The sequence below is a fragment of the Podarcis erhardii genome, assembly GCF_964252035.2.
Source record: "Podarcis erhardii genome assembly, chromosome: 7".
Classification (NCBI taxonomy): Eukaryota; Metazoa; Chordata; class Lepidosauria; order Squamata; family Lacertidae; genus Podarcis; species Podarcis erhardii.
Window position 1 is genome coordinate 9,006,443 of NC_138511.1, and position 223,936 is coordinate 9,230,378.

The following is a 223,936-nucleotide window of genomic DNA, read 5'->3' on the forward strand; positions in this document are numbered from 1 at the left end:
AACAGATTAAGATTCCACTGTAACTGATCCCAGTGTCTTCATGTAGATACCAAATACAGTGGTACCTCGGGTTACATACGCTTCAGGTTACACACTCCGCTAACCCAGAAATAGTACCTCGGGTTAAGAAATTTGCTTCAGGATGAGAACAGAAATTGTGCTCCGGCGGCAGCAGGAGGCCCCATTAGTTAAAGTGGTGCTTCAGGTTAAGAACAGTTTCAGGTTAAGAACGGACCTCCAGAACGAATTAAGTTCTTAACCCGAGGTACCACTGTAGAACTGTGATTAGTCCCCCACAGCGCCCCATAGCAGAGCTGCCAGGGGGCTAAAAGGCACTATCCCAGTGCTCCTCTCTGGACTCTACCCTGAACATAGGATTGGAGCAAAGTTGCTCTCCTCTTGTCCCACTCTCTGCAGAAGTCATCCATCAGGGTGACCAAGGCTGACTTGGTTCCGTGGCCAGATCCGGACCCAGATTGGAATGGATCTAAATAATTGGTGTCCTCTATGAATGTTTGCAGCTGCCCCCCCCCCCGCCTCCCACTACCACCTTTGCCTAAAACGGGGTGTTTGCAGCTAGTCGATAGTTGCTCCCATCCAACAGTCCAGAACCGGTTTCTTTAGGCAAAGACACACTACGGCCGCTTTCAGTGCAGCAGGGACTAGTGAAGAGTTAGCCACGCTCTGGAACCAACCAGTCAGCCCCTCTCTGCTAGATTTAATGAACCAGGAAGGGTGAGGGGGCACACAGTCACATTGCCGCCAGCACCTTGCCCGCACCAGCTGATTGCATAAGGTGAAACTGGTCCCACGAAACACCCGCAACAGCTGCACTGGGTATTTTAACCGCAGGTGCGACAAGTGCAGAGCCAAGATCACTCCAAAGTCGAGCAATCTTTATCCTCAAAGTGTGTAGCTGGTTGGTCGCAGCGGGTCTCTGAGCCTTCCCCACAATAGGAATCAGAAACCTCCGGAATGTCCAAAATAGGTCCACTGGCCGGCTGCAAGAGGATGCAATAAAAAAGGGACCCCTGACCATTAGGTCCAGTCATGGCTGACTCTGGGGTTGCGGCACTCATCTCGCTTTATCAGCCAAGGGAGCCGGCGTACAGCTTCCGAGTCATGTGGCCAGCATGACTAAGCCACTTCTGGCAAACCAGAGCAGTGCACAGAAACGCCATTTACCTTCCCGCCGGAGCGGTACCTATTTATCTACTTGCACTTCGTGCTTTTTAACTGCTAGGTTGGCAGGAGCAGGGACCGAGCTCACCCCGTCGCGGGGATTCGAACTGCCAACCTTCTGATTGGCAAGTCCTAGGCTCTGTGGTTTAACCCACAGCGCCACCCGCGTCCCAAGAGGATGGAATGCAATGCATTGCAAGCTGCGAAATGAGACTTTAGTTATGCAGCCCGCACTGCCTACCAGAACGGAAGGCCCTGAACCTAGGAGCAACCTCAAACAGTTCAGAGCGGTGGTGACCCTTTCCCCATACCCCTTCCTTCCCCCCAGCTTTGGGGAAGAGGCCCGGTGCTTGTACCCCTTGTGTGTGGCACAGAGGAGCCAGAGCAGCTGCTGTTGGGGGCAGGCACAGGTACGTCCTCCGGTGGCAAAATGGCTGGCTAGCTGGCTCCAGGATCACCATTGCAACGGGGGGCAGGAGTGGCGTCCCCACCCTGTTCTATCAAAGTCTACTATGAGTGGGTGGACAAGGGGCATCTCAGAGAGGTGACAGGAGTGGCTCAGCGGGAGAGGGAGCGACTGGAGGGGCACTAAGAGTTATTCTGACTCTGCTTAGGGACCCCCGATCACTGCCTCGGACTGGTTACTCGTGGAATCCGAAATAGCAGCAGCACTGATTGGTTCCCCTGGCAAGGGCTGTAGGGTTCACAAAGGCGGAACTGGCCATTCCTTTAACCGGAGCGAGGAACCTTTTAGGCCCCCGAGGGCAGGAAAAAGACAGCAAAAGAATAGCAGGCTGGAGTCGGACACCCCCCCCCCAACAGCCACAAAACCCGGAAACCCAGACTGCCGCTTTTAACTTTAAGAAGCAAAGCTCCGCTGTCTCTTTCAAGGGTTCCCAGTGTGGTGTAGTGGGTAAGAGCGGTGGACTCGTAATCTGGTGAACCGGGTTCGCTTCCCTGCTCCTCCACATGCAGCTGCTGGGTGACCTTGGGCCAGTCGCACTTCTCTGAAGTCTCTCAGCCCCACTCACCTCACAGAGTGTTTGTTGTGGGGGAGGAAGGGAAAGGAGATTGTTAGCCGCTTTGAGACTCCTTAGGGTAGTGATAAAGCGGGATATCAAATCCAAACTCCTCCTCCTCCTCCTCCTCCTCCTCCTCCTCCTTCTTCTTCTTCTTCTTCTTCTTCTTCTTCTTCTTCTTCTTCTTCCCGGCAGAAGTCAGGAGCTTGGGTAGCCATTGGCTACATTAAGCAAGCCCGGAGAGCAGACGAAGCTCTCTGAGCCTGTGCAAAGTACCTCCCGCGGAAGGAGCGCCTTCTAGGCAGCCGCGGACGCCCTCCTCGAGGGGCTTTTCTCAGGCGCGCCGGGGCACAGAGCGAGGGCAGCGGCGCCGTCGAACCTCTGCCGCCGCCACTGGGAGCGCCTGTGCGCCCAGGGCGCAGCTGCTGCCCGGACGCGCCCTGGGAAGCCCAGCGCAGGGCGCGGTCTCCGGTGCCGTCGGGGGACAGTCCTGGCCCGGCAGGCTCCGCTGCCTTCTCCTCCTCCTCCTCCTCCTCCTCCTGCCCTCGGCGGGCGGCGCGGCAATTCCAGCTGCCGCCGTTGCAACGAGGACGGAGGCAATGATCCTTCAAATTGCCACATCTGTATAATCTGCCTTTGATTTTCTGCTCCATGAAGTTTTATTTCCGATTGTTCCTCTCCCCGGCCGCGGGGGCTTCTTCCGCTCTCGGCCGACGGGGCGTCGCCTTCGCCCCCCTCTCCCGCCGAGCTCTTTTCCCCGGGGGCCGCCCGGCAAGGCTAAGAGAGGGGTCGCCCCCGGCCCAGGCTCCCGGGTCGCGGTACCTTCCGCAAGCCCCCCGGCCCGGTTCTATGGACAGCCTCACGGAAGCCACGATCTCAACCTCTCTCCTGCCTTGCAGTTTGGGTGCCTGGCGGAGGGTGCCTGTTTCTAGCCCACAAAGGGCCGGATTTGGCCCAGCGGCCGCCAGCCGCTGACTCTTCCTTGTTCCAGTGGCGCAGGTGACCCCGACAGCTCCTCCTGCTCCAGTCGCGTTTCCCGCAGGGAAGCTGATTCCCTTGGCAGCTGCTGACTCGGAGGTTTCCAAAGCACATTAAAGCAGCGTTCCAAACTGCTTGAAAACAGGTCAGATCACCAGCCCACCGAGCTCAGTTCTGTCTGCAATGGCTTTCAGTGGCTCCCCAGAGCCTTACCTGGAATGGAAATGCCACCTGGGACCGCCTACATGCGATCTATCACTGAGGCTCCACCTGAGTGTACAAGGTCAAGCTAAACCTGGGTGGCCTGGATAGCACCTTCTCATCTAGAATTCAGAGACTCCAGCTCTCCTGCTGTGACATCTAAATTCTTAGGTCCCAGGGATGATATCCTTCCAATTCCCAGCAGAAACCTGATATGAGCAACCATGATAAAACCACTAGTATATTTGCTACAGCTAAGCAGGGTCTGATCTGGCTTCAAATTGGATGGGGGACCCCAATTAAATTCCTGCATTGCAGGGGGTTGGACTAGATGGGCCCTTGATTCTGTGATCAAGAGTGGGGTTGCTAATCCACAGTGCCAAATGTCTTAAAACAAGTTTATTTACTCACTTCCTTTGAAAGCACTTTTGGCTTCTTTAAAAAGCCGAATCTTTAGAAGTTGCAAGTTTGTTTTACAAAGCATTGGCTTAAAAAATCCACCATGCTTTTTTCATTAAAAAAGAAGAAGTGCAGATACTTTAAAGTTTTTGGAGTTTTTACCAGAACACCTTTTGCATTATCACCACCCCACATGGGCATAGCCATGATTTATGTTATGGGGGGGGGCAGAACCTCAGTTAAGTACTTTTTTATTTGATATAGGGGCTACGTCCATACCACCCCAGGATCCTAGAGCAGGTGTAGAGAACTTTTGGCTCTCCATATGTTGCTGAACTACAACTCCCATGAGTCTCAGCAAACATGGCTGATGGTCAGGAATGATTGGAGCTGTAGTTCAGCAACATCCAGAGTGCCAGATGTTCCCCACACCTGGGCTAGGGACAAAAAGGTCTCCAGTTGCAAACAGCAGTCTTTGAAGAGTTCCTAAAGGGAAGGTCAGGAGTTTTATCCAGTGGTGCATTGCAAGAAAGCTAAACCTACTAGAGAGTGGAGGTTGCGGCCTGGCCAGTCCCTGCCGTACATTGATCTGTTGCAGCTGATCCACGTCTACTCCATCAGGGAGCTGCTACTTGCTGGGATTCTTTAAACTGCCACTTGAACCTGGGACCACAAAGCATGGTTCTTCTTCCCTCAGCTGGTCCCCATCTTCTTTTGCTGACAGATGGAAAGAGAAGGGTTTCTTTTCCCTCCATCTCCCCAAAATGAAGTCTGAGGACCACGAGCCTCTTGGATACTTAAAATGCAGTCAAAACCAACCATGCATGGTTGCTAAATAGACACAGGACAGGACAGCTGCAGCTCAAGAGTCCTGGAAGTTTCCTAGTTGGCTTATTGACACACCAAAGAGATGACTGTTGATATCCTGACCAAGTGTCTACCAAGAGACAGCTTCCAGAACCACTGTTCCTTATACCCCACAACAGAACTCGGCAGCTGAAAGAAAGTTCAGATCCATCATGGAGCTGGCAAGGTGCGTGTTACAAAGATGCATCTCTACCCCAACGCACGTGGGGAGGCTCAGCAGCAACTGTGGTGTATCTCCAGAGCAGACTGCTGCTAACAAAGGAAGCTAAATGCACACCCAGGGACGCGGATGGCACTGTGGTCTAAACCACAGAGCCTAGGGCTTGCTGATCAGGGCGTCAGCGGTTCGAATCCTCGCGACGGGGTGAGCTCCCGTTGCTTGGTCCCTGCTCTTGCCAACCTAGCAGTTTGAAAGCAAGTAGATAAATAGGTACCGCTCTTGCAGGAAGGTGAACGGCATTTCCGTTCGCTGCTGTGGTTCTCCAGAAGCAGCTTAGTCATGCTGGCCACATGACCCGGAAGCTGTACGCCGGCTCCCTCGGCCTATAGAGTGAGATGAGCGCCGCAACCCCAGAGTCGTCCAGGACTGGACCTCACAGTCAGGGGTCCTTTTACCCTTTAATCTGTCTCCCATCTGAGCACAACAAAGCTGAGACAAGGAATAGTGTTGTGGACTTTTCTGAGAAATCAGAAGAAGCCAAAGACCTTATACAGTGGTACCTAGGGTTACAGACGCTTCAGGTTACAGACTCCGCTAACCCAGAAATAGTACCTCGGGTTAAGAACTTTGCTTCAGCTCCCTACCCCCGCAAGATGGGGGGGGGGCTGCCCTTGCCTGCTGTGCCCTATACCACCCCCGAATTTGTGGGGATGGGGGCACTAGGCAGAATGCCCTCCTGTGGATCTCGGTGCTCCTGGACGCTGTCTCTGATCCACGCCGCTAGCTGCAATATCTTCAAAAGGAACAATTAGGAAGAAGCGAATGCACATATTTCAAGGAAGGAGGGGGAGTAAAGACTGCTAACTGAAGAGTTCTCTGATAAACAAGACGAGTCGGAGGAACAAGAATCAATCATGAGAAGATGTGCCAAGACTCGGTATGGCAAAGGGACTGGATGGGGGAGGGGGGGAACTTTCCTTTCTTTTCTCTATGTGATTAAACAAGAATCCCCCCCCCTCACAAGTCAGAAATGCCGTTTTAATGACTTAAGCTGTGGATTTACGACTGTGTGGAGATAAATTTTCTAACCAAAGCATGTTTTAAGAAGAGTGTGGAAGGTTTAAGAGCTCTGGAATGACGCAGTTAAAAATACCGTCGCTATATTGGCAAGCTCTGTCGGAGGACTTGAGTCTGGGAGGAGGAAAAGAGCTGTTTTTATATTATGGGTGAGACTCCTCAGTGGGACTTAAGAACGACAGATCCTGAGATTAATGATGGAAAGAGCGATGTTATTTATGAAAGTGATGATATATGGAAACCATCTCGATATGAGGATTGGACGAACGGAAAAATCCACACAGGATATAATTGGTGTTTTTCTGCTTAAGGAGATTATCAGAAGAGATCTTAAAGAAAAAAGAAAAAATATACGAACAAGATGAGATGTGGAAACAGCAAGATAAGACTGGGTAGAATTATGAATTTTATTTGGCCTGATTTGGACATTAACACAGTAGCAAGAAGATGATCGGAATCCCCCTTCGGATCTTGAAATATGGGTCCCCTCAACAAAAATTTAAAATTTGGCTTTGTAATTCGGAATTTATGTGATGTGATTTGATTGGTCGGTTAATAATTTTTTTTTTTTTTTTAAAAGAACTTTGCTTCAGGGTGAGAACAGAAATTGGCGGCGTTGGCGCGGCAGCAGCTGGTGGGAGACCCCATTAGCTAAAGTGGTGCTTCAGGTTAAGAACAGTTTCAGGTTAAGAACGGACCTCCAGAACGAATTAAGTACTTAACCCGAGGTATCACTGTATACTTCTCATCACAAACTTCAATGTCCAGATCTGCCTTCTAGTGTCATGGCTCCCTCTGCAAGCAATGCACAAGAAGAAGACGTAGAGGACCAGACTCCTGGCAGTAGCACCAGAGTTGAAGGGGGGCAGCTCAGTGGAGACAAGCCTCCCCTGGAGGAGGAGGAAGCCAATGGGACCACCAGTCCAGGACCACAGGTTAGACACTCATCCAGAACCCTACTTTGCAGGGTCGGCGTTACCTCAGGGGACCTTCCACGTGGGAAGAGATAGGGGAGATGCCAGCTGCAGAAGTCAGTCTATGGAGGGAGGCTGCACAGGAGGAGATATGGATGCATTGCATCAAAACAACACTTGAATCCTTACTGACCTGCCTCCTGGGAAGAAGGCCATAGGAAGTAAGTGGGGCAACCCGAGTTGCCTAGAGTTGTCCCAGAATGAGAAATTCCACACAAGGACAAAGCACATCGGGATGAAGTATCACTATGTACATGAGGCCATCCAAGACGGACTTGTGTAGTTGGCTATTGGCACATCAAAGAGATGACTGCTGATATCCTGACCAAGCGTCTACCAAGAGACAGCTTCCAAAACCTTTGAGTCAAAATGGGACTCTGGGTGGTTTCATAAAAGTGTGTGTGTTGTTTCGCCTGAGAATGGGTACATGGGATATTTGCAGTGCAGTCAAACCAACAATGCATGTTTGCTAGATAGGCACCAGATAGGAGCTGAAGCTCATCGAGTCCTGTAAATTTCCTAGAGAGGGCTCTGAGAGACACGCCCAGGTGCCCAGTCAGGGGAAGGGTCTATGCATATTTAACATCTCACCTGGCTGGGTGTTTGCTCTTTGCTCTCACCTTCATTCCAGCAACATGACTAATTTTAAACTAAAGTAACTAGATTATCATTTTAAGCCAGCTTGAACAAAACTCCTGTATCTGTTACTCTTCAACAAGTATTCTGAATGAGTAAATGTTATTCTTTTTTAAACTTTTACAAGACTGTTTGTATGATTATAGTTTAAAGGGGAGAAAAGGGGGAAACACCAGAAGAAACCAGTCTGCCTTAAAGCATCCTGGATTCTTAAACTAAAAGGCTAAAACTAGCCTATTAAAGCTTCCCTTTGAAGGGGCAAAGGTATGGCACACTGCTTCCTCAACATAAGGAAAGAAAGATAATATCTCATAAATATCTCCTCTCCTAGCATCTATACACGTCCCTACAGAGCCAAGGGTTTTGTGTCATTAATACAAACTGCTTTTATTCAAAGGGATGCAGGGGAGGAGACTGTTCTGTGCTGATGGAGGCAGGGCGAAAACCCACACCCATTTCCCAGGGATGCAGCTTGTGTAAAGTACTGTCTATACAGCATGAAACAAAGGCATATAGACGTGGACACACAGTGCAACTCGACACCTACCATGTTCCAGCAGCTCTGCTTCAGTTTCCACTAGGCAAAGGGAGAGCTCAACCCCTCAAAAAGGACAAGGCCCTCAACATCTTGCCTTGGCAACTTTGCAGGTACCCTGCCAACGCTGAAATGAGATCAGGTCTGCAAATGTTGGCAAGAGCAGTTTGCTGGCCAGATCTGGCCCCTGTATTAGAGCAAGCCAGTAAAAGAGGATGAGGGGGAAAGAGCCCACCAGGAGAGGAACTGTGAGATTTAACTTGCAGGCTGAGAATCCTCCACTGGGAAATTTCCCACCAGCTGTTTCTTGTGCCCCACTCCTTCTGACCGAAAGACTGAGCTCAGCCCATCTGTCCTCGCCCCATCCGTAACTGAATCAGCTGCATCTGCCTTCGCCCACAAAAGTTGCATTTGGGGTCCTTATCTCTGAGGCTGCATTTGTGCCTTCCTTTTCCTGCTGTTCAAACATGGCAAGAACGAAACAGGAACAGCCAGAAATAAGGGATGGTGCAACCTGCACGAGCAAGCAACTTAAACTGCAGCCAGGTTCCCCTAGGGTGAGGAGAGAAGCAGCCCAGGCGTTCAAGCTCCCTGTCCTGGCCCCAAGCCTGCTCTTCTCCCAACTACTCCCTCTGCCCCTCTCCAAGTGTCCAGTCCTTTCAAAGACCCACAGTTTGCACAAGCACCTTCACCCGCCTTCGTGCAAGAGAGAACAGTAGTATAGTGACTTCATAAAGCATCACTTGATTTCATTGGTTTGAGTTCCTCGATTTCAAGGTGTTTAGACTGTCCTCACTTTTGGAGTCCAGGGACGCAAGCACATTAATGCTATCTGCTCCTCCATCCTTCCCAGCTTCATGGGTAACAGGATGGCCTTGCATGCTTGCAATTGCTGCAACTGCTTGTGTGGATTCCATTGCCCACTGGGGCACTCTGTAGATTGAACCAGTCCACCTCCCTCTTCGTTGCCTATAAACAGAGGCTATAAACAGAGTGGCGCAGGAGAGCTGGCCTGGCTCCCAGAGGGACTGGATCGGATCATCTACAGGTGGTCGTAGGTGGTGTTGGGAGGTACAGGGCCCCGTGAAGATGAGCTGTAGTAATAGGGGGAACCTGGAGAGAGAGAGAGAGAAAGAGAGAAAGAGAGAAAGAGAGAAAGAGAGAGAGAGAGAGAGAGAGAGGCTATTAGCAAATAACCTGCCCAGGTTAACCATTCACTCCAGCTCAATACACATTAATCATCTCGTACCCACAGCCTTTGCAGACCTCAGCAGGGTTCATGTTAAGATGCCATCAAAACAGCCCGGGGGATGATTGACTAACCCTGCCCCCTATTCTGAGACAGGGCCAGGCTACTTCCTTCCTGTGCAGGACTTTGGTCAAATGGCTTCCTTCCCGCAAGAGAAGCAGAAAGTTATCTGGCATCTGTGCAAGGTGTGTGACTGGCTGCAGAAGCGGAGGTGGGGCTTTGGTCACTTTGGGTTTCAAAATATTTGGGCAGAGCTGTGGGCCTCTGGGGAAAGGAGAGTCTCAGTCAGACCTCTCTGCGTGGTCACTTGTGGCAAGGAAATGGGGTTGGAAGGAAGCCCACCTACAAGGGATATGGAGTCCTGTAATGGACAGTTTATTTTGTCTAACTCCCCACCGCCACTACCCCTCCAAAAATTTGGGGATCCCATTCAAATTCTTTCATCAGATAATCACTGTTCTTAGCCTTTGTCACAAGTTTTCATCATCTTGTACCTGCTTTCCACTGGAGAAAGCACCTCTTCTAATCCAGAATGCGGCAGCTAGACTGGTGACTGGGTGTGGCCGCCGAGACCACATGACACCGGTCCTGAAAGACCTACATTGGCTCCCAGTACGTTTTCCAAGCACATTTCAAAGTGTTGGCGCTGACCTTTAAAGCCCTAAGCGGCCTTGGTCCAGTATACCTGAAGGAGTGTCTCCACCCCCATCGTTCTGCCCAGACACTGAAGACCAGCTCTGAGGGCCTTTGGCCACAGCTGTCAACTTTTCCCTTTTCTTGTGAGGAATCCTATATGGAATAAGGGAATTTCCCTTAAAAAGGGGGAAACATTGACAGCTTTGCCTTTGGCGGTTCCCTCCCTGCGAGAAGTGAAGTTACAGGGAACCAGGCAGAGGGCCTTCTTGGTGGTGGTGCCCTCCCCATGGAACACCCTCCCACCAGATGTCAAGGAAATAAACAACTATCTGACTTTCAGAAGACATCTGAAGGCAGCCCTGTTTAAGGAAGCTTTTAATATTTGATGAATTTGAGGAGATTTCACCCCTCCCATATCCTAGAATCTCCCGACGAGTCTGCTGATTCTCCAGAGAGGAGGAGCAGTGTTCTGCTTTCTACTTATTCAGCTCCAGCACCAAGTCAGTCAGTCAGTCAGTGTGTCGGGGAGAGAGAGAGACTGAGTGTTAGAGATCGTGTGTAGAGATAAGGTTGCTGCTAAGAGCAGCTGCAGACACTCAGTGCAGCATTCATTTATGCTTAGACCTATTTAGCTCTGTATATAGTTTTGTATTATAGTTATAGAATAAAAGAAGATATTCTACAGTGCTGCTCTCCGAGTCGTTTATGCCAGACTCTGCTATACTCTGCTGTGCGACGACTATATTGTGGAAGTGAATCCGGTGCTCACAACTCTAAGCTGTGAGTCCACAGCACTTTGACCTGTTCCTGTGTAAAAGGTGGTCTCTGGAAGTGCTACCCAGCTCGCCTAACCCAGTCGGGGTTGAAGTGCATGAGTCCAGTTGGTGACACTGGCTCAAAGGCGATGCTGACAAAATTACTGTATTTTAATATTTTGCTGGAAGCCGCAGGCAGTGACTGCATTCACAACTCTGCCAAGAGAAGGTCATGTTGGAGCTGGGAGCTTGCAAAGAGCAATCTTCGATTTGGAAGGGGGAACAAGGGTCATCTAGTCCAACCCCCTTCAATGCAGGAATCTCAGCAGAAGTGCAACAAGTAAACAGTTCTACTTTCCAGCATTCATAGCAGGTCAGGTCAGCCCAGTCAGGCTCCTGACACACAAGCTGCCAGGCCAAGCTGGGAAAGCCCCCCACCCCCAACCACCTGCCCTTGCAGCCACAGAGGAGGAGACTCACCCAGCAGTCCAGAGTTGGGGAATCGCCAGGGCTCTCCATAGCTGGTGTAAGGGCCGTGGCTGTAGGCGCCGCCAGAATAATCACTCCCTGCTGGAGACAAAGAGAAGGGAACACGCGTCAGAGGCAGCTGGGAGAGGCTCGCTGGTGGGGCTGCAAGTGGGGACATCTCCACAACAGCTAAATGCAGGGTTGATGTGGTGTTAAGGCTACAGATTTGTTTTCATCGGGCACCACAAAAATCAAGATGCCAAACCTGGTTGTCGCCATCATCATTGCCATCTTCCTCCTGTTGCCTTCTAAGAGTATGTGGGATGTGATACACAAATAGCAATCAAGTACAACATTCCTTGTTTTCCTAGAGTGGACATGCAGGGGAATGTTTGGTCCAGCCAGTCGAAAACTTCCTGTTTCCTCCTGGCTGGAGCATCCTTCCTTTTGCATGTGACTAGTGGTGGGCGTGACCTTACCTGCCCAGGTAATGAAAGGGCAAGGCACATAGCACACCTCTCTCTTTTTCACTTCCTCTTTTTCACCTTCCTTTCGTTGTGTGAACTGCAGTGACTGCCAGTCTGCAGTCACTGGGATTAACCCCCATACGGGGTAGATCCACATGTACATATATGTATCTAAGTCTGCCTTCAGGGATCCAACTGTGAACTGATGATGTGAGTAAACTTTTATATATACTTTACTCAAGGTTGTTGATTCTTTTAAGAGGGATGTCAGGGATGTGGGTGGCGCTGTGGGTTAAACCACAGAGCCTAGGGCTTGCCGATCAGAAGGTCGGCGGTTCAAATCCCGCGACGGAGTGAGTTCCCATTGTTCGGTCCCTGCTCCTGCCAACTTAGCAGTTTGAAAGTACATCAAAGTGCAAGTAGATAAATAGGTACCGCTCCAGCAGGAAGGTAAACGATGTTTCCGTGCGCTGCTCTGGTTCGCCAGAAGCGGCTTAGTCATGCTGGCCACATGACCCGGAAGCTATCTGTGGACAAACGTTGGCTCCCTCAGCCAGTAAAGCGAGATGAGTGCCACAACCCCAGAGTTGTTTGTGACTGGACTTAACAGTCAGGGGTCCCTTTACCTTTACCTTTTAAGGGAACTTACCAGGAATCTAATATTGAGAGGCTTAAACAAGCCTGCAACCAGCTATCTGCTGTGCATTTAAAGGGGAAAATGTAAAACTCTGCTAAGTTATAGAACTTGCTAGAGCAAGTTAGGAAGGATATTAATAAACAATATATCCTCTCTTGCCTCCCTGAACATTCCCACAGGGGGGACTTGGGCTCTAGTGCTTCTCAAGATGGAAGTGAAATGGGGGCACCCAAATTTAAGGGAGCAGCTTCTGCAAACCTGGGAGACTCCTCATATACGCAGAAATACCGAAGCCTGTTCATGAAAAGGTTTTTTTTATAAAAGCTCAGTGGCCTTGGCAAGAACCTCTGAGTTGGCAGGCTGCTGGTGACAGTTGAGCAGAGGCTGAGCAAGGGACCCCTGAAGCCAGGCAGAGGCTCAAAGGGTTCAGTCTTCAGAACTACCCTGCCCTGAAATGCGCAAGCTAGGGTAGGGCAGCCCTCCAGCAGTAGAAAGTGGGGTGAGAAACAAGGGTGGGGGTGTCATTAATCTCTTCTCCGCTCCTGAAATTCCCCTTCCCTGAGGATGCATTCTTAGGTGAAACTCCGAAAAGGATTGACCCCCCCCTTTCTACACGCTCTATGCTGCAACATTTCGTAATGGGTCCCTCTCAGTTTGGAGGTGAAACGGGGGGCAGTGGCGTAGCGTGGGTTGTCAGCACCCGGGGCAAGGCAAGTAATTTGCGCCCCCTAACCCGTGGATTTGCGCCCCCTAACCCTAACCCCCAGATGTTGCGCCCGGTGCGGCCGGCCCCCCCTGCACCCCCCACGCTACGCCACTGACGGGGGGCACCCCAAAGGAAGGCAGCAGCATCTGAACAGTTGGGGGGCTCTCTAAATATGCAGAGGTCTATCTATACACCTGTAAATGGAAAGAAAACGGTGACCCACATCAGTGTCTTCATAAGGAAACCACAGCCCGATTTAGTCAAGCATTATTAGCAGTTTATATTCTCACTCCCAATCTTCCACCAAGGGGGGGGGGAGAGGCTCCTCCTGACAGATAAGTAATAATCCACAGAAGTCTGGATGCTATTTTCGGCCACATCCAAACCTTAAAGCACGATTACAGTGGTACCTCAGGTTACATACGCTTCAGGTTACAGACTCCGCTAACCTAGAAATAGTGCTTCAGGTTAAGAACTTTGCTTCAGGATGAGAATAGAAATCGTGCTCCGGCGGCGCAGCAGCAGCAGGAGGCCCCATTAGCTAAAGTGGTGCTTCAGGTTAAGAACAGTTTCAGGTTAAGAACAGACCTCCGGAACAAATTAAGTACTTAACCCGAGGCACCACTGTATATCACTTTAACAGTCATAGCTCCCACCCCCCTCAAAAAAAAAAAAAAGCATCCTAGGAAATGTAGATTTTAAAAAAGTGTGCCGAGAGATGTTAGGAGACCCCTATTCCCCTCACGGAACTACAATTCGCAGAATTCCCTAGGAGGAAGGATTGAATGTTTCTTAGGAATGTCCTATTCCATAATAATAATAATTTGCTATTTATACCCCACCTATCTGACTGGTTTGCCCCAGCCACTCTGGGTGGCTTCTAATGTATATAAAAACATAATAAAGCATTAAACATTTTAAAAAACCCACTTCTCTATACAGGGCTGCCTTCAGCTGGCTCAGGAGTTGGATAACTCCATACCCTCCAACATTTCTCGGATGAAAATAGGGACATCCTAAGGAAAAGCGGGACATTCAGGGATCAAATCAGAAACTGGGATGGCTTCTCTAAATCGGGGCCATCCCTGGAAAATAGGGACACATGGAGGGCCTGCTTTTTCACCACTCTGAAGTGTGATGTGGCCTTGACCCAGTGTACTACAGAAGCCAGCAACAGGACTCCCATTTCCACAATGGGGCTTCCCCCTTCTTCTCCCCACACACCTCCCTCAAATCTTCTCTGGAGTCCCAGAAGAGTGGAGGGGGGGAGAGATTGTTCCATCTGGCAGGAGGAAACATCTGCACAGATTGATTGTATCAGTGCAATGTTTAATTCCATGCATAATTCTTTTTCTAATACTTCCTCCAAGTACTCCAAATATGTCACGTACACTAATGTTGGTGCTCCTCCCATGTAGGGTTTAGCCCAGGGGTCAGCAAACTTTTTCAGCAGGGGGCCGGTCCACTGACCCTCAGACCTTGTGGGGGGGCTGGACTATATTTTGAAAAAATAATACAGTGGTACCTCGGGTTACATACGCTTCAAGTTACAGATGCTTCAGGTTACAGACTCCGCTAACCCTCAGGTTAAGAACTTTGCTTCAGGATGAGAACAGAAATCACACAGCGGCGGCAGGAGGCCCCATTAGCTAAAGTGGTACCTCAGGTTAAGAACAGTTTCAGGTTAAGAACGGATCACCAGAACAAATCAAGCTCTTAACCTGAGGTACTACTGTATAGGGGAAGTGGGTTTTTTATATAAAATGTTTAATGTTTTATATATGTTGGAAGCTGCCCAGAGTGGCTGGGGCAACCCAGTAAGGTGTGTGGGATATAAACAGTAAAATTATCTTTATGGAATGGGACATCCCTATTTTCATCAGAGAAATGTTGGAGGGTGTGCTTGACGGCTGGAGCAAGTTCAATGGAGCAAAAGTTTTCCTCCACGAAACCTGATCCTAGCCATTAACGTGTTTGAAAAATGAGCTCAGAAACGATTTGGCCCCTCCTCCAACTGGAAAGTCCGATAGGTATAAGAGGATCTGACTTTCTGTGGCCATTTTGCAGCCTCTAAGGCAGGGGTCAGCAGTGGCGTAGCGTGGGGGGTGCAGGGGGGCGCGGCCGCACCGGGCGCAACATCTGGGGGTTAGGGTTAGGGGGCGCAAATCCACGGGTTAGGGGGCGCAAATTACTTGCCTTGCCCCGGGTGCTGACAACCCACGCTACGCCACTGGGGGGTCAGCAAACGTTTTCAGCAGGGGGCCTGTCCACTGTCCCTCAGACCTTGGGGGAAGCGACGAACGAATTCCTATGCTCCACAAATAACCCAGAGATGCATTTTAAATAAAAGGACACATTCTACTCATGTAAAAACACAGTGATTCCTGGACCGTACGCGGACCGATTGAGAAGGCGATTGGGCCGCATCTGGCCCACGGGCTTAGGTTGCCTACCCCTGGTTTAGCGGATAGAGGTGTCTTTGTATTTGTCTTTAGGTTGTCTTCAGCTGTGTGTGTGTGTGTGTGCAGGGGGGGTGTCGGTTAGAGCAGGTTCTCAAACCATTTGGATGCTGGTGTTGGTGAGGGGGGTGGGGCTGTAGCCTGACTGCGAGGGAGGGGAACAAGATTTCAAGGGGCATTTGATTGAGTGCTCTCATTACAAGCGGTGTAAAAACAGCCCCCAATCTCTCCTTTCTTCTCCTGACCAATCTCATTTCACGCTTGAGGGGAGGGAGCGCGCAAGGGAGAAGATTCTGTATTCTCAACGCTGCATTAACCACATCTCCAAGGTAACCCAGGGACACACCAGCTCAGCACGTCCGCCAAGCCAAAGGGAACGGCGGCACCAGCTTGCCAGCTTCTCCCGCCTCAGCGGGCAAGGCCTTCCTCCTGACAGCAGAATTTCGAGGCTTGCAAAGTTCATGCGCAGCTTAGGCTGGCAAGCAAAACATGCTTACTAGGGAGCAAGCACCCCTGAACAGAGTTGCGCTTACTTCAGAGTCAACGTGCACAGGATTTGGCCTTAGAGCATGGGTAGGCAAACTAAGGCCCGGGGGCCGGATCTGGACCAATTGCCTTCTCAATCTGGCTCGCAGATGGTCCAGGAATCAGCGTGTTTTTACATGAGTAGAATGTGTGCTTTTATTTAAAATGCACCTCTGGGTTATTTGTGGGGCCTGCCTGGTGTTTTTACATGAGTAGAATGTGTGCTTTGAATTAAAGTGCATCTCTAGGTTAATTGTGGGGCATAGGAATTCATTCGTCCCCCCCCAAAAAAAAATATATAGTCCAGCCGCCCCCAAGGTCTGAGGGACAGTGGACAGGCCCCCTGCTGAAAAAGTTTCCTGACCCCTGCCTTAGAGGCTGCAAAATGGCCACAGAAAGTCAGATCCTCTTATACTTATCCGACTTGCCAGTTGGAGGAGGGGCCAAATCGTTTCTGAGCTCATTTTTCAAACACGTCAATGGCTAGGATCAGGTTTCGTGGAGGAAAACGTTTGCTCCATTGAACTTGCTCCAGCCGTCAAGCACACCCTCCAACATTTCTCTGATGAAAATAGGGATGTCCCATTCCATAAAGATAATTTTACTGTTTATATCCCACACACCTTACTGGGTTGCCCCAGCCACTCTGGGCAGCTTCCAACATATATAAAACATTGAACCTTTTTTTAAAAAAACAAAAACAAAAACCTTCCTTATACAGTGGTACCTAGGGTTAAGAACTTAATTTGTTCTGGAGATTCTTAACCTGAAACTTCTTAACCTGAAACTTCTTAACCTGAGGTACCACTTTAGCTAATGGGTCCTCCCGCTGCCGCCGCGCTGCCGGAGCACGATTTCTGTTCTGATCCTGAAGCAAAGTTCTTAACTTGAGGTACTATTTCTGGGTTAGCAGAGTCTGTAACCTGAAGCGTATGTAAACTGAAGCGTATGTAACCCGAGGTACCAGTGTACAGGATTGCCTTCAGATGGCTATGGAGTCGGATAACTCCATACCCTCCAACATTTCCCCAATGAAAATGAAAATAAAGACATCATAAGGAAGAGTGGGACATTCCATGATCAAATCAGAAACCTGGATGGCTTCTCTAAATCAGGGATGTCCCTGAAAAATAGGGACACTTGCAGGGCCTGCATCAAGTTGGCCTCAGAGGCCTTGCACTGTAGGCCACTTTTGCAAAGGGACTGCCAGGTACAAGGCCATATCAGTGGTGGCGCCACAGCTGTGGCGGAATTTTCTCCTTCGGGGAGCCCAGCTCCTCTGTTTCTTGTTTTTAGACAGCGTTAGAAAACGTTTTCATTATGGAAAGTGTTTTATGAGTGATGGCTGTTTTTAAGTCTTCTGGTTTTTATTGCTGCTGTGCATTCTCAAGACTTTTATTGGAGTGAGTCTAACATTGTGTTTTGCAACATGATTTCTTACAATGAAAGCAGAGTAGGAAAATGAGCTTGAAATAACCCAAAGAAACGAGGGAGGGAGGGATGTGGGGTGGCGGAACGGATGGTCCCAGTGGGCAGAGAAGGCCTAATGCCAACTGGGTGAAGGAGCACCAACAGAAGCTGGCCCTTTAAGGGGGCAGATGGGGCTGGGTGGCCTCAGGCTTGTGGGTTGCAGTGGCGGGGGGGGGGGTGTGTGCTTCCTGGCTGCTCTGGAAGGGGAGATGCTGTGCTGCATAACTCCAAAAGTTTGATGCGTCTCATTGGGGATGGAAAGACCCCGGTAGGAGGCATTTTCTCTATTCTCTAAAAATGCCACATCCATTTTTAAGTGACAGGGTTGTGTTGAATGGGTGAAGAGGGGGGCAGGACAAAGCTATGAGACCCACCACATGTTACTTTCCCTGCAATCTGGGGAGGTGGCAAAGCCTGAAAGTGCGTGGGAGGGGCAAAGCCAGCCATGGGCATCCTCACTGCCCTGAGTCCCATCCCTTCCGCCTCCTCCTCCCCTGAAGCTTTTCCCAAGGAGCACCTTACCTGCCACCATGCCAGCAATTGCAGATGAGCTATAGCTTCCCTGCCCGCCAGTTGGGATGTGGGGAGGGTAGCCTGGAAGGGTGGAGCCAACTACTTCGCGCCCTAAGAGAGGGAGAGAGAGGGAAGACAGGGACAGAGGAAACCAGAATCAACAGACATGCCAGGAAACACCCTTAGCAGCTGAGGTGCTCAGGAATCTACAAACTGCATTGAACCCATGTGTCTTTGCCTGCCTCCCGAAGCACCAGCCAATACCCACTGGCACTGTGGGTTAAACCACAGAGCCTAGGATTTGCCGATCAGAAGGTCGGCTGTTCGAATCCCTGCGATGGGGTGAGCTCCCGTTGCTCGGTCCCTGCTCCTGCCAACGTAGCAGTTCGAAAGCACGAAGTGCAAGTAGATAAATAGGTACCGCTCTGGTGGGAAGGTAAACGACGTTTCCGTGCGCTGCTCTGGTTCGCCAGAAGTGGCTTAGTCATGCTGGCCACATGACCTGGAAGCTGTACGCTGGCTCCCTCAGCCAATAAAGTGAGATGAACCCCAGAGTCAGCCACGACTGAACATAATGGTCAGGGGTCCCTTTACCCTTACCTGTACCTAACTGATGTGCCACCCCACATTTCACCTCTCCAAATGACCCCCTGACCACTTGGGGAAAACCCATTGCTCTCCTCCTGATATAGCTGTCAACTTTCAGATTTGAAAATAAGGGTAGAGCAGCCTCACCTGTCCCGGGGACAGTCTATGGGATATCTAACAATCCAGGATAGCAGTGGGAAACGGCGCTGGAATAAGGGAATTTCCCGCAAAAAATAGGGAAGGTTGACAGCTATGCCTCCTGATATTCAGGCTAAGACTTTGACAAAGACCTCTCCACAAACCGCAGACCCTTGTGTGACCAACTTGCTACAAATATGCACAGGGCACACCCTGCCCGCTTCTCCTTCGGAGCTGTTGTGGGGCCTGGAGCACCCACAGGTGTGCTCGTGTTGGGTGCCTAGACGTCCCTGAATGGGCAGCCCTTACCTGCCACAGCAGAGTATGTCTGGTGGGCCGCCAGGTTACGACTCAGCGATGGGTTGGAAGGCGTGAGCATAGATTTCCCGTCGTCCATGGATGTGTTGAGCAGGGGCACGGCATAGATACCTGCCTGAGAAAGGGGTGGGGGCAGCAGGAGATCAAGGATCTGAGCACAGTCCTCGGCCCCCTGGTTTCCCCCCCCCCCACAGGAATCCCTACTTGTTCCCTACATCCCTTCGGTGTCAATGAGCCCTGAATCCCTTCACAATATGATGGGATTCCTGCGTCGTTGAGATTCCTGCATTGCAGGGGGTTGGACTGTGAAGTCCCTTCTAACTCTATGGTTCTATGAATATATTCATCATACCTCTAACTCAGCCTTGTAGCTTCTCCCCCACCTCCATCCATGTCCCCCCCCCCCACCCCGCCTGCCGGTTAGGGAGTCACCACCTGGGGCATCAACATTATGTGGGGTGTGAAACACAGAGCAGTCAAATACAACATTCCTAGAGTGGACATGTTTAGACGTGAAGAGGGATGTTTGTCCAGCCAGTAGATAAACTTCCTGTTTCCTCCTGTGCTGGGACAAACTTCTTCTACATGTGACCAGAGGTGGGCGTGACCTTACCTGTGCAGGTAACAAAATAGCACAGGGCAGGCAGCCATCTCTCTCTCTGACTCCATTCCTTGAAGAAGCAACATCTCCTTAGCCAGAGATGCTCTCTTCAGCCAAGAGAGGACAAAGGAACTACAGTGGTACCTCTGGTTATGTACTTAATTCGTTCTGGAGGTCAGTTCTTAACCTGAAACTGTTCTTAACCTGAAGTACCACTTTAGCTAATGGGGCCTCCCACTGCCGCTGCGCCACCGCCATGCAATTTCTGTTCTCATCCTGAAGTAAAGTTCTTAACCCGAGGTACTGTTTCTGGGTTAGTGGAGTCTGTAACCTGAAGTGTCTGTAACCCGAGGTACCACTGTATCTCCTTATGGGATAGATTCCACATGTATATATTTTGTAACTTAAGTCTGCCTTCTGGGATCCATTTGTGAACAGAACGTGTGAGTAAACTCTTCTATACTTTTATACAAGACTGTGTCGTTTCTATTCTTTTTAGGAGGGAATAAAAGGGGAATTACCAGGAAACTTATTTTGGAGACTTATGCAACCCTGGCAAACCTATCCGCTGTGTAAGTTTAAAAGGGGAATGTTACTCTGCTAAATCATAGAACTTGTTAACACAAGTTGGGAAGGCTATAATTAAACAATATATCTTCTCCTGCCTCCCTGAACATTTCACACATTAGAGGTGCCAGGGATGGATCCTGGAACCTCTTGTATCTAAAACGTACGCCTACCACTGAGTTCCAGCCCTGACCCTCCACCCCCACCCCACCTCAAGGATGTCATGGCGGCCTTTGGCTCCCGCACACACCTGTTCTCCCTTGGCATGGCTGGGGGAAGCGTAAGCCTCTGGGAAGTGCTGTCTCTCGAAAGGGCACTCCAGCAGGTGCTGCCCGTACGCCTCGCTGCGCAGGTGCTTGTGGGGGGTGCTGCTGCCTTGAGAGTCTGTGCTGAGCTGGCCGCTCTCCTGGTCACCTGCTGAGGGAAGCCGCAATCAGCCCGACTTGGACAAGCCTCTGCCTAGCCTACCTGCTGGGATTTAACCTGTGGGAAAGGATGCCTCTCTCTCTTTCTCTCTCTCCCCCAAGCCCATGGCATTTTCGCGCAGGGTGTTTTTTGTTCCATGCTCTCTTCCTGCTCAGCCCTCCTGGATGCAAAGGGGCTCTCAGGGATGGCAAGGATCGTTTCGGTCATAGGCGCCGACTCCATGGGGCCTGAGGGGGCCTGAGACCCCTCAAAAATTCGTTTGGGGGGGGCTCAGCCCCCCCCAATAATTTAAGAAAATTATTACCGTAAATTTCGCTCTATAACACGCAGATTTTTTCTCCTAAAAAGTAAGGGGAAATGTCTGTGCGTGTTATTGAGCGAATGTGTGGTCCCTGGAGCTGACTCGCCGGAGCGCAGGGGCAAAAATAGGCAAAAATAAGGCAAAAATAAGATCGGGCGGTCGGGCGGAGGGAAGGCGGAAGCTGCTGCTTTCCTGCATTCTGCCTCAGGGTCTCACTGCCCACCCGCTTCTGTTGCTGCGTTTGCTCAAACTCAACAAAGAGCAGGGAATCCCCTGCCCTCCTGGCAAGCAGAGGGTTAAGGAAAGGATCGAGTCCTTCCTTCTAATTCTTTCCTAGTCACACTGCTTGCCGGCTCCAGCCCACCACCTCCTCCTCTCCGTGCTCTAGGGACTCGCAGGTGGGAGAGAGAGAGAGAGGGCTGGCTTGGGGGGGGGACTTTTGCCTTCCTTTCCTCCCCCCCACCCCGTTAAACTCCTCCCCTGCATTCTTAGCCAGCTGCTTCTCCGCACACCCCTCTTGTGCTTCTAGTCCCTTCTGTGTTTTTCCTTCCCTCCCCATTTAAAACGTGGTGACAAAGCACGGATCCCCATGGATCCTCAGGATTTTTGCATTGGGTCACCCCAAATTCACCATCAGATCACATTACATGTCCATGGCTACAGTCTGTACCAAAAAAATCACGCACCCACTGTTGCCTAGGGTCGCAATGGTGCAAAAACATGGTTACAAAGCACGGATCCACATGGATCCTCAGGATTTTTGCATTGGGCTACTCCAAACTCACTGTCAGATATTAAAAATCTTTATAAAATAGAGAATTAAATACATACAGAATGTTAAATTTTCAGTTTCGAAATATTAGTACTAGTTTAGTACTGTATTTCTATATTACTATAGTACTGTATTAGTTATTTTCAAAAATATTTTTAGGGTGTAAGACCCAATTAAAGCCCGTTATTTACATACATTATTACAGTATTTACATACAGTATTAGGCATACTGTATTAACTTTATTAACTGTATTAAAGCATTAACTTTGAGATACTATTTTTATTTAATGAACCCTCAGCCTCATTCAAAGTAAGCTTAAATTAGCTATTTCACTTATTAATCAAAGTGCTATTACTGTGCGACAGCAATATTTTATGTTTTATTCTTTTAATGATAGTTTAGGATTTATTTAAATATCATTTCAGTCTTTTCAGAGCTATATATTCACTGTTCTGTAATAGTCTATAAGCATAATTGTTACTGTAAATTAAATTAGCTTTTTACGAAAATACCGTGCGTGTTTATGTTTTGTTTCTTTTTTCAAAGCCAAAAAGTGTTTCAGGCTTGTCGAGTTTCCCGGAGTGTGGAGTTATAGAGAGTCGAGTTTTCGGGGTTCTAATGTTGATCACATGACTCTAAAATACTTTTAAAAAACTTTAAAACTCACTAATTTTCATCTAAAATTTAGAAAACTTCCCGGGGCAGGACCCCGGTATGGGCCCCCCCAATATTTTTTATAAGTCGGCGCCCCTGGTTTCGGTAAATGGGCCTCTTGCAACTGCGCCGTGTTATATACACAAATATAAATCCATGTGTGCATGTGCCCCCAGGACTGGGCCGCTCCTCGTTCCACTCCCCAATCCTTCCCCCAACCCCCCTTAGACCTTGCCAAACCCCCCTGCAGTTCACCTGACCCCCCCCATCCGTATCCTCTTGCAGTTCCCTCCAGTGGCGTAGCGTGGGTTGTCAGCACCCGGGGCAAGGCAAGTAATTTGCACCCCCTAACCCGTGGATTTGCGCCCCCTAACCTGTGGATTTGCGCCCCCTAACCCTAACCCCCAGGTGTTGCGCCCGGTGCGGCTGCCCCCCCCTGCACCCCCCACGCTACGCTACTGGTTCCCTCATTGTCTAGCGAATAGAATTTTCAGACAGTTACACCCACCATTTCTGTCATGTCTCATCACTCGGTGGACCAATCAGGACGGGACAATTTGGGGAGGGGGGATTCTTTCCCTCCCCAAAAGGGCTTTGAGGCTCCCTCCCTCTTCCCCACCCCCACCCCACCCATATAATGTTCGTTTCATAAAATCATCCCTTTTAAAAAAAAACTTCTTTTTTTGCAGTGATAGTAGCAAAGAAATCTGACTTTGCAGCCACCACTTGATGAGGTTCTGTGAGTCAGCATCTACTTTCACCTGTGGGGAGTTTAAGGCGGCGAGTTTGAGCCATGCAAAGGGCAAGGGAGGGATTTGTTGCTATTTTATCAATATTCCACTCATACAATTGCCCTAGCCAAATGAAATCTAAGCCGCCTGAGAGACTGAATGAAACTTTGTTTGGCTTTAACTTTTCGCATTGTCTTTATCCATTTTGTATACTGTATAGTTGTTCTTCTTCAATTTTTGCCCATGAAATGCCCGTAAACAAATAAATCTTTCTATATATACAATTCTTGTTGTCTGTCTATATTCATTTACAAATACTGTTCAGCCTTGGTCATAATATACATTTTTAATTCATTTTGGTATTATTGTCCAGTAAATTTCTTTGTATTTTCTGATTATGAGGTTTATTTCCGTTCTAGTGGTTTCCCTATTTCACATCATTTTCTGTATATATAACATACATATATATATGAGAGCAAGAATAAATGTAAAATGTAATATAATATGTGTCTGTATAGTATGTAATTATAAAAAACCAATAAAGATCATCTTAAAAAAGAAAAGAAAATTTGTTTGGCTTACAGGAGCATTCCCCCCCCCCCCACCATAACGTGCAGCAGAGTTATTGTGGGCAAGTGAGGTGTCCAAAGTTAAACAGGCACAATGTGAGACTATGGAACACCATTGCTGGTTACGGAGCAAACTTAGAACCAAACAGAAGTCAGTCTGGAGCCTGAGCTTGCGGTTTCCGTCCTTTTCGGCACAAAACAAGTGTCCCCTCATCCACCACAGCACTTCTGAACCTGCACTCACAACTTGGAGAAACTACATGTTAACAACAGAGGTTCCCAGAGTCAGACCCTGCCGCACCCTCCCAGCCCAACGTCACTTACTGTCCTGGATTTTTCTCTTGTGGTCGCTGCTGGGGGAACCGATCCCTAGAAGGCCGTTGATGGAGTAGGTGGAGGAGCCCAGAGAGTCTGACTGGGGCGACTCAGGAGGAGTCACAGCTGAGCTGGGGACTGGAGGAGACACAGCAGTGGGGGGTTAGTGGAGAAATATCAGCAGGCCCTCCCAGGAAAATGCCCCCAACCCCTCTTCCAGGGCACACTGGATTGTGGCGGTGAAGAGCAGTTAGGAGGACTGGCCAAGTGGAGAACTCGCCCCCATGGCAAGGGGCAAGGGTGGCCTAGGTGCTCAGCTTGGGAACGCTCCCCTCCAGCTAGGACCAAAGCTTCACTTTGCTGCCATGGAACAACGGCAGAGATTCCAAGCTAGCTATCAGATGTTTCTATCACTCTTCAGAAGGGTGGGAAATCACTTTAACAAACAACATCAGTAGGGCTATTTACAAAAAATCACAATTACAAGCTTTGGGGAATATATATCCACTTGTACTGTGAGTTGGTATTGTACAGAAATTAACAGCCATATTGGTAGAACTTGTTTAAACTTGTAAATACCAACTGTAGAAGAATGGCAGATGAAGATGCTGGACTTTTTGCAGCTGGCCGACCTGACTTTAAGAATCCACGATCAGAAAGAAGAGGAACACCAAGAAGATTGGAAGAAATGTAAAGATTATTTAGCTAAATATTGTAATATAAGATAATTACCGGTAGAAGATACATGAAAGTATCTGATAGGCCTAGGACTAGAATAAGGACGTTGTATAGTAATATGGATTTAAGACAAAAAGAAAAGAGAGGAAGATAGTTTATTGAAGGTGTTAATTGTATTAGAAAGATGATTTTGGAAAACTGTTACAAAGGTGTTACTGTACAATGAAATTCAGTTGAGGAGAATTGAGGAAGTCAGATTACAATGAAAGTTAACTTGGATTCTAGAAGTAATAAGTGTTTTTATTCTTTTTAAAATTTTCTTTCTTTTAGTATTGTAAGGTGTTTTGTTTTGCGCTTTTATATGTCATTTTTGTTATAAATGTGGAAAATTAATTTTAAAAATTGGGGGGGGGGAGAAATATTTAAACTTTTTTTTTTCATTTGTACAGGGGTAACACTGTATTAAAATAGGCAATGTCTTATTTACATGGGTTTGATTATAGAAACTAATAAAAAAATATTCTCTACAAAAAACACACAATTACATGTCTCCCTCCCCACCGCACCCAAAAAAATAATTAAGAACATTTCAGTACTTAGGGCTCAACCACAGTGGAGTTTAATGTGTATTTGAAGCTGCTTGTGTCTCTATTTTCATTTTTGCAGCATCCTCATGACCTCCTCTTTATCCAGGTGGCAAACTGCACTGCCCCCCATCCCCCGCCCTACATAAAGATTTTCCAGATCCATGCATAACGCTATAAGGGAAGAAAATCTCAAAAAAAACAACAACACGGCACCTGATTGTGGACACACATTAGTTTTGCTGGGTGCCATCATTTGCCACACCCCCTACTCCTACTTTAAAAATAATAATTATGATAATTTTATCAATACAATTTTAATAATACAGCAGAATCACCTCCAAATTAAAATGGGGGGAAAGCCCAAAGTCCAAAGGAAAGGATGCAGCCAGCCCTTCTCCACCGGTTATTGAAGTCGCCTTCACAATACTTTTATTCTTTTGTGCAGAACTGCTCTTGTGCAAAAGAGTTCTATTAAAAATAAGATTTGCTCTTGCAGTTATGGGAGACAGGGCAGGAAAGGGGGAGGAAAGGCAGCTCAAGGGGTTTGCAGTCGTTCCCTGGCTTGAAGCGACACACTTGTGCTGCTGGTTGTCACCTGCTATCTTGTGCACTCCTGGCTTATAAGAAACCTTGCATTTTACGGTTTTAAAAAAGGTGTATGTCGACAGGTAGGGACGCGGGTGGCGCTGTGGGTTAAACCACAGAGCCTAGGACTTGCCGATCAGAAGGTTGGCGGTTCAAATCCCCGCGACGGTGTGAGCTCCCGTTGCTCGGTCCCTGCTCCTGCCAACCTAGCAGTTCGAAAGCATGTCAAAGTGCAAGTAGATAAATAGGTACTGCTCTGGCGGGAAGAGAAACGGCGTTTCCGTGCGCTGCTCTGGTTCGCCAGAAGCGGCTTAGTCATGCTGGCCACATGACCCGGAAGCTGTACGCCGGCTCCCTCGACCAATAAAGCGAGATGAGCGCCACAACCCCAGAGTCAGTCACGACTGGACCTAATGGTCAGGGGTCCCTTTACCTTTACCTATGTCGACAGGTAACCAAATACCTGCAGGCAGTGGCGGATTTACATATGGGCTGAACAGGCTGCAGCCCAGGGCCTCATAATCTACGGAGGCCTCGACCTCTTGCCAAAAATCTTTTGTAAAAAGCAGGCAGATTTTGCTATCTAGGCCCAGTTGCTTAGGAACAGAGGAGAAAAGAACGAGGTTCTATTTCTCAGGATCAGGTGCTATTCAGTTAGGGCCTCCCGAGGTCTCCTAGTCCAGGGCCTCCAGTTGGTATAATGCCGGCCTACCTACATGTGCCTTGACCCTTGCAGGAACAAGGGCTCTCTTGGTCTCCCTGCTGCTGGCATTTCCGGCAGCCCAACATTCTCTGATCTTCAAAGCCTGCACTCCTTCGCTACAGCAATGCTGGACTCCATGTGAAGGTTGGCAAGTGTTAGAACATCGGAAGCGGACTTTTCCTGGGTCTGACCACTGGGCCATCAGGCTCAGTATCTGTCGGCACTTGGCTAGCAGTGGCTCTCCAAGATTCCAGGCTGGGGTTTCTCCCAGCCCTGCCAGGAGATGTTGAGGACTGAACCCAGGACCTTCTGCATGCAAAGTATGGACCTCATGGGAGTTATAGTCAAAAACACCTGAAGAGCCCAGGCTGGCGGAGGCTGCTGTATGCACTCTCCCTCTCCCTCTCCCTTTCTCTCTCCCTCTCCCTCTCCCTCTCGTACCAACTGTAAAGGTAAAGGGACCCCTGACCATTAGGTCCAGTCGTGCCCGACTCTGGGGTTGCGGCGCTCATCTCACTTTATTGGCTGAAGGAGCTGACGTACAGCTTCCGGGTCATGTGGCCAGCATGACTAAGCCGCTTCTGGCGAACCAGAGCAGCGCACGGAAACGCCGTTTGCCTTCCCACTGGAGAGGTACCTATTTATCTACTTGCACTTTGACGTGCAAGTCAAAGTGTAGTACCAAATGTAGGATGTAACATAAGTAGTCAAGTACAACACTTCCTGTTTGCCCAGAGTGGACACACAGGGGGATGTTACTCCAGCCAGGAGGACTTCCTGCCACATCTGTCAACAGCAGGGGTAGGCAACCTAAGACCTGGGGGCCGGATGCAGCCCAATCACCTTCTCAATCCATCATTCAGCCCGGACACTGAGGTCCAGCGCCAAGGGCCTTCTGGCGGTTCCCTCATTGCGAGAAGTGAGGTTACAGGGAACCAAGCAGAGGGCCTTCTTGGTAGCGGCACCCGCCCTGTGGAACGCCCTCCCTTCAGATGTCAAGGAAATAAGCAGCTATCTTCTCTTTAAAAGACATCTGAAGGCAGCCCTGTTTAGGGAAGTTTTTAATATTTAATGCTGTATTGTTTTTAACACTCGATTGGAAGCCGCCCAGAGTGGCTGGGGAAACTCAGCCAGATAGGTGGGGTATAAATATATTATTATTATTATTATTATTATTATTATTATTATTATTATTATTTTCAGTTGAACCCAGAGAGTGGAGCCAAGTGAGTGCAGATCAGGAGGGAGCCATTCAAAGAGCACTTACTGAGGTTATGGCCAGGGCTCAATGTTTTGGGCACCATGCAGTTCTCCATCGGGAGGTTGAACGGCTGCTGAACTTTTGTGCGAATGATCCTGGAGAGAAAAGAAGACAAGAGCTGGGAGAGGGTGTCTGTGGAAGAACGCAAGGTCCTGCGTCTGCTAGCAGCATTGCTGAGATCAGAAGCTGGACCTGGCCAGTGTTAGAAGCTCAGATATCATAGAATCATAGAATCATAGAGTTGGAAGAGACCACAAGGGCCATCGAGTCCAACCCCCTGCCAAGCAATAAACACCATCAGAGCACTCCTGACATATGGTTGTCAAGCCTCTGCTTAAAGACCTCCAAAGAAGGAGACTCCACCACACTCCTTGGCAGCAAATTCCACTGTCAAACAGCTCTTACTGTCAGGAAGTTCTTCCTAATGTTTAGGTGGAATCTTCTTTCTTGTAGTTTGGATCCATTGCTCCGTGTCCGCTTCTCTGGAGCAGCAGAAAACAACCTTTCTCCCTCCTCTATGTGACATCCTTTTATATATTTGAACATGGCTATCATGTCACCCCTTAACCTCCTCTTCTCCAGGCTAAACATGCCCAGCTCCCTTAGCCGTTCCTCATAAGGCATCGTTTCCAGGCCTTTGACCATTTTGGTTGCCCTCCTCTGGACACGTTCCAGTTTGCCAGTGTCCTTCTTGAACTGTGGTGCCCAGAACTGGACACAGTACTCCAGATATGTTAGCTAGGTGCCCAATGGCCCCATAAACCCAGGTTACCGTCGCCACAATGGAATGTGGTGAGTGCTCTCACCTGTTGATGGAGCTGACACTGGGAACAGTGTCGTTGTCACAGACGCCCTCTGCCAACAGCCGGTCCCGGATTTCCCAAGCAAACATGGTGGGATTCTGCCGCTTATAATCTCCAATCTTCTCCACCACCTTCGGGGTTGCCACCTTGGGCTTGGAGCCCCCGATCACCCCTGGCCGTATACTGCCCGTCTCGTAGTACCTACTCCAATAGACAAAGTAATAGGATTACCACACTCACAACAAGAAATGTTCTTGGCATTGCCTAGAGTTTTATCACCCCTCCGGCTGAAATCTCGCTTGCAAACATGGAGATGGGCTCCTGCCGAGAGTGGAAATTTCAAAATGGGTTCCTCGCGGAGTAAAAAATAACAATCTGCTTTCTCACAGCAGCTTTCTCACATCTAATTATTTATTTTTAGGATTAGGATTATTACATTTATTTACATCCCAGCTTTTTCAAAACAGTTTACAGTTAAAGCAGAAACAGGTAAAAACATTGGGGGAGGGGCAATTTTTTAAAATAAAACTTTAATAACACACAAACACAGTGCTTTTTAAAACATACAGATTGTTACTACTGAAAACTTCACAGCCCCAGCACTTTCCTTAAAAACAGTCAGGTTCCAAAACCCTGTTGGAACAAGAAAGTCTTCACTTGTTGGCGGAAGGACAGCAAGGCTGGGGCCAGTCTGGCTTCTCCAGGGAGGGAGACCCAGAGTCTGGGAGCAGCCACCAAGAAGGCCCTCCAAAAAGGTGTTGGGACTGAGAAGACTCCCCCCAAAAAACTCAGGGCCCAGGCAGGTTTGCATGAGGGAATAGGGCCTTTCAGACAGCTTGGGCCTTTGCCACGCAGGGCTTTATAGGTCCATAACCACCATTTTGAATTGTGCTCAAAAACAGGTTAATAGTCAGTGGGGTTGTTCCAGCAAGGGAATCATCTGTTTCCTATAACCTGCCCCCATCTCGCTGCAGCTCTTTGAGCCAGTTGAAGTTTCTGAGCACTTTTCAGAGGCAGCCTCACATAACTGGCCGTCCATCTCACTTCACTAGCTCAGACATCCATGTAGGAAGGTGAATACTTTCAAAAATTGTGTTAAGCAATTGCACTGTAGGCAACCAGGAAAACCCACAGTATACAGCAGATTTCTTTCTTACACCTCAAGCACAGGGTGTTTCTTCAGGTGAAAGGGAGCACTTCCACTTGAAGAAAACACAAGAGGATTACATGGCGTCCTATATTTGCAAAGTCCCAATAATACAGCACTTAGTCACTTAACATTCCCAGCTTGCAAAACTATCGTTTAGCTGAAACGACAGAAGCTCATTTGGAGGCGGCCTAAGATCGTGGTTAGTAAACCGGCGTTAAGCCACAGTTCCTTGCTTTAGACATCAGTTTCTGCTGCGTCAACAACACCACTCTAAGGGATGAACAGTCATGGTCAGGCTCTGTAATGTGGTTGATAAGGGTATCCAGAGATTTTGAGTACATGTGAAATGAGCTTTCCGAAAGATCTCCTGCCTTGAGAGGGGAAATGCGCAAGCCTTGAACGCTCGTCAAACAGCAACACAATAAAATTGCAGGAGAAACCAAGCAAAAACTTTCACCACAATATGATTTACCGTATTTTTTGCTCCATAACACTCACTTTTTTCCTCCTAGAAAGTAAGGGGAAATGTCTGTGCGTGTTATGGAGCGAATGCCTACGGATGGCGGGGGGATCTGCTGCAGTCGTGAGCAGAGGATCCATGTTTCCCCTTCCTTCCCTCCTCCGTGGCTCGCTTTGAAACAGCAAAGCGGGAGAAGAGCCAGAGTGGGGAGAAGAGAGGGACAGAGAGCCTGGTTACAAAGCACGGATCCACATGGATCCTCAGGATTTTTGCACTGGGTCACCCCAAATTCACCATCAGATCACATAGCATGTCCATGGCTACAGCTTGCACCAAAAAAAACCATGCACCCACTGTTGCCTGGGGCCGCAGTGGTGCAAAAACGTGGTTACAAAGCATGGATCCACATGGATCCTCAGGATTTTTGCATTGGGCCACCCCAAACTTACCGTCAGATCACATGTCTGTGGCCACAGCATGAACCACAAAAATCATACATCCACTGTTTCGTTTAGAATATTTTTTTTCTTGTTTTCCTCCTCTAAAAACTAGGTCGTGTTATGGTCGGGTGCGTGTTATAGAGCGAAAAATACGGTAAATTTGTTTGGGCCATCAGGGGCATGGCAAATTGTTCCATGGAGCCCACAGCCCTCCAGCTGGCCACCCCTGACCTCTGGAATGCTCCCAGGATGAGGCCTTTGAAAATGGCTACAGGAAAGATTTACTCTCAGCCTCCCTGGCTAGAGCTCCTCCTTGATGCCACAGTTGGATTCTCGGAGCGAGAGGCCAATCCGTCTTCCGGCACGGTCATTACTCACCCCAGCTCTGCAGAGCCCTGAGTGGCCACCTTCATGCTTACCTGCCAAGGATTTTGCTGACACAACCGTGACTGACCCGCAGCTGTCGGGAGATGTCGCAGGGCCTCACGCCCTGGTGTGCCAGGTCTACAATGCGCTGCCTCACAACCTCTGGCAGCGGCCGGCCATTCACAAAGGCCCCGCCCAACTGGTTCAGTCCTCCGTGTCCTGCTAAGACACAAACCCAGTCCCCAGAGGGATGGGGAGAGCTGGTCTCAGTGCTGTTGCCACTGCTGTTATTTTTTGCTAACAAAAGGTTCTAGATCATGGGTAGGCAAACTAAGGCCCGGGGGCCAGATCCGGCCCAATCGCCTTCTAAATCAGTGTGTTTTTACATGAGTAGAATGTGTGCTTTTACAGTGGTATCTCAGGTTACATACGCTTCAGGTTACATACACTTCAGGTTACAGACTCCGCTAACCCAGAAATAGTACCTCGGGTTAAGAACTTTGCTTCAGGATAAGAACAGAAATCGTGCTCCGGCGGCGCGGCAGCAGAAGGAGGCCCCATTAGCTAAAGTGGTGCTTCAGGTTAAGAACAGTTTCAGGTTAAGAACGAACCTCTGGAACAAATTAAGTACTTAACCTGAGGTACCACTGTACTGTATTTCAAATGCATCTCTGGGTTATTTGTGGGGCACAGGAATTTGTTCATTTCCCCCCAAAAAATATATTCCGGCCCCCCACAAGGTCTGAGGGGTGGTGGACTGGCCCCCTGCTGAAAAAAATTTGCTGACCCCTGTTCTAGATGGATTGTGGGGCTCTGTTAATTGGAGGATGAAGGGTTTCTATTCCTCTCCTTGGGGTACTTTACTCCACCACCACCCCAATAGTTGTGGGTGGTGAAGGGGGTGCTGAGTAATTTCCCAGCCTTGGGGGGAAAGAAGAGGAAAGTTAAATGCCACCTAGAGTTGCCATTGTTTGGGGACGGGCTACAGGTAGAGGAGAAAGGCACCCACCTTTTGTGGGACAGCGGTTTGTGTGTGGGATTGCATGATTGCTAGACAGTTGCAAACAGGCTCTATGGCCCACAGAGTTTCAGAACCTGTACTGGGGGGACTCTATGATGTCTGACTGGGGCAATCAGTCATAATAGTTACACCCCACTCAGATAAGCGGAGTATAAGTATAACAACAACAACAACAACAACCTGGTGACAGGAAAAACACAATGGGTTAATCCAGTGCATTTTTTTCTATAAAAATAGGTGTCAATACTCACCATGAAGTGTTACACTTTTTATACACACACACACACACACACACACACACACTTATTTATACCCTTCCCATCTGGCTGGGTTTTCCCAGCCACTCTGAGCAGCTTCCAACAAAAGATTAAAAATACATGAATCCTTATCTCTTCCTTCCTGTCACTACACTCTCTTTTTTTCCTACCTGCAATGCGGAAAGACGTTTCTTTGCTCTCCTCCAGAGAAGAATATCCATTTTGAACTGGACCGTGGATATTTGTAACATTGGTGAAGACTTGACGTTTTCATCCCCAAAAAAGATTTTTATTTGAGTTTCCACTGAAAGGTGGCTGCATTTTAATGTTTCGATGTTGTATTTTAATATTGTTTATTAAGTTGTATTTCGATCAATTTTTTTATATCGGGTGTTAGCCGTCTTGGCTGGGGATGGCAGTGTATAAATAAAATTTATTATTATTTATTATTATTATAGTGCAGGAAATCTAACCCCATGCCCTCCCAACGCCACAGCTCTAGTTCAAATGCCTGTCCCTCAAAGTTTCAATTACCTGTTGTGGAGAATAACAGCTGGGAGCTGGATTAGGGCCATGATGCAGGAGAAAATAGTTAAGAAACCCCTATTCTTGTGTCTGTCTGGTCTGGGGCTCAGAAGTAAGTTTGGTTCCAGTCCCAGACTGTTATGTACTGAGTTGAATAGGATCCAAAATGCAGCCGTCTGATTGGTCCTAGAACAATAGGATTCAGAATGCAGCCATCTGATTGGTCCTAGAACAATGCTGCGGTTTGATTGGTCCGCAGGACCCACCCAATCCATCTCCAGGTGGAAGTGAATCCGCAACCTGATTGGCCTACAGGAGAATCCCGGAATTAGCCAATCACGTGGGGCCCATTGTGTAAATAATGTATATAAAGCAGACATTTTGGGGGAACTTTCATTCCTCACTACTATGAGCTGAATAAAGAGCATGAAATCCACACTCGACTCCGAGTATATTTCACAGACCTTTCATCTCGCATGCAGTATGACTCTCAGCATCGAAGGATGATTGACAGGCTCAACTTCTGAATGTCACTCTGCTGGGGATGAACTGCCAGGAGACTTGAGAAAATCGTACAGATGTTCCCAAAAGTGGAGTGGAGAGGTGAATGAGCCTGTTCCCGGAGTTGACTGTGATGCCAGCAGGGCAGTGCGTATCCCTCCCCCCCTCCAGGGTGCTCCAGCCTGCCTCCCGACCCTTCTCTTCTGCCATTGCTGTTGCCAGCCACAGTGTGCTGGTCCTGTGGGTTACCCAAGAGGCGAGGTCCAAGTCTGGTCCATGGTCAAAGGTGCAATGTGGAGACAGTCAGTAGTAGCTGAAGCTGGGTGCAGGGCAGGGAGTCAGGTGAAGTCAGGAACAGGCTTGCAAGCAGGGAGCCAGGGCGGGTCAGGAGCTCTGGCCGGGAAGCAGGACAGGGTTCAGGCAGGAACTGGCACCCAACAATGTTGCTCCCGCAACTTGGGACTGGGGCTGGCCGGCTTTTATCTGCCCCAAGGCATAGGGAAGCCCCGATCCTCTGGTGACTCCCCTCTCCTGGCCTGGAGGCAAGCACTCCTCCTGCGGGAACTTAGTTTCCTCCGCCTCTTCTCTGAGCCTCCGCAGCTCAGGAGAGGCTGGAGGGTTACGGGACCCAGAGGCAACCTCAGCTTCCCCTGACGGGGCTGAGAGTGGAGCACCTGCAGGCAATGGGTCCTCCATCACCTCAGGAGCCAGAGCAGACTCAGCTGATGCCTGCACCTGAGGACCCAGCACAGGTGAGGACCCTTCAGGCTCAGGCCCCAGCCCCGGCTCAGCTGGTTCTGGAGGCGGGGAATCCTGTGCAGGCTGGGATCCCTCAGGTTCAGCACCCGAGTCCGAATCCCAGGCCATCACACCCAGTCCAACAGGTTGTTCTCCCGACCATTTTTGTTTTCCTTGAATCATAATGAGCAATGGCATCACCAGGCTTGTGTTTCGCAGGTACAGCTAGTCCTAGTCAAGACGTTTAACATTCTTGACCTCTGGCCGCTCAGTTCCCTTCCCCGCTCCCAGGGAACACGGCCAAGAGTTAAAACTGACGCATCAGAGGCACAGCTTAGATTCCAGGCAAATGCAGCCGCCTCTGGCAGGAGGACATGACCTGCCTACAAGGCCAGTTCCGAGAATCACACGGAGAGCACGGAAGCCTGCGATCCTGCCCACCCCACCAACACAGAATGCACAAACATGTTGTTGTTTAGTCATTTAGTCGTGTCCAACTCTTCGCGACCCCCTGGACCAGAGCACACCAGGCAATCCTGTCTTCCACTGCCTCCCGCAGTTTGGTCAAACTCATGCTGGTAGCTTCAAGAACACTGTCCAACCATCTCGTCCTCTGTCGTCCCCTTCTCCTTGCGCCCTCCGTCTTTCCCAACATCAGGGACTTTTCCAGGGAGTCTTCTTTTCCAGGTTTGATCTTCTTGCAGTCCATGGGACTCTCAAGAGTCTCCTCCAGCACCAGAATTCAAAAGCATCAATTCTTTGGTGATCAGCCTTCTTTATGGTCCAGCTCTCACTTCCGTACATAGGGTTGCCATATTTCAGAATTGGTTCTTTCTTTTTTTAAGGAAACTACCAAAATTGTTGAGCTTTTCTGGGGAAACCTGTCCCCAAAATAATGTTTTTTTCCAGCTGTTTCCACTGCTTTTTCCGTCGCATTGACATACATCCAGGTTTTCCCTTACATTTTGCTAATTCAGCAGCCATTTTTACACCTGAAAATCAGGACTTGTCAGGAATTTTCCTGACCTATGGTAAGCAGGAAGCAATAGAGTCCAGCTCTCCCTCCCTTCCTCCTTCCCTCTCCCTCGCTTCCTGGTAGCTAAACTTATTTCTGTCCAGTAACACTCCCAACTGCTCTATTCTAAAAGAGAACATGGACAAGCAACAAGATTGAAACTAGATATACAAAATGCCCTCCTTGCCTGCATTCAGCGTGCCGGCTCTTCCTGCAGGCCATTCCCCTCCCCAGTTTCCATGATTTATTTTCTAACTAGGTGAAGGTAAAGGGACCCCTGACCATTAGGTCCAGTCATGACCGACTCTGGGGTTGCGGCGCTCATCTCGCTTTTACTGGCTGAGAGAGCCGGCGTACAGCTGGTCATGTGGCCAGCATGACTAAGGCGCTTCTGGCGAACCAGAGCAGTGCACGGAAATGCCATTTACCTTCCCGCCGGAGTGGTACCTATTTATCTACTTGCACTTTGACGTGCTTTCGAACTGCTAGGTTGGCAGGAGCAGGGACCGAGCAACGGGAGCTCACCCCGTCACGGGGATTCAAACCGCCGACCTTCTGATTGGCAAGCCCAAGAGGCTCAGTGGGGTTTACTGAGCACTGGGCTGCAGGGGTGGGGGAAGGCACCCCCTTAATTTTTGAAAAAGTTTTTCTGTACTTCTCCAAAACTCAGGTATCCGCTGAACATTCCCAGTATTTCCCTTCTGTTTATTTATGGCTGCATTTTGCCTCCATTTATGTTGGAACAAACTCCTGATTTCACAATACTATAGTGAAAAGAGTGAATTTTTTTAAAACCCTGTACAGGCAGTGTGTTAGCCTTAGACACCTTCTCACTTGAATCTAAGTAGCAAACTAAAATCACTTCCCACTTCCTTCTTCTCCGGGGATATACGTACTGGAGTTAAGCCTCTGCTATGGACTGCAAGGCTTCCTCAGATATTTGATCAATGCATTCACATCATACCAAGAGTTCAAGATTCTCTGAAGTCCTGCCCCACATATTATCATTCCAATGGGGTGACCTAAGTAGGGCAATATGGTAAACCAAAAAAACTGTAAACCTCAGATGTTGGAATGCAATATTTCTCATAAAAAGGTAAAGGTAAAGGGACCCCTGACCATTTAGGTCCAGTTGTCACCAACTCTGGGGTTGCAGCGCTCATCTCGCTCTATAGGCCAAGGGAGCCGGTGTACAGCATGACTAAGCCGCTTCTGGTGAACCAGAGCAGCACACGGAAATGCCGTTTACCTTCCCACCAGAGCGGTACCTATTTATCTACTTGCACTTTGAGGTGCTTTCAAACTGCTAGGTTGGCAGGAGCGGGGACTGAAAAACGGGAGCTCACCCCGTTGTGGGGATTCAAACTGCCGACCTTCTGATCGGCAAGTCCTAGGCTCTGTGGTTTAACCCCACAGCGCCACCCGCGTCCCTTTTAATATTTCTCATATGGTAGTTTTATTTTTATTTTTTAGTGATCCTCAAATGGAGCTTGTGTGATTACTCACATGAGCCAATAGGTTTCCTTGATACCTGCTCCTTGATACAGTACCTATCAAGGGCAAATCATGTTTCTATGGCGCAGCCTATTTTAAGTCCTGGGGAAATGTAACATCTCCACAACAGATGTTTTCCCAGGAGGAAGGAGGTCTGGATCCTCTGAAAAAAAGGAGTAACCGCCTCACTGCACAAAGGAAGCGTTTCCTGCAGAGGGTCCTGAACCCAGCCCAACAAAAAGCCACCTATCCGGGGTTTGAGCAGAAGGAGGACAGCGAGGAGTTAATGGGAGGATTTGTGGGTTTGGAAGCAAGAAGGAAGGAAGGAAGGTTGGGTACCATTAACAGAGAAACCCATTAGAAAGACCAAAAGGAAAAAGAATCAGGAGAGCGCAATAGAGAGGAAAATCTAATATCAACTAGGGAAAAATAAATAGAGATTAGGGTGAACAAATTAGCTTTAATGGGCTCAGCACTAATACAAGAATAACGACAGAATTGCGAATGCCTCTGAGGGGAGATGGAATATGAGGCCAGAGCAATCATGCAGAGGGCAATAACAATTATGGAGGAAAGAAGGAAAGAAGGAAAGAAGGGAAGGAAAGAAAGAAAGAAAGAAAGAAAGAAAGAAAGAAAGAAAGAAAGAAAGAAAGAAGAGAGAGAAACTGTTTCCAAATGCTTTACATTTTTTGACAGGTAGGTTTTCAGCTTATTAATATGTCTCCCACTTCATAATATGTTGAACTGAAGACTCAATAATTCTGTCCTTCTACCTAAAGAGATATCTGCCAACATCTCTTGAAAATACTTCCTGGCACTTGTCATCACTATTTGAACCTTGGTGTGGAAGTAATGCAGTCCAAAGGGCAGACTATAGATCCCAGTTCTCTTCTTGAAAACCAAAAGGATTTGCCAATGCCGCTTCTGAAATTATTTATCTGTCTGAAATGCTGCCCTAAATCATGAACCCAGGGAAGTGCATAGGGTTTGGGAGGGCATCCAGCACAACCCCTTGCTCAAAGAAATGAATCCAGAGGTAAAGGTAAAGGTAAAGGGACCCCTGACCATTAGGTCCAGTCGTGTCCAACTCTGGGGTTACGGCGCTCATCTTGCTTTATTGGCCGAGGGAGCTGGCGTACAGCTTCCGGGTCATGTGGCCAGCATGACTAAGCCACTTCTGGTGAACCAGAGCAGCACACGGAAACACAATTTACCTTCCCGCCGGAGTGGTACCTATTTATCTAGTTGCACCGGTGTGCTTTCCAATTGCTAGGTTGGCAGGAGCAGGGACCGAGCAACAGGAGCTCACCCCATCGCGGGGATTTGAACCGCCAACCTTCTGATCAGCAAGTCCTAGGCTCTGTGGTTTAACCCACAGCGCCACCTGCGTGAGCCTCCCCAATAACACTCAGAAAAGGGCAAGCAAAACAGTGAAGGGGTGGAGCGACTCCCCTACATGAAAGATTGCAGCATTTGGGACTTTTTAGCTTAGAGAAAAGGTCATTAAGTTCGGTCACATGACTGAAGTTTGTAAAATGTACTCAGTTACACAGCACATAGTTAAACTATGGAATTCCTCCCTCCCCCCAGAAAATCCTCCAGTGATGGCCACCAACTTGGACAGCTTCAAAAGAGAATTAGACAAATTCATGGAGGAGAGAGCTATCAATGGCTACTAGTGCCCTCCAAGTCGGAGGCAGAAGTAACTCAGAATACCCTTTTCTGGAAGCTGCAGAAAGGGAGATTCCTGGTTGTAGGTCACCCACAGACATATGTTTGGCCACAATGAGAGCAGGGTGACTGGCCTGATCCAGCAAGGTCTTCCTATGTTCTTAATAAATGACTGCCCACCCTCTCCATGAAGAGAAAGTCCATCGCTACCCCACTTGCTTAACTGGTGTCAGGATCATTCCGCACTTGTTATCAAAAGATTGCTCCTAATGTTCAAACAAAATCTAACCTCCTGCACTCCTGTAATCTCTACTCTTGCCCTCTGGAGCAAACACCTTAAGATTAACCCTTTTTCAGCTCATGGGTCATTATCCTGCAGGGGCAACCATACCAGTGATGGGGTGGGACTTAGAGGTAAAACTGAGCAGGGGACCAGGTGTCACTTATGCAGTAGGCTACGTGCCAGTCGTGCAAAAGCAGAGCTTTCTTCACACACAAACTTCTCCATCCAGACAAGCGCAAGTGCTCTGACACTTCCCTCCAGCCCAAACTTAGCATAGCTTTGTTTGCTGCAAGTACCAAACCAAAACTTTCCTTTACCCTTACAATGAGTAGCCTTACCTGGCTTTCTCTCTGCACACCACTGAAATATATCTACTGTTCTCCAACAACAAAGAGGTCTGGAGAGGTACGTTTGACCCTAGGTCTAAGGCATGGGTAGGCAAACTAAGGCTTGGGGGGGGGCCCGGATACGGCCCTATTGTCTTCTGGATCCAGCCCACGGATGGTCTGGTGCCAGCCCCTCTCCAGAGCCCTTTCACGTGCAGCTCATCATCCCTCCGCCAGCCCCTGCCACTCGCAAGACGCAGAAGCCGCAGTTGGCTGAGCACCCCTCTCGAGCGGCCGCCATTTAAAGCAGCCCCTCTCTGGAGCCCTTTTGCACGCTGCTCATCATCCCTTGTTCATCCCCCCCAAAAAAACATAGTCCAGCCCCCCCACAAGGTCTGAGGGACAGTGGACCAGCCCCCTGCCAACCCCTGATCTAAGGTTTCTGACCCCTTCTCAGTCTTCTCTTCCCTTCTCCAGGCTAAACATATAGTGTAGTGGTGCCCGCCCTGTGGAACAACCTCCCATCAGATGTCAAGGAAATAAACAACTATCTGACTTTTAGAAGACATCTGAAGGCAGCCCTGGTTAGGGAAGTTTTTAATGTTTGATGTTTAATCGCCTTTTTTTATTATTATTAATACTCTGTTGGGAGCCACCCAGAGTGGCTGAGGAAACCCAACCAGATGGACGGAGTATAAATAATAAATTATTATTATTATACAATGCCTTAAATAATTATTCACGGGACTTGTTTTTTGTGAGAGGGATGTGCAGCCAAAATCAGAAATGCATGGCTGCTGGATAGTCACAGACAGGCGACTCTATGATGTCATATCCTCTAAACTTGTGTAGCAGGAAGGGGAACAATACAAACGAAATCTTTACTCCTTTCCTGTCACTGCACACACTTTTTCTTACCTACAATGGGATAGGATGTCTGTAAACTCTCGTCCAGAGAGCATACTCCATTTTGGACTATAACTTTTAAGGATGATTGCCTGTCTGATTTGCATCACTGATTTTCATCATTGTATGTGCTGAATCCTGCCAAGACTTTGGATGTGAGTAAATCTAACAATTTATTTACTTAAACAGCCTGAGAGTGATTTATTTGTTAAGAGGGAAACATAAACCAGGGAGAAGATAATCCAAGTCTGCCTAAAGCATCCTTGGATACCATAATTGCTATAGAAGCCTGTGCAACCTTATCCGAATAGCTTATAGAGATAAGCTAACGCAGCTGGAATTGGTATTTGCGTTCTCACACAAGCAGTGCATTTTTTTAAGAAAAAAGCAAGCAGGGGGAGGGGCCAGCACATGGGGGAGGGGTGTGGCCTGATGCCAAGGCTGGGCAGAGAGGGCGGATTAGCTGATTGACACTCCCTTGCCTGCCCACCTACTGAGGTTCTGCCGCCCAGGTGAAGAGGCCTTCACTGCCTGGCTTTGAGAAGAAGGCAGCAGGAGTCCAGGATCCTGTCAGAGCATCACGCCTCCTTCCCTAAGCTGGGCAAACACTCCCTGGGCTTTGAAGACACTCGAACTCAGGACAAAAGGGAGAAACGTGCTAAGAGGAAGGCAAGCTTGGCAAACCCTCACCGTGACCAACTCCCGCCCGGAAACCTATGTCCCCACTGTGGAAGGACGTGTGGATCCAGAATTGGCCTCCACAGTCACTTATGGACTCACTGTTAAAACCGTTTACAGATAGGTAGCCGTGTTGGTCTGCCATAGTCAAAACAAAATAAAAAAATTCCTTCCAGTAGCACCTTAAAGACCAACTAAGTTAGTTCTTGGTATGAGCTTTCGTGTGCATGCACACTTCTTCAGATACACTGAAACAGAAGTCACCAGACCCTTCTATATAGTGAGAAGGTGGGGAGGGGTATTACTCAGAAGGGTGGTGGGAATGGGTGATAGGCAGATAGCTGTGATGAGCCTGTTGCAATTCAGTAGCTGCTGAATTGCAACTCATTACCAAACTTAAAACCATGGAGAGACCTGGTCTGAACAAAGACATTGGATTCTTATCTCATTATACATGACAAAGCCATTTTTCACCTTCTCACCCCTTGCTTTTTCCTGCAAGACCTATTGCAGTCGTTAAGAGTCGTCAACAGGCTCATCACAGCTATCTGCCAATCACCCAATCCCACCACCCTTCTGAGTAATACCCCTCCCCACCTTCTCACTATATAGAAGGGTCTGGTGACTTCTGTTTCAGTGTATCTGAAGAAGTGTGCATGCACACGAAAGCTCATACCAAGAACTAACTTAGTTGGTCTTTAAGGTGCTACTGGAAGGAATTTTTTTATTTTGTTAAAACTGTGTTTATGGAAGACAATCTTAAGGTAAAGGTAAAGGGGTGCCTAACCAATAGGTCCAGTTGTGCCCGACTCTGGGGTTCCGGCGCTCATCTCGCTTTATTGGCCGAGGGAGCCGGCGTACAGCTTCCAGGTCATGTGGCCAGCATGACTAAGCCACTTCTGGTGAACCAGAGCAGCGCATGGAAACGCCGTTTACCTTCCCGCCGGAGTGGTACCTATTTATCTACTTGCACTGTGCTTTCGAACTGCTAGGTTGGCAGAAGCAGGGACTGAGCAACAGGAGCTCACCCCGTCGTGGGGATTCGAACAGCCGACCTTCTGATCGGCAAGTCCTAGGCTCTGTGGTTTAACCCACAGCACCACCCGCATCCCTTACTCATCTACAAATGATCACCAAAGAAGAAGAAGACACGGCATGGAAACCGAGGGCCCTTCCAGAGGCTGGTATTTTACTGTAGTAGATACTTTCTGCAACATGTTTTTGACGCAAGAATAGTGCATTAGTGGTGCATTTATTCCATGTTATAAGTTGGTCTTGGTGGAAGCTGACCCAACAGGGCAAAGGAGAACAGATAACGCAGAATCACTCCACAGTTTGTGCAGTTTGCCACCTGGATAAAGAGGAGGTCATGAGGATGTTCAAATATATAAAAGGATAGTCACATAGAGGAGGGAGAAAGGTTGTTTTCTGCTGCTCCAGAGAAGCGGACACGGAGCAATGGTTCCAAACTACAAGAAAGAAGATTCCACCTAAACATTAGGAAGAACTTCCTGACAGTAAGAACTGTTCGACAGTGGAATTTGCTGCCAAGGATTGTGGTGGAGTCTCCCTCTTTGGAGGTCTTTAAGCAGAGGCTTGACAACCATATGTCAGGAGTGCTCTGATGGTGTTTCCTGCTTGGCAGGGGGTTGGACTCGATGGCCCTTGTGGTCTCTTCCAACTCTATGATTCTATGATTCTATGTTGCTATGGTCCCAATTCCAGTCTGCCCAGGCAGTCACTGTGGCCAATAGCCAGGAAGGACAGTGGGAGCTGCGGTTCAGCAACAACTGAAGGTTGTTTCACCTACTTTCTCAGTTCATAGAATCATAGAATTGCAGAGGTGGAAAAGACCGTGAGGATCGCATCCGCTTCAGCACCATGGATGGGGCTGCAAAGAGCACAAAGACTGCGGCGCTTTGGGTAAAAGTAGGATAACCTCACCTCCCACCCAAGCCTGAAGAATTATATTTGTGGATGCTCTTGAAAATAGCAGCAGTAGGGACTCGAGGACGGGTCTTGCACTTGGTGGGGTCTGTGCATCTACAGGATGAACACGACAGAATTGTGTGGGCTTTGTTGTTCCCTCCCCCCAACCCCCCCCCAATATTTTTGAATGCTTCTCTTCACCACGTCAGCACCCCCGGGGTACGTGATTTCCCCTGATTGCTCGTTGCACTAGCCTAGCCCAGCAGAACTGTAAAAAGTTCACTTTCAAAGCAGCGCCCGCGGTATCCCTTGGGCTGGCGAGGGATTTCTTCCTGGAATGCGGTTTCTTAAGCCAGCGAGCCAATTGAGAAGGATTCGGGCATGGAATGGCTCCCAAACGGGAAATGCGCAGCAAAATCCTCCAGCTGCCGGGCTCTTGCAACCGAATTCCATCTAGACGCAAAATTGCATGAAGGACATTCGAAGGCTCGTCTGGAAGCGCCCAGCACCTCGCAGCGCCAGGTAGGAATTTGGCCTCGCCGGCCTCTCAAGCTGCGAGCTGGGGGGTCCCGGAGTTCTTTCTCATCGTCTTCGTCCCAGCATGTTACTTTCTCTGCTCTGACACCGCGCGAAATGCAGCAAATTTCGCGGGGTCTCAGAAGATCCGGAAACAGCAGAGAGGAAAAGAACTTTGATCAAGACCGATCGCTTCTCACTTGGTTTTTGCTCCTCGTGACGGACTTCCAGATCAGATTTCCTCGGCCCGACTGCCCAAGATCCCAACCAACATAACTGATCACAAGACGTAGCACATGCACACCATTTGAATAGCAGTACCCATCAACTTGGGGGGCGACGCGGCGACACCCACAAATGGGAGGGAGAAGGAACCTCAGCCCCTAGGAGTTGGTTCTTATTGCACCCGTCGCCCGCCAGCTGGCTTCAAGCAAGCCATTTCCATGGGGCAGCAGTCGGGGGGCAAACAGCTGGCGCCGAAAAACCGGGGTGTCCGCCTGGAGAAGACTGGGCATCGCAGGGAAAGTAAGGGCGGCCTCGCTTGCCTGCACAGCCAAAGCCAACGTCCCGGCCCCGTTGCCCTCTGGGCTAGAAACCAGCGGGTCATCCTGCACGTGTGTACCGTACCCGCATCCCAGGAGCTGCTAGGTCTTACGCGCCCTCCACTGTATCTCCCGGTGGAGCTCCGGTTCCGTTCTCTGTTGCATCGAGCACTGTTATTGTTTAGTCGTTTAGTCGTGTCCGACTCTTCGTGACCCCCTGGACCAGAGCACGCCAGGCACTCCTGTCTTCCACTGCCTCCCGCAGTTTGGTCAAACTCATGCTAGTAGCTTCGAGAACACTGTCCCACCATCTCGTCCTCTGTCGTCCCCTTCTCCTTGCGCCCTCCATCTTTCCCAACATCAAGGTCTTTTCCAGGGAGTCTTCTCTTCTCATGAGGTGGCCAAAGTATTGGAGCCTCAGCTTCAGGATCTGTCCTTCCAGTGAGCACTCAGGGCTGATTTCCTTCAGAATGGAGAGGTTGGATCTTCTTGCAGTCCATGGGACTCTCAAGAGTCTCCTCCAGCACCAGAATTCAAAAGCATCAGTTCTTCGGCGATCAGCCTTCTTTATGGTCCAGCTCTCACTTCCATACATCACGACTGGGAAAACCATAGCTTTAACTATACGGACCTTTGTTGGCAAGGTGATGGCTCTACGAGCACAGTAGCCGCGCCTGTTGCTCTTTGACAAGTTTCGCTCACATTCCCTCTTTGCCAGTTGTATAAATAAACAAATAAATAAAGGCAGTGGATCTGGCGCCACGGACTTCCGAGGGCATTTGCTCCCTCCTTATTCCAACATGGGATGGAATCAAGACGTGTTCGACTCCGTCTTAAAAGTCAGAAAAGCAAATTCGCTCCAGCGCGCCGGTCATCACCAGACAGGAGTGCCAATCTTGGCCCCGCGACCGTCGGTGCCTGGGACCATGGGTACCCTGGCACCGAAATCTGTGTGTGCCCGGTCCCTTCATGGAGAATTTTGTGGGTGCTCGGGCACCCAGGGCCCCACGAAGTTGGCACCTATGTCACCAGAGGTTCTGGAAAAGCCGAATCTTGTCAGAACCCGAAGGGCGGCAGACAGGAGCCTGAAGGTGGTCGCTGTCGAGGCAAGAGGGCGACGCAGCCTCCCCATTTTATGTCGGCTCTTTTATTTATTTTGTCATTGAACCATTTTGGGTGCAGAGGTTGCCTCAGAGGAAGACGGAAACACCGGGCACCTTTTCATTCAAGCTGCTTGCGAGGCCCGCGAGAGAAACACGACGAGACCAATCCAAAATAAAAGGGTTGCGCCTCGCTCCCAGTCCCACCAGCGCCTTCCCGCCCCTTGGACCTGGGAGCGGCCGAGCCCAGCTAAAGACCCGAGCCCCGGGGACGGATCCGTCTCCTCTGCAAGGGGGTTGCCGAGGTCTTGAAGAGATGTTAGGGTTGTCCGGATGCCGCAGCGAGAATCTTGTACAAATGCCCCGTTTGCGCCTGGGGCAGAAGGAGCGCTTGGGACTGTGTGGCGGAAAAATGCGCCATAAGAACTCCTGCAATATACCGACAGTCTTCATAGGAGACTTCGACGTGGACAGCGGGGACCATTCAGATGATCTTGTTATATATTTATTGAATTGATCGATTGATTTTACTTCCGCTGTGGCCAAGCTAGGTCTGCAAAAGGGCTCCGCCTGAGCGTTTCCTTCATGCAGAAATATTCCGAGTGGGACGAGATCGTTTGGGTCAGTTGGAGGCAGAAATTATTCCGAATGCCAGCTGCTAGAAAGCGCAGCAAGGGAGAGGTCGCTTGTGGTCGAATCCTGCCGGCGGGTTTCTCTGCCAGAATACGATGCTGGACTTGATGGGCCTCTGGCCGGATCCAGAATGCAGGCACTTCTTATGCTTTTACGTCTCCAAGAAAACGGCCGCTGAAATTGTGAGACGGAATTTTGGAGATGGAAGCGGACGCCTCGAGGGCCCTCCTTGTTTGGGGGAAAGGAAAAAAGGGAGCCCTTGAAAGAGAAGGGAGGTGGGGCGGGACGGAGCGATGGTCAACGAGAAGGCAGGCCTGGGACTGCAAAACCGACGTGGCGGGCCGGACGGAGCGTCCCTCCGGTCCCTTCGCAGCCGGTGCGGTGGCACTGGAGGCCCCGGAGCCCCGTCGTTGCCAGCCGCCGCCGGTCTCCCTGCTTCTCCCTACGGGAGAGAGGGGGCCTCGGCCCGCCCAGAAGCCTCCCGGGGCGAAGCGGGACTTGCTTCGGATTCGAAAGAAGCACCGGCGAGCGCGCGAACCGGAGCACGTGGCCCGAAGCAGCCGAGTGGATGGGATTCGCAACGCCCCGCGATCCAGTCTGGAAGGGCTGGAGACTTGACTCAGGGGATCAGACGCGCCTCAGTCCGAAGAGGCCGACACGTGGCAGCGGCTGGACTCCTTTGAACCTGCTTTTTTCTGAAACGTAATGTCTGGCCCAGCATTCACTCGAATATGAACTTCTTTAGGGGGGAAAAGTGTTGCTCAGCGGGCAACGGACACTGAATTAGCTGGGCGACCCAATGCTGCAGTGAGTTGCCATATTGGGGCAACCCTGAGAGTTTTTGTAGCGCCGAGAAAGAAGCAAAATTTTGACCTCTAAAATCCTAAATGGTTGCACAACTGGTGGGGTACAACAACAACAACAACAACAACAACAACAACAACAACAACAACAACAACAACAACAACAACAAATAATAATAATAATAATAATAATAATAATAATAATAATAATAATAATGGCGAACCGTGCAGCAAAAGCAGCAATACCCCACATCCAAATTTCTCGCTAACGGAAACTAAATTTTCCCTTTTCTTTCCAACCCACCGCTGGCAATTCTCCCGCGCTCTGCCTCCTGAGAAATCTCATAGTTGCTCTCCGAGTCCGAGAAGACGAAAATGCAAATAATACGGAAATTGATGACCAGTGGAGATCTCGGGCACCTGCATGGGCGTAGCCAGGATTTATGTTGGGGGGCAGAACCTCAGTTAGTAAAGTATATGTACTGATTTACTTGATTTAAGGGGCAGCTACCCCCCCTGCCGCACCTTGCCTACGCCAATGGGCACCAACTAGGAGCCCAGTTGAATATCGGCTCAGGATGAAACGAAAATACTGCGTTGGCCCCACTTGGTTGGCCAGCGAGCCACAGACCTGACACTCAGCCGGCAAAGGCCTCGCGGCGGCCTTTCTGCCTCCAACCCCGCAAATGTCTGGACAACTTGGAAAAGGGGCCCCGTGCTGGCCAGGTGGGCGGGCTGCGACTCCCCCCGCGCGCTCAGAGGTGTGCGCGGGGCGCGCCAGACCCCGCTGATCCCGATCCACGTTCCCCGCACGTCGAAACTTTGCAAGGGTGAGAAGAAGGAGGTGCGCTTCGTGTAGCAGCCCAGCTCCCTCTCCGCCCCGGGGCTCAGCCCCACATGGAGTGAAGAAGCGGCTGCTTTGCGCAACAGCTTCACCCCCCAAAAAGCAGGGGATCTGGAGGTGGCTACGTGGGAGGCCCAGGGGAGTTTGAAGGGCAGGCGAGCCCTTCACTCCAAGCTTGTGCATTTGTGGGGCAGGGGCTGGAGGAGGCTTTCTCCGGTGCCCCTGGGTGGGGCGAGTCGGTCAGGAGCGACCCCCCCTCTCCGGCCACAGAGGACGCCTTTGCCTCCCTCCGCAAGCGGACCAAGGCTAGCGCAGAGGCGGATTCTTGCGCCCCGCTTGGCGAGGCGGGTGAGAGCCCAGCGACTCGCTCGGGCTGCTAGCTATGGGGCTCAGCCGCCCCCCTTGTGTGGGCCCTCCCCGCAAGCCTGGCTGGCCGCGGCAGGGGGGCGCCCGGGCTGGCCTTGGGCGCGCGCAACTTCCGCGCAGGAGGGCCGGGAATGCCCTGCCTTCTCGTGCGCGGCGTCGCCCTCCCGGACCTCCTTCCCCAACGCGCGTGGGGCGAGGGGGCTGGAAGAGACTGGCAGCCCAGCTGGGGGGGGGCGCAGTTGGGGCGCCAGTTGGGAGTGGGAGGCATGCAGCCGGGGGGGGAGGCTCTTCTCTCACCCGCCTTACAGGTTGGGAGTGGGCGAGTGGCTCCCCCACTCCCTCCCACCCTGCTCCCTGCCCCACCGCCACGGGAAAGCTTACCTGAGCGGATGGAGTTATGGGGCATGGCTTGGCCGGCTCGTCGGGGGGCGGGCGAGAGGCCGCCGGGTCCTTTTCCTGGAGGGATCCGAAGCCCTGCTCTTGCTGCTGGGGGAGAGAAAGCGAGAGCGGCCTGAGGAAAGGTGGGGGGCCGCCCCAGCAAAGGGCACTTTTCGGGGCACCTGCCGGCCCTGACTTGGACGCGCGTGTTTCAGTAAGCAGACCTCGGAAGCACCCAAGGCGAGGAGGGCCAAGGGTTCTTGGAAGGGCCCCCAGTACCCATTTCTCGACGACCCTAGGATTTGAGAAGGTCCCCGGGGAGCTGCGTGGCCCTGGCACCTCTCCACCCCATCCCCGCGCGGGTCTCCTGCCTCTGGTGCCCCAGGAGGACCCTTTACCTGGTCGCCTCCACCGGGGCCAGCCGGAGAAAGGAGCTCCTGGTCCTGGGCGGCTTCTCCGGCCGTTTTGTCCCCAGGAAAAGAGGCATGGCAAGCTGGTTTTATCCACACAGCCCCCTCGCAGCTCTGCCTCGGCAAGCGAAGAGGCGCTGGATTGGCTGCCTGGGGTTTTGGAGGGGGAGAGAAAGCAGGGGGGTCATGGCTGAGTGCTTTTAAGAGTTAAAAAGAACTGCTCAGGAGCTGTTGTGAAAGAAACCAGGCAGGAGGGGAGGAAAGCAAAGCAAGGCTTGGCCTGGCCTGGCCTGGTGGGGAGAACTCCTTCCTGGATCCACATTACCTGGCCTGGACTGCTAGGCCCAGCTGTGGCCCCCACTGACAGCCAGCCCAGGCCAGGCTGGGGCAGCAGAGAGTGCCTGTTGCGGTGGGACGCCTACATGTGCCCTTGCATAACACACGGAGCCACCTCACTCAGTATTGCTTGCACTGGCTCACCCTGGGTTTCCAGGCACCGGTAGTGGAAGGGCGAGGAGCAGAGACACGTACCTAGAACTGTAGAATTGTAGAGTTGGAAGATGACGAGGGTCATCTTGTCCAACCCCCTGCAATGCAGGGATCTTTCACCCAACGTAGGGCTCAAACCTGGAATGAAGAGTCTCATGGTCTGCTGACAGAGGTTCCATTGTGCTCCTGGCAAGGAGATGTTGGCTGCCCAGAACAGCCTGGGGAGATCGCAGACAGGCAGGTAAGCTCCTAGCCACTCTGAGCCAGAGTAAAAAGGTAAAGATGAAGGGACCCCTGACCATTACGTCCAGTCGTGGCCAACTCTGGGGTTGGGGCGCTCATCTCACTTTATTGGCCGAGGGAGCCGGCGTACAGCTTCCGGGTCATGTGGCCAGCATGACTAAGCCGCTTCTGGCGAACCAGAGCAGCACATGGAAACGCCGTTTACCTTCCCACCGGAGCGGTACCATTTATCTACTTGCACTTTGACATGCTTTTGAACTGCTAGGTTGGCAGGAGCTGGGACCGAGCAACGGGAGCTCACCCCATTGCAGGGATTCAAACCGCCAACCTTCTGATCGGCAAGTCCTAGGCTCTGTGGTTTAACCCACAGCGCCACCCGCGTCCCTCTGAGCCAGAATTGCACAATTTCTGCATCCTTGATGGGGGCCAACTCGCCTGGTGAGGAGGGGCAAAAGTCCATCAGGATCTACTGCTAGATTGCTGACAGATCTGCTGAATCAGTAAAGGATTTCTGATTCCCTCTAGAAACCAGAAGAAGCTGTTGTCAGTTAGGTGTCTGGGGCCCCTGATCTGCAGCAAGTCACATGTAGCTCCGTTCTGGTATGTGGAGGTGTGTGACTCAGGGGCGCAGTCTGTGCTTGGCTCCACCCTTTGAGCAGCTGCCCTCAAGCTACTATTTTGCAGCTGTCACCAGCTGGTGGACCACTCCATTCTGCTTAATATAATAAGTGTGAAGTCTGCAGAACAGAAAGGATGAGAGAAATGGCAGCAGATGAGGTGAGGTCACATAACACAGCACAACATGGACCAGGGTACTTTTAGCGAAATCGCCATAGCACTGGAGGGGGAGGGCTGTGCTACGAAATGCAGAATAGCTCTGTTTTTTTTGGGGGGGGGGGTTGAAAAAAAGCAAAATTTCTGTACCATTTGATTGTAACAAAACCTCTAAAGAATTTACAATAAATTGCTGTAAATACAATGAATATGCTGTGCCCTAGCTGCGTTTTCTGGATCAAGCAAAAGGGAAGCACCACATGGCACATATTTAATCTTGAATTAGGGACGTGGGTGGCGCTGTGGGTTAAACCACAGAGCCTAGGATTTGCAGATCAAAAGGTCGGCGGTTCAAATCCCCGCAACTGGGTGAGATCCCGTTGTTCGGTCCCAGCTCCTGCCAACCTAGCAGTTTGAAAGCACGTCAAAGTGCAAGTAGATAAATAGGTACCGCTCTGGCGGGAAGGTAAACGGCGTTTCCGTGGGCTGCTCTGGTTCGCCAGAAGCGGCTTAGTCCTGCTGGCCACATGATCCGGAAGCTGTATGCCGGCTCCCTTGGCCAATAAAGCGAGATGAGCGCTGCAACCCCAGAGTCGGCCACAACTGGACCTAATGGTCAGGGGTCCCTTTAATCTTGAATTTACTAATGCCTGAGCAAGGTCTCCCAGTCCAGGAATGGCTGTCATACCAGGACAGCTGGAAAAAAGTGTTTCTAGCCACTGAGGCTACCTGGCCCTCCAGTGCCAGAGCCAGCTCCAGAAGCACTGCATGCCCAGGGGCGCCGACTTATAAAAAATATTGGGGGGGCCCATACCGGGGTCCTGCCCCGGGAAGTTTTCTAAATTTTAGATGAAAATTAGTGAGTTTTAAAGTTTTTTAAAAGTATTTTAGAGTCATGTGATCAACATTAGAACCCCGAAAACTCGACTCTCTATAACTCCACACTCCGGGAAACTCGACAAGCTTCAGCAAAAGGAACTCGAAGCCTCCGGAGCGCAGCAGGGGAAAAGTGCGTCCTATAGAGCGAAAAATATGGTATTTTGTGTCATCCAAGGATCCTTGCAGCTACCCCGCTGCTAGTCCCTCCAACACCTTCCCTGAGAAGGAGGCATTTGCCATTGGTTGGCAGTTATTCCCACCCAAGATGTCCAGGGAAGCTTTCTTTAGGAGTGGCCTGGTTTTTGTTTTTTTATAATGTATTTTTATTAAAGATTTTCTTGATTTACAAAAGTATGTGCAATGTCTCTCTCTCGTCCCCCCCCCTCCATGTAACATTTTTACAAATCAGTTTCATTTGTTGAAACATTAGGAAGAAAAGGGGGAGAGAGGGGGGAGGATGGGTGGGGTTGGGGTCGGGTGGCGATGTTCCTATTTTATTTAATATATGTAGGGTTTGGTGTCAGCGTTGCTTGTGCAGGTTCTCTGCTGTTCGCTTGTGTTCCTTTGGTGGTGAGAGAGGTTGGGGTTGGCCTAGGGTGTGGTTGTTCATTTGTGGTTGGCTGTGGTGGTCTTCAGTGGCGTAGCGTGGGGGGTGCAGGGGGGGCCGGCCGCACCGGGCACAACATCTGGCGGGGGGCGCTCGCCGCCCCCGGAGTCGCCAAAGAGCCTCAGGCGCAGGCTGTAGCAGAGCCCCATGTCTCGCAGAACCGACGAGCTGTGCGCGCGTCCAGGCTGAAGGCATCCGGCAGGCAGCGGGTCTCAGCGCTCGCCGTGGTCCCCGCGCGTCAGGGCCACGGAGGGCGCGCCAGGCAGCCCCTCCTCACAGCCCCGCTGCTGCAGCTGCTGGGCCATGTTGCATTTTCCTCGCCTCTCTGCCCTCCTCCTCCTCCGGGCAAGCAGCATCGTTTGGGCGGCAGCGCCAGCGGCAACTCGCCTCAGATCACCTGACACGGACCCACTGCCGCCGCCGTGGCTACCTCTGCCTTATCGTAAATACCCCAGCCCAGGCAGCAGCAAGAAGAAGCTGGCAGCGGCGGCAGGTTAGGGGTTAGGGGCGCAAATTACTTGCCTTGCCCCGGGTGCTGACAACCCACGCTACGCCACTGGTGGTCTTTGTTTTCATGTGTGAGTGGGGTGGCCATATTGATTTGTATGCTGTTGGTGGATTTTTGTCATTGTCTTGTTGGGCTGTGTGTGTGATAAAGGGGAGTGGCCTGGTATTTTGAGGGTCAGGCCTGGTTTGGGAACTGCGTGAATGAACTTTATCAAAAGTTGGGCGATGGAGTGAGCCCCTGTTGCCCTTACTCAATCTCTCAGTGGTTTTGGGTACCACTGACTCTGGCATACTCCCGAGGTGGGTATCACAAGCACTGGACTGTAGTGGTTTCATTCCTACCTATGCTGTCGAGTCCAGAGTAGCACTGAGTGTGCTTTGACTCCCTGGAGCTTGTGTTGTGAGGTTCCACTGGGCACTATTTTGTCCCCAACACTGTTTAAAGTCTCCCTGAAGCCACCAGTCTCTAAATATTTTCACATAAATAAATAACTGGTTAGAACTGCAATGTAATACCACCAGGTGCATGAAGAGCATAAGGAAATGGTTAAGCCACAGGAACAGAACAGCTGATGGCATTGCAATCAAGGGTAACCTTGAGGCATTCTATACAATATGCTGAATATAGCCCCACCCCCTGCTGTTTTATTTATTTTTTACCTGCATACCTATTCCAGGTAATATATTCCAAGCTATATTACTTCGAAACTTTTGGGAATTACAAGGAAAGAACTACCTAAAGTGTACAGAAATTTATTCATGTATGCGACTACAGCGGCAAGAATGTTCCTCGCCCCAAAATGGAAAGAAGAAGAAGAAGTCCCAGCAAAAGAAGAATGGATACAAAAATTTATGGAATATGCAGAAATGGCGAAACGTACCGGAAAAATCAGAAGTCAAGATAACAAACTTTTTAAAATAAAAGAATGGAAATTGTTTATTGAATATTTACAAATAAATTGTAAACAGATAAGAACATTGGCAGGATTACTGTAATAACCTGCAGTTTTATAAGAGTATATATTTAAAGTAGATGAATAAATGAGTGAATTAACTTAATTTGGATATGCAGAAAATATTAAAAATAAATTTAAGGAACCACAGAAAGAGGGGGAAGGGAGTCAAGTTTTGAATTGTTAAAATGATTATAAAATTATTGAAATGTATAAAATTGAAGGGACGCGGGTGGCGCTGTGGGTAAAAGCCTCAGTGCCTAGGACTTACCGATCGAAAGGTCGGCGGTTCGAATCCCCGCGGCGGGGTGCGCTTCCGTTGCTCGGTCCCAGCGCCTGCCAACCTAGCAGTTCGAAAGCACCCCCGGGTGCAAGTAGATAAATAGGGACCGCTTACTGGCGGGAAGGTAAACGGCGTTTCCGTGTGCTGCGCTGGCTCACCAGAGCAGCTTCGTCACGCTGGCCACGTGACCCAGAAGTGTCTCCGGACAGCGCTGGTCCCCGGCCTCTTAAGTGAGATGGGCGCACAACCCTAGAGTCGGACACGACTGGCCCGTACGGGCAGGGGTACCTTTACCTTTTTATAAAATTGAAAACCATGAAGAAGAAGAAGAAGATGAAGAAGAAGAAGAAGAAGAAGAAGAAGAAGAAGAAGAAGAAGAAGAAGAAGAAGAAGAAACATTACTTGGAAACTTGGGATTTGTGAGATTAATAAGGAGGAGGGTTTGCTGCCTTACTCACCCTGTTGCCAAAATTCCACAGGAGCCTAACCTTCTTGTCACTTGCAGCTGAGACAATTCATCAGCTGGGAATCCCCTTATGTTCATACTGCCTTGCAAGCTTCCCCTAACTATCTCAGTTGTCTAGGAAATAACCATTTGGTAGGATCAGCCTTGTCTTTGTGGCCTGGGTGTTGGTGCCTTCTCTGCTGGACTGAGTGCTTTCAGGAAGGGATTGCTCTTTGCTAAGACCAAACCATCAGCGATGTCAGGGAAAAAAAAGGGCAATTCCATGACGCCCTCTCTTGTGAGGAGCCCTACTGCCATTGCCAACTGTCTGAGGAAGGAAGTGTGTGATAGGAGCACCCCTGTCCTCCTGGCCGGGCCTTGGTCATCTGCTCTGCTCCTGGATCCAGTGGGGTGGAATTTCAGGGAGAATTGTTCTCCTACATGGCCAGAATCTGTGCAGACTGCATGACTGTGGTAGAACTGCTGCTTGACCCGGATTTCTCCCTCCTCTTCTCTTTACCTTGTGTCTTCTTCAACTGCAAGTCTTTTCTTTTTTCCCCCCAATACTTTTTAATTGCTTTTTTGTAACAACAACAAATAAAACAAATACTCTTACATTCAAAAATTTGCATGTCTTCTTATTTACCCTGCGCCTTATTGCGCCCGGACTTCCTTCCATCCCTTCAACGGTTTTCATGTCTCAAGTCTTTTCTTACAGTTTCTTATTTACACTCCATCCACACCACAAGATTTACATTAATCCTGCTACAGATTTTAAATTCTTACCATTACTCCGTATATATTCAACAAATTTACTCCAATCCTTTTCGAACTTTGCTTCTTTTTGGTTCCGAATCTTATAAGTCAATTTCGCCAATTCTACATTTTTGTCTGCCACTCCATTAAAGTTGGGATTTCTTGGGATTTCCATTTCTGAGCCACTAAGATTCTAGCGGCGGTCGTTGCGTACATGAATAGTTTGTAATCTTCCTTTTTTAATTCATCCCCTGTTATCCCTAGCAAAAATGCTTCTGGTTTCTTTGGGAAAGTGTATTTAAATAGTTTTTTCATTTTGTTATATATCATACCCCAATATTTTTTTCATTTTTTCACACATCCACCACTTCAACTGCAAGTCTTACTAACTAATTTTTGTAAGCTGCATTGGGATCATTTTTAGCTAAATGGCAGATACAAACGTTTTAAATACACTAAATAGCTCTGCTTAGCTTTCCAGGGGCTGCAGCAGCAGCAGCAACAACAACCACCAATTAAATTTGGAAGGTCTCATTTAAATAAAAAGGGCTGTACCAAATTCCAGTGAGCTGTAAAATAGACTCCGGTGTAGAGATCAAAAATGATGCCCACCATGCTTGTATCATCCCCAGTCTCGTGGCACAGAATTAATCGGCATATTCCCCAAATTATGCACATTCCTGTGGCATCTGTGAGCTCATCATCAGCTTCTATTATGCTCTTTATGTTCTGTGATAACATTTGATTTGTACAATGAAGTAAAAGTTTTAGTTATGTTGTCCGTCCGTACCCCCCTCACAGTGGATCATGAAATGGTGGTTGCATTGCTTAAACTTCACTTTCCGTGCTGCTGTTTGTATTCCTCAGTCATTAGCCATCGGGGGGGGGGGGGGGAATCTGTTGTCTGTTAGTCATATCTGCTGTCAGCCCCTGCAAATTCTATGAGCTATTCTGAATGTGCCAGATCTCCTCTGCTATTATTTTATACAGTCTGCATGATGTGTCCATCATGCAGGGAGACCGTAAGAGTGTGTGAACGCAACTTTATTGCCCACATCTTGATAGACAGAGAAGCATTTCGCATTTATTTATTTATTATTTGTTTTGTAGCTGGTTGGCATTCCTCTCCCCAAAAGTGCTCAGTAGTGGCTCTTCATCAGCATAGACTGGGTGGGGGGGCACAAGCTTCTGTCTTATCCTGGTGGTTCATAGAATCATAGACCTGTGGAACTGGAAGGGACCACAAGGGTCGTCTAGTCTAACCCCTTGCAATACAGAAATCTTTTGCTTTTAATGTCTTTGATCAAATTTGCAGGTGGCATCAAATTGGGAAAGTTCACTAATGCCTTAGGAGACGGAAATGGGATTATTTTATTTTTTAAAAATTAATTTATTTAATCATTTTTTCAACACAAACAGCAACAACAAAAACCACATACAACAAAAACCACAATAACACTAATAACACAATTTAACAATTCAGATTTGAGTACTGATATACCTATAACTACACCTTTTTAACAATATTTCCCCACCTTTCCTCCCCCTACTTCCCACCACTTTCCGCCTTATCTCTTAAGTATTCCTTCCAGATTTCTTCATATTTATCCATTCTTAATTTGCGTCGATATGCAATTCGTTTGTATGTAACTAGTCTGTCCATATTGTCAATCCATGTGCTCAATGGGATCTTTTTGCGGCTCTTCCAATTCATCAGTACAAGTTTTTTTTGCTTCTAATATGGCACGGTACATCCAATTTTTTTGACCCCTTGTAATCTCCCACGTTTCCGGTATATAATTTAGAATTAAATTCAAATCCCTTAAATAACAACAACAACAACAACAAATTCTTACTCTTGCTATATATATCCTCACCTCACAAATGTTGGGCACCACCCACACTCTCTGTCCAGTGATAGCAAGCTTCCAGGGGGTTCCAGGAACTCCTCCAAAGTCTGTGCTCCTTTGGAGAATTGAAGACGCAGTGGAGACCGCCGTAGCTTTAAGAAATATGATTTATTCACATATTTACACCTTCAGTCTGCATGGAGGGAGTCCAGATCTGACGACATGGTCATATCAAGCAGGGCTTTTTCCCCGCAGCAATGGAGCACTGGAGTCAAAGGCATCTCTCTCACCCAGCCTTCAGCCAGCCTGCCCAAGATGGATCATAGTCTTTCTTCTCCCCTTCTTCCCAACACACCTTACTAAAGGCACTTTTCCCCTGTCACCTCTCTTGCAAACACCCCAGTCACCTTGGCAACCTCTGGTCTGCCCAGGCCCAAGATCCCTCTTAGATGGGCCACCAACACCTTTAGTCATGTGCCGATGATGGCATTAAAATATTTTGTTCTTCTTCAATAAAGGAGAAAAAGGAGACCAAATTGTGTCAAAGGTATCTCTCCTATTTATTTTTTTTTGAGATTTTTGTTATCTGACGGTTTGTTTTTTAAAAATATAAAACACTCTGAAGGTCTTGTTAGAGCCAAAAAGTGGCATGAAGTGTTTGTATTTTTATCAACATAATTAAAAGAAAGATCTTGCTGGTCACCGGCCGGTGCTGACCTCAGTAGGTCAAGGTTGGGGGACTGGGTTTAGGTGGTGGGGCAGATTGTTTTCTCCCCCACCCCATGGGCCAAGTTTGACAAATGGGCAGGCCAGCTAGATGCCAATCACCTGATGTCACAATGACTTTGGGCAACATTGCTTTTGCCCACAGGGTTTGTAATCAAACTGTTATGTACTGAAGTTCTCACCCTGGGCCAGCAGGGGGATACTGTAGATAGTTATGCAAATAAGGGATCAAAAGTGACATTCAGTGATTGGATAGTTTTAGAAAATTGTTACAGTTACATTGTACTGGAGCTCTATATAAGCAGGCTGACTGAACCCTTCAGTTCAGTTCTGGCCTGGCCTGTGAATAAACAAGAGCTGTTTGAAGAATCGCTGTGTCGTCTGATATGTTCACCCACAACTTAACACGAACAATATGGACAAAGACAGAGTCCGCAAAGTGCCAAAGACCAGCTGCTGATCAGCACCTGGGTGGCCCAGTTGGGCTGGCAGGGTAGCAGTCCCATCTCCCCTGTCCCCCACAACTGCAGGCAAATGAGCTGCTGTTCCTCTCTCGCTTCCTTTGCATGACCTAAATTTCTGTGGTGAAATCATCAGGCTGACAGGGTCTTCTCTTCTGTGGCATCTTACTGGAGGTAAAGACACCCCTCCCACAGCCCTGGCATCCTAAGTTACGCCAAGGCCCTAAATGGCTTCAGTCCAGTATACCTGAAGGAGCGTATCCACCCCCATCGTTCAGCCCAGACACTGAGGTCCAGCTCCGAGGGCCTTCTGGCAGTTCCCTCACTGCGAGAAGCCAAGTTACAGGGAACCAGGCAGAGGGCCTTCTCGGTAGTGGCACCTGCCCTGTGGAATGCCCTCCCACCAGATGTCAAAGAGAAAAACAACTACCAGACTTTTAGAAGACATCTGAAGGCAGCCCTGTTTAGGGAAGCTTTTAATGTTTAATAGGTTATTGTATTTTAATATTCCGTTGGAAGCCACCCAGAGTGGCTGGAGAAAACCAGCCAGTGAGTGACAAGGCTCAGAACCACTTAGTCTTTGAGAAAGGGTTTCTTGAAATTCTGGGCTGCCATTTTGGTGCCCTGTGTTCCTATGGTTCTTTTCTTTGGGTATCCGAATACACGAGGTTACTCTTAATTCCCTTCAGGTGTGTCAGGGAAAGTACTTGCCCCGATATTCAAACTGGAATCTCGGGGTGTTTGGGTGTGAGGTGGGAGCAGCAATGTTAACAAAAGGAAAGGAAGTGCTGCGGAATTTTTAAAAGCCAGTTTGTGGTTCCGGAACACAAGGCTGTATCTGAATGAGTTGGAAATGTGTGCACAGGTAGATCAGCAGCTTCTGTGTGCGTAGTGGGTTTGTATCGAACTGCAGCAGCAGGCCTGTCATTCTTCATTGCACGACATCATTCCTGTGGGTGGGTGGGGGGAGTGCCCCTCAGATCCCAGACAACGCAGCAGCATTAAGGGGCATTTGCCCCTGGAGCTTCAATCCCTCCCACCCAGTTACTCGATGACAGTGGGGCTTCAGATGAATTTAAGCAGTTTAAGCAGACGGTATTAATGTTTATATGATAGGTCTCGACAGGTAAAGAGATCTGGGTTGATGAATTATGCTCTGTGACTCAGCAACATCAGGCCTTAGTTAACCATTACCTTCCCGATAAACACTAAGATGAAGTTGCCTAACGGTTAGGATTTTCTAAAGTGAAGTCTCCCCCAGGTTCAAAGGCACTTTCTTGGTGGGTTAAAGATTGCAATGTGGTTTTAAAAAAAAGGAGGAGGAGGAGGAGGAGGGGGAGGGGGAGGGTGTGTCCGTAACAACACATTGACTTGGCAGTCGATTCCTTTCAGCTGATAAATGTGGCAGGAAGGCAGCTATAGCATCACTGACTAAGCAAGTCACATCTTTCACTAATGGCTGACCATTTGCCAGTTTCGAACATTCGAGTTTTCTACAAATATACGTGACTCTTTAAAAAAAAAAAAATTATTAAGATTTTGGAAATTACAAAAAGAAAAAAGAAAAGTTAAACATAGAAAAACAGAAACAAAAACAAAAACACTACATAAAACATTAAATTAACCAAACAAAACAAAAACAATTAAAAACACTTCCAATATTTTCGATCTTAACTTTCATACACTTGTTTCACTGACTTCCTCAACGCCTCCCTTTTTGTATTCCACTTCAATTAACTATTTCAGCAAGTCCTTTCCATCTTCATCTATTTTCTGTCTTATAGTTAATTTTAACATATTGTAACCTAGTTTTTTCCCCTTTTAATGCATTAACAATCTATCTATACCTAGTTCCTTCTAACATTTCTGCCAAAGCCATATAACTTTATTTACAAATATATGTGACTCAACTTTCCTTAAGTGTCTGACACGGAGTGGGGAGCATCACAATTTAAGAAGGATATTGACAAGCTGGAATGTGTGCAGAGGAGGGCGACCAAGATGATCAAGGGCCTGGAAACCAAGCCTTATGAGGAACAGTCGAGGGAGTTGGGGATGTTTAGACTGGGAGGAAATATGATAGCCATCTTCAGATATCTAAAGGGCAGCCACAAGGAAGATGGAGCAAGTTTGTTTTCTCCTGCTCTTGAAGCCAATGGATTCAAGAGCAGGAGATTCTGATTAAACACCAGGAAGCGTACATTGCAAAACCGACCCCCCCCCAAAGCAAGGGTCAGCAACCTTTTCAGCCATGGGCCAGTCCACTGTCCCTCAGACCTTGTGGGGGGCCGGAATATATTTTGAAGGAAAATAATGAACAAATTCCTATGCCCCACAAATAACCCAGAGAAGCATTTTCAATAAAGCCAGTGTGGTGTAGTGATTAAGAGCGGTAGTCTCGTAATCTGGGGAACCGGGTTCGCTTCCCTGCTCCTCCACATGCAGCTGCTGGGTGACCTTGGGCCAGTCACACTTCTTTGAAGTCTCTCAGCCCCACTCACCTCACAGAGTGTTTGTTGTGGGGGAGGAAGGGAGGAAGGGAAAGGAGAATGTTAGCCGCTTTGAGACTCCTGAAGGGGAGTGAAAGGCGGGATATCAAATCCAAACTCTCTATTCTACTCATGTAAAAACACACTGATTCCTGGACCACCTGCGGGATGGATTTAGAAGGCGATTGGGACACATCCGGCCCCTGGGCCTTAGGTTGCCTACCCCTGGTCTAAAGCACATGGCATCCCAAGCAACACCACCAGCAGTGCCCACCCATAGCATGGCCAGTCATGGGTGAACACACACACAGTGTGTGCCCAAGGGGAACAATGCAAGCAAATGCACATGGCGCTGTGAAAGCCATAATCACAGTCCCTACAAACACCCCAAGCACTCAGAGAGGGTGTCAACAAGAAACAAATAATACACAAAGGAAGATTTATTGCCAGCATGGAAGGGTTCGGTCGGAGCACAGGGAGGAGTCCTGTGGGGGCTGGGATCTGATCCCCCCTGGAGTCACACACCCTGCAACCTTCCCAGGGACAGGCCAACCATCATCTCTCCTCTCCTCTATCCTGGGTGCTACTTGGCCCTTCCTGCTGGGGCCTGGGCATCTCTGGGCCTGAAAGGCACAAGACAGACACTACCAAGGGTTGGGAACTGCTGATAGCTTGTTGGCATAAGACCTAGTGGTGGCTGTCTGCTCCTCCAGGGACGTCTTCAGAAGCCCTTGAGGCTCATGTAGTCCAAGCCCTTCCTGGATGCATGACATCCAGTACTAAAGCACCTGGGGTTGGTGGCCACCCAGACTGTGCTTAACAACCTCTACCAAAGGTTTACCACCTTCTAAGGCAGGTTCCCCCACCGTACTGAAATCAGAATCTTTTTTTCTATACGAACTCCTCTTTCTTGCAATTTCACGCCATGCTAACTGGAGCAACAGGAAATGAATTCACTCCAGCATATTGGCTGCAGGTTAAACATGACCAAGTCCTTCCATCTTTGCTCATTGGACTCTGGGGTCTCCAGGCCCCTTACTGTATCTGTGGTTCCTGTGGGGATGTCCCAACTTTGTCAATATCCCCCTTTAAACCGTGTGGCCCAGTACACCAGGCCAAGCCAAAGCAGAACTTAGGTACCATTACTTGGCTGTCACAATGCACTCCTGGTTCCTGGTTAGTTTGTGACCCCCCAGTTCCTCTTCACGTGTACTTCAGGTCAAGAGTGGATCCCAGTGGCTCAACAGTGCCAGGCAGCAAGAACAACCCAGGATATAATTCAGAGGGTTTTAGTTTAGTTGTTTACATGCTGGGTTTTGAACAGCACCAAGGTTCCCTCGGAAGACACAGCAGATGGAATAAGGGCTCAGGATTCTGATAGCACCAGTGAGCGCCAGAGACTTAAGAGAAGGGAAGGTCAGGATGGGACCAGGTGGGCACTGCTGTTCCACAGTACAGACAATACAAATCCCTGCCTTCACATCCCATGATGCCCCAGGAGCCTGGGAACAAGGAGGGAGGCACAAGGCTCAGCTGAGGAGGGCAGGATTTAATTCTATGCATCATTAAGTAGTCCTCTCACTGCAGTGTCCCCCTATACATCATCCATGCTGAGTACCCTGCACACTGACATTACATTAGTGTCTGGAAATGAATTTCCTCTTTTATAGGGAAATTGAGAATTCACCAAGAAGAAAGGAGGGAAGGGGGGCAAAAAACCCTTAAAAACCAATTATTGGAGCGTTTATGAGTCTCCCTGCTTCCCCCGCCCCCACGCTGCTTTCACAACACTCCTGGTGCCCAGATGCAAAGGAGCGTTTTATAGCTAATAGATTAAGAAAAGAAAGAAACGTTGATAGATTAGGAAACAGTGCAGCATTTGCCACCTATTCCATTCCACAGACGCTTTGCATGTTGGAGAGTGAATATGCACCCTGCTCATCCCAGCTGCCAGAAGTTTCCACCTACCGCACCTGGGCTCAGTATAGAGGAGGGTGCAGATCCTTGCCTCGGCAAAAGGGAATGACTCAACTATACAATGATGCACAGGCAGAAATATGCATCGCGGGGCATGATCCTGCATTAAAGATCTGCTAACTAGCAAGGGTGCTACTAGAACCAACAAGTTCCAATCAGGGAAGAATGGCAAGCCCAACTGCTAGACTATGCTGAAATGGCAAAACTGACTGGGAGACTCAGGAATCCGGGAGATAATGACTTTTAAAAGAATGGGGGAGATTTATAATTTACTTAGGAGACCACTGTAAACAAATAAAAACGTTAGCTGGACTGTAAAAATAACTTGTAGAGAAACGAAAAATATGGATAATTTGGAGAAACGAAAACTGTGGAGAATGTAATGATATGTAGTTTTAGAAAAATTATTTTAAGGACCCATGCAGGGGAAAGTCATGAGATTCAGAGAATCTCATATGGATATAGTAAAAGTTTTTTTCTTTTTATTATTTTGAATTTGTTCTTGTAAAAACTGATAAAAATAAAAAATAAAAAAATAAAAAAGACCTGCTAACTAAAGAGCCACAGGAAGAAGCATGAGTTCTGTTCTGGTGGTGTAGCTGTGTTGGCAGAACACAATTTACACCATATGAAACTCCTCCAGTACGTGTGGCAGAACACTCCCCCAAAACAGAGCAGAAACCCATGTGGACCTAGTGTAGCAATGCAGTATCCTAAGCCCCGTCATTCCAGCAACGTGCCCACAGCAACCCTCACATCTTCACAACAGGTCTGGGACTGGAGTTATTTCCCCTCCCATTGAAGTTGGTGGGATGGGGGGGTGTGCTTCAGGAAATGAGAAAATAGTTGCTCCATCTTTGCCCCTGCAAACGACAGAGCTGATGCGGTAAACTCAGCACTCAGTAAAATTCACAGAAGCTGCCCCATGTCAAGTCAGGCTATTGGTCTCTCTAGGTATGTACTGCCCACACTGACTGGCAGCACACTGACTAGCAGCATTGGAAATGCCGCTGGGGCCTCCTGTGTGCAAAAGACTGTGCCCTGCCTCTGAGCCCAGAGAGGGCTGGGTTTGGCGCATGGGACTCTCTCCCTGGCCTCACGGGACACACAGTGTTAGAGCTGGCCAGGATCCTGAGGGAGAGGACAACACAGGGTAGGGGGAAGAGACTGCAGAAAGCTGCCTTCTTTCAGTTTTGCAGGCTTTGCTGACTGCCTGTCACCATGGGGCAAAGGTGCAGAGCATCCAGCTGAGAACAAAACAGAAAAGGGAAATGGGAAAGACTGCCAGGGCTTTGCGATTAGAGGGCTGACTGTCTGCTAGGAAGGCAGCGAATGCTGCAAATAAACAGAGAAGGCATGTTTCAAAATATATAATTGAAAGAGCTTAGGGTTGTATTCCAAGCAGTGCCAGCAGCCCTCCTGCCCATGTGTGCCACCCAGATCTTCTCAGGAAGGTTCCCCAACCCTCCAAAACGGATTTGAGGGTTCACAAGGGGCTGCAAGTTGGCCCACGTGCCTTGTACTTTAAACCACACCCCAACCATTTTCAAGCTAGGAGCCTGAGGCTCCCAACCTCCACATGGGGCTTCTCCTTGCTAGAAGAGACCCTGATTTTATTAGTTTTCCATAGCAGAGTTTTTAGCATTGGGGAGGAAGGGCAGGATAGAGCAAACAGTTAAATGATGTTATGCATTCTCTGGGTCATTCCCACTTTGCAGGTGAGACTTCCTTCCATGTCATGAGTCTAGGGCGAGGTTGCTTCAGCTGATCCAGGGTTGCATCTGTGTTTCAGCAAACACAACTTTTCCCATAGTATGTTTCATAGTAATTGCTTGTATGAGACATCACCTTGCCAACAAAGGTCCGTATAGTTAAAACTATGGTTTTCCCAGTAGTGATGTATGGAAGTGAGAGCTGGACCATAAAGAAGGCTGATCGCCGTAGAATTGATGCTTTTGAATTCTGGTGCTGGAGGAGACTCTTGAGAGTCCCATGGACTGCAAGAAGAACAAACCTCTCCATTCTGAAGGAAATCAGCCCTGAGTGCTCACTGGAAGGACAGATCCTGAAGCTGAGGCTCCAATACTTTGGCCACCTCATGAGAAGAGAAGACTCCCTAGAAAAGACCCTGATGTTGGGAAAGATGGAGGGCATAAGGAGAAGGGGACGACGGAGGACGAGATGGTTGGACAGTGTTGTCGAAGCTACCAGCATGAATTTGACCAAACTGTGGGAGGCAGTGGAAGACAGGAGGGACTGGCGTGCTCTGGTCCATGGGGTCACGAAGAGTCGGACACGACTCAACGACTAAACAATAACAAACAAAAAGAGAGACAGTGTGGTGTAGTGGTTAGACTAAGAACCTAGGAGGTACCTAGTTCAAATCCCCATTTGGGCATTAAACTCATTTGGTGACCTTGAGAGCCGGTCTCAGCCTAACCTACCTCACAGGGTTGTTGTGAGGACAAGATGGAGAAGGAGAACTGTGCATGGTACCTTGAGTTTCTTAGTGTAACAATAAAAATAACAGAACATAACAGAACATGTGACAGAAAAAGAGAAGCTATCCTGTTTGCATTTAAACAGATGACCCAGTAATCTGGTCTGGAGTTGAGCAGCCCCATGGCAACTTGGTCTTCCTTGGAAATGGATGGGCTATTTATTAGTATTATTAATTCCTGCATGTAGGAGGTTGGGACTAGATGAGCCTTGCGGGTACCTTCCGACTCTACAATTGTAGGACTACCCGCCCTTCACCTGAAGGTCTTAGGGTGACTTACAACATTAAAACACAATCCTATAAACTGTTTAAAGCAGATGGCAATTGACATTTGTCATCCACTATCTAGACAGGCCTGGTAGGAGCAAAAGCCCCAGGCTTGCCCCTTCCCCTTGTGATCTTCACCTGCCTGTTTGATGCCATGGCAAGGAGAGACACCATAGGAATCACAGCAGCCCCCAGGGGACTCTCTTTCCTCTCTGCCCAATGGCTCCCGAGCAAGTTCAAAGTGCCTTTGCAAACCCTCAAGAAGTCCAAGAAGCCACCAACTTGGCTGGCGTTAAAAGATAATTGGACAAATTCATGAAGGAGAGAGCTATCAATGGCTACTAGCTGCAATGGCTATGCTCTGCGCCTCCACAGTCAGTTTGCAGGCTTCTGACACGCAGCTGGCTGTCCACTGTGAGAAAAGGATGCTAGCCTGGATGGGTCCCCTTTGGCCTCATCCAGCAGGACTATTATTCTTCTTAAAAAGGTCACGGAAAAGAGCAAGACAGGAACTGGATCCACGTGTGTTTCCCCCATAAACTGGGGATTTGGTGCGGTGGGGAAGCAGGCTGTGAAGAGTCGGGATGTTAGCAGCATGGGGACAAGTGTGCGGGGGACAAGGCTGAACTGGCCTCTTCCCTCCTCTTTAAGCCCCTTATGAGTGGCACAATCCAGCCCAAGCAAAAATACCCAGCAGGGAGGAGCTAGAGGTGCCTCTGGGCAGAGTACCTCTGGACCAGGCATAGGCAAACTCGGCCCGCCAGATGTTTTAGGACTACAACTCCCATCACTCCCAGCTAACAGGACCAGTGGTCAGGGATGATGGGAATTGTAGTCCCAAAACAGCTGAAGGGCCGAGTTTGCCTATGCCTGCTCTGGACTCAGATCCGGAGGGTTGGGCTGCAGCGCTGCTTGTTCCTGAACTCCTGCCATCCCAAACACATAGACTGCGCTGAGCCATGGAGGCTCTGCAGAGCCCTTCCAAAAGAGCAACCTGCAGGGACTGATGGGGGGGGGGGCGGGAAGAAGTCGGAGAGGGTGTTAAATTAAATTAACTGAAAACAGCTTGCAGATATTTAATCGGATTAGGGTTTTATGTGATGAATTAATATGTTTAATTTCATAATGTGAAGATTTAAGGATGTCAATGTTTCAGTTAAATTTTATAAGAATTGTGATTTGGAAAAGCGTTAAAAGGGTAGGCAATGAAATTCAACTAAGAGGAAGCGAGGAAGTCACTTAAAGTTAATAAGTGTAATTTTCAATAAGGCTATGATTTATGATTGTTTGTCTTGTGTGTTTGTTTGTGTATAAAATTGTGAAAACCAATAATTTTTAAATTTCTTTTTAAACAAGTCGGAGATGGTGGTCGCGGCGCCCTTCTGCACATGCTCTATGGCTCCTGAAAAGCTAAAACTCGCCGCGCGCCGCCCGCTGCCCTCCAGCAGCTTGCGCACGTTTCTCCGCAGCCGCCGCCATCTTGGGAGAGGCGGAAATGGATGGGGAGGGGAAGGAAGGGCGGAAGCGCCGCCATCTTGGCGCCGGATGAGAGACGACGGTCGTGGGCGCCATCTTGAGAGAGGCACCGCAGGCGGAAGTGGCAGTTGTTCGTTACGTTTATTCTATCGTTCCCTCTCCCTCGTTTAACCGCCACAGCAACCCTGCGAGGTAGGTCCGGCTGAGAGTGAGCTACTGCCCAAGTCACCCTGTGAGTTGCATATGGCCGAGTGGGGATTTGAACTGTTGGCTCCCAAGATGTACTGTTGTCAGTACTCTGGGATTTGGACATCTAGGGGTTAATATACCCACCCACCCAAACAAGCAAAATATAGCAAGCCAGTTTTATAACCCTTTGTGTGTAAGCTGACCAAAACTTAACCTCTCCATATTAGGCAAAACTGCAGAAATGTGTTCTTTATGGAAAATGCTGTGGTTTTGCCAGATGCCCTGTTCTCCTTTATGGGCCCTGTGCCAATTGTTAAAGATCCCCATTAAAAGGTAAAGGGACCCCTGACCATTAGGTCCAGTCATGACCGACTCTGGGGTTGTGGCACTCATCTCGCTTTATTGACCGAGGGAGCCGGCGTACAGCTGGTCATGTGGCCAGCATGACTAAGCCGCTTCTGGCAAACCAGAGCAGCGCACGGAAACACCGTTTACCTTCCCGCAGGAGTGGTACCTATTTATCTACTTGCACTTTGACGTGCTTTTGAACAGCTATGTTGGCAGGAGCAGGGACCGAGCAACAAGAGTTCACCCCGTCGCGGGGATTCGAACCGCCGACCTTCTGATTGGCAAGTCCAAGGCTCTGTGGTTTAACCCACAGCACCACCCATGCCCCAAGGATCCCCATTACTCCATCTCAAATTCTGACTACATCTAAAGACAGCTTGTACCCGCTGTGCAATATGAGCTATTGAAACAATTGGGCTTGAAACTTATACTTAAAACAACAAACCACTTTCCAGGCCTTAAAATACAGAGTCAAATTTTAAAGCACATTTGGGGATTTGATCTCATAAGCTGTGTCTCCCTAGCTACAGCCTAGCTATTATCAACTTAACTGTTTTGAGTTCTTGCACCAAATCCATTCAGAACTTGTACTTAAACCCAAAATGGCTTTTTCACCCAGCCTTCTATTTTTTCAGCATGTAGCAAGAGTGCTATCTCACCTTTACCATCTTTCACTCTCTAAACTTTTTGTATTTAACAGTAAGAGTTAAGAGACTGATCAAAAAAAGGCAATGTCAAATGATTCAAAGAGAGAGTTCTCCAAAGTAGGAGGTATTTCTGTTCTCTCAACAGATGCAAACACGACAGTTCGCCAAAGGAGCATGTTTCTGGTGTCAACTGATTTTTAAAAAGCATTTGTCTGAAGGAGCAGGTGTTTGCAAAGTGAACCAATCCAAAAAAAGGACGCTCTCCAAAGGAGATGTTTGCAATGTCATCTGATCCAAAGAAGACAGTTCTCTGAAGGAGTAGAGGTTTGCGAAGTCAACTGCTCCAAAAAGATGCTCTCCGAAGGAGCAATGTCTGCGAAGATCCAACTGATCCAAAAAAGACAGTTTTCTCAAGAAGCAAATGGAGCTCCTCCATGATGAGATCTATGAAGAAAGGCAGGTCTTCTGGCTGAGCTCCATGAGCCAAATATTTCTGATATCAACTGATCCAAAGAAGACAGTTCTACAAAAGCGCAGATGTTTCTGATGCCAACTGATGCAAATACAGTTCTCTGAAGGGGCAGATGTTTCTGATGTCAACAAATCCAAAAAAAGACAGCTCTCCGAAGGAGATGGTTGCAATACCGACTGATCCAAAAGAGACAGTTCTCTAAAGCAGCAGGGTATTTCTCATGTTATCTGATCCAAAAAACACATTTCTCTGGAGCTAGTTTTTGCAATGCCAACTGATAAAAAAGATAATTCTCTGAAAATGTTTCCATTGTCAACTTATGCAAAGAAGAACAGTTTTCACAAGGAGCAGATGTTTGCAATTGTCAATTGTTCCAAAATAGTTTCCCCAACCTTGCAACAAACCAGGGCAGCCTCCAGATGTTTCTTTGGGCTCCCTTCAGCCACCCACTGGCCCAAAATGGTATCAGGGAGAAGATTATTGGGGGTCTTATTGCAGTTCTGCAAACATCTGGTGAATTCTACAACAGCTAGCTGGTTGCCATTTATGTTTTTCTCATTGATTTGGGATGGGGAACTGGGACCATAATAAATAAATAGGTATCTCAAGTTCACCCTTTTTGGACAAAACAGACAAAGACGCAGTTGACTTTCTCATAACCTGTGGACCTAACCAGATTAACTCTTCCACTGCTTTGCAGAATAGATGTCAGATTCGAGACTACATCACAAATGAGAGGTGTGAAGAGTTGTAAGCACAGAATGCTTTCCATTATTGAAGTTACAAGAGATGCATTCTGACAGAATTAAAAGCTTGGTACAAAAACCTGTAAAAAATGGTCAAGTTTCATTTTGTGGTAGGAGGAGCTAATCCTACTTCCCCCCACTGCCATACACATCTTGTTTCATATGAATTGTTGGGTAGAAATAGAGTGGATAATAAATATTCCACCTTCAGAGCAATTTACCAAAACCAAGTCCCATTCTATCATGTGGTACATATCAAGTGGATTGTGCAACCTGTGCACCAAACTCTGCATTGCTGTCTGTAAACATACCTCTTGCAGAAATCACATTTCAGTCCTTGGTATGCCAACTTGTAACTTTTTCCCCACCCTACCAAAAAAGACCCCTACAGGTATTATGATTTTAGGAAAGCACGTCCCTCTTCGGTCAATATGCATTTTTAATTTTTTTGCATAGTTCAGATATATTGAGATGTTTTCTGCTAATCACTGTGTGTACATCTTTTGTACAGGATGGATGATGCAGCAGCCCTAAATAACAGAGTATTTTAAGATAATCTAGAACAACTCTTCCAGAGGACAATATATCTTGTGAAGCTGATAACACCAAAACCCAACCCCACCATTAACTTTCCTGAAGTGACTCCTGGGACCCAAACTAATGGATTCAAATTACAAGAAAGGGGATTCTGACTAAACAATAGGATAAGTTTTTGAGGGTCAGAGCCATTCAACAGTGGAACAGACTACCTTGAACGGAGGTGAACTCTCTTTCACTGGAGGTTTTTTAGCAGAAGCTGGATGGCCACCTGCGAGGGATTCTTTGGCTGCGATTCCTGCATTACAGGGTGTTCCCTTCCAACTCTGCGATTCTATATTTATTAAATTTGTATCCCAACCTTCCTCCCAAAGGAGCTTAGAACTGAACAAGGTCCAGTTGTTTTGGCTGAAACTTGTTAGGCCATATTTTGAATACATTACAGTAAACAATACTGTCAGTCTGGAAATTAGGATTCAGTAACCAAAGAATTCTGAACACTTGATATAAATGCTACTTTTTTCCTCCTCCAGAGGTATTTCAGTGAGCCGGCATAGAAGCCTTGCCATTACTACTAGAAAAACAAGCAACACCTTTTTTATCTTCTAGAAGTTGTTTCTTACTGAATCATTGTATTACACTATGACATAGTAAACTCATTTGGTATTCCTACACAAAAGCAGTGTAATGAGTAAAACAAAAGACCTGTATTTATTTTGGGGTTTTGTTTCTTGATTTGTGATATATTTTATAAATAATGTTAGCTTAATCAAATTAAAGTTAAACAAGTGTTTATTACAATACTGGGAATAGTTCATATGAACAGACAGAGTTTTGCTGTGCACTTGGAACGGTATTTACAGACATGAATAATTTTTAGGCAAAAGAAAAGAGTTAAGCCAAGGCAGACTTTTAGTAAGTCAAGTGCTGTAAAACATTTCTGTCTACAGTAGGGGAAGAGGACTCATTTCCTAAGTTAACAATATTGGAAACACTGTGGACTCTTGAGCGCATATTGTCCGTCCCCCCCAAAAAGAAACCCACGGAGAAAAGCCAAGTTGAGCAATTTGCTTTAAGATTTCTTGTATTCAATCCTTTCTACTTTCACGTCATCACCAATCAGCTGATAAACGTAAGTAACAACAGTGGAAGCTTGGATGTCCATCAGCACAAATGAAGGAATGATGTTGCTGTGGAAAAAAAACATGTGAGTGTTATTTTAATGACTGCATCTGAACTCAGCAAGTTCTTCGAAAGCTAAAGTTACCAATCCTCTGCCCCTTTGTTTAAGAGAACGCTCCACTGAACTCACTGGGGGATGGTGACCCCATAGTCTTCCAGCTGTTTGTTGGACCCCTATCAGTGCCAATCAGCACCCCCAATGGTCAGGGAAGATGTGAGGTGTAGTTCAAGAACACGTGGAGGGCCCACAGGTTTACGATCCCTGTACTAAATTGTCTTACGTGAATCCCACTAGCATCCTCAAATAACCACTTGACGTCATCTGACATTTCTGCAGCCTTGGTCAGGGAATATAATTCAGGAGGCAGTTCTAATATCTCCTGCTTTGTCCTCTAGCACCAAACACCTCTTAAGTTGCATCAAGCAAAATACAAATCAACTCAGTACTCCTACTGAAATACAAACAAACTATTTTATTATTTTATTAATTGGTTAAGACATTAAAAGTGATCAAAATTTTGGGAAAAGTTCAACTGTGCATAGTCCCTTATGTGCTTTGATATCAAAATAATATTCCAAACTGCAAAGAAATTCTAAGACTAGATTCAGGAATGTTTCCTGTACCCAAATCTACAATAAATTTATGCAATAATTCAACTTGATAGCAAAGAACAAGCAGCCATGAGTACCTCAGTTAACTAACTGTAGTTAGCAATGACAAGCACATTGTGGTATTTAGCAACTCACTTTTCCAAAGCACTGTAGGCTCCTGTTGCTGATCCAGGGTTGATATAGAACTTATTTTCATGTTCAAATGCTTCAAATTTGTGTGTGTGCCCTGAAATTAGGATGTCCACGTCAAACTGCCTTTGAAGTAACGCCAGGCTGGCCATGTCGCCCCATGGAATAACTTGATGGCCATGGATCAGTCCAATCTTAAACTGTCCGACAGTTACAACTTTCTGTTCAGGATAATTCAAGTTCTAGGATTAAAGCAACAGCACAAAAATCACATATGCACCAAGAGTCCATTCTCCCTTTCTGTTTTATCAATTCCAAATAAAAATGCCGTTTTGTTTTCTTAAGAATAACAGCATGGCAGCATGTTAATTGGTGGACTAAAAGGGTACTATTGTCAGACACGCTAAGCAAAAATACACGCATCCCATTTACAGTGGTGCCCCGCAAGACGAATGCCTCGCAAGACGGAAAACTCGCTAGACGAAAGTGTTTTCCGTTTTGGAGGTGCTTCGCAAAACGAATTTCCTATGGGCTTGCTTCGCAAGATGAAAATGTCTTGCGAGTTCCTGCGGGTCCCCCCCCCCTTTTCTAAGCCACTAAGCTGCTAAGTCGCTAAAAGCCGCTAAACCGCTAATAGTGTTAATCCGCTAAGCCGTCAATGGGCTTGCTTCGCAAGACGAAAAAACCGCTAGACGAAGAGACTCGCGGAACGGATTCTTTTCGTCTTGCGAGGCACCACTGTACTCAAAGAGAATCCATGTGATATCAAACAGACTTGCAAGGTCAATAGTTCTGTAATTAAACTAAAAAAGAACAGCACAACACAAACAGAAATCTACCATCTTTCCCCACCCAGCAGTTGAGTTACCTCATCAAAATCCCCTCTAACGACATGAACATCACCAGCCAAGGTCTTGAGGTAGTCATAGCTCTCCTTTGTGCAGAGGTTTCCAGTGCAGAGAATGTGTTGAATTTTTCCAGGAACCAGCAGCTTCTTGAATTTAGCTGGCAGGCTGTTGCAGCGGTGTGGGATATGAAGGTCTCCCAACACTAAAACCAACTTACAAAGGAGTAAAAGGAAAGACAACACATTTAAGTCTCCAGCAATATGTCACTAAACTTTCAGAGTTCCCAATCTTGTCCACGATTCCTTCACTTACGAAGTGATAAAGTTTCCCTACAACGAAGGCAGCCCCATTAAATTTCAGTGGGATTACTGCATCCTTATTGCACTTTGCAATTCCTTCCAAATCCTGTGACACTTGGATATTAAGACTGTTTTAAAATGATTTTGAATCCACTGCAGTTAAATCTGGCACGAAGCCCAAACATGGCAACCACAGTTTTTCCTCCTTGAAAAGCGAGGGCTTCACCCATCCAAGTAATTCCATTGTTATCTCAAGACAAAGGCGCCAACTCCCCAATAAAATATTGGAGGGGTCCGGGCCCCTCCCAAAGTTGATGGGCACTGCCATTCAAATGGTTTGGGTGTGCCATGTCTTGTGATCTATTATTCAGGGAAGGGCTCACCTGACCCCCCCCCAAAAAAAAATATTTTATTCAAGTTGGCAGAGTCATCTCACCCCCAGATACATTTTTTCCCCAGCACGCAAACAGACAATTCTGTAGTAACACTTCCAGGCTCTGGGCTGTTGCTTTGGTGCAGTGACACCACACAATGCCTTGCACAAGTCAGGTGGGGTGTGTCATAAGCAAGACAGGCAGTGGTAATACAGAGCATTAAACTGCCCCTGATGTTGGCAAAAGGAGCTGAGGACACTTAACTATAGCCACAAAATGCTTATCAGCTTAAGCTCACCGGCGCATCAAGCTCCAAACCCCGGTCCCTGGCAATGTGAATGCCAACTTACTTTTGCCAAAGTATGCGCAGAACTCACATGTAGTGCTGGCCAAGCCTACAGGGTCTCATCCTCATACTGTGTTGTAGAGCACACCCCAAACTCCCCTGTTGCTGCAGTCAGCAGCGAAGAACTTGTTTGCCATTATTGATCTTCTCACTTAGAAACAGCTGATAGGGTCCTCTAAACTGAGACAGTGGTTTACAAAGCCATCACAATGAAGCACCATGATGCAAGAGTTTGACCACACCCCAAAACTGTAGTTGCAGCATCATCTGCAGCTAGCAAGACATTGCTCTTGAATCTGTATAAATTTATGCATTCTAATAGCCACTAAGTGGGTTGTCACCTACCACCACCAAAGTTAGCAACAGGCCAAGATGAACAAACTTACTCTGTGCCCAGCCTTATTTGGATGAAGAAGTTGATTGCAGACAGGGGGTGGGGAATGGAAAAAAACAGGGTGAGACATGAACAATGTTAAATAAAAAGGATGCAACAGAAAAGGAAACATCTCAAGCCAAATTAATAGGCAAATCATCAACTAAATTTGAATGTTAGGAAAGGAAATGTTAAAATAAAATTGATTTATGCAACTGATTTCATAAAGCAGGGCTGGGAAATCTCATGCCACCACTCCTTCAATGGTTCTGCTTCATGTCCTCTTTGAGTGCTTTTGCCTGGTTGAAATGCGTCCCTGAATTGTGAAGATGCCCCTTGTTTGCCAGAGTGGAGAATTTAGAGATGTGGGCAGGTGCAGAAACCTTCTACATTTTCATGGCTGGAAAACAGCCTACTGTATAAAGGTAAGTCTACCCACATTTGCTTCTTGCCCCACCCACCACTTGCAATGTGCCTCCACTGGACTGTGTTCCCCATGAGATCATGTGACCCTCTGCCTGAAAAAGGTCCCCATCCCTAACATTCATAGAAGGGTTTTCTTAAGTCTTCCCTGAACAGATCCTAATCTCTTGCAGTCACCATGGAACCTGTGACCCTCTGTGCATTTGTTGGATTCCACCTCCCATCATCCCTGACTATTAGCCATGCTGGCTAGGACAGATGGGATGCCACAGGTTCTCCACTAAGGCCTTTTACATGCCACACAATTCACCATGCAGATGTAGGAGTTCCAATATGCAGCTCAGGAGTCCACTGCCCATACAGTGGTGCATCGCAAGACGAAAAGAATCCGTTCCGCGATTCTCTTCGTCTAGCGGTTTTTTCGTCTTGCGAAGCAAGCCCATTGACAGCTTAGCGGATTAGCGCTATTAGCGGTCTAGCGGCTTTCAGCGATCAGCTGAGAAGCAGCTTATCAGCGAATCAGCTGTTAAGCGGCTTAGCGCTTAGGGAAAGGGCGAAAAAAGCGAAAAAACCCCCGCGGGAACTCGCAAGATTTTTTCGTCTTGCGAAGCAACCCCATAGAGAAATTCGTTTAGCGAAGCGCCTCCAAAACGGAAAACCCTTTCGTCTAGCGGGTTTTCCGTCTTGCGGGGCACCACTGTATTGGCTTCCCCATTCACTTCTCTGGAAGGGAGAGGTCTATATGCTTGGTGATGTGAAAAGGAGCTAACCCTTATATTGAACAAATACACAGAAATGGGTGTCACAGCAGTATAAACCAGATACAGGATTTTTGGCATTAGCTCATGAATGACCCTCCATACACCCACTTCATTTTAGTTTACAATGAGGAGTAAGAACCAAGTTTTTATTCACAAAATCCTCTTTCTTGCCATATTGCTATAGTAGATCCAGCTGGGTTTGAGGTTGATGCTATTCGATCAGTGATACAAAAGGGCTGTCTCCAATGCTGCACATCAGGGAGGCTCAGAGCCTCCAGTAGTGTAAAGAGAGCCCCTCCCCTCAAATGCTTTGAGGCTCTGGCTTCTGGTCCCACTTCAGAAAAGCTCTTATGAACAGGGCTCTGTACTCTGCATCGTGACAAATTTTGCAACCTGTACAAATTATGCAGAACTAAATGATTTCTCTTGAGTGATTCCAAATTTATTTACTGACACATTACACCTTATCATAGCCATAACTTACTGTTTTTACATAATTTATTCTGGTTTTGCTAACCATGGGCAGGGCGAAAGAGTTGTGGAGGAAGCTGAAGTCCCTTTCCTAACTACTGAAAATCTTATTCAGCCAACCTTTTGGGTCACAGAGATTTCATCAGGCATTGCTCCAAGATTTTCAAGCATATAATGGCAGCCAGATAGGCTGAAGTGAAAGCAAGTGCTCTCAAGGAGTTGAAATTCCCACCCCCACCATCTTTGCAGACACAGACCTGCATCTGAGCACTACAGGAGCTGTCCAGCTCTGTTTACTTTCACAAGATGCTTCCATAGCTGTTTCAGTGCAATGGGGGGGGGGGGAGGGGATCAAGCTGCTTGTCTGGAACCAAGCAATTTCTACTAGGGATAAAATTCCTTGTACCAGCAAGCATTGTTACTTATTCACAACCTGCCCCCACCCCCACCCCTGGTTCATAACTATCCCCATCAGTAAGTTTCATGTTATAGTGACACACAGCACAAGATGGCTCAGTTCATGGATTCGTAATGCATCTAAGGGGGTTAGCCAAGCATAATTATGAGAGAAAAGTTATTGCCATAAACACCATGAATGTACAGTGGTACCTCTGGTGACGAACTTAGTTCGTTCCAGAAGTCTGTTCTCAACCTGAAACCATTCTTAACCTGAGGTACTACTTTAGCTAATGGAGCCTGCTGCTGCTGCCATGCTGCTAGCAAGCAATTTCTGTTCTCATCCTGGGGCAAAGTTCTTAACCCGAGGTACTACTTCCGGGTTAGCGGGGTCTGTAACCTGAAGTGTTTATAACCCGAGGTGTTTGTAACCCGAGGTACCACTGTATGTGAGTATTGCAGGAAGGGAATCAAAACTTGTTAAGGACAAAATCAGAAGAAACTCAGCAAATCTTCAGGGAAGCTTACTGGCTGCAAAATGAATTTGGAAATTGCCTTTGACAAGCAAACTCATTGAGATAATATCACAACACTGTCATTTTCTCAAACCATTTTGCATATATCACTGAATTTCAGATGTATTTCTCTTGTATAAAACTCAGCCGTACTCTATACGTAAGCAGAGTAAGCTCCACTGAAAACAATGAGACTTGTAATTTAGAAAGAAAACACTTTTTGGGGGGAGGGGGCAGCGAGCTATCCTTCACTGCCTCCCACTTTTGCTCCACTAAAAAGTGCTACCACACTAATGGTACTATACTGATATAAGCAAAACAAGAACTGCAGGGATAAAGACAGAGGGAGTGTTCTGGCTGGGAGTGAAATTATCCGGGCTGAGCGTGGCAAGTTAATCCTTAGTTCTTCAGGATCTTCAGCAATCCTCATAACGGTGGCAGGGCAATGATCATGCCACAGGAAGAACGTTGTCCGTCTTTTGAGGACCAACAGACGCTTTATTTAATAATAATAATAATAATAATAATAATAATAATAATAATAATAATAATAATTTTTTATTTATACCCCGCCCTCCCCAGCCAAGGCCGGGCTCAGAGCGGCTTACAAGCAATAATAAAAACAAGATGAATGATTACAAACTTAAAAACAAAAATCAAATACAACATTACAATAATGGAACATTAAAATATTAAAATGTAGCCTCATCGCACCCCCCCCCCAAAACACACACCCCTGAACCTAACGTAAGGTCTGAAGGCACCACCCCGATGCCGATCACGAGGCCAGCCTGGGAATCCTGGGCGTTCAACATGGGAGGAACCATTTAACGAAGTGAAATATATTTTGATGTTAAATAGCATCAAGCCAAATTCACCCCCCGACCTCGCTGGCTGCGGCTGTTGGGGGCCGGGTGCCCAGCAGCGTCCGGAGGGCCCACAGGGCAGCCGGCCCGGCTGTTGGCAGCCCAGCAGCTGCCCCTCACCCGCGGCCCTCCGTGCCCTGCCGGGCTCCGCCTCTCACCAGCCCGGCCGGCAAGGAGGAGGGCAGCCGTGAGCACCGCGAGACCTCGAGGGGCGCCAGGCCGAGGCCACGAAGAGGGACAGCTCCGTCCCCCAGGCACCGAGGGAAGAGGAAGAGACGGGGCTGGGCGGAGCGGGGCCTGGTGGGCCTCTGCCCCGGCCTTTCTCGCCGCCCTCGCCCTCCCACGGTAACTCACCATCTTGGGGGGCTCTCCGTGCCGCTCCTGCACCGCCTGCCTGCCTGCCTGCCTGCCGCCGCTTCCGGTGTGCCAAGCCGGAAGATAGGCCTACGGAAGCCGAGGCGGGACAATAAAAAGCGCACACGCACAGCCACAAGCAAAGAGCCAGCACGGTTTGCGGAGGCCCCTGCCAGTCAGAGCCGAAGAGGCGGGGCCCGTTCGTTTCCAAATCAAAAAAGGGCAAACGTGAAAGAGAAGGGCGGAGGTCTTACATCCGGGCGCTGGCGAGGGCAAAGGCAGGCAGGTTCCGCAAAGGGGACCGATAGACACTTTCGGTTCCCAATGCGAAAGCAGCAGGTGGCCCGGAGGGCACCATGTAAAAGAGGCGGAGTGGGCAGCTATTCCTCCAACTGCGTCGTCGTCGGAATGAGAGCCGGAAGTGAGATGGCTGTCGCCCACCACGTGACCTCTACGCATTCCCCGTTTTTTTTTTTCTGGCTCCGTCTTCCCTCAGAGTGGTTTTCCCGCCTTTTTTCCCGCCTTTTTGCTCGTGAGGCGAGGCGGGAAAGCCGCTTTTTGCGGTGGCCGCCGTCGCCTGGCCATGAAGTGCGGCTTCGGGGCTGCGGGTGTTCGAGGTAGCGCCGCCCCGGATGGTGACAGAAATTGCGAACGTTCACAATAGTCCTCATTTGGGGTCCCTCAGACTCTTACCCCGCGCGCCTCACGAGACGCCGCAGAAACAATGTCGATTAAATCCCACCTTTCCGCTTTTGGATCCTTCCGCTGCTTAGATGCGAAAAATAAAAATAAAAAAAGTAAAAGTTTAGCCAGGCCGAGTTCCCCCGCCCTAAAATGGGTGTAGAGTTTCTAGCTGAGGCAATTATAAATAATTCCGCTCCTGAAATGTAAAGTCCAACGTATTAAAAACCGCACAAGGCAGGCAGAGAAGAATAATAGCAGCATAAACCAGAAACCCTTTGAGGCACTTTTCATTTACGCAGTAGCTTGCTTTTGTAAATTTTAAGAGAGCATGTCTTGTTTACAGAAAAGTTAATTTCAAATCCCCTCATACTGGATCAGTTACGGTGTTAAATATTTATTTTATTAAAATTTGAAGAGTTGCATGCCTGCCATAGAGCCCCTGAGTAGAAAGAAGGGACCGAAATACAACCAGCTAGTCATTTGCCAATATATGTTATTCTATAATAATAATAATAATAATAATAATAATAATAATAATAATATCTTTATTGTCATTGCCCCCTCTCGGGGACAATGAAATTACTTGGCTGCTCCATCCACCCAGGTAGGGCACTCCATTCAAAATCAGAACAACTATAAAAACACTAATTAAAACAATACAGTATAATACAGCAAGGAAGATTAGATGACTTTCAAAGTCCAGGTTTCCCATTCAGGGCCGAGATCGCTCTGGAGAAGAAGCTGTTCTTGAGACGGCTCGTTCTTGTCTTCATCGTCCTGTATCTCCGTCCCGACGGCAGGAGCTCGAAGAGACAGTGACCAGGATGCGATGGATCTTTTACTATGTGCAGTGCCTTCCTCTGGCACCTTGTGGCGTAAATCTGCTCTAAGGTGGAGAGTGGGCAGCCAACAACGCTCTCTGCTGCCTTCACAACTCCGCACAACCCCATCCTGTCCTGGGTAGTACAGCTTCCGTACCACACACATCAGCCATAAGTGAGCACGCTCTCAATGGCACAGTGATAGAAGGCAAGCAGCAGTTTCTGCGGAAGATGGTTTTTCCTTAGGATTCTCAAAAAGTACAGTCTCTGCTGTGCCTTCTTCACAAGCCCCCTTGTGTTGACACTCCAGGACAGATCCTCTTGTAATTCAATACCCCAAAATCTGAACGTTGTTACCCTCTCCACACAGACCCCATCAATCAAAAGTGGCTGGACATTGCTCTTCTGTCTCCTGAAGTCCACCACAAGCTCCTTTGTCTTCCTTGTATTTATGAGCAAGTTGTTAGCTCTGCACCACTCTGTCAGCCGCTCCACCTCATCTCTATAGTCCGTTTCACCCTCCCTTTCAGAGATGAGCCCAATCACGCTTGTGTCATCTGCAAACTTGACAACCCTATTACTAGGGTGAGCAGCGACACAATTGTACGTGTAGAGAATATAAAGGAGCGGACTAAGTACGCATCCCTGTGGTGTTCCTGTGTTAGTCTTAAGTGTATTAGAGGTATAAGGGCCCAACCGAACCCTCTGGGGGCGGTCTGACAGAAAGTCCAATATCCACCCACAAAGTGATAACGGAAGCCCCAAATCTTCCAGTTTAGACATCAGACGTTGTGGTAGAATGGTATTAAATGCCGAGCTGAAATCTAAAAAAAGCAGTCTGGCATTACCCCCCCGCTGCTCCAAATGTGCAAGAACGGCATGGAGGGCAATCGCCACAGCGTCCTCTGTCGATCTTTTCGTTTTATAAGCAAATTGGAATGTGTCCAGTCCCTCTGGTAGGCAGGCAATGACATTCTTTCCAATATATGCTTTTTTTTGCATTGCCTATTGTGTGGCATTTGTCACTGGTGCTGAATTTTACTCGCGTGTATATTCAGAACAAGTCATAGGCAGAGGCCGACATCTACACCAAGCCATTGGTGTTAAAATATTTTTATATACTGTCTCAAGTCTTTGGCCATTTAGGGACTCCCCTCCTTGGGAAGGTCACTTTGGTTATGCTAAAGGTGCTGCGAAAATAGCCGGATGCCAACAACTAACCAACACACAAACACATATTCATAACATGCATATTTTGCCATGTTACTATATTTTGGATACATGGTATAACATTGCTATGTATCAGGTTGAGCCAAGAGTTAATCACACTAAAGCATTTGTAAGAGCGTCCTGAGCCATGTCAATTGAAGCTTTAAATGATACTAGTAGTGGCGAGAAATTAAGTAAATAGACACAAATGACCTCAGTTGTGTTGCAGGGACTAACAAATCAGTACAAATTATGAGATGGATGCCTTGCTGTGAAGTGGTAATTAAACTTCCATTTTGAATCAAAAAAATGGGGCTGCAGAGGAAGGTCCTGGAGCCTGTTTAAATATTGATTGCAGATGCTCACATCTTTCTGCTCCAAATTAAATGATCTAGGCTAAAAGCTACCTCCTATTCTTGAACTTGCAATCAAAATTCCAGCCTTTTAATTATTGCCTCAATTGTTGACGTCAATATTTCAGTTTCCTGACTTTGTAGAATATGGTAGGGCAAGCTAATAAAGGATGCACATGCTGGGAATTAAAATGAACAGGCTGAATGCTTTCATTAAGAGTTCTAATGGGAAAATGAGTGTTTCTCACTCATTCTGCTCCACAATAGGACACAATTGGGTCTAAATCCCTGTTTTTCTCCTTTTTCTTTCTGATTCAGGTGCTTTCTCTTAGTGACCCTAATTTATTTTGGGTTTCTTATATAGCTAATGATCAATTCAGAAGTAAGTCCTGTTTTGCTCAAAGTGACTTATTCCCAGCAAGTCAGTATGTCTACTTACGGTACCCTGTTGGGTCTACTTCTGAACCAACACATATAAGATTGCATTGCATACTGAAATGTGAAAACACTAATGCACCTTTCAAAATCTCCTCTGCAGTATTTGGAAGGGCCATACATGCCATAGCACGTATCAGTGATGAATTTTGGTTTGATCCTACTGAAAAAGGAGTAAGTAAACATTCAAAATTTAGAAAAAATGAATATGGAATTAAACTTATTTATTTAATATATTTATATACCACTTAAGACAGTCTTACAAAATAGTTTATAAAACAGGAAATACAATGTGTATATACAGTATAACAACTTAAAACAAATTAAACTGAGAAAATACAACACAATACAGTACAATGGAATACAAGAATAAAATATCCCCCCAATATATATATATATATATATATATATATATATATATATATGCTTTCGTAGATTTTCACGGGTACAGGAATGCAGGTTTTGGTGTCCTCGGGTGTCTTCCCGTGTAAAAGTTGGGGTGTCTAGGCGACGTTTCGACGAGGTCTCACTCGTCATCTTCAGGCTGGTGCTTTCGGCTTCTTGTTACTGGAACAGAGCTCTGTTCCAGTAACAAGAAGCCGAAAGCACCAGCCTGAAGATGACGAGTGAGACCTCGTCGAAACGTCGCCTAGACACCCCAACTTTTACACGGGAAGACACCCGAGGACACCAAAACCTGCATATATATATATATATATATATATATATCATATTTTGCAACATCTTTAGAGCCAGGGATCCTCCTGCCAAGGCATCCTAGGAATAGCAATAGCCAGGAGGAATTCCAGGAGGATTGCTGTGTAGGGTACAAAGAAAAAAGATGGGTTTGAGTAAAGATTTGAAGTATGAGAAGCGGCATCACACCTGTTGTGTCAGTAAATTCCAGGTGTAAGGGGTAGCAAGGTTAAAAGCATGGTGTTTATTATCTAGATATACAAATTGCATATACATATACAAATAATGATAATAAATAATAATTAAATATTATTTAATGGTGTTTAAAATTAATATTAAGTGCAAACTTACACATATCATATATATATATATACACATAGCTACAAAGATCTACAGATGCAAAGGGTCCTCAGTATTGCAGTGTCTAGAAAATTTTAGATGCTTAAGAGAGTTTTTAATAATAACACCTAATGCCCTAAATACTACCATAGGATAAACGTTTGGTTGGTTTGTTATTTCAAGTTGTGGTTTCATGCTGATTTTGTCTATTCATAGCTTTCCCTCAGGTCGGTGAATTCTTCTCAGTCAGCCTATGCCTGTGTCTTTTTTTCATCCATCTTCTTTCATCACTATTCCTGTAGAAATACGCCTGAATTGGGTTTGAATAAAAACCACACGCACCTTGCATACAAATTAGTAATAAAGGTAAGTCTCAGTGGATGAGAAAATCTATACTATTTTATACCACAAAACCACTGTTCTATTTTCTGTATTGTGGTGTGTTGGTGGGATTTGACAAAACACAACTTTCCACTAAAAATGTAGTTTTTCTTCCAGTAATAAATTGTTTCTATTGAAGCTGCTAGAATGTTTGAAAAATGTATTTTGTTTCCCAACATTATTAGCACACAATAATAATAAACAGTGCTATGCAAAACTAGCACACCCATCTAGGTCTTCCTTATGTACTTCCTAATGAACTTTTATTTAATCCTGTTTATTTAAATGCTAGTAGCCAAACCTTTTACCATACATAATCTAGTTTTGCTCTGATCTCTGCATTAATTCTTTCTTTTTAAAAAATTTCAGGCTGTCCTGCCTATATTTCGGTGCTTAAACACAGTGGAAAGGAACATAGAGAAATGCAACATCTATACAAACTTTAATGATTGCCATGTTGTTTTTCAGCTTTTCTGCAAACATGGTAGGTCAGTAGTTGGCACATTATGTTTTAAGTCTTATGGGCTGAAAGGCAAGTTAAAAAAAAAAAAATCTAGGTCAGGATCCAAACAATAACACAACTTTGTTCTGTTTGCTGACAGACTTTAGACTTGCATTTCTTAGACCTGGAACTTTCCAAAACAGCACCTGATATCCGCAGAATAAGTTTTCAGGTTCCAGCACAAATAAATTAATAAAGTAAATAATAAAAATTTGTGTACTCAAGTCCATCAAAGCTCATGCCAAAATAAATTCATTAGCAGCCTTAAAACATTTTAGCTGTAAAACGTTTTACTGCAACAGACTAAAATGGCTGTACTTCTGGAAATACCGTATTTTTCCGGTATTAGACTAGCTTTTTTCCCTAAAAAATAATGTCCAGAATTTGGGGGGCGTCTTATACACGGATAGATCTTGCCCCATTTTCTTAAATCGGAGTCCCCCAAAATAGGGGACGTCTTATAGAGGTATGTCTAATGAATCTTTTCCACACTGTAGAAAAAAATGATGTGCTTCCGTTATTGCATTAATAATTGTTGTTAGAGATACAGTATGTAACAAAATGGCCTAGTCAAAGTAATACTGTTTCTTAACTCCAAAGAGAACCTTACACATACTTTTTATTTAAAAGATGTTGAGCTCTCAGTGCCCACCAGAGGGCACTATTGGTTGGCATCCAGTGGAAGAGTGCGCCTTCAGGAGTGAAGTCAAACTGTTGGAGATTTACAATGCTAATATGCAGGCTTGCTCATTTCCATCCTTATCCTCTCTCCTCAGGTGTTGTGAAAACTCATAACTTAGCTTTTCAAGAATGTGAACCTTTGCAAGCTGTGTTTGCAAAGCATTTGTGCCCCAATGCAATGAAGATTCAATCAAGGTAATAGAGTTAACATACTACCAGCACACCTAATTTTAAAATATATTACTAGTGATGAGTGCCTGGTGCTACCCAAGTATTTTTAAAAGCTAAATGATGTTGTGATTTCAAAAATGGATGGTGCAGTTTGTGAGTTTGGACCAGTTACACCAAAATTCAGACGAAGTCAATCCAAGTCACGTTTTGGTCTGCTATCTTGATTCAAAATGGCAGCTAGCATCCAAACATTGACAGAGAGTGCCACCTCCACCTTAGAAACCCTCATGCCACATTAGGTGATGATATCTCAAGAGTTGACTCGTGTTCATAGAGAATGAGCAAACAGACAGACACAAACCACTTTCCCACAATATATAGATCTTATTTATATCTTGTCTTTCTTCCAGTGCAGGACCCAAAGCAGCTCAAAGAATAAAATAAAACTGATACAACTAAAATACACAATAAATATATAAATTTTAAATTACAGGTAGGTAGCTGTGTTCGTCTGCCGTAGTCGAAACAAAATAAAAAAAATCCTTCCAGTAGCACCTTAGAGACCAACTAAGTTTGATATTGGTATGAGCTTTCGTGTGCATGCACACCTCTGAAGAAGTGTCCATGCACACAAAAGCTCATACCAATAACAAATTTAGTTGGTCTCTAAGGTGCTACTGGAAGGAATGTTTTTATTTTTTTTAACTAATACATAAGTAACCCCAGTGCTTTTTTCAGGGGGTACTCAAGGGTATGCAGTTTCGGCACCTTTTTTTGTTAAGTGTGGCACTTATTCTAGAAAAAAATCACTGAGTTACCCTCTTTTAAAAAAGTACTGAAAGCACTTAAAACTATTTAAAAGCACCCATACACAAAAAGTACAATACCCAACCACAGAAGACCATTCCATAATAGTCAGTTAGTGGTCAAAGGCCTGTGTTTGCCTGCAGGCTAAAGGAAAACTGACAGGGCCAGCCTAGCCTCCTGTGAAAGGGAGTTTCACAATCTTTAAAATATAGATATAGACAAATAGACAAACAATATCTGGAGGCCCTCAGATTCTCCATTCCTGCCTTGAGCACTATTGTGATTCCCCAATCTCAAGAGAACAGATTGAACAAGGAAATAAATTAGCCAAAATTAGATAAAGGGAATAGCAATATGCTATGGATTAAGTGAGACTGAGCTGCCAATTTTTATTACTCATGAAAAGCATAGAGAGCTGTTTGTAATATGAAACACTATTACCCTTTTAAACTTCTCAGGCAGCTGTCTGATATACTGATTCATTTCCCAACCTGTCAAAATGAAGTAACTGTAGCTGTAACTCCAGTAAAAGTTTGTTTCAAGACTTACACTGATGAGGAAATGGGTAAGAATTGAACTTTCATTGTATGGTTAAGAAATACGTCAATAAAGTGATAATTAAGAATGTTCAGACTACAATAATGTTTTATCAGGAAAAGTGTATTGTACATTATATGGCCTAAAATTATTATTTAGCAGTCATGGCAAAGAATTATGTTGGTATTTTTTAATGTAACCATCAGATTTTATAGCATGCCAGAATAACAGAAGAAAGGCTAACTTTTAAAAAATTCAGTAATGATCTGTGAAGTTGTGATTGCATTCTGTGTTCCTGTTTATTTATAAACAATAAATAAGCAATATGTAAGTACTAGAAGTCAATTAATGTCAGAAATTGATAATATATCAACATTCCCCACATTAGGCTGTTTCAGCTAAGTTATAACCTATTATTTCTGCTCTCGTATACTAAAAAAGGAGTCCATTTTGAAATATCTGCCTGGCTGGCATAAATGTATTATCTATCTGGGGTTTGTCAACCATTTTAGATCCATAGGTACATTTGGAGCAAATGCCATGGTTGCTATCCCCTCTGTCTGGCTATTTCTCAATCCCCACTCCACCCCCCATTCCCCCCACACAGAAAGAAAGTGCACCAGTGTACACACTTTGCTTTTCCAAAGGATTTGGGTAAATGCTGGAAGCAGAATTAATTTGAGCTTTGAAAATATCTGAAAGAGGTACAGTGGTACCTCTGGTTATGTACTTAATTTGTTCTGGAGGTCTGTTCTTAACCTGAAACTGTTCTTAACCTGAAGCACCACTTTAGCTAATGGGGCCTCCTGCTGCTGCGCCACCGCCGCACAATTTCTGTTCTCATCCTGAAGCAAAGTTCTTAACCCAAGGTACTATTTCTGGGTTAGCGGAGTCTGTAACCTGAAGCGTATGTAACCCAAGGTACCACTGTAATGAGAAAGAGCTCAAGGAGGAAGTTGGAAGAGGGACTTTCTATGTACTTTTCATGGGAGAAAAAGGCAACCCTCACCCTCCATTAGTTTCCTCAGTCTGTCTTCAATTGGATGCTTTTTGTGGGCAGAGGCTTGCTTGTGGTGGCCGTTTCTCCCATGGTTCACAGCCTCTGCCACCAAAAACATGTGGTTCCGCAGGTGAACAGGGTGGCTACTCTGGAAATCATTGTTACAATCAGTGCCACCTGCTTGAAGACAAGAAAAATGTGAGCACAGCAACAGCTCATGGTGGAAGGGCTTTCAGGGCATGCAGTGGAGCGTGCGAGGGACGGAAGAGCACTGAGGAGTCAGTTCTGGCACCTTTCTTCCTAGAAAAAAAGGTGCTGCCCTTAACTAACAGCTGCCTTCAGCCCTCTTGCAAGAGGAGGTAGGATTGGTTAAGTCCCATAAATGGATGCTTCCCTCTCACTGGACAGAGAATGGAACATTGGTCACTTTCTGCAACTGTTGCATCTGGTCCAGGATGAGGGAGGCATCCAGCTCCAACCTTCCTTTAGGTTGCTTTGCTGTATAAAAATGGTCACATTATGACTTCTGTTATGATCACCCATCTGTGCCAGGTCTTCTCAAAGGAGGCTCCCATTTTCTGTTTCTTCAGTGTCTTTATTTACTGTTATTGGTTCAGTCATGGGGCAAAGCCTGCTGAGCCAGCCTAGGTCTTAAAAGTCACATCACATGGCTCTGCCATGGAGGTAAGGAACAGGAGGAGGAGGTCACCCAGTATCTGGATGTCTCTCTTACATTGGATCAGAACGAATATTCGCTATAAATGATCAATGTTCAATTGTCAAAGGCTTGGATACATTTGTTATGGTTGGGGCTCCACTGTTTTTAATTTCTGCCATTGTCATGATTTTGAACAGATTTTGCAAAAGCAATGCACACTGAGATACATATCAATCCAGAAGAATTTGAATACTTTCAGGTTGGAGTAGACACTGAAGTCACATTTTGCCTTAAAGAGCTAAGGGTAATATTGCTAATTATATTTCCTTGATGTATCTCAATATTACACAGTTATGCTCTTCCATGGGCACCTACTTCAAAGTCTTGTTTAGGTGGTTTGCTGAAGGGCATAGCGGGTGGTGAAATAATGGGGAAATGACTGTCAAACACTGGCATCTCTAAGCTCAGTAGGCATAACAGTCCTTCTGGATTAGACCAAGCATCCTTGTAATCTAACATCCTATTGCTGTCATTGGTCAGCTGGAAGCCTCCAAGTTGCCCATGGTCAAGTAATAAAAAAAATAGTTAGTTACATAGTTAGTATCTGAAGAAGTGTGCATGCACACGAAAGCTCATACCAAGAACTGACTTAGTTGGTCTTTAAGGTGCTACTGGAAGGAATTTGTTTTGTTTTGACTATGGCAGACCAACACGGCTACCTATCTGTAGTTAGTTACATTGTAACACAACTGTAAAACAAGAATCTGATGCTCCATAGTGTGTCATATTTGAGCTAATTGACATCTTTCACTTGCATTTAGGGACTTCTGACTTTTGCAGAAGCCATCACTGCTCCAGTCTCTATTCATCTTGATGTTTCTGGAAAGTAGGTTGATGGGTACTTTGGTATATAGCATTTTAGTATCAGCTTTCCTTTGAACTTCCGTAATCGCTACTCTTGTACAGTAGTTAAGATTGCTTAAACTTGTTAAACTAGCAGTGAACATGCATTTCACACACAAATGCACAACCAAATTTATATCGAAGTTATGGAATATAAATTGTGCTAATCATATGACAACATAAACATGTCCCAGAATCTAACACACAGCTAAGAGTGCTTAAGCTCATTGCTGGTTTTTGTGTTTGTTTTTTTTTTGGGGGGGGGATATTAACTGTGTTCTGTAATGCTACAAGACGAAACCAAATAATATTTTAGTAACTCTTTTTAAGAGCAGAAGACAGTATCAGTAGCCACCTCACTTTTCTGTATAGATGTATGGATAAGCAACCTATTCTTATATGTGCCTGTAGCTCTCAGCTCAATCTTATTCTTATATAGGCCAGTTGTTTTCAGCATTGAGGATATGCTCATAGAAGCCAGTTTTGTTTTGGCTACCTTAGCAGATACTGAAGGCAGGACACCGTCTCATGAATCGCCTTTGCTTTCGCAATGCCAGAAAAGGTAATTGATTTTTAAATAACTTAATGCTTGCAAAATGCTAGACTTCAAGACCAAACTACAACTGATGTTACATTAGTCTTTGGTAGAGGGTTTAAAATAAATAAAAATAAATAAATATCATTTCCATCAATTGGAGGGACTGATAACCCACAGAATCAGAGTAGGTGTGGAGGAGGAATTCCTCCTCTGCTGTGGTCCTGAGGAAAATCCCAATTCTAAAGCTGGCAGTTGCACTGTGGTGGGAGGGGAATTCCCCTTGGGCACCAATGGCGTGTCCCCGCCCCCAGCAAATACTAGCTATAGTTGAGGGATTTTCCTCAGCCTAGGTAGAAAGGGTTGAACTCTCCCCTGCACCTTCTCTAATTGCATGGATTATCAGCTCCTCCAACTGATGCAAAGCATATTCTTTAAAATAAATTCTGCTGGTTGTGATGCAAAGAGACATGGAAAGTCATGAGTCATTTGGCCTTCAGACGAAATCAGATGAGGTCTCTTTAAATTCAAGAGAGGATACAGCTTGTGCTTTTGCATTTGCTCACAGTTAAGATTTGCTGAGCTATGGAAACTGGGTGCTAGTTAGGGGAAATTATGGAACCATTTCAAGTTTGAAGGATAGAATTATTTTAGAGGAAATAGTTTTTTGTCTGTTAATTTCTGTTGTTAGTCACAAGTTTTACACCAGTTGGTATAGTATTGCCATGCAGTGGATGCTAGTTTTATTGTTGTTATTGCAGTATGTGGCTGTATTGGAATGCTTATGTTTGATTGATATTAACTGATACATTTTAATGCTAATATAACATTTCAAAACAAAAAATTCCTTCCAGTAGCACCTTAAAGACCAACTAAGTTAGTTCTAGGTATGAGCTTTCGTGTGCATGCACACTTCTTCAGATACCTGATAACATTTCAGATCATTGTAAAATAAACTATCAAAGTGAATTATTTGGGTTGTCATATTTTGTACTGATATGACCTAGTCGTTGCAGGTTACTTAATGATGTGCTGATTTGCATATTTGTTGTGTTGTAAGCTGCTTTAGACATATTTATATGTAGCAACATACTGTACAAGTTGAAATAATACACTAATTGCCCTTGTCAAAGCAACATTTGTAGACTATTGTACATTTCTCAGGTTTTGTTCATATGCCAAACAGAATTCCAAATCCTGAGGGTGGAAGGACTTCAAATCCTTCATGATAGAATTAGGTCTAAGGGGGGGGGGGTACTTGGGCACCCATTCCTATGCATTTATGTGTTCCTAGCTAATGTACACAACATATATGTATTTAAGAACATAGGAAGCTTCCTTCTAGCGAGTCAGCCCACTGGTTCATCTGGCTCTGTATTTATCTATAATGATTGGCAGGGTTCTCCAAGCTCAGACTGTGATGTTTCCCAGCCCTACCCACAGAGTCCATGGACTGAACTTAGGAACTTCTGTATGTATTCTGTCATTGAGCCACAGTCCTAACTCCCAAAAAACTGTTTCCATGTCACTCAGTGCTGTCCTCAAATGGGTTGTTTCTGTGTCCTCTTTCAAAGGAGGTTATCACCTGATAATTTAGTAATTGTAATTGTTCAGTGGGTGTACAAGAGAACCTGACTTACAAGCTTTGGCAACACCCCACAGAGTGGGAGCCTGGAACCCATGGCCCTGCAGATGTTGCTGGACTTCCAATCCCCCCCCCCCCGCCTTCATGGCTAATAATCAGTGATGTTGGAAGCTGTAGTTCAGCAACTCCTGAAGGGCCACAGCTTTTCCACCCATGCCATAGAGCTTAGATTGGAGTGGGAAAAGTTGGTAGGCATAGCCATGCTCAAAAACTTTAATTCAATTCTATTTCTAATAATCTTTGCTGTCCCTGTGGTAAGCTGCTCTAAAGCAAATTAACCAGGACTGATGGTGACACATGTAGGAAAGTGGGCAAAAGGTTACCACAGACACCTAGCTTTGCAAACAGAGTATCATTAGCTCTATGCCAGAAGCTGCTTATTTTCCAAAGCTCCCAGCCTCTTCACTGTCATTGGTGCTTTTCACTCGTATTTGAGATCAGGAACCATACCTGTGACCACATTGTGGCTTGTTATCTACACATGGTCACGAGCGAGTACCTGCTTCCTTCCATAAGACAAAAAGGCGCTGGATTGTAAATAATCTATCCCCTCCCTTGAAAGTGAGGGAACATCTATCAAATCATACCAGCCTCCTGCCCCAGAGAAGGGTACATATCATCACATTAAGGGTATCCTCCAGTGCTGCAAAAAATAGGCAGCAGTGGAAGAGGCCTGACAAGAATAGTATGAGATCCACCTTGACAAAGGTCCTGGTCACAAATGCTGCAGAGAGTAGCTGTGCAGTAAGAGTTTTGCTGGAATGGAAAGGCACATAACTCTTTCAGTTCTGTGGCATTTTAGGAACTCTGCACTAAAGAGGAGCAATAAAGACCCCATAATCTCCAGCAGAAACACTAGCAAGACAGAAACAGCCACAGCTACAGCAAATGGCTTTACCATTACGGAGGAAGAAGCAGTGCCACCTGATCTGGATTATAAGGTAAAAGCTGAAGACATATAGAAATGATTTGTAAAAGTGAAGTCAGCTTGACACTCCCAAAAAAAGAAAAAAAAACATTTCTGTTGGGATTAAATTGGTAATTTGATATGTTTGTAGTGCTCCATTCAGAAGTGTTCCACCCTATGCAAAAGTATTTATTCCATTACTAGCAGGCAGTACTTGCTGCTGCCTGGGAATTTTAGAAACCCCAGAATACTGTGATTTTTAAAATGGATAGTCTAATTTGTGTTTTCACTCCAAAAATCAGGTGAGGTCATGTTTTGGTCCATCATCTTGATTCAAAATGGTGTCCTGCATTTAAATGTCAACAAAGACTGCTGCCCCAACTTTGCAAAATACGCAGGATATGTAGGATGAACAGCTGAATAGTAGAGGGCCCATTGATTACTGCATGAAACAGTATTTTGTCCCTCCCAAGAGCAACTGTAGTTTATAATGGAAGATTATCTATTCCATAAGCCTTAAACTGCTTAACTTTTTTGTTTACATTAAGGAAAAATAACTTAGACCTACTTGGAATTCAGCAGACTCTTCCTACACCCAGCCATTTTGGTAGCAAGAAAAAAAGGTTGGGATTGAAAAGGGTATTTTTAGATACTTCATGGGAGTCAACTGTTCCTTCAAACAGACCCCAACCATATACATACGTCACACCTGTTTTAAAGGCAGCATAGCATGTGGTATGAGGGGCTGTCTAGCAAAGGAAGAGTAAAAGGATGCCCAGACACATGGAAATTCTTGTAGTTTTTGGGATCTTGGTCAAAATTTGTATACATTAATGCTAAAACGAACATGACAGAAGAACAACCAAATATGGGGCATGCCACATCTCTAGAGTACAGGCTGATAAATTGAGGCTGTATGGAAGAGCTGAACCTTTCTGCCCTCACTCCCCCTCAAAAAAACCCCACCCTTATTTATTCCAGTGGATATTATTTCCAGTTGTGGAATCTCACCAGAAAAAAAATGGGAGGAAAGAAGTCTATAATTTAAAGCATTTTAACCCCACTATTCCTAGAGGGACTTACATAAGACTGATAAAAAGACAATTCATTCTGCTCAGGAAAAAGGGATGTGGATGGAAGAGAAAAATGAGCAAATGCAGACACTAGTTTTTTACGTTACATAGTTCTTGTAATAACCAATTTGAATGGAAACAGTTCACAGGAGTCTCTCCCTCCCATACAGCTGGATGAAATGAGTAAGTTATATAGAAAGAATTTCAGGCATATTAAGGGTTTAACTTGCTGCCAGCTCCTGCCGTACCTTAAAGATATGCCACTCTTCCCACTTTAGAGATTCAGCTACAAATAGTTTTACTACCTAGCTCCGCTGCCATCATATCTCATTTGGCCCTAATATTTCATTTGGCCCTAATATTGCAGTATTTCAAGGGTTTTGGCTGATGCAATGCAGTTAACTTCCTTTATTGCCTTTTCTAGTTCCATTCCCTATTCTTTGGGGCAGTTTCATCCAAGGGACAAGATGTAACTCGTGTATTCCACACTTTGGCGACAGCAAGCGACACAGAAGATTTTAGCAATGAACAACTCTCCCCAACTTTTTAGTAGTGACAAAGTATCAATCTGCCAACTCCGATGGTCGCCAAGGAATGTATGTTCAGCGTTCAGGCAAGCTGAGCTTCTGCTCGTTTTAGGTGTTTTTGTGTACTTTGTTGTAGTCCACTGTTTCATAATGCAGGCAATGGCAGTTTTGCACGGGGGTTATGTTCCTGACCCCCACACGTGTCGGTGGAGTGCATGTAAGCCCACTCCACCACCATTTTCCCTTTCCAGCCACTTCTGGGTTGTGACAATGTACGTTTGCATGGTCATGCATGCATTGAACGCACTTAAAATGCCTGTATTTTTAAAAAACTAGAAGCTTTTGGATGAATTTTTCTTCAAGTTATCACAACTGTAATTTTATGAGATTTACTTCTCAGTTAAGCCAAGCAAGAGGGAACCAAAGCCAGTTAGTACACACACATATTGCATTAATGTTGATGTTTGATTGCATTATGACACAGGAGAACTTAAGACAAATGACTGGTTGCAAAAATGGCATACATCCAGTTTCATTCTCCTGCTCCTTCTAAACGAAATTGTGCAAGATTAACTAGCAATAAACTGGTTTTAGCTCAAGTCTGTTAGAAAAACAACTCAGTAGTGTTGAAGCTTGCATAGTATATTATGCCAGTAAATTTAAATGCCTTAGAAGCCTCCCTCATTTTATAAGCATGTGTTGTGTCACAGTGATACTCCTTTCAGAGCAGTGAAGTCAGAATGTATTTGGCCGTTTCAGCCCTGGTAACAGGCAGTTACCCACAGCAACCTAACAAAGAGCAACTAGTCACACGGCTCCATAGTCTGCTTTTCTTTAAGATTCACTTTCTTTCAACTCCCACAGTGAAGGACAATGGGAACTGAACTGCAGTTGAAATTTCACTGTGCTGAAAAACAGTCCAACTAGTTCAAGTAGCAAATTCAGGTCATTTCTCTAGCATATTTGTTTACTACATGCCCCAAACCCTCAAACTGTTTTTGCTTTTTGCAGTAAAAATATTTGGTTCTTTGCCTTCTTAATCAAATTCCCCATTATGTAAGGTTTTTCTATCAGTGCTCATTGCTCAGTGTCTCCCTTTGCATCTCACCTTAAGAAATCACCAGCTGCATAACCATCTGCAACTTGTCCTTCACAAGCCCCAAAATGAGCAGAACTTGTACAAGGACACAAATGTGTTACAATGAAATTCCACTTTATTGTGGTTGAACCTATGCAAGAGGAATTCCTTATGGATTGTCAATATTTTCTGTTTTGACTTCTGCATTTGAAAGGACAGCCCATATTACTGCAGGATTTGAGGGACAGTTGTTTGAAGTCTACACACTGCATGCAATAATAGAAAATTCAGGTGTTATTGTTTTGCACCTATTTCCTACTTGGGCAGTATGAAATAAATTCTTCCCCTTAAGCAATAAAACTGAAGTCATATGCTATTAAACAATACAGATCATGGTATTATGGGACAACATAAAATACTATTAACCTTGTTCAGATGACCTGAAGACTTGAGTAAAGTTCCCCTAGAATGGGGGGGGGGGGGAGCTGAGTCAGTAGTGGGGATGGTGAGTTAAAAGACCCTGTGCCCAAGCACACATGCATACTGTATAAATACTTTATTTATTAAATATCTTTACAGTTCATTAAAATGTATTTACAGATACTATTCTTGCACAAATTATATACTTCAAACATCCAATTCACATAATTGCCTTTTAGGTAAGCACAGGTAATGATAGTCTCATTTAACAAGAAGGCATCCTCATTATATCAGCTTTGTCAAATAAAAGAAAAAAGTCAGTGTCTACATTTAGCCTGGCTTCCCGTGGAAAATCAATCCGTTACAAAGGGTAATTCCATTCACAGTGTCTTCATCTTTGCTTGCTTTCACTATGGACAGTTTTGTCTATATCCAATCTGGTCCCAATTTTCAAGGTTTCCCCCACTTGTTGTGGAAATAGCAAATTGAGGGAAAGCCATGGACTTACGTTTCCTTCATTAATATGGGTATTTCACATTAGCCTAGCCCTTCATATCAACAAACTCAGTAACACAATTACAGGCATTCCCGTATAGCAAGCCCTGCAGCTGCAACTGCATTACTGGGTGAAGCAGGTTGATGCTATGCTAAGTAATTTCTTTCAGATTCTTTATAAAGCAATTCTGCAGGTAAGATCTCTCCAGGCTCCACCCATGCATTTCAGATTTAAGAAAACACAAAATGGAATGTCTTCTCTGTGCCAAACCAAAACACTAAACAAGTTGTTAGGAAACACTACTGCTTTGAGGATTGGTAAATGTTATTTTCACAAGTACATGAGTCCTGCCTTTTTCTTTTGTAAAAGATATTTGTGCGCAAACAGCTTAAGTTCATAGGAAGAAATCAGGTTCAGATATGTTTGAGTGCACATCTTAAAATGGAAAAAAGACAAGCATGTAATAGAAATATTAATTCTTTATAATACAGTATTGCTCTAAAAACAGATGGCAAAAAGCTATAAACTGTACTGGTCTTTGGCGTCTGGAGAGGGGAAGGGGGAACTTAGTATCTGAAAGTTTAAAAACTCAATTTGATCATCATAAAAAACATTGGAAGAGACAAATGGCTTTATACATACTGCTTGACTAAAAACTGTTCTAAGCAAAGCAAGGCCAGCAATCCCAACAGATGTTACAGTTCTGCTACTCAGAACAAGATTCAAGAACAGTGGCAAAGGGCTCCAGGCCATGACCATCTGGGCACAAGAAGCACCTTCTTTTCCACATTTGTTTAATTGATGGGTCATCCTTTGTAGTTGCAGAAAGGCAGGAAGAGGAAATATGAAGCAGGCAAACTGTCCTGCTCTATGGAGGCACCAAGTCAGGGCCAAGGCCAAAAGGAAGGGCAAGTGGGTGAGGCCAGTCAATCACTAATCAGGGCTTGTTCTAATAAACAATAGCAAACACTGGTGATTAAAAATGCAAAGGAAGTCCAAATGAAAGGATAACTGCTCCTCTAGCAAAGCAGGAAAGAAGTCTGGAACTGCAGCATTAATACATTCCTTCTAGTTGAATATTGATAGTTATAACTTGTTCAGCTAAAGTAGCGTAAGGGATTTAAATGATTTGTGCAAAGTTATTTGCCACATTTCTGAATTATAGCACTATGATTTTCTTTATTTCATTTTATTCCACCCTGTATCCATGCTGGGGGGGGGGGAATCATTTTGTTAAGTGGTTAAGGCATTTTGACAAAAAAGAAGAATGTTTTAAGAAAAATCAAGATGCCAATTTCACAAAAAGTAATTTAAACAGCTTCCAAATGATTCTGCCCATTCTCATGGTAAATGAAATGCCTGTTAAAAGTAGGATGCATTGAAATAGTGACATGTACATGGTACATGTCACATAATTATAAATAAAAGCTTGACGTAATTATGCAAATATACAGTACAACCACAAAAAATATTTAAAACAGGCTGAGGTAACCTCAATCTTACAGTTTTAACACAACAAACCTGGCAGTAAAAAAAACCTTTCATCTTAAAAAGGTTGCTTTACTGGCCAAGCTCAGAATCTAAACATCTACATTACCCAACTGCTATATAAAACATGGCTTTTCATTTCTAAGTACTTTTCTACTAGCAAAAAAGTTATGAAAAACTGACCAATATATATCTTTATAGCGATTGGTTTTTACATGAGCTTAAAAAAGGAGGGAGGAGATTGCAGCTACTGAAGAATAAACTAGATTGAGTGGATGTAAATGAAAGGAAATGCTATATTGCAAAATGGCTATTAGATACCTGTAAACATCATTAAAGTTCATTCTGGAAATCCTGTACACCAAGCTACTAAAATGTAAATGTTGCTCATTCAGCGTTTTGCATGTGTGCAACTTCGATTGCTGTGGGAGCACAAGCAGAAGTACATACATTGAAACACCGTCAAATTCCTCAAACCCAAAAGAGAAGACTATCCACTTTAATGCCTCTATCATTCCTAGCTACCTATGGCATACAAAGCAACATCAGATGATTCGTGCTTAGGCAGCATGCCATTCCAAACTCTCAACACCCTGGCTTCTTCAAACTTTAGTGCAACTGAAATATCTTTAGAAAATCTTTTTCTCTAAAAGAAAGATCCAGCCAGCACAGGGCTCCTTGCAAATAAATGATATGCCAAATTTCCATCTGCATGATAACAGGCACCTTCACACATATACACACACTCTCTCTCTCTCTCTCATAGACACACAATACTTTTCATGAACTAATCTTGTGTTTCAAATTAGTAACAGACAAAACTCCTGCGCTAAACCATATATATCTTGAGGCTCACTGCACTTGGAAGCCTCCAGAGAATTCATATCGACACAAATCTCAACTATCGTTTTAACAAACTATGCTAGTTACAGAACGATTTGTGACCTCTCAAGTTAAAAATGGGCTTTTTTTCTAACAAAACAATTTTGTTTGTCCTCATGGAGGTTTTCTATCAGTGTCAAACTGCACATCTAGTTCTGAATTCTGAATAGCCAATTCTACTTATTTCTTTCAGAGCCATAATCATGATTCATAACCATAATCACACACACCCTCCCCACTATGAAGTAATTACTACTAAAGTTTGAAAAGACAAGCTTCAAGTATTGAAATTCTTCATTTCTTGCTGGCAGATGCACCCCAGTGTACTCCAGTAGTGGTTCACGACAGAGGCCTCGACTGCGTTTTAAAACAGGCAATGGACGTAACATGTAAGAGCCACTGAGATCAGCTGCAGAGAAAGGCATCCTGCCAGCAGGAAACAGTCCGTGTGAAGTAGGGAACGGCAGGAAACACTCAAGTCAGTTGTCAAAAGTTTATGCTGTCAGCCAGTCAGTCTGTATATTCAGCTACTATTGAAAGGAGGACGGTGATGTCATCTGGTTTTCCACCTGCAAAGCAAGACATTGACATATTTTCACTGGGAGAAAATGGCCAAGAAACTGGGGAAAGTGGGCACCCTTGCCTGGTTCCCTTCTCAATTCTAATTTCCTCTGAAACCACATTGCTTACAATAATTTTAGCTTTTTGTTCTAGATAGATCGCTTTGATACCATTTAAAAAATCCTGACCTATCCCCATACTCTCTAAATTATGTAACTCCAAGAAACATTGTCAAAGGCTTTCTCTGCATCAATAAACATTAACATTGATTTACAGCTCTTTCTTGCTTCTAACTTTTCCAAAATGTCCACAACATTTCTAATGTTGTCTTTCATATGTCTTCCAGGCAGAAATCCTGGAATATACTCAGATAAAACCTTTAGCCTGTTGGCCAATATATTTGCAAAAATTTTATAATCCACATTGAGTAGGGAGATTGGTCTGTAGTTTTTAACGTTGGATCTATCCAGACCCTGTTTAGGAATCAGAGTAATATAAGCTTGCTTCCAGGTTTCAAAGAAACTGCCATTAAAAGCAGGTCACGAAGCAGAGCAGAGGGCAAGCACTTTCCAGCAAACCCAACACATACGTCTGGCAGACATAGAATCATAGAGATTCATCTAGTCCAACCCCCTGCAATGCAGGAATCTCAACTAAAGCATCCACGACAGATGGCCATCTAACCTCTGCTTTAAAACCTCCAACGAAGGAGCGTTGACCACCTTCCATATTCCAGATACACTTAGTACCATAAGTTAAGAGCCACGAGTTCCAACAGGTGCCCTGTTGCTATCCAGGAAAATCTAAAAGCTGATGCTCTAAATAGAAATGTTTGTGCTTGCCTTTGACATACTTCACTGAATCGTGCCGGAAAATTTAAAAACCTTTTCCCCCTGGACTCTAATATAGCTGGCTTATATGCAGTATAGTTATGGAAAATAATCAGGTTTGTTAAGTATGCAAAGTGTCTTGCATGATGAAAACCGAAATTATACAGCAAGTCAGCAGCAAACCTGGGAACAGGTCATCTCACTCTTTGTAAAACACCACCCCAATTACTAGCCAGTCTCTCATTCTAGTACAAAGTCTTCTTGCCAGTTCAGAATTTGGGACAAATGCTAGCCTGCCGAGTCATTGTTAAGCTTCCCACACGAAAATGGTAAAACTTACCTCTTACATTCAATCCATTATCACAAGCAAACTGTGCAAAGGGAGACATGTAATTTGGGTCATACGCCAGTTCATGAGCTTGCTCGGCAATACTTCTTGCTGTCTGTTGTATACTTTCGTAATTTGAATTCTGAATCAATTGTATGAGACAGAATAATGTTATTTTTTTTACCAAGGTTACACATTTCATATGCCACAAATAAGTGCACGTAATAGAAGAATATTGTTTACTCCCTTATTCCAACTTACATATTAACAGTGACTAACCCAAAAGGATCTGTTTTGAGTTAAAGACGAATATATTTAAGTATGCCATGTATGGAAATATATCTTCCTACTCTCCACAGCAGCACAAGTTTTGGGAAGCTGCACTTGACTTGAAGAGCATATCTGAAGCCCTCTGCTTTCAGAGGGTGCTGGTATCTGGCTGGCTGGAAATCACAGCTTGCCCTTGACTTCAACTCATCTAACTTTTACTCAGTTTTTATCTGACTCCTTACTGCATAGGCAAACACCAAGAAATAGCTAAACTGTGGGGGAGAAGGGACCAAAACCAAATAAAAGAATTCAAGATTGATTAATAATTTCTTCCCAAATTTGCTTTCCTCAATCTTAATTCCTTTGAAATGCTGAGCTTAACAAGAGAAAGCCATCACTGACGATTTCAACAGAAGTTGCCGTTCTGACTCCATAGGGATTAATGCTGGGAACCCTATCCGTAGGGCATACTACAGCAGCCAAATTTAAGGTTGCCTGTGGGTGGCACTCAATACCACATGAACCCACACATCCACAAGGGCAATAGCATGTTATCTCCGGCAAATGCATTCCTAACCCTTCCCATCAGAACCGGAGGACTTAGATAAGCAAAGAAAGCCACTACAAATGGAACTGTATTTTGGAAAAGGAGGAGGAGAAAGAAACAACTTCCCTTGGAGACCATTTGGCACAGCCTGTCTTTCTTAGCAGACATGGCCAATGGAGGAAACCAAACTCAAACCAGGCTGGGGTCAAACAGGCCCTTTGGGGTGCTGGGAGAGTGTGGCTGAAAAGGAGGAGCCTCCTCCACCTCATCAGTCTAACTCAACTAAGGAGATTTCCCCTTTACAGTGGTACCTTGGGTTACAAACTTAATTTGTTCCGGAGATCCATTCTTAACCTGAAACCGTTCTTAACTTGAGGTGCGCTTTTGTTAATGGGGCCTCCTCCTGTTGCCACCGCGCCGTCGGTGCACAATTTCCATTCTCACCCTGGGGCAAATTTTGCAACCCGAGGTACTACTAGTTAGCAGAGTCTGTAACCCGAGATACCACTGTACTCCAATTTCAAATGAGTCATTTTTAGCAACTACTTTTAGAAGATTTTTGGGAGTGTCTGGGAAGTTCAATATTAAAACATTTTCCGGAATCAAGCTTTCTGAAACATATCCTTTCTGATTAACTGAAATTGCAAAAGGTGGGGAGCACCTTCTAAATAGCCTCCATTTTTTCCTGCTCTCCACCTCTCTTCCCTACTGTCTCCCCAATCCAGATCAAAATATCTGGAGCTGAAGCTCTGAGGCCAGCAGGAGGACGTATGGGAAAGTGGTGGCTATGTCAGTTCCCCTCTGACGTCCTCTTAAGGCTCCAGGGAGGGTCTCATCATGAGCCACGAGGGCTCTCCTGCTCTCTCACCATTTCCATGTTTAAATTAAATGATTTAATTATTTTCCAGTGTCATGCATATACACAATCACGCATAAGTGCAGGACATTGTATTTAACTCTCATGCATTCAAAATTCAGCTTATTGGAGGGGCACTCTGATAATCAGAGTTCCACCATCATCAGAAAGACAGCCAGTCTGTTTCATTTCCAACATAAATGATGTAGCGAGGGGCAGATCTGCTACAAAACTAATTAAGCTTAAGCTTCAGGGTCTCTAATCTTTGAAGGGGCCCCAGAAGCGATTTTAGTCCACCTTGCTTAAAAACTTTGGGTCAAGTAGACTAACATAATATGCAAATAGTTACATGAACTCATCTCTTTTTAAACATTTCACCCAGCTCTGTGCATACTGCTTACCTTTAGCTTCTTAAGCTCCTGTAGGATCATGTAGTCAGGCATGTTGTCAAAAAGCCCATCTGTGGCTGTCAGAATGATGTCTCCTAGCTGGACATCAAACGTAGTACTGTCCGCAGCATCTGGGCTGTGAAAACAACGATCACAAATAGCTACATATATTTGAATGGCTCCCAGGTCAGAGTTTATAGAATCATAGAATCATAGAGTTGGAAGAGACCACAAGGGCCATCGAGTCCAACCCCCTGCCAAGCAGGAAACACCACCAGAGCACTCCTGACATATGGTTGTCAAGCCTCTGCTTAAAGACCTCCAAAGAAGGAGACTCCACCACACTCCTTGGCAGCAAATTCCACTGTCGAACAGCTCTTACTGTCAGAAAGTTCTTCCTAATGTTTAGGTGGAATCTTTTTTCTTGTAGTTTGGAACCATTGCTCCGTGTCCGCTTCTCTGGAGCAGCAGAAAACAACCTTTCTCCCTCCTCTATGTGACATCCTTTTATATATTTGAACATGGCTATCATATCACCCCTTAACCTCCTCTTCTCCAGGCTAAACATGCCCAGCTCCCTTAGCCGTTCCTCATAAGGCATCGTTTCCAGGCCTTTGACCATTTTGGTTGCCCTCCTCTGGACACGTTCCAGTTTGTCAGTGTCCTTCTTGAACTGTGGTGTCCAGAACTGGACACAGTACTCCAGGTGAGGTCTGACCAGAGCAGAATACAGTGGCACTATTACTTCCCTTGATCTAGATGCTATACTCCTATTGATGCAGCCCAGAATTGCATTTGGCTGGACATCGAACGTAGTACTGTCCGCAGCATCTGGGCTGTGAAAACAACGATCACAAATAGCTACATATATTTGAATGGCTCCCAGGTCAGAGTTTAGTTTAATCTGTAAAATGGGCAGAACACTACATTCAGAACACTACATTCAGCTTACCTGACATAGCTACTGTGATAATGTTTAAGCACTAGTGGGGCAACCCTATTTAGCTGGCTTTGCTTTCTTAAATCACTATTACACAAGCTTTCATTTCACAAGCAAAGTGTTTGCACTGCTGAACAAGCTGCTCATTAGACACAACAGACTGGAACTCTCGTGACAGACAGTTTGAAGAGGTAGAAGGAACCTTACACAGTAGAGCAACATGGGATAGATCCCATGATCTCTCCCCTGCACTAGTATTTTTGAGTGACTCCTGCTTTGACCTGTGAAGTACCAAAGGCCTTGCTGTGCAGCGCCGGTGGGAAGGGAGTAATCTTGCTTCAAGTCCTTTACTAAGGTACCCTTTTTAAGCCGCTAGTTCCCATTGAACAGAATGTGCTTTTCCAACACTCCCATCGTGGACCTTGGTGTTCTGCCAAATGGGAGTTTTGCTCATTTTGATTGGGCACAGCACACGGCTGGAAGCTTTTAACCGTACTGAAATACAAGCTGCAGTCACATGCTTCCCTCTCTGTTCTTCAAGCATTTGCTACCTCACTGCCAGAGTATGCAAAATTAGCAGATTCCCAATCCAAATCCCAAGAGTGAGAAGGAGGTCCCCGAAATGAACAGGACAGCATGACAGCATTTGCATGCTGGGCGAACACAGAGCTATTTTGGACACAAGTGAATGCACTCAGCGGGACAAGGCTTTTTCCACATCTCCATTCGAATCCTGCTGCAAGTGCAGAGCAGCCACAAAGAACAAACTTTTAGCACCCATTCCAGGAATTCAACTTGGAAGAGCAGCTTGATTCACTCTTAAGCCAAATTCACTCTTATAGCCAAAAAACTATTTCCAACGGCAAGACATAAAACAGTAGTATTCCTTGGCAAACAAGTCAGGAGGAGGGAAATTTTAAAATGTGGCATTTGAGGCCTTGGCAAATGTGGCCACACATGAAAGTCAAACTGAAGCAGGGATCTGGAGGCATAAAAGGAACCTAACACCACACCCTAACCATCTTTATGCCAAAGCTCTGTTTTGTAAAGTGGAGTTTTGTAACATGCAAGTATCAGAGAGATGAGGAATACTCCATCCATAACCCTTGCACAGCCTCATGCGAGGAGGAGACACCTTTGCCTCTAATGATCACTGTAAATGAGTGAAGCCAAGCTAGTGAGAGGAGAAAAGCCCCTTTAGGGCAACCATAAAACCCCTGAGCAGAAAAAAGACCATCTCCCATACTTCTCCTTTGTTTGGAAAAAGGGAGTTACACATTCTGGGACATGGGGTGTGAGCACAGCTTCCCCTCACAATTCACTGGGGATGCACCCAACATAATTGTTTTGGGGAATTTAGATCTGACCACTCATACTTAAAAATCTCACCTGTCACTGAAGACGACCCCTTCAGCTTCAGGTGGTGCTATTGACAGCTGGAACGGAGTGTTGAAGTAGTGCTGTTGTTCATCTGATCGGTGTACTACCTCTCCACCTCTGACTACCAAAAAGCCTGAGTCCCCCAAGTTTGCTGTATGTAAACGATGACTTGTCCGATCCAGAACTACAATGCAAGCTGTGCTGCTCCCTGGAAATAAAATCAAATATTTTTTAGATAACGACATATAAATGCAGCTGCTTTTACTTTAAGTGGGGTCCACTGGCTGCAGCAAGGACAAGAACCTGAGAGAGATAAACTACATGGAAATGAGCTGAAGAGAATTTCTATTGTTTTCCAACTACTGCGAGAAGCTATTTCTAATTAGCAGGAACAGACTTCCAGTGCTGTTCTCTTGGTAAGTCAACACAGCTCTTCTTAAAGGTAGCACATCAGACCTCTAAAAGCAATGCCACCATTATTCTGAAACTTAATAAGCAGCTATTTGGATTCTTACCAACTCTAAGCACTTTCTTCAACCAAGATTTGTGGAGGTAGACATGTAACATGCATTCATTTCAGCAGACCCCCAAAGAAGTGCTGAGGAGGTTGGACAGCAGTTAGCAGCACTAGGCAAACATGTACTCTACTATCTCATCACTGGTCCATTGAATACATGTGAGCAACTGACACATTGGCTCTTATATTGGCATTCCTAACAAGGAATGCTTAACAAAGCATTCAAGACAAGGGAGAAATTTACAGCAGTTAAAAGAAGGGAAAAAATCTAGAAGTGTTGGATAAGGAGTCAAGCTGATCAGAAATGCACTGCAACTAGAAATTCAAGTGCCAAACATGGAGCTCGTGTGCTCTTGTGAACTGAGAAGGTCAAGATGAATGGGACAGGCACTCACAGCACGAGGCCACCTTGGCAACATTCAGTTAAGTCAGGACTTTTCCACAAAACTAGTCATGCTGTAAGTTGAAACTGGAGCTCATTTAAGCAGTTCCAGCAACGTCTGAACTGAAGGGAAAATGCTGCAACCAATGCCTGTTCTTTAGGTGTGTAATGAAAAAGGGATGACTCTTCCTGAGCTCAGCAGAGGCTAGCTAAATATAGCTTACATACTTACAGAGACCTTTTGGCAGAGCAGCTAAGGTCAGGTGAGAAGCATGTGCGGTGCGAAAAGTAACTTGCACTTAGTGTGCTAAAGGTTGTCCGTTTCCATTAGTGTGGCTGGTTCTCAACACAGCAAAACCCTGCTCCTTCAAGACCCCCAACATCACTCCCTCTAACATCAAACTCACCCCCTTAAGTGCTCACAGGGCTGTGGGTGAAATGGGGCTATTGAGGAACAAGAAAGAGGTGTCAGCATGCCACAGGGATCTATCTTCCAAGGTACACAGAAGTACAAATAATATTTAGGAGAAACTACCTATGAGGCAACAGCCCCCCCCCCCAAAAAAAACCTGCTGAATGAGGACGGGGTGAGCTCAGTGATCACATTGTCTTGGGGGGCGAGAGTGGAGAGTGGGGTCATTGGGTTATCTGGAAGACCCGGCTGACTGGCTGGCAGGAACAGTGAACTGGCATATTCCACACTGCAATGTTCTGTTGCGAGACCCACTTGCTTTCATGAGTTCAAGAGAGTGGCATGAACGTAAAATGTAAACAGCAATTTTATTTTTTAACTTATATATTTTAAAAAAAATTTATAGACCGCAATCTCAAAAATAGTATCAAAGCAGCTGATAAATAAAATAAAGTAGAATAAAAACATGTAAAGTTAAAAATAGACATGAATTAACCATTGTGGAAAGATGTGTTCTTAATTGCCTCCTTAAGCCTGGAGAAATAGAAAAATTTTCAGCAGGTGTTTAAAGTTAAAGCACATAGTGCAAATACCCACCGCTAGACTTCTCCTAAACTGACACCCAGCTGGAATGTATTCCCAGTGGGGAAGTTAAATCTGAAACCAATAATGGCAACTCCATATTGCTTTTAGACAACCAAAAATAAAAGGTAGGAGCAACAAAGTACAAGGGATGCATCATCCTGCAAAAAGGGGGGCTCAGATTCAAAGGAGAAGCAATGGGACTTCAAACTGAAAGCGTTTGCAGTTTATTTTCCCAAATAAACATATATCTGCCTAAATCAGCAACCAGTTCTGAAAGAGCAGGAATGTCATCAAAGTATTTTTGTTTGCTCGCTTATTTAATGTGGTACCAAACCAGGGTCACTTCCCCTTTGTGGCCAAAAGCCACCTTTTATTTTGGAAGCATTTGTCGGAAGATGGCATGTGTCATGAGTCTTACAAGATGGCTTGCCTCGGCCAGGGGTACCCAATGTGATGCCCTCCACTTGTTCTTGTACTACCACTCTCATAATCACTGAGAATTGGATATGCTGGCTGGGGCTGATGGAAGCTGTAGTCCAATAACATCTGGAGGGTCACTGGTTCCCCACTCCTGACCTAGGCCAAACAAGGAGTTCCTGTCAGGAGGTGATAACTGAAGAACTTCCCAGCTTAACTACTGGACAGTGCTATAGATATGGCTGGCTAAGAATACACCCCAGTGGACTGATGTGAGAAAGAGGAGAGACCATTTATGCTTACCAAGCAAAGGTACTTTGTTCTGCAGCAGCTCACAGTAGCTCGTGGTGAGAATCCCCACAGGATTGCTTGGTATAAACCGTCCTTCCTTGACCAAGCGTTCACAAGTGCGCATGAGAGTCCCTGAGAACTGAGAAGGGTCAACACCATAGTCCCGCCAGCCTCCAACACCATCTGCAACCCCTAAAAAAGAATATATATATACACACATATTATGAATACATTCCTCAGCATTAATGAAGATGAAATTTACATTAAACATGCAAAGCTGGTGAGGTTTAATTAAATATTCTCCATATCTGCTAACATTTCTAAAGAAGACTTTCTAATCACTTTCCTAATTCAATATGCCATGCAGAAAGCACAGAGGTACCGTATTTTTCGCTCTATAAGACGCACCAGACCACAAGACGCACCTAGTTTTTGGAGGAGGAAAACAAGAAAAAAAATATTCTGAATCTCAGAAGCCAGAACAGCAAGAGGGATCGCTGCACAGTGAAAGCAGCAATCCCTCTTGCTGTTCTGGCTTCTGGGATAGCTGCGCAGCCTGCATTCGCTCCATAAGACGCACACACATTTCCCCTTACTTTTTAGGAGGGAAAAAGTGAGTCTTATAGAGCAAAAAATACGGTATATAATCACTTCTGATTGCTGAAAGCCCAAAATAAGGGCTTATTATGTAACTAGCTTAAGACAGACAGGGGAGGGGGAAGTTATGCAGAAGTCAACAGGACCAAGGACAGTCACCTTTACTTCCTTTCTGGTATTATTCAGGGGTAGTTTCTTCACATTCTCATGTGAAGCAGCACCCTAGATCTGCATAACGGAACTGTGATACTGCCAGTTTTAACCAAAAGTGATTGTACCCCTTTGGATGCATTAAGAAACTCAGGGCATAGATATGATTACCTCTGAACAGAATCAATTATGAGCTGGTGGTCACCTATATTTCTTGAAGATGAGCACCTCACCTCATCTTAACCAGTTTCAGCACCAAAATGTAAGCAAAAGGGAAAAGAACGGGTTAGGCAGGCTAACTGCAGTGATACAGTTTTAGTCATGAATTCACATGCACACTTCAACTTCAGCTGATTTTGAGCCTGAGAGATGCTAACACTATTTGAGATATCAAACATGCGCCAGCCATGTAACCATGAACATAGGCAGGAGAGAAGAATGGTGCATTTCTGCACATTTGCCAGGAGAAAGTGGTCGGCTGATAAGCTAGTGCAGCTATAGGCTCCCAGAATGGTTGGACAGTGTGGAGCCCATTTCTCTCAAACATTGTTATCCAACACCATCAGGCATCAAGATCAAGAATGGGCCTTTGCCGTAAACTTTCTGCAGTAGTTTTGCAGTTGCAAAAGAGTTTGAAGGGTAAAGTAATAAGAGGCAAAGTCGTTTAGCAAAAGCAAAGTCCTGAGAATTTTGCCATGGTCAAATAAGAGTAAGAAATATTTTCAGGGGTATTGCTGAGTATCTACAGCATCTACACACACACACAACACACACTCTCTCTCTCTCTCTAATAACATTCAACTTATTTGGTTCAGAAACTCTCTTCAGCCTGCTAATGTCAACATTTGGTATTTTATGGAATGCATGAAGCTCATGTTAAATGATTCAGGATGCAGTGTGAGTCACTGTCTCAACTATCAGGGAGTGAGTCAAAGGAAGATAAATCTGCTAAACAAAATCACAGAATTGAAGGGTTGGGACGGCTCCCGAGGATCACCTAGTCCAACCTCCTGCAATGCAGCAATCTTTTTACCCAATGTGTGGTATGAACCTATGACTCTGAGATTAAGAGTCTCATGCTCTACCTACTGAGCTATCTCTGCTCCCCAAGGCTGCAAGCCTCTATCCTAGAATTGAAAACACATGAATAAAAATGTGCTAATCTGTAAAATGTCCTTCACTTAGGATGCCAGCTGAACTGGAGATGGAGGGTTTACAGCTGACCTTGGCATGAACTATGTAATCTGTCGGCATGTTACCGCCAGACTCTGAACAGACAATCAGCATTAATCAGATTTCTCCCCAAAATAGTCCATAACCTTTTAGAACCATTTTTAAAGGATTTGTATTTTTTTAAAAAAACACACCCAAACAATGCAATACCAGAAGGCAAGCATTATGACTAACCCCCTCTTGTAACACCACAAGTAGTACAAAGCACAACTTGGATACCATAACCCTGAATACCAAAGAACACCCTTCCTTTCTTCTTTAGGAAATGCACATGAATCCTCTAAACCAGTGGTTCCCAATTAGCAAAGTATTGGCAACGACTGTTTAGAGTCATGCACGACCACGCGTGTGCACTTTGCTACACACCCAGAAGTGGTAGAAAAAGTGGGCGAAACGGCGGGCTTATATGTGCTCCACCATTGTACACACATGACCTGGAACGCAACCCCCACAGAAATCAGGGGTTGTTTTTAAAAAACAAGCCATGGGCCCTCTGCTTTTGAAAATGTTGGTATCTCTATGGTAGTTTTTATGTGAATGGTGCCACAGACTTCCTGGGTCAGTTATGATGGCCTCTTGGAGTCCACAGACCACCATTTGGGAACCACTGCTCTAAGCAATATGTTAAAAGTTAATATTAGATTAACCATTTGATTTCTCTATCAGTGGTTTAAAAAATCACAGTCCCCATCTGATTAATTGATTTGGGGTGGGGATCAGGAATTTTCTTATATGCCTACATTAGATATGAAAGGGTCATTTGACAGAACGTGGGCGAGTTCATTGCTGGTCTTGCAGGTTAAACACAATGGGCCTTGATTGGTAAGCCATACAAGAAGCAGAAACACACAACTACAAGTAAACTGAAAGTGTGCCTGTGCATAAGGCTCTGGAGATTGCAATCGTGCCAGCACATTAGCTAAAAAAAACATATTTAAGCAACCTTGTATGTATGCCTTGTGGTTGCCTCATCAACTTCCCCTTCCTCTAAATGCTGCTTAACATTTGATCAGTCTTCCCACAACGTCTGGACAAGCATCCTAGAATTCCATCACCCCCAGACTCCTCAGTTCTGAAACTCAGCAAGTCACTCTCAGCATCAAGTCAGAAAGTGTTGAACAGTGTATTCTGCAGAGACAGTCAGCTGGGAGACCAGGAATCCCAACCTGCACCAACTCAGCCACAACACACTGTAAAAGAAGTGCCTTCATGCATGTACAAAAAGGCAACTCCTACTTCCCCAACTGTTCAAGTCTTCTATAACTTCCCATGTTCAAGGTCAATCCTGAGGCCTGTACTTTGTTGCATTGGAAATATTAAGTTATGTTACTGTAATTTTGCTAGTTTACCTTATGATAAAATTGTTCAGTTGTTTATTGGTCTTGTTTATATGATTTTGTAAAGTTTGTATATTATTTTTAATAATATTTTTCTCCTGTTTCCTTAATTTGGTTCCTGCTTTGGGATTGAGGACATTCAATGAAAAGCATTGTAACTAATTAATACAATAAAGTTCTCTTTGGATATCATAGAAAAGAGACTTTCATCTGTACCTGTTTTTAGAACTGGGCATCAAAGGGGATTTGGGGATTGGGTAGGGCCAAAATGTTTAGTTTACAGTTAAAGATCAATTTTAAAAACTTCTGATCGACTAAATGATTCACCTGATTTAAAAATTAAAGACCTGCTTCATGGTTAACTGTTAAGTATTGGAGGGAGGAAAAAACCTACAGAGGGCAAACTCCATCTTAAAAGAGGCATTCCAGTTCCTTCTCTCTTATGTAGGAAAGAACATGCCTTGTCAAAGATTATGCCTGTGCATCTAAAAACAAAGCAGACTTATGTCAGAACTCTTCCTTTTACACTTAGGCAAATTCAGTCCATTAATCAACTAAGATTTCTGTAACTGGGCAACAGACCTAGCTTTATTCACTGTGTTGAAATCACCAGCAGTATCATCATTTCATCAGAACTAACCAAGGACAGTTCCACAGGAACAGTGTCCGTATAAATTCCCTGGCTGTATGGTGTATCAATATATTTTCCCTCTTGCACTAAAAAACTAGTTTGATTAAAAACTAATGGAAACCCATGGCCACAAAAAAATTCTCAAATATCTGAAGCATGGGATTTAAAGACTGAACATGGCTGGATAAGTTAACCCTATTTATTTCATAAAATCTATACACCATTTGATTGTAAAAAAGAGAAAGAAATCCCTCAAAGCAGTTTACAAAATTTAGTTTATTTGTATATCAATGAACATGCTAAATTAACCTTTGTTTCTGTTAGTCAGTTCTTTACCATAACTCTTAACCACTCTGATTCTCTGCTTCCTTGGTGAGGGCAGAAAGACATCATCTCATCAGCATTGGTAAGCAGTACAGTTACACAGTTCTTCTGACTATATGGAGGACAGTCCCCAGAGTTACTGCCTGGTTACATGCTGTGCATGCATCACTTACAAGACAAGCAAGCACAAAATCAAATGGTAGTTGAGGTAGCAGTGAACTTCTTTGTAGGCTATAGGGGAGGGCAGGTGTATGCTGTGCTGGCAGCAAGCAGGGCATTTCTGGTACAACCACTTATTCAAACTCCAGAGGATCAGATCCAAGTTTTACTTTCCCACTTGCACAAACTATTCTAAAAGATGCAGTTTTATTTTGGCCAACAACAAACCACACCTTTGGCCAAAAACAGTTACAAGCAGGCAGTTACAAGAATTCCTTCACCTGTCAGTGATCAGAGACCAAAACACCTGTGTGCTGCCCTCCACACCAACTAAAGACATTTACTTGTGTTAAATCTTAAGATACTAGAAAACCTGGCCATGCCAAAAGCATTTTTTTTTACTAAAAATGCAAGTAATATTGCAAAACGCCCACTGCCTGCATTCTTCCCTCCTTAGGACATTCTGCATTAGTTCCTTGTGTGTGCCTTTCTTTACTCTGTCTACCCATCCAGCATTCACAAAGCAGAATAATTATGCAATAGCATGGTTCAAATGAGATCCCTGGATGCAAGCCTCTTTTTATGCTAACAAAATAATCCCTTAGCTCATCACCTACCATTTTCACAGACTGTCCTTCAGCCTAAACTGGGCTTACACTGGTGAAGATTTTTTTCCACTAAGCAGAGTTGTTTTGATTATGCTTTGGAGGAGCTGTCTTTCCAAGGAGGAGATTTGAGTTATCAGAAGAATTAAGACTGATACATGCTTTGAGGTGGGATGAAATTAATAAGAACCTCAGCCTCATTCATACTGAGAGACTGACAGAACAATTTCAATCCCTGTTTTGGATGGGGCAGGGGAGCTCTGCTGGTGAACAACATCCCAATGCACAAGACTAAAAGGTGGGTGGGTGGGTGGAAGTTACTGCTAGCAGTATCCCTGCCAGGAATAGTCAAAACAGTATGTTGTTGGGGTGCAGCTGGGCCAACAGGATTAGCTGACCCTCCTGCCACCCACAAGATGGCAAAGGCCACTTTGCTATGTCAGCTTGAGGGCTGATGCAGCAAAACTGCATTTTCCCCACCCCCACCTTTCCTGTGCAAGGAGCAAGGCTGTGGATGCAGCAATGGCTATCTATCTGCCAGGAGCTTGGAATGCTCCTGAGCCTGCAGTCCTATTCCCAGTTACTTGGGAGTAAGCGCCATTTAGTTTAATGAGGCTTGCTTCTGAGTAGCTATGACTGCAAACTTGACTGCAAGATAGAACAAGCTTGTTTTCCCCTGCTCCGGAGGGTAGTTACAAGAAAGGAGATTCTGGCCAAACATCAGGAAGCCCTTTCTGATGGCAAGAGCAGTTTGATAGGGGAATACACTCCCACAAGAGGTGGTGGACTCCACCTTGGTGTCACGGACTGGCTGGATGCCGAGGAGTGGTGGGAAGTATACAGGCTGGGGAAACCCAAAGGGTATCCCCAGGGAAAGAAGGCTCAGAGACAGGGAAGTGGTGGTGGGACAACAATGAGTGGACAGAGGGACAAGAAGGAGCAGACTGGGAGGAGGAAGAGGAAACAGAAGAGGCAACAGGCCCTCCTACTGCAGCCAGCTACCCTCCCCCTTATCTCCTAGAATATGCAGAGAAATGAAACATGCAGAGCAGAGATTGGTTGTGTGTAGTTTGCAACTGCTTGGGAAAGACCCTGGAAAAGAGGAGCCTTAGAAAGTGATGGGAAGATGGAGGCCTGTAGTCCTCACAGCTGCCTCATTGGGGCAAGACTTAGTGGTCAGTTGCTGGGATCACTAGGCCTGTGCTGTTTTGAATCCTTGAATATAGAGTTAACTTCAATAACAGTGTCTTTTATTGCTGACCTATGCTTGGAGATTTTTAAGCAGAGGTTGGCGGACCATCTGCCATGTATGATCTAGTTGAGATTCCTGTATTATGTGGGGTTGGGCTAGATGATCCTAACTCTACAATTCTATGATCTTCCAAGAAATATTTGAAATGTCTTTGATTTCATATTTATCTATTGCTTTTCAATAGTACCGTTGAACAGTACTTATTAAAATGATTAAAAGGTTTGGAATGCCATCTCTCATAAAACGCCCAGCCTAGGATTTGTAAACAGTGTAAGAGCCAAAAAGGAAAACCCAGGCAATGTGTGCCTGTCTGTACGCTGTTAACTCTGGCCAAATTGCACAGAAACCCAGGACCTGGTGTTCTGACAAACCTGCAAGTCTCTAGTTTCAGTATTTTATTTTTTTAAAAACCCACACATTTTCCTTGTGGCTGCAGAAAACAGCTTGGAAACACAGGAATCTACAGAAAGCTTCCTGTAATCCTCGCTTCAATCTCCCAAGCTCTTTCCTCACTCTAGCAATGTACTCCTTACGAAGTATCTATGACAATCTAATTGAAGAATAAACGATCCAAATTATCCCCATATATGTAAACATGCTTGATGCATTCTCAGTGTGGCTTTTGCTTCATTGTAAACTGCTGTCGACTACTGTCCCAAACAAGGTGCTAAGGAAGGGAATAAGGAGGATCCTTCAACTTCTGCAACAAAATCACGTTTCATGCTCTTTTCACGTAAGCCTTTCAGAGTTAAAATTTTCATCACCACAGACCCTGATCTCTCCTGAATTCCTATGGAGGATCTTTTACAATAACTGCCATGAAAGGAAAGCTAGCAAAGCAGTTACAGGTGAATGGCCAGAACATGTACTGTAACCAATAGCTGGCACCAAACCTTCATACCTCAGGCAGCCAAGGCACTGGTATCTGAAGGAAGTCGCCATGTAGCCCCAGAAAATATTAGCGTTTATAAAGATAGTGTACTGCAAGTGTTCAAAGCACTTCTTCACAACTTCTCTATTAATGTAGGAATTTCAGCAGAGTGTCAACTGCTGACAACCCCTTCCCTTTTACAAGAAAGGCCATTATTACCTTTCCCACAATGCAGTAGTGTGCCTGAAGCTGGACAAATATTTTGCCTTAATCCACTTGCTAAGATAGTACAATAGGTGAGATTTGAACTGAGGGCTTCCTGGCTCACAGCTGACACAGTGCAATACTATGAATGCCTTTCTTAGAATTAAGCCCCCTTGATTGCAACAGTGCACAGGACAGCAGCAGTAACCACTGAGCTGCAAAGGATGTGGCTATTGGTCATAATAGCTCCAGTATCAGATGCAGTATGTCTCTGAATACCAACTGCTGGGAATCATAAGCAGAAAGAGACAGGTCTTTGGTCTGATTCAGCAGAGCTGCTCTTCAGATCTAGTAACTGCACAACAGAAAACGGCCATGTGTAGGGGTGTGTTTTTTTTAACTGTGGTCAAACAGGGACTTGGAAGTTGGGCAGATTCCAAGTGCTCTTGCAATTTTTTTTCCACTGGATGGGAGCAGCTCATGTGGCTACTCCACACCCACACCCAGCCCACAAAGACTCTCAAAACTGAAGGCAGAGATCTTCTTGGCATGCTTATATCCGCGAATGAGTAATATATAAAGCTAATCTGGAGTGAATGAAAAGTGAAACACATTTAAAACTCATTCTTTGGCTAAAGACATTCTACACCGTTATTTATATATAAAAAATCTAATTGTACCAAGCTCTTCTGCATTTTATTTTATAGATTGTATAAAATTAATTAAGATAATCCAGAACAGTGAAGCTGCATAAGTGTCTGAAGACATTTGAAATTTAGAACAAAAGATGCAGGCAGAGCACAGGACACCAAGCAGAGAAAAGCTAACATGGTTACCAAACATGTAGGGAAAGAAGGGCAATATATCCAATTATATAGCCTAATAAAAGTATCTTTTAAAAAAAATTAAAATGGAGAACTAAGAAAAAAAAGAGAATTTTATTTCATCCACTGTGGATTGGGCTAAGGAACCAATAGAAAAATGACAGCAAGAGGTTAATCTTTGTCACCAGAAAGCCTGAGTTCACCTATAGCTCCTTCTCCAGGAAAGAGTCTGGAACCTGTGTATTTTCATGGGCCAGAAGAGACGGAACACAGAGAGCGCACACAAAAACACAAACACACACAAAAATGTGGGGTGGATTTCAACTGTAAGCTGCTTTAAGGAGTCAGTCTTAACTGACTGAAGAGGGCATAAACACCTAAATCAAAATTAAGAGGGGGGGCTGTTAGAACAGTCATCCAAAGAATACTAAGCCACAAAAATCACTTTCTGAAGAATTAGGAAAAAATTACAATGGAGAGAACTACATATGACACATTGAACTCTTTGGAGGAAAAGTGGGATATAAATGTAATACATAAAATAAAATCTGCTTGCTGTAACAGTAATAAAGTACAGGAAACAAAGTATTTAAAAATGAAAATAACAAGGATTTAATCCCCGCATCACTTTAGTGACACTACAAGGCTGCTTACATAGGACTACTGCAACACAATGACATAGCATCATCAAACCCTGCCATACAATTCACTGTAATCCAACCAAAATAAGGGTCAGAGGAAAAAATGCCCAGCTATACTATTAAAGAGCAATGCAGAACCAAGGAAACTCCAATCAGTCTTTCATTTGATAGAAATCCATCACTCACTCCCTTTCCATTAACAGTGCAAGAAATTCTATTGACAGAAAGGAAGAACTCTACTGACCTTCCCTTCAACATGGATCTTATGCTAGATAAGACACTTGAACAGCCAAACTGCATTGTGGGTTATGGCCTAAGAACAAAGATGAACTGCGCTGCATGACCAAGGTTGATATATTTTTCTTTGTCCTCCATATACAGAACTACAGCATGGGCATCTGACAAGATTCTTTTAAATGTACTATTCAAAACATTGTTTCAAAGCCAACTAACATTTTTTAAAAAATAAATCACTCATTGCAACAGATATGAAGCTACCATGGCAACACCAAGTTTCACTAACATAATATGTTTAGACACAAGAGCAATCTTCAACTCTAAATAAGCCATGCACCAAGGAGTGTTTAGCAATCTACATTCATGTTGCTGCTGCTCAGCAAGCAAAAGGGCATTTCAGAAGTCACATCCCCCACAAAGGGCCTGCACTCAGGAGGTTTCCCCCTTTTGCTCCTGTGACATCTGACACAGCACAGCTGCACTGCACCGAAGATCTGCAGGGAGCTCTGAAACCACAGGAAAGTGGGTGTGGGGAGTGAAGCTTGACATCTGAAACCGCTTTCAATGTCACTTTGCTTTTCACCTGACAAGGACACAAGGTGCGCTAAAGACAGGAAGTGTTTGCTTCCAACAGCTTGTTTCACTTGCAGGGTTAGAAGGGAGGGGGGGGACACCTTAAGAGTTTAAGTTCAAGCTATTTAAAAAGATGGGGAAACCTAAAATGCTTTTTAAAAAAACGTAGCAGCCACCTTGGAACTGCAGGGGAGCTATTAGGGACAGGTCCTGATGAGCAAAGCAACACACCAACCCACACAGGAACTTAAGACTGGGCAAGATCAGTTCTGGAGCCCCCCACAATCATGGAGTCTACTTCACTGTCTCCCTGGCACACTTTGCTCTCAGACAGCAGCCTGCAGATATGCAATTATAAGGCCTTTTCAAATACTACCTAGGGGTGCTATTTTAGAACATTCAAACATGAGGAGGAAGACAAACACAAAGACCAGCCTCAGCCATCACTCACCTAGAACATCTGCAGATCGGTGCCGGGCCACAAAGCAGGCGTCATCCCCGTAGCACATGCCTTTCTTCAAGATGCCCTTGCGGAAGTCCTTGCCAAAGCCACAGCTGGCAGTCACCAGGCTGTAATCTCGAGAGTCTGTTTGAGAAAGGCCACCTAGGACTGCCCGGGCTACCAGTCTGCCATAGGAGAGGACTGAGAACATGGTGTGGGGAGCCCAGCAGCCGACCGCCTGCAACGAGGGAAACCGTGGGCAGACGTGCCACCGGAGCCAACGTAGTCCGCTCTGAACTAGGGCCACCCCAAGACCCAGGGTTCCCAGTGGGGACCCCTCCAAAAGTGGGGGGCCCTTGTTTGAACTCTTCTCTAACAAAAAGGTTATTTCAACCTTGAAATAGAGCCCTTTCCTTTTTGTGTGTGTGTGTGTGTGTGTGTGTATATATATGTTTGTGTATAGATAGATATTGATATATAGATGTTCTATACCTATATTCAGTCTACTGGAGACTTCCTTATCCACCACTTTTACCCACCCTCTCCAAAAAGAAAACTCAGCTCTTAGGTCTCTCTCTGGAAGAGGCCTCTATACTTAACTACATTACCTATCCTTCCCACCCAAATGAGAGATAAAAGACAGAAGCAATGCCTTAAGTTTCAAGACGGCTCCAGGCTGAGGCCGGTTTTTCCTTCCTGTGAGCACGCTTAGGTCCCCGTGACCTGCCTTCCTCCTAAACGGGACCCCTTCTCCCCCTGGTGCACATTTCCCAAGGCCCGCCAAGTGCGTCAAAGTTCACCGGCGGGAGTTCCAGCTCCTCCTCGGAATAAGGCCCTAGCCTAAAGGCCAGGGGTCAAGGACCCCACCCCCTGCCCCTCCTCCTCCTCCCCACCAGGCTCGCTTCAGAACTACAATAAAAAACGGGGGGAGTCAGCCCCCCACTGAAAGCAGCCCCTCTTCAGAATGGGGCTCTGAGGTGGGGGCGCTCAGCCCCCCCTCCCCGAAAAGAGACCGCCAATTTCTCCTCAGTTCAGGGCCTCCCTTCTGACGAGGGAGGGGGCCCCTCCTCCTCCTTGAGGCCCCCCTGAGGGAGAGGGATGCCTGGCGCCCCTCAGAGCGACGACCCCCGTTCCCAGCCCCTCTTTCTCTTCAGGGGGCGCCCCAAAATGGCAGAAAGGAGTGCCGGCCTCCCGTCCCGGGAGGGCCCTGAACCCGCACCTCAGGCTGAGGCGCCTGGGAGCGAGGCGGCCCCTCAGGTCGGGGGCTGGGCTCTGCCCACAGCCGCTCTTGGCCTCCCTTCTTCTTCTTCTTCTTCTTCCTCGGTCGCCGGCTCCCCTTGCCCTCCTCGCCCTCCTCGTCCTTTCCCCCTTCACAGCCGGCGGCGTGTCTCCCGCGTCCGGCAGCCGGGCTCTCCGGCCGCCATCTTCCGCCCCGTCGCGTGCTTCGGGCCCGCGTTCCGCCGGCGGCTCCTCAAGGAGAGAGAAAGGGAGGGAGGATGGGGGGGGGGGAAAGGGAGGGAGACGCGCGAGGTCAGCCCCGCCTCTTCGCCGGCGAGGAGAAAGAGAGGCGGGGCGGAGGGTGGGGGGAAACCCCCTCTGAGCTCCCTCACATCCGGGCCTCCGGCGCCAGCCCAGCCCCGCGATTGGCTGCGCGGGCTTGCCTTCATTTGCATAGCCCGCTCCTCCCTCCGTTCGCCGCTCGTGAAGGTCAGCTGCGCGTAAGTGCGCTTGCGCGGGAGGGAGGGGGGGGGACGTTGTGGCGTCCTACCGTTCGGAGCCTGGACTGCGACTCCCGGCATGCAGCGCGCTCCCCCAAGGCGGTTGTTCTGCTGCTCTCTGGCCGGCGCCGGGCGAGCGCGGCATTGCCGGGAATTGTAGTTCTTGGCCCTACAAGACCATGTGCGGCTCTTCCTAGGTAGTTTCCCTTCCCGCTCCTTCTCTTGTAGAAGCTGAGCAGCAGAGGGCCGGGTGGCAGCCCCCCCTCGGAGACAGACCCTCCCCCTGCTGGGGCCTTCACGTTTTCGTTATTCGTTTCCTTTGTTTTCTAGTGAGGAGGACTATTGTGACGCCTCTTCCGAGGTGCCGCCATGCAAATCCCCGCAGAAGACGCTCCGGCGAGCCTCCCTGCAAGGTCACAAAAGGGCAACGGCGGCGTCACGGCGTGGAGGGGGAGGGCGTGGAGGAAGTGTTCGCAGATTCCCAGACCCACAACCAGATCCCTCCTGCCTTCCCTGGACGGATTGTCCAGACACGTGAAACCCTTCAGACGGCTGCAGAAAGGGGGGCGGGGAGCAGCGGAGGCGGGTTTAGTCTGGAATAAGCCCCACAGTGAAGGTTTACTCTCCCGCAAGTATCTGAAGTGTGCATGCACCCGAAGATACTGAAGAAGTGTGCATGCACACGAAAGCTCATACCTAGAACTAACTTAGTTGGTCTTTAAGGTGCTACTGGAAGGAATTTTTTGTTTTGACTATGGCAGACCAACAGGGCTACCTATCTGTAACTCTCCCGCAAGTGAGTGTAAGATTGCAGCTGCATGAGCGCAGTCCTCTCTGCACCCTTAAGCTGTAGGCCCTGTAAAGTTCAGCAGCTTACATATCTAATTGAGCAATGGGGGATCATGACACTTCTGAAATAGTTCAGTCTTGTCCAAGAGAATTTCACTGAATTTTTTTCTCTCCTTTGACAGTCTTTTGAATGAAATCTAGAGTTTGTACCCAACAGAAGAAGTTGCCTTTAGTGAAATGCATCTTTGCTTTGAGCACACCTTTCATTGGAAGGCGTTCAGAATGAAATCTTAGGGGAGTGCATTCTTGATAGGAAACTGATTGGAGAAGCAAAGAAGCCATGCTTGCCCCTTTGTTCTCCAAGATGACATTGCCACTCGAGATTCAGAGAAAATGTGAGAGGAGATGTAGAAGTGAAAAAGGATGCCACAAATCGGTTTGACTTCAAAGTGCAGCTCAGCACAGAGATCAAAGGGACAGAGACAGTTTAGGAATCAGGAGGCCTCCCACTCTATTTGTCAACCTCATGCAGACTCTTCTGAGCAACCTTCAACAATTTATTTGTTCATTAAATGAAGGAGAATGTTTGGGGGAGATAATGGAAGACATTATCACCATGGTACCAGTGCAAAATACCCTTGCCTTTTCAATTGTCAACATTTTACCTGTGACTTTCGTAGGAGCTAAAATCATGAATAATAAAGTGTCCATGGAATTAAATTTAGGTAAAACTGTACAGTGAAGGATCCTAAGCACATGGGGGGGGGGAGTACAGTTTTCATCTTACTTGAGATGAGTATGTTTGTTTTAATCTCACAGGCACACATACAAGCCAGTTATAGCTGCCATGAATAAACTTGTTTTGCACCAAACGTTCTATTTTAATTAAATAAAAAATGGTATAAGCTTTGGCAGAGGTTTGATCCTTCTTTGCAGAGTATTCCGCTGGCATGACAGGTTCCGTTTTTTAAACCCAAATCCCAAGGAGGAGTCAGGGGTTGTGTTCAATGTCAGGCCCCCTTCTGATTTCCCAAGGGGCTACTGTGCAGGTGCTAGGAATCTTAAAAAATAATACCACTTTTCTTACTCTGCATGGCTCATTTGAGTTAAATTCCCAGCAAGACTTTGTTTTGCAATTTAAATTGATTGGGTAGAAAGTGCATGTGGACTTTGAGTGGGGAGGATTCAGCTCACGCACAGTCACCAAGGAGATGAACTTTGATCTCCTGTTGGTGCCAATTTGGGACTTTTAAAGAACATTTTAGACTACTTTGTTTTTCAAGGGAACATCACAATTTGTTTATACATTTGTCATCAGTGCATGTGCACTTTGCAGCAGAAGTGGGACAGGACCCCCTGCCCCTAGCAGCTTATAGTGTATATCAGGGCTGGGGACCCAGGGGCCACATGTTTCTCTCCAGGGTGCTCTATCTGGCCCTTGGGGTGCTCCCTAGACAACACCCTCTTTCCCCAGGTCACACCCTTCGCCAGATATGCTTTGCAGTTTCCTTAAGCACTTTTGCCAAGCTGGAGTGCACCCTTGAAATTTGATAATGCTTCCTGCTTGCCTGGATAGAGAATAGAGGTGTGTGTTTGTCTTGAAACTAGACTACTTCACAGTGGTAAACTTTCCAGTTGCTGCTTTGTCCATTTCTACCTCTGGCCCCTGCCTTGCCAATGGGCAGCCCCTTGAAGATTGTTCGTAGAAGAAAAGGCGACTCTCAGGATGCAAAAAAGTTAATGATCTCTGGCCTATACAAGTTCTAGTGTTATGAGAGGAGAAAAAAAAACTATTATTTTAAAACCCTCGAACTATGTCACTCTTGGTCACCTTTTCTCTAAACTAAAAAGTCTCAAGATGCTGCATTGTAGGGGGGAATTCCTTCATCCGCTTGATCACTGTGGTTGCCGTTACTTAGGTGCAATTATCTTGCACTCCTTTTGAAGAGTGCAAGAACCCAGAGATGCCTTTTAAATAAAAGCACACATTCTACTCATGTAAAAACATGCTGGTTCCCGGACCATCCGCAGGCTGGATTGAGAAGGCGATTGGGCCGCATCCGGCTCCCGGGCCTTAGGTTGCCTACCCCTGTGTTAGACACATGATGATGTTGGCTGTGGTATCAGAAAGTGGCCAACAGTTTCAACAGAGAGAAAAGACTTGCACCATTGAAGAGCGATCCTTCTTGGGTTAGGTCAGGTGTGAGTCACACTGGCAATGGGCAGTATGAGTAATAATCAGCTCACACTGCTGTCCTCTGCCAGCTTGGGACTTCTGGAAAATATTATACTCTCACGCAAACAGAATTAACTATAAACTGGAAGTTTTGCTATTTAGATGTTATTTGAAGTCTCCTGTGAATGAACAAAACATACTCCAGTGCGCCCTCTACTGCTCAGATACTGAAGTGGCTGAGCATTTATAATGGGGGGGAACTTCATCAGTGAGGTGGAGCAGGAAGGAAGCCATCTGCAGGGATATAATTAATTTCTTCCATAATCATAAAAAGAAGTTTCTATATTCTCAGTATGTAGAAACTCACATTTCCTGCACACTGCCGGCGTCAGACAGAGAATGATAGGAAAAGAGGTAGTAAGGGAATACCTAGCTACTTTAAATGAATTCAGATCTCCAGGACCTGATGAGCTGCACCCAAGATTACTAAAGGAGTTTGTGGATGTAATCCAAGAGCCTCTGTCTATAATCTCTGTGAATCCTTGGAGAACAGGTGAGGTCCCTACAGATTGGAGGCAGGCAAATATTTTCCCCATCTTCAAAAAGGGGGGGGGGGAGACACAGGCAACTGCTAACCAGTGAGTTTTCCTGGTTCTAGGACCAGGAAAGATTCTAGAACAGATAATTCAACAGTCTGTCAGCACTTAGAAAAGGATACTTTGATTGCTAAGACCCAGCATGGGTTTCTCAAAAATATGTCATGCCACACAGATCTCATTTCCCTTTTTGATAGAATTATAGGTTTGGTGGACCGGGGGAATGGTGTGGACATAGTTTATCTGGATTTCAGTAAGGCTTTTGACAAAGCCCCCCATGATATTCTTGTGGAAAAAGCTGGTAAAATGTGGGCTGGATAGGGTAACAGGTCGATTTGTAACTGGTTGACTGACTTAAAGTGCTCATTACTGGTTCCTCGTCATCCTGGGAAAAAGTGACAAGTGGGGTGCCGCTGGGTTCTGTCCTGGGCCTGTCGTTCAATGTATATTTATAAAAAAGACTTGGACGAAGGAAGTGAGAGGGTGCACATCAACTTTGCAAATGACACCAAACTGGGAAGGGTAGTTAATGCCGCAGAATACAGAATCGGGATTCAAAATGGCCTTAACAAATTGGAGAACTGGGCTCAAACTGACAAAATGAATTTCAGTAGGGACAGTTGTAAGGTTCTGCACTTAGGCAGGAAGAACCAGATGTACCAGTATAAGATGGGGGACACCTAGCTTGCCAGAAGTACATGTAAAAAGGATTTAAGGGTCAAGTCAACATTAAAAGACCACAAGCTTAACGTGAGTCAAACCGTGTGATGCAACATCACAAAAATCTAACGCTATTCTAGGCTGCATCAAGGTCAAGAGAAGTAATTGTACCACTCTCTTCTGCTTGGTCAGACAACATCTGGAATACTGTACCCAGTTCTGGGCACCACAAGGTAAGGATATTGGCAAGCTGGAATGGGTGCACAGGAGGGTGACCAAGATGATAAAGGGTCTGAAGCAAAGCCTTATTAGAACGGTTGAGGGAGTTGGGTATGTTTAGCCTTGAGAAGAGAAGAATGAGATATGATGGTCATCTTCAAATACCTAAAGTGCTGCCCCATGGAAGATATAATAAACTTGTTTTCTCCTGCCCTGGAGGCAAGGACCTGAACCATTGGCTTCAAGTAACACAAAAGGAGATTCCAGCTAAGCACCAGGAAGAACTTTCTGATGGTAAGGGCAGAGAGGCTGGATCGGAAAATTAAGGTTCAGTCTAACTGCATGTATTCGGGTGCTTAGGGTCAAGGTCAACGGCTAGAAGCACTTGGGCCAAAGCTGGTCCAGTGTGTGGGATGGCATGGCCTGCTTCTGTTCTTGCCAAAGGGGAGCAAGGGGACACTTTGAGCAATGCAACTGGCATGCAGGCTGCTGCAGACCTGCCATCCCTTTTCAGCCTGGAAAACTCGTTGTTGGCAATTGGACCTACTATTGGGCCTCATGAAGATCATGACCACTGGGCCCATCACCTCCTGGCAAATAGAAGGGGAAGAAATGGAGGCAGTGAGAGATTTTACTTTCTTGGGCTCCATGATCACTGCAGATGGTGACAGCAGTCACGGAATTAAAAGATGCCTGCTTCTTGGGAGAAAAGCAATGACAAACCTAGACAGCATCTTAAAAAGCAGAGACATCACCTTGCCAACAACGGTCCGTATAGTAAAAGCTATGGTTTTCCCAGTAGTGATGTATGGAAATGAGAGCTGGACCATAAAGAAGGCTGATTGCCGAAGAATTGATGCTTTTGAATTCTGGTGCTGGAGGAGACTCTTGAGAGTCCCATGGACTGCCAGAAGATCAAACCTCTCCATTCTGAAGGAAATCAGCCCTGAGTGCTCACTGGAAGGACAGATCCTGAAGCTGAGGCTCCAAGACTTTGGCCACCTCATGAGAAGAGAAGACTCCCTGGAAAAGACCCTGATGTTGGGAAAGATGGAGGGCACAAGGAGAAGGGGACGACAGAGGACGAGATGGTGGGACAGTGTTCTCGAAGCTACCAGCATGAGTTTGACCAAACTGCGGGAGGCAGTGGAAGACAGGAGGGCCTGGCGTGCTCTGGTCCAGGGGGTCACGACTAAACAACAACAACATTGGGCCTCAAGGTCGTTGCCACAGCAACAGCGCCATGCTTGTATTTCCTTCCCATGATGCCTCGGGGGCGGCGCTGTTCTACCCGAAGCGATTGCGGGAGCCGCCGCCGCCGCCGGCTTCAAGTCTGCAGCGGGATATGGCGAGGCTCCCGTCGTGCCTTGCGCCGTCTCCATAGCTACCGCCCGGCGGGCGTCCGCCGTTGCCTAGGCCGCGGCGGCCTCACGGGGAGGCGGGATGGGCCCCGGGTCGCCGCTGCGGTTCTTTCCGGGGCTCCTCGCGGCCTGCCTTCTCCTGCCGCTCTCCTCGTCCACGGAAGCGCCAACGAGCGCGGCCGCCTCGGAGCCCCCGACCGGCTGGGATGAGGCCCCGTCGGGGGCGCCGACAGCGGGTACCCCGCCTCACCCGACCCCTAGTCCCGGCCAGGCCTCCCCTAGTCCGGGCCCCGCCAGCAGCAAGCCCAGTCCGACAGAGGCGGCGGGGGTGCCCGTCCCTTCGGAGCTGCCGGACCCCGGAACGACTCCCCGACCTGGTCCGTGGCCCGCGCCGGTGACCGAGGGTGAGCCCCCAGCCCCGCCCTGAGCGATGTGGGGAGGGTGGGAAAGGGAAGAGGCGGTAGGCCCGGCGGCTGAATGGAGCCTCCAGATACAGGGGGAGTCTACCTCGGAACCGCAGCGCAGGCTCGACAGAGGGGCGTCTCTACGTGGCCAGTTTCCTGGAAGCCTCCGTGGTAGTCGCTGTTCAGAGTAGGATGCGGAGCAGTGCGGACTTCTGGCCCCCCTCAGTGGTGCAGTTCTGATGTTCTTATACACGTGTATTCCCCCCCCCAATTTTTTTTAATTAATTTTCCAAAAAAATTTAAACAAACAGACAAACATAAATCTCAACTGTATTTAAACCAACCTTAGTAACATTGTTAAGTGACTTCCTCGAATTCCCCGGTGAATTTCAGTGTACAGTGGTGCCTCGCAAGACAGAAAACCCGCTAGACGAAAGGGTTTTCCGTTTTGGAGGCGCTTCGCAAAACGAATTTCCCTATGGGCTTGCTTCGCAAGACGAAATGTCTTGCGAGTTCCTGCGGATTTACCCCCCCCTTTCCCCCCCTTTTCCTAAGCCGCTAAGCCGCTTATCAGCTGATCCGCTGATAAGCCGCTGATCCGCTAAAAGCCGCTAATAGCGCTAATCCGCTAAGCTGTCAATGGGCTTGCTTCGCAAGACGAAAAAACCGCTATACGAAGAGCCTCACGGAACGGATTAATTTCGTCTTGCGAGGCACCACTGTATATCATTATAACAGTTTTCCAAAACCAATTTTCTCATAAAATTAACTTAATCACTTAACATATTTTTTTCTTTCTATTTTAACTTTAAACATATTAATCTCTAACATGACCTATCTGGTATTTGCAAGTTTTTCCAATTAAATTATCTTAACATATTTAACTACCGTATTTTTTGCCCTATAGGACGCACTTTTTCCCCTCCAAAAATGAAGGGGAAATGTGTGTGCATCCTATGGGGCAAATGCAGGTTTCAGGAGAGCCTCACTGCCAGCCCCACAAGCTCAGGGGACAGCGGAGAGGCGGAACGGCGCCATCCCGCTGTCCCCCGACCTGGTTTGGAGGCTGGCAGCGGGAGAAGCCTGCTCCTCCCCGTCGCCAGCCCCGCAGACTCGGGGGATACCTCTTGCAAGTGCATGCAGCTGGCTGCTCTCTGCCACAGATAGAAGGATGAAGAACCAGGTGGACCGTTTGGTTTGCTTTGGAGAGCTCCTCTCAGTGCAGATGAGCAGCACAGCAGATTATGCAGAGCTGTTTTAAAATTAGATACCATAAAACAAGCCCATTGGAAACCAAAAGCATTAAAAATCTTTAAAACAATGGGGATGCAGCCAGCTAAGTCATAATTATGTCAGGTTCATTTATTTAAGTGTGACCCTATTTCAGTATCCCCATTTCAGTATTTCTTTCCCCTTATTGTACATTCATATAAACACAAATTACTAGTATTAAAATGCACACAATAAGTTGCATGAATATGGAGAAGATGATTTTGAGAGACTATGCATGAAAGCAAGTCCTTTAAACCTTCTGGTTTTGTGGCTCTGTATATAATAGAAGTTGGGCCGTATCCAGTATTGCGCCTGGAAGAGGGACTTCATTGCCCCCCCCCCTTAGGTTTAACATTCAGTACTATTTGTGAAAACCTGTTTGTTTTCAGTGGCCGAGTTGTGTGTCTGTGACCTCCTGGTGGACCAGTGTGATGTAAATTGTTGCTGTGACCCCATATGCACTGCTGCAGATTTCAGCCTCTTCACTATGTGTTCAGTTCCTGTTGTCACGTAAGTGCTTGCACATTCTTCATGGCTTGAAATATAAAGATGCATCTTTGAACAGATTCATAAGTTCAAGAAGGGTCTGTGCTGCAGTACAGCCTCAGAATATCTATACGTCTGCCTAAAAACCAGTCTGTAAACCCAGTGCAGTGCAGCTTCTGAGCGGAAAGGAAAGAAGAGCTGGTTCAAATATGCAGCTTTGAACATGGCTTGCAGGACTGTACCACCCCAAAATACTTGGGGGGGGGGTAATTTCTCTGGAAGCTTCCGCACATCAGAATGCGCATGAATGTGAAAGGTTAGCACATCAGTCTCTCTGATGGATGAGCGTTCCATATACAGTGGTTTTGAAATGGAGATGTGTCCCTCTGAGTATTCTGAGGTGGTAGAGCCCCATAAGAGTAAGAAGCTACATGTTTGAATTGACACCCACCCCCCGCTTTCCATTCAGGAACTTTTATTTTAATAGTATTCATATAAAATACTTTTGGTTTAGTTTAGATGTTAAGAAATGGTGCTTGAGACAGAAAATACATTAAGGATTTTGTATATCTGTTGGGCTGAAATATTTTTCTCATTGTCTTTAAAAAAATCTCTGGGGCCTTTTTCAGCTGAAGAGCAGAGTAAAAAATATTTAAATCAGAAGAAAGCTTTTTCCCCCTGGGGTATTTATTAACAGGGCTTTGTTGCAAAGGGAAAGCCATTTTTCACTAGAAGGCAATCCAGGCTATTGGCTAAGAGGAGTAGAATTGGAGAAACTGAGCAAGTAGAGTTGAATTTGCTCACATACATTAATGTTGCCAAACTTCTACTAGCCAAGAAAGGAACTATCTTGCCCTCTCAACCCCTTTTCTGACTTCTAGGATGTTGCTGACCATGACCCACAGTTTTTCAAGCTAGCCTTGCAGGTGTTAAAGCCACAAACTCACTGTAAGGTGCCAAATGTAAGATGATGTTCTCTGAACATGCCGAGTTGTGCATTTCTGATATGTGATCAATTGCACAAAATTCCTGGCTTTGATATCCCAGAATTAATTAAAAAGAAGTGTTGCAATGCTTTTCATATCTCCATACCGGAAGGATAATTCTCTACCCATCGAGGGATCTTTTGTAAGGATGCATTTATGTATACAGCATGTGCTATTCATGTCCCACTGCTGCCCCCGCTCTCTCTTATTAAAGCACCACATATTATGCATGGGGAGCTTTGCTCTGGTTTTCTTTCTCTAGGCAATCTAGCTGCTTTCCTCTTAACAGCTGTTTATGCCTCTGGTATTTTTGTATGTTGTGAATGAGACAACCAAATAAAGCCAGGCTGGTTGGTGGCATTTTTGTTGAATACAAATATGCCAGCAAGTTTTTATTGCAGCATTCAGGGCTTGAAACACCGGTTTTGTTCACTTTTTTTCTTTTAAGAAGAAGATTGCTTGAAATAACTGTGAATTCTGGGGACAAAAGGCCACCCTTATCAAACTATTCCCTTCTCTATACATCAGCCCAATCTCACTGTGAGGGCTTATTTCCAGCTCTGTGGGAAATGAATCACCCCATCACTGGGATTGATGCTTGCCATTGTTCTGGCCCACATTGCTGATTGCCACCCACATTCAGGTACTTTCAGAGCTCTTAGAGACAGCAAAGCAAAAGTGTATTGAATTTTAGATGAATTTTCTGTTATGAAAAGAAGTGTGGCCTTGCCAGTGGAGAGGCAAACCACATGTGTTTATGTTCTGTGCTGCTTCCTCTGGAAAGTGCTGCTAAAATGTCAGGCATTGTACGCAAACACGTCCTTGCACTGACATTCTTCTTACCGATACAGTGGTGACTCGCAAGACGAAATTAATCCGTTCCGCGAGTCTCTTCGTCTTGCGGTTTTTTCGTCTTGCGAAGCATGGCTATTAGCGGCTTAGCGGCTATTAACGGCTTAGTGGCTTTAAGAAAAAGGAAACAAACTCGCAAGAACTCGCAAGATGTTACGTCTTGCGAAGCAAGCCCATAGGGAAATTCGTCTTGCGGAATGACTCAAAAAACGGAAAACTCTTTCGTCTTGCGCGTTTTTTGTCTTGCGAGGCATTTGTCTTGCGAGGTACCACTGTAATCACTTATTAACAATAAATACAAGTTAGAACTAAGGAAAAATCAGAAACCTAAGCTTAAAACGAACGATAGAGGTGGCAGGTGCAGCCGCTGCAGGGGAGCTGATCTATAATGTGCTCTCAGCTCCATTCTCATTGGTCATAGCAGTAATCACATGTATCAGGTGAGAAAAGAGAATCACTCAAACCTATGTGACTGAGCCAGGATTTGAATCTAGCCCTCAGCAGAGTAAGGCTGGGAGATATCAGCTTTTCAACATTGCAATGTATCATCAGCCAAACATCCCAATACAGTGATACACCACAATGTTGAAAAGTGGAGGGAGGAACAAGCTGCATTGGCCCAGGCCTCGTGAGACGCTGGGGTGAAACCGCCTCCGCTCTCTCTTCACACACCTGCCCTTTGGGTGGCAGAAAAATGGGGATCAGAAATTCTCCACAGAGACAACTAAGGTCCCTGCAGTTGCACTTTGGCTTCTGCTGCTGTTCAGAGGTGGCCGCACATTTACACTTCTAGTAGATAGAAAGCTTTCCTTTGTCTCATACAGGAAACCATTCATTACTTTTAACAGTTGTATTTTCATAGGGCTAAAAAGGAATATACATATATAAACAGATAATATCACTCCAAAGGAAGGTTGCAGCTTGAAAATCTATTGAACAATATCTAATATTCCTTGTTAAACTCCTTTGTATGATTTGACATTCTTGCATGACATCAGTAAGGGTCTCCAGCTGTTGTAGACCCTTTCCCCAGAATCATTTGCAATAAATTATCTTTATCATTTATATGCCTTGTTTTTAGTGTCTGAGGCTTGAGTGGTGAGCTATAATAGCACGTGGTTGCTGCAGTGTCATGTCAGGTGCCAGAAGCATTCCGTGGGCTGCTCCTGCCCTGTGTTATAAGGATGTCTTATGTGAAAAGAGGTTTGTTTGGTTTTTTAGCTTTAATTTTTATGTCTGTTTCCCCTGCAGAGGTGACAGGCATCTCTGCAGGCAGCAAGAAGCTCTCTATTCAATAGACCCAACAGCGCATCCTCCAGAGAGGATCTTTCAATTAGCCGACAAGGTCAACCCCAGCATTTTCTGTATTCAGTCCACCAACAGTAAGTAGAGCCAAGTGGGGCATGAACCTCTTGTCTGGTTGATTCTTCCAAGGCCTTGTGTTGAGGGTTGAGATGAAGAGAGAAAGAAGAAGCCTGTCATCTGTGTGTGTGTGTGTGTGTGTGCGCGCGCGCGCGCATGCACACACACACACACACACGGTGGAGAGAGGATGAAAGGGAGACGCATAATGTCCCACTCACTAATCTCCAACTTCATACTTTCTCTGTGGAATTCCTTTGCCAGCAATAGTCATTTTCTCGCAGTGTGTCAGAACTTCCTTCAAGACACTTTAAAGTGTATAATTGGCTCTTGCTTAGTCTGCTCCATTTGTCTTTAGTTGCCTCTGTGTATTATGGCAATGTTACGGTATTTTACTGATGTATAATTTTGCCCCTATAATTTATCCCAATTATTTTATTATATCCTGCCTTTCAAGATACAAATCCTTCAAAAGTAGCCTTACAGAAAGTGGTAAACTACTTACCAAAAAGCAGCCCCCAATATTTCTTGCTTCTTGCATACTGCCTTCAGTATGTAAATGAAGGGGGGCTTTAATAATCTTTTTAAAATGTTTGTTTTTTATATATTTTTGTTATTTTTGTTGAAAAATTGAGAAAAAATACTTTAAATAATAAAATAAGTATTTCATTAATACAGTGGATTTACTTTAGAGGGATTTATAGCAGGGTTGGGAAACTAGCCCTCCAGATGCTTCTGGAGTTCAGCTTTCATGACTATTGGCCATGCTAGCTGGAGCTTATGGGTCAGTGTCTAGCAGCTGTTTGGAAGGCCATAGGTTCCCCCCCCCCATTCTGTAGGGTGATACCCAACATAAATTTACTTAATTTCAATGTGTCAACTCTTGAGTACGACTAACATCTGAATATCGCCCCATCCTGAAGACTTGAAGTTGGTAACAAAAGCTAAAAGCAGCCAAATACACCTGAGTGTATGTCATTGGTTTCTGCTCTAGTCTTCCAGCCCCTGTTAACGTGTCTCCTGGACATCACTATTCCTGCTCTCTGTACATTTATAGGGCTCAGGTGGGCCAGCTCCTGTGGGCCAAGATGTCTTGGGCCTCCTCAATGTTGAGGGGCCTTCATGCCGGCATGTTCCTTTGACGATCACCAGAGCGCCTTCGTCAAAGCTGTGCTGGCGATCTCCGCCAGGGAGCCGGTTCGCCCTGGCACATCCTTTTGATGATCACCAGGGCTCCACCTGGGAAGGTGTGCTAGTGATCTCTGCCAGGGACGTGGTGGGGCGAAGTGTCTTCTCCCTGGTGCGTCCTTTTCATTATCACTAAGGCGCCTTCCGCACTAAAGCGCTTCGGCAGAGGGGGAGGAGGTGCCCTTGCTGAGGCAGCCTCAGTCTCATGGCAGTGAACAAAAGGTAAGGCAGTGGGCAGTTGGGGGATGGCGGGCCAAGTCAGCCTGGTTGGGTTGGGGTGGCACGCATGTGACGTCATGCACGCACACTGCCCCCCCCCAAAATGTTGGGTGCAACTCACCGCCTCTGATAGGGGTAGACAAATTTCTTCACCTTATGGGATGGCCCATAGCATGGTCTCAATGGCCATTCACACATGCTCTTAAAGCAGACTCTACCTTGTTTCCAATCTTGTTGTCCCAATATGTGGTGGCATTTTTCCTGTACGATCCCAGACTTGGGAAGAACTTCCATGAGTCCCAAAAGTTCAGTACAGTGGTACCTCAAGTTAAGTACTTAATTCGTTTCGGAGGTCCGTTCTTAACCTGAAACTGTCCTTAACACGAAGCACCACTTTAGCTAATGGGGCCTCCTGCTGCTGCCGTGCTGCCGGAGCACAATTTCTGTTCTTATCCTGAAGCAAAGTTCTTAACCTGAAGCACTACTTCTGGGTTAGCGGAGTGTGTAACCTGAAGCGTATGTAACCTGAAGAGTATGTAACCCGAGGTACCACTGTAAAAATAAACTCCAAAATTCAGTTAAATGTACTACATTGAAGTGCTTTTTCTTCTCTACCCACCCCCAGACAAAGCTGCCTTATCGTTCCAAGCCCCAGAAATACCTACTATGCACAATTTTGATAGGTTGCTTCAAGAATTTGGCGACAATACATTTGGTATTGAAAACAACCTTGCACTGGTGGATGAGTTGGACACCCGGCAGGCTACAAGTACAAACAGTACCAGCAAGTACAAGGTAAAGTGGGGAGGTACATGTGTACACCCATTTTGTTAATTGTTTATTCAAAGAAAGCTCTTTAGCCAGACTTTCAGAGTGGCTTACATATCAGTGAAAATAGCACAGTTTCTTTTTAGGCTTACAGTCTAAAAAGACACAGCATCTGAGGAAAAGGGATGTGGAGGGAAAGGGGAAAGCAAGCAAACTCAAGCACCATATCCTTAATGTCCCAAGGTTCTTGGCATTACCAGCTGGGAAGGGAGGTGGTTATAGTTCAAAATAAAACCGCCTGTGTTTTTTGTTGACAGTATAACGATCCCATACAGACATCAGATGGGTTTCTAAGTCTCCCTGCTCCTCTCTTCCTCGCCTGGTGTACCCACGGTAACCCTGCAGGTCAGAGATTATGTGCTGTCCTTTTCTGGCTCTTTCTACCCTGCTATTTGGGCTTTATCTGAACAACAACAAATATTGCTTAACTTTGTAAATATGTAACCTGCCTGTCCACCAGATGGCGCTCAAGGTAGCTAACAAGTATTTTTATTTATTAAATTTGTGTACTGCCCTTTGTCCGAAGATCACAGGTTGTTTCACAACAAATAATATCATTGTTACCACTACTAATATATCATATTGCTTAATAGGTGTTGCTGCTGTTATTATTCTGCAGTATAATCAATTAAATTGCAGTAAAATGTCAAGTAAAAAGCATAAAAGCAAGACAGGTTAAACAGCAGTAAAACCAGGAGAGCAATTACTGAATCTCTGTGCCCATCGCAACATACCGTACTTACAGGCCAGCATGTCTAAACAAAAAGGTCCCTGTCCGCTGGCAAAATGTTTTAGTGGTTTTGTTTGACCGCCGATGTGCAGTTGGATTTATTAGTAGCCTGAAAAAATATTTTTGGCACTTCTCTTGTATTTTGTGGTTTCTCCAGGGTTTCTTGTGAACCAGGCAGTGAAATGCAACACGATGATCACGGGAGATGCGTGCACCACCCTGCCAGGTCTCGGCATGCAGCTCTACACCAGTTCTAGTGTTTTGGCTGTAGGTGATTATTTTGGGAACCAGCCAGAGGGTGGAATTTTGCATGTAACAAACTGAGGGGTGGGGTAGGAAATCAGGATTGCACATGTATCTGCTTTTTATTCAGAAATAAAAGTAAGCACCATTTGTAGCGGCAGCAGCTATAACTTACGTTTACAGGACCCCAAGTTCTCTAACAAGAATTTAATTTTATTAGTGGAGGATTCTGGGATGGAGGCTTAATCGCTTGTTACTTTTGCAAAAGCTAATGCAGCTGTGTCTAAAATGCTTCTTCTTTATTATTCCCGCTAGGCACCAGAGTCAAGACTCGTGGTAAGTGTCTCTTTATTCTGTTTGAGAGATTTGCTGTTTATATGTGGGCACTTTGTATTGGATATAGTCTCTTAGTACACTGATGCTACAATCAAGGCTTAATTGCCACCGAATTGACCTTCCAATTAAGTGGGGCTCTGGGTCAGCCGCCATACCAATGGTGAGGGGTTGGCTGGGCCAAAAACCTGGAGCCACAAGGCCTCTCCTCCCCTTTCCTTTTCACAATTGCATCCAACACCCCCTCCTGGTCTTTTCTGGAGGAAGGTGCTAGCAAAGCGCATGCTGGGTTGGTGGGAGGGTTGCTGTTTAAAAGTGCCCTGATCGCCTTTGTAAAATGATGATTACTATCTCCCCATGCTGATCTTTCTGAAGAGAAGGGCAATCACAGAGAGGAGGAGCGTAGCTTCAAGTAGTGACATCTAAGCCTCTTCCTCCTCCTCATCCCTGTCCTTTTCCGAGGGAAGTGTCAGCAGGGAGGGGAGCGCTGGGATCTTAAATCTTCTGGGATAAAAGGCGCTCAAGCCTTCCCTGCTCTACTTACTCCTCTAAATGTTCCTAAGGTTTTGCATGTGTTTTGTTCCCCTCAGCATTTTTTGGATTTGTTTTCTTTCCTTCCTGTACATCAGAGCTTTCCAAGCTTTCTCCCACGGAAGCTCTGCATGTCAGTTTCTCAGCCACGCAAATGTGCTTTTCAGAGGGTACTCCCCTTGATATTTTTTTTTTTAAATAATATTTATTAAGAATTTCCAATTATAACAATATAAAAAAACAAAACATCCAGATTTAAGATCTTATTTTCCATAACATCTTTCCAGGACTTCCCCTCCCCTCCCCCTCTTGTATTCCAATTCTTACAAATAAATTCAGCAATTTATTATCCCAAATTTTAACCTTATTATCATTAGCCCAATTTAAAAATATTTTCCCATCTCCTAAGATCGACCTATTCCCTTCCGCGCGTTCCCCCCTTTAATATACATAATAGATTAAAATATAATAAATTAAAATATGATTTTGATTTTACAGCCTTTGGATTCCAAATCGGGTACTCCCCTTGATAAAGCCCTGAGAAGCTTAGTGAATGTGCCAAGTTCTCTTTGCCTGGTTTGTGCACAAGATTGCAGCCAGATGAATTTGTTGAGGCTGCTCCGTTGTATTTTTACAGGTGAATATCACCATTCAGTCCATAACCGTGCAGAGTCCGGAGGGGCTGCGCACTCGTTTGAAGAACACTGATGTTCTGATTCTCCCCATACTGAATGGTCAGTCATGCAGTAACGTGGTCCTGGAGGTAAGTGTGCAGTTAGCATTTCAACTCAGCATTTCTTGAAAAGACAGGAGAAGGGGCTTGTACTCCATTCTGGAAACCAGGTGACATGTAGAACTGTAAACAAACTTCATCAAAAGGAAAAGTTGGGCCATGCAGACAAGTGGTCTGTTCTATTCCTTACCTTTTGGCCAACCCTTCTGACTTTCATTGAAATATAGCTGCTTAACTCCCCCTGCCCTCTAGATTTGCAGTTATGAAAATAAAATAGCAGACACTTTGCCAGCAGGCGTGAAGAGCTGGTTCTGCTGGACCCATTTTGCTCAAAGGATCAGAAACCAAAGGACTCTCTGTTACGTCTAGAGCAGGGTCTGCTAAGGCTGCTGTGGAGAGTTCTCCCAGGAAACTCAAGACAGTGCCTTCATTCATTCATTTCTGCATTTTCCCACTGGATTATGCCCAAGGCAGCTGATAACAGCACTGGATGAACAATAGTAACAGTTAAGAACATAATATAAACCATCAAGCCCATTCTAAAATCCTGCCTCATGGTGAAGCACTTTCAACTCAGCTGTGGAAAAAGCCTAATAACCACGTGGAACTGAGTTTGCTTGGTTTTCCTTAAAAAAACTCCTATCCCTCATATTTCCAAAAAAGAATTCAATACTGCTTGCAACTATAAAATAGCAGCATAAAAACAAAACAGTACATAAAATCAACATCACAATAATGCAACAGTTAGAATATACAGTGGTACCTCGGGTTAAGTACTTAATTCGTTCTGGAGGTCCGTTCTTAACCTGAAACTGTTCTTAACCTGAAGCACCACTTTAGCTAATGGGGCCTCCTGCTGCCGCCGTACCGCCTGAGCCCAATTTCTGTTCTTATCCTGAAGCAAAATTCTTAACCTGAAGCACTATTTCTGGGTTAGCAGAGTGTGTAACCTGAAGCGTATGTAACCCGAGGTACCACTGTAAAGGAGAAATTTCAGCGAGCAGCCATCTTTCTCCCTCTGGGTTCCCCACCCCACATCAATATTTGGATTGCATGGGACAAGAACCTGTATTTTGCTTCTGTTACATGATGAGGTGAAATGTATGCCCAGGGCACTATATAAATCGGATGGGCAGTCTTAAGCTCGAGGGCCAAAAGTGGCCCTCCAGGCCTCTCCATGTGGCCCTAGGTACTCTACCCAGGCCACACCTCTTACCAGCCCTACTTCATACCCTTGTGCGTTTTTCCTGACTGGAATGTGTCTTTGACATCTTGATTTCCTGGATGGAGCGGAGAGAAACTAGCCTGCTGAACAAAAATAACATTTGCATTTGTTGCTTTGCTCTCTTGTGTCTCTGACCTTGCCAGCTGGTGGCCTGTGCCTTCCCCTGGAAGGTTGCCCAGATGACAGTGTGGCGCTTGGTCTGAAAAAGGGTTTCCCATCTCGGATATCTTACCTTGTTATATATAATAAAAATGTAAGGATGTCGCCATGCCGCAGTTTGGGTAGCTGCTGAAGGATAGTGCTGCAAACTACCGCGTGACAACAGAACAGCAGCATTGGAGAGGGAAGAGGAGAGAGACATGGGCAGGCAAGCGAACAGGTGGGCAGCCCAGGCTAGCCGCTTAGGTGGTGGGTGGCCCAGGCAAGCTGTGGAGGAGCAGCTGTGACAGGCTGGTGGAGCTCCCCACCTCACACTGACGCCACCTCTTTGGCTTCAGCGACATTGGAGGCTGAGGAAGAAGGACATGGAGGCAGGAGGGGACTCCAAGCAAACAGCTGAAGAAGTCAGGACAGCTTGCGGCAGCTCCCCAGAAAGTGTCCTGGTCTCCTGTTGCTGCCCTTTGTTTCCCTTCTCCTCACCCTCCTAATTGGTGTTGTCGGTGTGAGGTGGGCAGTATGACGTGGGGGGGGGGGGCAGGATCAAGAGGAGAACGACGGAGAGAGTGTAAGGCATGAGTAGGCAGACTAAGACCCGTGGGCCGGATCCAGCTCAGTCGCCTTCTAAATCTGGCCTGCAGGTGGTCCAGGAATCAACGTGTTTTTACATGAGTAGAATGTGTGCCTTAATTTACCGTATTTTTCGCTCTATAACACGCACCCGACCATAACACACACATAGTTTTTAGAGGAGAAAAACAAGGGGAAAAAAAATCTAAACGAAACAGTGGATGTATGATTTTTGTGGTTCATGCTGTGGCCACAGACATGTGATATGACGGTGAGTTTGGGGTAGCCCAATGCAAAAATCCTGAGGAACCATGTGGATCCATGCTTTGTAACCACGTTTTTGCACCACTGCGGCCCCAGGCAACAGTGGGTGCGTGGTTTTTTTTGGTGCAAGCTGTAGCCATGGACATGCTATGTGATCTGATGGTGAATTTGGGGTGACCCAGTGCAAAAATCCTGAGGATCCATGTGGAGCCGTGCTTTGTAACCAGGCTCTCTGTCCCCTCTTCTCCCCACTCTTGCTCTTCTCCCGCTTTGCTGTTTCAAAGCGAGCCACGGAGGAGGGAAGGAAGGGGAACCACGGATCCTCTGCTCATGACTGCAGCAGATCCCCCCGCCATCCGTAGGCATTCGCTCCATAACACGCACAGACATTTCCCCTTACTTTCTAGGAGGAAAAAAGTGAGTGTTATGGAGCAAAAAATACGGTAAAATGCATCTCTGGGTTATTTGTGGGGCATAGAAATTCGTTCATTCCCCCCCCCCAAAAAATATAGTCCGGCCCCCCACATGGTCTGAGGGACGGTGGACCGGCCCCCTGCTGAAAAGGCTTGCTGATCCCTGCTGTAAGGGGACTGGGGGCATGGTTTGGGGGATTGGCAGGATTGGTGAGTCAAGTGGGCAGAGGTGGCAGCCCTTAGTAAATGATAAAGAGCTGTGGACCTTCCTGTTAGTTAAGCTGCAAAACGTTACTTGTTTTTTGTATTTCAGGCAAGTTACCTTATTACCTTCACAGAGGCAGGTGAAATTGCCAGTGTAGGTGTATCTTTGATCCTGGGGACCATTAACATGATGGCACGTTTTGTATTGCAGTCCTTTGAGATCCATTTCATTCAGGTAATTTCCCAAATTAATATTTTTGAGATCCAAAAAGATTTAACAAAACAAAAATTTAAAAAGGTTACACGATATTATAATATAACACAAATTCAATTACTGTGGCTGCATTCGTACCATACAATAACCAATCTATGTCTCCTCTGTGCATGGTTAATTTTGCACATTAATTTGTCTAAACATCCATAATCACCTCCTAATATGTTAGTCCTGATGATCATATGATTATTCTAGTTTTTTTTATCTTACAGAACTTAACAAACTTTATAATAGCTCAGTCTGTATTTCAGCCAACATTGTGTATAGGTTTTCATTACATCTTACACTTTTCCCAGTATCTAATAAATAAACTCCACTTCTCAACAAATCCGTTTTCTTGATATCTTCCTCCTCTGGCCCTTATTAAATTCGTTAATTTAATCATCTTGGTTTAATCAGGCAAGCAATGTCCCAGATTCTTATTAACCCAAGCCTCTATTGACAGATGCTCTGACTTTTTCCAGTCTTGGCAGATCAACCTTTGGGTTGCAGCTTCCCAAAATATTTTTAATAATTTTGTGGGAAGCTGGTTTGTAACAATATTTTAGAGCCGATGGTGGGGCAGGGCACAGCTGTCTTAAAAAAACAAGGATTTCAGTCGCTCAGTGTGTTCCTCTTTTCCTTCAAAGCATAGGTTCTGAAAATCATTTATACCTGTGTGTCTTCTGCATGTGCCTGAAGCAACAATGTAATAATAACATGAGCTCTATTATTCAAATGGTTTACTGCTTAGAAAACAGTAATTCAATTTATCTATAATCCTGAAGGAGATTTTTCCTATTAGCTGCCTTGCCACAAATGGTTAATGGAAAATTAAGTGGTATTGTATTTTATGTCCCCTCCGCACATAGCAAGAAACTCAACCTGTTCGTCTCAGCGGAAGCCCTGGTTATGTTGTTGGCCTACCAATAAAAGCTGGATTTCGGACTGCTGGATATCCTTTTTTCATGACTTATCACGGCTCTGCAGAACTGTCCCTGCCAGGGAAAAAGTTACATTTCATAGTGCTTTCAAGGCTGAATCAGTACCAGATTATTTCTCTGAGAAATTTTAACTTGTTCAATCCTGAACAGAAGACAGTAGTCTCATATGGGAAAGAATACCACAAAATTAGCAATTTCTAAATTTTCTACTGGAAACTGGTGCCAGACAGTCTTCACAGAATTAACTGTCTTACTCCAGCACACACAACAGAGCATTGCCAACTATCTTGGCTGTTTTGGTTTTGGGAGTTTTAGTGGGATAATGGCCAAGGTTTTTTCTTTTGGTTTTGCCTGTTTTGCTTTTCTGAACTCACTGAGCTGGAAGAAGCTACGTCATCCCCATCATTTTGTGGGTGATGCTTGGGTTTGGGCAAGCTGTTTAGAAAGTTCCAGGATCAAAGAATGGCCACAGCCTGGAGCAAGTAATAATGCTCTGACAAGGTGTGACAAGGCAGTTCAGAGACTATTATTATTATTATTATTATTATTATTATTATTATTATTATTATTTATACCCTGCCCATCTGTCTGGGTTTCCCCAGCCACTCTGGGCGGCTCCCAGTCGAGTGTTAAAAACAATACAGCATTAAATATTAAAAACTTCCCTAAACAGGGCTGCCTTCAGATGTCTTCTAAAAGTTTGGTAGTTATTTTTCTTTTTGACATCTGCTGGGAGGGTGTTCCATAGGGTGGGTGCCACTACCAAGAAGGCCCTCTGCCTGGTTCCCTGTAACCTCACTTCTCGCAGCAAGGGAACTACCAGAAGGCCCTCGGCGCTGGACCTCAGTGTCCGGGCAGAACGATGGAGGTGGAGACGCTCCTTCAGATTCTAGATGTTGTGCAGTTTCCCCTTGACTCTAAATCTACATCTGGAATTGTTCAGAGCACAAATGAAGCTGGCCAGCTTACCCTCATGAAGAGTATACCTGCTCAGGATTGCTTAGCTGTGGAAGGAGTTAGAACCCCAATATTGTTTGGGTACAGCATGCTGTCTGGATGCCAACTACGGTAAGGGCTGAAACCAGTCTTGTACTTAGACATGCCAAATGCCATTTCCTATTCTTAAAAGGTAAAGGGAGCCCTGACAGTTAAGTCCAGTCACGAACGACTCTGGGGTTGCGGCGCTCATATCGCTTTACAGACCGAGGGAGCCGGCGTTTGTCTGCAGACTTTTTTTCCGGGTCATGTGGCCAGCATGACCAAGCTGCTTCTGGCGCAGTGGAACACTGAAACCAGAGCAGCACACGGAAACACCGTTTACCTTCCTGCCGGAGTGGTACCTATGAATCTACTTGCACTTTTTGGGGTGCTTTCGAACTGCAAGGTTGGGAGGAGCTGGGACTGAGCAACGGGAGCTCACCCCATCGCGGGGATTTGAACCGCTGACCTTCTGATTGGCAAACCCAAGGCTCAGTGGTTTAGACCCAGCGCCACCCACGTCCCATTCCTATTCTTACTTCCATGCTGAAGAAATTGTTTATCACCGTGTTGGGTTGCAAGGAAAATGCTGGCATCTCACTTAGCAGAGTGGCAGAGTTTCATGTCCCTTGGGTGCCTCCATCTTGAATTTTGGACTTTGCTTCAGCAAACACGGTCTAATACAATTCCTACACACACACACACACACACACACACACACACACACACACACACACACACTACTCCCTCCTCCTGCTGTGTCCCTTCCAATACCCTTTGCTTGGGCATTTCTAAAAGAAAGAGAGAGTGATCTCTCCTGCAACGATTTCAGATCTGGTGGCTGTAAAGCTGATTTCCAGCACGCCAGGTACAGGCCCGGCAGGCCTATGAGGCAAGGCAAAGCACATGCCTCAGGTGGCTGGATCCACAGGGGCAGCAGATTGGGTAGCCCAGGAATTCATTGCCTGCTGCTGCTGTTGCAGCAACAGCTGCATTCTCTTTAGCGGCCAGATCTGCTGCCTCCTCAGCAGCACCCTCCCCCCAAAATGCCACATCTTTCTGGTATAGATATTCAATCACTCCTTCTTCCCTGGTGTGTTTGGGGGCAGGGAGCCATTTTGTGGTTCGCTTCAGGTACCAAAATGTCTTTGGTCAGCCCTGGCCAATAGGGTGGGCACTTGCCACCCCCTGCTCAAAGTGTCACTCTGGCAAAACTTGAGTTGCCAGCGAAGGTTGCATTTCCACTGTTAGGGCAATTGCCAGTTTACTGACCGCAGACCCCCTCTTTGCATTTATGCTAACTTTGAAATAAATGAAACTCACCTTTTGACTCAGGTAGACAAAATGGAGGAATGGGAATGATGTAAGTGATTTATTGGCTTTCTTTCTCTCCCCCCCTCCACCCCAAATATACAACCCCGCCTCCCCGCCTTACATTGCCAGTAGCACTGTCACATTGAGTAGAATAGCCAAAGATGGGAAAGGCGTGGTTAGACTGCTCCACAAGTAGCCTTTATGTGCTGCTCTTGAAGAGTGGTTCATTAGTTAGTCACCGTTCAGCACTGTTGACACAGAAATTTCTTTTCTGAAAGAATTACCAAGGATGCGGACTGCAGGCTCTTGGCCCCAGCGCTCCTGAGTGTGCTGAAGGGTCAAAACTTCCCAGACTACGTGGCCTCTTTTGGAGATTCTCTGCCCCAGAATGAACTGGACTGGCTGCAAATTTCTAACAACGTCACCGAACCGGTAAGAGTATGCCCACCCTGCCCTAAGTCAATATGGGTAGCCATGAGGTAATTTTACTACTTTTGGCCCTCTAACTTCTTCACCTGTATTTTAAGTTCCGTCTCTATCTGGGGAAATGTAACGGCTGCAATCCTGGAGGGTCTTCAGTAGCATAAGTAGGAATGGGGATCCATTTCTGGCAGCTGGAACGAGCCTGAAGTTCTCTCCTTTTTTTGCCAATGATGCCTTGTAGCTAGCAAAACGTCTTGTCTCCTTTTTCAGAGCACCTGCGAAATTCCCGTGTCATTTCAAATAGAAGTGAAATGGACTAAATATGGCTCCTTAGTTAACCCCCAGGCGAAAATCGTGAGTCTCACGGCAACGGTAATGACAGCTGCCTTGCCCCAGGTGGGTGGTGATCTCCTGTGATAGAAGGGAGCTCCTCGCATGTATTTTTATCTAAATTGGCTTTCACATTTGCAAGGTTCCATGTCTGTATATGAGATAGATGTCTGGCTAATGAAACTGGCTTTTCCCACTCAAAAGGAAATCTTGGTATGTTGAAGGTTCTGTTCACGCTTCCGCTGTAAAGGTGGCATTGAAGTGGTCGCCCCAGCATGCTTGGAAAGAAGCTTTATGGACTCCTGGGGTTCTGTAGGAGGACCTGCTAAGCAGCCATCCTTTTTAGCTGTGGCGGTAGCTGGAACCCTGCAAGTTCCTTGTGGCTAAAGTGGAAAGAGGGAGGAAGGGACTCTCAGAAATATGGGTGGAATGGAAAAAGAAAGAGAGGGGTTCTTCCCAGCCTCTTTTCCCCAGCTGCCACCTCCCCACCCTTGCACTTCAGAAGCCAGCCAATCATTCCACTAGCCTGTTTGGGCCTCTTTGAATTGCATGTTTCTTTCATTATGTGCCTTGAGCTTTTATGTTGGTAAAGTAGGAGAATAAATGTGATTGAACAAGCAGCACGGGACTGCTGCTGAAAGCAACCACTGCCCCTCTCTCGCCCGCTGGTGCCCATGCCCTGTGTGAGTTCTCCCATGGCCACGTACCCTCGGAGCAGCCAGTGGTGTGGCGCTGGAAATGGGGCATGCAGTATAATGACATCAGGATTCAGAGTAGAGTGTACTACATATTAACAAGGAGTAGGGGCAACAAGATGCAGTTGCCATTTTCAACGGGAGCCCTGTGTTTCTTGCATTTTATCTCTCCAGCATGCCTGTTGTGTCTTCCCTTCAGTTCTGAAGCTAGCTGCTGCTATACCCCACAATAGCTGGAAAGGAAATGTTTTTGTACTGAGTTGGTGCTCTAAACATGCACGGTTCTGATCTTAAAGCTCTCCTGACCTTGGCTCCTTATCATATATATTCTGCCAGCTAACACTGACACAACAACCTCTTTTATTTTGGAGCTCAGCATTTGACCTGTTCTGCATGATTCATTCTGTGAAGTGAAACATTTCTTTAGCCTGTCCTAAGCGGAGCCATGGCAGACCAACACGGCTACCTATCTGTAACTAAGCGGAGCCAGAGTGTGGAATGCATCTGCCTGTCTCTTGCAGGTTGACTCAGGAAGCGAACAAACAATCCAGATCTTCAGCTCTGCCACTTTTGTTGACGTCTCTGCGCCCGCTGAGCCGGGTTACAAAGCACGACCAACCATCGAAGCCAACTTGCCCTTCGACTTTTTCTTCCCATTTGTTTAGTCGCAGCGTGAACTGCTTCTTCCTTCCTTTTCTCAAAGCGAGGGGGAACCAGGTTTCAAACCACTCTTCCACTGGGATCAAAGATCCTTCCAAAATACTGACTGGCTGCATGTCTGAAAAGGAGTATGTGGGGAAAGGAGCCCCAAATAAGCCGTGGCAGGGTTGGACTACAGGAGACAACAGCAGCAACTCCCCTCCATAATCCTGTTTGGCAGTGAGAGAGAGGGGTCCTTCAGCAAATGCAGCTTCCATCATGTGCTACAGTGGAGGTTTTATGGAGTGCAGCTGAACTCCTGTGCTGTGCCTACCCCCAGGACAGAGCCATTCCTCCCCCCCTCTTGTAATACGTGGACAGTCACCATCTTTGCAGGGAATTGTAAAGGAAGGAGCTGTGAAACAAGATGGCTATACTTTGCTTCCGCCTCTCCTGGGAAGCTCCAGTTCCCACCTTTGCTGCTCCCCCCCCCCCCAACACACACACTTGGATTGTGCTACACACCTTGATATTTCTTCCGAATTTATTTTCCCCATGTTTTCCATTCTTCAGAACTACTAACTCTCCAAAACCCACTGCATGTTCCTATATTCATTTCCATGGTCCTGTAAGTAGGAAAAGCTTATTGTAAGACATTGCTGTATTATTTTATTTTTTAGACTAAAGGAATTGCTCTGTCAGGCACACCCAGGAATTTGGGGGGAAAGGAATTTGGGGGGAAAGGAATTTGGGGGGAAAGGCCACTGACTCACCTGCCATCCGTCCTCCTTCCTCTTTGGGTACTTCAATAGTAACTTGCAGTTTTGTGAAGCTAATCAATGCCAACCGGTTTCACAGATTTGACTTTTATTAAATTATTTTTGCTATTTTTTAAAAACTGTACAGCTGTACAATTAAAGATTGTAATAATTGGTTTTCAGATATGTGGATTATTATTTTTTCAACACTTGAGTCTTAACAAGCAATAGGGATAGAATATTGTTCTAGGCATGGAAGGGAATGTACAAAAGAGTATGTTCAAAATGGCACAGTATGGAAACAAAATTAGCTTCTCCGTGACGGCACTGGCTCCATTGGGCCCTATCTGGACTGGCCGACAAGTCCATGTTGCTTCAACACAGCATTAAGCCTTTCGATTTCCAGCTCCTGTTGGAGAAGAGTAATTCTGAGGTCAGTTTGGGAGGCTGTTTATAGGGAACTAGAGGACATTCCCCCAGCTTTAAGGTGTGGGGGAAGAAACAAAAATGAAACAAATGTCAAAACTTAATCACTTCGTAACAGCCTCCCAAACAGCTTTTCAGAAGGCTAAATGGAAAACCAACCTAGGTGAACACTCAGCATAAATCACATCCTAGGAATAACCTGCACATCTTTTGAGGTTGTGCGCTGTAATGGAGAACATATTATATGCAGCCTTTGATTGCTTGCATCACCCACTAATCCTCTGCAGCACAAAGAGGCAGCCAGCTTATTCTGCCCCAGTCAGGAGTGGTGGATTCTCACTGGCTACCCCATGAAACCCCCTCAAAAGGCAGACACCGTGAGCATGCATTAGGTCCATGTGCTAGCTGCCCTCTCTCAACTCCAGGGATGGGACCTTGAGAGCCCAAGACTCGGGAGGGCACCAATTTCTCAGTAGGGTGGCCAACAGCCAGGGGTGATGGCAGCTCTGATCCAGCAACATCTTGAGCGTCACAGGGTCCCTCTACTTGCTCTAGTCAGTGGGAGCACATTGCAAGATCCACCTGACTCTCCACTTCTTAAAATACGGTGATTTGTTCAAGAGCACTTGCCCATCGTGAACCCAAACGCCTGTTTAGACAGTTAAGGGAGCCTGGAGCGCAGAAGCAAAACTTGAGAGATAGCAAGGGGAGCATCAGCTTAGAGGGGCTCTTGATGTTCTCACCTCTCAAAAGGCATACATCAGTGATGGGGAACCTCCAGCCCATGAGCCTAATCGCATGGTCTGTGTCCTAACTTGTCACATGCATCTGCTTTCCCTAAGCCACACTCGCCGCCATGTGCCTGGCATCAAATATGGGGTCGGGTGTGGGGCTGCTAAAGCTGCTCCCTGTCCTGTGCCTTTGCTTCTGTGACTTAATTTCAAGCCGACTCAGTTACATGCAGCTGGATCAGAGCTTCAGCCACTGAAAATACGGCCTTACCTTCTCTGCACAGCTAGCTTCCATCTCCTGGACCTTTAGGGTGAGTTGCAGGTTGGCTTGCTTCACCTTGGACATTTGCTGCTCAGACCGTGTTTTCACCGACAAGATGATTCCTTGGGGAATGGATTCAGAGGACAAGAAAGTTAGCCAGGCCCTACTGGCTGAGACCCAGGGATCACCTTCACGAGCTCTTTACAGCGGTTATCCTCACAACTGTCCTCTAGGATGTTCCTCTCACTGGAAAGAGGAGAGGGAGGATGGAGAGGAAGCAGCTGGAGCTGAATCAAGGCCCTCCAGCTGCAGGTCCAGTTTTATCTGTTGGTTTGCAGGCAGTTATATCTGTTGGTTTGGGACGTGGGTGGCGCTGTGGGTTAAACCACAGAGCCTAGGACTTGCTGATCAGAAGGTCAGCAGTTCGAATCCCCGTGATGGGGTGAGCTCCCGTTGCTCGGTCCCTGCTCTGCCCACCTAGCAGTTCGAAAGCATGTCCAAGTAGATAAATAGGTGGGAAGGTAAACAGTGTTTCCATGCGCTGCTCTGGTTCGCCAGAAGCGGCTTAGTTATGCTGGCATATGACCTGGAAGCTGTACGCCGGCTCCCTCGGCCAATAAAGCAAGATGAGCGCTGCAACCCCAGAGTCGGTCACAACTGGACCTAATGGTTAGGGGTCCCTTTACCTTTACCTTACCTTGCAAGCAGACTGGTATTGCCAAGCGTTATGGGCTAAGTCACAAGAACCTACATGTGGAAACAGTCTCAGCACACCCAAGGGAAGAATGGCGATGGAGGAGGCAGAAAGGGTGAAAACAAGGCAGTGTGGGTGTGCGCACGCAGGACAAAGCCACGAGCAGTGTGCACTCCTGTTAGGAAGGGCCTGGAGGCCTGGGAAGAGAGGTCAAGGATACCAGAAAGAGGGGACTGGATTTGAATGATCCAGAAGTCTCTGGACTTCCTCTGCCTACAATCAAATTCTGCTATGCAATCTACTTTAGAACAATGGATCAAGGATATTGATTGCCAATATTTTTTTAGTTTGACATGCGTTTTCTAGATATGCCACATATCTAGGTCATTTGACAAAGTATCGCCAGGCCTTTTCTAGGGCCAGATTTAACCACCTCCCTGCTACAGTACAAAGAGGCATCCCATGTGAGGACTGTTTGTGTCCTTGTGGAGATAGGAAGTAGTCAAAACTTTGGGTCGGGTCTTTGTTGAATGTAATCTTCATAGAGAAGGTCACAAGAGATTATTCCCCGCTCCAAAATAAGGAAGCAGCTTGGAAGGACACTGGAACAGTACTCTGGATATTTCTCGGCTGATACAAACAAGTGAATAACAGAGATAATGGCCAAGTTCCTGTTCTCAAAGGTCTTGTACACTGATTCTAACTGCAATTTGTATCTCAAATTTTATCTTTGTACTATGTACTGTGTAATATATGTTTTAGTCATTTGCTTCATATTGTAAGTGAATGTTTTAAATTGACAACTGCTCTATTTTAATGGGTCTGTGGCCAAATAATAAAATGATGAAGAGGAAGTCTGGCTGCAAGTTTGTTGTTCAGGCAAACAATGGCTTTCTTCAAGAAATTCCTGGATGGGTATTAGTGCCTGTGCACTGTGAATGTTTCCATAACCAAATCCATCTATTCCTCAAGATTTACCGTTTATAATCCTGGCCACTCTCCACAGTCTAAGAAGGATCAGTAATCCAAGTGCTTCAAATTCATGCTCCCGGAAGAGAAGAACAATGTCAAGAACGAATGAGATGATGACAACAATGGCGTCCAGGACCTCAAACTTGTGATGGAAGAACTCCAACCGGTAGACAAAGAGTTTGAAGAAAATTTCCACCAGAAACAGGGTGAGGATGCTAAGGCTCAGGTAGTGGAACACCTGCCAGGGTGCAAAGAGGACAAGGCAAAAGTTAATATACTTTCAACAACACCTGGAGAGCAAGCAGTAGATTTGGACTGAGGATAATAATAATAATATAATAATAAATTTATTATTTACACCCTGCCCATCTGGCTGAGTTTCCCCAGCCACTCTGGGCGGCTCCCAATCGAGTGTTAAAAACAATACAGCATTAAATATTAAAAACTTCCCTAAACAGGGCTGCCTTGAGATGTCTTTTAAAAATAGGATAGCTGCTTATTTCCTTGACATCCACAGGGCAGGTGCCACTACCAAGAAGGCCCTCTGCCTGGTTCCCTGTAACCTCACTTCTTGCAGTGAGGGAACTGCCAGAAGGCCCTCGGCGCTGGATCTCAGTGTCCGGGCTGAACGATGGGGGTGGAGACGCTCCTTCAGGTATACAGGACCGAGGCCGTTTAGGGCTTTAAAGGTCAGCACCAACACTTTGAATTGTGCTCGGAATTATGGATATATAGTCCATATATATCCATACATCCATATATATTCTCGGAAGAATGGATATATAGTCATTCCAGAAGTCCGGTCAGCTCCCAAAACGTCCGGAAACCAAAGCGCGGCTTCTGATTGGCTGTAGGAAGTTCCTGCAGCCAATCAGAAGTCACGGAAGCCCCATCGGATGTTTGGCTTCCAAAAATAGTTCGCAAACCAGAATAGTCACTTCCGGTTTTACAGCATTGAGAAGCCAAATCATTCGGGAACTAAGCTGTTCAAAAACCAAGGTACGACTGTACTGGCTTTATCCAGTGGCCCTTTTGCTGCTGAAATCCAACCTAGCCGATGCAATATTTACAGCACTGTTCCAAGATCTGTTGCAGAACAGCACAGGGATGCTATTGCTTCACCCAGAGTTTCAAATACTTTCCCCAGCTTTAGATTGTACCATGGGGAAGAGAAATACCTACTGGAGCTAAATCTACCTTCACAAAGCATTTACGGCCCTATAAAGTCTTAATTTTCTGGAAGGGAGATTCAAGAAAATCCCCAGAGGTCAACTCATTTTGCATTTGTGGAAGCCACCCCACCCCCCTGTTGAGAACTCCAATCGCTATGCGATATACTCTGAACTGTACAAAACACCTAGGCATAAAGACTCAGAGAAATATTTAGCATTGCTTGCTACCCTCATTGTTATGGATAAGATTAAATATCCATTGTCTAGTTCAGATAGATCTGCAACATCTAATGCAGCTAAATTCGCAGTAGAGGCTGCTCAACTTACAAAACGCCTTCTGGCCTCCCTTGAGATCTAAGATTCTGTTTTTTAATGTATGTTTCATTTATTATACAGGTCAGGTTTTTATAGCGTTATTTGTTATATTTCAGGTTCATACATTTCTACTTGTCTCCAACCTATATTTGGCTTCCTCCTTAGTAAATTTGAAAAAATGTGAATGTTAGTTCAGCAAACACAACAACACAACCAAAGAAAAATATTCTTCCCATATTTGCTTCACAGAGAAAGGGCACTACACAAATCTCTTCAAGTATATACCGTATTTTTTGCTCTATAAGACTCACTTTTTCCCTCCTAAAAAGTAAGGGGAAATGTGTGTGCGTCTTATGGAGCGAATGCAGGCTGAGCAGCTATCCCAGAAGCCAGAACAGCAAGAGGGATTGCTGCTTTCACTGTGTAGTGATCCCTCTTGCTGTTCTGGCTTCTGAGATTCAGAATATTTTTTTTCTTGTTTTCCTCCTCCAAAAACTAGGTGCGTCTTGTGGTCTGGTGCGTCTTATAGAGAGAAAAATACGGTATATGCATCTCTACAGGTCTAGCAACTGGCTTATTTTAAAAATGAGAAGTTACGGTTCTGAAGAAGCTGGATTCTACATCTCACAGAATTGCAACACACTGTCTACACGAACCATGATTTATATGCAGATTCCTCCCCTATTGCCTTTACCTTGGGTGCAATCTCGTGTTTGTCAGGGTGGATGATTTTCAAGTCCAAAAGCAGTTCCCCAAGGACCAGTATGGCGTCCAAAATAACCAGGCAGACAACTAAGATCTGGGAGAGGAAGAATCAAGACCAGAATAAATATGCAAACCTTTGAAGCCAAGCAGAAGATTGCAAAGTCGAGGCTTGGTGTTCATCAGCCATGGAAGAAAGGTGGCAGCTGGCTCTGCACCAAGGAGACCTAGAGAATGACTTGACTTTGGGCAGCTCACTGTCTGTCAGCCTAGTGCAGGGGTCAGCAAACTTTTCCAGCAGGGGGCCGGTCCACTGTCCCTCAGGCCTTGTGGGGGGCCGGACTATATTTTGGAAAAAAATATGAACGCATTCCTATGCTCCCCAAATAACCCAGAGATGCGTTTTAAATAAAAGGACACATTCTACTCATGTAAAAACACGCTGATTCCCGGACTGTCCACGGGCCAGATTTAGAAGGTGATTGGGCCGGATCCGGCCCCCAGGCCTTAGTTTGCCTACCCATGGCCAAGTGTACCTGGCAGGAAAGTTGAGAGAGTCCAATGAGGATTCCTGTTTAAAACCACACGGAATTGCTTAGAGCTGGGATGCAAGTTTAACGATACTGTTCTCCATTTGGGATAACCAGGACCGTCTTAAGCATATCCGGCGCTGTGGTTCAAAGATTCCACCTGCGGCCCCCCCCCCATTTCCCAGAGTTGCTCTCCTCCCGCGGAGGCTTGGGAGGCAAGCTGCATGCCCGCCACCCATATGGTTGACTGGGCACAGCTGGCAGGCATGCAGGGAAAGGCAAAGCAGCGCAGCTCCCCCACTCACTGGGACGCCCCTGAGAGGCCAGTGCCCTGGCGCAATGCGCCAGTAAGCCCGATGTATGGAAGTGAGAGCTGGACCATAAAGAAGGCTGGATGCCAAAGAACTGATGCTTTTGAATTATGGTGCTGGAGGAGACTCTTGAGAGTCCCATGGACTGCAAGAAGATCAAACCTCTCCATTCTGAAGGAAATCAGCCCTGAGTGCTCACTGGAAGGACAGATCCTGAAGCTGAGGCTCCAGTACTTTGGCCACCTCATGAGAAGAGAAGACTTCCTGAAGAAGACCCTGATGTTGGGAAAGATGGAGGGCACAAGGAGAAGGGGACGACAGAGGACGAGATGGTTGGACAGTGTTCTCGAAGCTACCAGCATGAGTTTGACCAAACTGCGGGAGGCAGTGGAAGACAGGAGTGCCTGGGATGTTCTGGTCCATGGGGTCATGAAGAGTCGGACACAACTAAACGACTAAACAACCTAAATCTATGTTTTCTAAGTACCTAAAACTATGTTTTCACCAATGGTAAGAATTACTTACAACTATCTTTCTAACTACCCAATTCCAGCCCTCTTTTTCTAACCGCATGATCTCCAGCCTTGCAACTGACCCCCCAAGTCTCTTCCTCAAGTTCTCCTTTCCCAAACTCTACTCTCTTAGCGTAAAGTCTGTGGCTCGTAAAGGGGCAACCCCCTGGGCCTGCAGGCCAGCACTTTCTATAGACTCCTCCACGACATTCTCCCAAAGGACATGACAAATACGATACACAATTTCCACAGCATATCTCAGGTGGCTGTAACTGTTAGCTTTGCATGGAGGGCAACCATCTCCCCGACCCAGCTGGGACAAAGTGATTGTCCACACTAGTTCAACATAAGGAGGAAAGAATGTGCTTTGAATTTCACACATTTGCAAAACACGTGTAATAAAAGTAATTGCTTTTTAAATTATAATTATGAGCCAAATTTTAAACTTTGAAGTCCGGTGTCATCCTTTAAGAAGGTGATTAGAAAAGGTGATGTGGAAAAACTGTGTTTTATTGCAGCTCCAAACATGCTTGTAGTGCCTTTGAGGAAAAGACACCCCAAGAACAAAAAAAAAAATTGTGATTACAAGGAAAGCGCACAAAGTATTTGGAGACCCCAAGTTGACTGGGAGTTCAATTGCTCCTACTGGTGGCAATGGCTGGTTATTCATGGTCACCAATTTAACCCTAGAGGCCTCCGTCTTCTTTCCCTTCAAAGCTGGGCACTCCATACAACACTGAGGTCTCCTGGCCACCAATGTTTCCAATCACATAAGAGCAGGTACCTGCCACGTACCTGAAATTTGTGTGACTGGAACAACTTCTTCATCACCTCCCGGAAGGTTGGGGTCCTGGGGGAAGAGTCGATTTTGACGGCAGTCTCAGGGGTCTTCGCTTCCTCTTCCATCTCCTCTTCCTCCCATTTCCTGTAGTCATTGTTCCACTGAGCAGGATCATCTCCCACCACAGTAAAATGCTTCAGGTACATAGACATGGTGGCAGCTCAAATGGGCATCACCCTGTAGAAACACACTGTGGAGGGAAAGCTTGAGAGCATCACTGCCTGAGAACACGACAGCTGGACTTCCTCTAAGGAATGACAATACAAAAGGATAAGAAGAAGAAGAAGAAGAAACCATGTGATCTCACAGTACAAGACTATTTTTAAAAAATGTCTGGATTGTGTGGGGAAGATGATACCTACTTCCCTATTCAGAGTTTGGAAATATCTGAAGCACCCTTGGAGTAAGCAGCATTTAAAAGCAACCAGCAAGTTCCTAGGCCAGGGGTCAGCAATCCGCGGCTCCGGAGCCGCATGTGGCTCTTTTACACCTTTGCCGCGGCTCCGGGGCGGATACTAGCGAGGGGAGGAGGCGCATTGTGCGCCCCGACACTCCCTACTGTGGCGGGCGCTGTACTGGCTGTGACGTCGCATGGGGGCGGTGTGTGCGTTAGTCACGCACCGTCCTGACGTCACCTTCCCACCCGCTGTCAGATCGCGGCTCCGGAGATATATTTGTTTTAAATGTCGCAATGGTTTTGCGGCTCCCAGTTTTTTTCCTTCGGGAACGGGTCCAAGTGGCTCTTTTTGTCTTAAAGGTTGCAGACCCCTATCCTAGGCCTCATGGTTGAAAAGGTAGATTCAGAACCATTGTTTGGTTAAGGAGGGGTGTTTCTAGGACCAACCCAATGCCCTATGTTTTGTTACCTGCCCTGTGCACAGGTAATGGTGGAGACTATTTATCATGCGTGTCTTTTGCTATTCCACCACACAAGGGCAACATTCAGCATCCTAAGAATTCTGCTCCCCTGTAAAAGAAGTTTCTAGTCTTTAAGGCTGCAGTGGCTGATGGGATAAAAGAAATCAGAGGAAGGGGACATGGGATCAAGAGTAGAGCACCTTGGAGGAAGTCTCATGTTTAATTCCTGGCACCTCCATTTAAAAGGATCTTGGGTACCAGGGCTGGGAGAGAGGTTGAAAGAGGCCTCAAAAGCCTCACTGATAGAGACTGGGAAGAGCATTGGGGTAAGGTAAAGGAAAAGGACCCCTGGATGGTTAAGTCCAGTCAAAGGTAACTATGGGGTTGCGATGCTCATCTCGCTTTCAGGCCGAGGGAACCGCCGTTTGTCCACAGACAGCTTTCCGGGTCATGTGGCCAGCAGGACTAAACCGCTTCTGGCGTGATGGGACACCGTGATGAGTGCCAGAGCACATGGAAATGCCATTTACCTTCCAACCATAGTGGTACCTATTTATCTACTTGCACTGGCGTGCTTTCGAACTGCAAGGTTGGCAGGAGCTGGGACAGAGCAGCGGTTTGGGGTAATAGCTCAACTTGGTAGAAAGTAGCTTCCTGGTCCCTTCAGCACCATACATTTAAAGCCCTATGATACCACTTTAAACAGTCACCCCCCTGCTCCAAATTCTGGGAACTACAGGGTGCTGAGAGTTGTCTGAGCTGCAATTCTCAAAGTGCCTTGGAAAGAGTGATTGTGTTAAACCACTCCAGGGGGAAATTGTAATTTTGTAAACTGCTTAGAGGTTTTCTTACTTTCAAGTAGTACAGTGGTACCTCGGGTTAAGTACTTAATTCGTTCCAGAGGTCCGTTCTTAAGCTGAAACTGTTCTTAACCTGAAGCACCACTTTAGCTAATGGGGCCTCCTGCTGCCGCCGCGCTTCAAAAGCCCCTGTCCAATCCAAGAGGAACAATCTTGATTTTTGGTGGGAGGCAGGGTGGATGGTAGTGGAAGGGTGAGGAGACAAAGGAATAAGGTTTCAATGCAAGCAAATGGGAGCATGCAGGCATAAGAATATCAGAATAGTCAGGCTGCTGGATCCAACCAAAGGGCCATCTTCTAATCCAGTATTTGGTTTGCCACAGCAGCCAACCAGATGGTGCCATGAAGTCCACAACCAGGACTTGGGCGCACCAATCCTCTCCCCAGAAACTGGATACCGTGCCTGGGTAACAGCAGTTGACAGATGTTGATACCAAGCCAGAGCATGGATCCATCTAGTTTCATAATGGCAACCCTGACTGACTGCAGGGGTCGTGCCTGGTGCCTTCTGCAGGCAAAACAGATGCTTTGCTCTCCCACTCCTACGTTTCCTGAGACTTTATTTTCATTTCAGGTCAAAGGCTTGTGACTTTGAATTTGAGACAAATGAAACCAGGGACTTTCCCCAGCTGACAACTGAGGCTCTTTGCTATGACACAAGGTCGGCTGTCAGAGGGTCACAGTGTCGCAATCTGGAAAAGGCCACCATGTAAAAATCATGCCATGCTCTCAGTGGCGCATCACAGGGGAAATGAAGAATTCCTCCTGCACAGCCTCAAAGGCTGCAGTGCCAAAGGTTAAGGCCAAATAATAATAATAATAATAATAATAATAATAATAATAATAATAATAATTTATTATTCATACCCTGCCCATCCGACGGTTTCCCCAGCCACTCTGGGCAGCTTCCAACAAAACACTAAAATACAACAACTTATTAAACATTAAAAGGTTCCCTAAACAGGGCTGCCTTTAGATGTCTTCTAAAATTTCGGTAGTTATTTTTCTCTTTGACATCTGGTGGGAGGGCGTTCCCCAGGGCGGGTGCCACTACCGAGAAGGCCCTCTGCCTGGTTCCCTGTAACTTGGCTTCTTGCAGCGAGGGAACCGCCAGAAGCCCCTCGGCACTGGACCTCAGTGTCCGGGCAGAACGATGAAGGTGGAGACGCTCCTTCAGGTATACTGGACCAAGGCCGTTTAGGGCTTTAAAGGTCAGCACCAACACTTTGAATTGTGCTTGGAAACGTACTGGGAGCCAGTGTAGGTCTTTCAAGACCGGTGTTATACGGTCTCGGCGGCCGCTCCCAGTCACCAGTCTAGCTGCCGCATTTTGGATTAATTGTAGTTTCCGGGTCACCTTCAAAGGTAGCTCCACACAGAGCGCATTGCAGCAGTCCAAGCCAAAGTCCTAGCCTCACGTCCGGTGAAGTCTGCCCCACCAAATTCAACAGGATTTACTTCTGGGCAGGCAGAGATAGCATTGTGCTGCATCGTAAAGCATTGATTTAAGAGGCAGCAAACAACTTTGCAGACCAACTCAGAATGTGCCCCACTGATCACATCCTGGACTTCTTTTAACAGCTTACATGGTTTGCTAATGTTCACACCGGCCAGATAAGCAAGATCAACAAGGATCAGCTCGCCTTCCTTGTTGGATCACTCTCACCTGACTGGTTAGAGTGGAGCCAAGATGGTTCTGGAGGACAATTCACTACCCCAAGCAATGTTGTTGACTATCAAGCACCAGGGACAAAGAGCAGGATGGGATTCAGGCCCTATTTGTAGACTTCCTGGAGGCAACTAACCGGGAGCTTCTGGAAGCAGGAGGCTGGTCTAGGTGGACAGGGAACCTGGGGTCCTCCAGATGTTGCTGGATTGAAACTTCCTTCTGCCCCAGGTGTCATGGGAAATAGACAAGGAGGATGGAAGCTGTAGGCCAATAACATCTGGAGGACATCATATTTCACCTCCTAGGTCCACTGCACCAGAAATTCTGCTTCTCTGGATCTATTTTTGTTCATAAAACCACCACAGAGCATTCATGGGACCCATCACTGCGCCCAGAGGGCTCAGGTGGCCTCTGTGACAAGGAGCTGCCTGGTTCATCGGCTAAAACTGGGCATAGATGCCTTGGCCGCAGTACTCTGTGCTCTGATAACTTCCAGTCTGGGTCCTTGTGACATGCTCTGAAGATGACTCAGAAACTTCAGCTGCTTCTAATGCAGCAGCCAGAACAAAAATGGCCCTTGTATCAAGGCAGCTGCTTTTCTTGCCAGTTGGTTTCCAGCCCCAATTCAAGGGATTTGAAGCCCCGAGTGACTTGGCCCTGAACTAGCTGAAAGACCTCCTCCTTCCCTATAAACCCACTCAGTGGATAGGGCCATAGCTGTCAACCTTCCCTTTTTTGGTGGGAAATTCCCTTATTCCAGCACCGTTTCCCACTGCTATTCCAGATTGTTAGATATCCCGTAGACTGTCCCCGGGACAGGTAAGGCTGCTGATCCCTTATTTTTGAGGCTGCTGATCCCTTATTTTCAAATCTGAAAGTTGACAGCTATGGATAGGGCTCTTGTGCTCATGTTCTGCTGCCTAGTTTCCCACTGGGTTCCCATCTGGTTGGCCACTGCAAGCAGCGCCGGATTCACGTATAAGCTAAAAAAATCTATAGCTTAGGGACCCACTCTCTTGGGGGCCCCAAAAAAATTTAATGGGAAAAAACCCTGGATGTGCATTTCCAAAATATAAGATAAAAAACAAATGAAATGAAATGAAACCTACAAACAGCAACAGTGCTTTGTGTTGTGTAGGCTCCTATGATGTAAGTCCCGCCTGCTAGCCTTCTCCCTCAAATATCACTGGTTTGCTCCTTTCTATATATATGGTGCCTACATTCTGCATGGACCATGGCAACATGTGCAAATGGGTTTAGATACCTATTAGGTCAATAAATTACCATATAGCATATAAAAAGGTAAAGGGACCCCTGACCATTAGGTCCAGTCGTGGCCGACTCTGTGGTTGCGGCACTCATCTCGCTTTATTGGCCGAGGGAGCCAGCGTACAGCTTCCGGGTCATGTGGCCAGCATGACTAAGCCGCTTCTGGCGAACCAGAGCAGCGCACGGAAACGCCGTTTACCTTCCTGCCGGAGCGGTACCTATTTATCTACTTGCACTTTGACGTGCTTTTGAATTGCTAGGTTGGCAGGAGCAGGGACCGAGTAACGGGAGCTCACCCCGTCGTGGGGATTCGAACTGCCGACCTTCTGATCAGCAAGTCCTAGGCTCTGCGGTTTAACCCACAGCTCCACCCGCATCCCTGTCCCATAATACTAGAGCCAAAAGAAAGCATCCAATGAAGGTGAATAGAAGGAGATTCAGGGCAGACCAAAGGATGGGCTTCTTCACACAACAGTTAGAAGATTCTACAGATCCATAGAGAAAGAAGCCCAGCAGCTGCTATGAGTCATGACGGCTAAATGGAACCTCCAGCTGCAGGGGAAGTATATCCCTGAAAGCCAGGCACCAAGAGGCTACTGCTCTGCTCATAACACTTCCCAGAGGCAATCAACTGAGCACCTGTGGAACCAGGACATTGGACAAAAGATGGACCTTTGGTTCAATCCAGTATGGCTCCAGTAAGCCCCCAGCCCGCATATGTAAGTTGGAGACGAGAGTATTATCCTAGCTCATAGAGCTGTTGCACAACTTAGTGACAGAACAACCGCCTGGGATGCAGAAGGTGCCAGTTCCATTCCCCACTGGCAGCATCACTAGGTAGGGCCAAAAACTCTGGACAGCTGCTGCCAGTCAGTGTAGGCAACACTGAACTAAGTGGGTCAATGGTCTATCTAAAACATAGAAAGCTTCCTTTAACTATGTTTAGGGAAGTTTTTAATGACTGATGTTTTAATGTATTTTTAATCTTTTGTTGGAAGCCGCCCAGAGTGGCTGGGGAAACCCAGTCGGATGGGTGGGGTAGAAATAATAAATTATTGATGATGATGATGATGATGATGATGATGAAGATGATGTTTTAACTTCCATGTGCCCTGCACTGGACATTTCAGAAAGAAGTTGGAGTCCAATATGTGATAAATCTCTGCTAAATAAATTACAGCAGTACCTCGGTTGTCGAACGTAATCCGTTCCGGAAGACCATTCGACTTCCAAAACGTTTGACAACTGAGGAGTAAAGGGCGTTTGGCAAAGTCAATTGAGAAAACTGAAAAACACGCAGCGGAAGCTGTTCCGACTTCCGGAAGGCGTTTGAAAATGGAAGCGTTTGAAAACCGAAACGTTTGGCTTCCGAGATGCTCAAAAACCGAGATAAAAGGTAAAGGGAATCCTGACCATTAGGTCCAGTCGTGACCGACTCTGGTGTTGCAGTGCTCATCTCGCTTTACTGGCCGAGGGAGCCGGCATACAGCTTCCGGGTCATGTGGCCAGCATGACTAAGCCACTTCTGGCGAACCAGAGCAGTGCACGGAAACGCCGTTTACCTTCCTACCTATTTATTTACTTGCACTTTGATGTGCTTTTGAACTGCTAGGTTGGCAGGAGCAGGGACCGAGCAGCGGGAGCTCACTCCATCGCGGGGATTTGAACCACCGACCTTCTGATCGGCAAGTCCTAGGCTCTGTGGTTTAACCCACAGCGCCACCCGCGTCCCTAGCTAAAAACGAGGTACCACTGTATTATTATGAAGATGGATGCAGAATATATATTCATAAGAATATACGGGCACAACAACAGCCCTGCTGGATCAGGCTAGTGGCCGCTTGAATCAGCATCATGATCTGACCTGGTCGACCAGATGCCTGTGGGAAATTCTCAGAGCACAAGGGCAGGAATCTCCCCTCCTGCAGTTTCCAATGACCGGCATTCAGAAGCATTGCTTCCTCCGGTGCAGCTATCGATCACAGCCATGGAGAACCCTCTTCTCCATGAACTGTCTAATCCTCTTTCAAGGCCACCCAGCTTGGTGGCCATGACTGCCTCCTGTGACAGCGTGTTCCACCAAAACTTCCAACCCTGAGCTTTGTTGGACGTCCACAAGTTCCAGCGTCCGGAGAGAGGGAAGAAAACTTTCCTCTCTCCACTTCCTCCATCCAGCTAGAAAGCCACCGTAGATCCCTGATCCCCCACTTACCGTAGCTTAGCATGTCTTCGCTCTTACCTCTTCTAGTCTGCCCCTCTCTCTTTGTCCACGCACAGCCTCTGCTTTCACTAGCAGCAGTGGGGAGAAATCACAATTGCAGGCAGGGAGAAGCCGGGGGCTGGAAGTATCAGCAAAGCGCTGAGACAGCCGAGCAAAGCAAAGTTTCCTGTCTCGTTTGGTATTTTGCATAAGAGGTATACTGTTGCAATGCAGACGGATGCAAGACGCCCGCATTGCTTCCTGCCTAGCTAACTCTCGCTATGGGTTGGGGGGTTGGACAGAGAGAACGAGAAGCGCACTAATGTTGGTTACAGTCAACATCCAGTCATTTAAAAACCCACTCCACAACCTCTCAGCATGTTTGTTATGGGTACACAAGCTATCGCCATATCTCAGCAAGTTAACAGCCACTTGTCCCGAGTGATTCGGGGGGAGTGGGTTGGAATCTGACGCAAAACTGTCTGAAAGTCAGACAACTGGACGGGAACATTTTGTGAATGAATGGGGGTGGAGGGTGGGAAGTCCGATACCTGTCAAATCCGCCCCAGAGCACAATGGGTCAGCTGCAGTTTAGCCAAATCTAGCACCTGTTGATACTACTTAGAAGTGAACCAGTTAACACAAGGTGCCTTTCTGTGATACACAGTCAAGGTCGCTTGCAAACCAATTCTGAAACACTCAAAAACAGGTTTAGCTTCGCACAGAGCAACTTTGGCAAGGAGGTTTATCAAGGCAGGATGAGTGACTGCACTATCAACTGCTTAGAGCTGGTAACCGGACAGTAAACAGAAGCCAACCACACACCCCATCCTGTTTTGGGGTTTTCCCTCAAACATATTTTAGAAGCAGCAAAGCAAGTTGCCAGAAAATCCGGTAGTCTGTTCTTGGGTACGCTTCAAGGTTACGTTGCAAAAATAAAAATAAAACTGCAGAGTATTCTATGAGGAGCTGTGCTTGTCCTTGTTCAAAAAATTAATTTAGTTTTTAAAACCTCATGAAGAACTATGTCCACATTAAACACAACCCAATTTTATTTTTATTTTTGAAAAAATGCCACCACAACAGTCTTTGTGCCCACCAAAGATTGCAGCCAACCGATTTTTGTTCAGAATGGACTCACTGGAATTAATGGACCCTTGTTACCAATGTTCATTCATTTCAATGGATCTGCTTTGAGGAAGGCCAAGAATGGATGCAGACCCTCGTGCAGACCCATATACAGTGGTACCTTGGGTTAAGTACTTACTTCATTCTGGAGGTCCGTTCTTAACCTGAAACTGTTCTTAACCTGAAGCACCACTTTAGCTAATGGGGCCTCCTGCTGCTGCTGTGCTGCCGGAGCACGATTTCTGTTCTCATCCTGAAGCAAAGTTCTTAACCTGTGGTACTATTTCTGGGTTAGCGGAGTCTGTAACCTGAAGCATCTGTAACCTGAAGTGTATGTAACCCGAGGTACCACTGTAGAAGCATTTCATAAAATAACCGCCATGGTGGGTGGGGCTTTCAGGCAGGCCCCCAAGTGAGGGGTCACAACACACTCTGCAAGACACCTGCTCGCCTGCTCACTATCAATGGGTTGGAAACAAGGAAAGAAGAAGAGGACTCAAAACAAACAGTCTTGCAGTGTGTCTCCTTGCCCCACAACAGGAGACTCCTAGAGCAGTTTGGGTCTCAGGTGGGTGGGTACTTTGGGGGTGGGAGGGAAAGGAAAGCAACTGCCCCCCCCCCACTTTGTACTACGATCCGATCCGATACAATATGATACGATACAATACTGTATCTTTATTGTCAACGAAATTGAAAAATCTACATAAGACATTCAAAAACTCCTAAAAACTCAGAAACCCCATTTTAAAATACAATATACTCAAGAGACTCCTTATATTGCGTTTAAAACCAGAATTGCATTTGGGTAGAAACCGTTTCTCAGGCGGCTAGTCCTAGTCTTTATAACCCTGTAAGGTAAAGGTAAAGGGACCCCTGACCATTAGGTCCAGTTGCGTACGACTCTGGGGTTGCGGTGCTTATCTCACTATATTGGCCAAGGGAGCCAGCGTACAGCTTCCAGGTCATGTGGCCAGCAGGACTAAGCCGCTTCTGACAAAGCCAGAGCAGCGCACAGAAACACCATTTACCTTCCCACCGGAGCGATACCTATTTATCTACTTGCACTTTGACGTCCTTTTGAACTGCTAGGTTGGCAGGAGCAGGGACCAAGCAACGGGAGCTCACCCCGTCGCGGGGATTTGAACCCAGACTTTCTGATCGGCAAGTCCTAGGCTCTGTGGTTTAACCCACGGCCCCACCCGCGTCCTGTACCTTCTTCCAAAAGGCAGAAGCTGAATGAGATCATTTCCGGGGTGTACACTATCCTGCACTATCTCTGCAGCTTTCTTATGGCACCTGGCAGCATAGATTTGATCCAAGGTGGGAAGAGTGCACCCAATTATTCTCTCCGCAGTCTTTACAACCTTGGACAGCATTGTTTTTCCCCTGACCGTGCAGCTCCCAAACCACACACAGAGACTGTAAGTTAATGCACTCTCCACAGTACAGTGGTAAAAATGCCATCAACAGGTTCTTTGAGAGATTGTTTTTCCGGAGGATTCGCTACTACTGAAGTTCTTCTTGTTGGAAGCCGCCCAGAATGGCTGGGGAAATCCAGCCAGATGGGCGGGGCACAAATGATAAATTATTATTATTATAAAGGGCTGAGTTCCAGGGCTGTCAGCTGGCCCAAACCCGAGTGCTTTGTTCTTAGCTACTGTAGAGCAATGGTTAGAGCAACCTGACCCTTAAGAACAAAGCATTCCCCGCTCCAGACACTGGCAGAGAATGGTGCGCTCTTCAGCTGTCATAGGTTTGGGAGGCATCTAGAAACAATACCAAAAAGAAGAATACTGTGCCACTTTAAAGGGAAATCCAATTCAGAAAGCAATTGGGAGAGGCCAAATTTAAGAGGCAGACTTTATCCAAGGGTTTATAAGCCTCCAAGCCAAGATAGGAGAACTGAGGTGCCGGGTCTTAGAGGACAACATGGATATAATAATAATAATACCTTTATTGTCAATGTACAACCTGTGTACAATGAAATTAACCGAGATTCTCCCCCCCCCCAAACACTCAATCTCATTGCACTCTGTGTGTTTGTCGCACAACATACCAACTCCGAAAGTCGGTTGCACTATATTATTTTCCGTTCAGCAGCCTAACAGCCCACGAATAGAAACTGTTTTTTAGCCTGTTGGTACGACTGGTTATACTTCTATATCTCCTGCCTGAGGGTAGAAGATTAAAGAGGTGCTGGCCAGGGTTTGAATCGTCCCTGAGGATTTTTCTCGCTGTCCTAAGGCAACGATCCCCTGTGATGTCATCTAGCGGGCTCAGGGGACAGCCCATGATATCATGTGCTGTGTTCACCATCCTCTGTAAAGACTTTCTGTCTGTGGCTGTCAAGCCAACGTACCACAATGTGATACAATATGAGAGGACACTTTCTATTGTGGACCGGTAGAAGGAGGTCATCAATTGTTGTTTAACATTGTTCTTTTGCAAGATCCAGAGAAAATGGAGTCTCTGTTGGGCCTTCCTAACCACCTGAGTTATATTGTTTTTCCAAGTGAGGTCTTCACTAAGGTAAACTCCCAGGAATTTAAAGGAAGAGACTCTCTCCACACAACCCGCCCTGATACAGTGAGCATCACAGAAACCTGGTAGAATAGAGAGAACCAGGGGGTATAGGTATCTCTGGCTATAAGCTCTGTAGCAGTGTTCCCAAACTTGGCTGTTTCTGGACTACAACTCCCATCATTCCTAGCTAGCAGGGTCATGGATGATGGGAATTGTAGTCCAAAAGCAGCTGGAGAGCCAAGTTTGGGAAGCACTGCTCTATAGGAAGGATAGAAGGGCATGTCAGGTGCAGCTATAGCTCTGTACGTTGGAGAGGGCACTGAGCCCAGAAAGCTAGAAATCCCAAAAGGGACAGTAAAAAGTAGAGGGACCCCTGACCATTAGGTCCAGACGTGGCCGACTCTGGGGTTGCAGCGCTCATCTCGCTTTATTGGCCAAGTGAGCCGGCGTTCAGCTTCCGGGTCATGTGGCCAGCATACTAAGCCGCTTCTGGCGAACCAGAGCAGCACACGGAAACGCCGTTTACCTTCCCGCCGGAGCGGTACCTACTTATCTACTTGCACTTTGACGTGCTTTCTAACTGCTAGGTTGGCAGGAGCAGGGACCGAGCAACAGGATCTCACCCCATTGCGGGGATTCGAACCGGCAACCTTCTGATTGGCAAGTCCTAGGTTCTGTGGTTTAACCCACAGCGCCACCCGCCTTCCAAAAAGGACAGACTCCCCTCCAAAATCATGGCGGGTGCTGATACTAGACCCAAAGAGTAACTTGGCACTGGGAGCCTGCTGTCATGTGCCAGTCCTGCTCGCTTCCCTAGGTCCCGCTGCCCAGAATCATGCCCTTGTGATGGGTGGATGGCATGAAGGGGGCAGCTGCCCAGAAAGCCGCTGGCTCATTGAGGCCACTGATCTCCTCAGGTTTGGAAATAAATCCCAGGAAGAAGAAGAAGAGTTTGGATTTGATATCCCGCTTTATCACTACCCTAAGGAGTCTCAAAGTGGCTAACAGTCTCCTTTCCCTTCCTTCCCCACAACAAACACTCTGTGAGGTGAGTGAGGCTGAGAGACTTCAGAGAAGTGTGACTAGCCCAAGGCATAGCTGTCAACCTTCCCTTTTTTTGTGGGAAATTCCCTTATTCCAGTGCCGTTTCCCCGCTGCTACCCTGGATTGTTATATATCCTGTACACTGTCCCCGGGACAGGTGAGGCTGTTGATCTCTTATTTTCGAGGTTGCTGATCCCTTATTTTCAAATCTGAAAGTTAACAGCTATGGCCCAAGGTCACCCAGCAGCTGCATGTGGAGGAGCGGGGAAGCGAACCCGGTTCACCAGATTACGAGTCCACCGCTCTTAACCACTACAACACACTGGCTCTCGTTGACAGTCCTCTATTCCTCTATTCTACTCTATTCCAAACTTAAAAAATGGAAAGCGTAATGCTGGTGGTCAACAAGAGAGGTTTAAAGACTCTCTCAAGGCAAATCTAAGAAAATGTTGGATAAACACCAACAATTGGGTAACACTGGCCTGCGAGCGCTCCAGTTGGAGAACAGCCTTTACCAAAGATGCCATGGGCTTTGAAGACACTCAAACTCAGAACGTAAGTGAGAAACGTGCTAAGAGGAAGGCAAGCTTGGCAAACCCTCACCGTGATCAACTCCCGCCCGGAAACTAATGTCCCCACTGTGGAAGGAAATGTGGATCCAGAATTGGCCTCCACAGTCACTTACGGACTCACTGTTAAAACCGTGTTTATGGAAGACAATCTTACTCAGCTACAAGGGATCGCCAAAGAAGAAGAAGAAGATTTGAAGGACTTTCCATTCCATGTTAGAATGGGGGGGGGGAATAAAGACACCCCCCTCCTAGAAGAGAGAAGGCACCTTGAACTAGCTCATTCACAGTTAGCCTCCACACAGTCAGCTTAGGGGACACACAGGTCACCGAGACAAGACTTCCCGCATGGCACAGATGCAATTCACTTTAAACGACAGGCCTCATTTCTATATTTGCATCAAAACATTTAAGTTTGCACAGGCACTCTGCATTCTTTTGGGAGTGGTGAGGCAGAGGCTCCTCACGGGGTCTCTGCCATGGGAGCATATTCACCCAGTGCTTTTCCAGCTGCACTGGCTCCCGGTGAAGTACAAGGTCAGGTTTAAGGGGCTGGTTTTGACCTTTAAAGCCCTTCACGGTCTAGGACCATCGTACCTACGGGACCGCCTCTCCCGGTATGCCCCATGGAGGACCTTAAGGTCCATATATAGCAACACCCTAGAGGTCTCGGGCCCTAAGGAAGTTAGATTAGCCTCAACCAGAGCCAGGGACTTTTCAACACTGGCTCCGGCCTGGTGGAACGCTCTGTCTCATGAGACTAGGGCCATGCGGGATCTGATCTCTTTCCGCAGGGCCTGTAAGACAGAGTTGTTCCACCTGGCCTTTGGCTTGGAGTCAACTTGATTCCCTCCCCCTCTTTCTTTTTACTTTCTCCTCCTATGAAGAGATTGCACCCTAATATTTTAATGTTGTATCTTAATCTTTTAAATTGTATCTTAATCAACTTGTTTTTATTATTGGTTGTTAGCCGCCCTGAGCCTGGTCTTGGCTGGGGAGGGCGGGGTATAAATAAAAATTTTATTCTTATTCTTATTCTTATTATTTTGCTACAAATACCGTGGCAGGCAGGTTTTGAACCCTTTGCTCAGAAAAGCTGCACACTCCTGGCCCTATTAATACCTCCCTCCACCCATCTCTCATTAAAGCCCGAAGGAAGAATTTTGCCTGGTTAAAGATTCTCCACTCAAATGTCCTGAGCTTGCAGAAAAGGAACACTCAGAATGCAAATTCCAGGGGTCACCACACAGCCTTTTCTGACTTCAGACACTTTCTGATAAAATGTGCCTTTGCTAGCCTTGTGAGATAGCATTTGATTTCATTTAAGTGAAATGCTATCTCAAAAGGCAAGTAGCACTGGGAAAGTTCTTTGTTCTTTTTTTACTGCCATTGTACAAAGGATACGATGAGCTACTCAACACAACTTCAGGCGCTGCCCCAATTAACATCTCACCAGAGTACAGGTAACTCACAACTTACACACATTCAGGTTTACATGCTTGGCAATCTTATTTTTTCATTTTATTTTTTAAGGGGGCGGGCATCTAGGAAAAAGGTATTTGGCCATCCCAGTTCTGCGCACAGATGACAACTGATAGGCCGTTGAATCTTACTTTGGTGCTGACGGCAGGATAGTGTCCTCTGCTGCAACTAAAGGCAGCAAAGCAGTTTGGAGAATGGATGGTGGGCCACACAGCAGCCACAGCTCTCTCCTCCATTTCCTCTCCCGTCCCTCCTCTGCTGCAACTAAAGGCAGCAAAGCAGTTTGGAACTAAAGGCAACTAAAGGCAGCAAAGCAGTTTGGAGAATGGATGGTGGGCCACACAGCAGCCACAGCTCTCTCCTCCATTTCCTCTCCCGTCCCGCCAAATCTGCTGCCTGAGGCAGCTGCCTCACCCTCCTATATGGATCTTATCTGTATTGCCACATAATGGAAAGCTTTACAGATAACAAACCATTTCAAAATGGTTAAAAAAGATTTGGGACACCATTTTATTGGAGAAGCTGAATGACTTTTCAAGGTTACTTTTCAGGGTTACTTTAGAAGTCAAGACAATACTTTTTTATAATTTAATGTAATAATAATTATATAGCTAAGCTGCATCCATACTTCCTCCTCTGTATTGTGCGTTACTAGTGGATTTTATATGGCATTGTCCACACAACTGTCTTCCTTACTGTTTTATGATTCATGAACTACAGTTACAATGTTATTTCCATGAAATATGTTATAATTTATTTATAAACTTAGTAGAAAGAGTCGTTAAAAAAAGCTACGAGGAGGACAAAAAACCGGTTTGATCCCCTTTACACTTCTCTGACTTGGCATTTCCACGTAATTTGCTACATAGTGATTTATTTATGTTTGACTCACACCCATATTTACCAGTGAGCCGAATAACAAGACCAAGCACACCTCAGTCTGAATGTCATCACCCAGGACATGAGTTACCGTCATGATGACAGGTACCACACCTTAACCGTGACCTCTAACATCGACTGCACTAAATTTAAAACGGAACAAAATTGCATCACACAGAGATGTCACAACCATCACCTTAAGCATCCAGCTGTGTTTAGCTCCAAACACAGGAATATTTTCATTAACATTGAAGGGCCCTTGAAAGGTTTCTTCCTCACTTAGCGAAGGAGGTAAGCAACCTGCTGTGTTTAGCCGCGATGGGAGCTGGAGTGGCACAAGTTCCCCAGCCCTATTTAAGGCTGAAATCACACACACACACACACACACACACACACACACACACGGGATGGGGAACTTGTGGCCCTCCAGGTGCTGTTGGTCTCCAATTCCCATCGGCCCCAGACAAGAATGCTGGGAGTTGGGATCTACCATCATACAAAATGGTCACAACACTCCCCGCCACTTTGGGTAGATGTTGAGCCGCAAATCTCTTGCCAGCACGGCAGCAACAATGGCTTTGGGCTGCATTTTAATTGACCAAAAAATGAGAAAGAGAAAGAGAGAAGGCCTGACTGTGCTGTCTGAACGTCTCTTCTACGGCTTTTAAAGTTCCAAAAGAGAAATATTTTAAAGCAAATTAAGAAGGCATTTAGGGACGTGGGTGGCGCTGTGGGTTAAACCACAGAGCCTAGGACTTGCCGATCAGAAGGTCGCCGGTTCGAATCCCCGTAATGGGGTGAGCTCCCGTTGCTCGGTCCCTGCTCCTGCCAACCTAGCAGTTCCAAAGCACGTCAAAGTGCAAGTAGATAAATAGGTACCGCTCCAGTGGGAAGGTAAACAGCGTTTCCATGCACTGCTCTGGTTCGCCAGAAGCGGCTTAGTCATGCTGGCCACATGAGCCGGAAGCTGTACGCCGGCTCCTTCAGCCAATAAAGCGAGATGAGCGCCGCAACCCCAGAGTCGGCCACGACTGGACCTAATGGTCAGGGGTCCCTTTACCTTTAAGAAGGCATTTATAAACAAACAAACAAACAATATTTATTACGGCCATAGGCCCATACAGGTAAAAACAACACATAAATAACAGCTTGTGCACGTGGAGGAAAAAAAAAAAAAAAAAAAACAGCCGCTAAAACACCACAATAACAATAAAATACTATAAAATAGAATGGCATACTACGCTTTAGTTAGCTTGTAGTGCTCCTTGGCGTCGCTTTTGGGTAAGGACAGCGACCAGGAACCTTGCCACATTCAGGGTCGTATGAGTATCCTTATCCTGCAAGATTTGGGCAAGGTGGAATTTTGGTGGGGTACCCTCTAGTTTCTGTATGATTGATCCCAACAAATTTGCCCGTGGCACATTGAACAGGGGGCAAGTGAACATGATGTGCTGGAGCGACTCCGGCGTCTCCTTATCACATTCGCACGTGGCGGGGGCTTGGCCCTTTGAGAATCTATGTCTCAGGACGTTGGAGGGAAAAACGTTAAACCTCGCTTTGGTGAAGGCCAGTCTATGGGCAACAGTCGAAAGGGAGGAGAGGTATGATGGAACGCAGTAAGTTAAAGTGATACCAATGTTCTGGGGCGAACAAACACCTCCCCCCAGCATATAATTTCGCTGTAGATCGATGTCATCCAGTCTTTGGCGGATCAGTCTTTGAGCAGTAATATGGTCTAGTTTTAGGGAATCTGAAGGAGAGATTCCATAACTCAGGAGTTTGGGGCATTTATAAATTATTTTGTGTATTAAATATTGATAAGCAAACACCGTGTACTGTAGTTACGAATTACCTAGCAATTAATTTTGTAGCTGGGTGGGGAGGAGAGTAGGAGGATAACACCAAACCAAGTAAAGTCACTGAGAGCAGCAAAAAAATCTCGCCAGCCCTACGCATGGCCGAGATGTCCATAGGGGTCTTCCTACGTAAGCCCCATTGAGCAGAACAGGAGCGGACATGCCTTTCAACTGGAGTTTTGCATGCTGGAGTTTCCTGCGAGTGGATCAGATCTGTGCCTTTCCCACTGTGCCACCCTTAATGGCAACTGGACACAGCCCAAGGTGGCTTCCTCCCCTTTTGCTACCTTACTGGTCACTTTGGGCAAACGAGTTAGAATACCGTAGGTGCCTGTCTGGAAATCAGAATGTTGGCTCTGCTTTCCTCTGAACATCCCGGCAAGAGGACCAGCAAGGTCTGAAACACCTTGGACTCCCTTGTTTGCTCCCATTTGATTTCTGCTGTGCCTTCCACATCCTTCTCAGGCTCTCCTTTTCCTCCACCTCATTTATATCCTGTCCGTCCTGCTAAAGGAGCCCAGCAGTGGCGTAGCGTGGGGGGTGCAGGGGGGGCCGGCCGCACCGGGCGCAACATCTGGGGGTTAGGGTTAGGGGGGCGCAAATCCACGGGTTAGGGGGCGCAAATCCATGAGTTAGGGGGCGCAAATTACTTGCCTTGCCCCGGGTGCTGACAACCCACACTACGCCACTGGAGCCCAGCATGGAAAATGGCAGAAGAGCCGTTGAAAGAGCACAATGTGAAACATGCTCTACGTCTGAGCCCAAAAAACACACACAAACACAAACCTCACGGGAACAGAGAGTGGCCTTGTGAATTTAACTTTCTGGAGGGCTGCTGAGGTTGCACTGTGCTCATGACAACTTACTGACTGTTTTCCCATCATGGGCCCAGATCAGACAGCAGCACCTTTGCTCAGCGCCCGTGCAATAAATATTTCAGAGGAGCCCTGCAGGATCAGATGAAACTGGGGGTGGGGTGGGAATCTCGTCCTGATAAGCGTCTTTGCTGGATTGTCCCCAAGGGCCATAATGAGGGGGCTTCGTGGCTTTGCTTTATCGTGCTGCCAACTGCTTTGAACAGGGCCAATTATCTTTGATGCCAACTAATTTCTTGAAAGGTTATATTGCTTTTGCTGTTTTTACTGTACTCTTTTGCATTTTGTCGTTAGTCGCCTTGGACCTAGCTTTGAGGAAGAGCAGGCAACAAGTCAGGCGGGGGAGGGGGAGATTCTCCAGGCTGCACTGCCTTGTGGGAAACTTTCTGGGGGCCGCGTGCCGGGGGGGGGGCAGAGGCAAAAGATTCTGCAGGGCAATGGATGTGGCTCTCACCTTTCTATTTTCCAACCAGGCAAAGGTCAAATGACCAAGGCAAGCAGACAAGAGGCATTGTCTTAGTTCAGGGCTCTTAAGGGCAAGTGAGGGAGACTGTCCCGAGGGCCAGATAGAGAGGCTGAGGGGGCCTGAGCCTCTCCCCCCCTGTTGTCAGCAATGGTTGCTATCATTAAATATCAGCATCAGCATCCGGACTCCTGTTCTCACAGTGGCCAACACTGGGAAGCCTGCAGGTAGGAGACAAACACAGCAGTCCCTGCCCCACTTTGCCCCCCCCCCCCAGCAAGGGATATCCAGAGGTGTCATGCCACCCTCAGTAGCCCAGAGGCATCATGGCTAGTGATCTCAAATTACCTTACCCCCGAGAGCTCTTTTAACACAGGCTGCTGACCTGGACCAGTTGGACAGGAGTGGAGAATCGGTTGCCCTGCGCATGGGTTCTCTGCAGCTCCCATCAGGACGATACCATACAATACGATAATCTTTATTGTCATTGTCCCATACAGAACAACGAAACTGAAAAATCTACATAAGACATTCAAAAACCAACAAGCCTGCTATCCCAGCTATCCCAACCTGGTTAGCCCCCTAAAAACTTTGATATCCCGTTTTTAAATGCAATCATAGCTGTCAACCTTCCCCTTTTTTGTGGGAAATTTCCTTATTTCAGCGCCGTTTCCCGCTGCTATCCGGGATTGTTAGATATCCCGTAGACTGTCTCCAGGACAGGTGAGGCTGCTGATCCCTTATTTTCAAATCTGGAAGTTGACAGCTATGAATGCAATATACTCCCATAGAGACTCCTTATACTGCGTTTAAAACCCAAAACGCATTTGGGTAGAAACTGTTTCTCAGGCGGCTAGTCCTAGTCTTTATAACCCTGTACCTTCTTCCAGAAGGCAGAAGCTGAAAGAGATCACTATCCTGCGCTATCTCTGCAGCTTTCTTATGGCACCTGGAAGCATAGATTTGATCTAAGGTGGGAAGAGTGCACCCACTTATTCTCTCTGCAGTCTTTACAACCCTGGACAGCATTGTTTTTCCACTGACCGTGCAGCTCCCAAACCACACACACAGACCATAAGTTAATACACTCTCCATGGGACTTTGCTACCTGAGTCTTGTTGCAAAGCCAGAGACTGGAAGGGGCAAACTGGGTCTCTTGTCTAGGACCAATGAGCCAACACATAGAAGTCCATGATTCCTGTGTTGCAGGGGTTGGACTGGACGATATTCTGGGTCACTTACAACTCTAAGATTCACACATTCACACTCCAGGCTTCCTCATGGCACCGCACCACTCCTGAACCCTACACCACACCTAGAAAATGCTAGTGCTATGGGTAGATGCAATTTTAAATACACTTTAAAAAGAGAGAAGTTAGACTGCCATGGATGAAACAAGGTAGGAAGGCAAAGTAGTCAAGAGCCGATTCCACATTTTAACTCCTCATGTATCAGGTGAGGTTTGCGCAGGGTTTTAAAACATGTTTTGCAGAAGGTTGGTCTAGATCAGTGTTTCCCAACCTTTGGTCTCCAGCTGTTTTTGGACTACAACTCCCATCATCCCTAGCTAGCAAGACCAGTGGTCAGGGATGATGGGAATTGTAGTCCAAAAACAGCTGGAGACCAAAGGTTGGGAAACACTGGTCTAGATGACTCTTTGGGTTCCTTCAGCTTTACAATTCTATATATAAAAAGACACATCCTCACGCACAATTTGGGTAACTGGAGACACAGCCGCCTTGCTCCCTTAAGGCCCAGGCAACCCATTTCCCACTCCTAATTTTTAGGGGAAATATTCAAACCCTTTCAGTAAAACCACTCTAGACCAGCCAAAGCTCCCCAAAGGAAGGGTGGCATATGTGAGTTATTATTTTAAAATACTGTTTTTATGAACCCTGGGTTTGGCTCGGACCCACCCATTCCCCTTTAAGACCACCCGTTTATCTGTCTCGTTTTCCCTCCTTGCTGTTGCTCCTTTGACCCAACAACCCCTCGCCTCCTGACTTCACCAAATCCCAGGAGCCCACAAGACCAGAAAACTACCCCCAGCGGCCCCCCAAAAACCCGAAGGCGAGGCCTCTGGGACCTAATACAAAGAAGGGGGAGGGACCATCTCTGCACCCCTTCGCCCCCCACCCAAGGCAGCTCCTCGAGGGGGGAATCGAGGGAAAGAAACTTGTTCCTTGCTCCCCCTCCAAGCAGAGTTGGGGACCAGGGGGGGCTGCGCACGCTTCCTCCCTGGGATGCCCGGAGCCTCAGGTTCATGTTTCCAGTTTGCCACCCCAAGAGGTGGGGCAGTGCTGTTCGGGAGCCCCCCTGCCCTGCCCACTGGCTCCCCGCTCCCCCCCCCCAAAAAAACCATCCCCAGTACCGTGTCTGGCTGCAGCAGGGAGCAGACCCAGAACCGCCAGCCTGCCCAAGACCGGACGCTGCACAGCTGCTGATGGCGAGGCTGCGGCCGCCGCCTCTTTCTCCGCCTTCCTGCTATTCATTGGTGCATAAAGTGGGATTTATTTTCATAATGAAGAGAGAGAACGAGGAGGGAGGAGCGCAGATGCAGCCCAAGTCCCGGCGACCCGGATCGCGGCGGCTTGGAGGAGGACCATCTGGGGGCAATAAATAAATAAACTGTAGATAAAACTCTAAAGCGACTCCCGCCCGCCCCAGAATCTCTCCCATTCTGCCCCTTGGGCTTTTCCAGGAAAGTAAAGTTTCCAGGAATTTATTTATTGGATCCCCAGTTGGGTGAAGATTGGGGGCTGGTCAAATCCAGGCGTGGGTGTGCGCGCAGGACACCCCGCCTCCAGCTCCAGTTCCTGTTTTGCACAGGAAATTTCCTTTCCTTTCCTTTCTTTGCTTGGCTTGCAAAAACTTCGTCGCCGGAGGAAATTTGGAGGCGAGGAAAACCATATTGTGGTCAGCGGCAGTTTCATCTCTCGCTTTCCCGTTGCCTGATGGCCCGTTTTTTCCCCCTTTTCCTTTTTGCAAGCGGGCGGAGTGGCTGCGCCCCAGTAGCAGTGCCTGCTAACATGCAAGATGAGAAAGAATGCCTGTTTAGAAGAGGCATTTCCACCTGAGAGCAGGGAATGCCTCTGTAGAGAGAGAAACACCCTGACTGTTGCTGAATTCCCATCAGAGCCAGGCATCCAGAGATGTTGTGGGGTTGAATACAGAACCATCTGCAGGGCACCAGGATCCTCACCCCTGATTTAGACAATCCTGCAAAGTATTGTCATCACTCACTTATTGCAGGTGGAAATGCTGATCGTTTTATCATGCAGCTTGTCTCATAGCAACCCCTTTTCAGAACATGTTAGGTTTATGCAAGCTTCTCCCTTATGATCTTTAACTGCCTGAGGTCCAGCCTGCCACACCTCCCTCATTCCTTCCATAGTCATTTGTGGGACCAGCCCTACCATTGGGTAGTGTGGTATCCATCTGGACTGTCTAGAGGAGTTGGGAGCACCGTTATGCAGTGGTCCCACTCCTTCCTCCTGGGCTGTGTCCAGAAAGTGGTGTTGGAAGATGAGTGTTCAGACCCCTAGGCACTCACATGTGGGGTGTCTCAGGGCTTTGTTCTCTCCATGCTTTTTATATGAAGCTGCTGGGAGAGATCATTGGGGTGGGGTGGGGGGCTGGATAATCACCAATAAACATATGATACCCAAGCTATCCCTCTCGTTTAAATTGAAATTAGTGAAGGCAGTGAATGTCCTGTGTGTCTGGAGCTGGTTGGAGGATGGATGGTTAATGGATTGAGGCTGAATCCTGACAAGGCAGAAGTAGTTTTTGGAGGACAGAGGGAAGGCAGGTGTGGGAGACTCCCTGGTCTTGAATTGGGTAACTGTGCCCCTGAAGAACCAGGTGTGCAGCCTAGGAGTCATTTTGGACTCAGTTGTCCATGGAGGCGCAGGTGAATTTTGTGCCCAGGGCAGCTGTCTACCAGCTCCATCTGGTACACAGGCTGAGACCCTACCGGTCTGCAGACTGTCTTGCCAGAGTAGTGCATGCTCTGGTTATCTCCTGCTTAGGGCTACCTTTGAAGATGACTTGGAAACAACAATTAATCCAGAATATGGCTGCAAGACTGCTGACTGGGAATAGCCGCTGGGACAATTTAACACTCAGTACATTTCCGAGCACAATTCAAAGTGTTGGTGCTGACCTCGGCCCAGTATACCTGAAGGAGCATCCCCATTGTTCAGCCAGGACACAGGTCCAGATACGAGGGCCCTCTGGGTAGTGGTGCCCTCTCTGTGGAATGTCCCCCCCCCCCCCGATGTCAAGGAGATAAAGAACTACGCAACTTTAGAAGATATCTGAAGGCAGCCCTGTATCAGGAAGTTTTAAATGCTTGACATTTTATTGTTTTTATATGTGCTGGAATCCGCCCAGAGTGGCTGGGGAAACCCAGCTAGATGGGTGGGGTATAAATAATGAAATTACTATGTTCAGGCACATGGAATAGGGGTGCAATCTTGTCCTTTGCCCCCAGCAGCTGTATTTTGGACCAGCCCCAAAAGAAACCATTCCAGGCATCTTCTATGTTGACTGAAGAGATTAATATGAATTAACTGAAAGGTTTTTCAAGAGGGAGCATACTGCAAACATGCACAGGCTCAACAGGTTGGGGTAAAGGTAGAAACAATCCACATATGACAATGTTCATGTTCTGTACATAATATTATTTATATCCTGCTCATCTGGCTGGCTTTCGCCATCCACTCTGATTAGAGTTTGCATAGCATATTGGTGGGTTTTCTTCATAGGTTGGATCTATCTGCTATCATACAAGGCCTCAGAGCAAGGCTAGGCCTGGGTAGCTACTTCTAGCTTCTGACAAGCTGTTTGTATGAACCAATCTTAAGAGCCCACCCAGCATTATATCTGCATGCTTTTTCAGAGACTATTGTGGTTGTATAATGTGGACTTGTATATGCATGCATGTTGGCTGTGAAGAAATTTGCCTTTTCCAAATGGTGTAATTTTTCCAACTCCAGGTCTATCTTCAATGTAATTGTGTAAACTTGCACCAAACCCATTTGGCAGTTCACACACAGGCAGGTCTGTACACACTATTCACACAGGTGTTTTCAGTTCACTGGCCTTAGGGCTGGCCATGCCATTAGGCAGACTGAGATGGCCACCTTTCAATGGGTGTAATGAAAGGACAGCAAATCCTTATTTATTATGGTAAGGATGGGGCTTTTCTGCTTCGGGTGCCAAAACAACTTGACTGGGCTTGGATACGATGCACACTTTGAGGTGACAAAAGTTGCTGCTCTGCCTCAGGCCACAAAATTCCCAGCTCCTATTGTGCCAACTTTAGGAGACCCTGCTGGGACTCCTCTCAACCATGCCAGCTCATGAAAACTGGGGATTTGAAAAACTAGATGTGTATTAACTATTTTATAGATTTAACATTTCCTGGAGATTTGAAGGCCTGGGAAAAAGTTCTCTCTCTCCATCCTACCCCTTTCAGGAGAAACTAGGGATTTGACTGTCTCAAGACCCAGCAGTAAACTAGAAAGGCTGGAGAACACAGAGCTGCAATGCCAAGCATGCAAGCACTTATTTCAGCATAGGGAGGGGGGGGGAGAGCAAGGAATATCAACCCAACAGTTACACTGGCTAGGCTCCTTTGCTCCTGCTACACCATTCCTCCCCTCACTGCTTTTGACCTATGCAACTGAAGTGAATGACAGTTTAGAATATACAGGGCGAATCTGCAGTTTCTTCTGAGCCGTGACTCACTCAAGAGCTGATGGCACGAGCTCTGCATGCCCTTTTCCACTTCTGCTTGTTGCAGTGCATCTTGAAGTGTGTTAACAAAAGGGCCCTGGGTCTGCAGTACGTTTTTGGTTCCTTCCTTTTCCATTGTATGAAACAAAGGGAATGAACACACACTCTGCACAACTGTTGGTCCCCTGGGCAAGACAGCCTTCTCTGACAATCCATGCAGTCTGCTTGCTTCCTGTTAAAAGTCCTGCATATCTGCTGGCAGTTAAGACCTCTTAAATCTTGTGCCCATCCAACCCAAGTAGACTCTGAAACAGGCACTCTTTAGGTACAGTTCCTTATGATCTAGACTTGCCTGCAAGCTGACCAGCTGTTGCAAAGCTGATCTATGCTCATCCCAGAAGATGCCCAGTTGAAATCTACTCTCTTGGAGCACTGGGTTTCACTCTTTCTAATAAGGGAACCACAGGAGGAACAGCCAGGCCCAGTTGGTCACTGCACTGTCAGGAATGGTTCAGAGGTGTGTATCCTGGCCCGTCATTTTGAGCAGCTGCTGTTTACATTCAATTTCTTAAGGAGGACTCATCAGCATGGTAGGCTCAAGCTTCTTTGTGAAACATTTTTTTCCAAAGTTGCATTCTACCCTGCATGCATGCAATACTGATAAAATTGACACTGAGAAGATTTAACAAGTTATTCATTTAATAAGCATTTTACCACATTGTATTGTACACTGTCATCTGTTCAAAAAGATTAGGTTTTTTTTTAATTAAAAAAACAACACACCACAGGATACTGTGTTATATTCATAGAAACAGGTGAACAGTGTTCACTGTTGTAGCTGGTTGTTTTTTAAACTTTGTGGAATAAGTCTTCAGCTGCAACAAACAAACAAACAAATAAACAAACAAACAAATAAACCCTAAAAGGAATTCTAATTCTCAGGCAAGTCTCTGAACAGCTCTCCACACGTGACAGCTTTCTGAACTGGCTAAAATAGCACAGTAGCAAGCTTCGACATTGAATATAGGGGAAGTATCAAAAGGCTTTAATCCTGCATCCCAGCTGATCCCAGCATTACTCTCTGCTAGTTCAAGTCGTCCTTCCTGCAGAGGAAAAAACCTGACTTAGATACTGCCAATGAATCCCTATGAGCCGTGCCAACAAGTTTTCTCTATGCACTTTGGTTTCACAAAAAGAGACACAAACCTTTAAAATAATGGCTTTAATTGTCATTTTGAAGTATATGGGAGGGAAGTGTGCTTGAATTAAAATACACATCATACCAGGGAAGCTGGCAAAGGTTATGGGGTGGTTTCAAAATGCTGACAGCAACGTAACTAGTGTACATGACAAGAAAAAAAAGCAATCCCTTTAAAACAATAAAATAAAAGACATTCACAGTGGTCCGTATAAACAATATGTAATTCGACAGTAATCAGTTTCCTAGTCTTGCAGCACACTAGTGCCTCTTAAGGTCCTAAAAGAAAAGCAGGCATCACACACCACCTGGTCTGTACAGGTTCAAGGAGTCAATTGTACAATTACCCGGAATGACAGGATAAGTTGCTGTGAAGTATACAGCTGGAACAGTAAGGGAAAAAAGCATTTTTTTCTCTCTTCAAATGAACATAAGAATTTTAAAAAACTCTTCTTGAGAAGGGAGAAAGTCTCATTTGCTGTTACAACCAGCAAACGACATCCATCAAAATGAAAAAAATCAAAAAAATCCCACAAACACATTAATCTAGTCTTAGCAAGCTGACAGATACAAGTTACTGTTTTTTTAAAAATGATTATATACTATAGTACAAGTCCCAACTAGGCAGGGCCAAGAGTGATTATTTCTTTGCTTGTTTTGTGATCATACCCCTGGGTGGTGTTACAGGCCGGCTAGCATTGGGCTTCTTCTTCTCGGCAGGCTTCAAAATCTGGAATGACAACGTTCTTTCTTAGCAATGGAAGCACTGTATGCAGCTGAACAGAGATGAGAGCACAAGAAGGGGGCCACTGGTGTTATCCCAAAACCTGGCTATATATATTCTACACCCATCATTTTGTGATTTCCACCCAATGGGCATGGCTAGGTGGCTTAGAGCTGTAAAATCATTCATTCAGGGTCTTGGCACACACAAAAATAATTATTTTTCCAGGGCAATAATTTTAAACAGCCTCACCTTACTGAAATATTGCAGTGTAGGAAAAGACGACCCCCTCCACTCCCAAAGGGAAGAGGGAATAGAAGGGTCTTCAGGAATGTCAATGCAGATTCTATTGCCAAAATAGCCTTGCTCCAAGAGGAAGACAACATTTCTTCACTTAAGAGAGTAGCTAAGCAGGGTGCCACCAGAATCTCAATGCACGGGATGGGAAAGGCTCATTCAGTAACAGGTGCTCCTGGGACCTCTGGCCTAATCCATTTAGGGCTATAAAGGTAAACAGCAGCACCTTGGATATAAATGTCACCCTGCTTTCCCTCCCACTGCTTGCAATTTTCGATGCCTCCTCTCAGATCACCAGCATTAGGCAGCAGGGAAGAGCCATGACTCTTTGGACAATCCAATTCAAGGTGGAACAGATTACAGCTGTCCTACTTATTTTATGGCAAGCTGGTGCCTCAGCACAGATTAAAGGAAATGGAACGCATTTTCAAATAGCAAGTGCTTATAATTCTGGTTTAATTTAAGGACGACCAGCTTAAAAGTGAAAAGAAGCAACATTATTGGGGAAAATGAGGCACCTAAACCCTAAAAATATACTGTACCTGGAAGGAACACATTAGAGTCTCATCCACGCTCATCATGGCACCCGCATTGTCAAACTCCCCACAGTAATTTGGGGCAGAAAACAGAGTTACCAGTTGCCTTTTTGCAAAGAACTCATATCCATCCTCAACCACCTTTAAAGCAAAGACAATTCAATTAATTGAAAGGGGGTGAATATCACACAACAGCAATAATTTTAATACTCCTAACCTTTTTATAATCCTCCTTCCACTCCTTCTAGTGCAGCAGAATTACTTTGGTGTTGTTGCTAACCCAAGTCATGATCTCAGAGGTCCCTGGTTCAAATCTCACCACAGTTGTGCCATGTCATCACGACATGGTCTTAGTGTAAACCACTCCCAATCTCACCTGCTCCCCACCCCATTCTGTGATGATCTGTAACCATCTCTCTCTATATATATATACATATATGAATGAAGCTCTGAGCATTTATCTAAATCTTTTACCATGGGACACTGAATAACAGTGGCATAGTGGTCTATGCAGGAAGTTCTATGGCTGTGCCTATGAATCCAGGCCTCCAGGGCCCAGTCATTCTTCTAGCTACAAAACCACATTAACCTCACAAGCTGCTTGTTTCATGGCATTCTGCAATTTAGAGACAAGGCTAGATCAGCAAGGCCAGGAACTCGTAAAGCAAGCATTGTTCTGAGGCAAGTGAACTTGAAGGGGGAGGGGAAAAATAGGAGAGACTGACCAGTTTCTTGCGTGGTGGACCAAGGGGTGTCCACTGGGGCCCAGGAGCTGGTGGCTCCTTCCCCAGGATCAACTCTTAGCATTTGGTCTTTACCTGATGAGCTCTGCATATAAGATCCAAATCATGTTTATGAAGGAACTTTGCAACCACTTCAGCTCCAAACGTGAAAGAAACTCCTCTGTCATTTTCTCCCCATCCCAGGACATCTTTGTCAGGGTCAGACCACAGCAGATCACAAAGGAGGCCTTGATCTGGCACATCAGTAGGCCGCATAATTCGTCGGATTTGTTCCATTGATTGGAGGTCTGGCGATAAGCCTGCAGGGGATTAAGATGCAGCTGCTTTGCATTATGTTCACATGCTGGGCACTCAGCAAATGCACACACTGTGCAGTGACAATATCTTCATTCCAACTGCAACCTCATCTACGCTTATTTTGAGGAAGCTATCCAGTGCAATCCAAAATTATTCCTCCGATATGTCCCATTTCTGGTATGAACTATCCTCTCATGCCAAGGACATGCTACTGCGAGGCAAGGAGACTGGTAGCAGTAGAGTTGATTAGGAACATAGGAATTTGTGATTGGTGTGAGGCCCCCATGGTGCCTTGCATGAATGGTGTGAAGGCTGTAGACATCACATGCTGCCTAGGTACTGTGCAAGAAGAGTCAGTGGTCGTGAGACTTATGTGCATAAATGATGCTGGAAAGAAACGGCCGTAGAGACAAAATAAAACATGTTCCACCTGCAGAGCCAGCTAGGTGGAAGCATCTGATTTGGTATGCCTCACAGATGATGGGGCAAGTGGTTCAGGTTCTCAAAGCGAATTACAGGATATAACTTTGTAACTAGCACATAAATATATATATGAATGGCTGTACTTTAAAAAGACTAAAGAGTCATAGGGGGAAATGCCCATGAATAGGACACCTGCATAGGCATCCACATGCTTCAGACCCAAGACTGGGTACCTTGAGTACTTGGTACTAAGAGATCACAGCTGTGCAAGAGTGGTGGTCTGTAGGGTAAGTTTATCCCTGAATATAAAAATTTGAAGTAAGGAGAAAGTGGCAGATCAAGGGTATTTAAAGAGGTCATAGTTGAGAAAATTTAACAGGAAGAGGAACAAACTCCTCCTTTACAGAATCACCACGGTGAAAACAGGTACCCAAAGCAACATAGTACAGGCATCTCCTCACTTAATGCATGTTTGACTCACGTGCGTGTGTGGTTAGGGAAATAATTAAATAAATTAATTAATTTAAACTGCAGAAAGGTGTGAAATGGGCAAAAACAGCTCAAAAAGAACGGGAAAATGGCTAGCAATTCCAGGAGCCTTTGCACCAACCTTTGATGCCTATGGAGAGTTGAAGTTTGAGAAAGGAGGTGTGGAGAGGGCAGTTGTAGTGGAATTTGGCTTTTTAGATGGAGAGTTGAAGTTTGAGAAAGGAGGTGTGGAGAGGGCAGTTGTAGTGGAATTTGGCTTTTTAGATGCGTGTTTCCAACTACACATGATTTCATGTATATGCATGGTACCCAGGAACATAGCCCTATATAAGTGGGAAGGTGCCGGTACTACAGAGATAGTGTTTTTTCTTACGCAAGCACTGAACCAAAACTCCTTCCATATATTTATTTAATAAAAATATTTCTATAATGCTGTATCATAAAATATATCAAGGTGGTAAATAGTATTTATGTGAGAGAGTGAGTGAGTGTTGTACTGTACAATATACATTTTGCATGCTTTCCTTTTTTTTACCTAAAGAGGTAAAATGTCTTTAAAATATTCCCATGTAGGATCTTACAACCAGTTACCATGACTGTGAGACAAATGGATGCACTTTTCAATTCACGATTCACACAGTAGACTTACAATGTGATCTTCATAAACTAGGATATTGTTATCTGAACAATGATTAACAATGCCCCCAAATTTCAGTAACATACAATTTAGTTTTCTTTCTATATATAAAAAGTGCCTGGGACACCCACACCAAGTAGTCTATTAATTTTTGTGATAGGGTACTTTTCGTTGCAATCAATGTTAATGTACTGGAGCAGGAAAAATGTCCCATGGTTTTTCAAACAAGAACTGATCCAAGAAAATGGATTTCAGTGTCCCTTTTCGGACACCACACACAGCTTTGTTTGGGAGATTTAAAGGTAAAGGTAAAGGACCCCTGACAGTTAAGTCCAGTCACGAATGACTCTGAGGTTGTGGTGCTCATCTCGCTTTACTGGCCAAGGGAGCCAACGTTTGTCCACAGAAATTTTTTTTGGGTCATGTGGCCAGCATGACTAAGCTGCTTCTAGCGAAACCAGAGCAGTGCACAGAAACGCCGTTTACCTTCCCGCCGGAGCGGTACCTATTTATCTACTTGCACTTTGATGTGCTTTCGAACTGCTAGGTTGGCAGGAGCAGGGACCAAGCAACGGGAGCTCACCCCGTCGCGGGGATTCAAACCGCCAACCTTCCTATCAGCAACCCTAGGCTCAGTGGTTTAGACCACAGCGCCACCCGCTTTTTACCACCCCATTATACATTGGAATTTGGCTTGGAGGAGTTACACAGCGTAGGGTTGATTGGCACAAAAAATAAATTTCTTCAAGATGGAACTCAGTGCTAAAAAATCCATCTTTTTTCCAGTACTGCTGTAGGCTGTGAATGAAGGAGCAAGGAAGGCTACAGAATTAATCCTTCCCCTCACACCAGCCATCTCCAGAGCAAGCTGCCCATCACAGAGTCAAGACGGTCACTATATCTAAGCTGCTCAAAAGTAGGACATTTTATTGCTTTAAAGCAGCTGCCTCAAATTAAAGAGGTATGACCTGTCCTTTCTGCAAGGTCAGAATATTTGTCCTCACATCTGTTCAGCTGTAGCCTCCCAATTCAACGCCTAGTATTGCAACCCTGATGTTTTTGCCTGTGTAAGCAACTATAAGCAGTTGCTTATAGTTCAGGAGTGGCAAGGCTAAATATTTAAATCAAAAATGGGTCAGGAGATGCTAGGTTAGTATAATACAAGTATTTTTATAACATGGCACTGGGAACTGTCCAGATAACCTACAATTACCTACAAGTATGCAATTACCCACAAGCAGATAGCATGCATTTATAGCATCATATTTCAGTGGAAGAGTTCCGGCAGTTACAAAATTAGGCCTTTTCAGTAGAGGTCTACTTCTCATTCTGTCTCAGATTATCCATTAGCCCCATCGTTACAGTAACATGTAAGCTGGAGCACCCTATAGTCACCTCACTCTAATGGTGGCGTCACCAAATGCATACATGGTTACTTCCCGTCACCAAATTCGTTGCTCTGGTGATTCATTGTCATGACTGCAGTTCAAATGGTATGGGGGAGGGAACTATATTCAGACCAACTCTGGTATATAATAACTCCTTCCTATATCACACTCGGGCAAAGTAATTTGCAGGTGTTCCCCTATGCAAACAAGGGTACGAATAGGCTGCTTGGACAAACATTATTCAATACACTGTTACACCAAAAACCTGTCAAGAGTTAGAAACATTATCTCAATTGACATTAGCTGTGAAACTTTGCAGTGTGCTCAACCTGTGCTTTAGATAGAAAGAAATGCAGTGCCCTGTAATACAGAGAAAGTGGCTCCAGGCCTGCACAGAGCTTGCCTGAGGCCCGGGGCAGGAGTCTTGTTAGAATAACATTATAAACTTAAAAGGTGGTGCCTGGCAAGGGCCCCTGGCCAGCTTAATCTTCTAGGGCCCGGGGCAAGTGTACCCAGCTGGTGCCCCACTGCACGGGTCTCAGTGGCTCTAATGCTGACTTACCCAAGATGGTCAAGCAAGTATCACTTTGTAAATGATATATCGACTTACCTCCATGACAGCAGAATATTTTCTCATCCACAATGGCTGCAATTGGTAAACAATTAAAGCAGTCTGTAAAGGTTTTCCACAGCTTGATGTTGTATCTTCTTTTACCTAGGGAGATATTTCAGTATGTGAACTCACTTGGATTTTAACAGTGGCAGAAGAAGAGAATAGGGAGGACAAGGAGACCTACATTTACATTTTTGTATCTTTGACCTGCTTAACATTAAGGTCTTAGTCTGTGTTGGCAGAGAGGAACTGTTCTCCATACCTGCTAAAACCCAAACACAGGGGTATCTCAAACCCTTGAGGATCTTTCCCTCTTCTGTCATAATACCTGCTCTAGAAATAAACTGGCAAGAAGCTCGGGACAGACCACAGAAACGTACTACTTCACACAGCACATTATTAACGTATGGCGCTCATTCCACAAGCCACAGTGTGGTCAGTGGCTTGGATGGCTCTAAATAAGCTTGTGACACAAATTCACGGCAGCTACCAACAGCTAAAACCCCTGATGACAAACATCACCCCTAAATACAAGCTTTGAGGGACAACAATGGGAAAGGTGCTTTCACATTCTACCTGTGAGATGCTTGATTCGATGAATCTTTAGTCCAGTCAAGTAGGGCTCTTACAGTCATCACATCAACCCTTTTCACATACAGATGCTATTCTAATAACTGTTCTAGCTTTTAGAGACTCCCAAGGCAAAAATAAGCCATGAGCTTGCTAATGATCCCTCACTGCATCTTCACCACTGATAACTGACCCTTAGTCTTGCCCTGGAATTTAGGCTCCCATATCCTAGACCTATTTGAACATTGCTCTTACTTTACTGAAGCACAGGCTGCCCAAGATGCTGTCAAATGGTGACAGCATCAAGTGCAAATCCTCTTATCACACTCATGACAGTTTCCGCAATTTGCTTCCAAGCAAGCCTAACCAACAAATTATGCTGAACCTATTAGAAACCTGACTAAGTATGAAGTTCACTGAATGAAGGGGTGGGGAGTATGAGGAGAATCTAAGTGTGAATGCTGCAATTGGCCTACAAGATACAAAAATACACCTGAGCAGCAGGAGAGTTAAGCCATTAAAAGGACAGGGAGTTCAAAGCACCAAGACGGAACCAGTGAACTGCAGACTATTCCATAATATAAAGCTGTAATGTGAAAGGGATCGTTTGGCTGTGTTTTTAATCACATGTTCTGCTTTATTAACAATTCTTCCTGGGATTACAGATATTAGTGAGCAGGCAGTCCCAGACAAATCAGAACAAAGGAAGCTGCCTTATACCAAGTTAGACATCTAATTCAGTATTATCTACACTGACTGGCAGCAGCAGTTTCAGACAGGATTCTTCTTTCCCATCCCTAATCTGAGATGTTGGGGAATAAAACCTGGGGACCTTCTGTATGCAAAGCAGGTGCTCAATTGTTTTGTATCCATTAAAGAAGTCGTTAAACAGAGAAATATGAGCATGCTTTGCAAGGCTTATGGCAAATGCCATCATTAGCATCATTTGGTACTATAAAATCACTGGGGAGAATAATGGTGCAATGTTAATCTGAAGCTGCTGAAAAAGTGGATCTCCTCCCACCTCAATTAATACGAACCAATGTTTGTAGTAGGTTTGCTGTAGGCAGTTACTGAAGTATTACGCTTTTACTGTTCTTTGTAAACCACTTTTAGTACAAATGTATCTGTGAAAAATGCAGTGTTTATTGATATAAATTATGTGATTCAACACATTTTAAAACCAGTGGGCTCAATGGCACACTGGTTACTAAAGACAAGCAAGTGACAGAGGCTATAGGAAAACCAGACTATCTGATTCATAAAGTCCTGAAACCAAGTACGTTTATTTTTCAAACCCTATGTTTATATCACCAAATGGAACAGCCAGAAACTGAATTTACAGTCAATTCCAGAAAGTGCAACAAAAGGAAACAGAGATTACACATTGTGTCATGGCATGGTGCATCCCTATTGTACTTAACCACCATGCAGAGAACAAAAAAAAAGGGCATGCAATTCAATCAGGCTTGCTTTTAAACAACCAATCAATCGATTATTAAAGGACCAGAAGAGCAGTAACAAGGTATGTCCTATCTTCAAGCAAGGCTGATAATGAACTGCCCTCCAAGGAAGGGGAGGAATTCACATCCAGTTCAGCAACTGGAGTAAGACAACACCACCCAGTGCCCACTCAAGGAGGAATGGGTTCAGCTTTGTACTTGCAAACTCAAACTGAAAAAGTTAACATTATAAATATGAGCTTAATTTAACACTTAAGTGGAGGCTGGCAGAGCAGTGAAGACCGGACTGTAGTTGCACCTTTCTCTTCTGAAGAGAGCAAAGGAAGAATAAGAAGACTATGTTTCACCTGCCAAAATGATAGAAAAGTCTCTTAACTAGGCAAGTCAGTATTGTCATTAATAAGCAACTCACTCCAAACCCAGAGGTTATTTTATAGTAAAAATAGTGCCATTTACACTATGAATCACTTTCCAAAGTCTGAAAAGACAGCACCAGAAGTACTTACATTCATCGTAGAAGCCATAAATTCTATTAATGCTGGCACATTCATGGTTCCCTCTAAGGAGGAAAAAATTCTCTGGGTATTTTATCTTGTAGGCCAGTAAAAGACAAATTGTTTCTAAAGATTGTTTCCCTCTATCAACATAGTCACCAAGAAATAGATAGTTGCTTTCTGGTGGGAAACCTCCATATTCAAAGAGTCGAAGTAAATCATAGTATTGTCCATGGATGTCACCTTAAAACAAAACAAAATGGTGTTGATATGGTTTGAGAGTTTGGCTCATTAAAGCAAATGCATGCTAATATACGCACTTTAAAGAATAAGAATTGTTACACAACATTAAGAAAAGTAAGCATAGGTAACAGTAAGTTTCCTCCAATTAGCAATTCCTATTCCATTCATTGGTGTTTTTGCAAAGAGATGTTCAATGGACTGTACCATTGTTTTCTCCAAAGTACAAACTTTCATACTATTATTTGTGATCTGTGAGGTTAGAAGCACAACAAAGCCAGTCCTAAAAATTGAAGCTGGCTTGAAGTGAAAATTTTGTTTGTTATTAATTCCGACTAAGCAAGTCCAGTTTAATATTAAATCTTTTGCATTAAGCAGTATCTAACACAACTTACTTTGACTTCTTGTGAAAAGCAAGACCTTCTGCTCCAACTTACAGAATCATGCAATGATGAAGAAAAATGGGCCACCACTTTTTAGTATACAAATGGTTATTGATATTACTAACACTGATACAGACAACGACTAACTGATGCACGCCCATGTGCATTACAGCAATGAGGAAGTGGTTGAAAAAGAGGGTGTATGTAAAAGGGCAGTGGAATAATGTGGTGAAGTGGGCTTATGCATGCTCCACCAATGCGCACAGGGGTCAGGAACATAACCCCCAGGCAAACTGGTTGTTGCCTGTATCCATAACCTAAAATCAAATCTCCACTGGGTTGAAGGATAAAGCTTCCTCTTTCTGGGATTTGTGTCCTCTTTATTCTGTCTACTTGAAGAAATTTCCCTTCAGAATTCTATTCAAATCAATTCTACTTTTGCCCTCAAGTAGCATGATTTGCATAGGATGACTAGAGTACTTTGACAGCAATATTTTAATGGATTTGCAATCTTCAGAGATGGTGAAAATACCACCTAAGAAGTTGTGCCACATCATTATCAGTTCATTAAAAAAGGAATAGTTGGAGCCAACAAATCTCAATGCTTACCACATATTTTAAGCGGTGCTTCAAGTTCTAACAGAATGGGTTGACTGAGAAAGATTTCTCGAGATTTCAAGCATAATCCTCTTATTTCGTTCTCTTGAAGTTGCACATTTTTACCGGGTTTTGACCCTCTTACTGTGAAAGAAAAAAAGGATGGTCATGTTTAGCAAATGAGATCTACTGAGTTTCAAATCAATCATCATTAAACACATAAAACAGATTATTTACAATAAATGGAAATGACCAATTTTGGGTCTTGAAATATCTTCTGAACTCTTACAGAGAAGGCTCATGATTACCAAGCAGATTTTGATTCAAGCTGAGGGAAGTTTGCCCACTGCTGGAATTAAAAGGCAAATAATGAAAACACTGCCTATTAAAATATGTGTTGTTCCTAAATTCTAGTGGTCCAGGAAACAAGTGCTTCATATATAGGCTGCACCAATGTATTTTATGCTGGTGAAATATTTAGGCTACAGATACAAGAATTATAATTTGAGGACAACCATATGAAACAGATTCTACACCAGTGGTATTTATTTTCCCAGGAAGCACAACTGATCTAGTGCAACACTGCTTATTCCAACTCCATCCTCTCCCAAACATGTATATTACTCAAAACAGTCACATGGATTAATCATAGATTTAAGGCACTGCTCCTTCTGATGAGCTGACAAGATTACGCAGTTAAAATTTTTCCCCCAAAGAGGAGAATATGTTTTAAATAGCAGTACCCATTTATGGTCCTATTTCAGTTTAACCTGCAACAGTGTTAGAAACTCAAGATATATAAGCTAATTGCCCAATGGCACCTTAAATCTAGGTTATGGTCACCACAAAGGAATGTCTGGGTGCCCTTTTTTGAGATGAAATTATTATTGTTATTACTCATTTCATTTCTCTACTGCTTTATAATTGAAAAAAGCAAGTCGTTTACAATGCATTAAAACATCAAATAAAACTATCTAGAATACAACAAATTCAAGCTTCAAGGAAAGTATTTCAGATCCTTCTCCAAGTGATATTCTGCTTTCCCCATCTTTATTTACCTACTTAATTTATATAGCTGCCCCACAGAAGTACTCTCTAGGAAGTCAGTGTGGTGTTGTGGTTAGAGTGTCCGACAAGGACTGGGAGATCAGGATTCAAATCCCTACTCAGTCATGAAGATCACTAGATGCCATTGGGCCAGTCACAGCCTCTTAACCTACCTCACAAGGTTGTTGTAAGGATTGACTGAGAAGGGGGAGAACCATGTACTCCTTGGAGGAAAAGGTAGGCTATAAATTGAACAAGCTCTTCTGCTTACCTGCTTAAGCAAGCTGGAGGGGCCAGCCAGATGGAGATATCCGTTGCCAAACAGGCATCTAAAGATCTCCATGTGGTTACAATTGGACCTGCACCAGTTGCAAAACACGCCTGGGGAATTTCAGGCACTGCCTGCATGCAACTCCCAAGTTACTGTCAGTTGACAAAGCAAAGGATTCCAAGTTATCACCAATAGTTAAATAAATAGAAAAAGAGCAGGAGACTCTTGCTTACTGGGCTCTGGAGGTTCTTGCAAGCCTGTCTTGAGATTTCACAGGATCTCCGATTGCCCTGCAAAATTTTGCCTTTGCATGTAACCCCCAGGAACAAAACCCCCATGTAAGCTGCAGTCCCAACTATTCTTAATTACACGGAAGGGAAGAGGTACAAAAGTTGAATATCTTAATTCAAAACCAAGAGGAATATGAAAACTGCATGGGTCCCAAGCTAAGCCAGAGTATGATATACACCAAACCCAATAAGAGTTACTTCAAATTAATTAAACCTGATGGCTAGAATGTTCCTCTCACACCAGTCAGACATGCTACCTTATGTTTGAGCAGTGCAACTAACTAAGCCTTCCCCAATTGATGCATGTGTTGTTTTCAGTGCAACATATTCTATCGACCTATTTCAATCTAGACACCACCTGTGCACTGATGTTATACAGGAAGCAGAACAAACAGTTTAAAGTACTTGCACCGAAGCTTTGAAAAGCTCAAAGGCTGTAGTTTAAGACGATTTACTTTGAAGTTTAGTATCAGAAAGGAGTTGCAATTACCAGCAGAATAACTGCAGGGCAATGGTTGTGACATGAGCAAATACATGTTTCAATTTTTCTTCCCCATCAGTTGTTAGCATTCATTGGTGACATTATCAGTACTACTATATATTGAGGGTGCAATTAAAATATTTAACACAAGTAATAAAGCATACCTATTGATATATTTCCCCATCTCTGCAGTGTGATTATGCATGAAGCTATTGAGCGATAAAGCAATTGCCCCAAGTTCTCCTTCCAAACTATAAGTAAGCAGCCTCAAATGCAAAGTGTCCATCAGCAACAGAGTTTATAGAAATGACCCACTGATAATTACATTATATGCTTTTAAACAGTTAAGGGTGTTACCGTGTTAAAAGCTTCTATAGACAGAAAACAGATTAAGCATTTTAGAAATGATATGCTTGTAGTAATGCTCTTAAAGAGGGAACCAAAGGCCTGTAGGCAAAACTATTCAACAGCATCTGTGAAACAGAAGCTTCTGCCACTGCCTCAGCTTATTTTCTCAGCACCCCCACAAGCAGAGAAGTTTGGCCAGACAGGGATGAAAAGGAATGTATCCTAGAATAGCAATCTGCATTTGATGCCATTCGGAATTCTAGTCATTTCCTATAAACTCTCCCTTACTAGATGTCTTCAAGGAGAAGCTGGAAAACATAGCCTACACGCCAGGTTCCAACTTGCTACTTAAATCACCCAATAAAGAAGTATGACCAAGATCTCTGAAAGTGGTATGACTTAAAATGAGAAGAGATTACCTCTAGAAAGCATGCAGAATTTGCACATGTTGCAGAGATAGCATAAATTTTTCAAGCACTGAAATTTCAGACATTTTTGTTGTTTTCAGGAACTACTGAAAGCAACTATTACCAGCTCAATATCTGAAACCAGTATCACAATCTGAATGTCATACCAGTTTCAGACAACATACTACAATATCGCCCAGCCCTAGCAGGTACTTACAGCTAATCTACTATCTATTTTGCAATGTGATTTGTCTGTTCAGAATTCTCAAATGCTTTTAAAAATGCTTCTCAATTAATCATATTTTAAGTCAATTATATCTTGTTAATTAATCTAACCAATTAAAGTTGCTGTAACATTGAAGCCTTTGCTACTTTCATATTTGACATTTACACGCACTTAAATTTCAAGTTAGAACTAGATCTGAAAATATATATCTAGGTGTAGTTTGTCAGTAGTTTATGAACCTCTTGTTAAACAGACATTCCTTCAATATTAACAAATTAAGGGATTTGTTCTTGGTCCAACCAAGGAGCAACACTGTTCTGCCAAACTTTGCTTTGTGTAAATAAATTCCCACTCCCTGAATATCCTGTATCCAGAGATTTAAAGTGTCATCATAAATCTGATCTGTAAGAACAAAATAGCTGGGGCTCAACTATTTGCAAGGGATCACTGAACAGTATATCTCATAAGAAGCTGCTGTAGCTTAGTGAACCATCATTTAGAAATTAGTGCTTTTCCCTGTGAATACCCTGATAGTTGTATTGTTCCTTTGTATGAACATCAAACCACCATAATCTATGGTCTGAAGGGGGAAAAACATTTTCAGAAATGGAGTTGTTTACTTAATGGCAGATGGCACGCAGACCTCCCAAGGCAGGGAATCCCACAAAAATGATGCTGTGAGGGAAGTCATGCTGATGTAACCTCTGAATGAGGGGTTACAGAATTAGGCTACTTGCAGTGAGAGAGGAGACACCCTATTCATGAGTTCAGTTGATACCTTAATGTCATCTCCCACAGCTATCACTAGTGGCCATTATGTAATCATTATATAACATTGTACAAGAGTTGATACCCGAATTCACTCCTTCTCCACAGCTTTTTGCTTTCTATAGTGTTCTAAACTAACTTTACTATTCTAAAATAAGCCTTCATGTTGTAAACCAGCTTAACTGCAACAATGTTCACTGTGTGCATCAAGGGTTTGGACAGTGCAGTCTTGGACAGTCTTGTCAATCCACCCCTTTCCCTGCTAAAAGCAAACTGATTTAGACACTTTCTGTGATTTTTGTAGAAACCATTTTGAGCTTTAAGGAAATTCTCCATGAAGCAAACAAATACTTAGAGAGATATATATGGGAAATATTTGCATCCTTAATATCTTCCTTCAGATCTCATGAAGACAAAAATAAAAAATCAGTAGCCCCACCTCGCATACTAGTCAGCCATTTGTGTGACCTAATAGAAAATAAGACTTGACAGAACTTCATCGATAAATTTCGATTAGCTAATTATAGTTAGAACAAACCGTAGGCCCTTGAGTTAGGACATAACAGGGAACTACGGTTCATTTTAAAATGATTGCAGAAGTTACTGATAATTTCTCCTCTAGGGCTGGGCAATATATTGTCCAAAACTGCTTTGAAGTCTGTATCATCCATACCATTTCATAATTTTTGACCTGGCAATATATCGCAAATCATTATATGTGTGCTATGCATATGATTTTTCATGGCGGGAAACTGTGAAGCCAGCCAATGCTTCTCTTGATTCCTGCAGCCCCTGTCAATTCTGCCAGCTCGGCTCACCCCTGCCTCATGTGCGGGCCAGCAAATTACAAGAGCAGGCGCTGGCAAAAATCACAATGCAGGGAAAACCATGAAGCCAACCTTATTTCAGACAGTGTTATCAGTTTATCATGATGTTTAGTTGGCGGTATATCACTTCATTGAAAACTAGATATTGCCCAGCCCTACTCTCCTCTTGCATGATGGGCATAGGAACATATACAAGCCAAATTGTCATCATGCAGGATCATTCTCATAATGGGAAACTATAGTTTCTAGTTATATCAGAACCAGGCCATTACGTTTTATTTGTAGACAGGACCAAAAGAATAATAAATGAGATAATAAATGAAAAAGCTAGCCAGTATTTGCATTGGTGTTAATAGGCATTTACAAGACTTTCCAGTCATATAGAAAAGTGGTTAGCACTGCTTGCTAACAGATCCCCAACTACCTAGGGGCTAATGTCCTGGAACTCAGATGATCAGAGTTTGAATTTTCAATATAGCCATGAAATGACCAGTATTCATGGGCAAATCATTCCCTCTCAGATCCAGCAGCTACCCAGTTGCAAAATGGAATTTCTGTATAGTGGAGTGGATGAGAAATGACCATAAAGACCTTGGACACTCTGGCTCAGTCCAGAAACGATAGAATACCAGTTTCTCTTTACAATAACTTCTTCCTCATAATGCCTACCAGGAAACTGAAAGTTCCTGCTTTTAGTTTCAAACCAGGGTCCCCAAACTTTCTTGGGGCACAGGGCTGCATTTATAAATCTAAGAAACTCCTTGTGGGCACTGAAGACAAAATACCTGGCAACAGCTTGTTCCCATAGAATTGGGGTGGGTAACCTATGGTCCTCCCGATGTTGCTGAGTTACAACTCCCATTAGCCCCAACCAGAATGGTAAACAGCCAGGGATTATGAAACCTGTAATTCAACATCTTAAGGCTAGTCACTCCTGCTGCAGCATGAAACTATGGTTTTCCTCTACATCCATGCCAAACTGTAGTAGCAGTAGTATACAAGTGTTGATTTCCAGCGCCTGATGAACTGCACCCAAGGGTACCAAAGGAGCTTGCAGATGTAATCTTACAGCCTCTGCCTATATTTGACAATTCCTGGAGAACAGGTGAGTTCCCTACAGACTGCAGGTGGGCAAATGTTGCCCCCATCTTCAAAAAGAAGACCTAGGTAGCTACAGACCGGTCAGCTTGACCTTGATACCAGGAAGGGACCCAGAACAAATAATTCAACAGTTAGTCTGTGAGCACTTAGAAAAAGATGCTGTGATTACTAAGACATGTCATGCCAGACGAATCTCATTTCCTTTTTTGATAAAATTGCAGGTTTGGTGCATCAGGGGAATGCTGTGGACATAAGTTTATCTTGATTTCAGGAAGACTTCTGACAAAGTTCCCCATTGTATTCTTGTAAGGAAGCTGGTAAAATGTGGGTTGAACGAGGTACCTGTTAGGTAGATTTGTAGCTGGTTGACTGACCAAACCCAAACAGTGCTCATTAATAGTTTCTAATCATCCTGGGGAAAAGTGGCAAGTGGGGTACCACAGGGTTCTGTCCTGGGTCCATTTTCAATGTCTTTATAAATGACTTGGAAGAAGGAATTGAGGGGATGCTCATCCAATTTGCAGATGACACCAACCTGGGAAGGGTAGCTAATGCAGCTGAAGACAGAATTGGGATTCAAGATGACCGTAACAGACTGGAGAACTGGGTGCAAGCTAACAAAATGAATTTCAACAGGGACAAATGTAAGGTTCTGCACTTAGGCAGGAAGAATCAGATGCACCAATACAAGATGGGGGACATCGGGCTTACTAGTAGTACATGTGAAAAGGATCTAGGGGACTTAGTAGACCATAAACTTAACATGAGTCAACAGTGTGATGCAGGAGGAGGAGGAGGAGGAGGAGGAGGGGGAGGAGGAGGAGGAGGAGGAGGAGGAGGAGAAGAAGAAGAAGAAGAAGAAGAAGAAGAAGAAGAAGACGATGACCTAATGATATTCTAGGCTGCATCAACAGAAGTATAGTGTCCGGTTCTGGGAACCACAATTTAAGGAGGATATTGACAAGCGGGAACGTATGCAGAGGAGGGCTACCAAGGAAACCAAGCCTTATGAGGAATGATTGAAGGAGCTGGGCATGTTTAGCCTGGAAAAGATGAGAATGAGAGGAGATATGATAGCCATCTTCAAATATCTCACGGGTTGTCACATGGAAGATGGAGCATGTTTGTTTTCTCCTGCTCTGGAGGGTAGGACTCAAACCAATGGCTTCAAGTTACAAGAAAGGAGATTCTGACTAAACACCAGGAAGAACTTCAACAGTTAGAGCAGTTTGACAATGGAATGGATTCCCTCAGGAGGATTGTGGACTCTCCTTCCTTGGAAGGTCCAAAGAAGAGGATGGGTAGCCATTTGTCATGGATGCTTTAGTTGCTATTCCTGCATTGCAGAAGGTGGACTAGATGACCCTCGGGATCTCTTCCAACTCTATGATTTTACTATTGTCTCTTACCTTTTGAGATAACAATTTCTCTGACAATTTTAAACTTACTTCCTTGTTGATCGTATCAATTATTAGTCAAGGAGATGTTCTTTTTAGACCTTGAACAATTACACAATTCTCACCAATTAACAGTGAGGAAAAAGACTGGGAGACCACACGGAAAGTAACCCAAGCTTTTTCAGGAAGAGCTGGGTATAAATATACAATTAAGAAACAGCACTATCCAATACACAAATCAACCAAATATGTCTTACAACATTAACCTCTTTGAAGTCTCACGTTCATTGGGGCTGAGCTACTTTTAAGTATAAATTCCAAGTGGAAATGTTTCAAAAATTCTCTCCATTACTAAATGATTTAACATTTTATTAAGACAAAATTGGCATTAAATTGCCATACGATTTATATTATCTTTTAAGATGTTGATGTGCCCTGCTTGGCTCTTAGAGTTATGTCTACACAAACTTTTCTAAGTTTATGTAGCAAGAAATTTAACACTGAAATTACTGAGAAATCAATCTACACTAAATCAATATTGTTGGCATCCTAAATTTAAGCTCATTGATGAGATGGAGACATGATAAATTATATTTTTAAGTAAATCAAGGTGGTGGAAAAAGGACTAACACCAAACCAATGGAAGCAATGTCTCTAGTTCTATTTTATCCAACCCCAAATATCCTACATTCACAAATCCTATCCATTTCCATGGCTATGCTAAAATAAATGAGAAAGACTTTTTAAAAGGTATCTTTAAAAAACTGGAAGGGACGCTAAAGTGAGGCAAGAGACTACAGCAAGACATATCCCTTATATTTAGCTCAGACCACATTGCTGCAGATTACTTTGCATCAAATGAAAAGTTAATTCCCTGATTGAACTCTTCAAGTATAAGTCCTGGATAGACTCAGACAAAGCTAGATTAGTGCAGCCTCCCTCCCTAGCTAAATGTGATATTGCTTGCTGCTACAAGGATAATTTGTCATCAGCTACTTCACGCTTCACCTCAGCCAAGATTTATAAGCATGTTTACCCAAACCTAGAAATCAAAACATGCACTATCTAAGATTTAGGGAACACAGCATATCAGAAACAACCCCAGCACCAAGGTCAGACAGATGAAAATGTTCAAATGAGCAGACATCCATGTGGCTCACAATCATGTCTTTGGAGCAGTCAAATGTTGATGTTGCTACAAGGATTAAATTTTTAATTTGTTTGCAAGCTTCAGCCTTGCCACAATAATGGCCACAACAGACTGGCATAGGAGGGTGAGCAACATTTTAACGCCCTCATGATTCCCCAGGCCAGCAGTCATGCAGCTTCGGGAGGGAAGTAAACCAACACTGATTTCTCTTACTACAGAAGTAAGACTCCACTTTGCTAAGCAGAGGGCAAAACAATGAAAAATGACCAACCTACTACTTATGCACTTACCCTAAGAAAAACATCAGAATAAAGCACTGCATGCACATCTAATGTATCAGAATAAGAATTGTGTGCACTCCCACCTATCTTTAAGTTATATGTTTGTGTGTGTATGTATGCACACACAGACACACAGAGTATATAAGAACTGAGGAAGAGACTGTTGTAATCTGAAAAAAGATCACTGAGGCACAAACAAAGCACCTCCAGACCCTCCATCTTGGATGTGGACCCTTTAGTCTTGCCTCCTTCCCTGCCAAATCAACTCAGGAGAGTCCAAAGACAAAGTCAGAATTGAGATGAGCGGATGGCTATGGGATTTCAGATACCCTGATGTGTTCTATGCATATGTGAGGGGCCCTCTTACCATCCTCTACATAGTCTTTCCCCACCCACAACAATTACTATTTTACTTCCCTTTCCTCTGGCTGAAACTCTGAACCTCACCTCCTCACAGAACCACAAAGGGGCACTTTAAAAAAAATGAGCCCACTGAAATAAAAAACCATTCCTAATTGGGTTCAGCAGCTTCTCCCCACCCTGCCCTCAACAGCATCCCCTTACTTCACCCCTCCACTTTATGGGAACACTTTTTCACAGGCAAGCAACCCCAAATTCTGTTCCCAAAAATGCTCCTCTGCAATCCACCCCAACCCACTTTTCCGCTCCCTACAGAAACACCAGTGCAAATAAATATTGGGAGCCCACCCCCAATTCCACTCCAAATACTCATTTCCCCCCAAGCGGAGCCTGTCAAGGGCCTCCAAAATCCCTACTCTTCTCAAGCAAAACCTTCACCCCCCCCCACAAGAGAGTTACACGTTTGGGGCGGTGGGGGAGGGATCATCTCTATACCACTTTGACCTGTGTGTATCCATACATCCCATATTCAAACACACACACACACACACACACACACACACACATCTCTGTATTGTTAAGAGTCCTCTCTCAAATAATCCACGTACCCCATATTCAAAATATATATTACACACACACACACAAAACCATCACAGCATCCTCCTTCCTACCAGTCTCTCCTGTCTTCTTCTTTCTTTCTTTTTTGTGGCAAGAGGAACAACAGCAGCAGCATTTAGATGCAGTATATACTGTAAGTGAATAAAGTCACACGCATACCTAAATCTAAACCACTACATGCACGCCCGTCCACCAGTACAACACCCCCCCCTCCAGAAACGTCCCTCATTTTTTGGTGGCACCCCCCCAGAACATACAACAGCCCCCCCCAAGACACCCTAGATAACCCCCTTCCCTTGGCCTCCACACCTTCGGGTCTCCCCCAAACCATCTCCCCCAAACACAACAACGCTTCCCCCCCCCCACTGCACCCTCCCAAGATACGGGAGGAAGAAGGGAGAAGCGCCCCAAAAGTGCCTGAAACGAGAAGCGAAGAGCACACAAGTCACGCAATTATGCTTCATTTATTACTATTATTACCGATATAACCATAAAAGGAGGAGAGCTATAGTCAGTGGGGCTTTTCGTTTTGTAACTAAAGGGTGGGATAATAATAAATAAAACAAAACGGCCTTCGCCCCTCCGCGCTCTTCCTCCCCCCCCCCCAGACTGTGGGCTACCCCTCCCCCTTTAATGGTTTGCTGCCCCCTCCCCAAACCGCGGCAGCGACCCCCGAGGGCGGCGGAAGCCCCCCAAGGAAGCCGCCTCACGCGCCGCCCTCGCCCCCCCCTGAATCCAGCCTCACTGTACATCCTTATCCCCCCCCCCACACCCCGCCGCTCCGTTCCCTCAAGCCGCCCTCCTCGCTCACCCTCCAGCAGCCGTTGGATGATGCTGTCGATGTTGAGCTTGTCAATATCCGCCATCGCCTCTCAGCGGCCGGGGCGAGGGAGCGAAGCCGGAGCCCGCCGGGTCGACCCGCGCGGCTCTTCCCCCGCTCCCGAGCTGGCTCTTTCCTTCTCCGGAATGCCCTACCGCGCGCCCCCTTTCCTCCCTCTCTCGCTTTCCCGCCCCCCAACCCAGCTCCCTCGCTCGGTCGCTCGCTCGTTCCGGAGGAGGAGGAGGAGGAGGAGATGCCGCAAACAGCGTCGGCGGGCGAACAAAATGGCCGCCTTTCCCTCCTCCCCTCACAAGGAGCCGCCTCCTTCGGGCGCGCAGGGATATACGAGAGGAAGCTGCGGCCGGGGACTTCTTTCCAGGCAAGGGCGGGAAGATTGAGGAAGCAGCGCTTCCCTTCAGCCTGCGGGGCCGTTTGCGCGCGCTGTCTCTCGCAGAGCCGCGTTTCTCTCGCTCGCGCGCTCAAATCCTTCCGCCGATAGATAAGTCGGCACCGGTGGCGGGGGGGGGGGGAGGAGAGGTGGTTCTTCGCTCGTTCTTTCTTTCTTCCCCTCAAAGGCTGAAGGGCATTTGAGGGGGGGGGGTTAAAAAGAAGAAAGGAAATCCGCCCAAAAAAGAGAGACAGAGACGGGGAAAGCGGCCACTAAGTGCTTTCAGCCTTAACATGTGGTGGGGAAAGAGCACCCTTGAACATGCGCAGAGTTCTGTTGTTTATTTCCTAAGCCTTTCACATGAAGCCAGCACAAACAGCTCTTGGGGCAGGATGTGACTGACAAACCTAAACAGCATCTTAAAAAGCAGAGACATCACCTTGTCAACAAAGGTCCATATAGTTAAAGCTATGGTTTTCCCAGTAGTGATGTATGGAAGTGAGAGCTGGACCATAAAGGAGGCTGATCGCCGAAGAATTGATGCTTTTGAATTCTGGTGCTGGAGGAGACTCTGGAGAGTCCCATGGACTGCAAGAAGATCAAACCTCTCCATTCTGAAGGAAATCAGCCCTGAGTGCTCACTGGAAGGACAGATCCTGAAGCTGAGGCTCCAAGACTTTGGCCACCTCATGAGAAGAGAAGACTCCCTGGAAAAGACCCTGATGTTGGGAAAGATGGAGGGCACAAGGAGAAGGGGGCGACAGAGGACGAGATGGTTGGACAGTGATCTCGAAGCTACCAGCATGAGTTTGACCAAACGGCAGGAGGCAGTGGAAGACAGGAAGGCCTGGCGTGCTCTGATCCAGGGGGTCACAAAGAGTCCGACACAACTAAACGACTAAACAACAACACAGTGTGATATGCAAGCGGAGCCTTAATTTCTAAAATGAGGGTTCAAGAAACTTTGGGGTGTGTCTGGAAATTGGGGCCATAAAGCTTCACTTCTCCTCTCCCAGTTCCAGATGTTTAATTTTACAGGAGTTGCAAACTTTACTCATACAGGAGTTTCATAGAGCTGGAAGGGACCCTAAGCATCATCTAGTCTAACTACCCGCAATGCAGGAATATGCAGTTGTCTCTTACCCGGCTCGAACCTGCAACTTTGGTATTACTAGCACCATGCTCTAACCAGCTGAGCCACCATACAATTTGCACATGCTCAGAGACACTCGTCCTTTGCATTGCCTCTTGTGCTCTGGGGCTAAGCCCTGCCTTGAAGAAACTCAGCTACAATAAACTGGATCAAAAGCTAAAGCCCCACCACCTGTCACTTAAGAAATTTATTATCAACCGCAAAATTAAAAAGCTGTTCACTAGCCTGGCCAGGCTGGTTTGCATAGGTCGGCCCAGGGGCTCCTTATCTGTGACAGTTCTGCAGCTTGCATTTTTATTCATATCCCAAATAATCAAACTCTTACCATTTATTGATTTCTTGGGTTTAGGGGGGTTCCTATCCACAAACATGCAGCAATATAAAGCACAAAAGCTTATAAATGTAGGGCTTTCGCAAGTCTTCTACAGTTCTTTCTGAGAACTTTCCCTTTGGAATGTTGCATGGGGAGGGGGGGTTCCTTTCGGTGAAAGTGTGTGAACTTTCACTTATTTTATTAAATGAATTTATTTGAAAAACCCAACTTGAACCATAGCTCAATGTTAGAGCACCACCTTTCCAAGCAGAAGGTCCCAGTAGGGATGGAAGGCTCTGGCAGTTTGCCGTCCTTCCAGGTTCTCATTTTTCCAGTCAGCTTCAGTTCTCCACATTTTGCAGCGATTTGCGTTTTTGATTTAAGGCACACATTTTTGCAAGCAATTTCTGCTAATATTGTACATTTTTGTGTTATTTTTACTGGCACGCTTTAGAGGACTCTTCTTCATATCAAATTAATTAAATATAGCAAAAAAGGGGGGCATTTGGGGGGCATGGTAGACAAACCACAATGTGGGCCATATGTTAATTTCAGATTTAAAATAGAGATTGCAAGAGAAAGTCTTGTGGCACCTGAAAAACTAATGTTTATGGTGGCATGAGCTTTTGTGGACTACATCTTACTTCAGCAGAACCATGAAGTCTTGTCCTTAGTTGTGGGCATGTAGGCACATGGTTTTCTTGGCAGTGGGGAAGGAAAATACGTGCAGAAAAGTACAGGCAATGAGCCTGTATTTTCTGCATTGTGTTGCACTCTGACCTCACAGTGTATAAACTCCCATCCTGCAAGCCATGATTGTGTGTGTGTTTAAATAGCATCTCCCCCATTAAACAGCTCACCTGGTCCACCTGCCACCTGTGTTGCTTCCTTGCTCCCCTGCCCGTTTGCTGTTCGTCACACTGCAATTGCTGTGAGCACCTATTGGTAGCCATGCAAACTACAGAGTGTGATGACAAGCTTACATTTTTATGTCTATAGAAAAATATGAATATATAAATACTCTCTCTGTATACAGTGGAACATTGGTTGTCGAACGTAATCCATTCTGGAAGACTGTTCAACTTCCAAAACGTTTGACTACCGAGGTGCAATGGGCAGTTGGCAAAATCCATTGAAAAAATGGGAAAACACACCTCGGAAGTTGAATGGCTTCCGAGGCCCATTAGAAAATGGAAGTATTCACTTCCAGGTTGTCGGCATTTGAAAGGCGAAACGTTCAGCTTCTGAAGCGTTCAACAACCGGGGTTCCTGTGTGTGTGTATTCATGCATCACTGATGAAGTGGTTCAGAAAAGCTTGTGCCATAATAAATGTTTCCAAGGAACCACAATGCTCTTTGTTCTTGTGGTACTTTGTGCGACAGAAATCATAACTCCCACTTATGGGATTGTGGTGCAACCCGTGTAAGCTGGACCTGCAACAAAATCTTGCAGTATGAATCGCTTTTGTTTCAGCCACATATTCTTTCAGATACTCCATTTCTCTTCACCCCTATATTTCTCCTCAGCCCCATAGGTGCTCAACATTCTGTGGGTTCTGAGCACCCCACATCCTTACATGGCTGTTGTGGTGTTTCCCCACCACCCTTTAATTTTTTGTTTTTATGCAAACCCTGGGGTTCCCCCGAACCTGCTTTTGTCCATGTGACGCCATTTTGGCTGCCTAAGGATTAGCACACACAAAATGAATTTGCTATACAGTAAGCTTTTGTCAAATACATACTTGTGTTCCTTCCAAAAGGCCCACAATTGGATACGTTTTAATATTCATTGTTTTTCTTCTGGATTCTGCAGAAATCAGTCAGGGCGAAGCCAAGGAAAACCCAAAGCAATTTAAATCAGCTAAGTGCTGATAATATTTATAATTACATTGGCAGGGAGAAAGGATGTGCAATGTTTAACTACTTTTGGTTTTAATCTTTGGCTGAATGTCGTTTCATTAGCATACTTATTGCTCCTTTAATAGTTAGGGTAGCGTTGTTGGTTTTTTTAATTGATGCAAAGCCAGCTCTGCCTCTCTTTTCCTCCAGGGCAAATGCCTTCTTAATGTACACACCAACTGGATCTTTTACCCTGGCAGTTATATCATAACCATAACCATAACATCTCATTATAACTGGTGGAACTTGCAAGTTAAGAGTTCAGGCTGGAACGATGAGTCAGAGGAATTTGCAGTGTCAGCTCACCTTGAAGCAAGTCAGGAAGGGAGAGTCAGAGCACGTAAGATGTAGGTCACCTGCAGCTTAGGTAACCACCGCTGCTGCAGGCAGCCTTACAGGTAATGACTCTGGAACCGCAAAAGGTTCGGAAGCAGGCTGGGCCTCAAAGAGTTCCAAATTGCACCAGCTGGGCAAGAAGAGCTTTATAAATAGACAACAAAGTCCTATGTGGGAAGGCAGGCCATGTCAGGATCTCGCACTCCAGATGGAATTTGGTTGTTTGTTTCTTAAAATCCTTTTCCCAAAAGAACTTTCAACCCAGCTTTGGCATGTGTTAGCATTGCACCGTGGTTACAAACCACAAACAACACCCCCTCTTTTGACTTGATAGCCAGACCCCCCAAGTTAGCTCACATGTTTTCTCCCCTGCAATGCTCCCTTCTACACGGCCAGCTCCACAAGGGATTTTTATTTTTTATTTTGTAGGTACTGCAGTAATAAAATTACAATCATGATTCTTAAGCAATAGCATTTTGCTTGTGAACACACTGGTTGTTAAAATGTAGGCTTCAGAGATACATTTCTTACGGAATTAATGTTACTTTAGCGAAGGCAGCTCTTTAGTTTGCTTGTTGTGGGGTTTTTTTGTCGCATCAATAAAGCACCAAGCAGGCCTTTAATCGTTTCAGTTTAATTGCCCCACACTCTTCCCGTTAAGAGCAGTGATGTGATTCTTGAAGGTAAATTCTGGGACAATCCCTTACATTTGCTGTACTTGGCAAAACTAAGCAGGCACAGCCCCCCCAACCCCACCTCCCCATGCGGTGGGTACGTCCTCCCTCTTGACATTTTCCAAGCTCTGAATTATAGTTTGGCTAAATAATATAAGATGACATGTTATTTATTTCACTCCCTGCGTTTTCGTTCTTTGCATAGCCGCCTCCTGCTCCTCTAAGAATTCCACAAATAGACCCCAGTTTAGAAATGCCTCTATTTGTTTAAGTTTCCCTTTCATATCTTCCTCCTCCTTGGATGTTGTTTCTGCTCTTGAAAAGGTTGCTGACTTCTTAGACTGTGGCTGCTTTCTACTTCTTCTTAAGTAAATGATTTATAGTTGTAAATTAGCTGGGTTATAATAGATGACAAGGTCCCATTTTTTCTGTGGGTGTCATCACATTTGCAGTATTGCTATCTATATGCATGCATATTTTAAATGAAAGGTTACATCACTTTTGCAAGGGGATTAATGTATTCCAAGACGGATCGAAAAATTATTGAAGGCTTCAGGGCTCTTAAGCAGAGAATCTGACAAAGGAGACCCAGGCACGGTCCATTTTATGTAGCTCCATGGCAGGGGTCCGAGGGGAGAGGCTGACCTGCTGTCTGTTGCACATTGGTGCCACCACTTTGAGTGGCCAGAGGGTAGTATTGCAGCTTACCAGTTTGACAGGGGTCAGGTGACATAATGGCCTAATAGGATTCCAGCTGATCCTTAAAAAATGCTGATGCACAGTTGAGTTGCATCATGCAGTTCCATTCAAGATCTAGTCCTGCCTTTTTCTTCTCCCTGCGTTTCTCTGCCTTCCTCCCTTCCGCTGGTTGCTTGCATGTGAAGGGGTCAGAGGAGGCAGCAATGGGGGAGGCTTCTGGCCAGTGAAGGAAAAGGTAAATGGGCTAGACATGATTTCCCCCTATATGCATGACCTTCAAAACAGAATCCTCCACATATGACGTGACTCAGCTGTATCAACATGACCACAACATTGCAACATAATAATAGGAAGATGTCATAGTTCCACTTTATTCTGCGCACTGTTCCAGACACCCAACTGTAAGAAGAACGTAGACAAGCCGGAAGGCCAACAAAGGTGGTCAGACAGATTGAAAACAAGTCCTGTAAGGAAAGATGGAAGGAACCTTGGTATAGCTACCCTGGGAAGGGGTTTGATAGCCCTGGAAAAGGGGGTCATGCAGAAGCAGGAAAAGCTTTGTTTGCTGCCCCAGAGGGCAAGATTCACTCTCAGAGGCGTAAGTTACAGGAGGGTAGATTTTTGATTGAATATTAGGAGAAACTGCTTGGTGAGCAGCTCAACAGTGAGCTTCAAGCAGAGGTTGTGCAGCCATTCAGCTCTGGATTCCCTGCATTTGGCAGTGGAAAGGGAGCTCCCATTTTGGAATCCCCACCCCTCTGAGATACAGTTGGACCCTAGTCCTTGAAGCAGTAGATGGCCAGCCCAAGACCTGCTTATTCACTCAGGCTTTTAGTGGAACCTGATGTTGGAATTTAGACCGTCTAGTTTGCTTCCAGGGTGTCACTATTTTCACATGGGGTTCAGGTCTCACAATTTCAGTAGACTGGGAGGGTTTACGAAACAAACCCGCTTCCCCAAAAGTTCTGACTTTTTGCAACAAGGAAAGGGACATGAAAGTGAGGTGACTCTGGCTTTGATGCAATGTCATCTAGCCTCTCTTGGCTCCCCACTAACAGATCAGGATGAATCAACAGGTTGTCTGAAAGCGCCTTTGGCTGGTTGTGAAACTTACCTGCCTATTTTTTACTAATTGTGTTGAGAATTTAAAACTTTTAGCTGCAACCCACTCTGAAATCTCTGTGCAATTAAGAAATGTTTTTAAAGAAATGAAATTAAATGAATAGATGGCCCTACAAGGTCCTCTTCCTCTGTGATAAGGCTTCTGGCTCTTTCCTTGTTCCCCATTTTAAGGAATTTTCTTTCTAGGTTAAGATGGATGTGCCTGTTCCCAACAGAAATGTTTCCCAAGTTTGTGTTTCACTGCCCAATGATATAAAGACCAAATGATTTAATAGAATGCTCCTACGTAATATCACACTGAAAAAGATTCCAAGTTCTGGGGGCACCTATGACCAACAAGAATACTTGACTCTTCAAAAATTTAAAAAAGGTATTACTTTGCATTTGGAAAATACAGGGAAAATGTGTGCTTCCTTTCTCTCTGACATTTAAGGGAGTCTCAGAAGCATGACAAGGAAATCAGCCCCGAGTGCTCACTGGAAGGACAGATCCTGAAGCTGAGGCTCCAATACTTTGGCCAGCTCACGAGAAGAGAAGACTCCCTGGAAAAGACCCTGATGTTGGGAAAGATGGAGGGCACAAGGAGAAGGGGATGACAGAGGATGAGATGGTTGGACAGTGTTCTCGAAGCTACCAACATGAGTTTGACCAAACTGTGGGAGGCAGTGGAAGACAGGAGTGTCTGGCGTGCTCTGGTCCATGGGACCACAAAGAGTCAGACATGACTAAACGACTAAGCAACAACAACAGAAGCATGACAGTACTTTCACGTGCTTTCAGTTTGGTGACATTTCAGCACACAACTGAGAAGACAGGAAGTGACACAGCATTCCTTTCTCAGTTGCGCAGGGGTGAATCAATGCCTTTAAAGGACCTAAGAACTGAGAAAATTATGGTGCCCCCAATATATAAGATCAAAGCTATTCTGAACCGCAAAATAGAATAAAATTGAAATAATTTGATATTTGGAAGAAGAAGAAACCATTAAAGCAGTCATGGTGGGGAAAATAAGAACTCCCCTTTTTTTTCAATTCTCTTCTTTTTACTTATCCCCACCTAAACCAGGGGTGTCTTACTCACATAGATCGAAATTATGCGAGGAAATCTGATTTTACTGTGTTGAAATAAATCTGCATTGCATTATTTTACGGTTTAGTACTGCTTTTGTTATGAACTACATGTTTGGGACACCATAATATTGTCAGTGCAATGACTGACAACCTAGACAACATCTTAAAAAGCAGAGACATCACCTTGCCGACAAAGGTCCATATAGTTAAAGCTATGGTTTTCCCAGTAGTGATGTATGGAAGTGAGAGCTGGACCATAAAGAAGGCTGATCGCTGAAGAATGGATGCTTTTGAATTCTGGTGCTGGAGGAGACTCTTGAGAGTCCCATGGACTGCAAGAAGATCAAACCTATCCATTCTTAAGGAAATCAGCCCTGAGCGCTCACTGGAAGGACAGATTGTGAAGCTGAGGCTCCAATACTTTGGCCACCTCATGAGAAGAGAAGACTCCCTGGAAAAGACCCTGATGGTGGGAAAGATGGAGGGCACAAGGAGAAGGGGACGACAGAGGACGAGATGGTTGGACAGTGTTCTCGAAGCTACCAGCATGAGTTTGACCAAACTGCGGAAGTCAGCGGAAGACAGGAGTGCCTGGCATGCTCTGGTCCATGGGGTCATGAAGAGTCGGACATGACTAAACGACTAAACAACAACAACAACGACTTGACACAACTAAACAACAACAACAACAATATTGTCAGTGCCTCTAGAGGTAATCATTCAGCCCTGATCCAGCATCTCTCCCAGCTGTCCCCCTCCAACACACTGGATTCATCCCTATGTTGTAAGCCTTCCAGCTGGGATTTATTGGGGAGTGGCTGAGGAGCCCCGAGCCTGTGCCATGGCACCCCAAAGCCTTTTGAAAGACCTGGCAGAACCTCTGCTTCCAGCAGGCCTGTCACTTTGCCCTGGCAGGTGCTTTCACCTTGGAAGGATGTTCTTGTCAGCTCTTATCCATTAACTGGCTCTTCCTTTGAAGGGAAGGCGCCCCCTCTGGGGAAATTCCCTGATGATTCAGCCTGCTGCAGTCTTCTCTTCGAGTCAGCATCTAGTTCACTCACTTCAGAGGGAAGTTGCATTAAGATTCTGGGCTGCTGAAGGTGACGCTTATCCAATAGTTGGTGACCTTCCTACTGGCACCGACTTTAGACAAGACTTAGCAAGGTGCTGCTATTCAGTTAATTGGATTTCAGCAAAGGCTTAGCTCCTTTTTACCGCAAAACTGTCAGGCCCACCTTCCCTGTCTTTGGCTATAGCCAGCCAGATGCTGGAGGGCAGCTTGGTACCCCCAGATGTGGTTGGACTACAACTCCTATCAGCTGGCTGGGGATGATGGGAGTTGTAGTCCAACAAGACGGAGGGCACCAGGTTCTTTGCAAGAAATGGATGTGGCACCCCAGGACTGGCAGCTGAATGTAGCCTCTGTATCAGGCATTCAGAATAACCCCCCCCAGGCCACCTCCCAGCCCAGCCCTAGTCAGGACCCTCCTGTGTTGCTTTTCATGGCTGGAATATGACCTTGGGACTGCAGTAAGATGTGCGCATGCATGCGTTGAAACCTCTGACTTTTGCACAGCAGGGATAAAGCCTATTGCACAAAGCTAAGGCTCACAGTCATCACTCCCTGACCAATACGGGCAATGCCAAGTGTCCCAATTTTCCAGAGACAGTCTCAGATTTACAGAAGCCAATGTGGTTTCTGATTTGATCCCGGAATGTCCCACTTTTCTTTAGGTTGTCCCTATTTTCACCGGAGAAATATTGTCTCTGTTTTCATTGGAGAAATGTTGGAGAGTATGACAATGTGGCCTCGGGCTGAAAAAGCCCCCCTCCCCCCCCCCCCCCCCCGTGCTGAAGATCAGGGTGCACTTGTGGCTCTAATGTTTTGTTGTAATTTTGTGAGTCATTCTGAGTCTGGAGAAAAGTGGCATGCAAGAAATTATTTTCTTATTTCAACCATTTATACATCGCTTAATTGCAATAGTCTCTAAGCAGTATACAAGTAATGCAACAAAAATCTAAGCAGTATACAAGTAATGCAACAAAAATTAAAATAAACAAATAGCTCCCACTTTACTGTAGTTAATTTGGGACAGAGCAATGGGAGCTGACCCTGTTGCGTGGATTCAAACTGCGGACCTTGCAACTGACGAGCCCAAGAGGCTCGGTGTTTTAAACCACAGCTCCACCTGCATCCCCTGGCTGTATTGTATTCTTAGTTGCATTTAGGTTTTTCTCCCCATTGTATCTTCATTTTATTTTTTCTATCTCTGCATGGGTTTGTATTGATTACACTTATTCCTTTTACTGTACAGTGGTACCTTGGTTCTTGAACTTAATCCGTTCCGGGAGTCCATTCAACTCCCGAAACCGTTCGAAAACCAAGGTTCGGCTTACAATTGGCTGCAGGAGCTTCCTGCACTCAAGCAGAAGCAGCGTCCGACGTTCGGCTTCTGAAAAACATTTGCAAACCGGACACTTACTTCCGGGTTTGCACTGTTCAGGAGCCAATTTTTTGGGGGGAACGTGTATGAATTGGACGAAGGTGTCCCTCCTTCATGGTGGAGTGATCATTTGAATGCATTTTGAAGCATTCACCTGAGATGTTTTAAGGGCAAGCATAAAAAGGCAAGGTGTGAATTTGGCAGTTGCGTAAACGAAGATCACACGGGTGTTTTTGTCACAGGGCCCATGACTGCAGGCAACACCTTGCCCAGTTTACCCGATAGCAAAACCCAGGTCCAGCCCTGTGCAACCTGTTAAACATTCCAGTTCAATGCAGGAATAGCCAAAACAATATGGAATGATGTTCTGCACAAAAGGTGGTAACTCCCCTAATCTTCTTCAGTAAATAGACTTTGGTCTTCTTATCTTGTGGTAGGATATCAGCAAAGTAACACTGACTGATTGGTTTAATCCGCAAGTCTCCAGCCAAGTTTTTCTGGAGATAAAATAAGGGCCATTTACGTGAAAAGTCCAGTGACAAGTACAACGGATAAGGGAGAAGTTTTTTCTCCCTCTCTTTCCATGCCAGGCATAATATTGCCAGCTTCTATCATGTCACCTCCTCCTCATCTTTTCTCTAAACTTAAAACCCTGCATGGTTTTATGGGACGCGGGTGGCACTGTGGGTTAAACCACAGAGCCTAGGGCTTGCCGATCAAAAGGTCGGCGGTTCGAATCCCCGCGACGGGGTGAGCTCCAGTTGCTCGGTCCCAGCTCCTGCCAACCTAGCAGTTCAAAAGCACGTCAAAGTGCAAGTAGATAAAGAGGTACCGCTCCAGCGGGAAGGTAAACAGCGTTTCCGTGCGCTGCTCTGGTTCGCCAGAAGCGGCTTAGTCATGCTAGTTGCATGACTATATGCCGGCTCCCTCGGCCAATAAAGCGAGATGAGCGCCGCTACCCGAGTTGGCCACGACTGGACCTAATGGTCAGGGGTCCCGTTACCTTTACCTAAAACCCCGCAATGCTGCACCCTTTCCTTGTAGGGAAGTCATTCCACCCCCTTGGTCATTCTGGCTGCCTTTACGGTTGCCAAAGCCTATCACCCCTGGCCAGGCCACCCTCTTCCCTGATTGTAGCACAAGCCTTGCCCTTCCATTCTCTGCCTTCTCATTCACAGCTGCGTTGGCAGCCTTTGAGTCAACCTCTTGCTTCAGCAGCTACCCAATGGAAGAAGCACACTGGCTGCTAAGGAGCAATTCCCCCACCCCCTGCTTATTTCAGAACCAGCCAATATGGGGGACTAATCCTGTGTACTTCCTGCCCTCCCCCCCCGCAGCGTATTCCCACTCCTGTAATTTCCTCTTCCTCTGCTGCATATAGGTCACCAGGAAGCCTTAGGAACCCACCAGCCAACATTCGTATTTTATTTTATTTTTTAATCTGTTTCAGTACTCGGAGGGGAGGGGGAATAGCATGGCAAGCTCCTTGCATGGCTGCAAGTAAAATGTATTTTCCAGGACTCTGCCACACCAGTTTCATTAAACAAAGAAATGTAAAGGATTGTTATTTTTTTCCCCGATGAAAAGAATGAGAGGGAGAGAGATTAGCAAGGCCCCATCTGCCCTTGTCGCTGGCTCAGCTGCCTTCATCAGGTTGGACAGCTTCTTGTGCAAAATATGAGCCTTTTTTGAAGGAGATCTTTCCATTTTTCTAGTTTTCACTCTTTCTGCTCTTTCCCCAAACACAGTTGGAGAGGGGCTGCTTCTGCCAAAGCAGCAGCATTATTATTATTATTATTATTATTATTATTATTATTATTATTATTATTACAGATTTTCAAAATCCCAAAACTTTGATCAACTTAATATGTTGCAATCACTATAAACTTTCCCCACAAAGGCCCATATTATCCAACTGCTTATGGTGGCAGTTCGGCAGATTTGAGATACTTCGATTGCGTATGTTGCCCTTTAAAGAAACCTAGCTTTAAGTGGATCTTAAAGAAAGAGACGCGAGTGGTGCTGTGACGCGGGTGGCGCTGTGGGTAAAACCTCAGCGCCTAGGGCTTGCCGATCGCATGGTCGGCGGTTTGAACCCCTGCGGCGGGGTGAGCTCCCGTCTTTCGGTCCCAGCTCCTACCCACCTAGCAGTTCGAAAGCACCCCTAAGTGCAAATAGATAAATAGGTACCGCTTTATAGTGGTAAGGTAAACGGCGTTTCCGTGTGCTGCGCTGGTGCTGGCTCGCCAGAACAGCTTCGTCACGCTGGCCACGTGACCCGGAAGTGTCTCCGGACAGCGTTGGCCCCCGGCCTCTTAAGTGAGATGGGCGCACAACCCTAGAGTCGGACACGACTGGCCCATACGGGCAGGGGTACCTTTACCTATACCTTTAAAGAAACTACTGTATAATGACCCCAGTGGAATTAATTGGTATAACAGGGAGCAGATAGAATGGAGGAGTGAAATGCTTTTTTAAAAAACTCGTTCAATAAATGAAATGTGCTTGCCTGGTCCCAGGGCAGGGAGACTCTGAGCATACCATGAGTGCCTTGCAATAAAAACGACACTGCAGCCAGTAAGGAGCCATGCATTGCAGCACAACAGGCAGCCTCTGGGCATGCTCAGAGTGCATTGCAAAAGGAAAGAGACAGGTTGTTCTAAAGTTCCCTGTGGGGAGGAAGCCTGTGGACTAGGGATGGAAGAACCTGTCAGTTTGAGCAGGAAGTGCGGGGAGAGGAGGTACATGCGGAGGAGTGGGATAAACAAAAGAATAAATAATGCGATGGAGTTGGCCGATGTCTTCCTGCTTACATAATCCTTAGGGTTCCTCCGAAAGCACAGCTCTGCATGATAAGGCAAATTGCAGCAATAGAAGCAATTACTGTTGTGGTTTGGCAGCTGCAGACCTTTGGAATGAGAAACCGCTCCTTTGACACCCAAGGCAGCTGCAAGGATCAGGTTTCGAAAAAAGATCCATCTGCTGAAATGCTGCACCTCCTGTTGGCCTAGCTAAGCATCCTCCAGCAGTGCACTGGTTAAATGAGAGGTGTAGAAGCTCACATCCTGCCAGCCCCATAGCCACCCCCAGGGGAACCCAAAATTGCAGCAGGCCAATATGTTGATCCATTGATATACCGTATTTTTCACTCTATAAGACACACCAGACCACAAGACGCACCTAGTTTTTGGAGGAGGAAAACAAGAAAAAAAATATTCTGAATCTCAGAAGCCAGAACAGCAAGAGGGATCGCTGCGCAGTGAAAGCAGCAATCGCTCTTGCTGTTCTGGCTTCTGGGATAGCTGCGCAGCCTGCATTCGCTCCATAAGACACACACACATTTCCCCTTACATTTTTGGAGGGAAAAAGTGAATCTTATAGAGCAAAAAATACGGTAACTATCTATTTCCACCAGCATCTCTCAGCCTGGTTTCTTCAGTTTGCTTTGGACTCATGCTGGCGGAGGCTGATGGGAGCTGTAGTCCGAAGCAAACAGAGGGCACCAGGTTGGCAGAGGCTGGTGGAAATAGACACCAAACCACCCATCCTGAGCCACGAAGCCGCGACTTCCCCAATGAAGGAGTATCACCAGCAGGGCCAGTTTGCAGTCACAACATGATGCTTTATAAGAACAACAACTTGGAGACAAGGAACGACAGCTCAGGCTGCACCCAGGCATGTATCCACTCACCCGGTTCTGCAGAAACAGGGCAACTCAAATACCTGCAGCTGAATCCAAAGACTGGTATGGCCAGCAGAATGAGAAACGCCCAATTTGCTCTGAGCGCAAGGAACTCCCAGGTAGAATCTGGGCCCTTGTGCAACAGAATGCTTTTTTGAAAGGCTGGCCTGGGAAGACATTCCTGGGCAAGCAGGTGCACCTGCCCTTAATTGCCACTGTCAGCCGGTCCCCAGGTGCAAGGTGTGTGCATGTCTGCAAAGGGAGTACACCTGGTGCAGGGCGGGGCTACGCCTTCCCCTTGCCGGTCTTGTACAGGTCTTGCAACCTGCAGATCGCACTCCCGTGCTAAACCTCCAGTGGCAAGTCCACAAAAGATGAGGCGATCTGTCTTGCGGGGGTGGGAAATAATCTCGTTCATAAAAAGAAAAGTGTTTCCCTCACTGGTGGGGTTTCTAGCATACAAAGGATTTTTAAAGCCCAGCAGCGTGGCAGGGACCCTTATCAGACAGCATCAAATAACATTTGTATTTCACTTTTTCTTCAAGACACTCAAAGAGCCAGTGTGGTGTAGTGGTTAAGAGCGGTAGACTCGTAATCTGGTGAACCGGGTTCGCTTCCCCGCTCCTCCCCATGCAGCTGCTGGTTGACCTTGGGCTAGTCACACTTCTCTGAAGTCTCTCAGCCCCACTCACCTCACAGAGGATTTGTTGTGGGAGAGGAAGGGAAAAGGAGATTGTTAGCTGCTTTGAGACTCCTTCGGGTAGTGATAAAGCGGGATATCAAATCCAAACTCTCTCTAAGCAGCATTTGTTGTCCCTTCCCTGCCTTAAACCTCATAACAGTCTTGTGAGGTAGGCTAGACAGGGAGAGGGAGGCAGAGACTGACTCAAGTTCAAGCGTTGTAGCTGAGCAGGGATTTGAACCTGAGCCTCAAAGGGCATAGCCCAATAACAATAATAATAATTTATTATTTGTACCCCGCCCATCTGGCTGGGTTTCCCCAGCCACTCTGGGCAGCTTCCTACAAAGATTAAAAATACATTAAAATGTCACACATTAAAAACTTCCCTAAATAGGGCTGCCTTCAGATGTTTTCTAAATGTCAGGTAGTTGTTTATCTCTTCGACGTCCAATGCTCTAACCACTCTACCATACTATCATGGCCTCCCTAGGATCTTCCAGTCCTGTGCAGCAATGTTCTCCAGGTTTATCCAGCTTGAGGATTCTCTTTGACTCTCCCACGAAACTCTTGCATGTTGTAGAGGGTCCTGCCGAAGGTTTGGGGGTTTAGAAGACCATTGCAGCCTGGTTGAATTGCAGGGTGTACAGACCTCTACGCCTGCTGTTTTTTTGATGCAACTGCTACTTGGCTAAAAGGAAGAGGTGTTGGGGAGGGGTTTGTGGCCCAATAATGCACCCCCATGGGATGCGGGTGGCGCTGTGGTCTAAACCACAGAGCCTAGGACTTGCCGATCAGAAGGTTGGCAGTTCGAATCCCCGCAACGGGGTGGGCACCCATTGCTCAGTCCCTGCTCCTGCCAACCTAGCAGTTCAAAAGCATGTCAAAGTGCTAGTAGATAAATAGGTACCACTCCAGTGGGAAGGTAAACAGCGTTTCCGTGTGCTGCTCTGGTTCGCCAGAAGCGGCTTAGTCATGCTGGCCACATGACCTGGAAGCTGTCTGCGGACAAATGCCAGCTCTCTCGGTCAGTAAAAGCAAGATGAGTACCGCAACCCCAGAGTCGTCTGCGAGTGGACTTAATGGTCAGGGGTCCCTTTACCTTCGTGCACCACCATGCATCCTTCTACTCGCATTTGAGCATTCCTCTGTATGTCTGTTGGGTTACAATATTAGGAATGTAAGGACATAGCATGCTGCTTTATGACAAATCCATTTAGCTCAATATTCTGTCTTTGTTTTGAAGCAAAAGCCTTACCTGGCGATATCAGGGCCTGAACCCAGGACCTTCTGTATGCAAATGTATGCTCCACTACTGAGCCAAGACCCTTCTCTGAATATTGTTCCATTGCAAAATGCAGGCTTGGAGTAATAGCAACATTCCTAGGACTGTGCACTGCAGGAGAAGATTGTTTATTGGCAAGTCAGATTGTTAAGTTGTGGGTGAACCTATCAGACGACACAGCGATTCTTCAAACAGCTCTTGTTTATTCACAGGCCAGGACAGAACTGAACTGAAGGGTTCAGCCAGCCTGCTTATATAGAGCTCCACTACAACGCAACTGCAACCACTTTCTGTAACTATCCAATCACTGAACGTCACTTTCAATCCCTTATTTGCATATGTGGACCTGAGTGAAAACTATCTACAGTATCCCCCTGCTGGCCCAGGGTGAAAACTTCAGTACATAATATAGATGTACTCTGGGAAGCTCATTTGCCATTTTTGATCTGACTGACGCTCTATGGGAAGCCTATGCCTTCCTCTGGTGTGGGGGTCTGTAAGGGAGCAAAGGGGGAACCCAGAAAAAGAAATCTCTGCAGTGCTCCCAGTTTGCAAAGTGTCCTTGTTGCCACATTTCTTAGTTCAGCCGCTCTTCCCCACATCATGTGCTTTACAGCGGCATGGCAATAGAACCATTTAGCAAATTATTTCTCTTCCTTTCACTGGCAAGGAAAACTAAAATTCTGCATGTCAATCTGAGGTTGAAGGCACAGGAATGGTGTTATTCTAATTTTAATTTTTTTAAAAGGTGCCCACCCACAAATATAATAGCCATATCCGGGTTTGCAGATCTGCCTGTGTCCCGTTTGGAGGCAAAAGAGGCCAGGAGGTTCCTGTGCCTTTAATAGTTTGGCAGTAGAGGGAATTTCAGCAGGTGTACTATTAAAGGACTTGCCGATCAGAAGGTCGGCGGTTCGAATCCCCGTGATGGGGTGAGCTCCCGTTGCTCAGTCCCTGCTCCTGCCAACCTAGCAATTTGAAAGCAAATCAAAGTGCAAGTAGATAAATAGGTACCGCTCCAGCGGGAAGGTAAATGGCGTTTCCGTGCGCTGCTGTGGTTCGCCAGAAGCGGTTTAGTCATGCTGGCCACATGACCCAGAAGCTGTACGCCGGCTCCCTCGGCCAATAAAGCGAGATGAGCGCCGCAACCCCAGAGTCGGCCACGACCTAATGGCCAGGGGTCCCTTTACCCTTTACCTTTTACTATTAAAGGAGCAAGAGCAACACACACACACCCCACCCTGTTCCTCTGTTGCAGCTTCTGCCACCTCCCCCATTTGAATTGTCTTCTGCAGGGTTTCTTCCATTCCCTCTCCTGAATGGTATGGTCTCTACATCCACTTTTTGTCTGCCCTGAATCTTAGGAGAGCAGGGGACAGGTAAAGGAAAGTACTTCCTCACACAGCGCATAGTTAAACTGTGGAACTCTCTGCCACAGGATATAGTGATGACCACCAACTTGAATGGCACAAATTCAGGTAGGCAGCAATCAGTGGCTACTAGCTGCGATGGCTGGATGCTACCACCAAGATCAGAGATAGTATGTCAGCTTCTGGAAGCTGTAAATGGGGAGAGCACTTTTTGAACTCAGGTCTTGCTTGTGGGCTTCCCAAAGGCATCTGGTTGGCTTGATCCAGCAGGACTCTTCTTACCTTCACCTTTAGAGAGCTGTTTTTATTTTGCTTTACATAAAAAAAGCAGGAGAGGGGAGAAATCCCTTCCTGTTAGCAGTTAAAATTTGCATCTCCTTCATGTTGCCTAGTGATTTTGACTCGATTCTTGCATCTTTCTTACAACCCCCTCGATACAAAGAATAACATATGGCAGAGCCCTGCCCCAAGGAGCTTACAGGGACAGCCAGCATCTGCTGGCCTGGCCTATGACTGGAGAGGTACAGACATAAATCCCAACTCAGCCGCGAATCTCCCCAGGGCCGGTTCTCCTGAGCCTAAATCTCAAGGTTGCTGTGAGGGCAAAATGGTGTGAGCAGAGGGGACAACTCGAGATTACAAAAACGGCAAAAATAAATTCAGTCAGGCCCGAGGGGGCAAACTGGTGCTGGAATACTCCACCCAGATCTCTGGCTGAACTGGCCAGGGCTGATGGGAGTTCAGGGGCAAGTGACAAGTTCTTTACTCCTCCTGGGTTTGGAAAGTGTTATGTACTGAAGTTCTCACCCTGGGCCAGCAGGGGGATACTGTAGATAGTTTTCACTCAGGTCCGCATATGCAAATAAGGAATTGAAAGTGACGTTCAGTGATTGGATAGTTACAGAAAGTTATTACTGTTGCTGAAATATACTCAGAGTCGCAAAGTGATTTCATGCTCTTTATTCAGCTCATAGTGGTGAGGAGGAATGAATGAAAGTCCCCTCAAGGTATCTGCTTTATATACATTATTTACACAATGGGCTGCACATGATTGGCTAATTCCGGAATTCTACTGTAAGCCAATCAGGTTGTGGATTCACTTCAATCTGGAGCATGATTGGGTGGTTCCTGCCAACCAATCATACTGCTGCATTGCTCTAGGACCAATCAGACTGCTGCATTCTGAATCCTATTGTTCTAGGACCAATCAGACTGCTGCCTTTTGGATCCTATTGTTCTAGGACCAATCAGACTGCTGCAGTTTGGATCCTATTCAACTCAGTACATAACAGTTGCTTTGTACAAAACAAAACAAATTCCTTCCAGTAGCACCTTAAAGACCAACTAAGTCAGTTCTTGGTATGAGCTTTCGTGTGCATGCACACTTCTTCAGATACACTTTGTAGTTGCTTTGTAGTGAGCTCTATATAAGCAGGTTGGCTGGACCCTTCAGTTCAGTTCTCTTCTGGCCTGTGAATAAACAAGAGCTGTCTGAAGAATCGCTGTGTTGTCTGATATGTTCACCCACAACTTAACAGAAAGTTTTCATCTGGGGTTTGAAAGCAGAGTGATCTGGTCCCACTTACTTGGGAGTAAGCCTCCCATGCCTTGCTCCCCCACTTAGAGGGGCAAATTTGGGGTCTCGCTGTACGTTCCTTGGAACAGGCGAACTGCCAGTGTGGTGTAGTGGTTCAGAGCAGTGGACTCATAATCTGGGGAACCGGGTTCGCTTCCCTGCTCCTCCACATGCAGCTGCTGGGTGACCTGGGGCTAGTCATGCTTCTCTGAAGTCTCTCAGCCCCACTCACCTCACAGAGTGTTTGTTGTGGGGGAGGAAGGGAAAGGAGAATGGTAGCTGCTTTGAGACTCCTTCGGGTAGTGATAAAGTGGGATATCAAATCCAAACTCCTCCTCCTCTTCTTTTTCTTCTTCTTCTGTATCGCTCTTCCCATTTCAGAGGAGGCAATGCTCTTGAATACCAGTTGCAGGAAGTCACCAGAGGGCAGAGAAGAAGAAGAAGAAGAAGAGTTTGGATTTGATATCCCGCCTTTCACTCCCTTGAAGGAGTCTCAAAGCGGCTAACATTCTCCTTTCCCTTCCTCCCCCACAACAAACACCCTGTGAGGTGAGTGCGGCTGAGAGACTTCAAAGACATGTGACTAGCCCAAGGTCACCCAGCAGCTGCATGTGGAGGAGCAGGGAAGCGAACCCGGTTCCCCAGATTACGAGACTAGATTACAGAGGGCTCTTGTGTCCTGTTTGCAGGCTTCCCATATTAGGCATCTAGTGGGCCACTGTGAGAACAGGATGCTGGACTAGATAGGTCGCCTTTGGCCTGATCTAGCCAGCTCTTACATTCTGAGAGAGAGAGAGAGAGAGAGAGAGAGAGAGAGAGAGAGAGAGAATGAATGGAAGTTCCGTATAATCCAGAGAAGAAGGAATTGGGAAGCTTGCAGCAATGGCTTTCTTTAATTGCTCAGGGATGATGATTTATTGAATTTATACACCACCCTATACCCGGAGGGATGCGGTTGGCGCTGTGGGTTAAACCACAGAGCCTAGGACTTGCCAATCAGAAGGTCGGAGGTTCGAATCCCCACGATGGGGTGAGTTCCCGTTGCTCGGTCCCTGCTCCTGCCAACCTAGCAGTTCGAAAGCATGTCAAAGTGCAAGTAGATAAATAGGTACCACTCTGGCAGGAAGATAAACGATGTTTCTGTGCGCTGCTCTGGTTCGCCAGAAGCGGCTTAGTCATGCTGGCCACATGACCCGGAAGCTGTACGCCGCCGGCTCCCTTGGCCAATAAAGCGAGATGAGCGCAGCAACCCCAGAGTTGGCCATGACTGGACCTAATGGTCACGGGTCCCTTTACGTTTACCTTATACCTGGCGGTCTCGCCACCGGCAGATCTGCAGCATGTATTGAAAGCACATAAATGTTCCCTCAAGAACCATGGAAACGGTCAGTCGTGTTCCTCTGCCCACCCCCAGCTGCAGTTCTCAGCCCCCTTAGGAAGGAGGGCCCTCTCTTTCTCCCTCTCCTTTCCAGTTGGGTACCAATTGTCTGGCACTTGTCCCTGCATCTAAAGAGGCTCCTCCTTGCTTCCAGGCTAATGATTCAGTGGCCCTCTTGATAGAAGCGCAAAGGCTTCTGCCAAGCAAAGTCTTGGAAAGCCACCCAGCTAATGAAGATTAAACGTTCTGCAGCAGCCATGCATGATGAGTAATTGGGGCGGATATTTTCATATCAGCTGGACTTTAATAAAAAGTCTTTATTTTCCATTTTTCTTTTTGAGAGCTTTCCTAAACATCATACTGAGGTTTTGGGGTGGGGTGGGGTTTGGGTTCCAGAATGGAGCTGTTCATCTTTGTGGGAGGCTTTTCATTATCTGCTTCCTTCCAGACACCAAGAGAGAAGAGCACCTCTGAGCACATGCAGAGTGCATTTCTCCCCCAATAGTTTTCATTCCACATGGTCTCCCTGTAATATGAGTGAGTTCTAAAATAGGTTTTAATTGATTGATTGATTAAATTTTTCTGCATTTACCATATTTTTTCCTCTATAAGACTCACTTTTTCCGTCCTAAAAAGTAAGGGGAAATGTGTGTGCGTCTTATGGAGCGAATGCAGGCTGCGCAGCTATCCCAGAAGCCAGAACAGCAAGAGGGATTGCTGCTTTCACTGCGCAGCGATCCCTCTTGCTGTTCTGGCTTCTGGGATTCAGAATATTTTTTTTCTTGTTTTCCTCCTCTGAAAACTAGGTGCGTCTTATGGTCTGGTGCGTCTTATAGAGCGAAAAATATGATATATACCCACCTGTTTTCCAAGGAGCACAAGGTCATGTATGTGGTTCTCTCCCTCCTCATTTCATTATCATGACAACTCTGTGAGGTAGCTTAGGCTCAGAGGCAGTGAGCTAAGGCCACACCAGTGAGCTTTGTGGCCAAGTGGGGGACCCCCCTCTTCCTGGGGATCCCTTGGTCCTTTGCCACTTGGCTCTCATCCCAGGGCCCCACTAGGGACCAAACAGCTCCCTCATCCTTTTTCTTTAAAGCAATGGTACGACTTGACATCGACAAATCTAGACAGCATCTTAAAAAGCAGAGACATCACCTGGCCAACAAAGGTCTGTGTAATTAAAGCTATGGTTTTCCCAGTAGTGATGTATGGAAGTGAGAGCTGGACCATCAAGAAGGCTGATTGCCGAAGAATGGATGCTTTTGAATTATGGTGCTGGAGGAGACTCTTGAGACTGCAAGAAGATCAAACCTCTCCATTCTGAAGGAAATCAGCCCTGAGTGCTCACTGGAAGGACAGATCCTGAAGCTGAGACTCCAAGACTTTGGCCACCTCATGAGAAGAGAAGACTCCCTGGAAAAGACCCTGATGGTGGGAAAGATGGAGGGCACAAGGAGAAGGGGACGACAGAGGATGAGATGGTTGGATAGTGTTCTCGAAGCTACCAGCATGAGTTTGACCAAACTGCGGGAGGCAGTGGAAGACAGGAGTGCCTGGCGTGCTCTGGTCCAGGGGGCCACAAAGAGTCGGACACCACTAAACGACTGAACAACAACAACGACTTGACATCATTCCAGCCACTAACTACTGACATCTGAGCTTGCTGCATTTCATGTTAATAAAGAAAGCTTGGCATCACTTATGTGAATATGGTGCCCTCCAAATGTTGATGTACTACAACTCCCATAGACCCAAGCAAGCATGGCCAATGGTCAAGAGTAATGGGAGTTGTGGCCCACAACTTCTGAGGGGCACCGCACTGCCTACCTCTGATAGAGGGGCTCAGCTACTACTCTAGTGAAATGCTCAGGCAGGGTCCAGGTGAATCAGAGCAGCTCGTGGGACTGAAATACTAGCAAATGCTTGCCCCTGGAACTTTTGCATGTGGGGACAGCTCCACCACATGTGAAAGATGGCCCCTTCCTGCTCCCCTTCTCACCAGCAAGACGGGTAAATCTGCATCAAGCTGGCAAAACCACATACCTCAGTGGTACCTCAGATTAAGTACTTAATTCATTCCGGAGGTCTGTTCTTAACCTGAAACTGTTCTTAACCTAAAGCACCACTTTAGCTAATGGGGCCTCCTGCTGCTGCTGTGCTGCCGAAGCACGATTTCTGTTCTCATCCTGAAGCAAAGTTCTTAACCTGAAGCACTATTTCTGGGTTAGCGGAGTCTGTAAGCTGAAGCGTATGTATCCTGAGGTACCACTGTGTCTATGTGTGTGTGTGTGTATATATATATATATAAATGGTTTTTTTAACATACCATTTTCAACAGTAATTAAACATATTTTTACATCTTATTCCATTTTTTTTACTTCCATCAGTCAAGATGTAAGATGTAAGTTTTACATCTTATTCCATTTTTTTTTACTTCCATCAGTCCTGTCTGAAAATTTTCCAATCTAATCTCTTAACATACGTTTCTTATTCCCCCTGTTACATTTAAAACTCATAACCAATATCTCTATTCTTTATCTACTTTGTAGCACTTCATATATTCCTCCTTCCAAAACTTCTTGTAGTCCTACTCGCGTAATTTGTTGGTTACTATTGCTTTTCAAATAGTTCATATACTTCTTCCAACCTTCTGTAAATCTCTGGTCCCCCAGGTTTCAAATCCTTCCTGTCATTTTGTCCAATTCTGCATAGTCCATTATTTTCCTCTGCCATTCTTCTTTCGTTGGAATTTCTTCTTGTTTCCATTTCTGGGCTAACAATCAAGCTGGCAAAACCTATTTGTGGCGTAGAGCCATCTGCGTTGTCTCCTGCATTCTGAGCTGTTGAGCCCACTTTTATTCCTCTATGGAAACCGCTAGGACAGTGGCTTTCAACCAGTGTGCCGTTGCACCTTGTACACTGGCCTCTGTCCCTCTCTCCTCTGATGTCCTCTTGCATCTCTGCCACCCCAAAGGCTTGCACAGCTGTTTGTTGCAGCAGCCCTGGCTACAAGCTCTCCAGGCGAATGGTGCCTCTGGGGCTGCCCAAGGGGTACTGGGTGTCAGGAGCTGAGGTGGCCTCGGAGTAAGCAAGCAAGCAGGCAAGGGAGCTGACATATACTCAGAGTCGAGAGTGGATTTCATGCTCTTTATTCAGCTCATAGTGGTGAGGAGGAATGGAAGTTCCCCCAGAATGTCTGCTTTATATACATTATTTACACAATGGGCCCCACGTGATTGGCTAATTCCAGGATTCAGCTATAGGCCAATCAGGTTGCGGATTCACTTCCACCTGGAGCTGGATTGGGTGGCTCCTGTGGACTAATCAGACTGCTGCATTCTGGATCCTATTGTTCTAGGACCAATTAGACTGCTGCATTCTGAATCCTATTGTTCTTGGACCAATCAGACTGCTGCATTCTGGATCCCATTGTTCTAGGACCAATCAGACTGCTGCATTCTGGATCCTGTTGTTCTAGGACCAATCAGACTGCTGCATTCTGGATCCTATTGTTCTAGGACCAATCAGACTGTTGCATTCTGGATCCTATTGTTCTAGGACCAATCAGACTGCTGCATTCTGAATCCTATTGTTCTAGGACTAATCAGACTGCTGCATTCTGAATCCTATTCAACTCAGTACATAACAGGAGCAGAGAGGCGAAGGGAACTAAGTTCCCGCAGGAGGAGTGCTCGCCACCAGGCCAGGAGAGGTGAGTCACCAGAGGATTGGGGCTGCCCTATGCCTCAGGGGAGATAAAAGCCAGCCAGCCCAGTCCCAGGTTGTGGGAGCAATATTGTTGGTAGCCTGTTCCTGCCTGCACCCTGTCCTGCTCTTCTGCCAGAGTTCCTGACCTGACCCGACTTCCTGCCTTTGACCCCGCTTCAGCTTTGATGGACAGACTCCATACTGCATCTTCAACCTCAGACTGGACTCGGACCTCACCGCATTGTTAGCCCTCGGGACCAGCACCCCCGTGCTGGGTTTTTTGCCCCACATGCTGCCAAAATTAATACTAGGTTTCTCCCCCAACTGAGCATGCAAGACCTGGTAGGGTGGTTTCAGGTAGACGAAGGGCCCTAGCTCAGCAGCAGAACACCTGATTTGCATGCAGAAGATCCCAAGTTCAGCCCCCTGAGTTATCTCCAGGTAAGGCTTGCTGTAAACAAAAATTGCCCTTTCTTTCCCTTATGGGGTATCCAAGAGCCCATATAGAGTTCTTACGTAGGTTCCCTATTGGTAGGAGAAAATAACAGAGGCCAACCAGAGAATATTGAGAAGCAAAGCAGCTAGTAAGCCTGATCTTTATTGATCTGTTGCAACAGGGTGCTCCCCTCACACACAGGAAAGGAGGAGGAACCCAGAACAATGGCGGGCAAGGCCTTATAAAGACTTTTGAAATTGCCACCCTGTAGATCAAGACCACCCCCAGAAACATCATACATACATCACAGAAGGGGTGTAACCTAAGACCACCCCCCAGATACATCATACCTACATCACAGAAATGGCAGTCTTAAACAGAAATTTGAATGTTGTTTTTCTCCTGTCTGGCAGGCTACTTGATTGGATACCCTGCTTACTAGACTGGATCGCCTGGGGAGCCCGGCCAGTCTTTTGTAATGATAAATCCTTAGTTCCTGGGCCAGGTCACAGGCTCACACCCTGTTCAAACACAGACATACCCTTAAGACAGGATTTGTGAAGGAAAAGACAATGGGGAGGCTTTTCCATTTTCCTTTGACCTTGCAGAGAAAACATTTGGTCAGTTTGGGACAGTTTGGGAATCAAAATGGTTCCAGGTCGGTCTTCCTGTGCTGATCTATGTACGTGCTTGGTTGGTACACTTATGAACATTACCATATATCTAAGACCTCAAAATTCCTATCACAGGCTGGACAAGACTCCTGTCTGAAATCCGGGACAGCTGGTGCCAGTCCATGTCAGCAGTGTTGGGCTAGGTGGATGAATGGTCTGACCCGGAATAAGGCAACTCCTGATGTTCTACATTCATCTTGCCAAACTGAACCCATCCGTGGTTTCTCATTGCCCAGTGATAGCTCCTCAGCTGTTAAGAATGCTTTCCCCCCTGACATCACAGAATGTTCAGCCAGTGGCTCCGCAGAGCTTGCAAGGTTTCTGTTTTTAAAAGCCCAAGTATGTAATCACCTTCTTCTTCTTTTCCCCTTGAAAAAAGGGACACATGAATTTGAAATCCCGAGAGAAGAGTGGGGTAATTGTTGGAAGAGTCTTGATAGTCAAAGCGCTCTGTGGCCGTCAGGCTGATCAAAGCAAATTTGAGGTTGCGCATTTGAGGCCCGGGTAGAGAACAGGGCGAGCACAGCTTGTAAATTTTAAAGCAGCGTGCGTCAGAGATGTTACATAAATCCTTGGGAGCTAAATATAACAGAGCACTCTTTTTTTTGGGTGACGGCTGCTTTCCTTGAAAAGGGTGTGTTAGAGCCAGAAAAACAGGAGCTGGGTCTGTTCCCAAATTTACAGTGCATTTTAAAAAATGTACTTCTCTCTCTCTCTCCCCCCCCCCCCCGCCGGCGCCCTCGCCGCCCCAGAACCTTCAGTAAGCTACTCAGGGAGCCTCAAGTTTCCCCTTCCCTTATAACTGGGAGGGGAGGGGGCGGAATTAAATTTGCGGCTGCTTTTCCCAAAATGAACGAAATGTACCCAAGCACTAAATGTCACGCAATTGTCCCAGTAAGTGTTTGGTAGGGAATAATTACAGTATATGAAACTCTCTCACTGGGATACATCTACATGACATAGCTGAGACCCTGTTATTGGGAATGAGGATTTCCTCTTCCCCAACCTATACTTGTCTGCTCCTGCCTACCCCAGCCCCCCACCAAATCTGACCATATCACCTTCTACCCCTCATCCTTCACATACACACAACACACACACCCTGCTCCTTTGCCTGGAGGGCGTGTGGCTGTCTAGCATGCTGCCTGTGGTTGCTAAGCAACCGGAGGATGCCCTCTCAAAATACATCTGGGATGCTGGTGGGATGCATCTTTTGCTTGGCAACGACCTGTGCTTCCTTTGCTCCCCCACAGTTCCTCTGGGAACCGGCAAAATGCCTGGGCCAGCCCACAAGTGCCACTCGGTGTGACGGCACTCTCTGCAAAGGTGAGAAATAGTAATAATAATAATAATAATTTTATTATTTATACCCCGCCCATCTGGCTGGGTTTCCCCAGCCACTCTGGGTGGCTTCCAACAAAACACTAAAATACAATAGCCTATTAAACATTAAAAACTTCCCTAAACAGGGCTGCCTTCAGATGTCTTCTAAAAGTCTGGTAGTTGTTCTTCTCTTTGACATCTGGTGGAAAGGCGTTCCACAGGACGGGTGCCACTACCAAGAAGGCCCTCTGCCTGATTCCCTGTAACTTGGCTTCTCGCAGCGAGGGAACCGCCAGAAGACCCTCGGCGCTGGACCTCAGTGTCCGGGCAGAACGATGGAGATGGAGACGCTCCTTCAGGTATACTGGGCCGAGGCCGTTTAGGGCTTTAAAGGTCAGCACCAACGCTTTGAATTGTGCTCGGAAACGTAGCACTACTACTAGTAATAATAATTAATAATAATAATAATAGGGACAATCTGGAATAACAGTGGGTCCCAGAAGCATCAATATAAAGGATAAACTCATAGCCACGGACATGCCTTAGACTTGGTGTTTACCTCTACGGATGCTGGTGATCTGACATTAACTAAAAGCGAAACAAAAGAAGTGCCATGGTCAGATCACTTCCTGGTGCAACTGGACTTCTCCGCAACCCTTCCCCTCCGCAGGGAGGTGGGACCGATTCGGATGGTCCGCCCCCGCCACTTAATGGATCCAATTGGCTTCCAGAGAGTGGTAGGGGATGCTTTATCCCAAGTTGATGGCCTTTCAGCTGATTCCCTGGTGGCCCGCTGGAATGCAGAGTTAACCAGGGCTATTGACTGTCTGGCTCCGAAGCGCCCTCTCCGATTGCATGGAGCCCGGACAGCCCCGTGGTTTTCCCCGGAGCTGAGGGTGATGAAACAATCGTTGAGACGGCTAGAGCGCCGGTGGCGGAAAACTCATTCTGAATCAGACCGGACACGGGTTAGAGCTCAACGTCGAGCCTACCAAGTGGCAATGGCGACGGCGAAGAGGGCCTTCTTCACCGCCTCCATTGCATCTGCAGAAAACAGCAGCAGGAGACTTTTTCAGGTGGTTCGCAATCTATCAGAACCACCTGTACCACCGGGGCCTGGTAGGGACCCCAAGATCTCCTGCAATGCTTTTGCAAAGTTTTTTGCAGATAAAATCGCTCAGATTCAGAAGGAGGTAGACTCCACCGTGGGAGCAGGGCCAGGGCGGGAGAGTGCTAGAGTTCTGTCTGGTCCTGTTACATGGGATCAATTCCAATCTGTTACCTCCGAGGATGTGGACAGGCTGCTTGGACGAGTGAAACCGACCACCTGTCTCTTTGATCCTTGCCCATCCTGGCTGATAAAAGCGAGCCGGGAAGGGCTGGGCGATGGGATCTGCGGGGTGGTGAACGCTTCCCTCTGTGAGGGAGCCTTCCCAGACCCGCTGAAAGAGGCGGTCATTAAACCGCTTCTTAAAAAAACATCTTTAGACCCGGCCAATTTGGCCAACTATCGCCCAGTCTCAAATCTGCCATTCTTGGGCAAGGTGATTGAGCGGGTGGTTGCTGAACAACTCCAAGCACGCCTGGAGGAAACGGACCATTTGGATCCCTTCCAATCGGGATTCAGGCCTCACCATGGGACTGAAACTGCCTTGGTCGCGCTGGTTGATGATCTCCGGCGGGCTAGGGACAAAGGTGAGAGCTGTTTCCTAGTTCTGCTGGATCTCTCAGCGGCCTTTGACACCATCGACCATAACATCCTTCTGGACCGTCTAGAGGGGCTGGGAGCTGGGGGCACTGTTATACAGTGGTTCCGCTCCTTCCTCCTGGGCCGTGTCCAGAAGGTGGTGGTGGGGGGTGAGTGTTCAGACCCCTGGGCTCTCACTTGTGGGGTGCCTCAGGGTTCTGTCCTCTCCCCCATGCTTTTTAATATCTATATGAAGCCGCTGGGAGAGATCATCAGGGGGTTTGGACTGGGTGTTCATCAGTATGCAGATGACACCCAGCTCTACCTCTCCTTTAAATCAGAACCAGTGAAGGCGGTGAAGGTCCTGTGTGAATGCCTGGAGGCGGTTGGAGGTTGGATGGCGGCTAACAGATTGAGGTTGAACCCTGACAAGACAGAAGTACTGTTTTTGGGGGACAGGAGGCGGGCAGGTGTGGAGGATTCCCTGGTCCTGAATGGGGTAACTGTGCCCCTGAAGGACCAGGTGTGCAGCCTGGGAGTCATTTTGGACTCACAGCTGTCCATGGAGGCGCAGATTAACTCTGTGTCCAGGGCAGCTGTCTACCAGCTCCACCTGGTACGCAGGCTAAGACCCTACCTCCCCGCGGACTGTCTCGCCAGAGTGGTGCATGCTCTAGTTATCTCACGCTTGGACTACTGCAATGCGCTCTACGTGGGGCTACCTTTGAAGGTGACCCGGAAACTGCAATTAATCCAGAATGCGGCAGCTAGACTGGTGACTGGGAGTGGCCGCCGGGACCACATAACACCGGTTCTGAGAGATCTGCATTGGCTCCCAGTACGTTTCCGAGCACGATTCAAAGTGTTGGTGCTGACCTTTAAAGCCCTAAACGGCCTCGGTCCTGTATACCTGAAGGAGCGTCTCCACCCCCATCGTTCAGCCCGGACACTGAGATCCAGCGCCGAGGGCCTTCTGGCGGTTCCCTCATTGCGAGAAGTGAGGCTACAGGGAACCAGACAGAGGGCCTTCTCGGTAGTGGCGCCCGCCCTGTGGAACGCCCTCCCATCAGATGTCAAAGAGATAAAGAATTACCTGACGTTCAGAAGACATCTTAAGGCAGCCCTGTTCAGGGATGTTTTTAATATGTAATGCTGTATTGTTTTTAATACTGATTGGGAGCCGCCCAGAGTGGCTGGGGAGGCTCAGCCAGATGGGCGGGGTATAAATAATAAATTATTATTATTATTATTATTAAACTCTGGAATGCACAGGAAGCAGTGATGGCCACCACCCTGGATTGCTTTAAAAGAGGATTGGACAAATTCGTGGAGGAGAGGGCTATCGATGGCTACTAGCCAGGATTGCTCTGCTCTGCTTCTATGTCCAGAGGCAATAATACCAGTTGATGGAAACCACAGGAGGGAAGATGGCTCTTGTATTCAAATCCTGCTTGCAGGTTTCCTATTAGGACATCTGTTTGGCCACTGGGAGAACAGGATGCTGACCTTTGGCCTGATCCAGCAGTCAGGCTCTTCTTATGTTATTATGGCACTGACAAAGCATATTCATTGCAGGACAACTTGGATGGTGGAATAAAGTTTCAGTAGCAACAGTTTCCAAGATTAGCATTTGGTATGGATGTGTTTGAGATGTGGAGCAGAAGATTAAGTGGAGGAGCATGGGGCATGGTAAAGGTAAAGGGTAAAGGGACCCCTGAACATTAGGTCCAGTCGTGGCAGACTCTGGGGTTGCGGCGCTCATCTCACTTTATTGGCCGAGGGAGCCGGCATACAGCTTCCGGGTCATGTGGCCAGCATGACTAAGCCGCTTCTGGAGAACCAGAGCAGCGCACGGAAATGCCGTTTACCTTTCCACTGGAGCGGTACCTATTTATCTACTTGCACTTGACGTGCTTTCGAACTGCTAAGTGGGCAGGAGCAGGGACCGAGCAACGGGAGCTCACCCCGTCGCGGGGATTTGAACCACCGACCTTCTGATCGGCAAGTCCTAGGCTCAGTGGTTTAGACCACAGTGCCACCCATGTCCCACAGCAGTTAAAGGTAAAGGGACCCCTGACCATTAGGTCCAGTCATGACCGACTCTGGGGTTGTGGCGCTCATCTCGCTTTATTGGCCGAGGGAGCCGGCATATAGCTTCCGGGTCATGTGGCCAGCATGACTAAGCTGCTTCTGGCGAACCAGAGCAGCACAGGGAAACGCCGTTTACCTTCCCGCCGGAGCGGTACCTATTTATCTACTTGCACTTGACGTGCTTTCATTATTTTTTTTTTTTATAAAATATTTATTAGGGTTTTTTATAAAAGAAATACAAAGATAATAAACAGCATTGCTTTGTTTTAACAAAATTTC

The 223,936-nt window shown here is 46.1% G+C and overlaps 7 protein-coding genes and 2 long non-coding RNA genes across 28 annotated transcripts; 4 read left to right on the forward strand and 5 right to left on the reverse strand.

Annotated features, from left to right (window-relative positions):
- Positions 1-8,756: 8,756 nt before the first annotated feature.
- PAX8 (paired box 8) lies at positions 8,757-47,935 on the reverse strand. 6 transcript variants are annotated; one of them, XM_081868495.1, is made up of 11 exons: positions 47,852-47,935; positions 47,457-47,561; positions 30,981-31,146; positions 28,515-28,715; positions 27,715-27,803; positions 23,904-24,032; positions 20,376-20,542; positions 18,949-19,072; positions 17,923-18,024; positions 11,149-11,238; positions 8,757-9,141 (listed from the first exon to the last, which is right to left on the reverse strand). In XM_081868495.1, exons 2-11 carry the CDS (start codon positions 47,479-47,481, stop codon positions 9,071-9,073), a joined length of 1,164 nt encoding a protein of 387 aa, XP_081724621.1. In that variant the 5' UTR covers positions 47,482-47,561; positions 47,852-47,935; the 3' UTR covers positions 8,757-9,070. The 6 variants fall into 6 exon arrangements, with proteins under 6 accessions (XP_081724621.1, XP_081724620.1, XP_081724618.1 ...); XM_081868494.1 differs by having other exon boundaries at positions 20,376-20,539; positions 28,515-28,712; positions 47,733-47,912; XM_081868492.1 differs by having other exon boundaries at positions 28,515-28,712; positions 47,733-47,912.
- Positions 47,936-65,622: 17,687 nt separating this feature from the next.
- Positions 65,623-68,037, forward strand: LOC309345505. 2 transcript variants are annotated; one of them, XR_014158267.1, is made up of 3 exons: positions 65,623-65,737; positions 66,875-67,003; positions 67,054-68,037. It is a non-coding gene; the product is annotated as an uncharacterized lncRNA (long non-coding RNA). The 2 variants fall into 2 exon arrangements; XR_014158266.1 differs by having other exon boundaries at positions 66,875-68,037.
- A 1,221-nt stretch (positions 68,038-69,258) lies between these two features.
- On the reverse strand, positions 69,259-76,533 carry VPS29 (VPS29 retromer complex component). Of its 3 annotated transcripts, XM_081868556.1 has the most exons (5): positions 76,434-76,451; positions 72,661-72,672; positions 71,276-71,467; positions 70,414-70,649; positions 69,259-69,674 (listed from the first exon to the last, which is right to left on the reverse strand). In XM_081868556.1, the coding sequence occupies exons 1-5, from the start codon at positions 76,434-76,436 to the stop codon at positions 69,557-69,559; spliced, it is 561 nt and encodes a 186-aa protein (XP_081724682.1). In that variant the 5' UTR covers positions 76,437-76,451; the 3' UTR covers positions 69,259-69,556. The 3 variants fall into 3 exon arrangements, with proteins under 3 accessions (XP_081724682.1, XP_081724683.1, XP_081724681.1); XM_081868557.1 differs by lacking the exon at positions 72,661-72,672 and having other exon boundaries at positions 76,434-76,533; XM_081868555.1 differs by lacking the exon at positions 76,434-76,451 and having other exon boundaries at positions 72,661-73,328.
- A 51-nt stretch (positions 76,534-76,584) lies between these two features.
- RAD9B (RAD9 checkpoint clamp component B) lies at positions 76,585-94,507 on the forward strand. 9 transcript variants are annotated; one of them, XM_081868517.1, is made up of 11 exons: positions 76,585-76,661; positions 80,039-80,109; positions 81,273-81,336; positions 81,721-81,835; positions 82,630-82,729; positions 83,971-84,077; positions 85,905-86,011; positions 86,529-86,593; positions 87,050-87,172; positions 89,593-89,731; positions 91,195-94,507. In XM_081868517.1, exons 2-11 carry the CDS (start codon positions 80,078-80,080, stop codon positions 91,318-91,320), a joined length of 978 nt encoding a protein of 325 aa, XP_081724643.1. In that variant the 5' UTR covers positions 76,585-76,661; positions 80,039-80,077; the 3' UTR covers positions 91,321-94,507. The 9 variants fall into 9 exon arrangements, with proteins under 9 accessions (XP_081724643.1, XP_081724638.1, XP_081724637.1 ...); XM_081868512.1 differs by lacking the exon at positions 76,585-76,661 and adding an exon at positions 76,827-76,854 and having other exon boundaries at positions 81,187-81,336; XM_081868511.1 differs by lacking the exon at positions 76,585-76,661 and adding an exon at positions 76,902-77,050 and having other exon boundaries at positions 81,187-81,336.
- Positions 94,508-95,937: 1,430 nt separating this feature from the next.
- PPTC7 (protein phosphatase targeting COQ7) lies at positions 95,938-116,348 on the reverse strand. Its single transcript, XM_081868539.1, has 8 exons — positions 116,215-116,348; positions 115,666-115,916; positions 114,456-114,684; positions 104,379-104,558; positions 101,772-101,970; positions 99,455-99,578; positions 97,393-97,522; positions 95,938-96,230 (listed from the first exon to the last, which is right to left on the reverse strand). Exons 1-8 carry the CDS (start codon positions 116,243-116,245, stop codon positions 96,172-96,174), a joined length of 1,203 nt encoding a protein of 400 aa, XP_081724665.1. The 5' UTR covers positions 116,246-116,348; the 3' UTR covers positions 95,938-96,171.
- LOC309345514 lies at positions 116,266-117,864 on the forward strand. The gene is made up of 3 exons (XR_014158276.1): positions 116,266-116,361; positions 116,495-116,807; positions 116,972-117,864. It is a non-coding gene; the product is annotated as an uncharacterized lncRNA (long non-coding RNA).
- Positions 117,865-121,942: 4,078 nt separating this feature from the next.
- On the forward strand, positions 121,943-141,480 carry TCTN1 (tectonic family member 1). 2 transcript variants are annotated; one of them, XM_081868464.1, is made up of 14 exons: positions 121,952-122,369; positions 124,031-124,151; positions 127,217-127,347; positions 129,360-129,529; positions 129,820-129,907; positions 130,450-130,559; positions 130,851-130,871; positions 132,037-132,162; positions 135,074-135,199; positions 136,090-136,172; positions 137,089-137,229; positions 138,732-138,885; positions 139,147-139,272; positions 140,423-141,480. In XM_081868464.1, the coding sequence occupies exons 1-14, from the start codon at positions 122,048-122,050 to the stop codon at positions 140,564-140,566; spliced, it is 1,863 nt and encodes a 620-aa protein (XP_081724590.1). In that variant the 5' UTR covers positions 121,952-122,047; the 3' UTR covers positions 140,567-141,480. The 2 variants fall into 2 exon arrangements, with proteins under 2 accessions (XP_081724591.1, XP_081724590.1); XM_081868465.1 differs by lacking the exon at positions 139,147-139,272 and having other exon boundaries at positions 121,943-122,369.
- On the reverse strand, positions 141,391-169,287 carry HVCN1 (hydrogen voltage gated channel 1). 2 transcript variants are annotated; one of them, XM_081868553.1, is made up of 6 exons: positions 168,813-169,287; positions 148,721-148,956; positions 146,565-146,669; positions 144,390-144,621; positions 142,727-142,839; positions 141,391-141,707 (listed from the first exon to the last, which is right to left on the reverse strand). In XM_081868553.1, the coding sequence occupies exons 2-6, from the start codon at positions 148,916-148,918 to the stop codon at positions 141,642-141,644; spliced, it is 714 nt and encodes a 237-aa protein (XP_081724679.1). In that variant the 5' UTR covers positions 148,919-148,956; positions 168,813-169,287; the 3' UTR covers positions 141,391-141,641. The 2 variants fall into 2 exon arrangements, with proteins under 2 accessions (XP_081724679.1, XP_081724680.1); XM_081868554.1 differs by lacking the exon at positions 168,813-169,287 and adding an exon at positions 155,662-156,869.
- A 3,920-nt stretch (positions 169,288-173,207) lies between these two features.
- On the reverse strand, positions 173,208-193,922 carry PPP1CC (protein phosphatase 1 catalytic subunit gamma). 2 transcript variants are annotated; one of them, XM_081868527.1, is made up of 8 exons: positions 193,659-193,922; positions 183,288-183,419; positions 182,068-182,298; positions 179,526-179,630; positions 175,757-175,980; positions 174,945-175,079; positions 174,051-174,111; positions 173,208-173,286 (listed from the first exon to the last, which is right to left on the reverse strand). In XM_081868527.1, exons 1-8 carry the CDS (start codon positions 193,711-193,713, stop codon positions 173,273-173,275), a joined length of 957 nt encoding a protein of 318 aa, XP_081724653.1. In that variant the 5' UTR covers positions 193,714-193,922; the 3' UTR covers positions 173,208-173,272. The 2 variants fall into 2 exon arrangements, with proteins under 2 accessions (XP_081724653.1, XP_081724652.1); XM_081868526.1 differs by lacking the exon at positions 173,208-173,286 and having other exon boundaries at positions 173,391-174,111; positions 193,659-193,915.
- Positions 193,923-223,936: the final 30,014 nt, after the last annotated feature.

Excerpts from the sequence above, each read along its gene's own strand:
- HVCN1 (XM_081868553.1), bottom strand. The coding sequence starts at position 148,918 with ATGTCTATGTACCTGAAGCATTTTACTGTGGTGGGAGATGATCCTGCT. Across the intron at positions 144,622-146,564 it reads AACACGAGATTGCACCCAAG|GTGTTCCACTACCTGAGCCT; the intron begins GTAAAGGCAATA and ends GCACCCTGGCAG. Across the intron at positions 142,840-144,389 it reads AGTGGCCAGGATTATAAACG|GAATCATCTTGTCGGTGAAA; the intron begins GTAAATCTTGAG and ends CCATTCCCCAAG.
- VPS29 (XM_081868555.1), bottom strand. The coding sequence starts at position 72,807 with ATGATTTGCCTATTAATTTGGCTTGAGATGTTTCCTTTTCTGTTGCAT. Across the intron at positions 71,468-72,660 it reads CAAATAAGGCTGGGCACAGA|TTGGTTTTAGTGTTGGGAGA; the intron begins GTAAGTTTGTTC and ends CTCCTTTGTAAG. Across the intron at positions 70,650-71,275 it reads TTAGAGGGGATTTTGATGAG|AACTTGAATTATCCTGAACA; the intron begins GTAACTCAACTG and ends CTTTAATCCTAG.
- PPTC7 (XM_081868539.1), bottom strand. The coding sequence starts at position 116,245 with ATGCCGGGAGTCGCAGTCCAGGCTCCGAACG. Across the intron at positions 115,917-116,214 it reads CGCAGTCCAGGCTCCGAACG|GAGCCGCCGGCGGAACGCGG; the intron begins GTAGGACGCCAC and ends TCTCTCCTTGAG. Across the intron at positions 96,231-97,392 it reads TAATGGATTGAATGTAAGAG|GTGGAAAACCAGATGACATC; the intron begins GTAAGTTTTACC and ends CTTGCTTTGCAG.
- TCTN1 (XM_081868464.1), top strand. The coding sequence starts at position 122,048 with ATGGGCCCCGGGTCGCCGCTGCGGTTCTTTCCGGGGCTCCTCGCGGCC. Across the intron at positions 130,872-132,036 it reads CACCAGAGTCAAGACTCGTG|GTGAATATCACCATTCAGTC; the intron begins GTAAGTGTCTCT and ends GTATTTTTACAG. Across the intron at positions 137,230-138,731 it reads CTGTCTGGATGCCAACTACG|AATTACCAAGGATGCGGACT; the intron begins GTAAGGGCTGAA and ends CTTTTCTGAAAG.
- PAX8 (XM_081868491.1), bottom strand. Across the intron at positions 28,716-30,980 it reads GTCAGCAAAATCCTTGGCAG|TAGGTACTACGAGACGGGCA; the intron begins GTAAGCATGAAG and ends TGTCTATTGGAG. Across the intron at positions 24,033-27,714 it reads GAGCCCTGGCCATAACCTCA|TCCCCAGCTCAGCTGTGACT; the intron begins GTAAGTGCTCTT and ends TGTCTCCTCCAG.
- PPP1CC (XM_081868526.1), bottom strand. The coding sequence starts at position 193,713 with ATGGCGGATATTGACAAGCTCAACATCGACAGCATCATCCAACGGCTG. Across the intron at positions 183,420-193,658 it reads CATCCAACGGCTGCTGGAGG|TAAGAGGGTCAAAACCCGGT; the intron begins GTGAGCGAGGAG and ends TTTCTTTCACAG. Across the intron at positions 174,112-174,944 it reads CTCTAATGTGTTCCTTCCAG|ATTTTGAAGCCTGCCGAGAA; the intron begins GTACAGTATATT and ends TTGTCATTCCAG.
- RAD9B (XM_081868510.1), top strand. The coding sequence starts at position 77,017 with ATGAAGTGCGGCTTCGGGGCTGCGGGTGTTCGAGGTAGCGCCGCCCCG. Across the intron at positions 86,012-86,528 it reads TTTGCCTTAAAGAGCTAAGG|GGACTTCTGACTTTTGCAGA; the intron begins GTAATATTGCTA and ends ACTTGCATTTAG. Across the intron at positions 87,173-89,592 it reads CTTTCGCAATGCCAGAAAAG|GAACTCTGCACTAAAGAGGA; the intron begins GTAATTGATTTT and ends GTGGCATTTTAG.